At 45.0% G+C, this 288,358-nt stretch overlaps 1 protein-coding gene across 10 annotated transcripts; it reads right to left on the bottom strand.

Annotated features, from left to right (window-relative positions):
* Positions 1-51,000: 51,000 nt before the first annotated feature.
* SIPA1L2 (signal induced proliferation associated 1 like 2) lies at positions 51,001-287,048 on the bottom strand. Of its 10 annotated transcripts, none has more exons than XM_070471084.1 (23): positions 286,814-287,048; positions 227,902-227,948; positions 162,748-164,463; positions 144,736-144,869; positions 142,772-142,960; positions 135,580-135,754; positions 130,545-130,648; positions 120,362-120,519; positions 116,173-116,749; positions 112,006-112,280; positions 98,051-98,308; positions 96,044-96,127; positions 94,296-94,396; positions 93,865-93,968; positions 91,829-92,214; positions 84,614-84,838; positions 79,894-80,047; positions 77,448-77,712; positions 69,780-69,911; positions 57,355-57,408; positions 56,711-56,834; positions 55,567-55,648; positions 51,001-52,265 (listed from the first exon to the last, which is right to left on the bottom strand). In XM_070471084.1, the coding sequence occupies exons 3-23, from the start codon at positions 164,222-164,224 to the stop codon at positions 52,119-52,121; spliced, it is 5,205 nt and encodes a 1,734-aa protein (XP_070327185.1). In that variant the 5' UTR covers positions 164,225-164,463; positions 227,902-227,948; positions 286,814-287,048; the 3' UTR covers positions 51,001-52,118. The 10 variants fall into 10 exon arrangements, with proteins under 10 accessions (XP_070327185.1, XP_070327183.1, XP_020741108.1 ...); XM_070471082.1 differs by lacking the exon at positions 286,814-287,048 and adding an exon at positions 284,806-285,102; XM_020885449.2 differs by lacking the exon at positions 286,814-287,048 and adding an exon at positions 284,806-285,102 and having other exon boundaries at positions 77,493-77,712.
* Between the last annotated feature and the right edge of the window lie 1,310 nt (positions 287,049-288,358).

The raw sequence follows: 288,358 nt of genomic DNA, 5'->3' as shown, positions 1-288,358 counted from the left end.
TTCTGCTCCATGACTGAGTTGACCTCTGCACCTACTTGACTGATGACTCTGGACCTTGCTCTTAGGTTCCAAAGTTCTCAAGATGGCAGGCATCCTGACAACACTCTCCCTGGGGTTTATCTTCATGTTTCCCTCAGTGGATTCCTGTCTTAGTCTGTTTGGGCTGCTATAACAGAATACTATAATATAGTTTGTTTATACATGACAGAAATTTGTTTCTTACATTTCTGGAGGCCAGGAACTCCAAGATCAAGTCTCTGGTAAATTCCATGTCTGGTGAGACGTTGCTTCCTGGTTCATAGACAGCTGAGTTCTCACTGTGTCCTCACAGGGTAGAAGTGGTGAGAGAGCTCTCTGAGGTCTATTTTATAAGGGCACTAATCCCATTCATGAGGGCCCCACCTCAATGACATGACTACCTCTAAAACCCCCACCTCTAATTTCTTCACACTGGGCCTTAGGATTTCAACATATAAGTTTTGGGAGGACATAGGCATTCATGCCATTAGAATGCCTGAAAGAATATAAATATATCTTAAAAAGAACCATAGAGGTAATCTTAAAATCAGAGTCATCTATTTGAAACAACAAATTATAAGTGGGGCTTAATTACTTATTGATAGGGAAGTTTCCTTTCCAAGGAAAAACCAACCTTTCTTTAATTTAGTGCAGATTAATAGTATCAGTGGGTTTCCCAGTTGACTCTAGTGGTAAAAAGAACCTTTCTGCTAATGCAAGAGACATAAGAGATGTGGGTTTGATCTCTGGGTCAGGAAGATCCCCTGGAGGAGGGCATGGAAACCCACTCCAGTTTTCTCACCTGGAGAATCCCATGGACAGAGGAGCCTGGTAGGCTATGGTCCATAGTGTCTCAAAGAGTCGGACACAATTGAAATGACTTAGCATGCACACACAATAGTGTCAATAAGGCTCTGGGAGCAGATTTTAAAATACCTAATTTGGAGAATGCTTTCCAAGCACTCATTTCCAAATGAAAAGCTAAGAGTTTATAATCATTCGATGAGTTTCTGAAAAGACTTGGGTGTGAGGTGGGTGCTATGCTACCGGCATTGCTCACAAAACTTTCTTCTTGAAGTGTTTGGCTTTTCAGGGCCATGTCTGCGTTGCCGCTTCTCCTTCCCTTCCCTCAGCTCAGCACTGAGCAGCTGCTGACACTACCATCTACTCACTGCCTCTCACACACACAGACACACACACACACACACAGACACACACACACACACTACAACAGAGGGGGAGTCTGATCCTGGGTTTTCTGGCTATGGTGCCTTGTGCAGGACAGAAATAGAGGAATGTGAAACAGACACCAACCCACACTCAGCTTTCTCACCAAATATCAGAGCAATGTGCCCTCCCACTTATTGTTGCTGTTTAGTGACTAAGTCGCTTCTGACTCTTTGTGATCCCATGAACAGTAGCCCGCCAGGCTCCTCTGTCCATGGGATTTCCCAGGCATGAATATTGGAATGGGTTGCCATTTTCTCCTCCAGGGGATCTTCCCAACCCAGGGATCGAAGCTGCATCTCCTGCATGGAGAGGTGGATTCTTTACCACTGAGCCGCCAGGGAAGCCCCCATTTCCGTTAGTCTTGCTCTATTTATGTCAATGCAGGGCAATGGTGCCTGGTGGGGATGAGGATGGGGACACTACAGAAAAGTTGGGAATTTTCAGATGGTTCAATACTTTGCTATTCTTTCTAAACTATCTCCCATTCAAACTTTGGGCCAGGTGCTATTTTTGAACACTAAGCATGAAACAGGAATGATGAATTGTTTGGTGCCAAGGACATAAAATAAAGAAGGACAATGTAGGTAAAAATAATGCTGCTGTGATTTATGGGGTTTCTTTATGCTTTTTCTCTTTTACCCATATTCTTCCAAATTTTTCTCAGTTTGCTTAAATAACTTCTCTCACTTTTTCTCTTACTAGGAGTGAGAAAAGGACTTAGTCATACTTTTACCTTTCCAAAGTTTGCTTTACAATAAATAACTTTCCCTCCAAAGCCATGCTCTTAATAAGGTGATGAAAATTCATTCAACAAAATTTCTTCAGCACCTACCAGATATCACGTGCTATGGAGGAAGCAAAGGTAAGCTATCAACTGGCCTCAGGCCAAAGAGGCCACCCAGTGGCCGGGGCTAGACCATCATGGATCTGCCCTGGATCCACTGCAGGTTGGAGGTCCCTACCCCAAGCAGTCACAAGCACTGTCTAAGTTTGGCTAGGTGTTGGGTAAGGCTTCTGGAGAACCTCTTGGGGAGTGGGGGTGGATGATCCTTCCTTAGTAGGGAACTCTTGGTCTACTACCCAGTAATGAAGATTCGAGAAGCGGAGTAGTGGCTTTGGAGGCAGGGTGCCTGGATTTGAACCCCACCACTGCTACATGCCACATGGGTGACCTGGGGTAATTTACTTAACCTCTCCAAAACCCCAGATTTCTCCTTGATAAAATGAAAATGATAATAGAGTCTGTTTCACAGGGTAATTCATTAGCTGCAATAATATTAATAACAACAACAATAATAACTCAAGTCCAATCCAGAACGAGGTTCATGGGCAAATATGGGCCTTTCCAGGAGGAGTACTTTTGGGGCTTTCAGAAAAGTGTTACCAACCAGGGTTCTCAGCCTCCTTAATTGATAGAAATGTTTCGGAGGCCAGACAAGAAATTCAAGTAAGGCTTTATCAGAGCAGCAGGGCAGCGAGAACAAAGAGCAGGCTCCCTGGCTTGCTTGCTGAGGGGAGGGGCCAGCTGGTTCCTTACATGCAGTGAGGGCAGGGGTGTGTCCAGGGGTCAGGCTGGAGGGGTAGCTTGGTGGTTTGCCCACCCCTTTGGTGGTGCTATGTGCAGGGGGCATGCTCAGTACCCTGCTTCAGCTCCCAGCTCTCGGAAGTGGCAGCTGGTTTTTAGTCTTTTTGTGTCTTGCCCAGAATTTGTCTCAACTGTGTACACACCCAGTTGTCTTCAGTCCCATATAGTTCCTTTGTATTTTGTAGCTCAAGGAGACGTTTGTCCAGGTGCAAGCACTCCAGGTTCCAAGTCCCAGCCTGTCCCAAAAGGGGGCCACTGGGTCTGGATGAGGGAGTCAGATCATTAGGCTGACCGATGGGTCTGCAGACACGGGTGTTCTGGTGCCAGAATGGTTGTTAGAGGGGACCACGCACTGAGGATGTAGGGGAAGGTGAACACTTAAACCAGTGACCGGGCGGGAGGCCTGGAGCCGGGGCCCGCCAGCCGGTCAGTGCTCTGAGGCCCTGGGGAGGGCATGGCTGGCCCCCACAGGGCCCTGGGCAGGCTCTTGTTGGCCCAAACCCAGGGAGCAGCTCCTCCTGCAGGCATTCAGGCAGCAGCCTGGTGGGTGGGGCTGAGTCAGCCAGTGTGACAGTCAGCAAGCATCCTCTGAAGTCCCTGCTCTCAGGGAGTTTCATTCATGGAGAAGACAGAAAAATCCATGGTTGTGAAAATCCGTGAAGTGTTACACTTGCGACCCTCCTAACATATGGTTGTGAACTCTGAAGTTGGCCTGCCTGGGATCCAAAACAGCTCTGCCGTGGACCTGCCGTGTATCCTGGGCAAGGAATTCAGCCCCTCTGTGCTTTTATTCCCTGTTAAATAGGCCTGATAACAGTAACCATCTTGTTTTTAGAAGGATTAAATATAAAGGTAAAGTGCTTGGCACAATTCTAATTATTATTATCATTAAAACTAATTAAACAAACTCCAACCATGGGACACCTGCTTTGTCCTTTCAACCAACCACTTACATTTTTTCAATGACTGTTTATTGGAAAACATTCATTACGAGGTCTTTATCAGGGTCAAGGATGTTGGATGAAGTATGCATGTCATCTCTGGGGCTGATGACACGAGTGATTGTCGGGGAAGACAGACAAATACTCGCATCTGTGGTCCTTGGGACAGGGCCGGGTCTGCTTTAACTGAGGACAGAGGAACGTCCAACAGGAGGTCAGGGCTTCAGGGCTGCTGCTGGGTGCCCGATGTCTGGGGGCCTGAGTCAGACAGGGAATGGCCCAGCCAAGTGGGACAGTGCAGCTCAGCTCCCACACCAACCGTGGCAAAGAGAGCCGAAGGCCAGCTGGGATCAAGAATGGATGAAGCATCAGCTCTAATTTTATCTTACTCCTGGCATTGGTCTTTCTGCAGAGATGAGGAAAGAAATTGGAGATGGGAGGGCTGCGGAGGGGGAAGGGCATGTTGGCTTGACCAGAAGCAGGAGAGTAAACGTCCCCGACACAGGCATGGGGCCATCTTATCAGGACAACCGGGGCTCCGGGGTCAGCACAGACTTGCCAGGGGGCAGGGAGTACAAGGACCCAGAGTGGGGACCGCCTATGCAAGGGACAGCCAGAAGGTCCCAGGATGTCCCTGTCTAGGGAAGCCGTGGACCACTGTACATCTTGATAAGAGGAAGACTGGACCAGCGCTGCTATGACTGCAAGAGCTGGGGCAATGCCTGCCACCCACAGATGCTCCGCATCACCATGGCTGCTCCCTGGCTGTCTGCACTTTGGAAATGACAGTGAATTAAGAGCAAAAGATTAATGCTGCTGGCCGGCTGTATTTATATGCTCGACTTCCATGGAAACCCAGAAGGTAGTAAATCAGTCAAAAACCATATTTAATAACTCCTAGTAAAACCCAATTTACTCACCTGCCAACCATGGAAAAGTTGATTGCCTTGTCACAGGAACCCCATTCACTGCAGACCATTGTAACTAACCCAGACATAAGAATCAGCTTTCCCTTTTTTGGATAAGGATGATGCTTTGAAAATGAGCCATAAAATAGCCTAGAAGCAACATGTCTGCAGTGAATAATAGTGCTAGATTACTTTATTTGTCATATACTCCAGATCTGTCTACCTGGGTAGCTGGCATCATTCCTGAATTTTTAACAAGAGGCCTTATAGGGAAGACAGAGGAGGCAAATAACCCTCAGCTTGTGAGGGAAGATATAAAGAGCCATGCCCTTTATTCCTGGCTGTTAAAAACAAGTATTTGGCCTTGGCTTTGGGGGATGATGCTAGCTGTCTGGATCATACCTTCTCAAACGCCAATTGCATTGGTAGGTTTTCTGGGGTCTTTTCTACATCATGACCAGCTAGCTCAGTGAATGGATTGACCTGATTGAAATGATGGGGAAGCTTTCATTTCCACCTCATCGATCTTCACACACTATTGTGTGCCCCAAATTCTCTCCAACTCTGCCCACTGCCATCAACAAGCTGCTTGTTCCTGCGAAAGCTCCTGATGCTCTCCAACTGTGTTCTAGATGCAAGTGCACTTTGAAATAAGTTTGAACCGAGATGGCTGAGAACTGGAGAAGAGGCAAATGATGCTGGTTACTGGGTAATTGAGTGCCCACTATCCTGCCTCTTGCATTTTTTCTTTGCTGTGTAATCATCAATTGTTTCAAATAGGTGAAATGGTTTCTGCTTCCAATCAGAGCCATAGAGCTGGCATAACATAAAATTTCCTGAATCTCTTCGGTGACCAAGAACTGGAAAACTTGCAGGAAGACTCCAGGATCCAGGACTGAGAGACAGGCAAGGAACTTGGAGTCTGCATCCAACACCATGACTGGTGTGAGTGTCCTAGGATGCAGACCTTTCCCTCGGGCTCTGAATTCTGTCAATGCTGGGCTTGAGCCCATGTCTGCAAATAGGCCACATTTCACAATCAGCTCACTAGTTAGAGTTCTATGCTTTTGGTTGTTGCAGACTAGCCTCATTTCCAGGGCTGAACTTTGTCTCTTCAGAATTCTTTCACAGTCACAAGCAAGAGGATGTGAATTGTGTAGGCCTCCTGTTTAATGGGTGGGAGCTAAGTTTGGCTCAATATTTTAACAAATAAGTTCTTTGCAGTATTTCTCAAATTAGGCTAGGAAGATATGTTCTCAGCAAACAGAACACTTGAGACTGTCTTATTTGTCACAATTCTCCCATACTTAACTTTTTTTTTAAACTGTGTAACCATTTCCCTAACACTATTAAAAGTAATCCATATGTACTTCCTGATCATCAGCTTACAACTCCAGCCTGGTTTCTGTGTTTCATTTGGTTCCCAGTCAGACACCAGAACTGCATACATTTGTTTCCCTAATGGTACACTAGATGGGGCTTCCCTGGTAGCTTAGCTGGTAAAGAACCCACCTGCAGTGCAGGAGACCCAAGTTCGATTCCTGGGTCAGGAAGACTCCCCAGAGAAGGGATAGGCTATGCCCCTCAGTATTCTTGGGCTTTCCTGGTGGCTCAGATGGTAAAAAAAAAAAAAAAAAAAAAATCTGCCTGCAATGCAGGAGATCAGGGTTCAATCCCTGGCTTGGGAAGATCCCCTGGAGGAGGGCATGGCAACCCACTCCAGTATTCTTACCTGGAGAATCCCCATGGACAGAGGAGCCTGGTGGCCTACAGTCCACGGGGTTGCAAAGAGTGGAACATGACTAAGCACAGCACAGCACACTAGATACCTTTCTTCATATAACTTTTAAGGTAGGTGCTGGTTTTATCTTCACAGAAACCCTGCAGGATGGCTGTTATCACTTGCCTTTTACAGAGAAGGAAACAGGCAGAGATGTTATGTGACCTTCCCTGAGTTACACAGCCAGGAAGGGCTGGAGCTGGACCCAAGTGGCTATTTGACCTCAGAGCTAGTAGCTCCTAACTGCTTTGCTATTTTGTCCTACTAGCTAATAGCACGTCACTTCCCATGTGGGGTTTCTCAAGTTGGGCTCCACAGAAACCAGGAGATTTGTGAGTTTATACTAAAAATTATCGAAAGTTATTTTTCTGAAAGCAAATTTGTGAATTACTTAAATTTGCAAAAGCATAAGCTTTGTGATAATCATTTGGGGTTTAAATCTAGACAAAGGTCTTACTAGCTATGTGATCTTAGGCATGTTTCTTTATATGTCCAACCTGTTTCCTTCTCTATTAAATGGGATATTGGTCTCCTTGTGTGGTCATTCAGAGTTTCTGTTGGAGTTATGTCAGAGTTTGATGAAGCAACATGTGTAAAGTGCTGGGCATACCATGTTCAGTGAGGTCGTTCCCTCTTTCTCTCCACTCCCCCACCACGTCTTCCTCTTGCCAGCTGGGTGCAAGGTCTGTGATAACAAATGTATGTCCTGAACTGGTGGAATTGCAAGAGGAGAACTATCTTTAGCTTTGTCAGTTACCACTCTTGGTCAAAGGATGAACCATTGACAGTTGACCCCTGGAATCTGCAAGGGATTGTTTCATGGATCCCCAAATCTGCAGATGCTCAAATTCTTTGTGTAGCATGTTGCAGTATTTGCATATAACCTATGGACATCCTCTTGTAGTCTTTAAATCAACTCTGGGTTACAGTATAAATGCTATGTAAGCAGTTGAAAAACACAATGTAAACACTATGTAAATAGTTGCCAGCATGCTGCAAATTCAGGTTTTGCTTTTTGAAACTTTCTGGAGTTTTTTTTTTCAAATCCATCCAGTTGGCTGAGCCCACTGATGTGGAGGCTGTGAATGTGGAGGGTCCATGCAGGTAAAAGCATTCTATGCACTGGGAAGATCATTCCAAAGAGATAATCATTTGTAGACAGCCATAAAGATGTAGTGAGGCTTCAGACAAGAGGCAAGATAAAATGTCCTAGTCTGAGGCAATAGCTCAAACTTTTATTTTCGCCATAAACTTTAACATAAAGAACTTGTGTATTCTTGACCTGAAATTTCTTTTTCATATCTAAAATGAGAGAATTTTAATAGAACAGTGGTTTTACACTTTCTTTTTAACACTTAGAATACTTCCATCAAAAAACAAAAAAATGTATGTCCCTGAAAGCATGTTAGTTTCACAGAGCATGACAGATTTGACCAATTTATAGTGGCTGTCTGGGCCTAATGGAGAGAAGGATTCTATGACAATAGAGAAATCTGTGATGGATTAGCAATGTCTGCCAGGGGTGCAAAGGGTAGACAGGCTTCCCAATGAATATCGTCTTGTCTGGAAGACAAATATGATAAACAGGTAATGGGGAACATTTCAGACTCAACCAGACAGAGATGCCTGACTCCAGTTTTACTCTCTCTAGCAAATCTTTTTGCTACATCATCTTAGAATTCCTCCTAGCATCTCTGTCTATGATGTTAAATCTTGGAGGTAAAATACTAAAAAACTATATGATAATTGAAACTTTGAGAAAAATTTTATGGTTAATTACTAAAATTGCCCCAACAAACTCAGCAGAGAAAGTGAGACTAACATCCCTGGCATTGGAACACTAAGCCCAGCCATGATAACATCACTTTTTGCTTAAAGCTTCAATTTAATTGAGAGATGAGAAATAAATTAGGCTTTCAGGAAACAGGGGTTAGTACCAGATCATCATATTTGACTGTGGAATGTTTAGTCTTCTCCTGCAGGCACCTGCTTCGTGTAATTGACTGTCTTGTGGGATGTTTTAATAGCCTTTTTCAAAGGGGTGAATAATGTCCACTGTATTGCACCAGGAGCCAAAAAAAAAAAAAAAAAAAGGCCACAGCTGGGCAAGATGCTTAGCAACTGTTACTGTGTTGAAGAGATTTGCCAAACTCAGCAATCTGAGGCAGTAGAAATTTATCATTGTGGTCATGAGGTGACTCAGTATCAGCTAGGATAGAGACTCTCTTGCAGGAAAAGAAAGACCCTTCACTACAGTCCTGGGAAGAGACCTACCAAAATGCCCACCAAGTCTTCAGCACTCGGCACCCTCAGATTGAGGTGCCAACTCTTTGCCCTGGGCACAGAGTGGTTATTTAAGAGAATTTGCAAAGTATTAAGGGGGAGTAACCCTCAGCAACTATCCACAAATGGCTGTAAATTGTATTCTAATACAAAAGAAGAGGGGAAAAAGCCCTCAGATGAAGAACAGTTAATGACATAAATGGGTAGTTTATAAGTATACCCGAATGTTAATGTTAGTGAATGCCACCTCCTTTATCAAGTTATTTACAGTGTTGATCTTAAAAATATAGTTCCAAGATGGTGAAACTACTCACCTGAGATTTGCTGGACTGGACAAGTGTATTGATCTGGTAAGAGTATATGGGGCCATAAGACATTAAACGGTCAAAAAAAGAAAGAAAAAAATTCTAACATTGGCCATGTCTTTCTTCCTGGATAATCCAGTGTCATGGGCAAGTTGCTGCAGCAAAACCAGAATCCTAGTTCTTATCTGTAAATTGAGAGGGAAGGAATAGGAAGTAAAAATGAATTAAATGATTTAAGTCAATATTTTCAATTATTTACATCACAGGGTATTTACAAAGGCCCACAAACATATTATGACCTTGAAGACTAAGAACTAGCCTGACTTGGAAATAGGTGTCATTATATTTCTTTTCAAGCACATGTAAATGCTGTTATTGTCAGGCAGTTGTGAAAGTCATCACGCTTCTCAGCTGTGCATGTCCAGTCTGATATATTTGTCTTCTATCATCCAGTGTGTACTCTGCCATCCATTCAATCAGCGCATGGAAAGATGTTCAACATCATTAGCCATACCCAAGTCAAAGCCAGCTGAAATACGACTTCATGACCATGAGAATGTCTCTAATGAAAAAGACCACAGCAAATTTTGGCCAGGATGTGAAGGAATTGGGAGCCTCATACCCTACCAGTAGAACGGTAAAATTGTGCTTGTGTGAGTGCTCAGTCGTGTCTGACCCTGGAGTGGGTTACCCTTTCCTCCTCCAGGGGATCTTCCTGACCCAGGGATCAAACTCAAGTCTCCTGCGCCTCCTGCACTGGTAGGCAGATTCTCTACCACCATGCCACTTGGAGATAATGGTACAATGCTAAAGAAAAACAGTCTCGAAGTGCCTCAGAAAGGTTAAATATGGCATTACCATATGACCCAGAAATTTCACTTTCAGTAATATACTCAAGAAAAAATGAAAATGCATGTATAAGGCTGAGTCCCTTTGCTATTCACCTGAAACTATCAAAACATTGTTAATCAGCTATACCCCAATAAAAAATGTTCTTGGTGTTAAAAAATAATAAAATTTAAATTAGCAGCAATATTCAGCTGGTAAAGAATCTGCCTGCAATGCAGGAGAACCTGGTTCGATTCCTGGTTTGGGAAGTTCCCCTGGGAAAGGGATAGGCTACCCACTCCAGTATCCTTGGGCTTCCCTGATAGCTCAGATGGTGAAGAATCCACTTGCAGTGTGGGAGACGTGAATTCAATCCCTGGGTTGGGAAGATTCTCTGGAGGAGGGCATGGCAACCCATTCAGGTATTCTTGCCTGAAGAATCCCTATGGACAGAGGGGCCTGGAGGGCTACAGCCATGGGGTTGCAAAGAGTTAGACACAACTGAGCAACTTAGCCCAGCGTATTCATAATAACCAAATCCGGAAATAAGCTCAGCAGATCATCAACTGATGAATAGTTAAATAGCATGTGGTATAGTCATATAAAGCAATATTATTTGGTGATGAAATGAAGTTAAAAGAAGAAAAAGAAATTCAGTACTGATGCATGCTATGTATGATGTGGATGAGAATTAAAAATGTTATACTAAGTGAAAAAAGAGGCATAAAAGACCTTGAATTGTATGATTTCTTTTATATGAAATGCCCAGAACAGGCAAATCTATGGAGACAGAAAGCAAAACAATTACTGCCTAGGACTGGGGAACTCAGGGGAAATGGAGGGTGATTATTACTGGGTGGGGGAATTTTGGGGGATAATGAAAATGTTCTAAAATTAATTCTGCTGACAATTGCACAAGCTTATGATTGCTGGCTCAGATGTTAGAGAATCTGCCTACAATGCAGGAAACCTGGGTTCTATTCCTGGGTCAGAAAGATCACTGGGAGAAGGACATGGCTACCCACTCCAGTATTCTTGCCTTAAGAATACTGGACAGAGGAGCCTGGCGGACTACAGTCCACGGAGTTGCAAAGACTCGGACGTGACTGAGAGACTAAGCATACATGATTATACTAAAAGCCATTAAATTGCATACTTTGCATGGGTGAATTATATGGTATGTGAATTACATCTCAATAAAACTGTTATAGAAGAAAAAGAAATAACCCAGAAAAAACTCAGAATGTTAACAGCCTAGACTAGATAAATAGAACAAGAAATTAATGGATTAAAAAAGAGGCAAGAAATATACCATAAGCTCAATATGTGATAAAATTTGCACTCCAAATCAGTAGTGAAATAATGAAATTATTTTACTAATTATTCAGTAAATTATGCAAAGAAAGTGGCCAAAATCTGTGAAAGACAATAAAGTTAGATACTATGCTCACAGTATCAATATAAAAACAAATTCCAAATGGGTTTAGAGGTAAATGGACAAAATGATATACAAGTGTTTAAAAAATAGACAAAGAATTTGTCATGTAAAAGGCCTTTCTAAACAAGAAATAAAACTGAGTGTTCTAAAGAAAAAGGCAAGCAATTCTGAATACTTGGAAATTAAAACAATTTATGACAAAAAATGGTAAAAATTTTAAAAACAAGCAAGACTATTTAAAATGTTGCTATGGACAAATATTTAATGAATGATACATAGAAGGAGTTCTTACAAATGAATAAATAGAAAAAAAATTTAGAACAGATAAGAGCAGATAATTAATTAACAAAGAAATTTATATTATATATATATAATTTATATATAAGGCCAATAAACACCTGAAATATATGCATAGAAGTTAATATAAACAACATCTTTTTTTAACTTGTGTGATTGGCAAAAATAAAAAAGACTGGAAATACCTAATTTTGGTGATAAAATATTCACTCTCATTCAATATTCCTAGGAGATAAATTGTTAATCTTTGAGGGATCAAAATTTGGCCATATAGATCTAATTTTTTATTTATGCCATCATGGTAGTTTCAATTTAAAAATCTAGCCTTGAAAAAATGCTCGCGCAGATGCGCAAAATTATAAGTAAAGAAAATTGCAACACTGTGCATAATAATAAAATATTGGAAACAAACTAAAGGACTATATTGCTGGGGAATTATTGCATAAAGTAAGGTACATCCTTACTGTGGAATATTTTGCAATTGTTAGAGTAATGTATACTGAATGGAAAGACATCCAAGATAAATTCTTAAGGAATGAAAAGCAAATCTCAAAACAATAAGCATGGAATGATTCCATTTATATAAAATGTCTTTGTAAATATACAAAACGATTAGTAGTGCTTAGCACAATTACTGTGCAGCATGTAATATAAGGAAAAGTTTCTCTTACTTTTGACTTACCTTCAATGAAGCTCTATTTGTGTATAATTTAATTTATTTCAATTGGTGCTTAATCAGGGACACAGGTCAGATCAGTTCTCAGTTTCTCTAGAGTTCTCCCACTCGACGACTCCGTAGAAGTGTCTGTGGCTGCTGCCTCAATCTACCTTAACCTCGGCAGAGGCAGACAAGAGAACCTTGCCGCTCTAGACTTTGTGACTTGAAGCCATCTCCCATCTGATAAAATACACAGGTTTAGCAATTTTGCTTTAACCGACACCTTCCAGAGTAAACACATCTGGTTGTAGGTCAGACTGTGAGACAGTAAGCTTATCTTGGTGTCAGAGGCAGCCTGTGCGTTTGATGGCGTGACCCAGGAGATGGTCCACAGTGGGGCGCCTGGAGGCTGAAGAGAGTGCTCACTTTGCTTTTCTCTAGCTGTATCGGCTGTGGGAAACTGGACACACACGTGCCAAAGAGGAAATCGTGGACGGGGGATGGGGGTGCGGTTGACCCTTCCCGCCTGCCCTTCAGCTCCTGCTCCAGAGGGAAAGCAGGGCAACCATCCCATCCGATAGCATCAACCGTGTCTAAGGTAGATTCTTGGGCAGTGTCACCAAAAATCTAAGCAGAGACCTTAAACGCACAACATTCATAGACCATCTTGGCTAGGAAACTGATGGCAAAGAACAGAAAAATTCTCAAGCTTTCATTTCACACTTCAACAAACAAAATGCAAAATTATATCTGGGCCACATAGGAATAAAACTGGAATACGAAGGTGAGGATTTGGGACCAACTTCGCCTTCCCCACCCCTTCCTCTCCTCTCTGTCTCTCTCTCTTACACACACACACAGAGCTCTTATCTCTTCTGAGGGACCAAATATTCCTTCTCCTTCGTCCTTCCTTCTTCCTGCCCTCTCTCTGTCCATCCGTCTGTCTGACTCTCTCTTTCTCCCTCTCAGTGGGCACCTTCTGCTTTCAGAAGCCCACAATAACTTGTTTCAGATGAGCACCATGACTTAAGCCTTTGATATCCGAATTCTAAATCAGAAGTGAAGGACCTGGCTGTCTCAGACCAGCTTAGGAGCTGGGCCTCAGTAGGTCCTGGTAATTGCTCTTCATCTGAGCAGTAAGGAAGCGAGAGCGGCAGGCGGCAAGAGCAGTGGGCAGCCCGGGCTCAAAGTCTCTGGGAGGAAGGTCATTGTTAGAAAAGGGCTGGATCCGTCCACGCGATAGAGTCTCGGATTGAAAGGGCACTTGGACTAACACAGCTTCCTCCCCAGGTCTCCTACGTGACCTTCCTCACATGTGTGGTTTAGCCTCTGCCAGAACGTTCCAGAGGGGGGCCTCCCTGCTGCAGCGAATCTCAGTTTAAAGCAACACTGACCAGGACTAGAGTCCTGATACTGACTCTGAGCCTTCCTCGCGTATGCCCGCCAGCCTTGCACTCTATGTTCTCTATGGGAGTCACGCCAGCTCCTGAGAGTTATGACCATCAATTCTTGGAAGGCTTTGTAGGAGCATGTGCCTGAAAGTTGCATTTCCACAAATCAGTGTGAAATCAGTGAAGAAAAGCACCCCTTCTATCTAGGCAGTTCTTACATGCCTTTATCCTGACACTCAGTCCACTTGGAGGACTGTTGGCCTCGTTGCTGAACTGGAATTCATTAATTCACACAGGCATACATTCATTCATTCGACAAATATTTACTGCATGTCTACTATGTGGCTTCCCTGGTAGCTGAGCTGGTAAAGAATCCACCTGCAAAGTAGGAAACCCTGGTTTGGTTCCTGAGTCAGAAAGATCTCCGGGAGGATGCCATGGCAAGCCTCTCCAGTATTCTTGCCTGGAGAATCCCCACGGACAGAGGAGCTGGGTGGGCTACAGCCCATGGGGTCGCAAACAATCGGACACGACTGAGCTACTAAGCACAGCTCAGCACTATGTGGCCAGTATGGTAGCAGACGCCAGGCACAGAGTTTGACCAGGGAACATACCTTTGTCCTCATGAAGAGAAGGGTGTTAGAAAAGGAGCTTGCAGCGTCTATCAACAGAGGAATGGATAAAGAAGATGACATACTACCCAGCCATAAAAAGAAGGAAATAATGCCATTTGCGGCAACATGGATGGTCCTAGAGATTATCATACTAAGTGAAGTAAGTCAGACAGGGAAGACAAATGCCATATGATATCACTTATATGTGGAATCTAATAGAAAAAATGATACAGGACTTCCTTGGCGGTCCAGCGGTTAAGAATCTGCCTGCCAAAGCAGTGGACACTTTTTCCATTGCTGATCCAGGAAGATCCCACATACCGCAGGGCAACTAAGCCCATATGTCACAACTACTGAAACCCAACACCTAGAACCCGTGCTCCACAACAAGAGAGGCCTCTGCAAAGAGAAGCCCATGCACCGCAACTGGAGAGTAGCCCCTACTCGCTTGAAGTAGACAAAACCCACGCACAGCAACGAAGACTCAGCACAGCCAAAAATAACAAATAAGTAAATAAAAATTCCAAAAATGACACAAATGAACTCTGTTGCAAAACAGGAACAGACTCACAGACCTTGAAATCAAACTTATGGCTACCAACGGGGATGTTTTCAGTCGCCCAGTCATGTCCGACACTTTGCAACCCCACAGACTGCAGCACACCAGGCCTCTCCGGGGGGAGATAAATCAGGTCTTTGGGATTAACAGGTGCACACTTCTATACATAAAATGGATGAACAGCAAGGACCTACTGTACAGCACAGGTAATGTGATTCAATGTCTTGTAATAACCTGTAATGAAAAGGAATCTGAAAAACTGCATATATGTTTATGTGCGTGTGAAACTGAATCACTTTGCTGTATACCAGAAACATTGTAAATTGAGTATGCTGCTGCTGCTAAGTCGCTTCAGTCGTGTCTGACTCTGTGCTACCCCATAGATGGCAGCCCATCAGTCTCCCCAGTCCCTGGGATTCTCCAGGCAAGAACAGTGCAGTGGGTTGCCATTTCCTTCTCCAATGCATGAAAGTGAAAAGTGAAAATGAAGTCGCTCAGTCATGTCCGACTCTTAGCGACCCCATGGACTGCAGCCCACCAGGCTCCCCTCTCCATGGGATTTTCCAGGCAAGGGCACTGGAGTGGGTTGCCATTGCCTTCTCCATAAATTGAGTATACCTCAATAATGAAAAAGAAAAAGAACTGTATATATCATTCATAGGATGAAAGAATTGTGAAAGAAAAACCAGGTGCTGGGCGCTGGTAGCAGAGAGGGACCAGCTGGGTCAGGGTGATCAGAACATCTTTTCTTAGAAAGTGAGGCCAAGGCTAGGGACAGTGAAGTGAAGTCGCTCAGCCGTGTCCAACTCTTTGTGACTCCATGGACTGTAGCCTACAAGGCTCCTCTGTCCATGGAATTTTCCAGGCAAGAGTACTGGCGTGGGTTGCCATTTCCTTCTCCGGGGGATCTTCCCGACCCAAGGATCAAACCCGGGTCTCCCACGTTGCAGGCAGACGCTCTACCGTCTGAGCTACCAGGGAAGCCCTAGTGGACACTAGCAGGCAGGATAATTTACAGTGGGAAGGGAGGCCTTTTGGGACAGAGAGGAGCCTGCGCAGGCCCAGAGGCAGCGGGAGTTTAAGCAACTTGAGGCAGGAGGAAGAGGCCAGTCTGCCTGGAGGTTAGTGAGTGAGAGGGAGACGGGGAGAGAGGAGGCCGCCAGCAAAGCCAGCAGGGCACAGCCAGAGGAACGGGGAGGGCTACTGCCAGACTCCAAGCAGGGAATGGAGTGGCCATATCTTTTATTTTACAAGCTCACCCTCTCTGCTGTGCAGAGTAAATTAGAGAGAAGGCAGAGTGGGCAGGAGAAGGGCAGATGGGAGGACCCTGGATCGCCAGAGGAGAGCTGCTCGGACCAGGGGGGTGGGGAGCAGAGACAGTAGAGTTGGAACAACATCAAATTCAGTAGATTTTGAAGGCAGAGGACTTTGTGATTGGGAGGAGAGGGAGGGGGTGAGTCATTTATATTGAGACAAAGAACGGTAGCAGTGTAGATGTGTCATAAATTCAGTATGTACGAGATGCTTGGGAAACATCCAATTCAGATGTCAAAATTCTAAATGAAAAAAAATGTCTAAGTTGAAGTCTGTGGTAATTTTAACTAGAATTCTGTGGGCAGCTTTTACTGTATTGCTGAAAAGCAAACCTTAACTCACTAAGATTCCAGGGGATAGGATAATTTTTCACTATTTTATAAATGTGGAACAATCAAAATGCAAACAATCATTTTGTGAATAACACGTCTTGAGTAAATATGTTTGTCTTCAGCATTTGGGGAAAATGAGACTGTTTCATAATCCAGCCACCATGTTTCTGTGAAACTACCGTTTTATTACACTTTCCTCCTTCCTCACTTCTTTGTTGGCTGTAATCTGTCCATGCGGATGAGTTTCCGGGCTCTCGGGCCTCCTGGGGGGAGTAGGTGGTGGTTCTGTGACAGCGTCAGCGGGACCGATTTCTAATTAGAACCCAGTGTAGGAATCATGATGCATGAGAGCACGACTCTGATAATGAATAGTGACACCTTCAAAAATAGCTGATCAAAACCCATCTGCTCAGAGCTGCAGCCCAATATGAGGGTGGTCCTTGGAGCTGCATGCCTGTAGGGTGAACCCAACGCTCTCCAAGGCAGGGCAGAGGGACAGAGGAGGCAGGGTCAGGGCCCTGGATTCCAGACCACTCACTTTGCACCAGACCCCTTCTCTCTCATTTTATCCAAGCCCACAAGTGAAAGGTAGTTGACACAGCCTGTCTCAAGGGTCCTAGAGCTGCCTGAAGCTGATGCAGATCCTACCTGGGTGTGTCCAGTATTTTGCATTTACAATAACTAACAGGGATCCCCAGGTGGGGGACTCAGACTTGCAGGCTTGCCTTGGGCATATCTGTTTTCTTCCCTCGTGATGTTAATTGAGACTGGCCTCCAAAGCTTAGATGAGCTGTCACACTTCCTCCTGTCCCCCTGCACCCTTAGCCCCTACCCATCCTGTTAATTATTTGTTCAGAAGGTCCCTGGCCCAAAGAAATCTCTGTTCATTTCCACCCAGACTCTGGCAGCCCCACTGTGAGATGAGCAGCTTCTCAGTGGCTGGGGCTTTATTTGTGCACAAACAGACCCGGAGCCCTGTGCCCCAGGGGTCTTGCCACAGCCCAGATTCACAAAGGGCCCATGAGACTCGGAAGGGTGGTTCCCAAGGCTACCAGCCAGCAAAGGGAGGAGTGATGATGGAAGCCTGCCCAAATGGGGGAGGGCTTTGCTTTGGAACTGTGGTGTTAGAGAAGACTGTTGAGAGTCCTTTGGACAGCAAGGAGATCCAACCAGTCAATGCTAAAGGAAATCAGTCCTGAATATTCATTAGAAGGACTGATGCTGAAGCTGAAGCTTCAATGCTTTGGCCACCTTTATGCAAAGAACTGGCTCATTGGAAAAGACCCTGATGCTGGGAAAGATTGAAGGCAGGAGAAGGGGACGACAGAGGATGAGATGGTTGAATGGCATCACCAGCTCGATAGACATGAGTCTGAGCAATCTCCAGGAGTTGGTGATGGACAGGGACGCCTGACATGCTGCAGTCCATGGGGTCGCAAAGAGACACGACAGAGTGACTGAACTGAACTGAGGGCCAGGGTGTGCAGGGCAGAGGGCTCCCTCCCTCAACTTCCAGGAGAGCTGCCTGTCCCCTGATGCTGCATGAGGCTGCTCGTGGCTCCAACACTGTTCCGCAGTGACGGCATCACAGAGACAAAGCAGCTTCTGTTTGGAGGCTTCAATTTGGATGAACTTGCTGAACAGCCTGGCGGGAGGTGTCTCCAGGCAGCTGGGAAGGGCGTGTTTGCCTCTGGCTCTGGGATTGACCTTGACCCAGTGGCCAGGAAACAAAGGGCCTGCTGCTGAGACAGGGCTGGGGAGGAAGGCTGGTCCACTCCTGTCTTGGCTGGGCTTTCTGGTCCTCACTGCTCCTTTCCAGAAACACCATTCAGATGACTTCACAAGTCTAAGGTTCTCCCCACTGGTCAGACTTTCTTTCATTTGACGTTTCACCCAGAGCAACTTGGCTTCCCAGGTGGCTCAGTGGTAAAGAATCCTCCTGCCAGGTAGGAGCTGTGGGCCCTGAGTCAGGAAGATGCCCTGGAGAAGAAAATGGCAACCCACTCCAGTAATCTTGCCTGGGAAATCCCATGGGCAGAGGAGACTGGCAGGTTACAGTCCATGGGGTTACACTGAGTCAGACACTGTAACTTAGAGATTAAACAACAACCAGAGCGATTTACGGATCCAAGAGGCTGACCACAGGCAGGGCTCTTAGTAAGCATATGTATTTCTGGACATGTGATGGGGCCAACAAGAATGGTGCTGGCTTTTATACATCAACCAGCTCAGGACAGAGTGTAGAGGAAAGGCCATACCCAAGCAGCATGGATGCTATTGAGGAGGGCAGATGACCATGCAGATCTGTCTTCTCAAAGTAGCTTTGGGTTTGGGGAGTTAATCACCATTCTCATTGTGACCTCCATCTTGTTCCTTTAGGGTCTGAGAACCATTTGGTCTGGGGAAGTTGACTCATCCTAACAAAACTCACTAGAAAATTAAGTATACAACCAGAATGTCTGTTTTTAGAATTTAGAATGAGAAATTGAACAGTCAGGTAGACCAGATGTTCACACTGGTCTGACTGCTAATACTTTTCTCTCCCTGTCGGCAAGTTATATGAGAAGCGAAATATGAAAATGATGTTTGGCGGGAATAGAGTTAGAGCAGGAGGTATATATATATAAACAGGTATGATAGCACACACAGACAAACATGGCTCTCATGAAGGAATGAAGGAAGAAGTTATAAAATCTGTAAGTATAGAGCTCACAGATCCCTAGAAACAGGACATGTAGAGAAAGACCAGGGCTGGTCAGGAGACAAAGGGAAGGGGGAAAATGTGAGCAAGAGCCTTAATGTGATTTCCATGGGAAGGAACAAGTGAGGCAGAGTCAGAAACCTCAGATTTGGCTAGTTTGCTAATTCTCAGCAGGTTCTGGGGCAGACGGGCTGCCCTAGTTGTCTGTGCCTGGCCCTCTGGCCCTGGGATGATTAGGGCAGATGGATAGGGTTAGGGTTACAGCCTGATAGAGAAGGTGGTTGGGACATGGGCTCTAGATTCATTGATTTGCATTTGAAAGGTACATTTCCAGGTGAGTTGTTCATCTTCCCTCAGTTCAGTTCAATTCAGTCTCTCAGCGGTGTCCAACTCTTTGCTACCCCATGGACTGCAGCACTCCAGGCCTCCCTGTCCATCACCAACTCCCAGAGTTTACCCAAACTCATGTCCATTAAGTCAGTGATGTCATCCAAACATCTTATCCTGTCATCCCCTTCTCCTCCCGCCTTCAATCTTTCCCAGCATCAGGGTCTTTTCCAATGAGTCAGTTCTTCACATCAGGTGGCCAGCGTATTGGAGTTTCAGCTTCAGCATCAGTCCTTCCAATGAAGAGTCAGGACTGATTTCCTTTAGGATGGACTTGTTGGATCTCCTTGCAGTCCAAGGGACTCTCACAAGTCTTCTCCAATACCACAGTTCGAAAGCATCAATTCTTCAGCACTCAGCTTTCTTTATAATCCAACTCTCACATCTATACATGACTACTGGAAAAACCACATATTTGACTAGATGAACCTTTGTTGGCAAAGTAATGTCTCTGCTTTTTGATATGCTGTCTACGTTGGTCATAGCTTTTCTTCCAAGAAGCAAGCATCTTTTAATTTCATGGTTGCAGTCACCATCTGCAGTGATTTCAGAGCCTCCCAAAATAATGTCTGTTACTGTTTCCACTGTTTCCCCATCTATTTGTCTTGAAGTGATGGGACCAGATGCCGTGATCTTAGTTTTCTGAATGTTGAGCTTTAAGCCAGCTTTTTTGTTCTCCTCTTTAACTTTCATCAAGAGGCTCTTTAGTTTTCTTCACTTTCTGCCATAAGGGTGGTATCATCTGCATATCTGAGGTTACTGATATTTTTCCCGGTAGCCATGTGCTTCATCCAGCCCAGTGTTTCTCATGAATATAAGGTGACAACATACAGTCTTGACATACTTCTTTCCTAATTTGGAACCAGTCTGTTGTTCCATGTCCACTTCTAACTGTTACTTCCTAACCTGCATACAGATTTCTCAAGAGGCAGATCAGGTATTCTTTAATTCCCATCTCTTTAAGAATTTTCCACAGTTTGTTGTGATCCACACAGTCACACAGTCACTAAGTCTTTGGCATAGTCAGTAAAGCTGAAGTAGATGTTTTCCTGGAACTCTCTTGCTTTTTTGATGATCCAACAGATGTTGGCAATTTGATCTCTGGTTCCTCTATCTTTTCTAAATCTAGCTTGAACATCTGGAATTTCATCGTTCATGTACTGTTGAAGCCTGGTTTGGAGAATTTTGAGCATCACTTTGCTAGTGTGTGAGATGAGTGCAATTGTGCGGTAGTTGGAGCATTCTTTGGCATTGCCTTTCTTTGGGACTGGAATGAAAGCTGACTTTTTCCAATCCTGTGGACTCTGCTGAGTTTTCCAAATTTGCTGGCATATTGAGTGCAGCACTTTCACAGCAGCATCTTTTAGGATTTGAAATAGCTCCACTGGAATTCCATCACCTCCACCAGCTTTGTTTGTAGTGATGCTTCCTAAGGCCCCCTTGACTTCGCATTCCAAGATGTCTGACTCTAGGTGAGTGATCATACCATCATGATAATCTGGGTCATAAAGATCTTTTTTGTATGGTTCTTCTGTGTATTCTTGCCACCTCTTCTTAATATCTTCTGCTTCTGTTCAGTCCATACCATTTCTGTCCTTTATCAAATCCATCTTTGCATGAAATGTTCCCTTGGTATCTCTAATTTTCTTGAAGATATCTCTAGTCTTTCCCATTCTATTGTTTTCCTCTATTTCTTTGCACTGATCGCTGAGGAAGGCTTTCTCATCTCTGCTTGCTATTCTTTGGAACCCTGCATTCAAATGTGTATATCTTTCCTTTTTTCCTTTGCTTTTCGCTTCTCTTCTTTTCTCAGCTATTTGTAAGGCCTCCTCAGACAGCCATTTTGCTTTTCTGCATTTCTTTTTCTTGGGGATGGTCTTGATCCCTGTCTCCTGTACAATGTCACAAACCTCCATCCATAGTTCTTCAGGCATTTTGCCTATCAGATCTAGTCCCTTAAACCAATTTCTCACTTCCACTGTATAGTCATAAGGGATTTGATTTAGGTCATACCTGAATGGTCTAGTGGTTTTCCCTACTTTCTTCAATTTCAGTCTGAGTTTGGCCATAAGGAGTTCATGATATGAGCCACAGTCAGCTCCCAGTCCTGTCTTTGTTGACTGTATAGAGCTTCTCCACCTTTGGCTGCAAAGAATATAATCAATCTGATTTCAGTATTGGAAATTGACCATAAACCATCTTGATCATCTTCCTTAGAAATGGGTTAAACCCTGGGAGGGGATGGAGAAGAAGTCCATCCAGGGTTACTAAGGCCCCAAGAGATCAAAGCTAAGAATATGGAATAATAGAATAAAAAGTCATGATTAATATAATAGATAATCTTCTTACATATGTTTGTGAGTGATTTGAATGTTTAGTAGAGTCAGTAAATTTATTGCCTTAACATTGCCAACTGTGGATAAGTTGTACATATTACCCCTGCCTTATTGGAGCTCATAGTTTAGCATCAGTCTCCAGAAGCCCAGTAAATCTGTATCCAAAATAAGAAAATAAGGATATACCCAGTTGAGATTTGCCTTTGCCCAGTTGAGCATGTTCTCTGACAGTGCTCAGATGGTCACTACCAACATCTGTCTCTATGACTTTGCATTTTCTGACTTTCTATACCTTTCCTGACTATGTTCTGAAGGACGTGGTCCTTGTTTAGGTACAATAATACATCTAATTAGGGCATAGACCACACTCTTTGGCATGATAGCCTTTCAGGTTCTTGCAATTGACTGTACTCAGTCCTGTGCAGATTTCATCATTTAAAATGTGTATCTTCAAGAACCATCTTCAAGGCTGTTTTCACACATGCCAAGAAAGAAAACTCTGGGGACTGATTGCAATATGTGATTTCTCAGACTAAGATGTCCCAGAATCATAACCATTTCCACTGTCCTAAGAAATACCCTTTATCACACTCCCCAAGTATGGCTTTCAGAGGGGAGGGGAGAGAAAGTTTGAAATAAAACATCCCCCTTCAGAGCCAGTTGATTCAGAACATGCCATGTAGGTCATGTGTCTTCAAGGAACTCTGGCAGACACATTTGTGGTGTACACAGTCTCAACACTCTAAAGAGAAGGTCAGCGTGAAGCACAATCAAACACCTATTATTTTTAGCAATTTCCATCTCACAAAGGTCCAGTTCTACAATGGGGTTTTCAGGTCAGTATTTGCAACCCAAGACACAATTCTCAGTAGGAACAATGTTATAGAAGTTATGCTGCATGATTGTTCCCCCAAACCTGCTTCCCTTTGTCTAGAAGGTCCAGCACTGGTGATGAGAAGCTCATGCATGGATTATGCCAGTTACCTGAAGATGAAAACACCAGTTCAGTTCAGTTCAGTTGCTCAATTGTATTCGACTTTTTGCAACTTCATGGACTGCAGCATGCCAGGCTTCCCTGTCCACCACCAACTCACAGACCTCCAGTCCAGTTCAGTTACTCTGTTGTGTCCAATTTATGCAACCCCATGGACTGCAGCATGCCAGGCTTCCCTGTCCACCACCAACTCACAGATCTCCAGTCCAATTCAGTTACTCTGTTGTGTTGTGTCCAACTCTTTGCAACCCTGTGGATTGCAGCATGCCAGGCCTCCCTGTCCATCACCAACTACCAGAGTTTACTCAAACTCATGTCCATCAAGTTGGTGATGCCATCCAACCATCTTATCCTGTCATCCCCTTCTCCTCCTGCCTTCAATCTTTCCCAGCATTTTTTACAATGAGTCTTTTCCCAGGGTCTTTTCCAGTGAGTCAGTTCTTTGCATCAGGTGGCCAAAGTATTGGAGTTTCAGCTTCAGCATCAGTCCTTCCAATGAATATTCAGGACTGATTTCCTTTAGGGTGGACTGGTTGGATCTCCTTACAGGCCAAGGGACTCTCAACAGTCTTCTCCAACACCACAGTTCAAAAGCATCAATTCTTCAGTGCTCAGCTTTCTTTATAGTCCAACTCTCACATCCATACATGACTACTGGAAAAACCATAGATTTGACTAGATGGACCTTTGTTGGCAAAGTAATGTCTCTACTTTTTGATATGCTGTCTAGGTTAGTCAAAGCTTTTCTTCCAAGGAGCAACCATGTTTTAATTTCATAGTTGCAGTCACCATCTGCAGGAATTTTCAAGCCCGCAAAAATAAAGTCTGTCACTGTTTCCATTGTTTCTCCATCTATTTGCTGAAGTGATGGGACCAGATGCCTTGATCTTAGTTTTCTGAATGTTGAGTTTTAAGCCAGCTTTTTCACTCTCCTCTTTCACTTTCATTAAGAGGCTCTTTAGTTCTTCTTCACTTTCTGCTATAAGGGTGGTGTCTTCTGCATATCTGAGGTTATTGATATTTCTCCTGGTAATCTTGATTCCAGCTTGTGCTTCATCCAGCCCAACATTTCTCATGATGTATACTGTATATAAGGTAAATAAAAAGGGTGACAATATACAGCCTTGACAAACTTCTTTCCTGATTTGGAACCAGTCTGTTGTTCCATGTCCTGTTCTAACTGTTGCTTCTTGCCCTCCAGACAGATTTCTCAAGAGGAAGTTCGGGTGGTTTTGTATTCCCATCTCTTTGAGAATTTTCCTCAGTTTGTTGTGATCCACACAATCAAAGACTTTGGCATAGTCAATAAAGCAGAAGTAGATGTTTTTCTGGAACTCTCTTGCTTTTTCAATGATCCAACGGATGTTGGCAATTTGACCTGTGGTTCCTCTGCCTTTTCTAAATCCAGCTTGGGTGAATTTATCTCAGTTGACTATTATTTTAACTACTCTGGGCAAGAATCCCTCAAAAGAAATGGACTAGCCATCATAGTCAACAGAAGAGTCCGAAATGCAGTACTTGGATGCAATCTCAAAAACAACAGAATGATCTCTGTTCATTTCCAAGGCAAGCCATTCAATATCATGGTAATCCAAGTCTATGTCCTGACTAGTAATGCTGAAGAAGCTGAAGTTGAATGGTTCTGTGAAGACCTACAAGACCTTCTAGAACTAATACCCAAAAAAGATGTCTTTTTCATTTTAGGGGACTGGAATGCAAAAATATGAAGTCAAGAAAGACCTGGAGTAACAGGCAAATTTGGCGTTGGAGTACAGAATAAGGCAGGGCAAAGGTGAATGGAGTTTTGCCAAGAGGATGCACTGATCACAGCAAACACCTTCTTCCAACAATACAAGAGAAGACTCTACACATGGACATCACCAGATGGTCAATACCAAAATGAGATTGATTATATTCTTTGCAACCAAAGATGGAGAAGCTCTATACCGTCAGCAAAAACAAGAGTGGGAGCTGACTGTGGCTCGGATCATGAACTCCTTATTGCCAAATTCAGACTTAAATTGAAAACATCGGTGCAGAGACAATAGCCAGGTAAGTGAGGCCATCAGCACAGAGACTCCAGGATCTTGGTAGGGAGAGCTCCTCCCAGTACAAGGAGACCTTGAAATTGGCCAGTCTGTGCAAAATAAAGGTATAAGGATGTAAAAGTAGGATGTTTTCATGGGGCCAGCCCTTGCACAGGTAGGCAAATCTTGCCTTCCTCACTCCACCTTCAGTCTTCTCTGTCCACACACAGGTTCTTCCTTCCTGGTCTCACACTGCCTACTTGAATATCAGTTACAGAATTGATCAGGATGACAGAAAAACCTAAACAAGCTCCAAAAACTCTCCCATGATAAAGAATCCTAGTGGTTGTGCAGATAGTGGGGGTCTCACTTCAATTCTTTGCTCGTCCGTCTGAGCATGTGCTCCAGGTGGGAAGAAGGGGATCTTCTTCCACACCCTCCATCTTTCCACTTGCATCTCATTAGCCAGAGTTTAGTCACATGGCCACAACTAACTCCAGGAGGAAGCAGGTAATACCTTCTGTTGTTAATCGAGTCCAGGCTCAGACTGCTTGGTGCATGACAGACTTGTTAATCAAGAGATGAGTTGTTGGGGCAAGGAATAGACACTTTATTTGAAAGGTCAGCAGACTGAGAAGATGTTGGACTACTCTCGCAAAGAACCATCCTACCTGAGTTAGAATTCAGATTTCTTTTATACCAAAAGGAGATGAAGTGTGGTTGTTGGTTGCAAACTTCGAGATGTTGAATCCTTTGTTCTTGAAGCTGTCAATGTAAATCAGGTCAAGATGTTTCTATAAACCCCCAACAAGGCAAATGGTAATCTCTGTTCAGCAACTCTTTATCTCTATATAAATAAAAAAGTAGGACTTCCCTGGTGGTCCAGGGGTTGGGAGTCTGCTTGCCAATGCAGGGGAAACACAGGTTCGATCCCTGGTCTGGGAAGATGCCACATGCCTCAGGATAACTGAGCCTATGTGCTGCAACTACGGAAGCCTCCGTGCCCTGGAGCCCGCGCTCTGCAGCAGAAGTCACACAATGAGAAGCCCAGGACTCAAGAGAATCGCCACCACTTCCCGAAACTAGAGAAAGCCGGTGCACAGCCGTGAAGACTCAGCACAACCAAAAATAAAAAAGAAACCAAATTTTAAATGGAAAAGTTTTATACCTTTAAAGATCAGAGACTTGAGGATGAGCTATCCTGCATACTTCAGGCTGTAGGCAACATTCTTAACTTGTAGCAACAAGTTGGAGTCAGATTTGTTCTTCCCTATTATGCTATGTTGGAGAAGGAAATGGCAAACCACTCCAGTATCCTTCCAGGAAAATCCCGTGGACTGAGGAGCATGGTGGGCTGCAGTCCATGGGGTCACAAAGAGTTGGGCGCGACTGAGCTACTAACACATTATGCTGTTCAGAGCACCAAATTATATCCTCTCAATTCTCATAGTGTTTCTGTGAATTAAATGGTTATTATCCCGATTTAGTGATCTGGAAACCGAGGCCCAGAGAACATGCCCATAGCTGGCAGAGCTGGGATGTGATGCTGCAGATTTAACTTTTTTGCCCTGAGACCAGCAAAGGTCTAAAAATGCAGTGGGATCAGTCTGTGCAGGACTTGGGACTGCCCCTGCCCATGGCCACAGATGCATGAGCATCCCACGGCTGCATTCACACGTCCCCCTTGTTAACCCTGCAGACGGGAGCTTGCCCTCCTGCTAGAACGCGGCTGGGTGGTGACTTTCTTGAAGTCCCCTTGCTACAGTTTTGCTCTCATTAGGTCACAGAGTGCCCTCTGTCAATCCTGCTTTCTTTTACTGTCAGCCACTGGTGGTTTCAATCATGTCATTCTAATGCCAGGCATAAACATGGCCTCCAGCAGCAGCAGCACCTGCCAGATTAGGAAGGTGCTGCCCTGCCTGCAAATGTCAGAGGTCAGAGCTGCATGCAGCAGACAGGAAGTGGAGCCACAATGGAGACCAGGGGGTAAGGGGGGGAAGGCCCCTTCCACATCAGTGGAGTCCTTACACAGATGGTATTGCAGCTGATCTAACCCTATGTCAACCCTTGGATCAGAGGGGTGCCGTCCATGACTCAAGGGCACTCAAGTTGAATCACAGAAGAGCTGGTTCTATCACCCAGAGGATCCAAGATGGGAGGTAGGGTCAGGAGAAAGAACAGGGGACAGGCCAGGGCCCACAGAGGAGCAGACACGGCCAAGTGAGAACCAGTGGTTAAGGTCAGGGTCCAAAGCCAGAGGCCAAGGCTTGGAGTCAGAAATGGTCACCAGGGCATGAGGATGGATGCTGGCGCCATGTGGGCAGGCTAAGTGCTGCCTGTGGGCAGAACTGATCAGCATGCTGCTGTCTGGGAGGCAGACTGACCCTCCCACCGTGTGTGGTGCAGTTTGGGACGACAGCGAGGGGGCCCTGGAATCCAGCCCTGGCGCTTCGGGCCTCGCTGTGAGCCTGATCTGAAGAAGGGCCTTCCCGAGGGACGCCCTTCCTAATTCATACCAAGATGCCCCAGAGGCCAGGGGCAGCCTTGGAAGTAGGTGTGTCCACCAGAGGACGCTCCCCGAGGCCTCGCCTCTGCCCCTGGCTTCCACCCCTAGACACACACAGATGTCTCCTGGGGTACAAGTCAGAAACCTCGGAGTGCGAAGGAGCCTCGCAGACCTGTGCTGGGCAGGAGTCCCTCCCTAAATGTCCCATCCTAAGAGGCCTCCTGAAAGGCTCAGACTCTGAGCTATGACCCCTCTGCTAGACTCCCAGCCCTTAACCTGCCTCCCATGCCAAAGCCTCCAGTTACCTGGGCATCAGCCTTACCTGCCCAGCATGCTCATGAACCAGCTGCCTCTGTGTCCTCCAAAATATCCAGCCCAGGCCTCGGAAGACAAGGCGTGAGAATTCTCACCACTTCCGTCTGGCCCTGGGCTTCCCTGGGGCTTCAGTGGTCCTCCCGGCCAGACGGAAAGAGACTGAGCTGGGGGACTGACAACCCCCGCCCCCCAACATACACACACACACAAAGAATGATAACGTGATAATCATAAGAGACTCTAACTGCACACCTGAGCCTGTTGGGAAGTTCTACTCAATGAGCGCCTACTACTTGTTGGATGTCTCTAAGAGAGCTTATCGTTTAAGCTCCACCACAGGACAATGGATTTCCTGTTACTATACTCACTATTCCATTGAGGGACCAACAACTCAGAGAAAGTGTGAGTCGCTCAGTTGTGTCCAACTCCTTTGCTGCTCCATGAATTGCAGCCCACCAGGCTCCTCTGTCCATGGGATTCTCCAGGCAAGAATACTGGAGTGGTTTGCCATTCCTTTCTCCAGGGGATCTTCCTGACCCAGGGATCGAACCCAGGTCTCTAGCATTGCAGGCAGATTCTTTACCATCTGAGCCACCAGGGAAACCCAACTGCTCAGAGAGAGTAACTGATTTGTCTAAAGATACACAGCAGAATTGAAACTCAGTTTTTGTGCCAAATCCAAATATTTCTTTTTTTTTTTTTTCCTTTTCCCACATACCATCATTTTTTCAGTTCACAATAAACCTTGTCTTGAACATTTAGCATAATGCTAGGCACTGTGGGTCCAGTGATAAATAAGACACAATCTCTACCCTTAAAACAATTTTGCTTATGGATTCCAGCAAAGAAAGATCATCTGAGTGGAAATGATGTAATTTTATGAGTGTTAGAAAATGCATGATCAAGCACAATGGCCTCTGGAAGTTCTCAGCCTAGGATTACAAAGGCAGACTTTTCCAGCCCTGCTGTGTCAGGAGGGCACTCATGGCCTCTCCAAGGCCATGGCCAGTGCTCACAGATTGGGGCCTGAAGACAGAAGCTCAGTTGGAAGTGAACGAGCATGCTGGGCTGTGTGCACAGCTCTCAGAGCTGCTTGGGCTCCAGCTCTGCGCAGAGTTGAGTGATGGAGGGCAGACGATGCTCATGCTCCCTCCTCCTCCCACACCCCCCTATGCCCCCAGCTGGGGCTGGTCCTGGGTAACAGCATTGATAGAGCTGCTTCTGTAGACAGTTCTCACAGTTCCAAACTTTACCCAGGGACTCAGTTTGCAGAGCAAATAGCAACGGGTCTGTTTTGTGCAGTGGGGTGGACAATGGAGAAGGAAACCGAAGCCAGTATTCTAATTCACAGGGTTACACTGGGGAGAGCCCCCGGGGCAGCTGTCGAACAGTTTTATGGAGCCAAGATTCCAGTTGCTATGTGGTTCCCCAGGAAGTTCACCCTGCATGGAGCCTTGGGCTAAGCTGGGGCAAATTCGCCATTTACTAGCAGACAGGAGTCCAGGCTGTGAAAATTTGAACCTCGTTAAATGTCTTTGAATCAGAGAAGATGCAGAACAAAACAGTAGCATGATTTTGGGAGGGGGTTGGATGAGAAAGTGGATATAGAGAGAGGCAGGCAGAGGTGAAGCGGGGAGGACCCATGGTAGACCCTGGGAGCCTAGATTCTGTGGGCACCACCAGTTTTATGGGATGAGAGGGAGACTCAGTAAGTGTGCAGCTGGTGACCATCTTTTCCTGGACGTTGGAGGACTCAAGAGGGCTGCTTCTTTCAGGAGGGCACAGGGGAAGTACCCTGCTCTTCACATCACTGCACCAAGCAGGTGGACAAACACATCCATGCACCTCACACACATGCGCGCGCGCGCACACACACACACACACACACACGGGCCCCATTGGGTCTATAGGCCTGTGTAATCTGTAGACCAACCTCTCCAATAGAAATAGGATGCAAGCCAGCTACAAAAGTTAAAACTTTCTAGCACACACATTAAAAAACTAAAAGGAACAGATAAAATTCATTTTAATGATACATACTGTTAACCAAATATATCCAACAATATGATTATTTCACTGTGTAATTGAAATGAAACTGGCAAACAATTGACAGAGAATGAGATAGTTAGATGGCATCACAGACTCAATGGATATGAGTTTGAGCAAACTCCAGAAGGTAGTGAAGGACAGGGAAGCCTGGAGTGCTGCAGTATATAGGGTCACAAAAAGTTGGACATGACTTAGATACTCAACAACAACAACATGTTTTTATACGACACAAAATTGTGACTCTGATAAGCACACCGAGAGGTCAACCGAGTTCTGATGTTCACTGGGCATCACCTGGATGAATCACTCATTCATCTGCTTCCAGCTTCCTGCTTGTAAAATGAAGGACTCAGGCCAAGGGGGCACCTTGGGTTGGACAGATTAGCCCTAGAATTTGAGCTTGGGGAGGCTCCCATTGATAGTAACTCTCCTCCTGGGATCAAAGAGGGAGATGGGACTGTATCTTAAGCTGCAGTCCCTCCAAGCTCATCATGATGTTTATTTAGGATGGTTGTATGGAGGGAAGAAAATTTGGAAGAACACTCAGAATATTCTGGAAAACCAACTTTCCTAGAAATGCAAAGCCCTGATTTATCTATGCATTACTCCTTGGAAGGAAAGTTATGACCAACCTAGACAGCATATTAAAAAGCAGAGACATTACTTTGTCAACAAAGGTCCGTCTAGTCAAGTCTATGGTTTTCCAGTAGTCATGTATGGATGTGAGAGTTGGACTATAAAGAAAGCTGAGTGCCGAAGAGTTGATGCTTTTGAACTGTGGTGTTGGAGAAGACTCTTGAGAGTCCCTTGGACTGCAAGGAGATCCAACCAGTCCATCCTAAAGGAAACCAGTCCTGGGTGTTCATTGGAAGGACCGATGCTGAAGCTGAAACTCCGATACTTTGGCCACCTGATGCAAAGAGCTGACTCATTGGAAAAGACCCTGATGCTGAGAAAGATTGAGGGCGGGAGGAGAAGGGGATGACAGAGGATGAGATGGTTGGATGGCATCACTGACTCAATGGACATGAGTTTGGGTAAACTCTGGGAGTTGGTGATGGACATGGAGGCCTGGCATGTTGTGGTTCATGGGGTTGCGAAGAGTCGGACATGAGTGAGCGACTGAACTGAACTGATGTAGATGCTCCCATTATGGCCCATATCAAGCAGCTGATGTCACAACAACCATCTTGCAAACTTCCCTAAACGTATCAACTGGCTTGTAGGAGGCATGGAAGTGCCCAGGGCACTGTGGTGAGATTCAGAGTTTAATCCTAAGGAGGAAATCCATCGGTCATGGTGAGTGTTAAGGTCAGCCCTATGGCTATGCAACCATGAATGGCACAGAGGTTTATTACTCTGTGGTCATTGCCTGGAAATTCTTAAAAACTAAGTTTTTAATTCATGTTATGTAAATGAAGTCTTTGGGGTGCAAATGAAACCTGTCCCATGCATGGTTTGGCTGCAGGTCAAGTGTCCCTTGGCCAGGTCCTCAGATGCTGGCCCCCGCCCACCCCCTGCACCTCAGATCCCAGCTTGCCTCCCCTGGGCCCCCCTCAACAACCACTGCCATCCTCCCATGGTGAGACCTGGGTGCAGCACTGGGGAATCCCGGGCTGGGAGGTTGTGGCTGCAGGCGACCATGAAGGCGAGTCCCTTGCTCGCCCTGCTCCAGGCACCAAGCGTGTCTTGGTTTCTGGGTCTGTAGTCGCTTAGGAGGTGCCGAGAGCTGGTCCGGGGTCCCTCACTGTGGCTGGCAGAGGGGGGACCCTGCTGAGCCCCGCAGTGGGGACCCCAGGAGGCTCTAAGTGTCTGCACTCACCCAGGGGACATTCTTGTTTCCAAGGGAGTGATGCTACATAGTGAATGCAAAACAACATGGCAGGTAGTGAGAGAAGCAGAGAATAGAGTAGAAGACTTTTCCATTTTAGTGTCAACAGCACTGTCTCCCTGCTGTTTGGACAAGGAGATCTACATTTCCATGGTGCTCCGGGCCTGCGTTAGGAAGCTGGCCCTGGTAAGCACCTGTCTCTGGCCCTGATCAGCCAGGGAAGAACAGAATTCATTAGGCCAGGACTGCATAACCACACTCCTAAGTTCAGGGCTGACTTCCATCATGGAAAGCCCCTTGTTGGCCTTTTATTTTCATTTCCCTCCATCTCCCATCTGCACTTTGTAGCCACCTTCATGAGATTCACAGAGGTCCATCCAATCCATTCTCTACTCATTAATTGACACTTAAAACAAAAAAACCTATCTGTACCATGCAGCTTTTGGGATCTTAGTTCCCCAATCAGGGATCAAACCCATGGCCCCTGCACTGGAAGTGCAGAGTCTTAACCACTGGACCACCAGGAAAATTCTCATCTATAACTGAGAACAAGCATACAAAAATCCTTCATCATTTTCTACTATTTATTGCAAATTTTATCCAAATGGTATTGTGCTATAATGCTCTTCATTTTTCTCTGTTCTGCACTCACTCTTGTGCCTTTGAGGCCTGATTCTCGGTCCTACAGACCTAGCTTATGCCCTCTGGATGCTGCCATGGATTTCCCACGTGAACAGCATCAGGCCTGACCTTCTCTTTTCCTAGCAATAGACACCAAGGCTGCCAAAAATTTTACTGTCACAAGCAGCACCATGATGACTTTCCTCAGACATGTTCCCTTGCACACAAGATGTGCACACTTGTGGGGGGCATGTATTAATACACATATAATGTATAGTACGGGCTTCCCAAGTGGCACTAGTGGTAAAGAATCTGCCTGCCAATGCAGGAGACAAAAGAGATGCGGGTTCGATCCCTGGGTCAGGAAGATCCCCTGGAGGAGGAAATGGCAACCCACTCCAGTATTCTTGCCTGGAGAATCCCATGGACAGAGGGGCCTGGTGGGCTACAGTCCATGGGCTTGCAGAGTCAGACACCGCTGAAGCGACTTAGCACACAGGCAAATAGTGTGTAGCATGGTATTTCCCTGCTTCACTTCACCAGAAGCTCACTGCCTGGCTGCTTCCCCAGGGGCCGCCCCAGGCCCTACTCCAGCCAGCCATGCGTAAGGACCCCAGTTCATCCCTCATAACCAATTCCTACCACCCAGCTTTTGAGCCAGCATGGGTGATTTGTATTTCTCTGTGATTTCCTTTTGTCTGGCTCTGATCACTGGCAAGGCTGAGAATCTCTTTATATCCTGTTAGTTAGGGTTTCCCCAGCTGTGACTTGCCTACTCAGATACGTTGCCTATTTTTCTATTCTAGTTATGTTCTTCCCTGGCTAATTTGCCAGAGTTCTTTACATATTCCAACACCAACAATTATACATTATAGAGCATGGATAGATCTTATCCTGATAATATTTTCAGCCATCTCCTTTTATTCCCTTTTGGCCTCAGAACCCAGTCATGGAACAGAAATCTTGACTTTCCTTTTTTCAATATATATTTTGTGGTTGTTAAAATATAGTTGATTGATAATATGCTTTAGTTTCAGGTGAAGAGAAAAATGATTCAAATTATGTACATATACATACATATATATATACACACATACATACATATATTCTTTTTCAGGTTTTTTCCATCATAGGTTATTATAAAATATTGAGTAGCTGTGCTATATAGTACATCCTCATTGTTTATCTGTTTTATATAGAGTAGTGCGTATCTGTTAATCCCAAATCCCTCCACCCTTGACTTTCAAGTTAGCAAAATTAATCACATTTTTCTCCCCTGTCTCTTACTTTTGTAATTTTTTCAATAGAGCTTTTCCCCTTCGAGGTTTTAGAGAGATTCACCTCCATCTCCTGGCGTTTTACCTTTCGTCTGGGTGTGGCCGCGCTGGCCCTTGTTGCTGCCTGTGGGGTCTCTCTAGTTGCGGGAGGGGAGCCCCTCACTGTGGTGGGTTCTCTAGTTTCAGAGCACAGGCTCCTATGCAGACCTCCTGTGGTGCTTGGGCTTAGTTGCTCGGCAGCAGGTGGGATCTTACTGCCCTAAACAGGAACTGAACCTGTGCCCCCTGAATTACCAGGCATATCCTTAACCACTGGACCACCAGGGAAGTCCCAATGGTTTTCTATAGTTTTAAATCTATTTTCTAGCTTCCTAGATTTGCCAATTATATTTAGATATTTCATGAATCTAGAGTTTTTAAATTTTTAATTGTGTGAAGTCCAGGATTGGTCTTCTATAATTCTGCAACCTTGCACACACATAGCAAAAGTTGGATGGAGCTCCAAGGAGCCCATAGAGAGAGGGGCTGGGACTTGGGAACTGTCCACACTGTTCGCTGATCCCAGAGTAGACAAGGCATGAGCTAAGAGGTTGGAAGAAAACTCGAGGAGCCCTAGGAACTGCAGACATTTTTTTTTTAATTATTCTCTCCTCTCATGGCTGACTCAAGGGACACAGCCATGAGGGTAGCAGCAATGGGCACTGCTTTATGGGTGGAGCTTATATAGTTGCTCCTCACACAACCCATGACCAAGCGAGCACTTTGTGAGGTGCATGCACAGTGCTACAAATGATCTCAGCTGTTCAGTTCAGTTCAGTTGCTCAGTCGTGTCCAACTCTTTGCGACCCCATGGACCACAGCATGCCAGGCCTCCATGTCCATCACCAACTCCCAGAGTTTACCCAAACTCATGTCCATTGAGTCGGTGATGCCATCCAGCCATCTCAGTCTCTGTTGTCCCCTTCTCCTCCCACCTTCAATCTTTCTCAGCATCAGGGTCTTTTCCAATGAGTCAGCTCTTTGCATCAGGTGGCCAAAGTAATGGAGTTTCAGCTTCAGCATCGGTCCTTTCAATGAACACCCAGGACTGGTTTCCTTTAGGATGGACTGGTTGGATCTCCTTGCAGTCCAAGGGACTCTCAAGAGTCTTCTCCAACACCACAGTTCAAAAGCATCAATTCTTCTGCACTCAGCTTTCTTTATAGTCCAACACTCACATTCATACATGACAAATGGAAAAACCATAGCCTTGACTAGACGGACCTTTGTTGGCAAAGTAATGTCTCTGCTTTTTAATATGCTATCTAGGTTGGTCATAACTTTCCTTCCAAGGAGTAAGCGTCTTTTAATTTCATGGCTGCAATCACCATCTGCAGTGATTTTGAAGCCCAGAAAAGTAAAGTCAGCCACTGTTTCCACTGTTTACCCATCTATTTCCCATGAACTGATGGGACCAGATGCCATGATCTTAGTTTTCTGAATGTTGAGTTTTAAGCCAACTTTTTCACTTTCCTCTTTCACCTTCATCAAGAGGCTCTTTAGTTCTTCTTCACTTTCCACCATAAGTGTGGTGTTATCTGCATATCTGAGGTTATTGATATTTCTCCCGGCAATCTTGATGCCAGCTTGTGCTTCATCCAGCCCAGCATTTCTCATGATGTACTCTGCATATAAGTTAAATAAGCAGGGTGACAACATACAGCCTTGATGTACTCCTTTTCCTATTTGGAACCAGTCTGTTGTTCCATGTCTAGTTCAAACAGTTGCTTCCTGACCTGCATACAGGTTTCTCAAGAGGCAGGTCAGGTGGTCTTGTATTCCCATCTCTTGAAGAATTTTCCACAGTTTATTGTGATCCACAATTTGGCATAGTCAATAAAGCAGAAGTAGATGTTATTCTGGAATTCTCTTGCTTTTTTGATGATCCGGCAGTTATTTGCAATTTGATCTCTTGTTCCTCTGCCTTTTCTAAAATCAGCTTGAACATCTGGAAGTTCATGGTTCACGTATTGCTGAAGCCTGGCTTGGAGAATGTTGAGCATTACTTTGCTAGTGTGTGAGACGATTGTAATTGTGCAGTAGTTTGAGCATTCTTTGGCATTGCCTTTCTTAGGGATTGGAATGAAAATGGACCTTTTCCAGTCCTGTGGCCACTGCTGAGTTTCCCAAATATGCTGGCATATTGAGTGTAGCACTTTCACAGCATCATCTTTTAGGATTTGAAATAGCTCCACTGGAATTCCATCACCTCCATTAGCTTTGTTCATAGTGATGCTTCTTGAGGTCCACCTGACTTCACATTCCAGGATGTCTCAGCTGTTACATAGTCATTATTTACAAAATGTGGGGCAAGCGCATGAACATGCCATCTTGGCCCATCTGCTCTCTTTCCACACTGGTGATGTGCTGTAATAGCCTAGAATGTGGCAATTAGATGCTCCTAGAACATCCCTACACAAGCTAAGAATTCCCAGGTAGGATTCCCTTTTATCCTAAGCTTCCTTTGTAACGGTCTTTGTCCCTTGTCTTATATTCTGTCATCCTCTGACATGTTGAGCCCTTGATAGGTGGCCCGGCGATGCCTGGCCTGCCGGTCTCCTCTCCATGCATAGACGCAGGGGGCACGCACTAGCTGTGAGCCTGGAGGGCTGCCCTGTGTCTGGCACAGGCTGGCTTGTCACTTCCCATTCCAAATCCTCTCATTTTTTGAGGATACAGCCATTGGGATCTGCTTACCTGCAGCAGCTCCAGACTCTGCCTTCAGTCCCACAAAGGAGGCTGGCAAGGAATTGTATAACTGATAGTACCAGAACTCCAGGGGCTCAGAGGGTCTCAGTTGGGATGTCATGCAGTTTCTGTGGCCATTCTCCGAGTTGGACTCCAACTTCCTCACTTCCTTGATCCTTCTCACAGGCATCCACCCAGCACCTGATACCTGGTGACTGGATGCTAAGAAATAAGCAACCATTTGAATAAGAAGCTCACATGCCAGTTGCAGAGATTGGCACATGAAAATACAATCTGATAAGTGTGATGGCCAAGGCAAGGCATTGTCAATGTGCGTTTGCCAAGCCCCTGGCATACACCAGACAGGAGTGTAGGTGCCAGGACAGAAGATGGGGCAGGGGCTCTCCATCTAGAAGGAGTGTGTCATGATATTTAGAGCTAGCTTTTATTGAGTCGTTCCTTATGTGACAGGCACTTTTCTCAGTGCTTTGCTTGCCTGCGCTTGTTCATTGGCCAAATGAAACTTTTGGCCAACCCAACATTATCATCCTTCTTTTTATTTATTTGTTTATCTGGGGTATCGGGTCTCGGCTGCAGCATGTGGGGTCTTCGTTTGTCATGGGAGATCTTTCACTGCAGTACATGGGTTCATGAGTTGTGGCACGCAGGCTCAGTGTGGTAGCTCACAGGCTTAGTTGCTCCACGGCAGGTGGGATTTTAATTCCCTGACCCAGGATTCAACTTGCATCCCCTGCCTTGCAAGGCAGATTCTTAACCTCTGGACCACCAGGAAAGTCTCCATCCTTCTTTTCTATGTGGGGAAACTGAGGCACAATGAAGCCAAGTGGCTGGTTCAAGGTCACACGGCTCATAAGTGTCAGTATCTGGATTTGAACACAGGCAGTATGGTGCCATGGGCTTCCCAGGTGGCACTAGTGGTAAAGAACCCGTTTGCTAATGCAGGAAACATAAGAGATGCGGGTTCGATCCCTGAGTTGGGAAGATCCCCTGGAGGAGGGCGTGGCAACCCGCTCCAGGATTCTTGCCTGGAGACTCCCATGGTGAGAGAAACCTGGCAGGCGACAGTCCACAGGGGAGCAACGAGTCGGACATGACTGAGCGACTGAGCGCACACACGCAGCACACGGTCTGGGGCCAGAAGCCCCGTGGTGCGGCCCCTCAGAAGGGGCCTGGGCTGAGGGAACCCAGAGGAGGATGTGTGCTGTCTCTAGAATTCAGGTGTTCTCCTGGCTGCAGGGGCAAAGTAAAGGGGTGCCCAGGACACGCTGTAGCATGTGTTAATATGAATGGGCATCCTATAATCTCAGTTTTTGGAGCAACAAATGTGAGCTAGGCACCTACTCTGGGTCAAACGATGTAAGGGATTAAAAAAAAGTGCCGTCAAGTGAATGAGAGGCACTTAAGTATCTGTTGAATAAATGATGATTAAGAGAGTAATTGAAAAAATGAGTCAGTTTATTTGATGCCTCTTTTTTAGGTAGGTCAGCCAGGTGAGTGACATCATCGTGGTCCATATGATGGCTCAAAGGCAGTAAAATCGAGAAGAAGGGCTTGTGACTGGAGGTGTCTAGAGAGGAACGCATCAGGGGAGCTCAGGAGCAAAGTTTTTCCTGGGTGTGGCTTCGAAGGAAGAGCGTGAGACCATCAGGCATAGAAGATGGGAGGAGACAGACGAATGAACTAGAAGGCAGATGGTGTGGTGGGTTTAAGAATCCAGTGGGTGTGTGAGGATGCAGGTGGGCACAGAGACGCTGGCCAGAAAAGTCAGGAATGGGAGGCTGGGTTTCATGCTGAAGCCTAGGGGCTGGGGGCTTGCCTGGTGGCTCAGCTCTTAAAGAATTCACTGCAATGCGGGAGATCCCAGTGTGATCCCTGGGTTGGGAAGATCCCCCAAAGAAGGGATAGGCTACCCACTCCAGTATTCTTGGGCTTCCATGGTGCCTAAGAAGGTAAAGAATCCACCTGCAATATGGGAGACCTGGTTTGATCCCTGGGTTGAGAATATCCCCTGGAGGAGGGCATGGCAACCCACCCCAGTATTCTTGCCTGGAGAATCCCCATGGGCTACAGGTCATGGGGTCGCCGAGTCAGACATGACTGAGCGACTAAGCACAGCACTAAGCGCTGGGCAAGGCAGGAAGGATGTCCCACAGTACCCTCCTTCCCGCAGCATGGTATCGGGGTCACGTGGAGACAGGGTGGGGAGAGCCCAGGGGACCACTCAGGAGTTAGGTGCCAGATTCCCGGTAGGCAGTGGCAACGGTGTTGCTTGGGAGAGAGTATGGAAACTCGAGGACACATTTTCTGGGTTGGGACTTTAAATCAGCAGCACCCCCTTTGAAGTGTATCTTGATGATGGATTAAATATAGCCAGTGAAGAGGCAGTGTGACCCAGGCTGACTCCCAGACTCCTGGCCTGGGTACCAGGTGGACGCCATCACCCACTGAGATGCAGATGGGGATGCAGGGCAGGAGCTGTTTGGGGAGGTGGCGGGGGTCGGTGATGATGCCTGGTGATGATTCTCTCCTCCCTGCAAGACTGTTCTCTGACTCAAGCCTGGATAGTCACCCATGCTCTAGGCTCCATGTGCTTTGCGGGAAGTTGGCTCTGGCCAGTTGGATTCTGTTTCAGTTCTAGTGGGCTCTGAAAGTCTTAACTCCACCCTGCCTGCTGTGATGAGCTCTGAGATGAGGATGCAGCCCCAGGTTGCCCAGCTGACGTGAACCTTCTGAGTCTTGCTGGACCCTTGGCGCCAACATGTGACTTCTCTTTCTCTTTCTCCCTCTGATTCTCCTTCTCTCTTTCTTTCTGGAAGTAAGGAAAAAGAAACAGGTCACCCTGGGAGGCTGGGGTAGCCACAGTGGCAGCAGCAGAAGAGTCAGTTTTACAAGGAGGTGGACCTGCTGAGCTAGACAGGGACACGGACAAGAGCCAGGGCCTGGGGAGCATGCCTGGGCCGCTAGACGAAAGCCCTTCGGAAGCCTGTTCGACCTTGATTCCCTGTTCTGTGAGCCAAAAACTCCCTTAGGGTTCAAGTCTGTTAGAACTGGGTTTCTGTTAATTATAATTGAAAGCATCCTAATTGACATAGAAGAGCAGATGCCTGGTTGGGGAATCTCGAGTTTGGAGAGGGAATTGACATAGAGAAGGAGGTGCAATGAGCAAAGATTCTGTTCCAGGTGAGTGGAGCCTGTGAGTCCTTGAAAGCAGAGGGTGGTTCACAGAAGTGGCTTTGAAACCATCGGGGCCTGCAGGAGTAGGCTGGAGCGGGGATAGCTCCTGGAGGACTGGCCAGAGGAGTCTGAAGGGAAGGCAGTGGGGGAGCAGTGATCAGGGAAACACTAGGAAAGGTTTGGAAATCCTGACAAGCTATTAAATCGCCCTGTACCAGTTGCTGCCATGTGGAAAATCTATAAAGAAAGGTACCTCTACTTGGGAAAATGAAATGTCTATTTGTTTTGGCCACCATTGGTGGCCCTCATGAGAGCCATCAGGATGGAGGGCAGAAGTGGAAATGGAGGTCGATTCTGGGGCATCTCGGGTGAACCTGCAGATAGCTGGGGAGAACACCTCATCATCAAACACAGATCAGACAAGGAGAGAAGAAAGGCAACTGTTAGCAAAGGGGTTTTTCAAGAAAAGAGAAGGCGAGTGACATCTACAAGCTTGGTAGAAGGAGATTGTAACGAAAAAGAGGGTGGGAATATGAGAGGGAGGCGGGGATGGACAGTGCCCTTAAGAGGAGAGGAAGAGGCTGGGCTAGAGAGCCTGGGAAGGGCAGAGGGACTGCTCGCCTTCTGAGATGGCAGAAGGAGGAAGACGGCAGGAAGGGAGCAGGTTAAGGAGGCCCAGGATGGCACAGAGACACGGAGGCCAAGCCTGGAGCGTGTGGCCAGAACGGGGTGTCAGAGCTCACGATTTCAAAGGAGAAGGCACATCCAGGTGTGGCCCCGGCAGTCGGTAACTGCTGTGGGGAGGAGACCAACTCCACAGGAAGCAAAGACCATCCTGTGTGCCCCCAACCAAGGCCCACACGCACAAATGCCTTCCCCCCATCCGGCTATGTGCTCCTGCCCCATCTCACCTCTTTCCTGCTTCCTGCATACGTGCTAAGTCACTTTAGTCACGTCTGACACTTTGGGACCCCATGGATGGTAGCCCGCCAGACTCCTCTGTCCATGGGATTTTCCAGGTAAGAATACTGGAGTGGGTTGCCATGCCCTCCTCCAGGGGATCTTCCCGACCCACGTCCCTTATGTCTCCTGCATTGGCAGGCAGGTTCTTTACCACTAGCACCACCTGGGTGGGCTTCCCTGGTGTCTTCCCAACCTGTCCCTGGGTTGGGAAGATCCCCTGGTGAAGGGTATGGCACCCCACTCCAGTGTTCTTGCCTGGGGAATCCCATGGACAGAAGAGACTGGCAGGCTACCGTCTTTGGGGTTGCAAAGAGTCAGACATGACTTAGCGATTAAATAACAAGCAGGAAAAACGCATTGAAAATGAGTAGGTAGGAAGGGGAATCCCTGAGGCTGTTGCAAGTTACCACCAAGTACTTAGTATGACGTTAGCACCTCAGAGGGACAGTCTGCTGCAGAGTCTCCATGGCCCAGGTTTCTAGCCCCCAGTGGACAGACTGAGGTAGAAGGAGAGGAAAGTGGTCCAGGCCTGCTGGTTCCCATCCCCACCAATCAGAGCCCCCTGTGCTCCCTCTAACCACTGGGGGCTTTTCACCTGTCCCCACAGCAGGACTCCTAGAAGCGTCACTGCTGGCTGTGCAAGCAGCAAATCCTGGTCAAGTCTTGACCTGCTCCAGACCACTGCTTCCCGTTCTCCTTCCAAAATCTGGAGCTTTGACCCCAAAGCCAAGTGTATTTTGCGCCCAGCCTAGCTGATGTGTTAGATCTCAGCTGGAGTGGGGAAACCAGGATTCCAGACTCAAGAAGGGAAGTCCGTCTCAGCGCCTCCTAACATCCAGATACCCACTCTGCCGCTCACCCGGGCATGGACTCACCACGTGCTGACAATGTCATCTCTATCTTTCATGCGATTCCGTGGAAGAAGCTTGGAAACCTCCCCCACAGAAGAGCTGGCTGAGCTGCAGCGTGGGGCATGGGGCTGACCTGGTTGGCACAATCCCCAGCAGTGTGGAGGTGAGGCAGCAGTCTCGTGTGGAGCAGTACAAACAGGAAACAGCCTGCCAGTCTTTCCCGGGTCCCTGCAGGGACTCCCGCCAGGGCAGACCAGCTCTGGACATCTGCTGGAGCCAGGCGCAAGCTCCGATTGCTTTCGCTTTGCCAGGTTTAAAAATGTAAAACTTGGGAGGAGGGTGGGAAATGCTTTCACTGCAGGAGTTTACTTTGGCACGGGGGATGGGCTGGCATCCCTTAAAATGAGTTGGCGCCTCACTGGGAAAATGCATTATTAGGTCTCTTTGCAGCTCTGTTCACAGTCCAGGGTTCCCCAGCCCACTCTGCCCTGGTGAGATTCGAGGGGAGCCTGGAGCTGAGACCCAGGAGCCAGGTCTCCTCCCTTGTCCTGGGTTTTGTATGCAGAGAGGGATGAGCAGTCAGCCCTCTGGGACTTCCCCTTGCCTCCTCCCAGGCTCAGTCTCCTTCTAATCTGTCCCTGAGTGGCCCAGTCCAGGAAGGGGCTGCCGCTGCTTAGAGCTGATGCTCTGGGGTGGCCCAGGTGAGTCCCACCTGCCTAGGGATGGTAATGTGGCTCCCTCACCCTGGGCACCTGGGCTGCCTTGGGGGTCCCAACCCCATGGTATGTCCTGCCTCCTTCCGTTGTCCCATTGGGTTTCTGCCACTGATGCCCATCAAGTCCCAGAAGACAACATACACACTCGCATGAACACACACACAAGCTGATTTACACTGTCTGCCTGAGCATGCGCTTTCCACCAGCACTGCCTAACTTGAAAGCAGCCATCGCCTATATCGGTGTTTGTGGGGTTGAATTGAGAAAATAGTCCATCATGGTGGTGCACACTGGCAGGAAAAGAAAGTGACTTTACAGCAACTATTCTTCAACTAAAAATATATGTATATATTCCTATTGGAAATACTGGGATATAAGATGCATTTTCTTTCTTTTCTAAAAATAATTGCTGCAAGATTGATTTTCATCCTAAGTATCACTTAGGCTTTTTTATTTATTTCTTAAAGATTGTCAATGATATTTTGGTACATTCCTCTATATATTGCCAACCATATGGGTCTGGAGGACAGAAATGATCTAAAACAGTTGAATTATGTCATATCATAGGATCATTCCAAGAATTCTCAACTTTGATGACCTCAAAAAGATGTTGATTCTATTACTTTAAATATCCTTGATCATTCTCTTTGACAAAGAAATTGTCAAAATGGGAAAAAAGGACTTTGTGGAGTTAACCCCATATTTTGTTTGATTTCTGGTACCCAGGGAGTAAGATGTTTTCCTATCATGCCTGGGAAGAGAGTCTATCACTGTGCTTCTCTCGGCAACAAGTGGGAGATGGAATGAAGACCAGTTGAGTTGTGGGTGAGGGCTAACCAGCTGGTGGTCCTGGGACCATCCTCCTAGCAGCCCTTCCCCTGCCTGCCCTCCCCCCACCCCATATCACTTGGTTGGTCCTTGCGTTGTTACAGACTCCACAGCGAATTGTGCGTTATCAGGTCATAAAGTCATCTTGCCCACAGCATCTTTCCCTTGGAGTCTCAGGCTGTCTGCTCAACGCCCACTCTGGTGTCTGCCCCAGAGCAGATAGTGCAGGGGAAGAAGCTGGCTGGGGAAAGAAGGGTCTTTGGGGGTGGTTAGGAGTTATGTGTCAGTGGGAGATGATCCATTGATTATCCATTTGCAGGACAAAACTCCCAAAAGTGCTAACATTGTACATGAGAATATTATCCATAAATTATCTAGATCCCAGATTCTGCTAAGGAAAAAAGGTCCTGATATGAGATGGTTCTTCCAGGGTTTTCTGACATTTGACAAATTTGACCCAACTATCCCTTTTTTAAAAAAAAAATTATCTTTCATTTTTGACTGTGCTGGGTCTTCATTACAGCACGGGCTCTTCTCTAGTGGTGAGCGGGGGCTACTCTCTATCCGAGGCGTGCGGGCTTCTCGTTGCGGTGGCTTCTCCTGTTGCAGCGCACAGGCTCTGGGGCACGTGGGCTTCACTAGTTGCCGCATGCGGGCTCAGTACTTGCTCCTCAGCTCCAGCGCACTGGCTCAATAGTTGAAGCGCATGAGCTTAGTAGTTCCACAGCATGTGGGATCAACCTGGATCAAGGATCGAACCTGGGTCTTCTGCATTGGCAGGCAGATTCTTTACCACTGAGCCACCAAGGAAGCCCCCAGCTACCACTCTTAAAAAGCACAGACTGTGGCCACTTGTTTCCTACAGGCGGAAAATGGGAAAAAAGCATCTTTTATTTTTTTTACTAATTAATTAATATTTTGGCAGAACTCAGTTTTCATTGTGGCACAAAGGCTTTTCGTTTCTGCACACGGCATTTCTCTCATTGCGGTGCTCAGGCTTCTCACTGCAACAGTTGGGAAGCACAGGCTCTAGAATGCTTGGCTTCGGTAGTTTCAGCATGCGAGCTCAGTAGTTGCTGGTCGAGGGTTCTAGAGCTCAAATTCTAGTCGTGGTGTATGGGCTTAGTTGCTCCTCATCATATGGGATCTTAGTTCCCGGATCAGGGGTTGAACCCAGGTCCCCTGGATTGGCAGGTGGGTTCTTAACCACTGGATCACCAGGGAAGTCCCTGCAGAACACGTCTTGAACAGGAACTCACTGATAGTCTCAGCCTTCTCAGGCAGGCTCTGCCCCTTCTCCAGAACTCAGCGTGGGGATGTTCCTGGTGAAGGACAGCGGGGTATGCCACTGTGGGGTGACATATCCTGTCCAGGCAACTATTTAAGAGAATCTACCTCTTAACTGCAGAACTGAGTCACAACCTAAGCAGTGGGGTCAGCCAAGGGCATGTGAAAACTCAGCCTACTTTCTCTTCCTGCCAAGGCTGGAGAGCGGAAAAGCAGCAGAACTGGGGGGGCGTGCATGTTAAAACTCTGTCCTCTGCTTACGTAATAGTCAAGGGCACCAAGGGTTGTTTCCCAGCTTCCTCACAGCTAGCCAAGGCCTGTAACTGGCCACAGCAGTTCTGTGAAAACAAAGACCACCCGATCAGCCCTTTGGTGACTCACAAAGGCACTGGCTAACCATGACCTCTCCAGGTGAAGGTGCCATGACTGATCAATGGGAAGCCCTAGAGGTTCTGCATCGAAGTGGGGAGCCCTGATCCCGTGTCCTTCACGAGCACACTTGCCATCCATCTGCCTATCTGGATGGACTCCGTCAGCTCCGGTGTAGGGCTGGGCTGGATATTTCTCCTTTTTGAGGAACAAGAAACTGGGCAATCCTCCTATCACCTCTGCAGTGTGATGTGGGGCCTTGGAGTCTTGAATCTGACCTGCTCTACATCTGTGCCTTGATTTTGCTCAAGGATTCAATGACCAGGGTGGAAATTACTGTGGGAACCAGGCTATCAGCAGGTTCAATACTGGAGAGTTTATGATTTCAGGCAGTGTTGAAATATCAGCGCTCCCACAATGATTCCTCATCTCAAAGGTATCCAGTGATGCTTCCTTATTTTTACTTCTCTGTCTTGTTCTAACTTGACTGACATTAATCAAATCTTGGGTGCAGGGACGTCCCTGGTGGTCCAGTGGCTAAGACTCTGCACTCCCAATGCAAGGGGCCTGGATTCCCTCTCTGGTCAGGAAACTAGATCTCATGTGCCGCAACATAGAGTTCTTGAGGTGCAACTGAAAGATAACCACATTCCACAATGAAGATCAAAGATCCCTTGTGCTACAGCTAAGACCCAGTGCACCCAAATAAAGAAATGAAAAGAATATTTTAAAAATCTTGGGTACAGGTATCCTTATCCAAAATGCAAACAGTGTCTGAAATTCACAAACACAGCACGTCCTTCACTGTGACTGAAGAACTACCTTATCGCAGACCGTGTTATACACCTGGCCTTGCCTGGCTTCCGAGGCCTCAGTCCATCCATCCAGCACAGAGTCGTTTTTTATATAAAGTGAAGGGGTTGGTCCCTTCGAGTTCTGTGGCTTTTCTTCCTTCCAATCAGTGCCAGGGCCTTCTCATAGTAGCTTTTGTCTTTCCTTCCTTTGAAGCATGGTTTCCAGGCTTGAGAATCCTCAAGGACCCCTGAAGCTATTCATCTTTAATCCTTTCCCTGCTGCCCTGGCGTCTGATCTCACCCTTTAGCTCATCCAAGCTCCCTGTCCTACCAGATGCTACAACTGCCGAGCTAACTGTGAGAATTTAGGGCCTGGAGCAAACATTTCAGAATCGTTCTTCCTCTGCTTTGCATTAATTACCAAATTAATCACTCTTTGGAGAGAAGGCTTCTTTCCCCATTGCTTCTCCTGCGGGACTCCAGAACTCAGCTTCTTGGAATGACGTCTGTCTGAATTGATGGGCATCAATCAAAGTCTGGCTGCTCTCTGACATCTGGAGAGCACATTGGTGGTGTTTTATATTTTCCTGCGTTTGCTCCAACAAGCCTTTGAAGTAAGGTTGAACTTTCTGGTGTCTATGCTTGTCTATCTCAAGCCCCCACAAACGAACTCATTCAGGTTCCCACCTCCAACTTTTTAATAAACAATGTATTCTTAATTGTGATGAATTACACATCATCTTGACCATTTTCACCATTTTAAAGTGCTGAGTGCATTGGCATTGAGCGCATTCATATTTCGTGCAATCACTACCATTCGCTATCCACATCTTCCCAAATCTAAAGTCGGTGTCGATGAACAACACCTCCTCATTCTCCTCCCCCAGCCTCTGGCAACCACCATTCTACTTTCTGTGTCTATGAATCTAACTACTCTGGGTACCTCCTGTTAGTGGAATCATACAGTTGTCATTTTTTTGCTGGCTTATTTCATTTAGTGTGATGTCCTCAGGTTCATCCATGTTGTACCCTGTACCAGAAAGTCATTCATTTTTTAGGTTGAATAAAGTTCCTTAGTCGGTATAAACCACATTGTTTATCCATTCATCCATCAATGGGCACTTGGATTGCTTCCCCCTTTTGGTTCTGGTGAATCTGGGCTACTGTGAACATGAATCTGTAAATATCTGAGCTCCTGCTTTCAATTTTCAGGGAGTAATGACCAGAGTGGAATGGCTGGATCACATGGTATTTCTGTTTAATTTTTTGAGGAACCATCATACAGTTTTCCATAGTGGCTGCACCACTTCACATTCCCATCAACTATGCATCAGAGTTCCAGGTTCTCTACACCCTTGCCAACACTTGTCCCAGCCCTATCCTTTTTCGTTATGATACAATTCATCACAAGGTATAACTCAAGAGGAGACAAGGTCATGCATGATGAAATCTCAGAGAAGAAAAAAGGTAACAGGTTTCTGTAAGAGGCAATGGTTATTGCAGAAGGACTGGCGGTGTCAAAATTTCCAAGCAAGAGATTGAAAATGGTCATATATATTGGCAAATATTTTTATAAATAAAATGTGCACCTATAAGTTAGATGTTCACATCCATTAATGTAATGTATTTATATGGTAGAACTAAGCTCATTCACCCAAGTTGTTCTTTGAAAGAGTGAAGGTGGGATTTTTTAGGCATCTTTCTGCACATGGCTACATTATTGGAGAACATTTAAACAATATAATTTCTCATTTGGAAATCAGTGTCACTGACAGGAATAATCCTCATACAGACAATGAGACAGCAGACCATTAGGGTAGCCAAATTTAGTTCAATTTTGCATTTCGGGGCAAATCTCTTAAGAGGCTCCTGCTTTGAAAGACTAGAACAAGAACCTGTTCAGTTAGGAGGAAACACTGGATTTCAGAGTTCATCTCCACAATGGAATTAGTATAAGCAGCATGTCCCCCATATGCTAGTCTCTTTAACTAGGTCACCACCATGCCTCCTTCTGTTTAGAGCTCAGCAACTCAAGAGATGAAATGGTTTTAGGATGTTGTTGACTGAATGATGGTCTTTGGATAGTTAAAGAGCAGTGATAAAAAAGATTCAAGAAGGAGTTGAGGGTAAACCCTCAGACCCCTGTGCCCTGCTGTCAGAGTGTCCCTTTTTCCTCTGAACAGTGCTGAGTTCTCAAGTGCTTAATTTACAGGGATACAGAAAGCCCAGTCTCAGAATTCTCTATTCATGGCAACAGGAATTGTGGGTTTTAGCCTGCTGTTTGGCAAGCCCTCAGCCCAGATGGGGTTCAGTAATGACTTCTGCAAGGTGTTTAATCAGATCCTAGAAGAGTCCATGACTGCCATGTTTAATTATTCCGGTTTAATGGAGCATTCAGCGAGATCCCACTTGGTTTGCGATCAATGATTACGGTCATGGGGAGGAGGGGCGAGAACCCAGACGCCCAGGCCCCATTGACGCTCTGCACAGCAATGGAGAAGCTCTGCCAGGGGTTGACATCTCCAGCTGCAGATGTGTATTTATAGCCATTTTCTCCAAGCCAGCACCAATTTGGGCGAGGCAGATGATTTACTGAAATGCTGCGACTCTGAATCCCCTCTTGTACGCGGCCTTCCTCCCCATTTCAATGCAGGGGAAAGGCTAAGGGAGGAGCTGATATTTAAACAAGAAAAGTTCCTTTACATCGGCTCCTAAGGGGCCGATGCTGACGCTGATGGCCAAGACATGGGTAATCGAACCCTTAATGCTGTTCTCTAATAAGCGGCCAAAGGGTATTTGCATGTCAAAGGGGTTGATGATTTTCTTATCTCTACTTGTGAAAAACCAAGCTGCTCTGTAAATTTGTGGTAGGTCAGATACTAGGGATGGAAAACAGAGGGTGGTATGTTTCAGAGTCTGCTGATAATTGAATAGTTGAATTTTCTGATATTAAGATGAACTAGAGGGAACTTAAAATCTATTTTTCTTAAGTAACAGTTCCTGAATCTTATAAGTTAAAATATCAGAATGTCACTTTTGGAAGTGATGCTCATTTAAACCTGTTATAAAATTCACTAGAAGACTTTCTTTGGGCTTAAGTTTTTGTGTAATTCTTATTATTGGCAGTCAGGAAGTTAGGGTATGGATGTGAGAGTTGGACTATAAAGAAAGTTGATCGCCAAAGAATTAATGCTTTTGAACGTTGGAGAAAACTCTTGAGAGTCCCTTGGACTGCAATGAGATCCAACCAGTCAATTCTAAAGGAAATCAGTCCTGAATATTCATTGGAAGGACTGATGCTGAAGCTGAAACTCCAATATTTTGGCCACCAGATGCAAAGAACTGACTCATCTGAAAAGACCCCGAATGGTGGAAAAGAGTAAAGGCAAGTGGAGAAGGGGACAACAAAGGATGAGATGGTTGGATGGCATCACTGACTTGATGGACATCAGTCTGAGTAACCTTCAGGAGTTGGTGATGAACAGGGAAGCCTGGAGTGCTGCAGTCCATGGGGTGGCCAAGAGTCAGACACGACTGAGCGACTGAACTGAACTGGAGGTCATAGGTCAGAAACCCAATGCATTCCTGGGATTTTTGCATGTCTCTTATCATGTTCCCTCTGAGGAGCATAAACAAACACATTTCCCTCCCACCTGCCTTTAATCAGGTGTTGAATTAAACCCAGTCAACTCTATCTACTTTCCTTCCTGCTAGTGTGTAACATGCATAAACTGCCCACGCTAGAACTAGGGGAGTGGTTTTAAATTTGTAAGCACCAAATCCACAAATGCTCAAGTGGACTGGAACTGATTCTTACTAACCAGTCACCAAAAGGGTAGAGCACCTATAAACATCTTCATCACCTCCTCCTGCAACCCTCCCTTTCCCTGCTCCATCCCCCAACTTGGAAATTCTGAAGAGCAAACCATTGGCTTGATCTCAGAGGATGTGAGATGAATCAAGAACTTTCAGAGGTTGGGACTAAAAGTGGTGGGCCTTTGTCTCTCAGAAAGGTTTGCGTGAGTCTAGTTCACAGGGACTGTGGCAGAGAGCGTGGCTTTGCCATACATGGTGGCTTGTTCTAGTGATTCTCCTTCCTTGTGGGAAAAAGAGCAGGGTCAACTCTTCAAGAGATCATATTCACGGCTTCTCTACCACCAGAGTTTTTTGGTCAGTCTAAATTTCATGTCTGTTCTCTTCTTAAAACGCAATCCAGGCTTCCCATTTCCCAGGCCCACATTTTACACAAGGATCAAGTGATGCTAATATTCATGTTCTCTACTACTGACCATCGTCACAGTTCTTCATTAAGAAATCTATGAAGAGCATGCTTCTTACTGTTTTATATAGTTATCTCTTTGATCTTTGGCTCTGCAGATGAGCACTATGCTTTATGGTTTCATGAGTTTGAAGAAGACTTCAGTTAATGACATGTCATCAATTTCAGCATTTTAATGGGTTAGCAGGACAGACGATTCCTGGCATTTCAAAGATAATTGTGATATCAATGAAGGCAGGACTGTATTGTTATACTCTCTGCCCATGCCCAAAGTAATCTATATTTTTAATGATAAACCTGCTCCTTAAGACTGAGAATAGCAGGATAAAGCCTATGCAATAAGAATTAACTTTGTCATATGTGAAAATGGCCTTAACACATAATAGACCACTGCCTATGGTTAGGGAAAAACCCACTTGATATTACTTATTCTGAAATAAAAATAACTTTTAGTGGATACAGTCTAATATTTAATGAGTTTATACATAGTGAGTCCATACAGAAAACTGTGCTGAGTTGCTAAGGGTACATTATGTAATTAACAAGTGTCCATGAGGACATCAAGTTGCTCAAAACCACATGCACAATGGGAGCAAGACAGTGATATTCTACAGCTTGGCTGCTGACCGGAAACATTCATTTTAAAAAAAGTCCTATAGGCCAACACATGGTCATGTTCTCTGGCATGGCCTTTGGGGGAAGACCTGAGAGATGATTCATTCTTTGCTAGTATCAGGCAAGAATACTGGAGTGAGTAGCCATTTCCTTTTCCAGGGGATCTTCCTAATACAGAGATTGAACCCAGGTCTCCTGCATCGCAGGTGAATTCTTTAGAGACTGAACCACCAGGGAAGCCCTAGTATAGACAGAAAAGTATTTCTTCAAAAACAAAACAAAAACCTTCTGGTGGGACTTCTCTGGCAGTCCAGTGGTTAAGACTCTGTGCTTCTAGTACAAGTGGCATGGGTTCCATCCCTGGTCAGAAAACGAAGATCTCACATGCCATGTGGCATGACTAAAAAACAAAGAGAAACCTTCTGGTCTTGTCTGTAGGTATGGCTTAGGAAGGTGGGAAGACGGTCCACTCAGGGAGGTTAGATCAGCTTCCTTTGTCTTCTCTAAATAACATCAACTTTTGTATCTGCTTGGTTACCCTGTAAAGCAAAAGCATCTGCCTGGCTTCAGCCTCAGTTTACTGAGCTGTAAGATGGGAATCCCAGCACCTACCTACGAAGGGTAATGCTAGGGTTCAATGAGATGGATGAAAAGTGCAAAGAACAGGGTCTGGCATGTGGCAACCATTAACCACTACTAGTAAGTCTACTTCCAATCAGGTTGGGATTCTGTAAGAAGGCTACATAGTACTCAGCACAGATTAAGGTCCTAAATGACCCAGAATAAATCCTCATACACTCAGATTGTTGACATATCAGAGCATCAAAGTCTACAGTCACCTGACAACACTGTTCCTTGTGTGGACTCATTTTAAACATTTATTAAAAAAAGCAAAATGTACGTTCATCTCAAATAGAACAGTTAAAAATGGTAAAGCAATACAAACAACTTGTTACTAGCAGCATCCAGTTGTTAGAAGGTCCGGCCCCGCTCCTCACTCTGCTCTGGCAAGCTCAGCCTCTTCTGAGCCCTCTGCCACCTACACTGCCCTCCGTCATAGTGCAGGTGAAACCAAAGTTTATAAAATTAACAATTTAAGGTTAAATAAGCTTAAATAAGGGTGTTAAATACAAGACACTTCATCAAAGCTTCTGTACAAAGATAAACAAATTTGGCATTGTACAAGTGATTCTGCTGGCTCACGGCACACAGGAGAGCTCTCGTAAGTAAGCAGGTTGACGCTTTCTTTCAACAGAGCGTTAACTATACAAAAGTGAACTAAGAGTTGAAGTGACTACTCGGTGAGCCATTTACAAGGCATATGAATCTTTTTTTTTTTTAAATCAGAACACTGTTAATATTCAGGCACCGTTTGCTCCTGCAAATAAATAAGTCTCTAAAGGAACTGCATTTGAACTCGTGTTAGACACATCAGTGCTTTTTCTGTCCCCCTGCCCCGATACGGCTTTTCCAACTATTTCATCTGCTTCTTTCTTATTGCTATGATAATGTGGCTGTGGAAATAAAACTACTGTACATCCAAAAAAATAGAGCACCTTTAACATTAAAGTATATGTCTGATTATTTGTTCTCATGTTTATTTTACAATTCTAAAGCCCAAACTATGGTAAACTGCTTTAATATCTCTACCGGGTCACCTGATACATAAAGCCCAACCATCGTCCCTTGTGAGGTAAGCCCACACAGAGCTCCATTTCAGCAGAGCCTGAAAGGTCCACACTGACACCAGAGTTTACATTCATCTCGACACCAGCGTTACATTCATCTTCACGGGTGTTGCTCTCTGCGGTCACACGGTGGCTCCCTGTCCTGCTGGGGGCATGGCGCTAGACAGAGTGGGACAGCAAACACAGCTACGATGGGCCAGAAGCACAGCAAGAAACCACATGTTGGTGACTATGAAGGGACTCCGGGCTTCCCCAGGGTCCCTAGGTGGGTGGCGGCCTGGTTACGGCTTCTTGTCGATGGTGTTGAAGAACCACTCTGTGAACTTGCGCAGCTGGGCCGCAGCTGTCTGCGACTCCTCCTGCAGCCGCAGGTTGTCCTGCCGCAGGTGCTGGACCTCCGCCTGTAGCACTGCCTTGTCCTGCTTCTCCTGGGAGGGGGATGGAGACAAACAGTCATGCACTTGCTGGACACAGTCTCTCCTACCAGCTGCAGTCTGAGCACTTCTATCCCTATTTATGTATTTTATAGATTTATTCATTTCTTGGGGGCAGAGGGGATCTGACTGCCTGTTCTGGCTTCTCCAAAAATGAGGGTGAGAATAAGTAACTAAGAATATTCTTTCCTTTCATCCCACTTTGTTCCCAACAGGAGCCAAGACAGCTGTTATATAGGAAGGTGATTAACCAGTTTCTATCATCCTGTCTCTGAAAAAGGGGACCTGGGAAGAGGTGTAGCCTTGGACAGGAGGACAGAGTTTCCACGGCAGGGCTTCTTACTGGACAAGTCAGAATCCGCAGAGCTGCTGACTGTGGGCTTGGTTTTCACCACCTCATCTCATCTGAAAGCTTTCCTGGGAAGCTGTATTTCCATAATAACCTTCAAAGTGCGCCACTAAAAACTGTTCAAATAATCAAGATTTTTCTGAAGAATCACATACAGAGTTTCCAATAGACAGTAAAGAAAAATGTACAACACAAATTTGATCTCCCAAATGCTGAAAGGGATGCTTGACCCAGAGAGGAAGAGGAGGTGGGGGGTCATCCTCACGGTGAGTGCTGCTTTTACAGGGAGGTGACCCGACTGTCAACACCGCAGACACTCCTGCAGCAGTGAGCTGGGAGCTCAGGCTCTTCAGGAGACTGGGCCCCTCTGCCTGTCTGGTCCTCTCCTTGATGTCTGCTCCTTTTTCCTGTCCCTCCACAACCCGTCCCCAGCACCACTTGCCTCATCTAATGAACAGACACCAGTCTCCAGAGGACACTTGGATTAGGACTGGTTGCTAACTCAGCCCACTCAAGTCTGGTCTTCTCTTGGTCACAAGAGGCTCAAGCTCCTGTTCTCACCAAGCTCCGGGCTCTCATGTCCAACACAGGTCAGACGTCCCTGCTGCAACACAGGTCAGACGTCCCTGCTGCAACACAGGTCAGACGTCCCTGCAGCCCAGCTGCCGGCCTCTCACGACCCCCAGTCCTTCTCCCCTGCCCACGGAGTGTGTCCTGTCACTAAAACCTTCTATACTCTCCACACCTTCTTCCCTGAGCGTTCCTTTCATTTTCAGCTGTAAATGAGTCTTGGCTCTCTCCTGGGGATGCTGCTTTCCCGGCAGCTCAGAAGGCTGAGGGCTTGTTCTGAAGAGCACGGAGCTTAGAGGCAACGCAGGCCAACACCTCGGCCCTGCTGCCCCGGCAGGTGATTGCTCTTCCCTAAAATCCCATGACACTGGCTGTAAGACCTGGCACCCCTGCTCCCTGCCATGGTCAGCTATATCTCCAGCCCTTCCCATCATGGAAGACTCTAGAACATGGTTCATTTTTCTTCTTTCCTTCTCCATTCATCATGTCTGTTAATGATTTCAAGACCCAACAGACATTCCATATGATTCAGCCTTTCTGTGATCTTAAGCCCACCCTCCTCAATGCCCCTCACCCCACCCCAGCCATATCCTGGACCTTGAAGCTATTATTGATAACTGCACATGTTCCTAAATGTTTCAAGCCCATACTGCCTGATCACTGCCTGTTGTCTTTTTAAAATAATTTCTCCAGTATCCACCCCTCAAAAATGATCTTAATCCACCAGTCTTGCCTTATGGTCACTGTCCATTGACACCCACTGCAGGGACATTATTCCTTCTCACCCAGCTTAGACTCTGAGTCCCTCAGTTTAATCATATCCTTTACAAACTGCATAACTCTAATATTGGTTAAATTTAACTCTCCAATTATTTGACACCTATCGGGAAACAGAGTTACCAGCCATCCCAGTTGGTCTGAGATGTTCCCAGAGCCAGCTCTAAAAGTTCTGTGTCCTAAACCCATCAGGTAAACTAGGACAGCTGGTCAACCATGCTGGAGGAAACACCTAAGTTATGCTACAATCCCACCAAATACCCAGCTACCCTCCATTCTACACCTTCCCTCCATCCTGCTATCTCTCACCCTCTTTCCCATTGCTCACCCTCAGTTCTGGAATAAAGAAATAAACCAGAGGAGAACTTTGTCAACCTGTCTCTGTTTGGATTACTGCCACACCTCACTTCACTAGGCTTTGCAGCCTCGTGTTTTACAATTTGTAGGTTTGTGGCAACCCTGCATTAAGCAAGTCTCTCAGTACCATTTAGCCAACTGCATTTGCTCACTTCATGTTTCTGTGTCACATCTGGTAATTCTCCCAATATTCCAAACTTTTCCATTATTATTACATTTGTTATGGTGATCTCTGATCTTCAGTGCTACTACTGTAATTGTTTTGGCACTTTTTAGCATAAAGTATTTTTTAATTAAGTTATGTACATTGTTTTTGTGGACATAATGCTATTGCACACTTAGACTACAGTACAGTACAGTGTAAACATAATCTTTATATGCACTGAAAAACCAAAATATTCATGTGACTCAATTTACCATGATATTCACTTTATTGCAGTAGTCTGGAACCAAACCTGCAATCTCTCTGAGGTAGACTTGCACTCATGTATGAATCACTCACACACACTCTGCTCTGGTAACTACTGAGAATAGTCCCTACTTGCATCTGGGGCTACACCCTCCTTGTTAGGCTTAGGACATTACACTCTTTACTCCCACCATTATTTCCCTCCCAACTGGGTTATTTCCACCAGCATTCATGCCAGCTGTTACTTCTCCCTTCTTTCACCAACAGAACCCTCCCCACCTGACTATCCCCCGCCAGCTACTGTACCCCATTTCATTTTCCTGGAGAGCAAAGCAGCTACCCAGCACGGCACTGATAATTCAACAAGAGCTCAGCAAATGTCTAAGGAATAAACAATGGCATGTCTTTTGAGGACTGAGCACACACAGGTTGATGGGTAGAAAAGACGCTGACTCACTGTGGGGACAAAAGCTTGGGGAGACCAGGCTTCCTGGCACCAACTAACTCCTTTTAGGTCAACTCATAACTGATAATCCACTGAATTGACAAATGCTAGTATGCTGCATGTCTTCCTCACTCTGAAGACCAGCTACCCAAAGGCACATCCTTGTTCAGTCAGATCTACTGGATCCTGTGTCTCCTACAATAAAATAGAGTAGCTGTGGGCAAGAGATGGAGTCAGACCTTGGGTGTCTCCATTCCCATTTACTGTTGGGCTTTAATTAGGGCACTTATTGTTGTCAAGTGTCTTTCTTTTTATTCCTAGTAGTTAAAGGGGGTTGATTGTATAAGAGACAGAATTCTGAGCAGGAACTTCCAATTGATTGTTTTACCTTCCGAAGATCTGTCTGCAGCTGCCGAAGAATCAACTCCAGTTGGTTGACTTTCCCAGTCAGTGTGGATGGAGATCGCTCCCTAGCAAGGAAGGAATGACTTAGAACAACTCAAGAGTGCTGAAGTCAAGCCAGGGCATTCAGAAAGTTGGCAGTGTTCATGCAAGACATTCTATCATGTGCCGAGAGCACAGCAAGGAAGTAAATAAGATTATGTCAGATGTTGCAGGTCAACATGTCACTGCTTTGGTGGAAAATCCCTCCTGGGTTGCTTTTGACTTAAAAGGGGCTTCAGAATCTCTATTGGCACATACATTGACAAGAAAACAAAAGATAGATGATCTAAATGCACTTAGGTAGCCAAGATTAGGCAGACCAGAGTCAAGTCCTGGGAACCAAAGAGACTCAATTTCCCCAATTTGCCTTTCTCTATCAAGAAAGTATCAAGGAATTCATCACCAAGATGAACATGCAAGTCACTGATCACTCAAGTTGATAGAAGAGTTGGAATTAGGAGTGGATGGCACTGAGAAAGAAAGTAACACTGTGTGGGTGATGAACACATCAAGAACACAGGGACAGAGGGACTTCCCTGGTGCACCAGTGGTTAGGACTCTGTGTTGCCCACACAAGGGGCATGGGTTCAATCCCGAGTTGGGGAGCTAAGATCCCACATGCTGTGAAGTATTTAAAAAAAAGAAGACAAGGGTAGAGACAGCTGGCTCCTGGCACACTTCAGTGGGAGGTGCGGGGCTGGGTGGAGGCCCAGGGTTGAGGGGAGCATGTGTGCTCAGGAGCTGAGTACATGCAGCCTGGCAGAGCCAGCAAGGTGTCCCTGGCCAGTGCTGCTGCCGTGATCGGGTGGCAGACACTGACTGGGGCCACCCCCTCCCACTCGGGAGCTCAGCCTCACCATCCAGGGCATGGGCTATACGTCTTGGCAGGCAGGGCTCACCCGTGGAGCACAAGCTCCATCCAGCCCAGCAGGGCAGGAAGCAGAGTCAGGCCTGCTCAGTCCCTTCTCTGGGTCCTTCAGGACTAGGTGAAGACAGGTGGAACGGTTTCCTGGCTGCTCTGGGCTGAGCTTCTGTTAATTGCTGGGGCCTGGGACATGGGAAGGAGGCACACCACAGGGGTCACATACCCAGCTGGGTCCATGAAATCTTTGCTGCTGCCAGGATCGACACACAAAGGCAGCTCCTGGGCCCCTTCCAGGTCCTGCTCGGGGTGCATGTCTGTCAGGGTACAGAAGGACGCCACTCTCTGGTCTGGGGAGGGGAGACACATAGACAGAAGAGTTAGGAATAGCTGCAAGGCACTGTCTCCTGGTGGAAATGAATAGTTTCTAAATAAAATCTGCCCCTCCCCCCGACCAGTTACTGCCCTGTTTTAAAGAAAACAAAGAAAAACAAACTCAGGCAAGCTGCTGACAATCAGCAAGCATTCAGATCGGCCGTCCTGCTGGGCTGCATGGCACACAGACACCACGGCCATGGGACAACAAGCAGACACTGGGTTTGCTACAGCCAATCTTTCTTCTGTGCACATCCCAAGAAACGCCAAAGCTGTCATTGGGTGTGAAAGAACGGCGTTGGGTGATGAACAGAACTCAGGAGAGGCACCTCTCTCCAGACCTGGAGAGCATTCTTGAGACACGATGGCCCGGACATGTCACCCTGTGCATCCCCAACCCTCCGCGCGTCTATAACCATGCACACGTGCAGATAATGAAACAGAAAGGAAAGGTTATGGAGGATGGAGCACCCACAATCAGCCCCAAACAGTCACCTAGATAGGATGTGTGATGACAGAGCAGCCCAAGTTCTTCATCTGAGTCAAGACCTGAAATAAGATTTAGAATTTTCCTTTGAACAGTAATATCTCTCCTCACTTGAGAGCCTCTGGGGTACATGTAAGGCTCAGGTGATGGGTCCTATGAAAAACAGATGTGTGGGTGTGAGACAGCCACATGTGTATCCGTGTGTGCATATCTGCAGATGTGTGTAAGTGTTTGCATGTCCGCCGGTGTCTATATGTTGTGTGAAGCCAAGAACTGCCCCTGAGAGGCTGTGATACAATGCCAAAGAATGTGGTCAGAGTGTACGTTTCACATGTGATGGGCCTGGCTGGACACACGGCTGTCATGCACAACAGTTAAGTTACATGCCACACAGGGGTCAATCCAGCTGCAGGAAGGTGTGAGCATTTTGGGTCTGCTTGAATGACCCATTCCCTGAAGGTGAAGATGCTGGCAGTGAGAGAGATTAGCAAATATTCTCACTAAAACCCTTAGAGGGAGATCTGCAACATGGGCAGCAATGATCAGCACGACTACTTTCCGTCCCCCCGCCCCCACCCCCAAACAGCACAGGGCCATTTCTGTTCCTGGCACCAGTGACTTCACATTGAATGTCGAGCTGGGCAGGAAAGGGAAGGTGATATTCTTTGAAATGGGCACCAGACTGGCCCAGCTCTGAGAGCTGAACATAAGAACACTGGCCCAGAAATGCTGAAAGGCATGCAGAGAAAACCCTGCTTTTCAGCAAGGTGGAGGTGAGGCCCAGGGATGCATCTCATCATCCACGCTGCCTCCCCCACCCCACACGCCGTGCCCGAGCGCACCTGCAGTTGGACTCTGAGGGATGCAGCAGGTGTGCTAGCGCTGCTGCTGCTTTTTCACATGATCTGATTACTGGCTGAGAAACCACACTGGGGTCCGTGACATGGGTGCTCTGTGCTTAATTTAACCTATTACGTCTCCCCCTGGCTGCTGGCTGCGTCTCCTAATGAAGCTACCTGCTTGGCTGGTGGTTTCTGGAGGGTCCCACACAGCCTGTGAATTAGAGAGGATGGCGGAGCTGCCAGGAGCCCTGGAAGGAGCCAGGCTGCAGGGCCGGGGTGCCGTGATGAGTACCCCACCTGAAGGAGCATAGAGCAGGTTCCCAGCCGCACGTCCCTTTCCTCCATCATGAGTCCTCAATGCCTGCTGACAGGTACTCAGGGGTCCTTCAATCAATATTCCGGAAGGGCTTACGGGCCTGTTCCACACTTTGCACCTTCTATGGGATGACAGACCTTCTACAGCTCTATGTTCCTGAGAGATGGCCAAGTTCCCAATTTGATAGACTAGTAGGATTTATACATCTGATGAAATAACTGGCAATTTAATTATGATTAACAGCATATAGAGAATGAACCTATGGCTGCTGGGGAGGGAAGGATGGGGGTAGGGGCAGTTAGGGAGTCTGGGATGGACATGCACACGCTGCTACAGTAAAAACGGGTAACCATCAAGGTCCTACTGTAAGGCAAAGGGAGCTCTTCTCCACGCCCTGTGGCAGCCTGGATGGGAGGGGAGTTGGGGACAGGGCGGATACATGTCTGTGTATGGCTGAGTCCCTTTGCTATCTACCTGAAACTATCACAACATCGTTAATCGGCTATACTCCAATATAAAATAAAGAAGCTTTTGAAAAAAGATTAACAGCGTAATTTGGGCATTGCCTGCTTTTACGCCTGATGAGATGTGACCAGCAGAGGTGGGGCAGGAAGGATGGGCGCACAGGCTGCGGGTCAGCAGGCTCTGGGGAAGGGTGGGGGGTCTGGGCTGTCAGGGTGCCAAGATAACCTTCTGTCCTGTAACAGCTCTGAATCAGGAAATGATTACCACTTAAAAAAAAAACAACAAAAAACAGCAGATGTATTTCATAGTGAATTTAACTACTGAACAAAAGGAATGAAAGAAAAGAAAGAATTTATTTTTCTCACTTTTTAAGAGAGTTTTGTTGACTCATCCACATTTTATGCAACCCAGTGATAATTCAGTTAGTTTCTATCTTTCTTAATATAGTTGGTTCTGATCATCAAGTCTAAATATCTCAATGAAAACATCTTGGCTTGCTTCATCTATTTTTACCTTAATTGATAAAATACCCACATATTTGAAGAAACAGAACTTACTACTGGCAGCCATTCAAACATTCCTTGGGGAGAAACGAGGTCCTACCAGTCAGGAGGCAAGAAGCCAAAAATAGACTTTTGCCAACAATGTAATTTCACAAAGAAGATTTCACTTTGAATCCAAAAAGCTTGGGAGGTTAAAATGCAACTAGAATGCTTCTTGATTAAGTACAGACACTAAACTACTTTGTAAAATGGCTAATTTAGTGACAGTCTTCAGTAGAAGCTTTATTCCTCCAGAGCTTATTTGGGTAATAATAAATATTTAGTAACCAAGAAATTACTGACGTTGAACCAAAAGGCACAGACAAGACTGTTAGAAAAAGGGAGGCTCAGAGTATGCACTTCATGTAAATGGTGAGCACAGCAAGGATCCAATTACCCACACTGTAGATGTTTTCCCTTGAAATCATCTTTAAAAAACCTGACTGCAATGTCAGTTTCTTGTTTTTAAAGCTTATTTTATTGAAGTATAGTTGATTTATAATGTTGTGTTGAGTTCTGCTGCAGAGCAAGACATAGACATGGATATTCTTTTCCATTATGGCTTATTACAGGATATTGGATATAGCTCCCTGTGCTACACAGTAGGGCCTTGCTGTTTACTGTCAGTTCCTCATCTTGGTGCATTTAGCATTGAACAAGAGGGTGCACAGTCAGTAGGCTACTCCATATCAGTCTTGAACTGAGATGGCTGACTCAACAGTTGCCTGCAAATAACCCCCATGACCCCAGGCCAGCTGTGTGGAGCAATGAACCCCATAAGGCCAAGCCTGCTTCGTGAGGGACGAGTGCTCTGATCAACTAGCCATGTCTGCTGAGGGCCAGAACAGGAGAACAGATATGCCCCAGATGCATGCCATACAGGACATGCATGTGTGAGGCTAAATTAAATGAAACCCATTTCCACAAACAAAGCTGTTCTAATGTCTTTTCTACACTACACATTATAGAAAAGTTGGGGCTCCCTAGCTACAAGTGAGCATGCACACCTCGCTATATAATACAGGGAACCCAGCCCGGCACTCTGTGATGACCTGGAAGAGTGGGTTGGGGGTGGGTGTGAAGGACGCTCAAGAGGGAAGGGATATACATATATACACACATACCCTTATGGCTGATTTCAGTCACTGTATGGCAGAAACAAACACACAATTATAAAGCAGTTATCCTCCAATTAAAAATTTGTTTAAAATGTATGCTTTTCATGCTCTGTTCAAGAAACCAAGGGCATAGGTCACCTAATAAAAGTGTAAACTTGTACTTTTCCAGAAAATACACTTACATGAACTATTTCATTTCCACAGTGGTGTCTGATAAATGAGTTAATTCTGCACATGCCAGTAGCTCACACATCCGCTTGCAATAATTACCTCCAGTGGGGAAGAGCTGAAATCCCGAGGGGAGGAAAGGCCTGCAGGGAGCTGTGTGGGATACTGACATCCAGTCTCTGATCACCAGTTTATAAAGCTGCCTTTAACGCTTCATTCCACTTAAGACAACATCATCCACTTAAGAAGTGCCCAAGAACACACCAACTGGCCACCCCTGATACTATGACAAATGAGAACTACCTTAAATCCTAGGACTTTTGAAAAGACTCCACTCTCCTTCTCCTGTTTCATTGTCCGACCCACAGCCAGCTTTGCTAGTTGGGCTTGTTCACCTGACCATACTGGGGGGATGGGATCTCTCTATATCATTTGGTCCCTCTCTACCCTACATTGTTCCTTTCACTTCATACATAAAGGAAGTGAAAAGCATGCAAAGGTGACAGATGATGGTCTCAGTGTATAATAACATTGATGAGAGGTGCTGTGTAGGAGTTCTGATGGGCAGAGGGTCACATCTCACCCCTTTCCCTAAAAACAAAACAACCGCCCACATGGCAGCAAGCCAGGACTGGGACTCAGCCAGTTTTCAAACTATCACAGGAGAAGGGAGTGGCAGCCGTGGACCCTGGTGAGAAAAGCACTCTGCACTTGACTCGCCTTCTCTCTCACAAGTTTATGAAGCTCTCAATTTTTAGACACTGGTTTTGGAGCAGAGTTGCATAACCCATCTATTCACTTATTAATTAATGTTTAACCACGCTGCATAGCATTTCTGTATTGAATGCTTTCTATTCTTTTGAATCACTGACTGTAAGCAAGTTCTCAGGAGTGAGATTTCTGGTCAAAGAGTGGGTACATTTTCTGGCTCTAGTTAAATGCTGTCATACTGCTTGAACACAAAGATGGATTGTTTTATAATCTTTGTAACGATACCAGCTGAGAGTGTTCTTCATAACTATCCAGAACTGCTGTGTGGTTTTTCATACTCACAAGGTAGCTCATTATTGTCTACATTTGCATGTGTGGCTGAACACTTTTCAAGTCCTTACTTATTGTGTGATCCTTCTTTTGGACCATGTGTCATATGCGTCGACCATTTGTTTCTCAGGCATTTGGTATTTTTTGGGTTCATGTTCCTTCATTCACTGGAGACACTTAGGTTTCACCTGTCAAATTTATTACAAATCTTACCCATGTTCCCCAGTTCCCTCTTTAATGTTCTCTTCCAGGTTCATAAAAGACTTAAATGCTTTTATCTGGTCCCATTACATTTTGTACGTTCTCTCAAAAATCCATAGTTACGCTACTGGCATGCTTCTAAAACATTAATCTTCGTCTTTACCTTTTCTAGAATAGACTTTTCCAATTCCTAAATCCAAATGAAGTATGGAAATCCCACCCCACTCCCATTTAACTCTTAAATATACACAGATTTTGGTCGAAGCTCTTTTTTTTCCCCTTCAAAAGGACTAATTTCTATTTTTTGAATCATTACTATGTTGTTTTAATTATGACTGACTTACAGTAAACTTTTGTTGTTGACCATTATTCATCTATTTTCCAAATGGATGCAAGTATCCTACAGATATTTGAACTGAAATGGTACAAAACCTGTGAATTGACTCAGGAAAGGCTCTCATCTTTCCCATGTGCTTCTATCTATTCCTATCCTTCCATATATCAGGACTTTTCAGGTGTCAAAGTGCCCAGCACTTTCTCTCCTTATGATTCCAACAACGGGTGAACTCCCAAGGAATTTATTCTGATCTTGCTAAGGTGTCCTTTGTGACTGCTATGTGGACGGCTGCACGTGCCACTCCCGACACCAGCAGGAAGAGCCTACCTCCATCCTGGGATCTGGGCGGGCCTTGGACTTCCCCTACCCAATAGGATGTGGTGGATATAATGCTCTGGGTCTCGAAACATCACATACCTGCTGCTTATGCTCTCCTGATTCCTTAAGTCACATGTGAAGAAGTACAATTACTTTGCTGGAGACGAGGCTCCAGCCAGATCCCAGTGTTCCAGGTACAGGCATATAAGAGGAGTCACCTTAAAGCTCCAGACCCAGTTGAGCTCCAGCTGAATACAGCTGCATGACTGACATCAACGGAAGACACAGGAAACAGAAGAACCACTCAGCTGAGCCTGGCCAACCCATGGAATCATGAGACATAACAAACTATAGTCTTCAGCCATAAATTTTAGGGTGGTTTGTTATACAGAAATAGATAACTGAAAATGCTAACAATGCTTTGAAATGAGGCTTATAAAAATATGAAATATATTTTAGAATACCTACTTTATAATATCTAATAATTTCTTCTTGATTTACATTTTCTAGATATAGAATTATATATGCAAATATTTCCTTACTTTCAAAATTTATTCTTTTTAATACTAGACTCCATTACAAAATTAAAGGACATGATCTCTGAGGATACCCTTGTTTAGTCTCTAGACTTAGGTGATACATTTTAAACATTAAAAAATTTTTTCCCATTAAGTGTTATTTTGTACAGTATTATATAACTATATTCAATATCCTGTAATATTATATAAGGGAAAGGAGTATGAAAAGAAAAAATAAATATTTATACACACGTTTGTATATATAATATATATATCTGAATCACTTTGTTGTACAGCTGAAAGTAACATAACAGTATAAATCAACTATACTTAAACCTTTAAAAGTATTATGGAATAAAGTTGATATTCTTTGTTAGGGTTTGAAGGTATCTCTCGATCTTAATTTTTATTAGAAATAGGTCTTAAGTCCATTATTCATATCCTTTCTGAGAAACTGATATGACAACTTTTAATGACTTCATCTATTATAACTTATTATAACTAATATAACTATATAACTAATAATAACTAATAACTATAACTTCTTTTATTAAGCCAGCTAACTTCTTGCTAATAACAATGAATATCTTTTCAATTTATGACTGAGCTTCGTCTAAGCTGTCTCACATCAACATTAATGACTAAGATTGTCTTACAATTTTTCTTTTCTATGTGCTATGAGAAATCCTATTATGCAATGAGGCTGCTAATACATTTCAAGAAAAATTTATGCAAGGGCATTATCGCTCTTTGAAACTTTGAAAATAATTAACTGTAAACATTAGTTTTGGGTGATATTTGGGATTTGGAAATATTCTTGCATAATTTTTTCAATGCCCTCCACACTCTGACTTCTACTTACTGTTTCTCATGCTCTTTCCCCCCACTTTCTTGCAGGAAATATCCAATTATCCGATTCATCAGATTTATTCCTACATAGGAATAAAGTGACATTCCTTAATCATGTTATCATCTCTCATGTATTCAATACTAATCTCCTTCCTCATTTCTAATTTTGTTCATTTATGTGTTCATTTTCTGAACCAATTTATACTGGCTTACCAATATTTAAAGAAAAAATGATCATTAATTAAACTTACAAACTGCACAGAAATTTCAATTGCAAGTTTTTTTAAGAAAATCATTTGATTTTTTTCTTTCCTTTTTTTTTTTGTTTTCTTTCACAACCTCTGTAGAATGTTTTTGAAGTACAGTTACTTAATTTTCACTTTGTTTTTCCATCTAAATATGTTTCTGAAGCAGTTTTTCTGTTTAAGGCCTACTCCCTGCTGTAGTCCAAAGACTTTACTAGGCAACCTCTTCTTCATCTTCACTTACTAGAAAAGAAAAAGATACTCTTATCATAGTCCTAATTCTTCTTAGCACAATTGTGGTCAGTTGCTTCAGTCATGTTCAACTCTCTGCAACCCTATGAACTGTAGCTTGCCAGGCTCCTCTGCCCATGGGGTTCTCCAGGCAAGAATACTGGCATGGGAAGCCATTCCCTTCTCCAGGGGATCTTCCTGACCCAGGGATTGAACCCATGTCTCCTGCATCTCCTGCATTGCGGGTAGATTCTTTACCTGCTAAGCTACCTGGGTAGCACAATTATCACTAGACTAATATTTAGAACTGTCTGAATTGTTAAAGTTTTTGGTTTATGTTTTGCTCCTATTTTCTGGCTTAATTCCCATTTCACGCCTGTGGAGGGAAGTGTGGGGAAATGCACCTTCTCTTACTGACCCCCTGGGGAAGCTGTGGACAGGATGCTTGGAGAATCTGCATTCCTCCAACACTGTGTATGATATTGTCTGTGTACCCGGAGAGTACCCTGTGTACCTGGAGAGTTCACACATGCTTAAGCAACCAAGATTGGGGCTGATTAACTTGGTACTGCTGCTGTATTCTTTTTTTTTTCATATTTGATAGAAACTTTTTCCTTGGTTACAAAACCCAAGCCCATATACAAAGTTAGGAACACTTTTAGAAGCCTCTTTTGAAAGACTATTTTAGTCCCTTTTAACTGAGTTTAAAAAAAATAAAGCAAGTTTTCAACACCAATTTGAAAACTGAGAAGTTCAGGAATATACTTAGTTTCCTTTTATCTACAAAATGGTGCAATTCCAATTCCAACCGATAAGGTCACAACAGATTGGATCAGGCCAATGTGTAGGTTCTTTTGCATTGTGCTGTGCTATGCTTAGTCACTTAGTCGTGTCTGATTCTTTGGGACCCCATGGACTGTAGCTTGCCAGGTTCTTCTGTCCATGGGGATTCTCTAGGAAAGAATACTGGAGTGGGTTGTCATGCCTTCTTCCAGGAGATCTTCCCAACCCAGGGACTGAATCCAGGTTTCCCTCATTACAGGCGGATTCTTTACCATCTGAACCTCCAGGGAAGCCCATGAACACTGGAGTAGGTAGCCTATCACTTCTCCAGGAGATCTTCCCAACCCAGGATCAAACCGGGGTCTCCTGCATTGCAGGTGGATTCTTTGCCAGCTGAACCACCAGGGAAGCCCACGTCTGCACTACTTGAAGATAATGTTCACTTATGTTAGTTCAAAGGAAATAGGAATTGGCACAGGATAGTAAAACCAAATTCTTAAACCCATGTGTCTAGTGTCAATTTTAGCTCTTAGATGAAGGGCAACACATCATGTGTTGAGGCATGGGACATAAATGAGGCAGGACAGCAGGGAAGAGTCATGCCTGCTGGGGATAAACGACGCTATGGCATTATACAAGGCTCATGGTATCTCAACCCAACGGATACAGTCCACTTTTTAAAGCCTGTCTTCAAACGTGCTGACTAATCATGTGTGGGCCCAGACTTTTTCCAGAGGGGTCTGAGCTCAGTAAGGCATCTTGAACTGCCTTGATTACTTTGAAATGATTAAATAGGCACATGGGGGCTTTCTGGACTATCTTTTCTTCATGATGTTGAGTCTAGCTCAGGAACAGCTTTGAGAATTGGTATAGAAAGATAAAGTCACAAGCAGGGCAACTGCTCATCCCGGTAAAGACCTCTCTTTTTAAAGTGCTGAGGGATGCCTATGCTTACATCAGCACTATTCATGACAACTGAGATGGAAACAATATAAATATCCATCAACAGATGAATGGATAAAACATACGGTATATACATACAATGGAATATTACTCAGTCATAAAAGAGAATGAAATAACGCCATGTGCAGCAACGCAGATGGACCTAGAGATTATCATACTAAGTAAAGTAAGTCGGAAAGAGGAAGACAAATATATGATATCACTTATATATGGAATCTAAAATATGACAAAATGAACTTATCTATGAAACAGAAACAGACTCACAGACATAGAGAACAGACTAGGAATTGCCAAAGTTGGGGGAAGGTTAGGGGAGGGATGGACTGGGAGGCTGGGGTTAGCAGATGCAAACTATATTATAGATAGGATGGATAAAACACAGGTCCTGCTGCATAGAGCAGAGAACTATAAACCACAATGGACAAAAAGAACATGAGAAAGCATGTATGTATATGCATATAACTGAATCACTTTGCTATATAGCAGAAATTAATATAACATTCTAAATCAACTATACTTCAATAAAACTAATTAATAAAAAATAAGTGGTTAAGGGAATGGATCACATCTGGTCACTACCATGTCCACTTACATCACAGTGGAGCTGATACTGATACAAAAGAATCTGAATAGGCAAAGGTCAGAGTTACAAATTTTTGAATCTTCCTGAGCTGACCGTCGTCTCAAGATGGCATATTACCCTATGGATTGGCACCAAAAAGTGACTGGAACTTTTAAACATGACCTCAACTCCTTCCATATTTTCCATAGAATGTTGTTTGGAAAGTCCAGAAAGGGCAGGGAACCAAAGTCCGCTCCCTGAGCAAACAGCATCCCACATTTTATCTGCCCCACTTAGGCACCCCTGCCCTGAGTCACTGGGAGCTGGGATGTCCCTGCTTTCTTCTCCCTTCCTGACAGTGCCAATGCCCAGCTGGCCTCGAACATCAGCTCAGAAACACCCTGAGGAAAGGGATGTGCGGGTAGGGCTGAGAGGAGCTTGCCAGGTCTCTGGAAAGGTTTGCATTTCATAGCAGAGCAGGCTAAAGCCCAGCACAAGTATGTACCACAGAGGACTGGTGACCAACCTTCAGTGTTGCAATAAAGCACGTAGCATAGTGACTTGTCCAAGGGCCCGCAGCCCAGCAGTAGGGCTGTGATTATAATTACAGTCCATGGATGGATAATCCAGCCACTGCCGTCTGTGCCACTGTGCTATCTGGACCTCCCACCCACAGCCCAGCTCCCTAGAAAGTCTCACTTCATAGCAGCAATTTTATTCTGCAGAGGTAGAAGGGAACCCAGCAAAGACACAAACGAGGGTGGAGACAGACATGAAGTGACATATATACATACAGACATGGTGGTGGTGGTTTAGTCGCTAAATTGCGTCCATGTGTCCAACTCTTGCGACCCCACGGACTGTAGCCCACCAGGCTCCTCTGTCCATGGGATTCTCCAGGCAGGAATACTGGAGTGGGTTGCCATGCCCTTCTCCAGGGGATCTTTCTGACTCAGAAATGGAATGAAATGGAATCTGCCTCTCCTGCACTGGCAGGTGTATTCTTTACCGCTGAGCCACGAGGGATTTCCATGTATTCCCACACACATACTGTTGTAAATCAGAATAAAGAATATAAAATGCAAAAGGATCTCAGAGGTTAAAATCTATGTCGTGAGCTGCAACAGCTCAAAAGTGCAGGGAGCCTGTGCATCTTATACCTACTGGCTCCTCTGTACTAGCTCTCCTCATCTTGTTACCTTGCTGTGCGCTTGATAAATAAAGATAAGATTAATTTAAGAAACAGTTTTCCCTTAAGAAACTCATCACTCAATAAGAAGTGACAGAGATGTGAATAATGCAGAACAGAGTGGTATGTACTATGCAAATATTTATGCGGTGGGGGAACAGGGAAGACAGAATAGAAGTTCTTAGATTCTCATAGGGCAGTGAGACAAGTGCACACAGAATAAGCTAGAGAAAATGCAGCTCTCTCCTGTCTAGGCTGCTCTGGAGAGAGGTGAGACCTGTCATGCCTTTTGGGGCTCTGTCACACCAGGCTAGTCTTGGGAGCCTGAGAAATAACTAGAGCTTTCATAGTCCTCTCTAACCAACTTCTGGTTGAGAGAAACATTTCTCTGCGTTACCAAGCAGACAGGAGCATTCTCAAGTTTTCACACGGAACAACTACTTTGTAAATCCAAATGCAAACTTCACCAAGTACTTGGCAGGTCCAAAACAGCCGTCCTCTCTCCATCAAGGGAGCAGGTGTTTTGCAGGAATTTCTTCCTAACAGTTTCCTCCTCGCATCTATCAGAGCTAAACGTCCCAGAGCCCGGATTAACTCACTTTCTTTCTAGACACCCCCCTAAAAGGTGCTTAGGACCAGAGGCACTGATCCCAGCTGATGAGTGAAACTGACAAGCAGGGCAGCTTGTTAAGAGAGGCAGTCAGGGCAGCAGACTCCACCCGAAGCAGCCTGACTGCAAAGTGCACCTGTCCCTCCTGGGAAAAGAATGTGGATTCCTTTCCTGAAGCTTGCACATCACAGGTGATGAGGACTGACTACCAGAGCAGGCAGCGAAAGGGTGGGGGGTGAGAAGAGACGATCAGGTGGCCCTGCCCCCACTTTGGGGTTGGGGGTGGTGGCAGCGAACACTGTTGCTATAACTCAGACACACAGGAGATCCCCAGACAGGGCCCCAGAATGGCCTGCCCTCTGTGGATCCTGCTTGTTACCCAGGAGCCAAGGCCGTAGTCATGGAAAGCATCTGGCAGCAAATGGAAGAAAGTCAGGACCCCTGTCACTGGGGGCCCCTGGGTCTACACGTAAGGTCCTGAGGATGCCTGGGAGACAGGCATGGCCCCTGTCGGTGGCCCCTTTAGGAAAAAAACGTGCTTGCTATGGAGCAGCTTCCCCTCTGAAATTCACAGAAATATTCACCAGAGATGGTGGAAGGCAGTGAGGCAGTCAGAGGGCCCCAGACATCAGCCAGCCTAGCACTGTTCCCGACCACAGGGTTAGAGGGGGAAGCCAGGGCCAGAGAGGGAGAGACTCGCTGGGTCAAGGAGGCCCCACCAGAGTCCGCATGGACTCCGAGCCACTGGACTCCCAGGCCTGCGCCTGTCCTGCCAAACTGGGCAGCCTGGACCTCTGCGGGGCCTTCCCATCCTGTCTCACCTCATCACGCTGGGTGGAAAGACACCGTCTGTGTCCTAGGTCATCACCTTGACCTTCCACGTAAGAAAACAGAGGTGGAAAAGGAAAAGTGGCTCATGCCAGACCACAGCTGGTACCTGACCTGGCAGCAGGTTTGGGGACCCTTTGCCTAGGGCTCACCCCACCACATGCCTGGGTCTCCCTAAGGAAATGCCCCAAGTCTCAGCCCAAGCCACTCCCTGGTTTCCCTCCTGGAAGATGTACAGAGCATCCAAAGGCTCACCCAGATGACCCCTGCGTTGCCATCCCCAGCCCCAGAGGCTGAATGTCTTTACCTTCAAATGCTCGGGCAGCATCCACGAGGTGGGTCCAATCTAACCCTGTGGCCGTGTCTGGCAGGGGCATCAGGCCAGGATCTGCGCACTTGGACTTATCCGATAAGGACCCATCAGAGAACCAGAACTCATCTAGACAGAAAAAAACCCAGAGCGTCAGTCAGATAGCAGTGTGGGTCCTGGCTGGGCCTTCAGAAGGGCCCAGGGGGGTTCTGGTCCCAGGAGAGAAACAGACATCCCACTGCTGTCTGTGCAAGATCAGGGCTGAGGCTCCCACGAACCAGAAAAGCAGAGGTGAGCTCCTCCTGGGCGGGCTCCTCTGGAGGATACTACCTGGGTCTGACCACCCTGAGGATCACTTCCTGTTCTCTGGATGACATCCCCGTGGGAAGAGTGTTGCAAGCCTCTGCTGTAAAAACAGTCTGGTACAATCTCTCTTGTACATTTTGCTATGTATAAAAATGGTGATTGAATTTCATTTCTGACTTAATGAGATGGTCTGATCAGTGGCTAAACCAGAACCCACTCCCCATCCAGCACTGAGTATTTGCTATTCTGTACAAAGACACCTTGTACACTTCTTCTCCTAAACTCTCATCACAGGACGTGAAGTGCTTATGTCACTAGTCATACTGGCTGTTAAGAAGTCATTATGCATCTGCAGACACATTTCCCAAAGGCTAGAGCTTCTCTAACACGCCTTTTCTGGACCTGCCCAGAACCATGGCACACAGCTGCTCATGGACACATCTGACTAATTAGACCAATCAAAATAATGACCACCTGGCTGTCTGAGCCTGCAATTAAGTTATGGAGGGGCTGTAATTAACCAAGTGCACCTGTAATTTCCGCTCCCATATCCTACGGGGTGGCTGTGAAATGCTGGCATCTGGACCAGGATGGAGGGAGCCTGGGATTTGCCCTTGAAAGACACTAACACTCCCTGTCCAGCACCTTCCACATGAGCTCTGAGCCTACCTCAAGCAGCTGCAGTTTAAAGCGAAGCCACTCTGCTGTTAATACCACCCCACTCAGAGGTGAAACCATCACCCCCTCCACTTATTGCTTTTAAAGATCTTTTGGATGTGGGCCATGTTTTAGAAGTCTTAATTGAGTTTGTTACAATATTGCTTCTGTTGTATGTTCTGGTTTTTTGGCTGTAAGGCATGTGGGATCTTCACTCCCCAACCAGGAATGGAACCCACGCCCTCTGGATTGAGAGGTGAAGACTCAACCACTGGACTGCTAGGGAAGCCCTGCCCCCTCCATTTTGAAGGGATCCCAGTGACAGGGACTTTATCAAGGTCACTCCTGCCCCCCTCCCCCTCCACTTGCTTGCGCTTTAAACTACCAACCCTTCCAGCATGTTCCCTGCATGAGGTTCTCTGTCCTTGTCTGCTCCTCTCCTGACGGCCCCTCTGAACCCAGGGAGGCACCAGAGGGCAGAGGCTGGACTGACTCCACCCAGGTCCCATCCTTACCCAGAGTTTAAGGTTCAACCCCCCAGGGAGCAAGATCAGGAAGCCTGGGGACCTTCAGTCATTTGCCAATCACTTCCTTTATCTCAAAGACAGCAGCTAAAATAGGTTTTCTGCACCAAGTGTAGAAAAATTATTTGACTTGGTGGCAATTACTCTTGCCACTGATTTCCCTGCAGCTGAGTTTATCAGGGATACACACACACATACACACACACACACACACACATATATATTTGCATGCATGTGGTGACTCTGGGAAGGGCGCCCCAGGGCTGGCTGGAACCCAGCGTGCATGAGGCACCCCCTCAGCCCCTGCCTCTCCTCCCCTCACTGGAGAGGAAAACATCAGGGCGTGAAAAATTATTCAGGTGAATGAACATTCCTACAGAAAGTATACTCTCTTGGTCACGTTCGTTTTGCTAAGAAATGTCAACTTGAGGATTCTCTTTGCCTTTGTAAAGAAATAGTCCTTCACCTGAGCTTTTCGCATCTTAGAGCCTAAAATCAAACCCAATACACATTCTGTGTGCTGTGTGCTTTCTCCTCGGCGCCACCAGACGATGCTGACTGGCGATAACACAGGGGTCCCCAACCTCCAGGATCGAATGCCTGGTGACTTGAGGTGGAGCTGATGTAACAATAATAGAAATACAGTGCTCAGTAAATGTAATGTGCTTGAATCATCCTGAAACCATCCACCCATACCCCCGCCACTGGTCTGTGGAAAAACTGTCTTCCCTGAAACCAGCCCCTGGTGCCCAAAAGGCTGGGGCCTGCTGTTCTAACAGGAGCCAGGCAGAAAGGAAAAAGCAGCAGAGACAGGAAAAGGGGCCAGTGCAGGGAGACAGCAGTGCTGGGCTAGAGTCCTTCGTACCCTCGTCCTGTCCTTACCGCTCCACGGGCTCAAAGAGCATCTCTCCCAAGAGCCCGGCGGGGTACTGACAGAGGAAACCTGATCGTCCTGGGCTAAAGATTAGGCTCTGATTTTACGTGGCACAAATCTGAAGTGTGGTGGTCAGAAGCTTCTGCCCAGAGTGAGTGAGGTGTGTGTGGGTGAGTGCGCCCTGCGATCCCACAGCAGGGCTCATCACAACCACAGGCAAAGCCAGGACATCCTTTGAACATTCTCCAACTCTGGTGGAGAACCAGGAAAGAAGGGATGTGTGCATGCTAAGGTGCTTCAGTAGTGTCCAACTCTTTGTGATCCTACGGACTGTAGCATGCCAGGCTCCTCAGTCCATGGGATACTCCAGGCAAGGATACTGGAGTGGGTTGCCATGCCCACTCCAGGGGATCTTCTTACCCAGAGATCGAACCCGCATCTCTATGCCTCCTGCATTGGCAGGCGGATTCTTTACCACTGAGCCAGGGAAGCCTGGAAAGCACCATACACACAGCTATATTTAAAATAATCAACAAGGACCTATTGTAAAAAATAAATAAAAATAAATATAAAACAATTTTAAAAAATACCTGGTTTTTTATAATGTTTGGAAAATCATGTAATTGGGTAAGGCTTCAAACCACCAAAAGCTCTTTATAATGTTTGTAACTGACATTAGGTTCACCCTGGTGATGTTTTGCTCTGCGCCCGCTGTATTCCAGGTCCCGGCAGGTACCATATCACCAGCACCCAGGGATGGAATAACCTGTAAGATGTGGGTTCCGCCTCTGAGGAGCCGTCAAGGAGCAGATGAGTCCTGCAGCTGCTGCCCTGCAGTCTGGGAAGTACTTGCAGGAGCTAGCCCCTGCGCCTGGAGCAACCAGAGTAGGTGTAAGCAGCTTGTTCCCTGAGCTTTCCAGATGGGGAGGACAAAGAATGACTTGGGTGCCAAAGCCTGTTGCTTCTGGGCCAGTTCTCTCAAGCCAGCGCTACTCTGGAGTCCACCCCACTCTTCTGGCCAGCCCAGGAAAGTCAGGATTTCCGAAAGACTGCTGCAGTTCAGACAGCGCTGCCTGGGCCTCTTGCTCTCTTGGCCTGGACACTGATCGTGTGGCTTCCTGTTTGTTTATTCCAACCCTGAAATCTTGGGGACCATCTATTAAATCTGACTTTACTGCTGTTGTTATAAATGCTGAGGAGCCTTCCTGACAGCATTTCCTGGTGGTCAAATAGCTGTGGTTTCACAATTACTCTTCAGAAACCGAAGGCTGTTCATTACAGGGGAGGCTGAGAACATTTGAAATAGAGAAAGAAATGCCACATGGAGTCAGAGAACACACTGCCTCTAACGTCTGTGGATACTGTCTGCGGGGCAAGCGAAAGGCACGCACGCTGAGTCTCCTGATGGGGTCTATGGCATCTTGAGTGGCTACTAAATTAGAAGGAAATTACTGATTTCTTTTACTTCTATTAAATCTTTCCCATGCCTTTTAAACTTCAAGGATCATCCTTTGTGAGGGGCGTAGGTGTCACAACTATAGGATCTTGGAACACACAGAACCTAATACTCTTCTTATTTTCCAAATTTAAGAATTCTTATTTGTCTTCCTACCTATGAAGATTCCTACCATTCCCTGGAGGGTTTTAGAAATCACATAAAAAATCATGAGTTCTCTTTAAACATGCTCTGAACCTGCCAACGCTTGGGACTACACTGAGTGAAGCCAGGTAAGCACGTGATCTAGGAGGGGAAAGATGCTATGAGCACCTTTTGGTAGCTTTGGTCTTGGGACCTGTGAACTCTGTGTCAAAGTTTCCCACTTTGTTTTCCTATCTGGGCCACTAAAGGAATTTTACTCTGAAACCAGTGATGGAAACAAAGGCCCTAAATATAATGCAGAAACATCTCAGATGTCTTTCAATTGTTTGAGCAAGTCATTTTTTTGTATCTGCAAGTTGAAGACAGAACGATATAGCACATTCAGGGTCCTCCCCACCTAGGAAATATATATGAATTGTAACATGAATCACACCTAAAATGTGCCTATTAAGTGTCATCTGTCTCCCAAGGCTGGATTAAGATCCTGGTCTCAAGAGAAGAAAGATTCTGAGACAGGCCCAATTTTGAGACATGCAGAAGCTAAAGCTATCAGGAGAAGCCTGTGACTGGGAATTACATGGAGAAAAGGGGTAGCAATGAGGTCTCACGAGATTCACTGTGAAAAGACGGGCTTGCCAACCCTCCCTCGAACTGTCCTTGGTCCAAATTAGGAACAGATCCAAACGAGTCTCTATGAGCAGAAGGTCAGATGCTTGCAGAAATAATGATGGTGAAACTTCAGAACACATGTGCCTTCTGCGTATTCTAACTCCACCTCTGTTGCCATTTAAATATCTGGTGCTACCTGCTCTGGCAGCACTAATCTAACTTCTAGTCCAAGACATGAAGCTAAGTCTCTGAAACTAAGAGAAACACCTAGGCAACCCCAAGTAGTCCTCGTTTCTCGCTCCAGACGTCTGCTGGGCACAAGATTTCATGTGTCCATTCTATTTTGTTCCAGGGTCAGCCTGTTGGAACTACTCTCAGAGTGAGATCTGCTTACCGGGGCTTGGCTGAGTGATCAGAAATCACAGAAAGCAAAGGATGATGGATATCTGCCTTGAGTAGGCACAACAGAGATAACCACACAGGTCATCCCACACTGGGGTATCCAGGGGGAGTCAGGGGTCCCAGGGGTGAGCATCTTCCCAAAGACGACCAGGTCCTTAGAGCTGAACCTCTTGGTGGGAAGGGAGGAAAGAATCACAAGCTTTTGGGGGAAGACATACTAATTCAAATTACTCCCAGCTACCTTACTGACATATTGTCATTCTATTCATCAAACTGACAAAATTTTTTTCTGAGTAGGTTGTTAAGTTTAGAAATTGGAGGAATCACATGCCCTGATGGTTCAATGATAAAGAAGCTGCCTGCCAATGCAGGAGACATGGGTTAGATCTCTGGATCTGAAAGATCCCCTGGAGAAGGAAATGGCTACCCACTCCAGTGTTCCTGCCTGGGAAATCCCATGGACAGAGGAGCCTGGTGGGCTTTAGTCCATGAGGTCACAAGGAGTTGGACACAACTTAGCAACTAAGAAACAACAACAACATGGCCAGATAAGATTTCACTTGAGAAGAGCAAACAGCAGGGCCATTCTTACTGCCTTTCCTAGAGGAGCAGACAATGGATTCAAGTCAGGCAGTTTTAAACTTAGGTAGCAAACAGTGTCTCCTGCCTGCTTCCAACTGTGCCTTTGAGCACAGTAAAATAAAAATACAGTTCTTTAGTAGGTAAGTGGAGAACTAAATTGGCATATCTAGATAATAGAACAGTAGTCAGCACTAAAAGGAAGTGAGCTATCAGGCCATGGAAAGCCATGGAGGGACACTGGATGCATTTTACTAAGTGAAATACTAAAGAAGCCAATCTGGAAAGTCTATCTCCTGCACGATCCCAACTATACGACAATCTGGAAAGGATACAACCATGGAGACGCAAAATGACCAGTGATTACCAGGAGTTAGGAGACAGGGATGAACAGGGTGAGCACAAAGGAATTTTAGGGAGATGAAAATATTCTGTGTAATACTATAATGGTAGATATGTTGTCATGCATTTGTTCAAACTCATAGAATGAATGACAAGAGTGAACCTTAACGAAAACTATGCACTTTGGGTAACGAAGATGTGTCATGTTCTGTAACGAACACCCACGGTGAGGGGTATTTATAATGGGGAGACTGGGCCTGTGGGGATAAGGGGTGTGTACGTGGGAATCTATGTGGCTTCTGCTCACTTTTGCTGTGACACTAAGATGGCTCTAAGTAACTAATGTTATTAAGAAAAAAAGTTAAACAAAAAAGAGAATATACAGTTTACCCTTGAGCAATGTGGTGGTTAGGTGTGTGGACTTCCCATGCAATGGAAAATCTGTGTATAACTGTATAGTTGGCCCCCATATCTGAGGTGCCACATCCCCTGATTCAACCAACCATGGAGCATACATGACTGTGATATTTACACTGGAAAAAACTTGTGTGTAAGTGGACCCCTGCAGTTCAAATCTGTGATGTTTAACGATCAATTGTGTGTTCTCCATGTGAAAGCAAATGAATGTAAGAACTGTATTAACATTTATCCCATAGATTTCACCATCACACCTCAAGCATTTTAAGTGAATGATATAACATTTGCAAGAAAATAGTTTTACTGGTTTCAGGAAAGCTTTTAAGAGGCCATTAAAGTCATCTATTTACAAAAAAGGACAAACATTTGCAGAAATATTAGGGTATTAGAATATGTCTGTCTGACCTTCATATCTTTATCAAGAATGAGTATAAAGGTTTCTCCAGTTTGGGCAAAAGGACTTTTCATAACAAGCAGGATATTATATTACTTAAAGAAATAGATTAAGAATTTTATGAGACCAGGTTCATTCCCAGTTATGTTAAACATTAGAAAGATTATTAGAGCTTTTATGTCATTTAGCCTGGGACTTACATGTGTATTATGAGATTCAAATTGGTTTTAAAGGATTCTAAAGATAATGCTTTCTATGAGGAAATTCAAACAACAACAAAAAAACCCCTGATGATGAATATATTTGATTAGATCCTCATTCTTTCTGCACAACAGAAATTAACTATGAACAAAGAAAATAAAGCTAACTAATGTTAAAAAAAAAATCACCCTTCAACACTGACACGTTAATAAAGAACTACCACTACATAAAAAGGAAAGATTTTAGGATCTGAAGGAAAATCATTTAGAAAGTATCTAGCCAACCCATGGCTAATATATTAAGAGTGAACTGGACACAGAGAATCTAAGTGATGGGACTTGGACCCACATATCCTGATGCCCAGGAGCCACCTTCACCACCACCATCAACAGGTCTTAAAGATTAGGAAGCAGCAGACATAGAAGGTAAGGAAATCAACCTTCCTCCCTGCATGCTGACCACCAGGAAATCTGCCCTGTGCCACCATTTTCTCTTTATAAAATCAAGTTTTAGACATTTTTTCTTTATAGACATAATAGCCCAGTTATAGTAGAGAGGTTAGTTTTTTCCTAAATAAAAATGTTTAATGTGGGATTTTCAATTTTCTGCAAAATTGGCAGTAGTGCTTAACTTTTGAAAAATGTCCACTTTGGGGCTTTATCACCTTTAAAAATTACTAAAAAAAACCCACAAACACCCAACCAAATGGCATCTATAGATTAAAGAATAAGCAAGTCCTCAGCCTCTGTAAGAGACCCACCCCAGAGAGCCCGCAAGGCCGGCGCGGTCCACCCTGGGCACTCACTGCGCAGGCTCCCCATACTGGGCGCAGGCTGGGTCCGGGGCGGCAGGGTGCTACGGTAGGGCGGGGTGGTGCTGAACAGGATGTCGTTGGGCAGCGCCTGGTCAAGGATGGAGCTGCGGGAGCTGCCGAAGGAAGAGTCCCTGCGGTGGCTGCAGATGCTCTCGTCCGAGAGGGTGCGGTACAGTGCGCGCCGTGGAGACAGGCTCCCACAGAACGAGAACTAGGGGTTCACACGGGGGAGAGAGGAGGACAGACGTCAGAAAGCTGGAAGCGTGGAGCTCCTCTAACTCGGGCGGGTCCCGAGCCTGCCCTGCGGGCGTCTCTGAGCTGTCCCCAGGAAGGCGCAGGGCTGCGGCTCAGCGATGTTGCACTAGACACTCGGGTCACAGAGGCAAACACACAAAGGCTTCCTGCAGTTATTGGATTTGGATGTTTTCCTCCTCTGACGTTCTGTGAAATATTACCAGGAATTAGGCATGCACAGCTTTATTAATTCTGAAATGTTAAATGGCAGCTCCATAACCATATAGCCACGGCAGCTTCTGGGAATACAGAAAGTTGCCATTCCAGGCAATAGTTACTTGAAACTACACTGACTGCTGGTTTGATTTTAATTAGAAATGACTGCATTTTAATATTAGGTGATTGCTGTACCAATCACCTACATGTGAAGTTCAATCTAATCTAGATAATAATAATAATATCAAGTGTTTGAGCAGAGCAGCTTTCTAAGTCAAACAAATAGGTTCAAGAAAGACAGTATCAGTCCAGGAAAATCTTATTGTCTACACACTTTAAAGTAACACTCATAAAGTTTATTATGGTTATTGGAAATTGAGTTACAGTAATCAATTATAATTGGATTTAAAGAAACCATTAAAAGTATTGTTAAATCATAGACAGGGTAAGGAAAATTCACACTAGAGAAGCAAGCAGTCAAAAACTCAAGAAAAATTTAATCAAATCTGAGTTTCCAACTCCTATATTCTGAACCACATTCCTTATTCCTTTTACATCAATAATAGTAAAAGCCAGAATGTTTGCATCAAGCAAATATAGAAATGGCTATTTACGTTTGCCAATGCAGCCACAAGGCTAAAAATATTTCTATTGTATGTGTTCCTTCCATTCTGTTGACGCTGTCCAACTGATGAATGGGAACCAGTGTGTGTATGAACTACAAAGTTTACACCATGAAAAGAAGGTGGTTTGTCTTAGAAGAAAAAAAATGTCAAGGAGAAGTTCGTTCCTATTAAAAGAAAAGCCATTTGCATTTTTGGTACAACAGCCTGCACCCAAGCTTATACAGTACCATATACATGATTGGATACAAGTTAAAAAAAAAAAGAAAAAAAGACTCATTCTGTTGAATTCTGCTGGGATTCCCTCTTCACACACAACCAGCAGGCTCTTCAGAACTTGATTACAGACCCATTAGATTAAAGCAGCTTTGAGGTAGCATCTCATTAGACTGTTACTCTCAGAACACAATTAGGTTAATTGCAGCATTGTTTTATTATAGGGAAGATAGGGGAGCACAAAGACTTGCTGTTTATCCTGATCACAGTCATGACAGCAATGCCCGCCTTTTTTCTTTTCATCTGGACAAGAATGCGCTGAATTAGCAGGGAGAAGGCTGCATTCCATTGCTGACTGCCACCAAATATTTATGGGCACGTCACACGTCACCATTCGGGGCCTCAGTTACTTGCCAAAAAAGGTTGGGCTAGATTACCTGTGAGTTCTTTTTCATACTTTCTACTCATTATCAAAGTGGCTTGAGAGACTGTAACAATAATAAAGCTACAATGAATAAGGCCAGTAAGTAATCTGACGGTAGCAACAGGCAGCAGAGTACCTAACTCCTGCCTGTTTGTGGGACAGGATGACGACACAGTAGGATGGCTTAGAGAACCTATCCTTGCTACAGTTCTGGAGCAAAAAAGTCAGGCAGTGGGAGTTTCAACAGCTCCCGTTTCTGACTGCCTGTCATGGATGGGTCCCGTGCAAGGCTAGTTCTTATGTCTGCTATAAGCCTATACATTCTGCAGTACATGTATCAGTGCCTCCTTTTTGCAGAGGATGACACTCGACCAAGAAGTTAAGTCACATGTACAAAATCACATGGCTAAAAAATAAAAAGGCAAATCACACAACCAATGTACAAAACCACACGGTGAAAAAGAAAAACAAAATGAAGAAAACACGCCACATGGCCGACCCTCCTTGCAGCTAAGAGGTGAGGCCAGGCCTGCCCGCTCAGAGCTCCCTCTGTCCGTCCAGAAGTCTCCATTCCTGACCTCTCTCGGCCTTACTCCGCTTCCTGGTGGAATAACAGTGTGAAAACGGCCCTGGGGGTCCTGGTGTTTCTGGTAACTTCAAACCTACACAAGTCACTGACCTTCCTCCTCCCCTCCTCCACCGAGGGGCTGTCAGGAAGCATCAGTTTCAGGAAGTCTTCTTTCGAGAGCACGTGCTGAGTTTCTGAGACAGCGTCTCCCACCACTGCTTGCTGCTGAGCGGCCGAGGACAGCAGGTCCATCTCACTGTACAGCCTGGGAGGAAACGAAGCGTGTGTAAAGTGCCTCTCCCCTTAAGAACTAAAACCCAGTCTCCAGCTTCAATCACCACGTTCACACACACACACACACCCGGCTCTTAATTATTGAGCGGGTTCACTTTCGCCACATCTCCTCTGGATCCCCATGCCATCTCATATTTGTGAAATGAGCTTGACGGCGGAGTTAGGGTTCTGAATAATTCAGAGGCAAATCAGATCCCCAAAGCCCTGAATGAGAAAACAGAAAGTCAACTTCTCAAACAAGGCTGTGTTTTCCCGTTCCTAATCTGTATCAGAAAACACAGCTTCAATAATTCATCAGAGATTATCCTGTGTTCTCTGAAGGAAGCCTGGTGCTTCTCAGGAAACTGAGAGAGCCTTTCTCTTGTGGCTGGACAACCACACCCCACCGTCCTTGCAGCAACACAGAAAGCAGGACCCCGGGGGGCTTGACGTTGAAGAGCAATCGATCTGGGCACATGCCAAGCAGTTTTATTATCAGCAATTTCACAGAGCCGTTTGAATAAATAAAGAAGCTGTCTCCCTTATCAGTGTATAGAAATGTATTTATGGACAACAAAAGACTAGCTGAATTACTGTTTTCACTCCTTTTCCAGGGAAAAAACTAGGGAGTTATTTTTTAAAAGGTTTGGTCTGGAACATTCCCAAAGACATGGTGAGTACAGAACCAGGGGCTGGACCGTCAGCAGAGATGGATGGGACCCGTGACCCAGAAATGTGATGCTGGTCCAGGGGGGCAGGCCACAGAGGATGACCTGTGTCTCTATCCTGTGTCACAAAGGTCACCCTATTTCTAAAGCAAGGCTATTGTGCCACAGGGGAATGGCCTGCTGAGAAGTTATCAGGATATGAAACACACAGACCTGCTCAAAATTAAGAACTATTTATCTGAAACTGCTATAGCTCTTGCTTTGTTCTCGAGCTAGGTGTGGTGTCCCCAACTTTTTGGCTCTGGAAGCACCAGCAATGCTGATGACAGGAATATAGTGACTGGGGCAGGAACTATAAAAATCTGTAAATATGACTGAAGATCTGGTTGGCTTGCAGGATGGCAGAGCATGAAGACGGAGCTAAAAAAGAAGCCAAGACCCAGAGGGATAGGGTTTCTGCACAAAAGCCATGTGGGAAAACTGACCCTGGGGTTTTTGTGAAGAGGGCCTCAGATATGCACAGCTGTGGGCCCTGAGATCTGGGGTGGAGGCATGCAAGAGTCCAGGTCCTACTTACTCTGGGAAAGACATAGGGGAGAAAAACTCAAACCCAGGTCTTACCAATAACTGCTGAATGAAAACATAAACACCTAGAGTTGCTGATAAAATGTACTATCCCAGTTTCCCTATGTTATTGAATAAAAATTGCTAGCATTTTCTGCTAACTTAAGTGACTTTATTAAAATTACCAAACGATATGTCAGTAAGTGGGCTTCCCAGGTGGTACAGTGAAATAATACATCTGTGAACTGCCTATGAAATACTGCAGTTAGCAGCTGCTACACTTTCTCTCCTCCTTGAGATGGGATATTCTTGAAAACGGGATCTTCGATGTAATTAGCTTTGTATCTCTAATGCCTAGTGTAATTCTCCACATGGGTAAACCCAGCATGGTGGTGACCGCTACCAAGTGTCCAGAGTATTCTCGGGACATCGAGGGTCTGCAGATGGTATGAGCTGCACTGTGCTCAAGGCACACATTCACGGCTGCTTAATACGAGCCAGGAAGTAGCTCTTGTTTGCTGCACTTTAAAATATAAGATTATATTATTAACAAAAATAATCAACAAGGGTCCACCTATAATATGACTTTGTTATTTAGTCACCAAGTCACATCCAACTCTTTGGTGACCCCATGGACTGCAGCCCGTCAGGCTCCTCTGTCTGTGGGATTCTCCAGGCAAGAATACTGGAGTGGGCTGCTATTTCCTTCTCCAGGAGATCTCGCCAAACCAGGAATTGAACCTGAGTCTCCTGTGTCTCCTGCATTGATAGATGTGTTCTTTACCACTGAGCCACCAGGGAAGCCTCAGAATATAACTTTAAAGATGGGCAATTTCTGCATCATGAGAAACTTCAGGGGGGCACATTTATATTTTGTGTATATTGAGACACGAATATTTGCTAATTCTCAGTGGGACACACATGATGCTTGGCTGATCTTTTTTTAAGTATATCTTTCAGTGATTTGGTAACACATTATTTTGACAAATCTCAATATAGTTGGCAAGTCCTGGAGGTCCACAGTCATGATGCATTACCATGTCTGCGTTAGATGGATGGTACATCTGACAGGATGAGCTGGGCCCGTGAGAAAAGCCTTGGGGAGGCCTGGGTTCGAGTCCCAGCACCCAGCTGGTGTGATAAGGGGCAATAACCCCTCTGCCCTCCAGAGACACGAGCCCCTTACTCATAACACTCCCCATGCTGGCTCTCTTTTATGAAATCACTGCTGCTAAACAAGTGTTACAATGCACCAATGCCGAGGCTCTCTAGGGAGAAATGTCCAAGTGGGCTTCTTCACCCTTTCCTGGCTCTTCAAGGAGACCCCTAGGGAAGATACAGTCTCACAATGATGTGCAAAGCACTTCTACAAATAACTGGAGGAACTCAGGAGCCTCAGAATGGACCCCTGTGAAGCACTGGAAGACTATCAGACAGAAGTACCACGTGACCACAGGAACACATGTTCATAAAATGCGGTTATCTCTAAAAAATTCCTTCTAAACAACTCCTTTGCAATTATTGGCATGATGGGTTTTTTTGGGGGGGAAAAAAAAGACTGCATGTTCAATTTCCATTTTATTTTAAATTCCTATTATTTTTTAAAAAATGAGTGGTGTATGATCTTTTATTTATATATGTTTTGATGCATGGCACATGCGCCTCTTGCATTGGTAGCATGGAATCTTAACTTCTGGACCACCAGGGAAGTCCTCTATGTTCAAGTTTAGCATTAAAATGAATTTTAATTTAGAAGGCAATATCATGCTAGACATATTTAAAAAGTGATCTTAAGGGAAAAAGTGATCCTAGCTCATGGACTAAACTTAAGATCTAGAAGAGCTCTCTGAAGATAGCTGTAGCTCCCGTGCACCCTTCAAGCTGATGACAAAAGCAAATACAGCAAAAGACAATGATGTCGTCATTTAGTGCATGTGAAGGTTAATTTTTAAGGCTGTCCTTAAAAAATGTGAGCTTCCCTGATAGCTCAGCTGATAAAGAATCCACCTGCAATGCAGCAGATCCTGGTTCGATTCCTGGGTCGGGAAGATCTGCTGGAGAAGGGATAGGCCGCCCACTCCAGTGTTCTTGGGCTTCCTGTGTGGCTCTGCTGGTAAAGAATCTGCCTGCAATGTGGGAGACTTGGGTTCAAAAGGGAAAGGCTACCCACTCCAGTATTCTGGCCTGAAGAATTCCATGGACTGTAGAGTCCATGGGGTCCCAAAGGGCTGGACACGACTGAGCGACTTTCACTTTTTTCACTTCAAAAAATAAGCAAGTCAACAGCTACTATAAATGGCCCTGACCAGCCTTGATTTGCAGTCTCAAAATGTGATTGCTTTGTCTCTTCAAAGACACAGGGCAGTTTTCACATGTGTTAAGGAATGGGTTACCAGTATGTTTTAATCTTTTCTTTTCTCCAAAAGATACAAAACATCCCTCCCTACTTGCCCCTACAAATGTGACAACTGAAAGGAAAATCAAAGTCATGTTAAAATTCGGGGGAATAGAGACTTTCCTGGAGGGCCAGTGGTTAAGAATCCACCTTGCAATCCAGGGGATAGGGTTCTATCCTGTCCCACGTGCCGCAGGGCAACTAGCCCGAGGGTGGCAACTCCTGAGCATGCACGCTGCAACTAGAGAGTCCCTGTGCCTCAATGAAAGATCCCCAGTGCTCAGCTAAGACCTGGTGCAGCCAAATCAATTAATTCATTCATTTATTTTTTAAAAAATTAGGTGGGATTTTTTTCTTTCGTGCTATCACACAACACCTTCAGGAAACACACAGGCTCTGTGGGAATTCACAGTGTCCTTGACCTTAGTTATTTACAGGATCTATACTCACACCATGGGCTTCCCTCGTGGCTCAGATGGTAAAGAATCTGCTTGCAGTGCAGGAGACCCGAGTTCAGCCCCTGGGTTGGGAAGCCTCCCTGAGGAGGACATGGCAACCCACTCCGGTATTCTTGCCTGGGGAATCCCAAGGACAGAGTAGCCTGGCAGGCTACAGTCCATGAGGTCACAAAAGAGTCAGACACACCGAAGCAATTTAGCAAGCATACTCACACCATCACTAGCACACAACCCTGACTTTTCTATTGCAGACAGCTTTTTGAATATAAAAACGAGGAATAGAGAGCTGTTTTAAAGTTACATGAGAATATCAAGGAAAGAGAGGACTTTTCAACCAATGCCAACATTTAAAGAGTTTTACAAAGATGTTTCTCAATTTTTCTGTTTGAGAAGACTTGTTTCTACTGGGGAAAAAATACATTAGCTTAATCCACACCCCAGACACCCAAGGCTGCCAGCAGATACCACCTTACCCCTGACACTCAGCCACTTCAGGCTCCTCAGGGGGTGGGCTGTCTTCCGATTTCTTCCAGCCGATGATGTACTTGTTCACTGCCCCCTGCCTGTGGTAGGGCTTGGACATGGACCCTGGGGGCTGTTGACCACTGCCGTGAGTTACGATGTAGACTTTGGACGTATCCAGAGACCCGCTACTTTTCGAACAGTGAGCCGAGGGGCTTCCTGAGTGGTGTGAGCCGCTGGGGAAACAAACAGACAGAAGCTGTGATGGGACCAGACCTCAGCAGTGAGCGCACGTCACCAACCTCGGAGCCTCCACGCTTGACTCCTGCCCTCCGTGAGCAACAGCGGGCAGATGCGGCCGTCTCTCTGCTGAGCCTTTCTTCCCACAGGCTGAGGATGTTCACGTGCAAAGCTGTACGCTTGTGGCCAGAAGGGTGTTCAAAGCACAATTAGGGGAAACCCAAGAGAAAAACGGGTGCCACACTGATGCCTTCAAAGAAAAGAAACTCGAATGGTAAATAAACATAAGAGAAGCGGCTCAGCCCAGGGAAGCGCCCGTGCAAACCACAGCAGAGTATCGGGCATGTTCTCCAGACTGGCAAACATGGGAAGGCCTGATGATGAGTGCCCAGTGTTCGCCAGGATGTGGAGCAGCGACTCCTCCCACAGCTGGTGGGAGCGAGAGCGCAGACAGTCTGGAGAGCAGTCTCGGCACCACCTGTGAAGGTGGGCTCCTGCACAGGCTATGAGGCGGTTCTACTCCTAAGCACACACCCGAGCCAGACCTCTGCGTGGGCGCAGCTGGAAACGGGCAACAGAAGTGCTGACAGAAGCACTGATTCTAACAGCTCCCCCATGGAGGCATCAGCAGTGAACGGATGGTAGTTAGCAAACATGGGTGAGGAAAAGAAAAACTGCAGGAAAACACCAGGAAGGAGTGAGCAGTGGCTGTGGACAATTGGGGTGAACTTCCCAGACAAGTGGGGAAAGGAGCAGGTCACAAAGAAAGCATCGGGCATGACTCCATTGTTACAGCCAGTTCATAAGCAGGTGAAACTGAAGGCGATGTTGTTCGGGAATGTATGAATCCGTAGCGAAATGTAGAGAAAAGCGAGGGGGACAGTCATCGCCAAAGCCAGGGCAGGGGCCACCTTGAGGGGGAAGAGAAGGGCTTGTGACTGGACAATACACGGGGATCCTGACACAGTAGAGTCGATTCCTCAATCCAGTGTGGTTATATGGATGCTTGTTGTATTACTGTGTGATATGAAATAATATTCAAAAGACAAAATCCCTAAAAGCAACTTAAAGGTCAGTGGTTCAGCTGAAGCCAGAAGGACTAATGACTCCCATAGGCTATATGACCATCTCTAGAAATATAAAAACCTAAAGATCTTTTTTTTTTAAATTCAGGAAAATCAAGATTCTAATGTTTTAGGAAAAATAAGTAAGAATAGAGGTCAGGAATTATTTTACGAAGTCGTAAATGTTTCAGTTACAGTTCTAACATCAGAGTTTAGGAAGGCAGGTGAGCATCGCATCCAGAAACCCTGACACACAGGTGTGCCTCAAGGATTCTGGAGCCAGACTGCTGTGACTAAGCAGCAACATTAGGGAGATCCTGGACAAGCTTACTAAGCTCAGTTTTCTGATCTGTAAGACGCATGCAAGGGCTGTGCAGTGGTTAAGACTTCACCTTCCAATACAAGGGGTGTGGGCTGATCCCTGGTTGGGGTGCTAAGATCTCACATGCCTTGAGGCCAAGAAAATAAAACGTAAGATAGGAACCATACTGTAACAAATTCAAGAAAAACTTTTAAAATGGTCCACATCAAAAAAAAAAAAAAAAAAACTTTAAAAGCAAAACAAAACAAACAAAAAACCTGATAAATACTCTCCACCTCAGAGAACTGCTCTGAAGATTTTTCTGAATTAATATTAGCAAAGTAAATGCCGTTAGTTTGTTTTTTTTTTTATAGTGATGCATCAAAGAATTATTCACAAGTTCTTGCCATTAGGAGAATTTACCACAGAGTTCCTCACATGATAAGCTCCTAGATAAAATAAAATCTTATTCTGAAATCAAACCTGTATACAAAGCAAGCATCATTCAATGGCAGAAGCTAAAAAAATGTTTAATATTAAAAATGATTTTGAAATGGACTTTTATAAAGGTTCTGAAGGTAAAACAAACACAATAAAATAACCCATCTTTGGGTCTTTGTATGTTGGAGACATAGTGGCATTTGAAAAATTATCACACAAAACAAAAACAAATACAACATTGCATCTGTTTGCTCCTCTGAATCACTTGGTTCCTGGTGATAAGTCTGGTGTCCCTTAGTAGGGTGGTGGTGGGGGGCTAGTCGCTCAGTTGTGTCTGACTCTTTGTGACCCCATGGATTACAGTCTGCCAGGTTCCTCTCTCCATGGAATTTTCAAGGCAAGAATACTGGAGTAGGTTGCCATTTCCTTTCCAGGGGATCTTCCCAACCCAGGAATCCTGCATTGCAGGCAGATTCTTTACCACCTGAGCTACAAGGGAAGCCCCTAGTAGGGTAGAGGTTCCCTCAATTTGGGGTCCAGGTCCATGCCCTGGGAAAGATATTGTACTGCCGTCCCATGGCCCAAGCTAACCTAAGCAACAGGCAAGGAAATAAATAGGCAGTAAGAGGTGGTGCTATTATAATGAACTCTCTCCACTTCCTGGGTGCACACCAGTTAGTAATCCTGCAACAGGAAAACTACTGGCAATGGGCTCTGAAGGCCTGTATATCTTTCTCCTAAGCTTCTTATTTTGGAAAACTCCAGATCTATGGAAATGGTATAAAGACAGGAGATTTCCCATCATCGACATGTAATAGTTGTTACTCTCTGGCTACAGCTGCATCATTTTTCTCTGAACCCTCTAGAAGTAGCTGGAAACTTTATGACATCATACTTTTATATTTCCAAATATATTTCCTAATAATAAAGACTCTACTCTCTCACAGAGGAACAATGTGATAATCACAAATCAGGCGTTAATGCAATATTATTACCTAATACCCACCCCATAGTCTCATTTCTCAGCTGTACAACAATGCTTATGGCTTCAGTTTCCCGATTCAGAACCCAGGGCAGGACTGTGCATTTCAAAGCCTTTGATTATCCCTGAGATATTTTAAAGTCTAGGGTATCCATGCATGCATACATGCTAAGTTGCTTCAGGCATCTCCGACTCTTGGTGACCCTATGGACTGTAGCTCTCCAGGCTCCTTTGTCCATGGGGATCCTCCAGGCAAGAATACTAGAGTGGATTTCCATGCCCTCCTCCAAAGGATCTTCCAGACCTAGGAATTGAACCTGTGTCTCTTATGTCTCCTGCACTGGCAGGCAGGTTCTTTACCACTAGCACCACTTGGGAAGCCCAGGGCATCCCTAGTCTAATATAATTAATATGATGCATAAAACACTCAAATTTATCTTCTGAAATCACCAAATGGAATGTTTTTGGAGAATGTGTTATGAATAACAATAGTATGGTCCAAGCCTGATGTGTATTTCCATTTGTTTATAAAATATATTTTCCTCACTTAGGCTTGATTAAAAATGTCTTTTACCCCAATAGTAAGAAATTTTAAAGTTAAACTCTAAGAACAAATATATTGAATCAATTTGACAGCAATATGGCAAAAACCTGTGTTTAGCGGCAGTAGCATCATTTTTCTCTGAAGCTGGTAAACATCCTAGACTGTCAGCAATAAAATTTGGGGGAATCTTTTCCTTCTAGACTCAAGTTATTATTTTAGAGTTTCATTGCCAACTTCCAATCCTTTGTACTAAGAGTGTGATGACATGAATAAGGGTAAGCAACAGATAATCACATGAGCCATTTACAGGAGAATACAGAACATGGGGTTTTTTGTCTTGTTTTTTTGGCAGTTGATTTATTTCACTTTGTAAAAGCTTGGTTAGGCTCAGATGAATACTGCTTTGTATTCTGAGCTCTTATCTAAGTGCCCTGCCCTAGCAGGAAAAAAAAACAAACCAACCCAAACGGATTTGCTGAATTAAAAGCCCGGAGCAGCAGGAGAGAACAGGCTGGGAACACGGTGGTGCTGCTTAATGGGTGGTGATTCCTGCACACCCACCCCTGCACCCCTATTTATTCCCCCTCATACCAGTGCGCTTGTCTTTATGAGTTGTAAGTCCCTCTTCTCCGTTCTCAGTTTAATCCTAGGAAAATACCACATACACAATTCACACTTGCTTTATTCCTGGATGGCTGTTCGGAGCATGCACCTGTGTGGCGGGGCTGGTGGGGATGCCAGTGGTCGTTGGTGACAGAAAAACCAGAATCAGAGCGTGAAGAGTGTTCCATATACAGGTCTGGGCTCCTGAAACTGGGAACAGTCAACCTCTGCACCCCTGATTTCCCTAGGCTATCCAGGCACTGGTTTACTAACTCAATCAACAAGTGCTTATCAACAGTCTTCTTAGACTTCCTTCCTGCATTCAACAAACACTGCAATGCCTACCACATTTAGGGGCCTGTGCTAAGTGCTGTGGGTACAAGTGAAGGAGACAGGTCCAGGCTTTTTAGTGAAGCGAAGACTACAGCTGGGGTGGGGGGCGATGTGGACGGGACAGGATAAGCTGTGAGCACAGATCACCTCACTGTGGAATGAAAATATCTGCTGCCACATTGGTGGGCAAGAAACATCACAGCCATCAGCTGTTTCTGGCCTCCAGAGGTGAATGAGGGCTCCCCGAACAACAAAAGGATTGTCACGAGCTGAAAGTAGAGTTATTTTATTTGGTCAACATCAACCAGGGCAGGAGTGCTGAGAAGCAGCTGAGACATGGTGAGATCGAGTGTGCGGGCTGGGGGGTGACTAGCCAGGACGCTCAGTGCTGATGCCAGCTCCTAAGAGGCTCTTCTCTTAGGAGTGTGACCACTCCTGGTCACAACTGAGACCCTGGGCAGTGGGCCTCAGCTCCGAGCTGACCACATGAGCAGACGAGGAAAGCACACAGCTGACGACACTCATCATCACGGAGAACGAGTGCCCCAAGCTGGGCCCCGGCATTTCTGGATCTGCCAAGTCTCAGTACCGCTGTGGGAGCTAGGTCGATTATGCTCTAATGAGCCAAGCTCCTTTTGCCTCGACACACCAACATTTCAAATCTTATTTTAAATATAAAATATTAACGTAGATAGTACTTTAAAACACTTAAAAACATTTGAAAATTAAAAATCCTTTAAAAAATTTAAAGCTAAAAAATTAGAATATTTAAAATCTTATTTTCTCCAGCCTTTCTGCAGGGGACAGACAGGAGGAGGAAGTGCTCAAAAGATTTAATTTACTGACAAATTCCATATGAACAAAAGCCTGCAACTGCAATTGAAATGTGGCTTTAAAGTCACTGTCCACTAAGAATGGCAAGAAAAAGCCTTCTGGGTGACAAAGAAGAACCTTACTCGGCCCACGGCCCTTCTGCAACCACTGTGCACGTGTTCAGCGTAAAGCAGGGGCGGGGAAGGAGAAACATCGAGCAGAAATGCAATCAAGCACCTCCCAGTGCTTTCTACTTGTCTGACCCATCACATTAATGGAGGCTTCAGGTACTCCAGAAAACCTACTGCAAATCCCCATTGATATCCTGACTCTACTCATAAATGAAGGTGCTCGGAAAGCAGTTTTCACAGCAATTTTCCTCAACAGTAATGCAAAATTCTGTTTGTGATGCCATTTACACTTGTCTAGCAAGGTTATCAGAAAACCAGCCCCTTTACAAATCTTCTACACTTGGAACAAACATTAGAAGGTCACAAAATGATCATTTGTGCTACTAAGGCGCCAATGATGATGTTAATGACGGGAAAAGAAAAGCAGGAAGGCAGCAGTGAGCATGTCTGTGTGAACAGGCATCTTTGTGCTTTCAATTTATGTAAAAAAATTAATTTGTTAATTTCTAGGACTAAGAAGTCTAAAAGGTTTTTCAAACAAGATGAGACATATCCCATGATATCAATCATGAAAATCTAGGCACTGCTGATGAGATCTCTGTCTCAACTGAGAGGATAGCCGATGCAATTCCCGTGTCTGCTGTTGTGGTCACAGCTAGCCTCGCTATGGTCCATCGGTTCATCCCTCCAGGCTCAGCAGAGACCATGTGAGGATGAGGAGCAGGTGGAGTGAAGGGCAGGGCCAAGAAGCCAAGGAGGGCAAGAGGTCCGCGTGTTGAACCCAGTGCTGGCCTTGAGCATCGTCACTGGCCATGGCCCTGGATGCCAGGAGGGAAGGTCCTATACTGTTCATCTGACTACCCTCCAGCAGCTGGAAGAATTCTGGGGGAAAGTCAGATGATGACTCAGAGCTGAAGGAGGGAAGGCCTTGCAGATAAGAAGGAAAATGACAGGGGTCATTGATGTGCAGGAAATTCTAGCCACGGCCAAACCTGTATCAATGCAGTTCTTTGCTTAGTCTTTGAAGGGAGGAATCACCAGTGATGAGTTTTAAAGTCACTGTACACACTTGGCATATAGGAATTGAAAACTACTCATAAAAATATATTAAACATCTATAGTTAGAGCGTAATTCCTTTAGATGTAACCAGTCATTACATTGAAAAAGAAAGTGGACCATCAATCTGAACACATTTCCAGCACATGGTTGTATAAGGGGGCCCGTGGAACAGGAGACTGGGGCACAGGCATTTATGCGGACAGCACAGAGACCACCCCTCGTTACTGTCTGTCATCATCTGAGTATCGTCCAGCTGTTACCACACCTCCTGAAAATCTGGGACAACAAATTGAACTTTTCACTTTTTGGGGGGCATGTGAGATCTTAGTTCCCTGATCAGGAGTCAAACCCATGCCTGCTGCAGTGGAAGCATGGAGTCTTAACCACTGAACCACCAGGGAAGTCCCAGGGACAACAGATTGAACTGACAGAGAAACATGAGTGGCCTGATGACAGCTGTGAGCATCTCTGTTTCATTTTCTCTCAAATTTAAAGAGAAAGAAAGATGCAATCACAAACTTGTTCACGTGCACATTTCAAATGAGCCTCTGAACACAAGCCCTCCATCTGAAGTTAGGCAGTGTGGCCCACAGGTGACGATGCTCTCAGGCGCCTTCTGGTCCTATTTCGGGCCCCTGCCCCCACCCCAGCAGCAGATGATGGCGCCCAGGGTGCCCCGAGTAGCTGCTGGTCACAGCGTGGGGAGGTCCTTACCTGGAGTGGGACGAAATCTCGCTGAGGTCGCCCAGGCTGCCGTCGGCAGCACCACTGGTGGAGATGCCAGGCGCGTAGCCATGGACCGCGTACATCTTGGCCTGCTCATCATCGGGCCCCGGGATGTCGGAGTCGGCCCACTGCTCTGCCCGCCCGTGGACCAGGGACCGGCTGCCCGCCAGGTGCACGGGGCCCAGGACTGCAGCGGGCATGCACGGGGCAGTGTCAATGCCGCTGTCCGTGGAGGCCCCCTTGATGTACGTCAGCCCCAGCAACTCGGGATCCATGAGGTCCCCAGACCCAAAGTGCTTGTCGTCACTGTTGCTGGAGGTGTTGCTGGACAGCGTGTTGCTGCTGGAGTGGCTGGAGCAGCTTTTATCTCCGATCTGGAGAAGAGAGAAACGGGGAGGCTTCAGACAAACCCCACACTTTGCTTCTACACGAAGGCGATTATTCTCCCCAGACTCACGAAGCTACAAACCTGATGATTTCACCTGAACGCTTTCTACTCGCTTGTCAGAGGGAAGCAAGGCAAGAATTTACTTTTCAAAAACATCCTGGTTTCACGCAAAAGTCCCTGAGTCACAATTCCTCCCATCATTCATCTTAAGTTAAATGGGTATCTTTTCAAGTCTTTGCTCAATTATCTGTACATGAACACAGAAGTATTGCCACACTGTCACTAATCGGAAGGTAGTTAACAAAGGCTCTAGAAGCTGGGGAAGTACATGGGGAATTAAGAGGAGGAAAGCAGCCTCTCTTCAGCGAACGCTCCTGTGACATTGACATGGACAGGGCCAGTCCTGGGTGTGGGGCAGAAGACCCGGTGTGAATCACAGTGGGGGGTCTTGGCCAGTCACTTAGCTCCTCTCTACTTATTATACTGAGCACAGGGATCACTGTGCAGACCCAACTGGCTCACGTGTGCAGACGCACTGTGTAAGCATGAGCCACACACCCTCCTAGAGCCCCAGTCAGGCAGACCCGGGGATGACGAGAGGGGGTGCTCTTGGGGGTGCACTGAGGTCCCTGGAAGATGAAACCAAGAGAGCAGACTAAATGTCCCATCTGATGATGTCCTGGTACAGACATGACCCCGCCTCTCAGCCTGGATGGTCAGCCAAGGGCTGTGGAGTCATGAGACCCAGCCACCTGTGATTTTCAAGTGGTTTGGCCCTTCCTTCTTTTCATCTTCCCTTTCTTCCTTCCGTCCCTCTCTTCTTCCTTCCTTCCCTCCACCCTATCAGATCCTTAAGCAAATCCCGATGCCCTTTGTTATCACAAGTGGATCTTCTCAAGTTCACCCCCGCCCCCACTCTCCCTGTCCTGGTGCCATCAATTGGCTCCACGAGGCCAGCTCAAGACAAGGTTAGGATACAGCTGAGAGATGGTGGCCACATGTTTGCAGGTAACAGCTCTGAGGCTGGCCAATGAGAGGAGAGGAAAATTAACAGCTCAGGTCAGGACCTGATAAGATGTCTGCAAATTTTGAAAAATGAGCTACGTTGTAAGGTTGGCTTCATCTGGCAACAACTAAAATTCCTGTTTGCACATTTAACTGGTAGTTTCATTTCACTGAGCTACAGTCACCTACATGGCTCCTTTTCATTTCTGCAAAAAGTAAAGAGAACCACATGGGATGCCTGTCGGCTGGCTCTCCGGTGTCCCTGCGTGCTGTCTGCAGCCGCTCCCTGAGTGGCCAGCACCAGGCAGAGCATCACCCGCCGCACACCCTGCTGCACAGGTTCTGCTCCTGGGTTTTGCCCACACGTGGATAACAGTCAACAGATTAAAACTACCAAGGATCAAAGGCTGAGGTTACAATCCTGGCTTTGCCAATAATTTACTGGATGACTTTTCTCTGTATTTCTTTATAAAAGGAGAGAGAGAAAAAGAAAACCTTTTTTTTTTTCTTTTTAACTTCACCCAAGACCCTTATGAGATAAGAGATGCCACTGAGAATCCCTGGCAACAATGCTAATAAATCACGAGTGCTGAGATGAACAGAAGCCTTAGTTCATGATGACAGGACTCACGTGAGAAAGCTTATTGGGAGAATCCTTGCAACCTCCGTCTTTCTGCAGGCCTCTTTCTTTATAGGAGCTCAGGACTTTGGAAGGCGGGCCATGCCATTTGGTTTCTGTCACACACAGAGAGAGAAGCCTTAAAGATCTAATTTCTAGTGTTAACAAAGGAGCAGAGAAACTCAGGGGCCAAACACATGGTTCAGTGACCATGATCAGGACTGTGGTTGTAGGACCTTCTGGTCCTACCCAGAGAGAGGCCCTCCAGACGAACCGCCCCACGATGCCCACGGTCTGTTTCCCAGGCACCACCAGCTATGGGCACAGCCCAGACAACCTTGGGGTGCCCAGCAGCCACCGTGCACAGGGCGGGATGGTGCTGACCAGACGTGAAAGGGTGAATAAGCCAGTGAAGGGGGAGGAAGGGGTGGGGTCCATATTACCGGGGTGTCTGCTTGCTTCCACGGTGTCCTCCCGCTCCCTGGCCCCGTCACACTCCAAAGGGCCGGAGCCCTGGTGCTCCAGCAGCAGGGGAGATTGGCACCTGGAGAGAGCACAGAGCTGAGCCTCGCCCGCACGCTGCCCCGCCAGTGTCCCCCGCGGGCGCTGTCCCCAGAGGGGCACTCCCGGGGGTCCCTAGTCAGAGGCGCTCTGCGGCCGCAGCCCTGCAGAGAGAGCAGCTTAAAGCATCTGCACCTGGGGGCTCCCCTGTCAGCCCTGGGTCCTAAGAGGCACCTGGATGACACTATTTGCAGATAAAGGAGGAGGCCAGCACCGGGGGCTGAAAGGACTGTTGGGGTCCCTGATGGACTGAGCACAAGCTCGCTGCTTTCGCCGTCACTGCTTCTCTTGTACTGATGCTTCTTTATATCACATTTTTTAAGGAAAAAGAAAATCAGATCCATTTGCCGCTAGACTACAGCTAGCCGGACTTTTGTTTTATGAAAATCCCCAAATAGGACAATTTACTCTTCCAAAGGAAACTGCAGAAAACTTATTTTTGTTACAAAGGGACCCTTTCTTCCAGAATCCCAGTTCTAAATCCTGATCTGCAGAAAAACCCAAGACGTGGTTTTTCCAATGACATAAAGCCTCTCCCATCTACTTTAAAAATGCAACTCAAAGGAGAAAGATTCTTTAGGTACAACTTTTTTGTTATTGTTGTTCAGTCTCTAAGTTATATCCAATTCTTTGTGACCCCTTTGACTGCAGCACACCAGGCTCCCCTGTCCTTCACTATCTCCCAGAGTTTGCTCAAATTCACGTCCATTGAATCTGTGATGCTATCTAACCATCTCAAAAATTAAAGAAAAAAAAAAGTACAACTTTTAAGAACCCCATTCAGCATCTAAGGTTGGGAATGCATGTAACTTGAAGTATAAATCTCTACTTCTCAGCTCAAACCAGGAGAGAGGCTGCCAGGAGAGGGTTTCTCTGGGGACATGTGAGAGCAGGAACAGAAGCGTCTCTTATCTGGTGCAAGCCCCCCGGCTGCCTGGATGGTCCATCACCTCATTCGTGCACCCAGCTCCTTCGAGCGGCAGAGGCGACACTGGCTTGCAACAATGCACAGAAACACTGCTGCTGGGGGCAACGCCTGCATTTCCCTGCAAAAATACAGCCACATCCCTGGAGGGGCCCTCCTCTTTCCAATAGTGTACGGCTGTTTCCTCGAGTTACGGCATCTGCCCATCCTGGGTCCTGTCCACAGGTGCCCTCTGGCCCCTGGGCGCTGTGTGCACACACAACAGGCACGGCCCTGCATCCAGCTTCCACTTGCTCTCATAGGAGGCAGAGGAAATGTGTCACATGCTAAATCTGCCTCCTCAGACACTGGGCTGTGTTTTGGGGAGAAAAACACTTTCAAGAATGGCTGTGAATTTACTCCTTGTCAGCAATGTAAGTGAAGGGAAACTCCCAAGGGCCATCACCCACAGAGTCTCCAAATCCTTAATTTTCATGTGTTCAAAAAGACTCTCCCTTATTAAAAAGAAGAAAACAGACAAGCTCAGGATATAGACAAATGAGCCCACTTTCACAGAAATGATGAGCCACCCAGTCTGGAAGCACTGGTCCTAACAAAGTCCTATCTGAGCCCCCTGTCCCCCAGTGGCCTCGTGCACAGTAAGCGCTTCCATGTGCCCTGGAGACATGTCCCCCCAGGAGCCCACAGAAGGGGAAGGAGCGGTACCCGTCGTATCCAGCTTGTGGCCTCCAGGGTCCGCTGCTGCCGGGTCCGGGGTCGCTGGACGATGACTGGTTGCTGGGCGAGCTTCTGAAAGGTTGGCCACAGTCAGTAACAGGCACCGAGGTGGGCTGCCAACACCTGCACCCGGCTTGTTTTGACTTACAAATGAATTCATTTCTCAGTGACAGAGAAAAGGGGAAACACACACTGCGATCATGGAACAAATAAACAGAATTGGTGACACCATGAGATTTCAGGGGTTTTATGGTAATTTATTATAGGAAGGAGATGTGGCAGAAACAAGGCTTTAGCATCTAAAGATTGAAAGCACAGCTAATGATCCCAGTAAACATGGGGAACAGCAATAGAATACACAGAATTATGAAAACATCACTACTACTTGGTCTGTGAGACAATGCAAGGGACATTGTGGTTCTATATTTAAAACTGAGGCAGAGAGAAAACTAAATTTGGCAAAACCATTTATTTCTGCACATGTACTGAATGTAATCCTATTTATTTCAGACACACAAAAATGAGTGACACTTGTAAGAACTCATTTGATGAAGACGTGCTTGCCAACTTTCCATTTTGCTATTAGAAGCCTTCCTTGAGTGTGCGCATGCATGCTAAGTTGCTTCAGTCCTGTCCTACTCTTGCCAACCCTATGGACTGGCTCCTCTGTCCAAGGGATTCTCCAGGCAAGAATACTGGAGTGGGTTGCTATGCCCTCCTGCAGCAGATCTTCCCAACCCAGGGATTGAATCCAAGTCTCTTTACGTCTCCTGCACTGGCAGGTGGGTTCCTGAACACTAGCGCCATCTGGGAAGCCCAAAAGAATTCCTTATAATTTACTAAATTATATGTTAATAAGGGAGGTTCTATAGACCCCTTCCCTTCCAGATGTCAGCCCTTTACACCCAGGCTACCTACTGGATGCATTTCTCTGAATATTATAAACTCAGCAGACCTTTGAGAAGGGAGATCCAGAGCCCAGATGATTTACTGTCAAGTTAGAGTTACACCATTCCTGCACTCATTCGTGGAAAAACAGACTGGAGAAGTCAGAGGAAGACCATATGTTTTAATCCTAGTAATTATTATTAACACCTACAGAGACTTGCGTCTATGGGCCTGGAGTGTTCTAAGCAGTTAACCTCTGTGGACTGATTCAGTCATCACAATGCCCTGTGGAGGTCTCCATTATTGCTAAGTTCACTTTTCAGAGGAGGAAACTGGAGAATGGGAGAGGCCGAGGAACAGGATGGGGTGATGACACGTTCAGCGGGCGGCCTGGCTCAGTGTCTGCTTATGACATATGCTCTATTAGATGAAAGCCTAACAGAATTCTGAGGAACCTCTTGATGTGTCCACAGCCCAGAAGTTATGTGAAAGTTAAAACAAAGGGAGTAAAAATCAGTAATAACAACAAACCTACTATGTTGTTCACTTAAAATTGCCTCTCCGTGACATGTCTCGAAATCCTCACCAGCTTCTAACGCTATTGGACTTCACTCTTGAACAGGTGCACCCTCTCAGAGAAAAACTTAATTTTAAACTCAACTCCCTCCGCTTAAAATGAGAGAGAAAAGCAAAGAGATACCAACAATCTTAGGACCTCTGAAAATACTGCGACCATTAGGATGACAGGATTTCATCAATGCTTTCTGTGGCTTTGTTTTCTTTATACTCAAAACTGTTCAGGCTTATCTAGAGGCTCTTGCAGAATGGTTTCCCACCGTGGTTTGGAGAGCGAGTTGACAGGAGGATTATCGTGGAGAGGTACAGTGGTGGCCCTGGGGGGTGGTGTCTGTGGGGGAGACCTGCATGCCATCGGCACCATCGCTGGCTGGGACCACAAGTGCCCAGCATTCGGGGCCTGCCTGGTGGCCCTGCTGCCCACGTGGTCTGAACAAGCTAATTCAGAAATGAATTCAGAAATAAGCCACACACAAGTCCCCCAACCACGTGAAGTTATAAGTCAGGGCTTCACCAGGGCCACCAGCTTACCTGGTACCATCGGGCAGCTTCCGGTCGAAGGAGGTGCTGCGGGGGATGGCGGCCTGGCCCTGCGGGAGCAGGGGCTGGCACTGCAGCCGGTCGGGCGTGCCGGGCACCGGGGAGACCCTGGGCAGGGGCTGCAGGGCGGGCGTGGGCACGCGGTGCCACGTGGTGTTCCTCCGGAAAGGAGTCTTGTACTCACAGGGGGCACCCTCGCTGTCGAGCTTGTACTCCACCATGGGGATCCGGCAGAGCTCCGAACACCCTCTGTGAGCCAAGAAGAGACGGTCAGGGGGTGCCCAGCAGTGAGCCATCAGCCCGACTCACTCACGGCCTCGATGTGCTTCTCGGGGCTCACAGGTGATGGTGCAAGGCCATCCTCCCTCAGTAGCAGACCTGGCTGACAGTGACCTTGTCTGCATGTCACCCGGCACAGACCAGGAGGATCTGGTCTCAAGCCTGTGGCTCTGGTTAACCTTGGCTGTCAGGGGTTTCATGCACAGGCTCTGTCTCTCCAAGTAGTTTGCAAACTCCCTGGGCAGATTGGGATTGATCTTTAACCAATCTGCATACACGGAATTATTTGCATTGAAACTGGGTGATAAATAAACATTAATAGATTAAAAACACCTCATATATAATCTGAGCAGATACATAAAAGTACAGTCTTATAATCAGGAATTTGAGTCACATGTCACTTGTTTCCCCTGAATCTGAGAAAAGTGAAAAACAAATTCAACAAAAGCTGTCACAAGTCAAGGAAAAGCCTGAATGCCCATCCTGTTGAAATCACATTAGTTATTACTTAGTTATCACTTAGTCACTACTTAGTCACTTAGTTGCCATGGTCACTCCCTTGAACTCGTGTCATGGCTCCCCACAAGGTCATCTCCCACAGGATCAACTGACCGGTCAGGGATGTAAGACCCTTTAGCCTCAAAAATATGATCTAAGTCAGACATCCCTCCAGTTAACATTGTGCACACATGATTGATACTACTGACTTGACTAAAGTGATCTGCAAAGCCAACTGGTGTTTGGCGAGGACACAGGAAGACTGGGTGAATCTCAAATTTGAGTGTCAGGGTAAATTGTCCCAATTTAGCATGTGGATGAAGCCTTGTCTCTCCCTAGACATTCTGCAGTCAACAGAAAAACTTTCTCATATGCACCCTCTAGGAAATCTATCAGTGCAATAAGGTATCACTCTCTAAAAAGGAGAATTGCATCCTCAAGACAGTGGAGTAGCACTTTTCAGAATCACTACAAAGGAACAAAGAGAACAAAAACCAAAAACAAACTTGATCATCAACAAAGCTGATGATACAGTACATAAAGATAGAAGGCAAGTGGTGGAATGCCAGTAGTGGAGCAGAGAAAGGCAAACCCAAGATGTACAAGGAGAAAGACAAGGAGAAGCAGGCCCACCCCCTTGCACACCTGAGCAGGGGCAGGAACAGGAAGCAACAGGCGCCACAGAGGGTGGAAGAGAAAGGGAAGGAGTGAACAGTGAGACCCCAGCCAGCACTGGGCCCTCAGGCAACAGCGGGCAGCAGCGAAGGCCAAGGGGACACACCTGAAAGGAGGAACTCAAGGCCAGGAGGCACCCGGAAGGGCAGAGATGGAAACAAAAGGTGAAGTAAAAGCCTGCTGGAAACGAGATCCCCAAGTCACTCCTCATTCCTTCAAACCCAGCTTCAGGATCATCCTGCAAAGCACAGGGATCTTTCTCCACAATAAACGCAAGCAGGTGCAAGCCATGTCGCCCTGCCATGGGGCTCACCACCCTCAGAGAAAGAGAAGGAACCTGTGAAAGTGTCAGTCGCTCAGTCGTGTCCAATCTTTGCAACCCCCGGACAGCGGCCCACCAGGCTCCTCTGTCCATGGGATTCTCCAGGCAAGAATAACAGGAGTCTGTTGCCATTCCCTTCTCCAGGGGATCTTCTCAACCCAGGGACCAAGCCCAGGTCTCCTGAATTGCAGATTCTTTATCACTGAGCCACCAAGGAAGCCCGAAATTTAAAAAAAGGATGACCGAAATTCAAAATAAAAAATCCAGTATGACAGATGGAAGGTAAACAGAGGAGCTTTTCCCTAAAAGCCAGAAAATCCAAGTTCAATCTACGAAGTCTAAATTCACCTAACAGAGAAAGAGGAGAGGAAAAGGTGGGGAGGAAATGATCGGCAAATAATAACACAAAATTTCCAGAACTAAAGGGGAAAAAAGATGTGTCAAGACATATTATGGTAGAATTCAGACTCCTAGGTTAAAGCAGAGATCCTAAGTGTCTGGAGAGGAGAAGGCGGGGGGGGGGGGGGGGGGGGGCAGTCCCCACACAAAGGTGGGACACAGAAAAGTTCATTCTTTGAAACAGCAAAATGGGGTAAAAGTTCTAATCTGTCAAATCAACAGTACTTGGAGCTTGGGATGGAGAGAGAGAGAGAAATCAAAACAGTGTTCTGCTTTTTGGATCGGGAAGTCAAATGAATGGTGGTGCTAGCTACCCTTTGAGAATAGAAGGGACGAACTAAAGGAAGCATCATAAAAAGATATGATGTCTGTTGCAGAGAATGAGTAGGGATTATCTCTTTATCAGTAAACTTGACTTATCTTTTAACTCTCCTTCCCCCAAAGCAAAATTCATCTCTTTTACCTCAGTTCAGTTAAGTTCAGTTGCTCAGTTGTGTCTGACTCTTCGACCCCATGAATCACAGCACGCCAGGCCTCCCTGTCCATCACCAACTCCTGGAGTTTACTCAAACTCATGTCCATCAAGTCAGTGATGCCATCCAGCCATCTCATCCTCTGTCATCCCCTTCTCCTCCTGCCCCCAATCCCTCCCAGCATCAGGGTCTTTTCCAATGAGTCAACTCTTCACATCAGGTGGCCTAAGTATTGGAGTTTCAGTTTCAGCATCAGTCCTTCCAATGAACACCCAGGACTGATCTCCCCTAGGGTGGACTGGTTGGATCTCCTTGCAGTCCAAGGGACTCTCAAGAGTCTTCTCCAACATCACAGTTCAAAAGCATCAATTCTTCGGCGCTCAGCTTTCTTCACAGTCCAATTCTCACATCCATACATGACCACTGGAAAAACCATAGCCTTGACCAGACGGACTTTTGTTGGCAAAGTAATGTCTCTGCTTTTTAATATGCTATCTAGGTTGGTCATAACTTTCCTTCCAAGGAGTAGGCGTCTTTTAACTTCATGGCTGCAATCATCATCTGCAGTGATTTTGGAGCCCCCCAAAATAAAGTCTGACACTGTTTCCACTGTTTCCCCATCTATTTCCCATGAAGTGATAGGACCAAATGCCATGATCTTAGTTTTCAGAATGTTGAGCTTTAAGTCAACTTTTTCACTCTCCTCTTTCACTTTCATGAAGAGGCTTTTTAGTTCCTCTTCACTTTCTGCCATAAGGGTGGTGTCATCTGCATATGTGAGGTTCTTTTACCTAGGCAAGTTTAAATTACTCTGGATTTAATGAATGTGCTAAATAACTGGACAAATTTAATAAGCCAAGATTTATATTGGGTTGCATTTTTTAAAATAAAGTGCTAAGATGCTACAATTTTTTGCTCACGGATTCATACTGTTTCCAAGTGTCTTTCTATTTAATTAGATACAACATCCCCTGGGACTACTGATTCATGCATATGGCCAATGACCTAACCAGAAATCTTGAAGGTGGGATATTAGCATACATGAAAACATCAAGAAAACGGAATCCTATCTTCCACCCTAACCAAGTCACTGGATGTTCAGGTGAACCTCAGGCTTTGGGGTCTCAAAGGCTAAAGCTGCCTGAATCATCCAAGTCAAGGAATCTCTAGCAGTGAAGAGTCCTGGAATTGTGTTTTGAATGAAAGGCATGTGAACCTTGACTCTTAGGGGACAAAGGGCACATTTCAGCGGTTGCTTTGTGTTTTCAGTTTACTGGGTTTGGTTTAAAAAGAAAGAACAAAAAAGGAAAAGACAGACAGCTGGGTAGTACAGCGTCTTTAATTCATGCTCACAGACTGTAGTCTTTAGTAAGAGGCTGTAATTTAGCTTCAATCTTGGATGAAAAAAATGCTATATAAATGCATAATCATGACTAATATTTTTGAGACCACTGACAAAAACTTGTGCCACACATTAGGCTGAAGAGAGAATGGGGGCTGAATATTTCATTTCCATCCTCTTGCACAAGGTCATATGTAAATGAGCTTTTAATACTAAACACGGGCATTCTTTTGCCCTCATGAAAATAAGCTTAAAGAATGACTTGATTTTAAAATCAAAATTAATTCTGCTATGACACTTTTATGGTAACTACTCTCACAAACTAGATATTTGCTTTGTTTACTTCTTATGACCAAGACATCAAATAATATGACTAAGTATAACATATCATCAAAGCTAGTCAAACTCAGTTCTGTTCCATATGTATGAGGAAATCCTTGAAGGATACATATGGAAATTCAGCCAATTTTTAGGGAAATGGGAAGAGGTGTAAAATAAAATTACAAATGAGCCTTCAGAGGTGCTCAGGCTGCAGGAGGTACCAGAAACTGTGCCTGCCCTTGAGCACGCTGCTCTGTCCAGCTGGTGTGGTCTGAGCACAGGATGCCAGGCAGGGTCCCCACTCATCGGAGCATCCGGCACTGGTGAAGGGCACTTGTTACACATTTCTGGCCAGTGAACAAAGGACAATTCAAACCCAAACTGACCAAATACAAAAAAGATCCAAGAAGTCATTTCTGAAGAGAGTCGCACAGTCATGTCTGACTCTCTGTGATCCTATGGCCTATTGCAGCCAGACTCCTCTGTCTGTGGAATTCTCCAGGCAAGAGTACTGGAGTGAGTTGCCATTTCCTTCTCCAGGGGATCTTCCTGACCCAGGGATCGAACCTGGGTCTCCTGCACTGCAGGCGGATTCTTTACCAACTGAGCTACTAGGAAAGCCCATTTCTGAACAAGTGAGCTGCTAATCTTGTGTGCAGCTGAGCTGTTGTTGAAGATGTCCATCTTTTGTTTTCCTATATTGGTGGAGAAATCACAGACCTCACTGAGAAACGTGCTCCATCTCCTTTCAACACACCGAATTGAGTCAGTGGATTTGAGCTGCATTTCTAGTTTCTGGCACCGTTTTCATGGTGTGCCTGCCAAAAGAAGACACTCAAAGGCATAGATAAGGCTGGGGTATCACTAGCACATGAGCACTTACATGACTACCTCTTTGCTCCATAACAAACGTCATCTACTTACGCTTCTAATTACCATGCTAGGGAGGGATCAAAACAAACTCAGCTTCAGGGATCAAAACAAATTTAACTTCTAACATTGACTGTCTAGAGAATAACTTTTCTGAGTCTCATAATCTCTCCCAGTCAGCTGTCCTAGAAGGGAAAACATTCTGTAGACCAAGAGCATTGAAAGTAATGTGCTGGTTAAAAAATGTGATGCTGCAAAACTATCAGAATAACGAGTGCTCCCTTAGTTGGAGCGCTCAGAGGATCTGAGGTTTGACTGCTTTATTCTGACGAGCAGCCCCTCTTGTTCGTCTACACTTGGCATCGTGGACTCCATGCGACAGCTCACTCCTCTACCAGGGACACTGAGGAACTTCCTTACATCCACACTCTTCATGTTCTCCCTGCTTCCAGAAGCTGCCTACACCAGGGGTTCCCACCCGTGAGTTTCTCGTCTGTAGCTGCTCCCACTCCCCAGCTTCTAGGCTCAGGCAGCGCGGAGGCTGTGTGCCCTCTGGCTCACAGCTGACAGGCAGTCATGCTCACTGTCCAGCACTGTAGTATGGACCCAGGACTTCAGAGACAACCGGGACGGCCGCCAAATGGCATCATCATCCCTTCCAAGTGATACCTCCGGTTTTCTGGAAGAGGACCCTCCCTTTACCACTAAGAAATGGGTGCTTGAAACCAGAATCACTGCTGGCCAGGCTGTGAACTCAGCTCTAAAGGAGCGTCAGCTTGGACTGCCTGACCATCAGGACTCTCACTGAACCCAGCCAAGCTGCACAGTTTTCTTTATTCATTATCAGTAGAAATGATCTACAGCGGTCAAAGTGTTTTCCATCGAAGACAGAAGTCAGAGCCCTGGGCTCAAAACCCAGATCTGCCAACACGCAGCTCAGAAAGGGGAGAAACTCTTTGGACCCATGTTTTACCTCTTGCCAGTAGAACAGTAACAGCAGAGGATGTGGCAAGATTAAATTATGGAAGTATGCAAGCTTCCCAAAGCGAAAGCATCAAGGAAAGAAATCAGTTTCAAACTGATATATAATATGACTTTTTGCTTCCATAAAGAAAGACAATATAAAACAGCAAAAGGCTCATATACTTTGCTAAAAGTTCTTTCTAGATAATATATATTTACAGAACTATAGAACGGGGAAGTTTAACTTTATGTAGTAATCAGAAGCACAGAAGATTTTAGAACTGTAAAATTCCCTGTGTACATTCATCTATAGAACAATGAATCATTATTTTGATATTTTGTTCTTTATTCTTATATCAAAGTTGGATGTATGACTTTCAAAAATGAAGAAGGAGGAGAAATCCTAGGGATAATAAATAGGGATAAATACTCTTGAGGCGCAACAATAACAACTCCCAAAGAACTGAGAAAAAGAACTGAGAAAGTTTAAAGGAATGAGATGCATTCTCACCAGAAAAAACAAAAAAAAAGAGTTGAACAAATTAACAAGGTGTGAACTGGGTAAACCATGGACCCACAGCACAGCTAAGTCATGTAATTACAACTTGCATTTAGTCTGAAATTGCCTGTTGGTTTCACTTTGTTGGGAGCATCTCAGTGAACCTTGACCTCAACCCACAAATCTCATGAAGTCTTCCAACATAATGCAATGCAGTCCTTTACTTCTAATCCACACTTCCCTGTACGGCACTTTGCAGGTATCCACCTACACTACACCATTTCAGTTTCACAGAAATGTCTGCGGTAGCACAAAGGACATCTACAATTTGCAGAAGGCTCAGAGGCTTGGAAAGGTGAGACAGCTTTCACCCTGGAACACGGAAGCTGACTCCTAGCTCAGCAATCTTTCCAACGCACTCAGCCATCTCCTTCAGAAACTATCAAAGGACATTTAATGAGCCCACGTCGTGTCAGTTTCCACTAGGAGCTAAAGGATTCTCTTTGGCAACAAACGCAGATAGATCCCCTCAAACAAAATATCTGCTTCTTTTTATATTATGCACTTTGTCAAAGAGACCTTATAGCCCTTAGGGATTGAAGTAATCACCGATATTTTCATCATTTTAATGTCTGTTATGCTAATAGCCTGCTAATAGCTAAAAGACTCTTTCCAAATTATCCAACAAGGTGACAGGGATAATTGGTGCTCATTCACTCGAATCACAAACTCCTTCGTTGCATAAAAAAATCAAATGCTTCCAATAGGGAGATAACCACACAGTGTAACTGACTGTAAAGGTAAGGGCAGCGTCACATCTGAAATAGGTAGGCACTCGATGAAATACTAATTCACTTTTCTACCAACTTCTTTAATTTATAGACAGAAATAGAGAGACCCTGAGACTACAGTAAAAGAGATATCTAAACCAGAAACCCACTTGACCAAGCCCTTTGAATAAGGTCTTTGAATTGACAAGGTGTGTGTCTATGACACAGGAAGTGAGGCTGCTCTTACTGAGTAAGTCATCAGCTTTCTGTTTCCTTCTCAGCAGACATGGGGCGGAATGTGTCCTCATCCACTGCACCCCAGACCAAACACAGCACTCAGCATCAAACAGGGCCAGTGGGGATTTGCTGCATGATGCAGGGAGCGCAAATCTGTTGTTATGTGACAAACTAGAGGGATGGGATGAGGTGGGAGGTGGGAGGGAGGATGAAAAGGGAGGTCAATTTTGAACCTCATTCATGCTAACGTAAGGCAGAAACCAACACAATATTATAAAGTAATTACCTTCCAATTAAAAATAAATACATTTTTAAAAATATTAAAAAAAAAAACAACAAAAACAGGGCCAAAAAGTTCTTCATGAAGCCAATCACTTCCTTTTTTTTTTTTTTTTCTCCTTCTGAGAAAGCTTGCTGAGGAAAAGCATTCTATTAAGTTCAACAGAAGACTCAATAGCTATGTAATACTTGGTTTCTGATAAATAAATTTCCATGAGAGACTGTATTCACTGGCTGTCCATCACCATTGCCCAGCGTCACTGGCCAAGGATCAGGACAAAATACAAATGGGAAGTATTTTATTTATTTTTGGCCACACTGTGGCATTCAGGATCTTAGTCTCTCAACCAGGGCTCAAACCCACGGTCCCAGCATTGGGAATGTGGGGTCTTACTAATGGGCCACCAGGGCGGTCCCGGAAGTACTATACTTCAGAATGCCACAAATGAAAAGGAGATGAAGAATGCAAAGATCGTGTCCGTTCTTTCCATGTTTAATAGCCCTGGACAAGCTAGGTCCCAGTGAAGGGATGAGTGAATAGTAAATGACCTACCTTACATTCATTCTGTAATCCAGTGTTCTTACTTCTAGGAGGGAGAAGGTCATCTAAACGTTGTATTAGAGGACTGGGCGGAGGACACAATATAGTGACTGTGCTTCAGGTTACTGTGAGAAGCTCAAGTTTCATACTTTTTTTTTTTAACAGTTCACATTAAAATTCACTACTTTAGAGTTCATGAGAAAATACCAGGTAGAAGTGGTTTTACTTATCCAAACAAATATATGGAACCCTAATCTAAAATCTCACTCTAATCCAGATTTCAACTCATCCCCTATCTATTTATCCATCATCTCTTTCTGTCTCCCTATCTACCTACAATCTATGTTTCTATCTTATATTATTCATCTATCTATACCCATCTATCAATTGCTAACCTGACAAAGTTGAGTTTCCTTCTCCGTTTCTATTTCTAGGCCCCACTCCGTGTACTTCTGGGAGTTGAACGGTCAAGGTCCTGGCGGCTATGGGTTCAATGTTACAGAATGATCAGGGAACAAGAATTTAGCTTCATGACAACATGAGATAATTTCCACTGTTTTGCATTATATAAAAAAATACGTCTTGGCCAGTATATCAACGAAGTATGAAAAATCACAAAAAACAGATGCACCGCAGCATGGAATTTCATTTCCATTTTTATTGGACATATTTACTAAATCACTCACATTGTATCACAACTCATGCATAATTCTGATGAGCTGTTATTTCCTTTATATCAGCCTTTTAAGTTGATGCATTTTCCTTAAAATGACACTCACAGAATGTCAGTCACCTTTGAAGGCTAGGGACTGAGGCCATGCCCTGCCTTGCAAAACCAAGAAATGCTTAATTAAGCGTCTTGGAAACTCTTCCTCATCTCTGCCACAGAGACTGCCTGCTTGGGAAAAGCCCTCACTCCCTCGAAAACCTCATTTCCATTTGAAGAGCAGTAGTCCCTAACTGCTCCTGGCCACACATTCCCAATCTCTCTGAGGCCTCTCCCAGATCCAGTCGCAGCAGGACATCAGCTAATAAGCATTCCCAGAGGGAACCTTCCTGCTCCATGCTCCTGGAACTCCACAAGGAAAATAAAATTGGGCTCTGCCTTCCTTTCAAGCCTGGGGACAGCTGAGTTATCATCACCCCGAGGCTTGAGAAAAGGACTTCAAAACGTGGGATGCCTTTTGATTCCACATAAATACTTTCCCAACTAAAGACTTCATTTAATTCAGCAGCTTCTGAGTCATAAGCAAATACCTTCTGACCTGCAGACAACTAGGAGCGAGTCTATTAAATGACAGGCCTCTCCCACTCCTGACAGAAGCAGATGGGCTCTGGGGAGAATTTCTTCTCCCTGATATTGTGCAGGACAAAAAAAAAAAAAAAAAAGCTGACAAATGGCAAAAATTAACCGAAGCATTTTTCACTCTATTATTCATGATGTTTATAAAGGCTGAAATATCTTGCAGTTCATGAACTTGGCCATTTTAGTAGTCCTATGGCTCTTATACTAAAGACAACTTAAAAGGAAAAATTACACACACGTCCATTTAAATTAATATTTTCTTTTGGCCACCTCGCTGACAAGTAAGCCAATTTGTGAAAGATGGGGTCTTTTCCCATGCCACAAATCAAAAGAGTACTTTTACCTAAAGGGCCATCTTTATATATTTTGCATAGGAATAAAGGTACTAAGTGATACTTCATTTAAAAGGTTTGTACTTGATCAACAAGGATCTACTGTACAGCACAAGGAACTCTACTCTGTAGAGGTCTGCAATGACCTAAACGGGAAAAGAATCTGGATATATGTATATCAATAACTGAGTCACTTAGCTGTACACCTGAAACTTAGCACAACATTGTATTTAATACATCAACTATAATTCAATATAAAATAAAAATTAAGTTTACAAAAGGTTTGCACTTTAATTTTCAAAATGAGTGGAGCATTGCTCATTTCCTCTTTTATACCCTCCTCTGCAGTGTCATTGATAAAATCTGATGATGCAGAGGCTGATGTTGCTTAGCTGTGCTGCGCTGAGTTGCTCAGTTGCGTCTGACTCTTTGCAGCCCCACGGACTGTAACCCGCCAGACTCCCGTCCTGGGGATTCTCCAGGCAAGTATACTGGACTGGGCTGCCATGTCCTCCTCCAGGGGATCTTTCCAACTCAGGGATCCAACCCAGGTCTCCCGCATTGCATGCAGATTCTTTACCCTCTGAGAAAACAGGGAAGCCCAAACTTGCTTAGGGTGGGGATGAAAGGTAAGACATTTCATACTCGGCATGCATGTGTGCATGCTCAGTCACTTTAGTCATGTCTGACTCTGTGAGCCCAGGGACAGTAGCCTGCCAGGTTCCTCTGTCTATGGAATTCTCTAGGCAAGAACACTGGAGTGTGCTGCCATGTCCTTTTCCCAGGAACCTTCCCAACCCAGGGATCGAACTGCATCTTATGTTTCCTGCATTACAGGTGGATTCTTTACCACTACTGCCCCCGGGAAGCCCTCATGCTCAGCATGAGAGTCTAAAGCAAAGGGCTGTCATGTCAAGGATAATTTCAGTGACGTAAGGCTGTCGGATAATGATGAGTCCTTTTATCAGGGTGTCCAGAGAGTTGCTGGCACAGAACACGAATCCAAAACTAACAACAATGTAGATCTGCAAATTTACAGATACAAATTCACAGAAAATTGGAAGCCTGAAGTGAAAGCACCTTAAATGATACACGCTAGGCTTAAAAGCTTCCTGACTTGTGGAAATGTGGATGATAGGTGGACCATTTCTGGAGAGGCACTATCATGAAAACAGATCATTCTCATCCTGGCTAAGGTAAAAAATACAGAAGATAGGTATTTCAGATTAATCAGGAGAAAAATCTGTATCTTCAGGGAATGACATTAAGGAGATTCTGAGGAGACAAAGGCAAAATCTCTAAATATCTTGAACAGTTTCAGTAAGAGAATTTACATTTAAAACAAACAAAGAATTAATTATGTGCAGACCAAAGCAGATAACAAATCCTTGGATAGAAAAATAGCAGGCAGAACTTTTAAGTGGTAGCTTTTATTTGCTTTAGCTGAAAAACAATTTGGCATTACTTAAGAAATTCTACTTTTCTAAATCATATGTTTTAAATACCAAATATAATGATAACTCTAACATTTTTATTAACCATATCTCTTGGAAGCTTAAAAAAAAGTCTTACTGAGTAACAGCAGACCAAAACTAAAAATAGGAGAAAAATGTTTTGCTTTTTTTTAATTTGGGGAGAACATGGCAACAGTTTTGTCAAATTCAATAGAAGTAATCAACCTTGAGGACAGCACAAAATTTGATTCTCACCACAAAATTTATAAATCTATAACTCCAGTCAGTGAAGAAAAAAATCTTACCACGTGGAAAAATTTCTAATAAGTGGCTTAAAATTTATTTATAAAAAATAAAATCTATTTATTAAAAGACTTTCACTTACAAATATTTCAGCTTCAAAGATGAAAGGATTTGCTTTCTGTTATATCCAAGTCTTGTTTTTAGGAAAATAATTTTTGTCTCTGATTTCCTTGTACTCACACTCCTAGGAGTGATTCATAAGATTCTTGGGGAGTAAATGAATTTAATGGGACAGAATCTGGCAAGGCAACAAGAAATAACTTGGTTATTTACTGAGACATGTGGTTGCTACTCTCGAGAATTTCAGCTCATTAACCTTTACTCTATAACCTTATTGGGCAGATATAGGAAATCAGACCATAGAAAGTTAAGCAGGGAGCAAAAAGGTAAGATAAGCAACAGAAACACAGCTTTGTAAAATTCTGTACCTTAACCATAGAGGAAAGTGGTTTACCACTGGCTTATTTTCTAAAAAAAGATCATGGTTTAGAGCTGGTGTATCCCCAGGTAGCTCAGTGGTAAAGAATCAGCCTCCCAATGAAGGGGACTTGAGTTTGATCCCTGGGTTGGGAAGACACCCTGGAGTAGGAAATGGCAACCCACTTCTGTATTCCTGCCTGGAAAACCCCATGAACAGAGGTGGGCTACAATCCACGGGGTCACAAAGAGTCAGACGTGACGGAGCACATAGGCACACACACCACCCAATCAATATGGCAGCCACAAGCCAGATGTGGCTAATGCAGTCTTGGTCCATTTATTAAAATAAAAACTCCATTTTCTCAGCTGCATTAGCCACATTTCAAGTGTGTGCTACCCTGCGGCTAGTGGCTACTGTTTAGATGGTACAGATATAGAACACGTCATCAGAGAAACTGCTCTTCGATGGTGCTGATTTGGAGGTCGGGAGAAAGGAGATGGACAGAGCACAAACAGGGACCTCAGTTACCCCAGAAACAGATCAGGAGGAGGGTCCTGTCATTCTGTTATCTTTGAGTATGAATTTCTCTTACAGCACGAAAAAACTCAAACAACTATCCTAAAGATTCAGTCTTTTGGGTGTTTGTTTTTCACTAGACGTGTGGGGTTTTGACTATGCCAGAGGTGCAGATTGCTTTACATATTATCACCTTATTTAACCTTCATCAACAGTATGAGGTAGGCAATATAATAACCCCACCTTACAGATACTAAGTGAAGCTTAGAGAGAGCAAGACCCTGATGCTGGGAAAGACTGAGGGCAGGAGGAGAAGGGCATAACAGAGGATGAGATGTTTGGAGGGCATCACTGACTTGATGGACATGAGTTTGAGTAAACTCCAAGAGACAATGAAAGATAGGGAAGCCTGGCATGCATACTGCAATCCATGGGGTTGCAAAGAGTCAAACACAACTGAGTGACTGAAAATAAGAAATAGCAGGTGACAAACCCCAAATCACATAGCTAAAGCCCGGATTTCAAGCACGCTTATCCCTCCTAAGCCAGAGCTCTTGGGGGGCCGGTAGGGCCTCCATTTGAGATGCAGGCAGAGAAAGGATGCTCCAGATACCACTATACATACTACCTACCTTACAAGGCAGGCCAAAGCAGGTGGCTGGCTTGTTCTTTCTCATTTGGGCCTAATACTCCTGTGATGTTGAGCCTGAGAACTTTCTATTTCCAATGCCACAGTATCCTTTTCTAACTCCACTCTTGTCCCTATTCCTCAGACCCATCCATCTCTGAGCTTTCCAAGTCCAGTCACTTCTATGTTTCCCATGATCGCTTATGAGAAACCCCTGAACCAGTTCAGCCAGAATGGAGTGGTCACCAAACAGTGTACCTGATTTCCCAATATTCCATCACCCATGCAAATAAATATTCTGAATCCAATGGCTTCAATGTACCAAAGGAGAGCTTAGAAAATGAGAGTTTATCATTTTTATATACTAATGATTTTTTTATAGCTCTTTTAAGTTGTGCTAATGGTGGATGTCCAAACAACTTAGATGGAAGATGCACATGACCTCACATTCTGAGGGTCTTACAGGACAGCACGTGCCATCGAGGCCGAGGAGGAGTGCTCATGCATGAGAAACTTACCTCCGAGGTGAGCCGTCATCATGGGGCTGGATGATGACCACCTTCACAGTCACTGAGGTCCGGAGAAGGTCGATCATCTGCTCGTGGGTCAGTGTGGCCACGGCCACCTTGCAGATCTCCACGAGGCGGCTACCCTGGCGAAGGCCGGCCTTCCACGCAAAACCGAAAGGTTCCACGTCTGCCACGATTCCCTCGAAGTTCACGTGGAAGCCTAGCTGGCCCAGCCCGTTCCTCCTCAGGGTCATTTCCACGGTCTCGCAGCCTCTGGTCACGATCTAAGGGGGAAGGGGACGATGAGAGGCAGGGTTACGAGGGCACCAAGGCCCTGCCCTCCAGCTATCCCACTGACAAGAAAACAAGACGGGGACACGGTTCAACCCAAATGTTATCGTAATTATCCCTGGCATCAGTTGCAGAGAAAATAACACAAGTAAAATGATGGTTTCATTCTTCAAAGCCAAATCAGATACAGGTGTCCTGCTTTTTCCTAGAAGCCACTGACCCAGAGCCTGAGAGCTTAAGATGGGCTCTAATAACCTTCCCTTCTCCTTGCTACATCACCTGACTTGGTGCTTAAGCATCTAAATTGCATTGTTTCAAACAGACTGAAGCAACTGAAAAAACGTGAAGTCTGTCACCCATCAAAGCAATAAAGCCTACTAGACAATTACTTTTTTTTTGGCCCAACTGTGCAGCTTGCAGGATCCTATTTTCTCAACCAGGGGTCAAACCCAGGACCCCAGCAGTCATAGCACCAAGTCCTAACGACTAGATGCCAGGAAATTCCCTATGAGACAATATAATTCTACTTATAAAATAGCCCAGTGGTGCATCAGCTATGAAAAACTGTATGGTGGTTCCTCAAAAATATAAAATAGAATTACCATGTGACTCAGCAATTCTACTTCTGGGTATACACCCAAAAGAATTCAAAGTAGGGTCTCAAAGAGGTATGGATACACACATGTTCTTAGCAGTGTTATTTACAATAATCAAAATGTGGAAGTAACTCAAGTGCCTATGGATGGAAGAATGGATATGCAAAGTGTGGCATATACAAACAATGAAAAAAAAAATGGCCCCATGCCTTTCCAAGCTAACACTTAGTGACCTGCCCCCCAGGATGGGCAGCAGCAGGAAGTCCAACTGTTAGGAAACCGGAAGTGTTCTCTGCGGCAACCTGTGGACATCCTATTCTAAACCCTAGGGCCCCTCTCCTGGGACTGCCTGCCCGTGCTTGCCTAGGTGGCAAGGACCATTCAGATCAAAAGTAGGCCAGCCAGCCAGCTTCCTTACTGTCTCTGGACAAGGGCAGCATGCAGAAAGGCACTCCTGCAGGAAGTGTCTCACTAAGTAATCTAAAGCACCAATAATTAGTAACGCCACCCTCAAAAGTTCATACTGAGAATAGCCCACATGAATGGAAAGAGAAACATGGGGTCACTGAAGATATAATTTGATGACATGTTGTCATTGTTGTTTAGTTGCTAAGTTGTGTTGGACTATTTGTGACCCACAGACTATAGCCTGACAGGCTCCTTTGTCCGTAAGACTTCCCAGGCAAGAATACTTCAGTGGGTTGCCATTTCCTTCTCCAGATCTTCCCAACCTAGGGATCGAACTTGTGTCTCTTGCACTGGCAGGCGGATTCCTCACCACTGAGCCACCAAAGAAGCTCTTGGATGACCAAGGCATCACTTGCTTGTGGGTAATTTAAAACCGGGAGGTATCATACCCGTATCCCCCAAAGCACAGAGCTCATGTGTGAAGTTTCCGTTTTAAAAATACATTCTCCATGAAACACGCTCTGAATACACAGATTCCTATTTAGTAAGACCTCTGACTGTATATACAGCTGTGGGACCCAGACTGGTGCAGGTTATCACCCATGTGGCGGCGTTGCCACGGTTACCACCCCAGTGCTCACACTGCCGATCAGTCTCTCAAAGGTGCAGTGACGGTCTGGGGCGTAGGAAAACGGGGAAAGGGATTGCTGGGCTTAGTGGTGAAGTTTTGAAAGATTGAAGTTTCCAAAGTTATGAACTGAACTAACTCAAAATTGTTGAACAAGTGCTTTTGTAATATATACAACCTGCATACATTTTTCTTTCACTTCTTTTTTCAGCTTTGTTTCAACTAACCTCGCTGACCAAAAGACCACATAGGACATGTGCCCGGCCTTCTTTCCAATAGGAACATAATTATCAGTTGAAATTTAACATCCACATATCAGATTGAAGAGTGAAAGGTCAAGCTTTTCCTGAGTCCTACATGTTCTGTCTCTTCCTCTTATTTCTTCCAACCACCTGCCACGTCTCCTACTTTTTGCAGTTTCTTTCTCCCTTCTGTTCCGTGCTCCTTAACATTTATAATGGCCTCCTACCTATGAACCTGGGACTGGCTACATAATTTATGAAATCTGGTGCAAAATTAAAATGTACGGCCCCTTAGACAAAAATTTCTGAGTTTCAAGATGGTAACAGCAGAGCATTCATCCAGGCCCGGGCTCTTCGGAGAGTGGCCGGGCCTGCTTGTCCCTTCAGGCAGGAGTGCTCATTTCCCACCTGTGTCTCTACCTGCATAACAGGCACTCCTGTTTTCACCACTAGAAAATGCAGAGTTCACCATGTGTCCAACAGTGCCCCTTCCAAATCTCTCTTCTAGGAGAGCTTCATCTTCTTCCTTTCCATTTCTACTTCTCCTGCCTGGTGCCAGCCTTATGTTCTAAGCCCCCAACAGTCTTTGGCTTGGTTTATTTCTACCATCTCCCGCTACAAGTCATCCTAGATACAGCATATTGGATTGGCCAAAAAATTCATTCAGGTTTCTCTGCAATATCTAATGGAAAAATCCAAAGGAACTTTTTGGTTAACTCAATATTTCCTCAAATATATTCCAGCTCTCAGGCAGCTTAGTTATACAGTCACTTTTCTAGCAAGATGGCAGAATAGGTGCCTTGGAATAGTGAATGTATCAGACCCTCTGGGACGTGCATTTTGCTGGCTGGTGAAGGGACATTGTTTGTGTTGTATTTTCCAGAGCACAGATTATAATGACTCAGTGGGTCTCTGAATTAAGAAGTATTTCCAGGATTACCAAAAGCACATGTCCTGAGACTCACCAGATAATTCAATTCTCCAGATACATACACTGATCACACACTTAATCATCCCCAAATCACATCGTGGTTTGTGCACATACACCCTCAATACTGCTGAACACTGTAAAGAGTGCCTGCAAATAATGATATTATTTCTCCAAAGCCAGCAGACACTGCCTTGATTGCATTGTCTCTTCTATGTAGTCTGGAATAACAAAAGATTTATATTTGGTGGCAGGAAAGAGGGCAGGAAATGGGTATAATTTCTCCTTTTTCTCATGATCCATAACTGACTAAATCTTTTCTAATGAATCAAATACACATCCCCTTGGGGGAAGATTTACACATGAAAAATTCTTTTGTCAAATCATATTTTGTTCTTTTATTTGATTTATTCTTATAATTCTATTGTATATACTCAAACTAAAATCTGTATCTCCCCTTGTTATACTAAGAATTATAAATACAACTGCTAAATACCATGGGCATCACTGAAGGGTTTTGTTTCATACCCCAAATAACAATCTCTTTATGACTTTTTCTTTTAAATCTTTCTAACTTACTAGGTAATTCTATAAAACCTCTGCAAGAAACTGGCTGCAAGATTAATAACATATTTAATCTGGCAGACTAAACAGAAATACTGCATAAAAATGCACAGAGTTGAAGGGGCAAATACGGCTTACTCTGACCATCAATGTGGTCAATGGTGATTCTATGTCTATTAACCTCCTCCTGTAAGGTACTGTCATGCAAATCTCTACAAACACACATAACATCTAGTCAATTCTCCTGTCCTTCCTTCAGATACTATAAAAATAAGTCCCATTATTCCCTTTGGAAAGCTGGCTTCACTTTTCATCTCTAACCAATTGTTAATGGATGCTTCTCCACCATTCATGGATTCACAAGGACAACCGCTCAAGAGGACAGTGTTTAAACTCAGTTCTACCCATGAGAAAGAGTATTTTCCCAGGTAACACATCTGGGGGGGAACTTCCACAGCGGAAGTTATGAATATGAAGTTGAAGGCCTAAGGGTGGTGGAAAAACAAAACCTGTACTTACGCCCAGGCGCTGGACAATCTCCCTGATGTCTTCAGCACAGCTGTCCACTGAGGACAGAAGGATGCATTCTCCTCGTTCATAAAACACCTTGATGCTCATTAACCCAGATGTCCACCCGATGACATCCCTGCAGGAACAGTTAAAGACCACGTTCTTGGAATCCTTCTCGATCAGCATTATGAACTCATTAGAAACCCCAAGGAGACACTCGATGTCCGCAGACTGGCCAAAGTCTCTCGCCACAACGTGCCACATGATGGCTCCCACGCTGAACAGATGGGCATCCTTCCTGGGCTTCACCTTCTCCTTCTTCTTGGCGCCCAGAGTGATGAAGCTGAATTTTGCGGAGGTATCGACGGTGGCAGTTGTGACAAAGTTCTCCGCCAGGTCCTTCAAGTACTCCTGCCTCGTCCGAGTGGCCATTGCTCGAAACTTCTCCGACTTGTGGGCTGCGTTTTCTGCGTTGATGACTTTCGCCAAAAGGAAGTCCCGAAATACTGCTGACTTGGGGAAAGTTACACCTTTGGGAATTGGTGGACCAAATGGTGGCACATCTTTCGACCTAGAAACCCCAACGCTGAGGGAGGAAAAAGAGAAACAAGCTGAACTGTGATGCCATAACAGTTACCTTCAGAAAAGTTACTGCTGACCACACTTTCAACTGAAGCCGTCTACTTCACAGCCTCTTCTTTTCCACACCTCTGGATATCAAGTTGCTCTTTGTTTTTAAGCAAAACTTTCAAATTTAGTAGGTGCAGGGGAGGGGAGTTATAGGCTGAGTAGCCTCCCTTCAAATTTGTATGCTGAAGTCCAAAACCCCAGTAACTGGGAAAGTGGCTATGTTTGGAGACTGAGTCTTTTCTTTGAAGAGACAGTTAAGTCAAAATGAGATCCTAACAGTGGGCCCTAATCCAATCTAACAAGTGTCCTTATAAAATGAAACATGAACACGCAGAAAGATAACCAGAGATGCAAACACACAGAAGAGAGACCATGTGAACACACAGCAGGAAGATGACCATCTGCAAGGCGCGAGAGAGGCCTCAGGGAGAACCAAGCCTGCCAACACCATGACCTCGGACTTGCAGCCTCCAGAACTGAGAGAAACGAATGTCTGCCATATAAACCACCAGTTCTTTGGTCTGCACCGTGACTGTGCGAGCTGACTAAGGCAAGGGCAATGGATGTGTAGCCAGGTTGGCGCTCTTTAAATTCTGTGGCTGATCACCACCGAGAGGCAGTGACCCTCCAACAGCTGACAGTGAGATCCGCCCTGCTGGCCAGCTACTGGGCACAGTGACCATCCTTATAGAGCCAAAATTTTGAATATCCCCTTTTTTAAGGAAATGCTCACTTGGTCACATTTTGGAAGTCTAAATGAAGATTTTATGGAAACAAAGTTTTATGATATTTCAAACATAGAGTGATAGCAATCATCTTAACATGGTAAAACCAATAATGTTCCCTTGTATCAGACAGAAGCTTTCACTGTCTCAAATCTGTTTTGGAATAAGAGTGAACTAATAAATTAGCAGATGAAAGACTGGAGTGAGTGAAAGAATGAACCCCCCCCTCCCCCGAGCATCTACTCCCCAACTACTGAGCAGCTTCTTCAGACCAAGAATGAGAACCAACCCCACATCTGCCCAGGTTGATATTTTCTGTGTTCAGATAAACAAAGGAAGTCATCTATGCTTCACTTTCTTCACTGTAGAAAATCCTGGAAGAAATGAGTTAAGAAATGAAAACAGGTGTGAAATCTTCTTCTGGGATGTAGCCGGTGGAACTTTAAATAGACCATAGTCTCCAGGGATCTCCCACCTTTGCCATAACCTGCACACCCTTTAACAGAGTTAACTGTCTCTGGGAAGATGAGCTATAAGACGGTCCGGGCGGGGCCTCAGCTAGTATGAAGGACAGGGAAGGACTGCCTGTCTTTGGGACAGATGAGCAAACTCTGCCTGTGTGTGTGTTCAGTCATGTTCGCCTCTGTGCGACCCCATGGACTGTAGCCCGCCAGGCTCCTCTGTCCATGGGACTTTCCAGGCAAGACTACTGAAGTGGCTTGCCATTTCCTCCTCCAGGGGATCTTCCTGACTCAGGAATCAAACCCACGTCTCCTGCATTGGCAGGCAGGTTCTTTACCACTGAGCCACATGGGAAACCCATGAATGTTTATGAGGCACTTTTAAAACCCTGAAGCACTCTGCTGCTTTACACTTGAACCTCATTAGTAAATGATAACTTAGCAATAACATGTGGTTTCTCAAAAGGCAGTGACCCTGTCTTTGAACCATTTGTATACATTGTCTTTTACCACAGAAAACATAACCCAAGCCACTTTGTTTATAAGCAAGATCTATATCAAAGGCATCCCTGCTTCCCAGTAATCTAATTAAACCCAGGAAGCTCTAAAGAAATAAAAATGAAAAGGTATTACTTATCTTTTAAGATTTTTTTGTGCTAATCAACCACCTCATGATAGAAGAATAAACTAAAAATAGAAAGTAATTAAAAATACCCAATTTGACCTAAAAATAGCAGCAGATAAAATAACACCAAATACAAGAACGCCCTAGGCTCATGTTTCCAATCCATTAGGGAAGTTCATTTAAGATGATTCTTTATAATTACCATTCACGGGGGAGATCCCAGAAGAATAAGCCAAATGAGCATGTTTGCACTAACGTTATTGGATTTAGGCATATCGTCCCTGGTGGCTCAGATGGTAAAGAATCTGTCTGCAATGCAGGAGACGTAGGTTCAATCCTTGCGTTGGGAAGATCCCCTAGAGGAGAGCATGGCTACCCACTCCAGTATTCTTGCCTGGAGAATCCTCGTGGACAGAGGAGCCTGGCGGGCTACAGCCCATGGGTTCGCAAAGAGTCGGACATGACTGAGCACCTAAGCGCATATCCTTTATACAGGCTAGATGTCTTTCTTTTTTTTTCAAATATCACTTTTAAAAATAAAAAGTCGTTCTGAGCATTCAGGCTAGGGGTTGTAAACGAAGGTGTATACAAGAATCATCATAGCGGAACCATGCGAATGGAGAGGGCAGTAGGGGCTGGGGGCAAGGAGGCAAGCTGGCAGCACCTAACACACAGGCCAGTATCCTCGCCCCCAGAAGGGTACGACCGCAGTTCACAGCCCCTCCAGCTCTCGCACACACCCAGGCCTGGTCCCCACCCAGGCCCAGGAGGCAGCTCAAGTGTGACCATTGCTTCAGCATGAGCACCAGGGACGTTAACACGTTTCGGGCATAGTTCCTGCTATTCATTTTTTTTAACTACACACTGAAGTCAATACTGTTATCCTTAGTTTTCAGAGAAGGAATTGAAGGGCCTCCAAAATAAGGACTTCTCTATAGATCAGGTGGTAAAGAATCTGCCTGCAACGCAGGAGACCTGGGTTTGACCCCTGGGTCAGGAAGATCCCCTGGAGAAGGAAATGTCAACCCACTCCAGTGTTCTTGCCTGGAGAATCCCATGGGAAGAGGAGCCTGGTGCACTACAGTCCATGGGGTCACAAAGAGTTGGACATGACTAAGCGACTAACACACAAAAATAAGCTAAGTTGTAAACACGGCAGGAGGACTGGATCCTCACTCAGGTGAGAGACCCGCTCTTTTAACAACATCCCACTAGACAGGCACTTCCATGACATCTGCTTCCTGAGGAACAGCAGAGCTGGAGGAAAGGCAGGCCCCGTCAGACTGTCCCGGGATTCCTGGGCACTTGGCTGGCCTTTCGAAAGCACCAAAGCGTCAAACTCCCGTCTTGAGAGCCCCACAGATGTGGGTGTTTCCAAGACCTTGGACAGGAAGAGATATTGCACCACCACCATATGTTTCTTTCAGGGAAGCACTGACGTGGCCGCATCATCCCCCTCTGGGGCTGCTATCAACCAAGTGATGGCGTGGCAGGGCTGGATGATGTCCTGAATATTGAGGAAAGGTGTCACCTACACTCATGAGCTTCTAGGAATCTCACTGTTTCAAAATGGGAAGAAGGCAATTACTTCGTACAGAAAGCACCTGAGTGATGACTATGGGAAATGTAATTAGGGAGAAAAAAAAAAGGATAATTAGGTGCTGAGAAAGAATAATTGGAAAACAAAGATATTTAGGGAAAAGAGGACCTGTTGGAACAACTCTGGGAGCATGGAGCGCCAGGGGCAGCTGACTCACCTGTAACACACGTTTTCGGTACATGGATTATGTACTTTGACGATGACGAAGACGTGTTGAAAGTGGGACCGGATGCTTTTCGGAGTAAAAGGAAGTGCTCCGGGCTCTTGGAAGACAATGGTCACGATGTCATTTCCTATATGTCTTTTCCGCAGGAGCTGCAGTCAGGGAAGTGAACACACACACAGAGTTACAGACAAGGTTTTCTGTAAAAACAAGATATGTAAATAAATACAACGCACTCAGCTTTCAATTTCAAGGAGTTTGTTTTAGAAAAGCAGAGTTGTTCTTAGGAAGCTTGGGTTCCCTGATGTGGCCACGTTGAAAGACCAATGAAGAGAAAAGACTCAACATTTAAGTTCATCTTTTACTGTAAGATGTAACTGTCACTCTCCCTCCTTTTCATCTTTATCACTTTTTTTAACCCTGAAATAATAGCCCATTAGAGCTAAATCACTAAGGAGATTTGTAGGTTAAGCTCGCCAACTTAAAGGCAGGAGACGGCATGGCATCCAAGGTGAGGAAGAGTGGTTCCAAGTCCTCCACTTGTCCACCAAGGGCTTAGCTGTGCCCGTGCTTCCGCAGACACGTGCATTGCTGCAACGAAAACACAGAAGGCTGGGGGCTTCCCCGCTGGCTCCGTGGTAAAGAATCTGCCTGAAAACGCAGGAGACGCAGGTTCCATCCCTGACCCGGGAGGACCCCACATGCTGTGCGACAGCTAAGCCCACGTGCCACAGGTATGGAGCCTGTGCTCCAGAGGCCGGAGCCACAACTACTGAGCCCGCAGGCCGCGGCTGCAGCGGCGCGTGCGCCCAAGAGCCCGAGCTGCACAAGGGAAGCCGTCTCGAGAAGCCCGTGTGCTGTGACTAGAGTGGGCCCCGCTCGCCACAACGAGAGGAGAGCCTGTGCAGCAACGCAGACCCTGCTCGGCCAGAAATACACATAGAAAAATTCAAAAACAATACAGAAGGCTGTTATTCTGGTGGCTAATATATGCAAACTGATTAACTGAAATCTGGCCTTTCATAAAAATGTATGTTGGAAACACAGAATCCACCAGATTAAGAGCAGGAAAGCCCAATGAATGACATATGCAGCAGAAGAGACAGAACCCCATAGCGGTAACACTGAACGCTTTTACTTGAGATGTTCCTTCTGCCAAGAACACCCCCTTCACCCCAAGTCTCTCCTAGACCACTCAGGTCTGAGCTACCACAACACCAGGAAAAATGTTCTTGGCAACACTGCGCATGCCCTGCACCCACACTCCAAGCCCAAGGCAACAACATTAGCTGTCTTGTCCTCTTTTAAGTCTTGGCTTACTTCTCCTGTATCAAGTCATAATCATCAGGAGGGCAGGAGACGTGTCTGACTGAGTTCTGGTCTCCTGGGTTCTAATGGCCTGCCTGGGACACAGCAGACACCCCCTACCCAATGTGAATAAACAAATGATACAAATACACAATCACAGCCACACAATACTGCACAATGCAACACTGAACACCTCTGAATCCACGCCGATAAACCCATACACCCCATAAGCTGATGCACCTAAAGCCACTAGGATCTGTGCTCACAGAGTCTGTGATCCTCGGTTTTCATAGAGACAGTAATCCTTACATGAGTCGGTGATGTCATTGCAGGAACAGGGTAATCTCAGGTAGTAAATCTCTCTTTACGAGCAATAACAAAGGCAACAAGCTTGTGTTCAAATTTATTTGGCACCTACAGAACATACTTCACTGTAAAGAGCATTAAGTTCGACTTTTAAAACCTTTTAAACCCAGATACAAAAAGGATTTCATTGTCAGGCCCCTGACTTGTGATTTAGCACGATAAAAGGCCTGGAAAAGTGGGAATGAAATGTCCATTCTTTCAGAATTCACTGCTTGCCAGTTAAATTGCAGATTCATATGCTGGAAGAGTCCTATTTAAATCCTGATGGTTAAAGTTACAAACACACGAAAATCGTTTTGCTGCCCAAGTGAAGTTTTGAAAGATATATTAATATCCATTAATGAGCCATCTGTTGTTTCAAATATGTTTGCTGGATAGTTAAGTATGAGGTGCCACTTCAGAAGCATGTAAAAAAATCAGTAGCAAACTAGTCATATATTCACTGTGTTATTTACCCATTCAATCGTGGACACAGATGTTAGCTACAATAAACATTTCATGGAAAGAAAAGAAAAGAAGGCAGGGACATATATCTAAAACAAGCACCATGGGACTCCCTGGGAGTCCAGTGGTTAGGACTCTGCGTTTCCACTGCAGGGGGCTCAGGTTTGATCCCTGGTCATGAAATTAAGAACTCACATGCTAAGTGGTGCAGCCAAAAAGAAAAAAAAAAAATAGAATAAATAAAATGAGGACTTCTCTGGTGGTCCATTGGCTAAGAATCCTCCTTGCAATGCAGGGGACATGGGTTTCATCCCTGGTTGGGGAACTAAGATCCCACATGCCACAGAGCAACTAAGCCCACGTACCACAGCTAGAGAGAGTTCAAGCACCCCAAGAAAAGGTCCAGAAAGACGCAATGATGAATCCTCACGCTGAGACGAGTCCCCGAGCCACAAGTAAGACCCGAGATAGTCAAATAAGTAAGTAAACAAATAAACATTCTAAAACTTACTAAAGTAAAAAAACAAAACCACCACCACGAGAAGCTGAAAATGGTACAAGGCTAAGATATTCTTCCCTCGTCTCCCCAATAACTGTAACATATGATTTACATGTACTGTCATAGGACAAGAAAACTCAGGAACAAATGAAAAGTTTAAAAAAATAAACAAAAATATCTCACAATGTGTTCAGTGTATTTGCTGAGCACGGATACAGTGGCTTATGCTGTGCTTTCTTTGAAGCACAGGGATTCTCAGACGGGCGAGAAGATAGGGCTCATGGTGGCCAAGGCCACACGGGGCGGGGACTCTGGGCCCCTCTTCCCCAGTGAACACCCTCCTGGCTGATCTTGCAGGGTGGTCTGGCGCTTTACTCAGTGAAGTGTAGGTAGCTATTCCTACCCATTTCTCTCCCCTCTGAAGGAAGATGTTGGGTCCAATCCCATAGTTCACTTAGGGAAGCACAATATTTAAAGCCCAAGTTAAAGGAAAATTTAAGGCTAGTTATTTTGATAATGTGCCAGTCTGCTTTTGTCTCTTTTTAAACATATTCTTTGCTTCATAAAAATGGGCTGTGCTCAGATGCTGAGAGTCATGTCTGACTCTTTACGAGCCCAGGGACTGTAGTCCGCCAGGCTCCTCTGTCCATGGGATTCTCCTAGGAAGAATACTGGGGTAGGCTGCCATGTCCTCCTCCAGGGGATCTTCCTGACCCAGGGATAGAACCCTCACCTCTTACATCTCCTGCAAGGGTAGGCAGATTTGTTACCACTAAAAATGTATTCTTTTGCTTTGTAAAATGGGCTAGAAATATTTTTAAAATTCTGGTTAATCTACCCATGGTCACAGAATGCATTTTGTAAAAAAAAAAGTGGGGGTGGGGAACATGGAGATTCATTAAGAAGAGGAAAATAACAGCTCAAGCTCTTTGTAGAGAATAGCCCAAGAAAATGAACACCTGGCCCATTAACAGGATACCTGAATCTCTTCAGAGACTAAAGTAATACATCTGGCAAGTTCTCAGAAACATTAGTCACTGTCGGACATTAATTAGCCTAAGCAATTCTTGGGCTTCCTATATAAAGGTAAGGGTTCTCTTTAGTAGTTAGTTATATCCTGTTGTAACTGGTCAATGAAACTCTGTAGAATGGACTCCGGAAGTGGAAGGGGAAGGGCGTGGCAGCCTACATAGACCAGAGTGGTCCAGACAGGAGGGCAAGTTGCTAGTCACTAAGAGGTCCCTGGCACTATTTCAGGAATTAAGGAATGATGGCGTCTTCTAGGCCTTTCTAGACATAAGAAGCTCCTAACACTTGCTTGGCGCCAAGATCGCCAACTCAGTGTCTTCAACTGAAAAAGTGAGTTAATAAATATTATATTAGATTTACATAGTCAGTTCTGCTAAATTCCCAACACTGGATTCAAGCTGTGAGACAGGAATAAGCTCTTGTTATGACAAGGGAAGTGAAAATGTGATTCTTCACCCAATTCTATGACGAAAAAGCATACAGATACTACAGAAATAGCAACCTGTGGGTTTAAATTTTCAATTCCTTAAATGAATTTCAGAGTTTCACAGGTCCAGTTTTAACTTGGTGCAACAACCAGAAGCAAGTGAAAACAAACAATCTCTAGGCAGTCTCATATGCATCAAAAATGGCATAAAGTTGAACCTGGTTAGATCTACGAGCCTTTATGCAAATAGGTACATTTGTTACATTCTTTTTTAAAAAACCTAGCAAGATAGGAAAACAAAAAAACAAAACACGTTACACCTAATTTTGGAAGAAAGGGGAGAAGAGGCTACACATACATAAGAAAGAGAAAGTACGTGAGATGTCAGTGATGCGAAAGCTTAATTTGAGACTGGAGAAGGCAGATCTCCAGAGAGAGTTTCTTGTCTTAAAAAGCAAACAGGTGAAAATGAGCATGATTTCAAAGAGAAAACTGCATTGTTTAATGACTACAAGTTCTGAAACTCGAAGAGATGAGTGCAGAAGGGAGCAAAATATGAAATGTATTCCCATTCAAAGAAACAACCATAAACTCTGGATCTCAGTCCTTCAGGTGTCATCGGAAAGTCCGGCAGGATGAGCAGGGCTGACAAAGACTGATCTGGCCTGATCCTTCCCACAGTCTGACTGGTCACAACCCCCATTCTAGAGAGCCACCTGTTGCTACTCGCTGCAGTAGGCACCTTGTGTTTGCTAACTTTGCTTAGAAAGTGTCTGCCCCTGGGACTTCCCTGGAAGTCCAGTGGCTAAGACTCCGCATTTCCAGTGCAGTTGGGGGTGAGGGGAAGTTTCACCCCTGGTTGGGAACTAGATTCCACATGCTGCAACTAGAGATCCCACATGCTGTAATGAAACTGAAGATTCCTCATGCTGCAACTTAGACCCAGTGCCACCAAATAATTTTTATAGAAGTGTCTCCTCTTTACATGCAGGGCTAGCTTCTCCTCCTTCAGAGACTTCCCCTAATTTTGCACAATGCACACAGAACACACACAACACACATGCATGCAAACAAAACACTGCCCCACCCATAGACTCTACACTCAGAGAAGCATGTACCAGTGCTTAGAATGTCCCTTTTGTTTTTAAGAGACATCTATAGAGCTTCCTGTATAATGAAACGGAAAAAGTGAACATGAAATAGTAGTCTGAGTAATAAGAAAGAGAGTGAAAACCCACACACGTTACCATATAAATACAGAGGATCTATACTTAAAGAAGGAAAACCTTGCCTCTTCACTCCCATAAAAAAGTGACCACAATTAACCACTCTGATCTCAGATCAGCAAGAAGATACCAAATTTAATCGCCATTTCAAACATGCATTTGCTGATTCACCATATAACGAATGTAAAAATATTATATACAATATTTTACCAACAACGAGAATAAATGTACAAACCAGTGAAGCAAAGCTGAATATTTTGGAAATGGAGAAATAAACCATGAATGCGGATTTTTAATGATTTAATAACAAAGTGAAGATAAGAAATGATTATGAAGATACAAGAATTTCTCTTCTGAAAATGAGTAGTGCCAGCCCCTTTTCAAAGCAATAATTCTTACTGTATAAGTATATATCCCTTTTTCTGGCCTGGGAATAATGCTAATCATGAAAAGCTGAATAAGCACCTTATGCTTCCAAAATAGCCTAGATGACTATTTATAGGTGGATGCAAGAGCAGTCAGGACCTGCTTGTTTAGAACTTAATGCAGCGGAGTCCTCTAACATCTGAACGGTTCCTCAGCTTCCCTGGTGGTTCAGACGGTAAAGACATCTGCCTGCAATGCAGGAGACCTGGGTTGCGAAGATCCCCGGAGGAGGAAATGGCAACTCATTCTAGCATTCTTGCCTGGAGAATTCCATGGACAGAGGAGCCTGGTGGGCTGCAGACCGTGGGGTCACGAAAGAGCAGGACACGACTGAGTGACTGACACTCTCATTTCACTCCCTCAGCAGTACGAATGAAGGGCTTAGAAGTACGTACACAAACCTTTTAAGGCAGGGGCTGACCACGTGCCTAAATTACATGATGAAGGGGTTACAGCCTAAGAAGCTCTGTTGCTATTACTTCTGTAGATGTCAAGTCCATCCCTAGAAAAAGACCAGGATTCTTCAGATGGAATCTCAGAAACCCAGGGGTTTGGTCTTTTTCCTTAGGGTCCTCTATGGAGCTCAGATACCCCTTCTAAGCAGAGCAGTTCTAACATTACAAAGCATTTAAAAAAAAAAAAAGGAGGTTTACTCTGTGCCAGGACCATGCTACCTTTATGCTTTATATACTTAGCTTGAAGAAAAAGGTGTCTCTGCCAAAGTGAACTCTGAAGCTAACTTGTGGGGATCTTTCCACTGATAACACCCCAGGATAGCTTAACTATGGTTTGTCTATAGGACAAGTGGGAGAGGAACAAGCCCAGGGGAGACAGCCCTGGGAAAAGCGGACTGCCTGCCAAACAGACGTGGGGGACTTCACTGAAGAGGGAAAACATTCAAGAACCGGCTTCCTCATCACTCCCCAGGTCTGGCGAGGTTTTCTTTGTAAGAGTCAGACATTCCAAAGATTGAACTCTTTTGCAATTGTGGTGAACTCTCTAAATACTTTTTATGACATCTTGGAATAAGCTTTCAGCTTGATTTATTATAAGAACAAACACAAGAAATTCTATGTGATGTGGACACGTCTGGACCAGTTAAATAGTCACAGATATCATGGTGTTAATGAGGCCGACGTCAGAGGCACAATTCACGTACAGAGAGTAAACTGTGCTGAGCTGTGGCCTCAAAGAGCATTCATGAGCCCAGATGGTCATTTCAGACACTTACGCCCTTGGTATTAACACAATCCGTGAGCACGGGTTGGGTGGGTGAGAGATACGGCAAAGCAGCACAACCCACAAAAAATCTGAAAAGCCCATGTTCCAAGACTGCACAGAGCCATCACTGATCTATGACCAGAATATTCTGATGACAACTCACAATTAGCAAAATATTAAGTATCAAATTTAAAAGAGTTTTCTGAAATTGTTGATAAATTAGTCCCTTGTTTTCTTAGCTATTCAGGCCTTAGCTCTTCATAATAAATCTTTAGGAGTGGAACAGGAAGATGAAATGCAAATTAAGTCATCGAAAATACTTGTCCTCTATATCTCTTAAGTTATAAATTGTAATAACCCCCAAAATTTATTGAGCACGCTGTGTGCCAGGCACTATTTTAAGTGCTTTATACATATTAACTCCTCTGATTCTATCAACTAGGAAGCGTTCATTGATTCATCCCACAAACGGTAACTGATGGCTCTCTGCATTCTGGGCATGCCCCTGTATGCGCACAATACTCAGGAAAGAGAAGAAGTAAAAGTCTCTGTCTTCAACAATAAAAGAAAATAAAGCATAGAAAATTTCGCCAAGGTCACAAAGATAGTAGCTAGGAAATGTGGTTCTAGAATTCCTGCTCTTAAGAACTATATTTTTCTGCTGAAGCTTTTTTTCCAACCTAGAAGGAGGAAGCCTCACAGGAAGCCCTAGAATCACAGAATTCTAACACCAAGAGGAAGATGGTATGTATCATTTTGTCCAGATATACTCATGCGTGTCAAATCTCCTCATGTCCAAACCTTTGGAAGGTAGCACAAAAATACAGCATCCTTTCTGTTTGAGCCTGGGTGTGGACTCCGTCCTTCTCAGCACAAGGTTCCAAGCACCCATGACTGGCCACCTAGACCACATCCTCATTACACGCTGCTGCTGCTGCTAAGTCACTTCAGTCGTGTCCGACTCTGTGACACCCCATGGACAGCAGCCCACCAGGCTCCTCCGTCCACAGGATTCTCCAGGCAAGAACACTGGAGTGGGCTGCCATTTCCTTCTCCATCCTCATTATATAATTATCACATTTCTTGAGTGACTAAGGATCTTTGTCAAGGCCACAAGACAAGTGACTGGCCACGGCTAAGTTCAGAATGCAAGTCCAGTGATTTTTATCCCACACCCTACATTCTCATCCTTTTTACGTGATTACCTATGTTGAGTATGTAAATTTCCCAATGAACCACATATAAGATCATACATATTCTATATATATATAAGAGCAACTGAAAAAAGCAAAACAGTTTTTTTTTTAAACAATTCTCTAACTCTAATCTATCAGCATAACTTATTTAATGCCATGGATTCTCACTCAAGTTAAACAAGAAAATGAAAATGGAACCAAATAAGTCTTTAGGCTACAGAGTGTGTGATGTACTGTCTCAATGCAAGGGATTTTTTTTTTTTTTACTCTCCCATTTGGGAAGCTGAAAGCACTCATGTATCCCACTCCCCATCCCCTACGCTTCCATTCACATTTTTGTGTGTAGGACTTTTCAGGGATAGTTTCAGTGAAAGAAAGTCAGGTATAAAGAACTCATAAAACCACCATTTTAATTACAGTTCAATAAAAAGGGGGTAGAAGAATCTAGTATTGAGTTCTGATAAGAGCAAAGTGAAATGAGCTTTGAAATTCCAGAGGTTGCCATCTGAGAAACAATGGGGTAGATTCAGTTTGGAGTCCACCAGGGAATCCCCGGCGGTCCCGTGGTTAATGCAGAGAAGTGGGTTGGATCCTTGATCGGGGAACTAAGGTCCCGCGTGCAGTGGGGCAATTAAGCCCACAGGCTATAACTACTGAGCCTGCATGCCACAACTAGAGATCCAGCGCGCCGCAACAAAAGGTCAAGAGTACTGTAAGTAGGATCTGACACAGCCAAGTCAATAAATAATTTTTTTTTTAAAGTGACTCAGGTAATAAGGGAGCTGGCAGGACCTTGGGATTCAAATGCTCCATAAGGCACTCGTTCTATTTCTACTAATGTGCTGACAGGTTCTCTGGGTCTGAGTTAAGCCCTATGACATTTCTGAGCAGCAACTCACCCTGAATTTAATTACTGGATGATTCGTAAGTATCTGCAGGACAACTACATGGTCTAAATTGAGCTTCTTAATATCTAGTGAGTCCACATGGCATTATTCCAAATAAATGTTTTAAGAGCTGGAAATCCCTTAGTTTACAACATATGTATATAAATTCATACATGGATCTAGGGATTGTAACTCCATCTCATAAAAAACATAGACACGTGATCAAAAGATAGATCCTCTGAAGGTAGTGGGCAGAGCTCAGATTACTAGAAAACCCTGTAGAATATACAAGATGGAGAAGGCGCTGAGGTCAAGTGTTAGGAAGAAAAAACCCATCTAGCAGTTACTGCAAGAAGATGAATAAACAGAGGAGCTGCAGCCCTGAGCAGGACAAATGAGCCTGGGGCCCCGGGACCTCCTTCTCTTCCTGGCTGTGCGATCTAAGGTGGCTCTTGCCACTTGGGGACAGGACAAGTAGCCTCTTCGGAAAGAAGCATCCTTTGACTACCTTCATAATTTCATGAGCACCCAGAAAACATGTAAAAAAGAAAAGCAAGTTCTCTGTAACAATTAAGTTTCATTCATTTGACAAACACTTACTGAACAACTACTATGTAGTCTTTGGTGCTTTAAATTAGAGCAAAGGAGTGTGGTTAAGTAACATCAGGAAAATGAAGTTTTCTTAAACATGAAAACAAACTTTGCTTTAACTCTGGGTTTGCCCCCCAAAATAATCAAACTCCTAAAATTAAAGAATGCCACAAATGAGTTATAACATACTTTCTTACAATAACTTATCTACCCACATGCAGAAACCAAACTTCAGGTTACATTTGTCGACTTTTTTGTGATTTGTAATTAATACAGTTGACACTGGTTCCCATTAAGGTTCTGCTTGGCAAGCAATTCAGGTGAGTGTGGGAGAGTTATTTAAATTTTGTCAGAAAAAAGTGCAATGAAACTTGTGCAGTAATAATCACTTTAAAGCCCAAATGTTTCCCAATGATAAGAGTCAAAGATTATTAGTGCCATTTAAGGAAAAAAAGAAAAAAAACCCTAGCAACTCTTTGCAAACTGAGTACACGAATACCATCAAAGAGCTGGCCCTGGAGCTGGCACGTGCGGTGGAAGGAGCGGGGAGGCTGTACCTGCTGCCTGTTGTTCGGCGTGTGGGGGAGCATGGTGCACACGTGGAACATGAGCTCGTAGTCCTTGTATGTCGTGTACAGCGAGTGCGTTCCCGTAGAATCCGCTGAAAACAAAGATTAATTACAAGAACAAGTCAGGCCACTGCAGATGAGCAATTCAGCACTTAGAAGGTCATTATCACAAAAGGCCATCCAACTGAAAAGAACAGACGGCACAACCACAAAGGAGCAGTGTCTCGGTGGCGGCCCTGCTGCCCTTGCACCAGGCAGTTTCTCCCACTTTCTAGCCCATGGCCGCTGCCTGGGTTTTCTTCATTTGCTTTCACACGTGCTTTCGACTGAACACATGGTTTCTCCTCTCTTATCTTCTGCATTCTTGCCTTCCCAGGGCTGATGACCCAGATGGGAGAGATGCTTCTGCCACGAGCAGTACAGGTGACGAGAAGAGGAGGAGATATGGTGTGGTGGAGGTCTGGGTGCAATTATTAGATGGGGCTGAGCTAGCCAGCAGTTGCCCGTGCCCCATAGCGCGGGCGCGCGCGTGTGTGTGTGTGTGTGTGTGTGTGTGTGTGTGTCTGTGTGTGTGTGTGTGTGTGTGTGTTTACAGTCAATTCTTAGTTATTCCTGGGCACTTGACCCTCCAGAACTCAGAGAAATGAAACAGGATTGACTTCGTATGGAAATGAGGACAAAAGATATTAAGGACTTCTCTACCGAATGATGGAACTAATTTTCTTTTCTCTTCAACAGGCAATGCGACGATGCAGCCATATGATTAAGACCAAGGAGAATGAATGAGATCTCTTACTGTATATTATGCACTGACACATGTTAAAAAACTATGACATCTGAATCCCTGTTAATCACACAGCTATTCATCTTTTCAAAAGCAGAATGATTCTTTGTAAATTCAAGACCCATCTGTATCATCAACAGATTACCTCACTGAGGATTTCAGACACCAAGCCAACTAGGAGACTATAACACATTTAAGTAATGATTTTAGGATGGGGTTTTGAACCACCTTGCATCGGATAAAGATAAAAAGATAAACAGAAATTAAGAGGTAAACAATTCTGTCTTTCTGAATCCTTGACCTATATCTATTTTTCCACCTTTTAAAGAACAAGGAACAATACCATTCAATATTATTTAAAATGAAGTTTATTCCACTGTGCTTATTAGGAAAACTCTAAATAGTTACCTAGGGCTAACTTTTAAAATCTGAAATTAAAAATTTTTAACTTTAAAAACATTAAAACACTTAATTTTCATAGGCATTTATTATTTTCTTTCTAAATCCTGTAATTTTTTTTAATTTCCAGCATTTATATCCAATTCAGAAATAATCTTGAAAATCCTCTAGAAAAAAAATATACAGTCTTGCACCGAAAAGGCAGTCATAGAAGGCAATTTTATGAGTAAGGGGAGTATGTAGAATCTTTATCTATGGATATTGGCAGATCAACTTGCAGACGGTCAGAGTATATTCATCTAATAAGCTGTATACTATCTAGGCACCAAATAAAGACATTTTCTCTTTTAACTATTCATTAAATGCATATTTGTTATTTTTTCATAGGACTTTTTAGGGAGTAATCCTTCATTTCAACTGTCTTATCTCAGGATCTTGACTGTGAAAGTGGCTTTGGAAGTGGGCAGCCTAGTTATGAAAGAACGATGACTGTTCTTTCCATGAAGAAATAATAGTGAAGGTCAGAGGATGAACTAACCCTGCAGGTTCAAGGACTCCCATTACAACACTTACGCCGATGTTTAAAATTCAGTAAGAGAAATGCTGACAGATGCTTAAGAGTCTGGTCAGTGGGCTTCAGATGCAGGAAATTGCAATGAAAAAAGAAAAGTGCAATTCTGAGGGGGAGGGGGAGAAACACTTTCAGAAATGTGGTCATAGCTTGTCTATCCCAAGCCCATACTAAAGGATGAATTTCAGAAATTAAGCATTTTAAACTTTTCATCTCAACTATCAGTATGGTAATGGAAAAGGTAAACTCACAAGCTTGGTGGGGTTTGCTGCAAATATTTCTACTAAAAAAGAGATACGGGGCCATCTACGGCAGTCTTTGGTTTTATCATTCTCTGCACCTAACCAAAGAGGCCACAGCCTGGGGTCTGTACTCTACAGTCAGCAAAGCAACTTAGCAGCTCATGGCCCTTCTGTGCCTACCCCACGTCATTCTGTACTCAAGAGAGAAATGGCTCATTTTAAAGCTGGAAGGGACATCTCAACTACTCTAGCCCCAACACTCTGAATTTTCTTCATGAAGAAAATATGGCCCAGATTTCACCAAGGTCCTGCAGCAGGCAGAATTAGAACTGAAACAGTGGGGGACTTCCCCGGTGGTCCAGTGGTTAGGTCCACCTTCCCATGCAGGGGACATGGGTTCAATCCCTGGTTGGAGAACTAAGGTCCCACATGCCTCTGAGCAACCAAGTCCACAGGTGACAACTGCACATGCCCACATTTCAACCCCACATGCAACAACTAAGACCCAACGCAGACAGAAATAAATAAACATTAAAAAGTTAAACACAATTCTCCTGAACTTAAGATTTTCTTGCCCACTGTGTAAAAGGCATAACTTTCATCTGACCATTCTATGAAACACCATTCTTAGAAAGTTCCTCTAAACTGAAGATGTGTCATGATTTCTTTGTCTCTCACAGAACGCCTTGGTCATAAAAATATGAATCAATATGTCAAAATTTTGTTCTTATTTCCTTGAGCTAACATGATTAGCATGACATCTATAATGCATTCAATAAAAACTCAAAGCTGATGTCAATTCTGTACATAGAAAAAAAAGTATTTGCACTATCTACATTGTAGCGTTATAGAATGCATACATCAGGAGCTTTTAAAATGTCCCCTCATCCCTTCCACAGCAGAAGGACAGCAGACATGCAGAGCAGCAATGAGCCCATGTTGGTGCTCATTCTTCAGGAGGGCGTCCCTAAGGGCAGCACGCTAGCACTGCCAGCGGTTGTACGGTAGTCTGTAGGTAAGGGGAGTTTGGCAGAGAAAAAAGAAAGAAAATTCAGAAAAGGCCTCAATGATCTTTCTCAAAACAGGTGGACACTCACAACAGGTATCATGTATTATTTTCTAACCTTTGCATTTCTGAGGCATGAGCAATGCACATTCAACTTAACAGTCAAGCTCCAACCTCGATATCTGCGGAAGACACAGGGCCTGTATGTGAGCCAGCTTTTCTCCAGATCTTGTGATCTATTCTCTAAGTGTCACTTTCAGAAACAGAAGAGCAAATATTGCATGTTAACACGTATACATGGAATCTAGAAAAACAGTACTGATGAATCTATTTGCAGGGAAGGGACGGAGACACAGATGTAGAGAATGGACTTGTTGACACAGTTGAGAGGAGAGGGGAGGAGGAATCGGTAAAGTTGCATTGTCACATACATACAGTGATGTGTGGTAAAGAATCAGCCTGCCAAGCAGGAAACTCAGGTGCAATCCCTGGGTTGGGAAGATCACCTGGAGGAGGAAATGGCAACCCACTCCAGTATTCTTGCCTGGAGAATCCCATGGGCAGAGGAGCCTGGCGGGCTACAGTCCATGGACTCAAAAGCAAGTCAGAAACAACTGAGGCAGCATAGCACACATGTAAACAGATAGCTAGAGGGAAGCTGTTTACAGCACAGGAAGCTCAACCTGTACTCTGTGACGACCTAGAAAGGTGGGATGGGAGCGGGACTCAAGAGGCAGGGAGGCTCAACATACGTATACTTACGGCTGATCACGCTGTTGGATGGAAGAAACGAACACAACACTGTAAGGCAGTTATCTTCCAGGAAAACTTTTTTTTAATAAAAAAAAAAAGGAAAGACTGAAACCCCAGAACTGATGATAAGCTAGACACGGGAAGAGCGGCACCACTCTGTTGTAGGCAAGTATCATTGACGGTCGCAAGGTGAGCAGACCTGGGGCCACATGGCCTTGGTTTCAAGCCTGGCTGATGCTCCCCTGGGAGAGGTTCCCACTGACCCCTCCTAGAGGAATGGATGTCCTTGCAGATGCATCTTTTACTCACTCTTCAGTAAAAGGGCAAGCAAATCATTGCTTGACAGTAAGTAGAATTTTCCCAAATACACAAAATTACCCTACCTGGTATTTTCAGGTGTGTTGAGAGCAACTAAGTAACAACACAGATACAAAGGTTGAATATTTAGAATTTATGAGGGCCATAAGAACAGGATTACTAAAATGAAGAGACAAGACAAATTCACACATAGGAGGGAACGCACAGGTGCCCCACTTGAGAGAACCTGACTAAGGTCCTTGGAAAATAGGATGTGTTAGCTTTTTAATCAGAGCTTCAGCTCCCCAGGTAATACCATGAAAAAGGCTATAAACAAGATAAGGCTGCAAGCATGGATGTGGAAATATTCAGAGTACTCAGAAATGAATGCAAGGTTGGTCAAGCTGCAGTGGGACAGAGTGGAACAGAGAGGTGAGGTGAAAAGAAAAAAGAACATACTAAAAGATTCTTCACAGAATCCTGGGGAATCTCTGCTCTTGTTACAAAGGAAGAAGAACTGGAATCTCTGCTCCTGTTACAAAGGAAGAAGAACTGACCTTTTGAGATTATGTGGGACACAATGCCCTTGAGAAATGTGCTTTTCTTGCTCATCTGAGTGCAAGGGTGTGCTTAGTCGCTTAGTTGTGTCTGACTCTTTGCAACCCCATGGACTGTAGCCCACCCCACTCCTCTGTCCATGGAACTCTCCAGGTAAGAATACTGGAGTGGGTAGCCATTCCCTTCTCCAGGGTATCTTTCTGACCCAGGGATCGAACCCGGGTCTCCTGCACTGCAGGCAGATACTTTACAACCTGAGCTACCAAGGAAGCCCTCTGCTCCTCTGAGGAACTCGCAACTCCATCCCCAGTAAGCTGGCTCAGCCGCTGCTGGGGTCAGGACCTCTCAGATGTCTGCAGTGTGCCTGCCCTTGGGGAATTAGATCTGTGCAGACGCCCAAGTCTGAAGCTTACTTTTGTTGTCCAGCTGGGCTCGGTATTTACTAAACCCCTTCAGCCGCACTCTCTGGCCCAGCAGATCCAGGAACTCTTCAAAAGCTGGCCCTGCCGTCTCATTGTTGTACATCTCCTCTTCGGTGCTCTGGCCGGCCTTGCAGTATAGGATCCCGATCTTGTGCTGAAAGCTCAGCTGAAATGGGGGAGAGAGGAAAATCACTGGGCAGAAAGTATCAGACTAGCACACACGAAACTAACACAATATTGTAAATCAACTATGTTGTCAGTCGCTCAGTCATGTCCAACTCTTTGTGACCCCATGAACTGCAGCCCGCCAGGCTCCTCCGTCCATGGGATTTTTCAGGCAAGAATACTGGAGTGGGTACCATTCCCTTCTCCAGGGAATCGTCCCAACCCACAGAATGAACCCGGATCTCCCGCATTGCAGGCAGATTCTTTACCATCTGAGCCACCGGGGAAGCCCATGCTCCGATATAAAACACAAAATAAATTTTAAAAATTAAAAAGCATCACACAAGCTAACTTCCAGTAAAATTAAAATTATAGGAGCTGAGAATTCTGTTCATAGGAAAGCATGCCAGGACAATTTCCGGAAGCTAAAAAAAGTAATCAACTATCATTCTGCAAAACCCTACAAAAATCATAACAAACCCAGAGACCTGAAAATAACAGCTGGAGAAACGTCAGACAACCTAAGAAATACAGTGAATGGCTTTGCCTACATGGGAATTTGCAGGTTTCCAAAACAGACAGCTAGGTTCAAACATTTATTTAAAAATAGAGCTGTGGAAATATCTTATACCCTCTATATAGTAAATAGCATTATCTTCGAAGTTAGAACGGAAAAAAGCTGTATATTTTCAGACGTTTTCCCTGTCTGGTTCTTAATGCTTTTTTGTTGTCGTTATTTGAACATTCATGGAAATATGAAAGACTGTAATGAAAAAAACAAATCAAATTAAGGTCTGGGGAGGAAAGACTCCCACTGAAAATTGTGATCCATGTATATTGATAGAATAATGTCTTATTTCCATAAAAGTAACTCTGGCTGAGCCATTACAGTCATTTCTATATTTTTGACTATCTTGAAAACATTTGCTAAATATACAATAGACCATAAAGAACTTTAATAGCAACTGAAGGGTTCCTGCTATAATTCTGTCTCTCTGTCCATCCATGCCATGATGGAAGGTACCACACTACTTCCTCCTAAGGCAGGGGAGACCTTTACAGCTTTACAGCTTTTTTATTTTCCTTAAAGAGGAACTACCGGTCAATCACAAAAGCAGGGCACTTCATCCTACTAGCAGCCATCTGAGCCTCGAGGGCTGACGGATTATCAGCCTTGCCCAATTCCCTAAAGGCATCCATCCATAACATTGTTCACTTTTATTACCAAACTGTAAAACAGAGCCTTTAATCAAAACTCAGAGCTGACTGTATCAGTGAAATAAGGCAAAACGGTACTAATTTCTCTTGAGTAGCAAAGTGATGACAGCAGTCTCATCCGAGTGACCTATGCCACTTCCAATCCAAGAAAGGGAGGGATCCGCCTGTCATGCATCTCGATGGAGATGCTGGGGAAGCTCAGAGGGGAGCAGGCAGCAGAGAACCAGTACTCACGCTGTACCCTGACTAAGAGCTACGGGGGAGGGGAGGAGCAAAGAGACATAGTTCCCTGTTCACCATCTACAGGCATGGCTCCTGGGGCTTGGGGCGGGGGGGTGGGGGCGTGGGGAGACGGCACACAGGCCTGATGTTCCTGTCTGAGCCCAAATCACCCAAATCACACTGTGAGATGCTGGGTTTAAGCTATTCGTATTATGAATCGTGCTGATTCCGTGGTGGCTCAGACAGTGAAAAATCTGCCTGCATTGCAGGAGATGCGGGTTCAATCCCTGGGTCGGGGAGATCCCCTGGAGAGGGAATGGTTCCCCAATCCAGTGTTCTTGCCTGGAGAATCCCATGGACAGAGGAGCCTGGCAGAGAGTCAGACATGACTGAGCGACTAACATTTACTTACTAGGTCTTTAGTAACATCAAGACAAAAAAAAAAAACATTTCCATGCACTCAGGGACTGAGGAATAAACCTTTCTGATCAACTCAAGTACCGAAACAAATGCTCTCCCGCATCTGCACCTTGTCCCAGGGCACCGCACCAATCTCAGCAGCCACTCCTGGGGAGCAGGCCTGGGGCAAAGTCGTCTCTGGCCCCAGGGCTGGGGCTGGGATGGCCCCGGTGGCTGAAGCAGGGCCCTCTCTGGACACACACAGTTTCTCTCCAGTCCCTACCCTTATGGACATGATGCTTTTGTGACTCAAAAACAGTGAATAGTGAAAGTTACTGAGTTCTGTCTGACTCTTTATGACCCCATGGACTATACAGTTCATGGAATTCTCCAGGCCAGAATACTGGAGTGGGTAGCCATTCCCTTCTTCAGGGGATCTTCCCAACCCACGGACTGAACCCAAGACTCCCACATTACAGGCAGATTTTTTACCAGCTGAGCCACGAGGGAAGCCCAGGCAGTGGCCAAAATACCCAGATAACTGAAACCCCCTCGGGGCTTCTGTGCTGAGTGCAGGTCTATTCGCTCACATATCCTTTCTTGCAGCCTCCAGACAAACCAGCACATCTACATCCCAACTGGGAAGAGGACCTGCCTTTCACCCAAGAAGCCCTGGGCCCATGGATGTGGCTAGGAGAGACTTCAAAGCCCCCAGAAGTCTGCTCCACTGGAGATGCCCTCTTACACACACACACACACACACACACACACACACACGCCACTCAGGCCTGCCCCCCCACCCACCAGCCTGGCCCCTGTGACCTGTGTACCAGTGGGAGAGGACATGAGATGGTACTCGGGAGACAGAACCATCTCCAGCGACTGAGAATTAACCACTGTGGCCAGTGTAGCGCAATTCCAATAAAAGAACAGAATGGCACGTTGTGTGGAGGAAGAGGCAGCTCTTGGTCTCTTAGAAGCCTCATGAAATCAATAGCAATGCAACATACCGAGGCTGACCCCTCCCACCCACGGTTTATCAGAAAGCTGGCCTGATTCCAAGGGGAGGACAGATCCCAGCTCTCCATGAACTAAAACCCCCAATTCTCTTGGAACAAGGTTCATCTCTAAGGCCCCTCCACCTACACCTTGGTCACCTCTAACCACACCTCCACTCCCACTGACCCTGCTTAACTGCTCTGATGCGAATCGCACCAGGCTCACAGCCCTGGGGGGAACCTCAGGCATCACCACAGTCAAAAACTAAAAACACCCACTTGTCAAAACTCTATACTGCTTCCGTGATCAGAGCTGAACACACAGACCCTGCATAGACAGGCTAGGCGATCCCTAGCCTCCTGAGAATGGATCAAAACCGCATGCTCTGTACCCAAGGTCAGAAACTCCATAATTATTGACCAGATGATTTAAATTTAAAGAAAGGTAGCAAAAGATAAAGTCTCAGAATGGCCTTGAAAGTAAATTCAAGTGTGCAGGAAAGTCCTGCCACTGCACTCTCTAAACTCAACCACCTGTTCTAAGTGTGTAGTCTCGTGTGTTCAGACCTCTCTGACTTCCTGTCAAGGAAACCTGGTGCATGAGTGAACATATATCTGGAGGGGCAGTTGACTTAAGAACAAACTAATCCAAAGATGCCATAATATTCTAAGTCAGTAAGCTGTCATAAACAACCTGAATTATTTTTTTTAAAAATTCAACCTAGCGGGGAGGTACAAATTAAGACTTTTGGGTTAACATAACACACGACTATATGTGGTCTTCTCAGGAGGCACAAGTGGTAAAGAATCCACCTGCCAATGCAGGAGACATAAGACACACGGGTTCAGTCCCTGGGTCAGGAAGATGCCCTGGAGGAGGGCACGGCAACCCACTCCAGTGTTCTTGCCTGGAGAATCCCATGGGCAGAGGAGTCTGGTGGGCTACAGTCCACAGCGTCACAAAGAGTCGGACACGACTGAAGTGACTTAGCACATACACACTATATAAAAAAGATAAACAACAAGGACCTACTGTATAGCCAGGGAGCTCTACTCAATATCCCATGATAATCTATAGTAAAAAGAATATATATATTCATATATAATACGTATGTACAACTGAATCACTATTGTACATCTGAAACTAATACAACATTGTAACTATACTCCAATTTTTTTTTAAAAAGTCAGTCTATATAATCTTATGAACTCACTTGTTACAAAAACTAGGATAGCCTTAAAAAAGGGGGCTCTTAGAAGTTGAGAGGTGAATTTATGTAGATTAATTAACAAAACTTTCAAAGTACTGCTCAGTATTACTTTCTTTATTATTCTCCATGGCATGGAGTCTTCCTGCTCAACACATCTTACCAAATGTAAAGAATGGAATGAATGATCTGGGACCTACTATTACAGCGTCTCTTGTACAGAGCAGATAAAATAAACTCAGGGTCAAATCATGAATAGATTCCAAACTACAAGAAAGCAGAAAACAACAATCTATCCTTTTTAAGTAATTTTTTGAGATTTAAACCTCTTAAGGATAGTAACATAAAATTGGCCCATTCCCTCCCTGAGCAGTTTTTTATTAGGAAAGTGGATAAAAACAGCACTAACTGGAAGAAACACTCCAACACCCCAACCGATGAGTGAAACTTTTAAAGACCCTTTAGAAACTAGAATATGAGATAAGACACCACTAAGATGCCTTTAGATATCATTAAGAGTTGTGGGAAGTCAAGACATCATATTGTACACTATTAATAAAGTATAGCAGAGTCAAATAAATATAATCTCAAAAGAAAAAGCACCAGAATACATATGATTGGAAATATATGATGCATTGGTTTCCTTAAACACTGCACTCACCTTCACCACAACCTGGCTTGACTCTGTGCAGGCAAGCGGACTCAAGTCTGGTTCAGTGACAAATGCTTCACACCAAGCCCACCTGCACCCCGAGTCCCCAGACCAGCAGTGACACCCTGCTCTGCCCCTCCATGACAACAGGATTTCCTCAGCTGCCTCACGGCCATTACATGCACTCCACACACTTTACTAGCGAGAACCATGCTGAATGCTTCTGTGCAATTTTAGAAGTCAACTACTCAGGTTTAGCTGTTGGTTTGACTTTGTCAGGCCTCAATGCTGAGAAAGGCAGATCTCAGGATTATCCATTCTGAATATCATGGTGTCTGTTTCCTCTGGCTGAGAATGCAGTATTAATTTGCTAGAACAATTACAACTTCATCTCCTTTAGAATTCCAGCCATCCAAGTATCAAACACTCCACCAATACAACACAATGAGTGTTACTGGGTCAACCAGGAAATACCACATCTTCCCTCCAAAATGTGCCAAAGAATTTTCCTTGGAAAATTCTGGAACAACATCACAATTGTCTTTTTCTTTTGTTTAAAGCCTGTGAAAGAAAAGTGAAAAGTGCCAGTCACTTAGCTGTGTCCAGCTCTTTGCGACCCATGAACTGCAGCCCGCCAGGCGCCTCCGTCCATGGGATTCTCCAGGCAAGGATACTGGAGTGGGCTGCATGTCCTTCTCCAGGGGATCTTCCTGACCCGGGTCTCTGGCATTCCAGGCAGATTCTTAACTGTTTAAGCCGTAAGGAACTTAAACACAAATCCACTCATTTAAAACAAATTGCATACACTTGGGCACCTACCTCTCAGTTTTGCCTACAAATTATCTTGCATCTGAAGTTAAAAGACCTCTTTCCATCTTCCGGGCCACCATCTACATCCTGTCCATCATTAATTCTCTCCCGGACCCCAGGCCACCATGAAGCTCTACCTGCACCTGACTGTCCAATTCCCTTCTACCAGCATAATCTTCCTAAAACACAACTACCAGCATGTCATGTCCCATTCGAAAACCTTCAATGCCTCCTACTGCCTCCATATCAAGTGGAAAAGCCTTAGCCCAGCATTCCTCTCCTATGCTTATTGTCGTTGTTTTAACTCTCAGCTTCCCTGCGTGTGCCCTTTCCTTGTAAAGAAGAGAGTCAGAGTTTCTAAAAGAGCTAAGTACTCATATCTCCCTGTTGGAATTCTACTCAAATCTAAAGGCCCAGTCACAACACCACCTCCTTCAGAGGTTACTTCCTCTTTTCCCAGAACACACTGCATTTCTGCCTCTTCAAACCCACCACGGCCACATTCTGCCTTGCAAGGGCCTTTGTGCTGTCACAGTGATCTCCCCAAGGGGAAGGACCAGGTCTTAGCTTCTCGATTCTCCTGACGCATGCTGTTCACTGCCATCCGTAAACCTGATGTTTTGCACACAGTAAACAACAAATCTCAGGTCAGGGAAAGGTCCAATGTGAGCTCTTTAAACCCTGGGGATAGACTTCCCTCGTGGCCCAGTGGCTAAGACTCCATGCTCTCAACACAGAGGGCCTGGGTTTGACCCCTGGTCAGGGAGCCAGATCCCACGTGTCACACATCACAGACCCATATTCTGCAACTAAGACCAGGCACAGCCAAGTAAACAAATGAAAGAAGTAAATTTAAAAACAACAACTACAAAAACCCTGGGGAAAGACACCAGTGATCTCTAATAGTCATGAATCACATCTGCTCCTGCTGGCTGGGACATACCAGACCTTGATGAAAATAATGCAAGACACAGACTTCCCTGGTGGTCTAGTGATTAAGAATCCACCTACCCAGTGCAGAGGACAGGGGTTCAGTCCCTAGTCTGGGAACTACCATTCCACATGCTGCAGAGCAACTAAGCCTTTGAGCCACAACTACTGAGCCTGTGCTCCGGAGCTTGCAAGCCACAGCTGCCGAGCCCACAGACGGTGCCTACTGAAGCCCCTGCTCCGGGAGTGAGCAGTCCTAACACCACGGCCAGAGAGAAGTCCCTGCTGGCCACAGCCAGAGAAAACCCGTGTAGCAACGGAGACCCAACACAGCCAAAAATAAATAAGTAAAATCTTCAAAAAAAAACAATGCAAGTCACAACTCAGCAGGAGGTGCATTTCTTAATAAATCAAGGCATCTTAACTAGTAATAGAGGCACATTCGGGAAAAACTGGAGAGAAAATGCTTTACGGCATTAAAAATAAATAATCTTAAAAGGAAGAGGGATGGGAGAACTCCGAAACATTCAGGACCATGGACACCAAGCGTCACAGGCTTCAGTCTCCCACAGGATACACACCCCTTGCTCATCGAGCTTGAGCAGTTGCTCCGAGACCTTGGGTGAGCTGGAGGCCTGCCTCAGGCACTGGATGCTGAGCTCAGGAATGACGTATTCCAGAACTTCTTTGAGCGGGAGGCCGCGTGCAGTCCCATGCCTGGCGGTGGAGGGTATGGCATCTTCCAAAATTGCTCCTCGCAGCGTCGTCAGCTGTGGGGCAAAATAGCACAGCTCAGTTAACCTTGACTCTTTAAAGCACCATATTTCAACTGCCTCAAAAAAAAGGAGGAAGAAGGAGAAGGCTCTTTTCTGAGTACAGGAGATGACACTTCTCAGTCTGAAGAAGCAGATTAAGCCTTCATCAGTCAGTCTTTACACAGAGGTACACAGAAGTCGGGAAGGAGCTGGGTGGGGCTGACATAACCAGGTGTGCCCGAGGCGCGAGGAGGAGGAGGCAATGCCCCCCCAGGGAGATACAAAGACACAGCCGCCACAGTCAGAGCCAGCAGCACCGACGGGCCAGGAGCCACAGGGCCGGGCCAGTCACGGCCACCTCCTCCGTCCTCCCCTCTCCCTTCTCCCACGGTCCGTCATCTTCTTTTCTTCTGCCCTTCTTGTTCTGTTTGTTTTTTGCTTCTTTTTGTATTTTTCCTTTTTATTTGTTTTCTTATCTTTTTCTCTCTTCTACTCCTCATGTTTTTCTATTTAACTTCCCACTGCTGACAGTTCCCGAGGCTGGGTGGGGCCAGTCTGAGACCCCCGGGGCAGCTGACTCAGGTCCAAGAAGTCCAGACCAGGTTCTTCCTCCCTATCTGCGGTATGTCCTCACACAGCTGTGACTGCATGGAGTCACTATTCGGACACAACAAATCTAATCCCAGGTCTAATGTGCTGAGAAAGGAAATGCAGCAGGGCTGCCAGCCTAGAGGCCTGGCTCTCATCTCGCCCCACCGCCTACCCTCCACGCTCGCTACCAAGCAGCCGTGGCGGGGGAGGTAACAGCGGCGCCTAGCATCCGCACAGCGTCCAGGGCACGCTGTCCAACGTGACTATTTGCAGCGATGAGCTCGTCCTCCCGCTGCACTGGCCGGCCTGTGCAACTGCCCTGCCCCAACTGGCTGTAGGGCGGTGACCGTGACAGGCGTGACGGCGGGACCGTGTTTCTTACTCAGCTCCCTGACCTTTAAATAGCCACCTGTGGTTAGCAGCTACTGAACTGGATGGCACAAGTCCATAGCTTAAAACACGCCATCTTCAGAGAGGGCTTTTTTCTCCTACTTACGGCACAGAACCTGGGTCATGAGAATACCGATGCACGGGCAAGTGGACACTGAGTGCTAGGCTTGGGTAAAGCCTTGGAGGGGGTGTCTGAACTCAGATCCAGGAGTCACCAAAATATACACTCAGGGCTGTGTGACCAACACATTTCCATCTAATTACATGGTCAAGAGGATAAAAACTAAAGCACAAATCAGATCTGGCTCTTTATGTAAATCAACATTCCCATTTACGTGCATCAGCATCTACGTGACTGTTGCACATTTCACTCAAAGCAAGACCAGTGGGGGAGGAAGCTGGCTGCTGGGGGGCAGAAGTGTGGGTCCACAGCGATGCTGGGCCCACGGACACGCTGAGCCCACACTCACCTCATGGGTGGCTTCCTGGTTTTCTGCATTTGATTCTAAAGTTGTTTTTCAATTTTGATATGAATCATATAGTTCAGATTTGTCCTCTGCCTTACACCCAAGAACCTTGCATTCTGATGATTTTATCCTTTCTGTCCTTTAAGGTGACAGTAAAATCACTGCCCCTTCACATCCATCACAAGTTTTCAAATACTTCACTCGGAACCAAATAGTCTAAGCCCTTTCAGTCATCTTAACTGGTGTGATCAACACTGACAATAAAAGCAACACATTATGGGAAACAACCCAAGCAGTGACTCAGAGGCCCAGCCCAGGACAGACACCACGCGTGCCCAGTACCTCACTTGTCCTGAAGACCACCCGGTAGTTGAACTGGGACCCTTCCTTCTCCTTGGGGTCTTCCACCTTCTCCCTCCGGATGCTGACTGCCACAGGGCCGAGGTTCTCATCGATTCCAAAGTAGTTCTGATGCTCTGTGATGGAGAAAGTGGTGGCGTGAGAAGAAAGGAAGCAGGTAGAGGATGGGGATTTGGCAACTTGTGTATCTAGTCCAGAAGATGCACCAGTGTCTCTGTGGCAGGATTTCCCACAAATGTGATCAATTTTTTTTGTCTCCAACTTAGATGCACTTTTCTTTTTTATTGGAAGAGACACTTGCTTCACAATATTGTGATGGTTTCTGCCATACATCAACATGAATCAGCCACAGGTACACACATATGTCTGCCCCCTCCTGAACCCCCTTCCCATCTCCCACCCCTCCCACCAGGCAGTGCTCTAGAATGCCACAGAGCATTGGGCTGAGAGCTCACCTGGTAGGTGACTATGAGACACCTAGCATAGGGACCTCCAAGCACATTCTTCCTAAGAGATGACCATTAGTCTCTTACAGAACACTTGTGTGCCAGACATGGTCTTGGCCGTGGGGTCACAACCCAGAAAAACTCCCCCATCATGAAGCAAATATTCTAGTCTGAACGCTGCCAGTGATGGCAAGCTCAGTGCTCTGGGAGAAGCCCTTCTGGACGCATAAGTGAGCTCTGCTGAAAGAAGTATAAAAGCTTCACTCCAACCACACTTTTTAAGTGTTGTCTTCTGCAAGTACCCAGACAACGCTCAGATGTGGTCCAACCATACAACACAGAGGGTGCAATTACCCAAATGTTTATTCATGCTGCTTCTCGATTTTAGCAAACCTTCATACCAACAATCCATGCTAAGCAAGTGTTCCATGCAAAGCCCCAGGTGTTATGCATTTATTCCTTAATGAACTGCTGCCCAGTCCATTCTCCAAGGTGCACACTTATAAAACTGGTTTTTTCACCCTGTATGCAAAATCACTTTAACAACCTCCCGCTTTTTCACTTTTATCCCTTTTCAATGTCACCTTAGTGGTTTGGGCCAATCTTTCTGATGTATAGTTTTCAGTTAAAAAGAAATACGCTCTATCACATGTTTGTAAGCTTGAAAAAAGCCATAGGTATTCCAAAGGCTTTGGGTTATGCTAACATCTTCTGCCACAGTAATTTCTGAAGGAATAAGGAATGTTATTCATAAAGTAGAAAACTGGTTAAGTTCAACAAAGAAAAACAGTACTTGTATCACTCAAGGAAAACATTATCCAAAGCCACTAATGAACACTGGCTACATCTTCAAAGGCAGATCATTTACTTTTTACTTGCAATCAAGTGAGATAAATACTGACATAATTTCCCTTTGAACCAGTCAGGACTAGAAGCAGCAGGTCCCCTATTTTAGGGACTAAAAAGGTGAATTATTGCCTCAGTCCTGGGCTTATACAATAGGAAGTGAGTCTTTGTTTTTCATGGCTACCTCATCCTTATAAATTATGTACTGATAGTAGTCTGGTTAACTGTTACAAACATACACAACTCCAGTGAAATTAAAAATACATTGCAAAAAATGAATTATTTACCAACAATGAGTTATTTATCAACAGCCTGATGCATTAAGAACATATTTCAAGAAGTTACTTGCAAAAATGCTCAAATCAGTTTCTTGGTAGGCATTTGATAAAACCTGTGACATGAATCAAAAGAAATTCAAGGGCTTCCCTGGTGGCCCAGTGGTTAAGAATTCACCTGCCAATGCAGGGGACATAGGTTCAATCCCTGGTCCAGGAAGATTCCACATGCTTTCAACTTCATTTTTTAAAAAGTATAGCTAATTTACAATATTATGTTCATTTCAGGCATACAGCATAGTGATTCAGTATTTTTATAGATTTTATTCTATTAAAAGTTATAACATAATGGCTATAATTCCCCGTGCAGTACAATATATCCTCGTTGCTTATCTATTTCATATAAAACAGTCTGCATCTCTTCATCCCCTACCCTGACCCTCTACCTTTTCCTCCTCTCACTGGTCACCACTAGTTTGTTTTCTATATCTGTGAGTCTGTTTCTGTTCTGCTATATATACTCAGTTGTTTCATTTTTTAGATTCTACATATCAACTGATAATTACTTGTCTTTCTCTGACTTATTTCACTAAAATGTAATATTCTTTAAGTACAGCCACCTTGCTACAAATGGCAGGGTTTCATTATTTTTTATGGCTGAATAATAAAGAATGCACCAATTCTTTATCCATCCATCTGCTGATGAACACTTCTGTTGTTTCCAGATCTTGGCTATTGTGAACAGTGTTACTAGGACCACTGGGGTGCATGTATCTTTTTAAATTATAGTTTTCTCCAGGTATATGCCCAGGACTGGGACTGCAGGATCACATGGCAACTCTATTTTTAGTTTTTTGAGGAAACTCTATATTATTCTTCATACTGGCTATATCAATTTACATTCCCACCAACAGTGTAGGAGGGCTCCCTTTTAATCTACATCCTCACCAACATATACCATTTGTGGACTTTTAGGTGATGGCAATTCTGACTAGTGTTTGGTGATCTATTGTTGTTACTTTGATTTCTCTAATAATTACTGATGTTAGCATTTTTTCATGTGTTGATCACCCATCTGTATTTCTTCTTTGAAAGAATGTCTGTTCAGGTCTTCTGCCCATTTTCTGACTGGGCTGTTTCGTTTGTGATATTGAGTTGGTTGAGCTGTTTATGTGTTTTCATTATTAACCCCTTGTTTGTCATCATTTACAGATACTTTCTCACATACAGTAGAATGTCTTTTTGTTTTGTCAATGGATTCTTTTGCCAAAGCTTTTAAGTTTAATTAGGTCCACTTGATTATATTTGCTATCATTTCTTTTGCTTCAGGAGACAGATTCAAAAAAATCTGCTATGACTTATGTCAAAGAGTGTTCAGCCTACATTCTTTTCAATGAGCTTTATGGTCTGCAAGATTTAGGTCTTTAATCCATTTTGAATTATTTCTGCAGATGGTGTGAGAAAACATTCTCATCTCACTCTTTTGCATGCAGCTGTCCAGTCTTCCAAGCACCAATTATTGATAAGACTGTCTTTTCTCCACTGTATATTGCCTCTTTTATCATAAATAATTTGACCATAAATGTGTGGGCTTATTCCTCAGCTCTCTATTCTGTTCCATTGATCCATATATCTGTTTTTGTGCCAGTGCCATGCTGTTTTGATTACTAGTACCTTGTAGCATAATCTGATGTCTGGGGAGGTGATACCTCCAGCTTTGTTCTTTTTCCTCAAGATTGTTTTGGTAATCTAGGGGTTTTTGTGGATTCATAGGAATTTTAAAATTATCTGTTCTAGTTCTACAAAAAAACATCATGGGTATCCTGATAAAGACTACATTGGATGTGTAGACTGCTTTGGATAGTAGGACCATTTTAACAAAATCCTTCCAATCCAAGAGCACAAGGTATCTTTCCATTTCATTGTATCATCTTCAATTTCATTCATCAGTGTTTTATAGTTTTCAGAGTTAAGTTTACTCCTAAATATTTTATTCTTTCAGATGAAATTTTAGACAGGATTTTTTTTTTTTTGTACTCTCTCAGTAGTTCATTATTAATCTATGGAAAAGCAACTGATCTCTGTATATTAATCTTGTATTCTGAAGTTTTGCTGACTTCACATATTAGTTCTAATATTTTTAGGTGGATGTGGGGAGGCCATGACTGGGGAGAAGCCTGGGCTATGGGACGCAGCGGTGACCCAAGTCCAGAGCCTGGGTGGGGCGGCTGTCCACTGGCATTTACTCAAGCAGCATCTTAGAAGCAGCCCAAAGCTCTTTGCAGGCTGCTCCACCACAGCTCACTCCACCAACCTGCTCTGTGCAGTAGATGATCTTCTGCTGGCCTATCCCCGCCACACACTGCCCTCCAACGCTGGGATCCTCCAGGCTGCAGAACCGTCCTGCTCATCGATTAATGCTGGCATACCTTGCCTTATGTGGCACCTGCCTAGTTTGTCCCTCTGTGGCTTTATGCCCTTTGTGTACTCCTTCACCATCAGTTTTTTAGTGGTGTTTGGAAGGAAGAGAGAGAACATATATGTTCAAATGGCCAAGTTTAATTAGCACCCCTAAATTCACTTACTCTTAAATATCTATAATTCTCTCCAGTATTCTTGCCTGGAGAATTCCATGGACATAGGAGCCTGGCATGCTACAGTCCATGGGATCACACAGAGTTGGACATGACTGAAGTGACTTAGCATGAGCATCTATAAGTCTAATGAGCCTGATAATCAGTTTCTGAATCTGAGCTTTCCTACTTAATACCTACTTAATAACCTTGGGTAGTTCTTAACCTCAGCACCCCCCCCCCGACTCCAAAATATATATATAATACATGTATCATCAATAACCTGAGAAAAGTATTATAGCTGAAGGCTGGAATCCCACTGACAAAAAAACTCAGTGGAAAACAAAAAGAGAGCAAACACAAAATGGGCAGCATTATGGGCATTTTGATTTTTGAGCCCAACACAGCTTAAGAGTCAAACTGAAGCAGATTCATACTTTTAATCTCAAAAGTTAATCTGTAATCAGAGGTTCCATTACATTCAGGATAGTCTTTTAAAGAAGGCAGTGACATATATAATATTTTACTGAGTAATTTCTATCAGGAATTAAATTTTTTTTAAATGTGTATATTACCGTTTCCACCAAAGATGGCCAATTAGTGAGAAAAACACTTTCTTCCTTTGTGTCTATCCTCCCAAGCTATGCCTCTCACTCGCTTTTGACTCTTTTCTCCATCTCTCACAGACACGCACTATCTTTTTCTTCCCAAACTTCAAACCTTTTATTTTGTGTCGGGGTATAGCCAATGAACAATGCTGTGGCTGTTCCAGGTGAGCAGCAGAGGGTCTCAGCCATACATACACACAAAGCCATCCTCCCCCAAGCCCCTACCCCAGCCAGGCTGGCATGTGACGCTGAGGAGGGTTCCCTGCGCTATGCTCACATGTGCTGGCTATCCGTTCTGAGCACAGCAGTGCAGACACACACTTCTGAATGCAAGCTCAGGCGATTTCTCGGCTGCGTACAACCACCACACCTTTGGACTCACCAGTCCCGATTCCCTGCAGCATCTTCTAAGGGTTCTCTCCTAGCTTTCAGTTTCACCAAGGAATACAGTAGGCTACCTGAATGCGCTTCTAAGGAAATCATATTATCTTCTGCTGCACCCTGGAGCACTGTCTAGCTTTTATAGAGGGCATCCCACATATCATGAAGATAAGCGCAGGAAAGGTGCTCCTGTGGTCTCCAGGAGGGGGCCGAGGTAACCCTCTCAAATGACACCCAGGCCCTTTCAGGACAGCGCAGCCTGTTCATGTGCATCACGAGAGCCTCGCCCTCTGTGGGACAGGACAATGAGCCCCTCACCCAAGGGGCCCATCTTCATCCCAAGCACCTGATTTCCATAAAACTGCTTCAGGAGAGAATCAAATAAAATCCTTCCTTGGCAGAACAGAAGCTGTGAAAAGACTGTGGGAAAGCTGAATGAAAATCCACGTATCATACAAATACAAGGACAGATTTTTTTAAAAAATCGATTAACAAGAGTTCAGTGTAGGAAATGAGATTCAGCACGTCTCTCTGGTGCACTTTGTTCAGTAAAGAAAAGAAAAAATTCTAATTTGGAAGTTTTTTTTTTTTCTTAAGGGCCATGTGGAACCTTAGTCCAAAGGCTATTTCCAGGCACTGTGAAATCTTGGATGGTAGATGTACTGGGTTCATCTCATGGACTGAAGAGGTGAGGATCCCCATGCTCCAGGCTGCCGAGCCCAGCATGGAAGAGAAGCCCTGTGCTTCTGGTCACGATGCCATCAGCAAGTCGACCAGAACCACCAGTGACTGGGTCGGCCCCTTCCCTCCGCACTGGTCAGTACACACAGCAAAGCTTTCCTCTAATGGTTCTGTGTTCTTCCAGTAGTCAGCTGATGGTTTCACTGTCAGCTCACTGCCTACCTGGGTTAAACCCGTGGCTGCAGGTGACTGCTGTCTAAACTCCTACCTATGATGTATCTTCTGTCATCTTCCCCTCCAAACAGCTGTTTAATCACCTCCTCTGTTCCAGGAGTTATACAGACATGAATAAGGAATAACAAATTCATAAATGAATGAATGAAGAAAACAATAAGACCTGCTTTTGCAGATAATAACATTAAGAGTCATTAGAGAACCTCAAGGAACCTCAAACTCCCTGCTAATGTTTCATGGATTAAATTATCAAACTTGATGAGGAAAATGATGCTTTTTGGTTATATGAGGCTCTTTCAACCAAAATTTAACCAAAGCATCAGTGAAGCTTAAAAAATCCAGTGTATTACAGTGAAAATAACAGTATTAAGGATACCTTACATGAATTAACTCATTCAGCTCCATACCTATGAGCTGGTATTCCCATTTCACAGAAAGTGATACTGAAGCTGAGAGGTCAATGACATGCTCAAAGTCAGAAGCCCGTGTGACTGAGTCAGGATGCAAACCTAGGCAGTCTGGCTTTAGAGCTCCTTCACATCAAGCAACTCAAGTGTGGACAAACTTCTGGTTGCCAGCGGGAGGATGGGGAGCAGGGCTAGTTGGGGACTTTGGGATGGACGTGTACGCGCTGCTATAGTAACTGGATAACAACAAGCGCCTGCTGCGTAGCACAGGGAACTCTGCCCAGTGTTCTGAGGCAGCCTGGATGGGAGGGGAGTTTGGGGGAGAAAGAATGCATGTACATGTGTGGCTGAGTCCCTTTTTGCCCACCTGAAACTATCACAATGTTGTTAACTGGCTATATTTCAATACAAAATAAAAAGTTAAAAAAAATAAGGCAACTCAAGGGCGATGACATTACTGTAAAGACTTACATTGCAAAAATCAACTCATACACAGTAAAATGAACACAACTTAAAGATGAGACAGCAAACCTCTCCTGAATGTAAGGATGGTATCTTAGGAGACACAATTTTAAGAAAGCCTTGAATAAAAATGATAACTTGGGAAGTAAGGTAGCCACCAATGGATTCCTTTGATATGGTATAAATTTTAGTATCATCTGCTATGAGAATGGGAAGGAGAAAGAAAATACTATAAGAGCAAGAAAGGGTTTCTGCATAAAAGCTGAGAGAGCCAGCCATTGCTGAGGGGAGTAGTTGTCCAGCTTTCCTTTCATTTTTTCAGTGGGGCAAAGAATCAAATAAATTTTGGATCTAAACAAATACAGGGTAGGTGGGTTTTAATAAGCTTCTAGGTGTTCTGAGACCTAATGTTCCCAAGATCCTAAGTTCCAACTTTACTGTACCAGTGTTACCACAAATAAGCTCATGTGACCTATGCACAGTGAGGCCAAACAAACCAAAACTCTGAGTTTGGAACAGAGTTCACTGCAGTGCCATAAGGAGACAGGAGGCTTGTGCTCACAAAGTCCTAAACTCCCCCAAAGGGGTTTAGAAAAGCACTTTTAATGCGAGGTGAGGGAGAGGTATGGTTAGTGGTTAAAGTTCTGAACTTCTCCGGGTTCAGAATCCCTTGTTCTTACAGCTGTCCACATAGGTCAGACCATGATGTTCCTGTAGACTTCCAGTAAGACAAATGCTATTCTCTCTTCTGCAACATTTTTTCTCCATAGGTATAAGAAAGTATTATACCCTTAAAGATTAGCACCTGGAGAATGGGCTCTCCTGTATATTTCAGGCTTTAGGTAACATTCTTAATTTGTAGCAAAAGCAATAGGATACAAAGGTTAAAGTAAAAGAAACAAATCTAACACGGGGCAGATTTATTCTTCCTTGTTAAACCAGTAGCAAAATGCAGTTTTCCCAGTTAACTGCCACCTTGGTCAAGCTATACAGAAATATTAATGTATTAATACCTCATCCAAGAGAAATATGAGAGTGTTACTCCTCAGTAGCTGACTGAGAACACTCCTGAGGCCAAAGGATGGACAGGATGAACTAGCACACAGTTCTAAGATGCTGCAGTGAGTAGGAACTATGACCTCCCCAGCACAGTATGTATGTTTCTCCAGCCATGCCCTGCCCAACCCCTCCCCATCTGCCACATGAAACCCATATGACCATAACACACAGGCTAAATCTCGACTGTAGCTGGTGATTCCTTCCTGCTAAGAGCCCCTCTGGACGTCAATGGGAACTCTGTTTGTGGGAGCACTGGCCAGGCGCTGAAGCTAAGAACTGAGCTGATTCTGTCCTCAAGGAGGAATTTGCATCTTAGAATAGTAGTATTGTTGGCTGGTGTTCAGTTCACCCATATGAATATAATAGTGTTCAAGTCCCTATTAATTCTCCTCAGTGACTGTATAAAACAAGAGGAGGGGGAAAAAAAGAAGCCACCAGGCATGAAATTCAAAGCAAATGCAGCCATGCATCACTCAGGCATGGGGTTCATTTCATATGTAAAATTATCCTCATGCCCACAACTGCCACATTAGCGAAACTTAAGTGAATGTGTTTGGAATGGAGTGGCAGACTTCACCAGATACCTTTCCCTGGGGCCCACTCTCCCATCTGGTTCTCTCTACTTTTTTCTCATCTTTTAGCAATTAAAATAAAATACTGCCCTTTAACTGCTGTACCAGCGGTGGGGATAATAGTTCCTTTTTAGAGGAAAGTCTCATACATCTATTTAAGAACTCTTGGGAAGACAACAATGCACAGAATGTAACAGGCACTGTTCTATGTCCTTTCTTTATAGGAGATTTTTTTTTTTTTTAATGATCTCATTTTGTAGGTATAATGAAGTTCAAGAATTTGCCCCAAACTGAGTTGGGATATAAACCCAAGAGCCTGATTTCAGTCTATGCTCTTTCCATCAAGATAGGCCATCTTGCAGCCTAGATGGGAGGGGAGTTTGGGGGAGAATGGATACATGTGTATCCATGGCTAAATCCCTTTGCTGCTCACCTGACACTATCACAACACTGCTAATAGGCTAAACCCCAACACAAAATAAAAAGTCTTTTAAAAAAAGATACAGCACTTTGCCCACCAGTCATAGGCCCCAAACTACAAGAGTGGACAGACGCCTCTGCCCATTGGCAAAAAGGCAATCCCACTGCCATAAAATCATCAGCTGATATCGAGAGGGGCGAGTTAGCAGTCACACATATTCTAGCGGAATCCTTTCTCACTATGTGCTCATTCAGCAGATGTATAAAACAAGTATGACTCTTCAGTGAAAACATCAATGACAAAGATTACCATTAGAGAAAAGGGTAAATTTACACAGATCAGGGTAAGAGTAGTTTTAAAATTAAGTGAACTTAGAGATTTTTATAGAAAAGGGACCCTAGAAAGATCAGCTGGAGGTATGACAGATCCACTGGCCAGGGCTGGGCCAGACATAGGAAGGGCCTTCAAAGCTGAAGAGCTGGTATCTTAAGGTGTAACAGGTGAGAGAATCTGATTTCATATTGTACTGTTTCTTTTACTTTAACCTTTGTATCCTATTGCTTTTGCTACAAGTTAAGAATGTGGCCTATAGCCGGACATATACAGGACAGCATGCTCAAGGCTCTGACATTTAAGGATCTAACACTTCCCCATTCATTCAGAGAATAGAGAGAATAACATTTATCTTGTTGGAGGGTTACAGGATGTCACAACCTGAGAAACCTGGACAGGTGCAAGGACAAAGGATTCCCAGCAAGAAGTTGACAAGAGCCAAACACCCCTCCCTCACCTTTTAGTATTAAAACACCCTGCATTCCTACTCTACTTTAGATGGATCTTTAGGACACTAATCCGTCTTCTCAGCCTGCTGGTTTTCTGCACAAAGTCACTATTCCTTGCCCTAACAACTTGTCTCAATTTGTTAGCCTGTTGTGTGGTAAGCTGTATGAGCTTGGACTCCACAAATGGGCAGAAATGGACCCTGGAAAAGCCAGGAAATACCCTACGTTGTTGTATGGATACAGCTTTTGTTGGATACCTGGTCCACTTGGAAACAGCTAAACACTATTTTCTGGAAAGTTCCACCCTTTTTGAAAAGAATTCCAATCTGCCTACACCTAAAAACTCTCGTAAATCTAAGATAGGAAGGGGAAACTGAAGAAGTTCTCTGTCATATTCAGGAGCACATGATGGAACTATAAACTCTAAGACCCCTAAGAACCAGGAAGAGGGGAGAAAATGCGGGAAACTAAGACTCTTTCATATTCACTACAGAGTCTGCCCTGTGAAATCCACTCAGTTCCTCACGAAGGACTTCTACAAGATGCATATTTCTTTCATTGTACTTGTCACCAAAAATCATAAGAAGAAATGGGTAGGGCACAAAAGCCTCCTTCAGAGGACTCAGTGAAGATGTGGGGGCTACAGAACCAAGGACATCCCAAACAGTCCCTCACCTAAACCTGAAGATCACAGGGCAGCGGGTAGATTTAAAGGGGACGTCTTGTGCATTTCAATACAGACAGCAGAAACAGGAAATCCTCCTGCCTCTCAAGTTTGAGAAGGACACTCATGGCAAGTATATACAGGAAGGGCTGTACAAAACTGGCTCCTTGTTAGTCTTCACTCTGTTTGAAACAGTGGAGTCAGCAGTTTGCAGAATCCTATGGCAGTTGGATAAAGTAACAAAAACCTGTAGGGTTGCTACTCAAGAACCATTATATGTTTTTTCTTTCTTATTTTAAACATTCTGATTGTAAATATATCATGAGAATTTATAACTTAAACTTTTTTTAAAATTAGGTAACAATTAAAAAAATTTTTGATTTACAGAAAAGTTGCAAAGATAGGAGAGTTCTCTTCTACCCCTCCCCCAGCTCTCAAGCTATTGCCATCTTACATACTTTGGTTTATTTGTTCAATTAATGAACCAACAATGATGTATCATTATTAACTGAAGTCCACAGTTTGCTCAGATTTTCTGTTTACCCATGTCCTTTTCCTGTTTGAGGATCCTACCTAGGACACCACATGACATTGTCATCCTGTCTCTTTAGGCTCCTCCAGAGTAACAGTTTCCCAGACTTCCCTTTTTTGATGACCATGGCAGTTTTGAGAAGTACTGGGCAAGGATTTTTCTACAATGTACCTCGGTTGGGATCTGTTTAATGTTTTTCCCTAACCTGACTGAGGTTATGTGTTTGGAGAGGAAGATCACATAAATGCCACTCCTATCACATCAAGGGTATAAACCACCCACACGGTTTACTGCTGTTCATGCTGACTTGGATCACCTGCTGGGCAAGTGTTTGCCAGACCGGTCCCCTCTTCCCACACTCTGTCCTTTGCACGTGAGTAAGCACAGCCCACATTTAAGTGGAGAAGGGGAAGGCTATGACTTAAATTTTTATAATTTTCCAAACTTTATAAATGTAAACATTTTTATAATAACTTGCTTTCCAAGTAAAGATGTTATTAAAATGAATATTCATCAATATATTTTACATGAATAGTTTTATAGATGTAAGACATAAATGTCTATTTCTGTGCTCCTGTCAAGTTCATAAGTCTTTTTTGTTTAACATAAAGCAAATACAGTCATTAACTCTTCTGCCCAGGGCATGGCTGGCAAACACCTGGCATCTCCCCACGCACCCACGGGGGATAATGATCACTGACCGTGACTCTGAGCGTGCTAATGCAGCTCTGTACACAGTGACAAAAGTGTCCATGAAGGAAGCATTGGCACCCAAGGCAAGCTCCACAGCCCCCAGTGAAGGTTATATTTACATACGTTTATCTGCAAAAGAAAAAGCCTAGCAGGATAAAGAGGAACTGTTCCTAGGGATCCTCTCTCATGGACTGGAGTAGTTTTCTTTCTTTTTCTTTTGCTTCTCTACCTCTTCCTATTTTCACACAATGATCATGGAACATTTATATGTCATTTAAAAATTATAAACCAAAAAAGCATATTGAAAAGTGAAGATATCACTTTGCTGACAAGGGACCGTACAATCAAAGCCACGGTTTTTCCATGTATAGATGTGAGAATTGGACTATAAAAAAGGCTGAGCACCCAAGAACTGATGCTTTCAAATTGTGGTACTGGAGAAGACCCTTGGACTGCAAGGAGCTCAAACTAGTCAATCCTAAAGGAGATCAACCCCGAATATTCATTGGAAGAACTGATGCTGAAGCTGAAGCTCCAATACTTTGGCCACCTGATGAGAAGAGACAACTCACTATAAAACACCTAATGCTGGGAAAGACTGAAGGCAGAGGGAGGAGGAGGCGGCAGAGAGTGAGATGGCTGGATGGCATCACCGACTCAATGGACAGGAATCTGAGCAAGCTACGGGATAGTGAAGGACAGGGAGCCTGGTGTGCTGCACTCCGTGGGGTCGCAGAGAGTCAGACACGACTTAATGATTGAACAACAACAACAAAACAAACAAAAGAAGAATACATGTTGTCAATCTTAGTATTTTCCCCCACATTCATAGAAACACACGTTCCCAAACCATTGTCGTCAAGTGGCTCTCCCAAGACAATGCTCCCAAAGGCTGAGACATAATTCTGTCATTTTTCTCTTCACTCCTGAGTCATCAAAGAGGTGCAGACTGATCCTTCTATTTGACCTCTGTTCACCCCGAAGTGACTCATTTCACCTTCTGGAGTCATTCTCATGTGTGACCTGAATTAAGGCATTGGACAGCTTTAGAACTCATGAGCAACTCTGAGGCACACAACTTCCTAAAAAGCACAGGACACAGAAACCCGCAGTCTGTCTGGGCTGTGTGCTTGGCTGTGTCTCCAGCCACCTGGGGACAGCCAGTCCCCGACCAGCAGCTCCACGTGGCTCAACGCCCCCAGGGAAGCTAAGGGGAATTCCCACCAGGTCCCCGGCGGGACTCTCCCTCCATCCAGGGGGCCTCAGCTCCCAGGAGGAAACCACAAGCTCACCACTGTTCCACGATGTGGACAGCCTAGCACAAAGCAGCATGGTCATCGCCAGTGGAAGGAAGGGCCATTACGGAGCACTCAGCAGGCTGGCGACAATCCCCACGCTCTTTCAAAAGCTGCTTCATTGAAGGCTGCAGACGGATTTGCCCAGACAAGCAATGCTGCCCACGGGGCACCGTGGCAGGCCACTCCCCTACACAAATCCTTTTACCAAGTCATTCAAAGCCGTTCGGTGACTCTGTGTCCCAGGAATACACGTCGGCACAAAACACAGCCATTTCATGTTAACTACCCAGTAGAGAGTCCACTGCCCTATTAGAGCTTGGGTCTTGAAACCTTTCCCAGAGGCTGGGAGCCATGTCATTCTTTTGAAAATGAAGTTGCACAGAGAACAATGAAGAATAATGAAGGCAAATAAAAGGCATTCTGGAAAGTGTCAAAAGATTCCTTGACAGCCCTCTTCCAAAGAGAACAACTGAGCGAAGGGAAAAGAGAAAGGGGAAAGAAAAAAACTACCTGCAAAAACACCCTCCCCATCTGTGCCAGTCTGCCCAGGGCCTGTTCCTGAACAATGCTGTTCCTCCAACGTGTGATGGGTAGGGAGTTATTCCAGTGGTTGAAGCTGGGACAAATCTGGTTTGATGCAAAAATGAGGGGAAATCATTAATTCAATCATTGCACTTTGTCTGGCAGATACATGCTTTTAAGCTTGTGGTCCCTGGAAAAATCCTGGCTCCGTTCCCACATCGAGGAAGCCTTAGCCACCTGGCCACCAGAAACCCAGGCTGCTGCCTCTGCCTTTAGTCCTTGGTGGCTGGACAGAGAGACCAGCCAGGGTAGCAGCTGCTACTGCAGCTGACTGCATTCTGAAGTTGCATGGGCCCACAGGAAAGAGCTAAATATAGGAGGAAGCAGGCACCGTCCATGGACACAGGAGCGAGCTGAGCAGCAAGGCTGGGCAGGCTCTGATTCTGTCTCCTTCTGCTCCCTCCCGGCCCCAGGTCCCATTAGCTGTGCCCAGTCAGGGTGCCCAGCGCACAAGACAGAGGACGCTGGGGATGGCTGCCCGGCACCCTCATTCTGCAGGCTTCGCTCGGCAGTCTAGGATTCAGCTGTCTGGCTCATGCACAGACCCAGAGGGAGCCCAGCAACCCCAAACTTTCAAACCACATGTCTACACTGACCTACAACTCACCCACAGGTCCTCTGTGCTCAGATTTTTTTCTTTTTTATGTTTTATTTCACACTCAAATCCACCAAGTTTAATTACGTCATTTCTGAAGTCCAAGAAAATCCTCATGAACAAATCAGAAAAAGTGGAAAAAATATGCCACTCACACACAGCTCTTTCTAACCATCAGGAAGTGACAGTAAGACTTCAAGAGAAAAACTACAAAAAGCAGTTAAGAGGATTAACAGAATCTGGGAAACTTAAATCATCTCTTGGAATAGACCCTAAGGACATTAAGTGGATCAGAGGGTGGCAACCTTAGGTGCAGAAAACATTGGTTTTTTATTCTGTATACACGCTGTAGATTTACTACACTAAGATATGCAAAGGAATGCAAATGAGATGCTAGCAGTAAGTATTTGTATAAATATGCATTATACATAAACACATATATATCCTTTTTTTACATCCTGATGTTTTAAAGGGTGAATCACAAAAACTACTTACTACGACTCGCTGCATAAGGATTTCAGGGCATAATAATTCTAAGAGACTATTTTATCACTAGCATCGACAGTCATAGCTTCATCAATTAAAAGAAAAAAAAAGATCTTAAGCAGGAAGTCTATTTCTTCATGGTATCCCTTTCCAAAAATAACTACACTTCTACCTCGAGAGCATCCATGAGCAGAGTTTTATAATGCACTGCCCCGGGATGAGCAATCCTGAGGGCTGTGATTTATTTCTGGCATAGACTAAAGAGAAGGTCTAGGGTTCTGTGAGTTCACTGGCTCCAAGGCAACAGCTCACATTGGTGATACTGAGGGACCAGGGCTGAGATGGGAATGCAGGGGACACAGCTGGGGAACCAAGATGTTGACAAAATTATTTCAGTTCCATCACATCGTCAGTACAAGATCAACTCAAAGTATTTGACTAGTCACCATTCCAGTGTCTGCTTATTTAGCTATGGGTGCTTATCAACATTATATTCACTTCATTAATTTATATGACTTCATAATATGATTATGGATGACAGGTTAAATTTAGATTGATGTAAAAGTGGGGGAAATTTATTCATTTAATAATTAATTTGTTCATTTAATAAATGTAAGCTTGCAGTCCCTAAGAAGGCTCCAGGGACTATGTGGATGGAGTGACCTCCCGAGGTCAGAGTTAAATTATCTCGTGGAACAGATCCTAAGGACATTAAATGGATGAGAAGGTGGCAACCCTGGGTGCAGAAAACATCGGCTCTCTACTATGTATACATTGTGTAGACTTACTGCACTAAGATATGTAAAAGGAACGCAAATGAGATGCTGGCAGTAAGTATTTACTGACCTAACTCCAAACCTAACCCCAAAAAGAAACAGCTGGAGTCAGACTGCAGACAAGCATTCTGAAGATAGAAACCAATACTGAACAAATTCAGAGTGCAGTCAGCTCGAACTTATCCACGCCAGTGGCAGGATGGTTCACTCACGCAGGAACATGAGCAGCGCCTCCCCCAGCTGGCTGGGCCACCTCCCCCAGCTCAGCGCCCTAAGGGGGATGTCAGGGTGGAGGGGGTGGCCGGGGAACCGCGTACAGAAAAAGCAGCCTCAAAGAGTATGTCATGAAGTAAGGGGAAAGGAAGGCAGTCACACCCACTAAGAAGTGGGGTGAGGGTCCCTGGGTGTTTTGTTTCATGTGTTTTACTTGTGTGTGTGTAAAACATGCTTCTCTGTAGGTCTGTCTCTGACACAGAGTGGATTCTCATGTCTCTGGAATAATTGAGGACACATTGAAAGGCTGAAGACTGAATCACATAATTTCTTGTACTTTTTTTTTTTTTTTTTGGCTGTGCCACACATCCTAAAATATCACACGGTATTTTATTGCCCTGACAAGGGATAGAACCCATGCCCCTAGCATTGGAAACATGGAGCCTTAACCACTAGCCCACCAGGGAAGTCCTCAACTACATGACCTCCAAGGGATGTATCCTTCAAGGACACACAAACAAAAGCAAACATCATTTGTCATATATTACATGTACTTAAAGAACTTCCAAAATAACAACAGCAAAGAACTATTTGTATCTTAACCTTTAAGCCTATTTGTAAAAACACAAGAAACCTATCTATCCTACTAATTTATACATTCATACATTCTTTGAATAAGATTTGCTTAACACTTCCAATATGCACAACAATGCAGTAGGAGCTGTGAAGACATAAAACTTAAAAGATGAAGCCAAGGTACCCAGAGAAAAATATAGGAAAAACTAGAGGCAAAAGAATGGGAAGTATTCATTGTTCACAGTATAAAAGACTATTCAGAGGATGAAAGAGCAATAGACTTCATCAAAGAAGACACCCTAAACGGAGTAACCTAAATGGAGGCTGACGTCTGTGATGCTCACAAATTGGCCGAGAGAAGGAAAGAGTAGGCGTTTCCACATCAGGGACCAGGAATCAATGACGGAAGGGAATCGGGGATCTCTAAAGAAGAGATAAGGGAACCCCCTGACAGTCAAGTGGCTAGGGGGCTTCCCTGGTGGCTCAGGTGATAAAGAGCCCACCTGCCAATGCAGGAGATGCAGCTTTGATCTCTGGGTCAGCAAGATCCCCTGGAGGAGGAAATGACAACCCACTCCAGTATTCTTGCCTGGGAAATCCCACGGACAGAGGAGCCTGGAGGGCTACGTCCATGGGGTCGCAGAGAGTCACATATATATGGCTTAGTGACTAAACAACAAACAAGAGGCTGGGACTCTGAGCTTCCACTGCAGGGGACACTGGTTTAATTCCTGGTCGGGGAACTAAGATCCAGCATGCTGCACAGTGTGGCCAAAAGGTTTTAAATTTTTTTAAAACATAAGGAAGGACCACAATGAGGTACCATTGCACGCCAGTCAGGATGGCTGCTATCCAAAAGTCTACAAGCAATAAATGCTGGAGAGGGTGTGGAGAAAAGGGAACCCCCTTACACTGCTGGTGGGAATGCAAACTAGTACAGCCACTATGGAGAACAGTGTGGAGATTCCTTAAAAAACTGGAAATAGAACTGCCATATGACCCAGCAATATCACTCCTGGGCATACACACTGAGGAAACCAGATCTGAAAGAGACACGTGCACCCCAATGTTCATCGCAGCACTGTTTATAATAGCCAGGACATGGAAGCAACCTAGATGCCCATCAGCAGATGAATGGATGAGGAAGCTGTGGTACATATACACCATGGAATATTACTGAGCCATTAAAAAGAATTCATTTGAATCAGTTCTAATGAGATGGATGAAACTGGAGCCCATTATACAGAGTGAAGTAAGCCAGAAAGATAAACACCAATACAGTATACTAACGCATATATATGGAATTTTAAAAAGATGGTAACAATAACCCAATATGCAAAACAGAAAAAGAGACACAGATGTACAGAACAGACTTCTGGACTCTGTGGGAGAAGGCGAGGGTGGGATGTTCTGAGAGAACAGCATTGAAACAAGTATACTATCAAGGGTGAAACAGATCACCAGCCCAGGTTGGATGCATGAGACAAGTGCTCAGGGCTGGTGCACTGGGAAGACCCAGAGGGATGGGATGGGGAGGGAGGTGGGAGGGGGGATCGGGATGGGGAACACATGTAAATCCATGGCTGATTCATGTCAATGTATGGCAAAAACCACTACAATATTGTAAAGTAATTAGCCTCCAACTAATAAAAATAAATGAAAAAAAAAAACAAGGAAGGATCAGTCCAACAATGGCGGAGGCTCCATGATACAGACCAAGCCCAAACCCGTGGGACAACGGCCTCAGACACCCTGACAGTGACGATCTGACGCAAAGCTGCACGTCACAAGTGGCGTCGGGGAGGGACCCCGGGACAGAGGCGTGTCCTTACCTTTGCCGTAGAAGAACTTGCGGTAGTAGTAGGCCCCCAGGTCGATGTGCTCAATGACATAACGCTTCACCTTCTCCCTGTGGATGGGCTGGTTCTCCCTGGGCACCTCCAGGACCGACACGCCTGCGTTGGTACAGTGAGAGCTGAGCGAAGACTCGAAGGAGCAGCTCTCCCCGGAACTGAAGGACGACGAGCTGGCCCTGGACAGGGCAATCCTCCGGTCGCCTTCCCCACCTGTCTCATTCCGGAAGTAAGGGCAGCTGAGGACCAGGTCGTTGCTCTTCCCGTCACCCTCATCGGCGTCGAGGTTCTCCTTGGAGTTGAGGTCCTCCTTGCTCCCCAGCGGGGAGTCACAGCTGCCCGGCGGGCCGGCTGGCATCTGAGTCTGGGATGCCGCCGAGGCCCCGGTGGTGATGTTTTTCCTCCGGCCCACGTTCGCCCGCGTGGCCATGGCTTCGTTGATGTTGAACAAGATGCTCTGGACATCATAGTGTGCAAAACAGCGCTGGCAGTTCCAAGGGCGGACCCCCCGCTCAAGACGCCCATCTTCCAGCTCGCAGGTGAACTTGAACGTCTCATGCTCACTTTTCACGGCCCGCAGCTTGCGGAAGAGGGACGTTTCCACTGACTCTGACTTCAACCTCCGTTTGAAAGGCTTGTCCCTGTCTCGCCCCAGGAGGAGGGCACTGTCCATATAGTCTAATCCTGAGATGCGTACGAACTCGCCTCTAGAAATCTGTGCTGCAGCGTGAAGGCTGGGGGAGATCGCTGGGTCGCAGGGGAAGAACTCGGGGAACCCAAAAGGGGCCATGGCCTTATGGTCATAGTTCTCCAGCCGATACCCTCGAAGCATAGCAAAAAAGTTCTCCCCCGACAAGCCCTGTCGGTCGATGGACGATGTGCTTCCGTACTCCCTGTGAAGGGCAGCCCCTGTGTTGGGGTTCACTGCATTTTGGTCTAAGACGTCTTCTGCGTCAATGTCACTGATGGTAACATCACTATTGCTTCTCTGTCTTATGGGGTGCAGTCCTCTTTGTGGGGAGTGCACAAAGATGTCTCCGAAGGTATACTTTGCCTCCACAAAGTCCAGATCGAGCGGCTCCTCCTGTTGGCCATCGCTCCCATCATTTTGCCCATTGTGTATAATGGATGTGACGCTTTCATAGCTGGTCTGGGATCGGCTTTCCCATAGGGTCTTACAGGTCAGTTCCTTGGAGCAGTCCTTTTTAGGAGGCCACTCAGACACCCTTGCTCTCACACCCATCTTGGGCACGGCCGGGGTACCATTAGCTGGACCACCACTCTCGTTGGAACTGGAGGCAGTTAGAGAAGTGGTGGGTCCCATGTTGCCATTGATGGCTTTAAATTTTCGAGCAAAATAATCATCTGACTGCATGATTCGGGGAGGATCCTTGAACTTTGAAGAGGCTCTGGCGAGTTTGTGCTTTTCTTCTTGTGACTGCCTGGGGTCACTCATGTCTGCCAAGGCAAGGAGCTCCAAGTCTCACCAGAAAGACTGCTGTAAACCTAATTACATTGTTATTTACAAAGGCTTCTTCTAGAGCTGTATTTCCTCTTGTTAACCAAACGCAAACAACATCCTCAGAGTATGGTTCCCCCAAAACCAACTTGCTTCTCAGTCTGTAATAATTTTGTCCACCTCCGTCCTTTCCAGCAGCATCCCTTAAGACATCTGGCCAGGAGTGTTTCCTTCACCTGAATTAAAAAACAGAAAATAGCCATTAACAATCACTGCAGCTCAAGTTCAACACACTGCCCACACAGCTTCTTATCTGCCCTTCTCTCCAGTTCCCCCCAATCTGTCAGGAAGCTTCATGGTTCCACATCATGCTCCTCTTCTCCCCAAACACTCTGCCCTCTCACTCTACTTGGCAGCCTAGAATTCACACCACACAATCGAGCAGCACCCCACCATGGGCCCGCATCTGAGCAAAGAGTGCCTCCTCTGTGTTTCCAGGGCGCCCGCATCCACACTGCCATAGCGGTTTCTCTTATACTCTTCTGGTTTACTGAACACTCTCCTCCACTAGTGAACTGGAAGCTCCCCGAAGCCAGGAGCCATGCCCTTCAACTCCATATCAACATTATCTAAGGATCTAGCTGGGCTCAACTTAGTTAACCAAGCAACATTTCAACTAGTTCCAAGAGTAACACAATGGTGATGCAATTGTTTGAGTATTCTTAAACTGAAACAGGTAAACTCAAAATGTCCAGCAGCAAAAAGGTCAGTATCAGGCATTAACAATGAGTTTTCAGAATGTTTTCTTGCAAGCAGATAGGAACTCACAGAGATCCTCCTGACTGTGAGAAGGAGTTTCTAAGAATCTGGTGTCAGATTCTTAATCTACTGTATGGCACAGAGAACTCTGCTCAATGTCAAGTGGCAGCGTGCATGGGCGGGCAGTTTAGGGGAGAATGGATAAACGTATATATGGCATGTATGCAATATATGTAATGTAATACATATATTATTTCCTCTATAATTTAGATTATCACCAAAGCTGTTCCTAGAAACTGAAAAAAATGACAACCGAGAAATGAAAGAGAACAACTTCTGGCTGATAGTTCTCTGCGAAAATGGTACTTGCTGCCCATCTGAAACTATCACAACGTTGTTAATCGACTATACTGCAATATAAAATAAAATGTTAAGGGAAAAAAAAGAATCCGGTGCCTGAACAAGTACAACTTTCTAGTTCATTATGCCAACAGCGATCTGACAAATGTGTGGGGGAAAACAGAAGCTTGGTGATTTAAAATAAGATTCATTTTGTGGCCAGTAGAAAACTTGACCTCATTAACTCTCCTCTTTAATCATAAATAATTTTTCAATTTATTCTGTTTTCAATTAAACAAAAATATTTTCCAGGTATTACATATTTCCTGAGCTCATGGCTGTCAAGGAATCTTGCTGCTGCATAAGGAATAAAAAAAAAAAAGAATGATTTTACTTCTTCTGAAAACAGTGATGAGAATAAAGGTATAATATAGCTAGCTGCTTTCCCTCAGCCTTCACCAAAGCATAAACTACAACTGCAGTTCAGTCAGGAGTAATGTTAAAACCCAAATAGCTAAACAGTGTAAGGACTCATTCCAATGGGTTCTTAATGACTTTCTGACGACCATGTGGTAATCTCCAGAAACAGCAGATATTATGATGGCAGCTTGCTTTCTTCTCCATTGGAGAAAAATAATAAGAAGTTAGAGTGGGCATGACACCATGCTGTCTGCACCCAGGGCAGCTTCATAACTGAGGGAATAATGATATTTTAGGATAGGGAAACCGAGAGGGAGTGAGCAGACAGATGCTTCCGTGGATTCAACAGACCAGGATCTGCCCAGGGTGCTCAGAGAGGGACCAGAGCTGAAAGCATCTTATCTGTTTCACATACAAGTATTATATTTCAAAGAACCACAGATGATTCAGAATTATAGTTATGCCCTCTATAATTTAGATTATCACCACATCCTTTCCTGGAAACTGGAAAAATGACAACTGAGAAATGAAAGAAAACAACTTCTGGCCTGTTAGCTCTCTGCTGAAAGGGTATTTGATTCACTGTAGTAGGCGTCTACATGATGTATACATTCTACTGATAAGTCTGCCGCTTACAGAACACTCAACACAATCTCAAAGGGTAAGAATGACGTCTAATGGTTGGCACAGAGCTATGTGAATTCTCGAGGCATTAATGTGACACTCCTTTTTATTATCTACCACTAGTCTGTATCCCTGTTACAGAAGAAAGAACCATGCCCTACTAAGGATCTAGTTCCAAGCACCAAACTGTGATGTTTCTAGAAATATAATCAGGAACTAAGTGCTCACCACCTCAACAATAACAAAATGTACCAAAAGAAATCAGGAGAGAAGGAACAGAAAAAGATAAAAGTTGAAATTAATGGAATGGGGATAGAAAAAACAGACACATCCCAACAGGGGATTTTAAAAAATTTTTATTTTCTTTTTAATTTTAATTTTTTTAACACCAAAAACATTTTGTATTGGGGTACAGCCAATTAACAATTTTGAGGTAGTTTCAGGTAAACATCGAAGGGACTTGGCCATACATATACATGTATCCATTCTCCCCCAAGCTTTTTTTGAAGAGTAAGAAAATGGATACACTCCTTCCCAAATCTGAAATAAGGGAAAGAGAGAAAGAAAAATCTTACACAAGTTTGGAAATGAGAGAGGAGACATGACCACACAGACATGTCTAAGTGAAATAAAACTAAATGAAAAAGAAATATACCACAAGCAACTCTACAGTAACAAATTTAGAAACATAGAAGAAACTAAGATTCCCTGGCAAAATAGAAACTCCCCAAACTGATCCAAGAAGGGAAAATTTAAACAATGTGATTACCACTGAAGAGGACAGAAATCTAACAACCCCTTTATTCTCCCACTGGGGCTTCCCTGGTGGTGGGGGGTAAAGAACCCGCCTGTAATGCAGGAAACACGGGTTCAATCCCTGGGTGGGGAAGATCCCCTGCAGAAGGAAATGGCAACCCACTCCAGTATTCTTGCCTGAAGAATTCCATGGACAGAGGAGCCTGGCGGGTTACAGTCCATGGCGTGGCAAAGAGCAGGGCACGACCGAGCGACTGAGCGTGCACGCACACACAACACGTTTGATGTGTGCCACTAACAACTCAGCGTGCTCAAAGTCAAAACATTCTTGACAGCCTAACGGGATAACACACTCAATCTGAAGCTGCAGCAGAACTCCTGCAAATCCCTTCCTGCCACCTCGTACTCCAGCCCACATTTTCTAGCTTGCCATAGCTCCCCAGATGAATCTCTAATGACAGAATTATAGAGGGCACCTTTCTTTTAAAAGTATTACTAAAATACTCATATATTTTAACACTGTGATAAAAATAAAACACCTCAAAATAATCACAGCATTTGTTTTTCAGTAAGGTAAGTTAGTTATATCATGTAATTTTAAAAAGTACTGTGGTTCATGGGGAAGAATTGAAATCAGTGTCTTTGAAAAGCAGATGTCAAGGAATGGCAAAGGCGCTGAAGAGGGCGAAGTGCAGAAAGAAACAATGGAGAGAACGAAAAGCTAAAGCATGAGCTGGAATGGCCTTTGGAACAATCCAGAATCTGGGTTTCAGACTCTGGGTGAGAGGGAGACAGAGCCGGGCACAAGTGTGTGCACATACGCAGGACACCCTGTAACAGTGAGCCAGCCCTGTGTGTCCCGTACCCCAAGGATGAACAGGGAAGAGTCCCAGATCAAGGTGTCTGGCTTACAGCAGCCTGAAACATAAGACCTCTCTGTGTTTCTCATTATTTTTAGCTTTTTCCCTAGTTCTAACCTTCTTCTTGTTTTCATGCAGCATGCAGTTGAGAAGTTTCTAAAAGACAGGGATTCACACTCTTGGTAGCAAGTGAAGCAGTGAAGGTGTAATCCAGGAAGCATCCTGCAAACACCTGTACACAGCTCTGTTCTTTGTACTGATCATATATTTATAATCCTCTGTGCTCAAACCTACAATGAATGTCAAGAGCAGGGCAGCGTGCCATGCAGCTGACTGGTCATGATTCCCAAAATGACGGAAGGGATAGGAAGAGGATGACATTTCCGAGAAGAGTCTTGAAACCGTAGTCTGCAGAAATGAGGGCGCTCTGACTGGCCTCCAGACAAAGCAGAGAGTGCACAGTTACAGGCGGGCACCACTTCAGGACTGGGAAAATGCAATCCGCAAAGCACAGAACTCTCTTTACCCAGAGTCATGCAGGGCGGTGTTAAGTCTGTGACACTAGTGTGAAATACAAGCCAACTACCAGGGTTGGTCCTGTCCTTGTCATCCCCTGTCCCATTCCCCGTAGCAGCCGCCGAAAGACCTTCTTGCCCCAGCATCTCAGCAAAAATTGCAGCTTCTTACTTCTCAGAGGACAAAGAAGCCAACCCATTTCTTTCGATTTCTGTCATCACTTAATGAACTTACCCTCTTCTGACCCTGTTTCCCCAGACAGTGCTCTCCCTTTCTTTGAGTTCGTTTTTAATGTCAAGGACGTCCTCCCCTAATAGTTTCCAATTATTCTTACACTACATTAAATTCTATGGATTTTGCTCTTGAGGGGGGAAAAAAAATAAGAAGGTGTAACCAGTACTCTGTGAGCATTTTAAAATCTACACGCGAACCTGTGTGACTTCACAGGTGGTGGGGCAGCTTTGAGAGGAAGGGCTGAAGACCCAACAAAAGGCCACTCAGAGAAACTAAAGAATTTCAGAGCCGGAAGGACCAAGGTGTTCTCATTCCAATGGTCTTAGTAATAATTTTTCAAGGACAGAAATGGAGAAAATGTGATACTTAAGCATAATTGTGTTTAAATAGAATGTTTTTACACGTTTTCCATGAGACATCAGTGAGTCTTCAAGAGCAACATTATAGTTACAATTGAGCCACTTATCAGGATTGCAGCTGTAGCAAATGGATTGAAGACCACAAAGCACACAAATTAGGAGCGTCATTCAAGGGGAAAAAATGGTTAAAATTATATGAGAGTTATAATAAAACATAACTACCATAAAAACATGCATCTTTCATACTCATATTCTATCGATTCTAACACTAACATGTATATCTGAGTAGGGAATAAAAACAGGAAAAAACATTCCCTAGGTTCATCCTCTCTGTGGCCAGGAAGACAACAGAGCTGAGGTGAGTTCATGCGCAAGGTCTAAGCACCTGAAGCACACGTCTCATGATATCATTATGTTCAAGCACATTCAGCCTGGTATCAATGAAGTTATGACTAAGGAGCTATAAAACAATCCATTAACCTGAATCTTTATTATAGTAGACCACGGACACCAAGGATATGAAAAAATTTGACAAATGGACTACTATCCCATAATGATGGTCATAAATGGATATAGACAGTCCATAATAACCATATTTTGGTAGATCTGGAGAAGGGCATGGCAACCCACTCCAGTATTTTGCCTGGAGAATCCTATGGACAGATGGGCCTGGCAGGCTGCAGTCCACGGGGTTACAAAGAATCGGACATGACTGAGCAACTTAGCAACCACAGCACACATGGACATGAAAATTCATTTTTAGCCATTTATCTTGAATTAAACATTCGGTTCAGTTCAGCCGCTCAGTCAAGTCTGACTCTTTGCGACCCCATGGACTGCAGAACTCTAGGCCTCCCTGTCCATCACCAACTCCCGGAGCCTACTCAAACTCATGTCCATTGAGTCAGTGATGCCATCCAACCATCTCATCCTCTGTCGTAACCTTCTCCTCCCACCTTCAATCTTTCCCAGCATCAGGGTCTTTTGAAATGAGTCAGCTCTTTGCATCAAGTGGCCAAAGTATTGGAGTTTCAGCTTCAGTATCAGTCCTTCCAATGAACACTCAGGATTGATTTTCTTTAGGATAGACTGGTTGGATCTCCTTGCAGTCCAAGGGACTCTCGAGAGTCTTCTCCAACACCACAGTTCAAAAGCATCAATTCTTTGGTGCTCAGCATTTTTATAGTCCAAGTCTCACATCCATACATGACCACTTGAAAAACCACAGCCTTGACTAGATAGACTTTTGTTGGCAAAGTAATGTCTCTGCTTTTTAATATGCTGTCTAGGTTGGTCATAACTTTTCTCCCAAGGAGTAAGCGTCTTTTAATTTCATGGCAGCAGTCACCATCTGCAGTGATATTGGAACCCCCAAAAATAAAGTCTGCCACTGTTTCCACTGTTTTCCACTGAATTAAACATTGGGATGGTACAAAAGATAAATATTTGGGGAACTGAGAATATTAAAAAAGAGCAAAATTCATCTCCTTGAGGTTTCATAACATAGGAGTACCCTACAATTTGTGGAGAATAATTCTTTTGGAGGGTGGACTTTTCACACTGGTGTTAAATGACTTTTCAAAGCACTCCATGTTCCTTTTTGGAAGAATTTCTCAATTGATGGCCCTAGAAAAGCAATGCCCTTGGTGTAGTTAATGACTTCTTCATAAAAGTAAAGTAAAAAGTGTCTGAAGGATTCAGTGGATCCCTGTATTGTGAGTCTACCTGATGCTGAATCAGAATCCATGTTCCACATATAATATGGAATAAAAAATAAATGCAAATGAATGCACGTAACAAAACAGAAACAGACTCACAGACACAGAAAACAAACTAGTGGCCACAAATGGAGAAGAGGAAGGGGGAGGGGCACATCAGGGGCATGAGATACACACTACTGTGTACTAATTAAGAAACAAGGCTATACTGCATAGCAGAGGGAGTCACAGCCATTATTTTATAATAAGTTTATTATATTATAATCTGTAAAAACACTGAATCTCTATGTTATATACCTGAAACTAACATAATTTTGTAAACATACTATGCTTCAATAAGATTATATCAATTGTAATTATTCTAATTCCTCAAATTCTTTAATCGATAAAAATGACTTTTAATGATTAAAAAAAAAAAATCTGTGCTCCATAAAAGGGTCAAACCAAAGGTTTCTTAGGTGGAGCTCTTAAGTGACTTTCTAAGTGAAGTGGTCATACGCTCCGCCAGAGGAGGGTTCTGGCCCACACTGTCCGCCACTGAATAGGGCCTGGCATGCGGCTGGCACTCACGATGAGCTTCATCCATTCATCTAAACTGGAATGGCTGTAAATCAAACGACCCCACAGGACTGACTCAACCTGCTATCACGGCACACCGGTAGGGACACAATGACTCTGGGTTCTTCTCTGTTCTTGGTTTCGTGGCTGGCCCCTCCTCTGCTTTTCTTCAAGAGTTGATGCTCCTCATGGACTATTCGAGGCTGCCTTCTCTTTTATCTGTCCATTTTCTTGTGCAATTCTAGCAGTTTCATGTGAATTTCTATGCTGCGGACTCTAAAATCTATCCACAGCCTGAAGATGTCTCCGTGACCACAGGGCCACTCTGAGCTGTGACAGCTCACGCCCTCCAGCACCGCCCCTCGGCATCTGCTCCCCCGCCACCCCACGCCCAGCTCAGGAATGACACTGCCAGCCCCCAGGGCCCAAGCCAAGCAGCCGGGACTCATCCTGCCCTCGGGTCACAGTCCGCGTGTAAACTGCGACCTGTCAACCTCACCTTCGACTGTTCTCTTTTTTTCTTGGGGAGGGGGGTTTATATTCTTTTTTTTTTTTTTTAATTTATTTTTTTTATTAGTTGGAGGCTAATTACTTTACAATATTGTAGTTGGTTTTGTCATACATTGACATGAATCAGCCATGGATATACATGTATTCCCCATCCCGATCCCCCCTGCCACCTCCCTCTCCACCCTATTCCTCTGGGTCTCCCCAGTGCACCAGGTCCAAGCACTTGTCTCATGCATCCAACCTGGGCTGGTGATCTGTTTCACCCTAGATAATGTACATGTTTCGATGCTGTTCTCTCGAAACATCCCACCCTCGCCTTCTCCCACAGAGTCCAAAAGTCTGTTCTATACATCTGTGTCTCTTTTTCTGTTTTGCATATAGGGTTATCGTTACCATCTTTCTAAATTCCATATATATGTGTTAGTATACTGTAATGGTCTTTATCTTTCTGGCTTACTTCGCTCTGTATAATGGGCTCCAGTTTCATCCATCTCATTAGAACTGATTCAAATGTATTCTTTTTATCCATGCAGACTGTGCTGTCTCAACTGCCACCACCACTCTTATTTTCTCTAGAGTATCCTAAAAAACTCCACTAATTCCCCAACACAGTCACTCGGGTCTGGCCCACGAGTAGCTATGCAGCCCCTCGTCCTGCGGCTCGAACCCCACCCCAGGCCCACACATGCTGCCCTTCATGCAACTTCACTCAGGGGGATCTGCACAGGGTGCCCCCTGCCCAAACGCTCTTCAAGACTCCTTCCCTCCACTCTACTAGTAGGTGTCAGAAGCAAGATCTCAGTTCTTAGATTAGTTCTCTGGAAGCCTTCTCAAATCTTACCACTAGTTCTAAAGTATCTCAATGCAGGCTCCCCTAGCAGCCTGCCTCCTCTCTCACCATATATTAACACCACACACACTATTTTATACCAGCGTGCTCACGTGTCACTAACCCCCTCTAGACTCTCAGTTCTGGGCAGGCAGAGAGACTGCTTTGCATGTGATGCTCAGCAAGCAGCCAGGCTCTACCACAGGCTAGCTGAGACCACAGCAAAGTGACTTATCCTTTCTGACCCTCAGTTTCCTATCTGTATAATGGGAATAATCCTTTGATGTCAAAGTATCAGCCTAAAGATTTGATAAGATCCAAATGCCAAGTGCTTGTCTCTATGTTTCCTAAATTCAAAGTTTGAAAGAATATTAGTTGGAAGAATTGATTTATGTATGAATGAATATTTACTGATAAACTAACTGACTTCAAGTCAAGCAGCTAAAACGAGTTCAACACATCCCTGTCCCCAAAGAGTACAGTCATGTTTATAAACCTAACATGGCTGCTAACAGATTTATGTGCAAAGACTAACAGAACACAAAGCAGAAACTGAACTGCAACAGCTAAGCTGATTCTCCAAGAGGCAAACAGAAGCTTCCAGAAGATGAGCTCAGTCTTCAGTCATGTGCCAATCGCTTCCCAACTACAACTTCTAACTACAACAATTTTAGGGGGACTTTCCTGGTGGACCAGTAGCTAAGACGCCATGGTCCCTGTGCAGGGTGTCAGGGAACTAGATTCCACACGCCACAACTAAGGGTTCACATGCCACAATGAAAGATTTCACATGCCACAGTAAAGATCAAAGATTCCAGGGTGCCTCAACTGAAACTGGACCAGCCAAATAAATAATAAATAAATATTTAAAAAATTATTTTAGGGACCACAATTGAAATCCACCAGGCTCCTCTGTCCATGGAATTCTCCAGGCAAGAGCACTGGAGCGGGTTGCCATTCCCTTCTCCAGGGGATCTTTCCGCCCCAGGGACCGAACACAGGTCTCCTGGATTGCAGGAAGACTCTTTACCATTTGGGAAGATTCACAGCTATATTATAACAAGATTATTCTGGAGTTGGAACTTCCAGTTTGTCAATAAAAAATAGGAACTCACTCCTGGTATAGTAAGCTACTTTCAGCCATCCCTCCATCCATGTATGTGTATGTCAAGAGAGAATAAACAAAGAACCATTTTCTGAAATGGAATATCTTGATCATGGAATTTTTCCAAGGAGACAGATGAACAGCTGTGGGTATTGACTCTTTCCTGTTAAATCTTTTAAATCGAAAGAGATAAGAAGATATGGCTCTGTACCTCTTTCCCTCAGGAGGTTATTAGTTATGGCAATTTTTCAGTCATGTGGCCCCTGACTTACAGATGACACAGTAGGAAATCAGACATTCCAATTAATAATTTAAGCCGAGGCATTTGTGTCTTAGGAAAAGACAGCAAAAGAAGAAAAGAATTCCTACTTGGTGCCAAGTGATTTAGACTGTACCTCTGCTATCTGCATTTAAATATCATAGAAAATAATCTGTTCTATTCTTTAAATGAAGGGTTAGTGACACTAGGTGACCTAGACAGGGACTTGAGCATTTTATAATAAAAGCCTGGGAGGCTGGAGCCTTAAAAATTACATTTAGGGATCTTTCCTATTGTTTACCTGAAAGAGAAGCAATCTTCTCACTTTCTTCTCACTCCTGGTATTTTCTAATGAATCCACAGTGAAAACTCTTACAGAGCAAAGGGTCTGTCTCACCTCGCTCAACAAAACTCAAATCAATCAATACTATTGAAAACTGAACTAAACGTACAAAGCAGCTACCTTCAATGCGTTCTTTGTTAAAACCCAACAAGTAGACCAGAAAACCATTCAATCTGAGGATGCTTCCTTTCAACTGAACATAAAGGGCATGAAAAGAAAACCGCACCAACCTAGACAATAGTCTAGTATTTGATTTTTTAGAAATAGTAATTTTAGCAGCAAATACACAACAAACTCCATTCACTAATCACACACTCTTCAAGCTATCTTCTCATTGTGCTCGTTTATTTGAATTACAGGATACTGAGTTTTGCTGAACAGCTTTATGAGGTTTATTGTGTGATACAAAAACCCTTTTGTTACTCCAGTAAATAAACGTATTCAGTTTTATTAGGCCCTGGACTGGATGCTGGGGGCCTGGGGGAGCATTAAACATGAATGACAGAGCTTCTTAATCCTCAAGAAGCTTCTTAGCTGGGTGAGAAATGTACATGCATAACAAGCAATAGGAGAAATGCAGCTAAAAAAACAGGACCCCACTTCTGACACTATTTGCAGAAGGCACCTTCTCTGAACACCAATAAAGACAACGGTACAATACATGTGACTCACACTCATCACCTGAAAAACCTCCCTGAGAAATAAGAGATGTGGGAGAAGACTTGAACAGAAAGATCTTCACTCCAGAACTTTAAGACTGAAAATTCTAAGTTTAACAGCCAGTGTGTGCATGCACACTCAATCACTAACTTTTGTCCTACTCTTCGTGACCCCATGGATCGTGGCCCTCCAGGCTTCTCTGTTCACGGAATTTGCCAGGCAAGAATTTTGGAGTTAGTTGCCATTTCTTTCTCCATGTGATCTTCCTGACCCAGGGACTGAACCCACATCTTCGGTGTCTCCTGCACTGGCAGGTGGAGTCTTCACCACTGAGGCCCCTGGGAAGCCTAACGGTCGGTGGCCGGGGTAAACACGGTAAATACAGTAAATACGGTACAACAAAATATTACACGACGCCCAAATTTCTGAAAAACAAGGATGGCACTGGAGATTTACAATATCATATGATGTGAAAGGGGTCAAATACAAAACTTTGTGTTAAAAATCTATAGACACAGAAATGCTGCAAAGAAACACCCCCATATTATAATGAAATTCTGTTGTTTAGTTGCTAAGTCATGTCCGACTATTTTGTGACCCCATGGACTATAGCCTGCCAGGCTCCTCTGTCCATGGGATTTCCCAGGCAAGAATACTGCAGTGGGTAGCCATTCTCTTCTCCAGGGGATCTTCCCGACCCAGGGACTGAACCCTCATCTCCTGCATCGCAGGCAGATTCTTTACCACTGAGCCACCAGTGCATGCTAAGTTGCTTCAGTCGTGTCCGACCCTTCGCGACCATGTGGACTGCAGCCCACCAGGCTCCTCTGCCCATGTAATTTTCAAGGCAAGAATACTGGAGCGGGTTGCTATTTCCTACTCCAGAGGATCTTCCTGACCCAGGGATCGAAACTGCATCTCTTATGTTTCCTGCATTAGCAGGTGGGTTGTTCACCACTAAGAAGCGCAGAAGTCCCCATAGCATGACAGTGAGCATCTATCACAAGTAGGCTGATAGCTGGGTTTTGCTTTCTTCTTTGCATTTTTTCTTAAAGTTCCAAACTACATAACTATATATAAATATGTAAATCCAAATATACATAATTTAAATTCCATAAATCATCATTGTATGCTCAGTCATGTCTGACTCTTTGTGACCCTATGGACTGTAGCTTGCCAGGCTCTTCTGTCCATGGAATTTTTCCAGGCAAGAATACTGGAGTGTGTTTCCATTTCCTACTCCGGGGGATCTTCCCAAGCCAGGGATAGAACCCAAGTCTCTTGGGTCTCCTGCATTAGCAGGAGGATTGTGTACCACTAGGACCATCTGGGAAGCCCTAAATTCCATAAATAGAATACTTTAAAAACAATCCCCCATAACACCAATGTATGTTTAAGTTACAGAGAGCATGTTACTCTATTACATAAGCAGAGGTGACCGTCAACTTCCTTTCCTTCAAGTCTCACAGTAAGATATTTAAACATGGAAACAGATATTAATGTTAGATGAGCAATGCCTATTGTTTAACTTAAAGAGCATATGGCTTTTTTATAGCAAATATTCACAAAGATGGTGCCTTCCATTCTCACACACCGGAAATTACTCTGGTTAGAAAAATAATGGCTTACATTTGCATCTATTTTCATATCCCTACAACCCCCTGTGACCCTGGGTACACTGCAAGGCAGCAGTGTGGAAGACAGCATAAAGGGCTGAGGATTAAGAAAGCGGTGTCCACTTCTGAGGACAGGATCAACTGTGGGCCGTTCAACCATCCAGGCATCCACGGAGACTTCACATCATGTGTATGACGGGGATGCAGTCTGCTCTGCACACCTCAGACAGGCAGCGGGAGACCAAGTGAGGGCTGACATAAGACACTGGACCACATCAAGGCAAGACGTGAGTATGACCGCCGTGCCGTGTGGGAAGGAGGCGGGAAGAAAAGCCCATGCTGCTGGTTTGAGTCTCCTGCAGGGCGGCGGGCTGGGGGCTGGAGGATTAGGATGAGGGATGAAGCCAAGCTACCGGGGGAGGGGGAGACTGTCCCCAGCAGAAAACAGCTCAGCTTCCAAAAGCCTGCACCATGATAAACCCAGGACCTAGCGGGTAAGGAGAAGTACTGCAAATACCAGTGCCCAGTCCGAATTCTCCATCTACATGCGGCAAGAAGCTTATCCTAAGAGAAAACAGGAACCCTGCAGCAGATACTGGTATCATGAAACAGAGAAGGGGATGGCCACAGAGGAGGCTTCCTTCGCACCCCGCACTGTCTGATTTCACCCCAAAGTGTCCCAATGTCACTGGCTCGAAACCAGGAAGCGCACTCAAGACTCTAGGGCTTCCCTGGTGCCTCAGTAGTGAAAAATTCGCCTGCCAATGCAGGACACATGGGTTCGATCCCTTATCCGGGAAGATCCCACACATCACGGAGCAACTAAGTCCATGCACCACAACTATTTAGCCTGTGCAGTGGAGCCCAGCAGCTGCAACTACTGAAGCCTGTATGCCCTAGAGCCTGTGTTTCAAAACAAAGGAAGCAACCACAATAAGAAGCCTGCACACTACCACCAGAGAGTAGCCCCGGCTCTCCCCAACTAAAGAAAAAAGCCCACAGACCACAAAGACCCAGCAGAGCAAAAAATAAATAAAATGTAAAGAAACATACTCTAAGAAACAAAGATCCCTGCAAACTCAAAGTCAGGGGTGATGGGACAATGACTCCTTCAGGAAGTTGTTCCCCATCATATACTCCTTTAATGAAGCACTTGCTTCCAGGGTGACACGTTTTCGTCACTAGTCCCAGAGAACGGATTCCCGTGCACTGAAGAGGAGACACTCCCTCAACACACTTCACTTGGAATTTTAAAAGCATGAAGTGAATGCCAAGTCTATAAACCACTTTCAATTATAGACGCACAATAATTAACTTTGGGCTGATTATTTATTTAATAAAGTACCTAAGACCCAAGATCTTTATCTGAAGAAAAAAGTAAAAGAATGACCACCTAACATATACACACTACTACATATAAAATAGATAAGCAATAAGGACTTGGTCAACAAAGGTCTGTATAGTCAAAGCTATTGTTTTTCCAGCAGTCATGTAGGGATGTGAGTTGGACCATAAGGAAACCTGAGCACCGAAGAATTGATGCTTTCAAACTGTGGTGCTGGAGTTTCCTTGAGACTGTAAGGAGAATTCCTTGGACTGTAAGGAGACAAAATCAGTCAATCTTAAAGGAAATCAACCTGAATATTCACTGGAAGGGCTGATGCTGAAGCTAAAGCTCCAATACTTTGGCCACCTGATGGGAAGAGCCGACTCACTACCAAAGACCCTGATGCTGGGAAAGACTGAAGGCAGGAGGACAAGGGGAAAGTAGGGGATGAGATGGCTAGATAGCATCACTGACTCAACAGACACGAATCTGAGCAAACTCCAGGAGACAGTGAAAGACACGGAAGCCTGGCGTGCGTGCTGCAGTCCATGGGGTCCATTGAGTTGAACTGGACTGAGCAACAAAAACAACAAACAATGAATAAGGCCCCACTGGGAACTCTACTCAATACTCTATAGTGACCTGTGTGGGAAAAGAACCTAAAACAGCAGGAGTGTAAGTATAGGCCTAACAGGTTCACTTCACTGTACAGCTGAAATTAACACAGCATGGTAAAGCAACTGTACACCAATAAAAATTAATTTAAAATTAGTAAATAAAGTATCTTCTTAAAAAGAGAACGACCACCTAATACAATATAGAACAGTTTATTAAAATAACAGAAAGAATACTAGGAACCCTATTTCCTTATAAAAATGATGGTCACAGAAATCATTACTTTCTTTGAATCTCTAGGTTAACGAGTAAGAGAGAGATGAAGACATGCAGGTCTGATGACTACCTGTGCTGAGACCTATCCAGAGCGACAGCTGTGGAAAACTGACCTCACATCAGCAGGTAAGGGAATCATCTGTATCACCAGAGGCGCCCGAGAAATCCTGGGTGGGCCCAGAGAACTTGTTTGACTAACCAATATCCTTATCATAAAATGTCAAGATGAAGGCATTACATTTATTTAAGGATTTACCATTTCCAAAATCTTTTTCTGTTCATTTGATCCTAGGAAGACCTGTGAAAAGACAAAAGAGAGAGACTGCCCTCCCATTTCACAGATAAGGAAGAAAGTCTTAGGTCAGCTAACTTAGTATAATCAAAAGACTGTCAGGGAGACCAGAACTAGAATTCAGGTGTCTTCATTCTTTCTACCATTGCTGCTAGCTTCTCAAAGTTACATATGGTCTTAATAAAAAGCAATAAAAATAAAATTACTGGCTTCATACAAAAGAAGTCAACCTAAGGCAAATTTGCTAACTTCAAGCACAATAAAAGTACCTATCTCCCCTGCTCTGCGGGCTAAGGGAAGGTGTGGTTGAGGGGGAGGGGGCACAGGGTGACAGGCCTCGAGGAAAGTGGCCATGCCCTGGGCCCAGCTGTACTAAGGGTACCCGTGCACGGGCCCAGCTCGTAAGCTCATGGTCCTCGTTGGTTCCTTCGTCCTTCAGTCTCTCAGTCGTGTCTGATCATTTGCACCTCCATGGACTGCAGCACACCAGGCTTCCCTGTCCCTCACTATCTCCTGGAGTCTGCTCAAACTCATGTCCATTGCGTTGATGGTGCTGTCCAACCATCTCATCCTGCCTGTTACTAAATATCCCAAGGGAATCTCCAGTGTTTCTTAGGGCAGATTTCACATAATCTAGCCACAACACCACCAAATAATAACCTCAAAATTTCCACAACACCACCACCAACAGCGATTTTACTGGTCCTTTAGATTTTGTTGCAAATAAACATCCTCTCTTCCATTACACCAAAGACCACTGCCTAGTGTTTTCAATATCAACCGCCCACTCAGACTTCACAGTCACAATGTTAGATCTTAAGGGAGAAGTAGAATCTATTCTGACACCCCCACTCTATAAACCCAGAAGTTAACTGATTTGCCAAAGGCCCCACAACTAGTTCGGAGCAAAATGGATCTCCTACTGGGGTCTCCAAAGACTCACTGCTAGCAGCCGCTCTTTTCCCTCTTTTAGTTAAATGTGATATTAACAGAAATGATCAATTTTGGTTCATGCATCTCACTAAGGCTAGGTTCTGCACAATCACCCCCCTGGACCCTCCTGACACTATGTTTTTGCTTATAAAATCCCCTTGCTTGCAAAGTCTCTCTTCTCCCATCAGATGTGAACAAAATCTAGTTCATTCAAAGCTACCAACTAGGACTCCATCCACCTGCAACTCACTCTTGTTTACCCTGAAACTTTACCTTGAAAGGATGCTCTGTTCCTTCATTATATCATAGTCTCCATCAGATTTATCCATGTGACAAACACCCACCTATCTACCTACTAAGCACCAAGCTGGGCACAGAAGGATGGATGACACAGCTCCTGGCTGGGAGAAAACCAATGAAAGCTTCCAAGGAAAGCAAGTGATGAGCCAGGGCTCAGGAGCAGAGCCAAGAGAATGCCCCACTGAGGACCTCCTGCTTTTGCTCCTGGTTCAGATAACCTAAAATCATGTTCCGAGCTGTGCAGCTTCCCTATTCCAGTCAAGCCCACCCATCTCTAAAACTGGGAAGCAGCAGGGGATGTGGGTAAGAATGTGGGCAAAGTATCACCTTTCTCGCTCACCTTAGAGACAAGGAGTAAAGAGTTGCAAATTTTACATTTTTTCTCATGGGAAAAAAAGTAGGTGTTGCCAATTCTGGCCAACGCAAGGCAAGAGTGAGCCCTAGGGGCCCATGTGACATCTCGAGGGCAGCCCAGCCTCTCCTCTCAGGGCCGTGTGTCGGGAGCCACAAGTACCACCAGGCTGGGTGACCCGGGGAAGCAGCGCTGGTTCCCAGACTCAGGGATGAGTCGCCATGGTGATTAAAGCAGAACCCCTCTAACCTCTTTGTCACTGAGGGGAGCCGACCTGTTTTTCCTGCATTCTGTCCTGTTGAACCAGAACTCTCAACATGAGTCACCATTGATTCTACTTGCCCTTATAGATCCAGTCTTATTCTAGCCACACATTCTTTTTTTTATAGGCACAGGCCTAAGTCCCTCTATAAAGATGCAGTGTTACTAGAAAGGCTTTTTCAAACTTCAGAACCCTTTTCTGGGCAAAATATTCCTTCTCTCTAAGAACACATTGTGGGTGCGGTTCCTACTTTTCAAAATTACCTAAGACTGATACCTGGATTCTCTTGCCCCAAGATCCTGTTTCAGAGGGCCTTGGGGGAGCTCTCAGTCTGGAGCTTGAAAAGGTGATTCTCATACACAATTAGGATCAGAAGTTACCGGCTTAAACACAATCTTAAAGGATGAAAAATAAAGCTAAATGCATAATTCTCAAATGTTCCTATGTTCCCCTTTCTCAAGTACTAATATCTTACTCAGATGTAACAGCTGGCCATTTATTTACTCACAATATTTTGTAGTTAGCTTTAAGGAAGATAAATGAAATTAAAATTGAGAAAACTCTAGAAACCATTTACATAAGTTCAAAGCACTAGAAGTTTTCTACTTTGGTGACCAGAGTCCAGGTTTTCTCTGCTGACAAGATACATTTGGGGCCAGGTGTATGTGTGTGGGGTGGGGGCAGGGGGGATAAACTATAAACTAGGTAAAGAATAAGGACCTACTGTATAGCAGACGGAACTACACTCAATATGTTGTAATAACCTACAATGGATAAGAATCTAAAAAAGAATTTATATACACACACACACATATATAGCTATATATATACATATATGAAACTGAATTGCTTTGCTGTACACTTAAAACTAACCCATTATAAATTAACTACAGTCCAATAAAAAAATAATAAGGATATAGCGCATGTGTGCTCACTCAGTAGTGTCTGATTCTTTGCAACCCTATGAACTATAGCCAACCAGGCTTCTCTGACCATGGGATTTGTCAGGCAATAATACTGGAATGGGTCGCCGTTTCCTTTTCCAGGGGATCTTCCAGACCCAGGGATTGAACCCACATCTCCTATGTCCCCTGCACTGGCAGGTGGACTCTTTACCGCTAAGCCACCTGGGAAGCCCCAGTAAAGATACCATGTCACATTTTTTAAAAAGATATATTCTAATCACAATATATATTGAGCACTTTTTAAGTGCCAAGCACATTCTTATCAAGTATTAACTCCAATAACTTTAAGTGGTAGGAAGCACTTTTGTCCCCAATTTAAAACAAAACTGTTCAAGCCCTTCAATATGGCATTTACGACCCTTCCCAAACTGAGCTCCATTTGACCAAGACCACCCTTAGAATCACCTCTGTCTCCCCAAAACACCACCGCATTCCCACCTCCGTGCTTTCCTCTTGGAGTTCCCTCCCATTAAGAACTGAGACGCTGACATTAGACTAAAGTTCAGCCTGGCTGAGTCACTTACAGCGTTTCCCTTGGGCAAATTCCCGAAACCCCTACAATCGCAGGTCCGTCATCTGTAAAAGAGGTTTTACTGTACCTATTGCACAGAGTTGAGTGGCTCTGTCCTGAGCACTGTTGCAGGATGAATGGACCGGAAAAGGTCCTGCTTTCACAGAGTATCTAGTCTCGGAAGTCACATAATAAAGAGGACAAATAAACACGCAACTTGTCACTGGTGAGTGCCGTAAGGGCAGGATTAGAATGGCTGGGATGTTTGGGGGGGTGTGATGTTACCAGAAGGGTCAGGTGGCTGCAGGGAAGAGCTAGAGGGAAGGGTGAGGGCCTGGCCCACACAGGCGGACAGGAGGAGGCCAGGGAGAGGGTCTCCTATCAGGGGCAGCAAGACTGGGGCTGAGCGCAGACTCTAAGAAGACCAAGGAGCCTGGAAAAGGAGTTGGAAGGGTAGTAGGGCTGGATTAAGAGGGGCTTTTATTCCAGAAGGTTCTGAGCAGAGGAGAGAAGATAACCTGTTTTCCAGTAAGAACAGGCTCCAGTAAGAACAGGCTCCAGTAGACAAAGGTCAGGCCACTGCGATCATCAGGCAGGACAGGGTGACAGGGCAAGAGTGTCTGCTGAGAATGACAGACTCTGGGAGGGGAAATCTGGAATGAGAACTCAGACCCAGCAGCACAGGCTGATAAATGGGCTGAGCAAGAAAGGTCAAGGATGACTCTGAGATGTGGGTCCTGATTAACAGGAAGGCAAAAAGTTATTAAGTGGAGAAGATCATCAGAGGAGCAGGGATTCCAGGGTCAAATGTGATCATGTGCACAAAATTCTTACCAGCACAGGCCTGAGTCACACTGAGAACCTGATCCACACCAACAGTGATTTTTGTGGCTGTCTTCAACACTGCAGGCCAAGCTTCAAACCCTGCCCACCCCGCTCAGGCCGGTCTCTCCTTAACTGTGAACCAGTTACATGTCCTATTCACCTGGGCACATGATACACACTGACCTGCCCTGCATTTTTTGCGCAGTTTTCCTGGGGATGGCGGGGAAGGGGATGAAAAGTAAATTCAGCTTCCAAAATTGTTCACACGCTTCTTGAGGGTGATAAAGCACACCCCATAATACTTGTTAAAATGAACTGCAGTGTCTAGGGAACTGGGGTGTATATTCTGCCAAAAAAGATTCTGAGGCTTAGCTGCTATACTCTGAACAAATACCCAGGCTTCATGTCTGTGCCTGGTACTTAGAAAGCGCTCAATAAATGTTACAACTGGAGTGTATCTTTTTTTTCCCTTCAAGTTAGGGTTTTCTGTTCTCCTCACAGGGGAACACTAGGAAGGACTCTGGAGGCAAGGCCCCGAGAGTGAAAAACAGGAGATGAGCCTGACTGGGGCCAACCCTGCCTTTGGGGACAGGGCTCTGTCTGCACCCAGGTCTGGCCTGTCAGATTCTGAACTGGAGATTTCAGAACTGGCAGAGAGGACGGTCAGGGCTTCCCAAAAGGCTGTCTGTGGACCTGCCCCAGACCAGTTGCTGGAAAATTGGCTGAGGAGAGTCTGTTAAAATCCCAAATCCCTTAGCCACTCTCCTAGAACTGTGACTCATGCAATTGGGCGTGGGGCCCCCAGACTGTTTTTAACAAGTTCATCAGGTGTTTTTCATGTTGATTCATCTTTGAGATGCATGGGGTAGGAAAGCACTTTGCAAAATCTAAAACATGACACAAGCATATGGTGTTATTAAACCATGAATTCAAAAGCAGTGTTAGCGGCTGCCTTTTAAAGCCACCCACACATTCCCTTCTCTCCAGTGATGACATTCACCTAAGTCCATACTTCTCCAAGGGCTGGATCCTAGTTGGTCCAGGCCTATACCCCAAAGAGCGTGACAGGGAATGACCTCAACAGAAAGCTAAAGAATGAAAGCAAGTTTTAAATCAGAGTTAGGTGTCCAGGGGTCAGTGTTCAGCCTAAAATATGAGAAAGAACAGACAAAGTGGTGGGCAGAAGAGAGGAAAAAGCTGGTGCACGTAAAGATGTCCAAGGTGGGCAGAGAGGCACAAAGAGAGGGAAAAGATGTCACACACACTCTGCTAGACCCTTGATACCCAATATGTAAATATTTACACAACTTACACTTAAAGAAGAGGAAGCCACAGCTCTGAGACCCCAAAGAGATCCGTCCGACATCAATGTGTTAAGTGTGGCAGAGCAAGAGTCTAACCATGTCTGCCTGGCTATACCCAAATCTGCACTACTGACAAAAAAGAATACATATTTAAAAGTATATGATTTAAATAGATAGACATGCCATGTGCATAAACTAGAAAACTTAATATTGTTAAAATATCAATTCTATCCAGTGTGACCTAAAGATATAATTCAGTCCCTATCTAAATCCCAATGATGTGCTCTGTGACTAGAAAAATCCATCCTGAAATTCATATGGCATCTCAGGGGACCACAAATAGCCTCTTTTTCTTCCTGAAGAAAAAGAAAGCTGGAGGACTCTCATATCGCCACAATTTCAAAGCTTACTACAAAGCTACAATAATCAATACAGTGTGGTTCTGATAGAAAGACACGTGGATCCACAGACCAGATACAGAATCCAGAAATAAACCCTCAGATATGGGCCCAATGACCTTGCAAGAGGAAGACTATCAAGAGGGAAAGCAGAGTCTCCTCAACAAATGGTGCTGGGACAACTGGACGCCCACATGCAAAGGAATGAAGTCATCCTTACCTCACACCATACAACCAAATTAACTCAACATAGACAAGAGACAGAAACACCAAGAGCCAGAGCTACAAAATTCACAGAATTTTAAAGGAAACACAGGTCAAAATTTTCACAGCACTGGATTTAGCCATTTCTTGGATAGGACATCAAAAGAGGCAATGAAACCAAAACTATGAAGTTGGACTTTATCAAAACCAAAAATGTTTGGGCATCAAAGGACACTATCAGCAGACTGATGGGAAAAGGCAATCCAGGAATGAGAGAAAGTATTTGCAAATCACACATCTGATGAGGAACAGCCAACAGCACACAGCATCTGCACTGACCCCAGAAGCTGGCATTAGGCTTGGCTATCACCACCACAGAGGGGTCCTGCTCATCTGGCAGGGCAGAGTCCAGGGCTATGCATCTTTCAGAAAGAAGACGCTCTGTTCCAGCATCTACATGCAACCACTCAATGAGCCCTCCCATTACATGCTCCCCAACCCAGCTTCCACCTTCTTACAATGTCAAGAGCTTCCCCACATCTGAACAGTATATGAAAATAAATTAGTTGCATAGAGTATCTGCTGACCAATGTCAAGAGCTTCCCCACATCTGAACAGTATATGAAAATAAATTAGTTGCATAGAGTATCTGCTGAGCTTTGACAAACAGAATAAATCAGTTGTAACTGGTAGCTTTATACCCACAGTCTAAAATGGCAATTGACCCTCATAAATATAATATGATATGATATGACAGGAGGGAATTACTTCCACTGACAACACCAGGGTTTGATCCTACAAGAATGTGTACGATAAGAGCTCCTGATCACCAGACTCTAAGCTGTAAGTTGTGAGTCCGTGAGTCCACAGAAAGATAAAAGAATTTAATAAATGGCTCTAACATCAAGAAGCTAGGTTCCAAAACTGCCAGAGAGAGGCAGTTTTGTTTCCCAAAGCCTGGGAAACATCCACAGCATGTGTTTTGTTAGAGCTGTCATAATTTAAAGTCTCTCTAAACATCTACTGTTTAATCTAATTTTCCTTCATGAACGTTTGGCTTCAGCTCAAATCGAATCAACATTTCTATTATAAATCTCTATTTTCACATTTTTCTGGTTTGATTGTAAAACGTCTTTAGTCTGAAATATGACATGAGCAGAAGCCTGCATGTTAATGCTCTTCACTGGCAAAACGGTTTTACTATAAAACCAAAATCACAGTTTTCTGCAAACCAAATGTCTGAAAGTTAGTCTAAAGCAAAATAAAAAATAAAATTCTATAAATTATTCTTCAATTGCAAATTTTCTCATTCTTAAAAAAACAAATAAACAAAAAACTTCTGCTAGGTATATCATGCACCATGAAACAGTGGCCCAATGCTGCCAGATGCCAGTCATGACTCTTGGCATCAAACACATCCCTAGCAGTAATGAATTCAGCACCACATCATCGTGACAGTTCTTTTCACAAGTACTCTGTACTGTGTGCATTATAAATGTTGAAAAGCAACAATAACAAAACCTCTAGTAGTCATTTTTATCAGGGTTACCAGTTCTATACATGTGTGCATGCTAAGTCCCTTCAGTCATCTGACTCTTTGGAATCGCATGGACCATAGCCCACCAGGCTCCTCTGTCCATGGGATTCTCCAGGCAAGAATACTAGAGTGGGTTGCCACGCCTTCCTTTAGGGGAAATTCCCAACCCAGGGTCAAACCCGAATCTCTTAACATCTCCTGCACTGGCAGATGGCTTCTTTACCACTAGCACCCCCTGGAAAGCCCTAGCTTTACACACATTAAAGCAGAAAAATAAGTGAGGCACACTCCACATAAAAGTGATTTAATGTCCAATCAGAATTACAAACACCACAGTGTTGAGTGTCTTCCCCGAGGGACATGTTCTGCAGCTCCAGAAGGAGAGAACACCCTGACACTGACACCCAGCGTGTGATGGGAGCCAAGGCTAAGGGCACACACGTGCTGCCTGGACCTGCGGATGAGGCCGGCGCTCTCCAGACCCAGAGGACAGACCTCCATCGGAGAGATGGGGGCTGGAAAGGGGGGGGAACCACGCGATGGGACCCAGGAACCAGGTGCCACCATCGAGCTCCTGTTGCCAGGCTTCCCACCATCACCCCCATCCTACAGGCTTCCCACCATCACCCCCATCCTGCACCGGCAACACGGCTCTGCCTCAGCACTCGGGAAGTAAGACGTCCTTAGCAGTTGCTTACACACGAGGATGGTTTCACAGTTCTGCCTCAGCACTCGGGAAGTAAGACATCCCTACCAGTTCCGTCCACACGAGGATGGTTTCACGGCTCTGCCTCAGTACTCTGGAAGTAAGACATCCCCACCAGTTCCTTACACACGAGGATGGTTTCACAGCTCTGCCTCAGCACTCGGGAAGTAAGGTGTCCTTACCAGTTCCTTACACACGAGGATGGTTTCATGGCTCTGCCTCAGCACTCAGGAAGTAAGACATCCCTACCAGTTCTTTACACCCGAGTATGGTTTCCACATACAGAAGGTTTTTTAAGGAAAACTGAAGGGAATCCAACTTAACAGCAAGGAGTTCACGACGGTCAACGCCATGAACCAGATCTAAGGGACCAAAACAAAGCCCCTTCCCCACCCTGTCTCCGTTACAGCTTGTAAAGAAACGCTCCCTGCATGCTACTTTGAATGGTACTCAATGCCAGTCATGGAAACCCAGGGACTGAAGGCAAAAGTCAAACCTAAGAGGAATTGGGCTACAAAATAAACAAGCCATTTGACTGGTAGCTCACAACACTGATAAAAATCTGTATGCAGACTAGTGAAAAGTTACCAAAACAAACCCCAAAACCGGAGTTCTAAGTCCCTTCTCTCATAACCGCAATATTCCTGTGAGTGACTGCACTTTAACAAATGAAATAAAAAGCTCTTTTACCTAAAAACAAAACAAAACAAAACAAAAACCTGAGCTGACTGGCAGGAACAATAGTTAAAGTGACATAGATGGAAACATTAAAAACCAATTTGTCTTGTGTGCAAATCTCTAAAGATCTAATGGCTTAAATGTTGGCATTCCAAAGACTGTGCTTTAATTTAATATTAACTGGAGGTTAATATGGTGGTGCCGAGCAATTTGTAATTTTAGAAGGTCCTGTTTCTTGGAGCAAATCCTATTTTGATCAATAAAATTAAGAAATACTCATGTGTAGACAAACATAAAACAAAACCAATAATGTAACAGCAAAAAACACTTGAGTTGCTTAAAAAGAACAAAAGTAGCAATCCACCGATCTTTGTGTTCACGCTAAGTCGCTTGAGACATGTGCAACCCTTTGCGACCCCATGAACTCCAGCCCACGAGGCTCCTCTTCCCATGGGATTTTCTGGGCAAGTAGACTGGAGTGGGTTGCCATGCCCTCCATCAGGAGATCTTCCTGACCCACGGATCAAACTCGAGTCTTATGTCTCCTGCATTGGCAGCGGGTTCTTTACCACTAGTGCCGCCTGGGAAGCCCTCATCCTTCTTTTTATAGTTCCTATATTAAATATATACTGACATTCACAGATATAAAACATGAAGTAAAACAGGATACTTCCTGAGCTAGGAACATTTTTAATTTTCCTGACTTAAAAATTCCTAAAACGTGACCTTCCTGCCCACCACCCTGGTTTGATAGGAGATTTTGGGAAGAACGGCTGTGGTGTCAGCAGAGGTGACTCAGGCAAGTTACCAAAGCTTCTGAGCCTCAGTTTTCTCACCTGTAATATGGAGGTGAGGACAGAACTGACCTGAAGATTAAACCTGGTGATGCAAATGGAGCTCAGAACAGTGCTTCCCCTGGGCGATGAGTTCAGCAGTCCTCAGTTCAGTTTCCTCCTGAGCCTTACACTCATCTAACATGTGACAAGCTACCACTAAAAAAAGGGGTTCCATTAAAGTCACCCTGGCAAAAATATGGCAAAAGTATTCTGGGTGTGACCCTATTTGGTAACAAATACCATTGAAGTTATTTGTGACAGTCTCCTGTATCCCCGTCAATGACTAAATGCTGGGTTCAACCCCCACTGCGGGTGTTAGCTTAGTCATTAAGTCATATCTGACACTTGCGACCCCATGGACTGTAGCCGGCCAGGCTCCTCTGTCCATGGGACTCTCCAGGCAAGAATACTGGAGTGGGTTGCTATTCCCTTCTCCAGGGGTCTTCCCGACCCAGGGATCAAACCCAGGTCTCCTGCATTGCAGGCGGATTCTTTAGCAACTGAGCAGCCAGGGAAGCCCTCATTAACACTTGCTAAAACACTTGCTAAATATGAACCACAAAAAGCCTCAGTACCATCCCGGGCAGCAGTGCAAGCTCAAACGCTCCGCTCCGGCACTGGTCGCCAGGAAGGGCTTGGCATGCCTGTCTGCCATGAGGGCAACAGGGCAGACTCCACACGTGAGGCGGAGGAGGAAGGGGCCCAGAGGAGGTTCTGGCTGTTTCTAGCACAGCCAGCCTCGAGTGACCGGGCTCGTCTCTGAACCTCACACACGGGCACCTCCTTCTCCAAGGTGGCGGAGGGGAGGAACCGAGCTGAGTAAGGGCTCACACCTGGAGAGTGACTCAGAAGAGCGCTGCTGTCACAGTGATCTCTGCTCCTTTCCAAGCACCTTCTTCCAGGAGAACACACCTCTGGGAAGGACAGACCGCCCTTCGAAAAACCCACAGCCACCTTCCACCAGTGGTACTCAACAGCATCACCTAAAACGCAGTATCTAATCTTGCTGGTGTCAAGCCGCCCAGACAAAGAGAATCACTCTAGAAAACCTGTCAGAGCTTTCCTTATGCTCGTATCTACTCTGCATAAACCTGAAATCCCCTGCGTTTGCTGTGTTGCCACTGCACATAACCCAGAATGCACACACACACTCACATCACACACACACAACTCAGAAGGAAAAGCTATTTTCCAGACCTCTGTGGCTCTTAGAGGGGCTTGTGGCTCAGTGGTAAAACATCTGCCTGCCAGTGCAGGAGACACAGGAGATGTGGGGCCGATCCCTGGGTTGAGAAGATCCCCTGGAGAAGGAAATGGCAACTCACTCCAGTATTCTTGCCTGGGAAACCCCATAAACAGAGGAGCCTGGTGGGCTCCAGTCCATGGGGTCACAAGGAACGAGACCCAGGGGTTGCCTAAATTTGGGGTAGAGAGCTCGACCTCACCATGACTTACTTTACCAGTCCGCTAAGAATGTCAAGGCGGGCGGGCTGACTCACCAGGCATGAGAAAGACAAAATCTGATCTTGGTGTTTAAATCTGCAAGGTGTAAAATATTAAGTAATTTTTCCTAGTTTTGTCATCCACTCAGACCAGTGACAGATCTGCCAGGGATACAAGTTTTGTCTGCATTGTTTTCAATGCATCCTAAAACTGTCTGACCTTGGAGGCGAGTACTAGCTACACAGTTCTGTCTAAGGCACCTGGCAGGAGCCACCCCCTCCTCTGGGCTCCGCTGCAAAGCAGCAGGCAGCTCATCCATTCGGCATCTTCGGCTTGCAGTCTCCAGCCCTCTGCTGTGTCTGCCACTGTAAGGAAAGCAGCAGAAGCCCTGGACAAAGGTCCCAGCTATGAATCACACCTCTTGGTTCAGGGTGACCAGTTGACTTCTCAAGCAAGGCCTTGAAGGTTCAAGAAGAGTCCCTCCCAGTATTCCATCCAGGGGTGAAAAGGTGCTGAGGTTGAGGGTCTCGTCAAAGGTGAGGCCAGAGGATTCAATCTCAGTTTAACTTCCTCATTTGATAGATGAGGTGGAAATGAAGTGGATTCCTCAGTCACGCTGAACCCAGAAAGCCCTTTTATGAGGAGTGGTGAGAGCCTAAGAGGAGATTTCCCTTCTATGTTACTTAGGAAGGAACTTCTTGGGCGATTCAGTACTCCACGGAAGGCATCAGGGCCCAGATGGCCTTACCCTTGAACCATGGCCTTAGAAAGCCTGTGCATCACTGCGCTCAACCCTGAGCTGGACAGAGAGCAGAACACGTTCACTCTGCGTGTAGCAGAGAAGCTGCTCTCCCTTAGCTCTGTGTGCCCCACCCCCAGCCTTCTGCAGGTAGAGCTGGGAGGCCCCAAGCCGCACCCTGGGGCCCCGCGTCCGCCCACCAGGAGCCTGAGGATGTGCTCGGGCATCAGAAGGCCCCAGTGGCCTGGCAACCAGAACTGCCTTGATTCTACTGGGTTCTGTGATGAACTGCTGTTTTTGTGCAGAGGGGAAGGCCCAAGGAGGACTGACTTGGGAGACCCGTGGTGCACCTGAAGGCCTGCACATGCTCCCTGGGTGCACCATGGCAGAAAAAGCCCAGCCAAGCCCAATGCCAAGGCCGGAGCTGGGCAGTCCATGGCACCAGCCTCTTTTCTCCCTGTAACTCACAAGGTCATATCAATAGCACCCACTGGGAGAGCCAAAGGGCAATGAAATGCACTTCACATAGGAATCTAAATTCCCTTGACTCCTTTTCCACACTTTCATTTGCCCAGCTGCACCCTTGCAGCTTCAGACGCCACCTGTGCCCTCCCTGAAGACAGAAACCCCACAGGCCAAGGGCCCTGAAGTGAATGAGGAAAAGCAATATAAGGACAGAGGCCAGGGTGTTCCCACTGATACACAGGAGAGTTCCAAGAAAACAGCTCTGAGGCCTACCAGATAAGCTTAACCAAAATACATCTGAACATGTAAAACCCCTAACAGTTTCCTGCATTCTAAGGTCCCAGTGCCAATAAGAGTTTCTTTAAGAAATGATATCAAGTATTGATTTTTTTCTTCATCTAAAACACTATCAGGTTTACTGACAGTGGAGAACCCCTCAATTATTTTCTTGCCCGTGTCTGCATCTATGAATTAAAGTAATAAGTTAACACAATAATTCTCAGACAGTAAAAGTGTTCGGCAGGATTTAGTCTTTATTCCTCCATCAGCTTACCTGCTCCTTTGATGCTTCTAAAGGATGTTGATAAAGTTTAAGGCAGGCTGCCCCCAAATATGTCACTTCGGCATTTTATTGTTTTGAATTAAAGTTATTTGAGAAACAGCCAGTGCAAGAAGGACACTCTGACCCTCCTTTGTCCCCCGGAAAGCAAGAAACAAAGCTCCCACGGGAAACACCCTCCCTGTGCCCGGAGGATGGAGGGCATCCTTATCGCTGGAGAGCGGGAACTCGGGCAGAGGAAGCTCCATAAACAACTGCGTGACTTCTTCATTAATCTGCTACTCCAATCCCAGACTTCTTTTGTCCTGTCAAACCTTCACAAATAATTGTTTGTCTAAAAAGGCATGTATATTTGCAGCAATATGAATGGCCCTAGAGATTATCATACTAAGCGAAGTCAGTCAAAGAAAGACAAATACTATATGATGATAACACTTACTTGTGGAATCTAAATTACTACACAAATCAACACGTCCATGAAACAGACTCACAAACATAGAGAACAGACTTTGCCAAGGGAGAAGGGAGTGGAGGAAGAAAGGATTGGTACTTTGGGGTGAGGAGAAGCAAACTATTACATACAGGATGGATAAACAACAAGGTCCTACGGTATAGCGTAGGGAACTATATTCAATATCCTGTGATAAGCTACAATGGAAAAGAATGTGAGAAAGAATATATTTATATGTATATAACTGAGTCACTTTGCTGTACAGTAGAAATTAGCACAACATTGTAAATCAACTATCCCAATACAATTTAAAACAATAAAATAAAAAGACAGGTAAACAGCGTGCTGTGGTCACTTGCTAGGTCCCATACCTATGGGGCCTCTGTGTATAAAATTAAATTAGTTTTTCTCCTGTTAAACTCTCTTATGTCAATGTGATTATTAGACCAACCAAAAGAATGTAGAAAGGAAGAGGGAAATCTCGAAAACCAAAGAAACTGTGAAAGAAAATCACATTAACACTTTGAGAAACCAGTCTTCAGCATACCTCACAAACAAGGATCACTTCCTATCTAAGAAGAGCCCATCTGCTTGACCTGGAGGAAAGACAACCTTGACACTGCAGATAAACAAAAAGCAAACCGGGCAGGAAGGAATGTGCAGGCTTCAGCTGAGCCTCTAATCTCTATTTCTGTTTATTGTTTAAAAAACAGCTACCCAAACCTATAACAGACGGCACAAAATACTGTCAATCCTTTTTTTAAATCATGTTGAATCTAAGAAAATAGCCTCTGAATAGTTCGCATTTGTAGTTAAAGATGCAGTAATTTGGGAATTCCCTGGCAGTCCAGTGGTTAGAACTCAGTGCTTCCAATTCAGGGGGCCCTGGTTCAATCCCTGGTTGGGGAACTAAAATACTGTGTACTGAATGACGCAGTCAAAAAAAAAAAAAAAAAGATATGATCATTTAAAACTATTATGATAAATATATACAGCAGTCACTTAACATCATCATGGGAAAGTGGCTCAGACAGTAAAGAATCTGCCTGAAATGCAGGAGACCTGGGTTCACTCCCTGGGTTGGGAAGATCCCCTGGAGAAGGGCATGGCTATCCACTCTATGGTCCTGCCTGGAGAAGTCCATGGACAGAGGAGTCCGGCGGGCTACAGTCCATGGAGTTGCAAAGAACAGAATATGACTGAACAACTAACACTGTTACTTTTTTTGCTGCTTAAAAAGGGAAAATTTCATTTTATAGCAAGTTAAGCTGCAATCAGATCATTTCAAAGATATGCAATGTAAACACAGATCCTGCAGTTAACTAATTCAAATTTAAACCTATGTCATGCTTGAAAGTGTGGGCACTTCATCCATTAGAAATTATTCATCTCTAGTAGGTCCAAACATATGATGATTCATTGGAACCAAAGTGCACCTTTAAAGAAGTTCTCTTATATATGGTTCATAATTATTTTGTCATAAAGTTCTAAATCATAAACCTCTAATAATAAACACAGGACCAGAATAACTTTCATGAAGCACATGTCTGATTACCACAGTCCTTCAGAACTTATTAAAATCTCTGGTTGTTTCCCTTTGCCACAGATCGAACACAAATTTCTCAGAGTGGCTATCAGGAGCCCTGACAACCCAACCCCAACCTACCACATTCTTGGCTATCCAAGAAGCCAGAGTATCAGTCAGAGGAACTTAAGCCAAATGGCACAGAGAGATGGGGAAAAAGACACAGTTACCTCCCATCTATGGTAAGTCCTATCAAGGTGTCTGCATTTACAGACATCTCATTTAATTCACACAGCAATCTAACGCAGAAATAATTAACATCATGTGTACAAAGGAAGAAACAGACCAAAAGCAAAAAAGTAGCTAAGATCACATGACTAGGAAATGATCAAGCCAGTGTCTGGTGGTCTGGGCATACCCACCTCATTTCCAGGAAGCCGCTGAGCCCCCCAGGAACTGCCCCTTTCTCCTGCTCCCAAGTAGTCCTCCCAAAGCCTATGCAAACCGCCTGGGGCTGAGAACAGAACAGACTTGTTTGTACACACTGGCATTTGCACATGACAAAAATCAGGCTTTGCCACCTACTAATTCCCTCGGCGACAGCAAAACAGCTATGTTTTCCAAGAATCTGCAAGAAGCTATTTTAAGTCCATTTCATAAATGTGCGCTCCTCCAGGACGCTCGCGCGGCTCTTGCAGCAGCCCTCCCCAGGATCTCTGTCCAGCAGCAGCCGACCGCCACTGCCGTCCGAAGGCAGGCCTGCCGTCGGCTGCTGGGCGAGCAGACTCTAGAGACCACAGCGAAGCCACAGCAGCCCTCTTCTGTTTTCACCTGAGGTCCATCCAATTAACAAGAGAAAAATGTACCGTACATAAGCATAACTTGAATGATTTACTGAAAGATACTGTTTACCATGATATAAAAGAATTGAAACTTCAGAAGATTGGAATGTCTAACTTCGCCATTAATATTTTCTTAACAAACATTTTACATATGGCCATAGGCTTCCCTGGTGGTTCAGTCAGTAAAGAGACTGCCTGCAATGCAGGAGACCTGGGTTCAATCCCTGGGTCAGGAAGATCCCCGAGACAAGGGAATGGCAACCCACTCCAGAATTCTTGCCTGGGAAATCCCATGGACAGGGGCGCCTGGTGGGCCACAGTCCATGGGGTCACAAGAGCTGCTTAGCAACTAAACCACCACCATACATGCAGAGGGATACAAAAAGCATATGCACAAATCTTCCTTCTTTCTGCTATAAAAATTGTATTTTTATCCTCGTCTACATGGAAGAGGCACTGAACTGCTTCCAGGTTCTGGGACATCTTGGGACACAGGGAATGTTTTACACGATTTAATGTTTTACATCATTTATTTTCTAAATATAAAAGTGCTTAAATGACAATAATGACCTTAATCTCTCCAACATAATATCTATCCTGACATACATAAAACAAGTTTGGTCATTGCAGTTAAGACGTATGATGGTGGGAATCATAACAATAGCTGGAAACATCCATCCCCACCTGCTGAGTCAGCCTATTTCACTATCAAAAGGCACCTAATAACAACCACAGCAGTGGTACCAAGTCTTCCTAAAGGAAAAGAGACAAAAGCACCCCAGTGCCTGGCATATTCTCAGGCTCTTAGCTCAATCACAAACAGCTCCTAAAACAGGCCAGGCCCCCTTCCTCTCAGGCTGCAGTGTCCCCACTCCCTGTATGTGAGCACGGAGCCTCTGCACTCTGGGTGAGTATGTGCATTCTTTTTAAAGGAATTATCAGGACTCACACATCTGTACCCAGGCCAGGCGCAGCAACAAGGCTGTGTGCTCCTTTGCAAACTCTCACACTTTACAACAAGGTAGTTCCAGGCCTCCCTGGTGGTCCAATGGTTAAGAATCAACTTTGCACCGGTTCAGTTCCTGGGCCAGGAAGACCTCATATGCCGTGGAGCAGCTAAACCTGTGAGCCACAACTCCCGAGCTCACGCTCTGGAGCCTGCCAGCCCAACTACTGAAGCCAGCGCGCCTAGAGCCTGTGCTCCGCAACCAGAGAAGCCTGCGCACCACAACCAGGGAGAAGCCCGTGCTCACGGCAACGAGAGAAGGCCCGTGCAGCCACAGAAATCCACCACAGCCAAAAAGTTAAATACATAAATCTTAAAACAAAAACCACGGTAGTTCCACTTGCAAGCAGGTATTACAATCACAAGAAGTCTGCAGCAACTGTTAAGCCCAGGATTTTGACCAGACAACCCAGGGATTCGGGAAGCATGCACTGGTACAAATCTGCCTGCGGCGGAACACTGCGAATTTGGGGCCACAAACAGTGCAACTGATTTCCAACTGCTCACTTCTCATACACATTTCTCATTTAATTTTGGCATGTGATTCAAAAGTTTAAATTAAAGCTCAAATACCTAACAGACTCAGGTGGGAGCTAGGTACCCTAGGAGAACCAGCTGACTTTGGTTTTTCATGAGTAATCTGGTTACCTTTAAAAAAAAAATTAGGAACAGACAGAAAAATCTGTAATCATACATAAGATCACCACCCTTACGGAAGCTGTGGCTTTTTATTTTTGTCCATTTTCTTCTAACCTCTTGTCTTCCCTCCTCCCCAAAATTGAGAAGTCATAATGCCTTTTGATTCTGATATTATTTCTAAAAAAATTAAAACTTTCCAGAAAAAGGAAAAACTTTTAACTATTATAAAGATGTCCTTCTAGTTTTCTAATAATGATTTACATGTTCACAATATAACAATAATAGAATTTCACCACACTACAGATACAGTATTATATAAATACTATAGACACAATAGTGTTCTCTTTTCAATTAGTATATCCATGATTTCTTTCCAAGTCAATAAACAGCCATATTACTTCTTTTAATAAGTGATTGTTGGCTTCCTTTAAGAGCTAAAGTTATGATGCGAAATTGTCGGGTAACATTTCATAACATAAATTATTTCCAGGCTCCATGGTGGTTTCATTCTTCCCTCCGTTTTCTGGTGTCAGTAATAGAGGAAGATCAGGAGCCACGGTGTCCTTATGTGGCCCACTGCAGGTCAGTTAGGAACTCTCAGATCACAAAAATGAAAAGATCCTTCTGATCTGCCAGCAGACCCAGAGCCAGGTCTAAATCCTGGGGCTCCAGAAGCTGGAGGGATCCAGACAAGGAGCATGGAGTGGTCCCGTGCTCCGGGAGACCAGAAAAGTGCAGGGTGCGGCTCCCAGGCTCCCTGCTGCCAGCTGATCCACAACATGACCTCACTTTTGCCTGTAAAGATGTCCCTCTCACCTCAAAAAAGATCTCAACTCTTGACACAAGACTTCCCTTTCCCACTGCCCTGAGAAGAGAGAACGTTTAAAAGGTCACTCTTATTCTGAGATTCCCTCCCTCATCGACGTATCACTTCTCATCTACTTTAACGAAAGGGCTTCCACAGCCCCCTCCTCCTTGGTTAGTCACTGACTTTATGAACCTGCTGCTTCATCTGGTGAGAGATGTGCAAGGCAGTCTGCCCAACCAGCAACTGGTGACAGGACTGGTCACAGGGCCCCAGACAGCCCCACGCTTGGCTCTCAGGAAGGTGCCAGGTGCGACCCAGTGTGACCCAACACACTTCAGCCTGCTCCTCGTGGGGTAACGGGAAGCCCCAAGCCTGACACTCTAATGGCCACCAGCCACTCCACCCGGTCTCAGGCAGTGGGCATTCTGGAAGACAACACTCAGCTCCTCAAAACAGCATGCCGTCCAGCAAAGGGGGAGACAGGCACAGAGTTCTACAATATTGCTGTGGGTATCAGGAGAGCAAGCTGCATGGCACCAGGGAAGATTCGGGAAGAAAACCGACAGGAGAAAACAGAGATAGGGCTGGTCAGGAAAGTTGCTTCTTCACACAAAGGAGGAGCAGGAGGCAAATGATGCCGCCTTCTGGGCGGTAGGAGCGGCTGCAGCCCCGAGGCAGGACAGGGCAGCAGAGACGCGGCCAGGGCTGGGGCTGGCTGCCGCTGCGAGGACCAGGGCCCTCAAGGGGGAGGACTGGCCTTCAACGGCGGTCAAGCGGCGCGGACCTGCCTTCCGACGCAGGAAGCACAGGTTCGACCCCTGCTTGGGGAACTGGAGTTCAAGGGTTCACACGCCTTGTGGTACAGCCAAAACAAACAAAATCCTTTAAAAAAATCTAAAAAAAAATTTTTAAAGGAGGCTGAAGCCGTATGGCCCAGGGCTGTATCTCATGTCTGTGCCGTGTGCTTTCACAGGCAGTGGTGAGCCCATGGAGACTGACTGTTAGGATAACAGGAGGACTGGATATTCCCTTGAAGAGGCCTCCAGCAGCAGATCGGTCAGGGTTCCACCAGGGAAAGAGAGTGAGCAGACACAGAGGGGAGGGGAGGGAGCTGGTTTACACCGCTGGGGGAGGGGTGGGTCCTGGCAGGTGTGAATGCCAAGGATGGGCTAGAAACTGCAGAGGAGAGCCAGGCGGAGGCTGCAGTCCACAGACAGAACGCATCCTTCCTCCTCAGAGCCTCGGGCATGCTCTGAAAGCCTTGGAACCGATGGGATGAGGCCCACCCAGAGCACCTTCTTCACTTCAAGTCTCTTTCAGCTAAGATCGTAGAAGTGGGTCTACAGAATACCTACTCAGCAGCACTGGGCCACACCCCTGACTGGATAACCAGGCTTCACGGTCTAGCCAGGGCAGCACATTAAACTGATCATCACAAGGTGTGTGCTGTCTGCTGAATGAATGAATGAACATGTGGCTGCATGAAGCAAGGGAGACAGGAAGGGGCCAGAGATGAGGGACCAGAAAGAGGAGGCCACCAGGGCACCTCAGGAGACGGAGCGGTGCCCTGGAGGCTGGAAGGGGTCATGGAAGCTGGGGGCTGGAGACGTCACACAGGACCCAATATTCAGGAAGTCTTCTGTAGGGACTCAGAGACAGGATTCTCGATTCCAATACAGGTTTACTGATAAACTGCCACTTACCCCCAAATCACCCAACTCTAAAACGCATAAGCTGGGGTGTCTGTCCTCAAACTCACAGTCTAGCTTTGATGAGTCAGGTGACAATAAAGGTCCATATAAAGTTAAACAGTAAGTTTGGGCCGAGAGACTGGATAAGGCTAGCGTGGTCAGAGACGGGTGGGCAGTCAGCAAGGGCAAGGACATGCTGGGTGAGGTGTGTTCTCCAGGGCAAGGGGCAGGGGCAAGAGGGGAAAATGGTCTGGAACTTTCTGTCCGTGTGCCAATGAATCATACAATGTCTGAGGAAATGGGCAAGGAGAGAGTAAGAAGGCTGGTTAGTCAAGAAATGCTTCCTGGACTTGAGAGATTGTTGCCACATCAGGCACCAGGTCTGTCTCACCCCCAGAAGTGCCAGGTATCCTGCCAAGACAGTAGTCAGCCTGGTCTCACCTGGCCTTCCAAAACTGTTTAAACAGAAGGTCAACAAATGCCTTTTTCCAAATCAACTTACCTTCTATATAAAGCTAAGAAATTTAAGAAACACACTTAAAGATGCAAGGTACTGTTCACAGGCTACCGTTTTAGGACTGGATATACAGAATATTAGTATCTGCGTGAATGTGCGTGACACATCTCTGGAAGGATGGGCGAGAGGCTGACAGCACCAGATGCTGCAAGGAAGGGAAGTAAGAGAAAAACATCTCACCAAATACGCTTTGGGACCATGGGAATACATCTCTCCAAATCAATAAAATGCTAAATAAATAAGTAATAAATAAAACAAACTCTTGCCCCAAACCTTGCCTCGCCTCACCTAAAAGAAAACAGATTTTTGTATGCAGGATCCATCACTGGAATAAATAACAACAGGAGATTAGTATCCACAGGTTAGCAAGAAGCTAGCTTCTCTGAGTCACATCCAGGTGACCCCAGGATGTGGGAACACAGCCCCTGTAAGACACAAGGTCTTTCTGGTTGAGGGGTCACTGCGTGATCATCAGTCATTGCAAGGGACAGAATCACAGATCTCTTTCTAGTTATGTGTATCTAGAACCTCGTTTTCAAAATGTGTTCTGAGGATCACTTTGGTGAGGGTAGACAGAGCGGAGTGATGGAAAGTAAAATCCATGAAAATGATCAATCTAAGAGTGTCAGCACCTCCATCATCTGAATCACATTATTATCAAGATTTTCTTGGAGGCCTTCTACAGTGTTGATTGAAACAATTCCTGTTGATAAGTGATGAACCAACAGTCCATATTTCATTTTCAAATTCCTCAGTCTTCAGGCAGTTTTCTCCAAAACACTACAAATCTGGCTGAGATCTCTCACCTGCAGGGTTGTGGCTGATTGTGAATCAGATGAAGGGACAAACCACTCTGCTGGTGGATGGTTTAACATCTGTGCTGTGCAAAGGCCACACAGAAAGGTCTGCCCTAGGGCCTGACACAAACTGTGTGCTGTTACTTGCTCAGTCGTGTCCGACTCTTTGTGACCCACAGACTGTAGTCTGCCAGGCTCCTCTGTCCATGGGATTTTCCAGGCAAGGATGTTCGAGTAGGTAGCCATACCCTCCTCCAGGGGATCTTCCCGACCCAGGGATCGAACCCACATCTCTTATGTCCCCTGCACTGGCAGGCTAGTTCTTTACTAGTGCCACCTGGGAAGCCCTGATACTTGATTGGTGGGCCCCAAATGTGATTCCTATTCTTGTCAATCCTCCTAAGAGTAAGTAAGAAGGCAATTTTCTAGAGAAGTAATTACACAATCCATTTTTTACAGACAAGTTTTTTCTACAGAGCAATTACTCGAGCAAAGGAAAATAAATATTAGTATGAACATTGCTATTAATAATCACGCATACACTGGAAGCAGAGCCCGAACCACAAGGGTGCTCACAGAGTCTGTAAACCACAGATTCGAGAACTGGATGGTTTCCTCCTGCATCCGCCCTGTGAGCAGGCTCACAAGATCCGGGTTTGGTAGAATAAGCAAACACAGCTGAAGAGCCACCCCCTCCCCAGGAAATATTCTCAGAGACACAACAAACAACCTCACTCACCACCTCTATTTGCTCCCTACCCTGCGTATGCTTTCCTCAACTCATAATCAGGACGAAAGCCAGAAGAGCTGTATTGTTTGGCGCTTGCCTTTCTACAATATTAAGGCTTATGGAGGATAAAACATTTGTTTCATAACCCCCAAGAGTGATCAGTTCAACTGACATACTTCATCCATGTATTATTTATGCAAACTTTCACTCTGCATCTAGCGTAGGGCAGGTGTAGCCAAGCCCACAGGGACAATGGGGAGAGGGACGCAGACAGGCCTCTCTGTCCGGTCTGGCGACGACAGGAACGCACTGTCCCACGGGACTCCAGCTCCCTGAACTGGTCTGGACGGCAACCCAGCCAGGCCCTGGCGGGGCCGCTCACGACACCTGGGCCAGGTGCTAAATAAGCAAAGGCGCTGGCTGCAGTGGAGTGTGCAGAGGCAGGGAAGGGGACAGTCTGGTCCACGCAGGGGCTGGGTCTAGCTGGAACCACGTTGGTCCAACATGAACCAAAGTGTGTTTTAATCAGTTTTGCTGCACTACTGGATTAAGCTCTTACCTGACTTGTTTTATAGCATTTGCTCAGGACTGCAAGTAAACTGACATGGGGAGAGAAGAGGAACTTCATCTAACATCTTGGCAGCTAACACTTAGTGCTTTTGGTTCTTTATTTGGGCAGGAGCATGGTAAAGTACACGGTTTTTGGAAGATAAGCTTGGACAGTATGAAAATGTTCAGTTTGAGCACAGTGTAGAACCCTGGAACTGCACCTTAAGCGTCAGCAGAGGAACAGAACACTCTACTGGCCACGTGCCCACTGCAGTTTATGAGGAATCACAGAGGGCACCTGAGTGTGGGCAGCTCTCTGAAAACCTTATAGTCTCTTGACCAGGAAGGCCCGGAGACCCTTCCAGCTTTCCTACCAGGTGAAAACTTCTCACAATGATACGAAGATATGGCTTGGCCTTTTTAAACCCTTCTCAAGTAAGCAGTGGATTCTCTAACTACACAACAGTGGAAAGCTAATGCCGAGGACTTCCCTGGCGGTCCAATGATTGAGAATTCACCTTCCAATACAGGTGATGAGGATTCAATCCCTGGTCAAGGAACTAAGATCCCACATTCCATGGGGCAGCTAAGCCCACGAGCCGCAACTACTGAGCCTGTGCACTGAAACAAAGACCCAGCACGGTCAAAATAAAAATTATTTCTAAAAAAAGAAAGCAGATGCCCTTGAGAGCCCAGATATCTGAGTAACGGGATCCACGAGAATTTCTAATGTATTCATAAATTATAATAAACATGACGATGTTCATTTAAAAAACCATGCCAAGTGATTAAGATGGGCATGGTATTTGATGAGAGCTTCTATAATCTGGGAAACTCAAACAGGACACTTCTTCCTAATGATTATGAAACAATGAGGTTCTGCATGTGTCTAAAATTACAGGGGGTAAAGGGAAGGGGCTTAGGCACAAACGTGGGAAGAGAAACTAAGCCTTTTTTTTTTTTTTTAAGCTAAAGATCAAGCTTACATTTTCAGCTTGAAATGTATGAAAATAATTATTGTTATTTTGTTGTTCTTCTTGATTGCTCTTGTTGTTCTTCAGTACTGTCCTTCTTCTTGGTCATTTTAGTTTTGTTTCCTTATGTTCCTAACTCACTACATCCTGTTGTCTTATCATGATAACTTGCAAGGAGGAAGGCAGACGGGGTCACTGCGAAGCAGTCACACACAGGCTCTTAGTAAATACAGCGAGATAACGGTGACTGTGACAATGGGTCTTTTTTTCATTCCTGCACAGAAACAGAAGAGCTGCTGAAATGCCTGACAACTCTTAACTATGTATAAGATGGAGTTTAGGATTTTTCTAATCTGTAGCCACCTACTCTCACGTTGGGTTTTTTGTTGCATAAAATATTAATAATGCCACTTCATCAGTTTACCAAATGGCATCTTGCTGTATTCAAAGGCGTGTTCATTACTCAAAAGACCATCTGTCTAAGAGCTCAACAGAAGGTTTAAATAATCACAATCTAGTGAAGAATGTATGGTCACATTATATCAAGTCAAATATTTACATTTCTCAGTATTTTAAATATGAACATTCCTACCCTGCCATCTATCAGAAGTCAGCCTTAATTACTATGCCTTTTCTTTCTTTTCTTTTGTTATTTTTATCCTCTATATTTTCAAACTAATATAGAAATGGCAAGGATAGCTTTCACTCAGGCAAACAGGATTGCCAGTCACAAGAGTCTGTGCAGCCACTCCATTTAGACAAGAAATAATCCTAACAGCAGCGGTATTTTCAACCAGAAAAGCAGTTCAACAGTATTACACAAAGCACAAAAACATTTTAGAAAAACAGCTGATTCTGCCTTTCTCAGCATTAATAATTGCAGTCACTGTTGCTGCCGCTACAAGCAAAATCAGTTGCCGTCACAGCTCTGCTGGTCTCATCTCAAGGAATCCAACACCCCTGTCATCTTCGTAATGCAGATAACAGAGCCCACTGCTGGGCAAACTCGCTTCCACCTGGGCAAGCGGTACAGGCAAGAAAACTCAAGAGGCATATGGCGTAAAACAGACAAACCGCAACAAACCAAAGTGCCTGTATTCAAATGTCCTTTAAAATATTCAAAAACAGGGATGGGACTTCCCTGAGGGGCCAGTGGTTAGGAGTCTGCCTTTCAATGCAGGGAGGGCTTCCCTGGCGGCTCAGATGGTAAAGAATCTGTCTGCAATGCAGGAGACCAGGGTTCAATCCCTGGTTCAGGAAGATACCCTGGAAAAGGGAGTAGCTACCCACTCCAGTATTCTTGCCTAGAGAATTTCAAGGACAGAGGAGCCTGGTGGGTTGCAAAGAGTCAGGTACCACCGAGCAATGAACACTTTTACATTTTACTTCACTTTTCTAATGCGGGGAACTCAGATTCAATCCCTAGTCAGGGAAATAAGATCCCTCCCACGTGCCATGGTACAACAAAGCCTGCATGCTCTAGAGCCCACGGCCCGCAAGCAGAGAAGCCTGAACACCACACTGCAGCCCTCATGCTGCAACAAGAGGAGTCCACGTGCCTCAACTAGAGAAGTCTGCACGCTGCAACAAAGACCCAGTGCAGCCAAAGAAAGACTTCAGGAAAAAAGATTCAAGCATATGGAAATGGGGGAAAGGGCAACATGGAAGAGGTGCTGTTAAATAATTAATCAGGCTCCAGCTTACAGTAGCGAGTGCAGGTGAGGAACAGCTACACAAAAACAGAAAACTGAGAGACAGGCAAAGACAAGCGGAAACTGCAAGGACTTCAGAAAACAAGCATCCTGAAAGGAAGGGGAATCCTCTTCCCTCCACCTATTACCCAGGTGGCCTTGGAGATACTACCCTGAATCTTTGAGCCAGCTTCCCCATTCATAAAGGAATAATAAAAGATGTGGTATGGCAGGCAGGAAGATTCAATGAGATAATATGATGCCTGTGTTTGGTCCTCCAAAGAAAAAATTAAGTTGACTTCTTCTCTCATTTTCCCCTTAAATATGTTCTGCTTTTTAAATGACCCGGAACAAATTTTTCTCCACCTACAAGATGAAAAGGTGAGATCTGAAACACTGCACAGTTGAAGGTCTCTCATACCTTTAATATCCAAAGACTAGAGGGACGCTGAGCATGGGTGCTGGCCTGTTCACTGCTCCACGAGGTTCTGGGGGCAGACCACAAACCTGGGCGCCCAGCAGCAAGCACCTGAGCGGGTGGTGGGAACAAGGCCCGGTGCCAGACTGGAGAGGCAGGCGGTCCTCCCGGCCCGAGCCGTGAGAGGAAGGAGGCGCGGGTCCTGGGGCGCATTGAGATGGGAGGGTGCCTCAAATAATGGTTCTACTCTACCTTCAAAGAGAGAAAAAGGGCAGCGCACTCCAGGCTGGGCAAAGCCTCACAGAGGGGGATGGATAAACAGGTCTGGCCGGAGCAAATGATTCATGTTTAAACGAACAGTAAAAGCTACGGCTAGAAAGACTATTTAGCAGAAGCGCTGAGCATTAATAGCAAGGTCAAGGAATTTTAACTTAATCTTGAAAGCCACAGGTTTTCAAGTCAGAGAAGCATTTCAGTTATAAACAGTATTTAGCCCTGTACCTGACAAAGAGGAATCAGTGATTAGAAGATAGCTTTCAAGGTCTTCCCTGGTGGGCCACTGGTTAAGACTTCACCTTCCAACACAGGGTGTATAGGTCACATCCTTGTTCAGGGAGCTAAGATACCACATGCTTGGAGGCCAAAAAAACAAAACATCCAACGGAAGCAACAATGTAACAAATTCAAGACTTTAAAAATGGTCCACATTAAAAAAAAAAAAAAAAGCTTTCATCAGTGTCAATAACGACATGCCTATAAATAACATCACATTTTTCTTGACTCTTGAGGTATAAAGCTGAAACCAAGAGAGTGTGGCTCTCACGGACTTCATAAGCATTTGCTGAGTAAAAGAATGCATAAATAAATGGATTATGCCAGGAAATGGTGTCAGGGGAAGAAAACAGGAGAAAGAAGAGGGGAAGAGGCAGGACCGATGAAATGGAAAGTGAATTCCTGATAGTAACACGCTCCAGGGGACACAACCGTGCAATTCCTCACCCCAGGCCCAGCTCCAGATGGAAGATGGCCGCACTGCCCAGGGAAAGAAGCCCACCCAGACGGGGACACAGGCAGGGCCGCACTAGTTACTATGTTTACATTCTTGCCCTCTCTGGCAATTATCCAATGTTTTCCTCTTCTCACAAGCAGGCATGCATACCTGCTAAGTCACTTCAGTTGAATTGGACTCTGCGACCTCATAGACTGCAGCCTGCCAGGCTCCTATGTCCTTGGGATTCTCCAGGCAAAAATACTGGAGTGGGTCATCATGCCCTTCTCCAGGGGATCTTTCAGACCCAGGGATCAAACCATGTCTCTTAAGTCTTCTGCATTAGCAAGTGGGTTCTTTACCACTAGCACCACCTGGTAAGCCATTTCTTCCCCTTACAAATGTATATAATATACATACACATCAGTTCAGTTCAGTCACTCAGTCCAGTCTGACTCTCTGCGGACCCCTCAACTGCAGCACGGCAGGTTTCCCTGTCCATCACCAACTCCCGGAACTTACTCAACTCATGTCCATTGAGTCGGTGATGCCATCCAACCATCTTATCCTCTCTCATCCCCTTCTCCTCCCGCCTACAATCTTTCCCAGCATCAGGGTCTTTTCCAATGAGTCAGTTCTTCATATCAGGTGGCAAAGTATTGGATCTTCAGTCTCAGCATCAGTCCTTCCAATGAACACTCAGGACTGATCTCCTTTAGGATGGACTGGTTGGATCTCCTTGCAGTCCAAGGGACTCTCAAGAGTCTCCTCCAACACCACAGTTCAAAAGCATTGGTTCTTTGGTACTCAGCTTTCTTTATAGTCCAAATCTCACATCCATGCCTGACTGCTGTAGAAACCATAGCTTTGACTAGATGGACCTTTGTTGGCAAAGTAATATCTCTGCTTTTAAAGATGCTGTCTAGGTTGGTCATAGATTTTCTTCCAAGGAGGAAGCATCTTTTAATTTCACGGCTGCAGTCACCCATCTACAGTGATGTTGGAGCCCCGAAAAATTAAGTCAGCCACTGTTTCCCCATCTATTTGCCATGAAGTGATGGGACCGGATGCCATGATCTTAGTTTTCTGAATGTTGAGCTTTAAGCCAACTTTTCCACTCTCCTCTTTTACTTTCATCAAGAGGCTTTTTAGTTCTTCTTCACTTTCTGCCATAAGGGTGATGTCATCTGCATATCTGAGATTACTGATATTTCTCCCAGCAATCTTTTTTTTTTTTATTAGTTGGAGGCTAATTACTTTACAATATTGTAGTGGTTTTTGTCATACATTGACATGAATCAGCCATGGATTTACATGTGTCCCCCATCCCGGTCCCCCCTCCCATCTCCCTCTCCACCCGATCCCTCTGGGTCTTGCCAGTGCACCAGGTCCGAGCACTTGTCTCATGCATCCAACCTGGGCTGGTGATCTGTTTCACCCTTGAAAATATACATGTTTCGATGCTGTTCTCTTGAAACATCCCACCCTCGCCTTCTTCCACAGAGTCCAAAAGTCTGTCCTATACATCTGTGACTCTTTTTCTGTTTTGCATATAGGGTTATCGTTACCATCTTTCTAAATTCCATATATATGTGTTAGTATACTGTAATGGTCTTTATCTTTCTGGCTTACTTCACTCTGTATAATGCCTACCAGCAATCTTGATTCCAGGTTGTGCTTCATCCAGTCTGGCATTTTGCATGATGTACTCTGCATAAAAGTTAAATAAGCCCGGTGACAATACACAGCCTTGATGTATTCCTTTCCCGATTTGGAACCAGTCTGTTGTTCCATGTACAGTTCTAACTGTTGCTTCTTGACCTGCATACAGATTTCTCAGAGGCAGGTCAAGTGGTCTGATATTCCCATCTCTTGGAGAACTTTCCACAGTTTGTTGTGATCCACACAGTCAAAGACTTTGGCTTAGTCAATAAAGCAGAAATAGGTGTTTTTCTGGAACTGTCTTGCTTTTTCGATGATCCAACAGATGTTGGCAATTTGATGTCTGGTTCCTTTGGCTTTTCTAAATCCAGCTTTAACATCTAGAAGCTCACAGTTCACGTACTGTTGAAGCCTGGCTTAGAGAATTTTGAGTATTACTTTGCTAGCATGTGAGATGAGTGCAATTGTGCAGTAGTTTGAGCATTCTTTGGCACTGCCTTTCTTTGGGGTTAGAATGAAAACTGACATTTTCCAGTCCTGTGGCCACTGCTGAGTCTTCCAAATTAGCTGGCATATTGAGTGAAACACTTTCACAGCATCATCTTTTAGGATTTGAAATAGCTCAACTGGAATTCCATCACCTCCACTAGCTTTGCTCATAATGACGCTTCCTAAGGCCCACCTGACTTCCCATCCCAGGATATCTGGTTCTAGGTGCATGGTCACACCATCGTACCTATTTGGGTCATGAAGATCTTTTTTGTATAGTTCTTCTGTGTATTATTGCCACCTCTTCTTAATATTTTCTGCTTCTGTTAGGTCCATACCATTTCTGTCCTTTATTATGTCCATCTTTGCATGAAGTGGTCCCTTGGGATCTCTAATTTTCTTGAATATTAGAGAATATATATGTTTAAATCCTCTTCAACTATAAAACTCACTTTAAAATTTGACCTCTGTAAATATTTCCTCTCCCTATTATCAGACTCTGAATTTCTAGCATACATATAACATTTCCATTGACTATGGAGCTGGAGCCATCAATGAGTGACCACAATAAAAATTTTCTGATTAAGAACAGATAAGGCATCAACAAAGTCAAACTTCCACTAAACTCTTCATTCCTGAAATCCGGCATTCATTAAGCATTTACTAATGGGAAAGGCCCCATGGCAAGCGGTGAAAGATACAGAAACCAAAGGCTCTGACTTAAAGAAACTTACAATCCACTCAAGCAGGCAAGATGAACAAAGGAATCTTCCCACAACACTGCTTTCCGTTTCTTCTCTAGAGAATATGGGGTTCCCCCCCCCACAACAGAGTAACTACTGAGGACCGAAATGGATACATTTGATTTTCAGTTTCTATCTTGATTTCCTGTCTGTACTTCTGAGTGACAGATGTTAACAAATGCAAAAATTATTTAAATGCAGTTATCAGAGAAAGTCAGAAAAGGAGAAATCTCTAAGTAAAATAAAGCACATCAGTGGCAAGATTGCTTTGGAACTTCAGTAACAGGACAAAGATGTTCCAGTGAAAGACTGGCTCCCACAGAAGTCACAGCAAGGGGTTCCGCTAAGGGATTATGAAATAGAATATTTACATTCAAAGTTCTATTTTTTACAAATTTACCTTAATCCAACCTCTCAAATAAGGACGGCTTCAATAGAAAAACCCTTTTTACAAAGCTTACCTCAAATTAGCTTCCTTTATTCTCTCTCAGGATAATGTTTCAATTTCTCTGCAGTTAGCTTTTGCAAGAAGGCTGGTCTAATGAAGAATGAAACAACTACTTGAAACAATTACTTATTTCAAGGAGTGCGCCATTTATGTAATGCAGACATATTTTGACACTATGGCACACGCAGGGATGTTTTTCTTTCTAGAAACGGGATCTGCAGCCAGGCATGTTTGGGGTGCACCCTGGCCCTGCAGCTGTCACAGCGAGCTGGATGTCGTCCCCAGGCATTCCACAGAGTTTCTCAGTTTAATTTTAACTAACAGACTAAAAAAGTTTCACTTATTTTTATTAAACTAGCAATGGGGAAATAACTGCCCCAACAATGAGTGTCTATGTGAGTGAGTCTGCAAGCCATCCACGAGTGTCTGTAATTAACAAAACCAAAAGTCCTCTTTCCTCTCCCTAGTAAGTATTTGACTTGCGTCCTTATAATAAGTGCCTATGGAAGAAAAGCACATTATTTAAACCAGAAACAGCATTTACAAACGGATGCCCAGGGGCTTCCCGAGCGGTCCAGTGGTTAAGACTCTGAGCTTTCAATGCAGGGGTGAGGGTCCAGTCAGTGATTGAGGAACTAAGATCCCACATGCCCAGAGGTGTGGCCCAAAACAAAACAAAAGGATGTACAGTCATTAGCCAACGCTGCCCGAGGCTTTTGCTTGAAAGTCAGATATAACAAAAACTCTAAAACTCAAGGCTCTAAATCGCAGAGCACGTGCTCATCAGTAGTGGGGAAACAGGCAACAGTGCAGTGAGCAAAGGAAATTGTCCAGAGAAATGTGTGTTGTCTTGTAGCTGTGGTATCCCCAAGACAAATTTAAACAGGAAAGTGTTTAGACTCAAAAACGCACCCCTATGGTATGTAGGCCAGAGCTGGAAAGCAGGCATTTCTGGAGGCAAGTCTGGAGGTAACCCGACTCACAATGACCCTGATCCTAACTAATCCTAACTTGGGGCTAGAGAAGCCACAGAACACTCTCCAAACTTAACACCCCTACAAGGGTGAGCACGGAGACCCCACTCTGCCCACGTCCTGAAGACAGGCTCTAACCACATGCCACAGTCCGCAGATCCTTCCACTGCTCTGCCATACACAGGCTCTCACGGAAATACCTCCAAGACAGAGAAGACAGCCATATATAATCCACCTTTTTCAACACTCTCCAACAAAGCAGCCCAACTGCCAATGTAATCTAATAATTAGCATATGTAAGGATAAAGCTCTAGACCATGACATCAGCCTCACAGAAAATAAGCAGATTCGAAAAAGCACCAACTAGCCCACTGGGTCTTTGGGAATTCCAAATAAATGAAAGGATGAAAAGGACAGAACAGCAGGAGAGAGTGGACCACAGTCTCAGTCCTAGAAAACACCAAAAACCATTTCTAAATGAAGCCATTCTATGAATTCTCCATTGTAGAAGAGTGTGGGGGCGGGGGGGGGGGGGGGTTGTCCATCCATCACAAAGGTATTAACTAAAAACCTGCTTCCCTGGCAACGACGTGCTCGAACAGCATTCTGCAGCAGAGACAAGCCCAAGTAAAAGCCGGGGACTGTCAACAGGTCAAGGATCGCCTCCACATGGTGAGCGTCTCTGAGGAGTTAACACGGGATTTCTTAGCCACGACATTCCAACCAAAGATAGCACGAGCGCTCGGTCTGAAGCACTGGCCTCAAGAATTCAGGGTCTGCTGCGCTGTCAAAGACGTTTCATGGGCGGACTGTGATTAAAGCTGATAACCTGGCCTGTTCTAGAAACTAACAAAGGAATGTGTGTGTTTAGTCACTCAGTCGTGTCCAACTCTTCGTGACCCCCTGGACTGGAGCCCGCCAGACTTCTCTGTCCATGGGATTCTTCAGGTAAGAATACTGGAATGGGTTGCCATTTCCTCTCCAGAGGAGTTTCCTAAACCAGGGATCAATCCCACATCTCCTGCATCTCCTGCCCTGGCAGGCAGATTCTTTACCACTGTACCAACAAAAGAATGAATTGAACTAAGCCAAACCAAGTCTCTATCATCAAGGCTTAAGCTGGTAGACCCTCCAATTCTCCTCCACATCAATTTCAATACCGGCCCCAGGTCAGTGTCAGGGCCCCAAGGCTTTTTATAGGTGGTGGGGCTGCCACTGTTGCTTAAGCAGTGATACCCAATTGGTGAACATTATTCACTTTTTATTTTTTTTTAATTTAGCTTTACTTTTTTGGCCATCCCCACGGCATGTGGGATCTTTAGTTCCCCAACCAGGGACCAAACCCAGGCCCCCTGCAAAGGAAGCGGGGAGTCTGCATCACTGGATCACCAGGGAAGTTCCTCCACTTAACTTTTATTTATTTTTATTATTTTTTTTTAAATTAGTTGGAGGCTAATTACTTTACAATATTGTAGTGGTTTTTGTCATACATTGACATGAATCAGTCATGGATTTACATGTGTTCCCCATCCCGGTCCCCCCTCCCACCTCCCTCTCCACCCCATCCCTCTGGGTCTTGCCAGTGCACCAGGTCCGAGCACTTGTCTCATGCATCCAACCTGGGCTGGTGATCTGTTTCACCCTAGATAATATACATGTTTCGATGCTGTTCTCTCGAAACATGCCATCCTCGCCTTCTCCCACAGAGTCCAAAAGTCTGTTCTATACATCTGTGTCTCTTTTTCTGTTTTGCATATAGGGTTATCGTTACCATCTTTCTAAATTCCATATATATGTGTTAGTATACTGTAATGGTCTTTATCTTTCTGGCTTACTTCACTCTGTATAATGGGCTCCAGTTTCATCCATCTCATTAGAACTGATTCAAATGAATTCTTTTTAACGGCTGAGTAATATTCCATGGTGTATATGTACCACAGCTTCCTTATCCATTCGTCTGCTGATGGGCATCTAGGTTGCTTCCATGTCCTGGCTATGATGAACAGTGCTGCTATGAACATTGGGGTGCACGTGTCTCTTTCAGATCTGGTTTCCTTGGTGTGTATGCCCAGAAGTGGGATTGCTGGGTCATATGGCAGTTCTATTTCCAGTTTTTTAAGAAATCTCCACACTGTTCTCCATAGTGGCTGTACTAATTTGCATTCCCACCAACAGTGTAAGAGGGTTCCCTTTTCTCCACACCCTCTCCAGCATTTATTGCTTGTAGATTTTTGGATAGCAGCCATCCTGACTGGCGTGTAATGGTACCTCATTGTGGTTTTGATTTGCATTTCTCTGATAATGAGTGATGTTGAGCATCTTTTCATGTGTTTTTTAGCCATCTGTATGTCTTCCTTGGAGAAATGTCTGTTTAGTTCTTTGGCCCATTTTTTGATTGGGTCATTTATTTTTCTGGAGTTGAGCTGGAGGAGTTGCTTGTATATTTTTGAGATTAATCCTTTGTCTGTTGCTTCGTTTGCTATTATTTTCTCCCAATCTGAGGGCTGTCTTTTCACCTTGCTTATAGTTTCCTTTGTTGTGCAAAAGCTTTTAAGTTTCATTAGGTCCCATTTGTTTATTTTTGCTTTTGTTTCTAAAATTCTGGGATGTGGGTCATAGAGGATCCTGCTGTGATTTATGTTGGAGAGTGTTTTGCCTATGTTCTCCTCTAGGAGTTTTATAGTTTCTGGTCTTACATTTAGATCTTTAATCCATTTTGAGTTTATTTTTGTGTATGGTGTTAGAAAGTGTCCACGTAACTTTTAAAAGAGAGACTGAAACCCAAAACTTCCCTTCCCTCCCCCCAGTGATAGGTAGGGCCACAGTGCAGTGTTAATGCACCAGGTGAAAATTAACTCTCTAAATGGGCTCGAAATGCTGCAGACCCTAACAGGAATATGACCCCTGCCACTTAGAAGACAGCTATAAATGGTACTCAAACTTCATCCAGATAGGAAAAACTGGGTAGGTAATTATGTAGTTCAGAGACAGAAACAAGATAAAGTCCAGAGAAAGGATGTGTCACCAGGAGCTATTTTCAATCACACTTGAGAATCTGGAACTTCTGCTTTGTAAAACATTTTACTGTCTCTTCTACAAACAGTTTTTTAAAAATAGAAGACTGAAAGGCCCGGAGCTAACGAACACGGGGCTCAGACTTAGGTCTGCAAAACAACAGACAAGATGACTTAGCCAAAAAAGTTAGCACACTTCTTTTAAAAAGTTCATTTCATGGGAGGATTTAGGATGGAGGGGACACATATTTACCTCACGGCCAATTCATACAGATGTACGGCAAAAACCATCACAGTATTGCAAAGTAATTATCTTCCAATTAAATAAATAATTTTTTTTAAAGGTCACTTCATTTCCATTTTTAGTTCCAGACACCAAATTTCAAAGAGTACAGAATGGAGGAAATCAGAATAGCCAAGAGAGATACAAGAGACACACTTATGACCATTCTGGGACCACAGTCAAGAATGGAGAGAAAATCCTACATCCAACAAACATAAATTTCCACCTGAGATCCATCAGCAAAAGATGAACAAATACTAAACACAACCGCTAAATAAAGGAAAAGGGCAGAAGGAGGTGAGACGCTGGCAAGGTCAGTGCCTGTCAAATCCACCAGAGGTGCTGGTGGTAAAGTCCATTGAACAGAATCAGGAGGCTTACAGAATGGACAGGAGGACATAACACATTGAATGCCAGCTTTGGTCCAGGCTCCGTTTAAGGCATTCTATTTTAGGTAGGACGTCCAATGACGTAGTTATCAACATCCCTGTTAAATGTGAGATAAGGGACTCAGAGAGTTTAGTTAGCTTTTCAGCTGTGGAAGCGACATTTATACTCCAGGGGTAGGTGTTTAATTTTAGTCTAGGGTCTACAAAATTCTTCTTGTGTGTTTCTTCAATATGCATGCCATTGACTACCCTAACCCCATAGGATGCTACTAGACCCTACAAGACTATGACTTCAATCAGAAGCTCCAATCCCAGGGACTTCCCTGGTAATCCTGTGGTTAGGACTCTGCACTTCCAATGCAGGGGGCCTGACTTCGATCCCTGGTCAGGGAACTAGATCCCACATGCCACAACTAAAGATCTCGCATGCTGCAATTAAGGCCTGGCACAGCCAAGTAAATAAATAAGTATAAAGATCTTTTTTAAAAAAAGAATCTCCATTCGCTACCACTGAGCCCTGGTTACCCCAAACCCTAGGCACTTCAGACTTCCCTATATTTGGCAAGAACATTTTCTCTCCAGGCAATGAGTCTTTCCTGTGTTCTTACCACCTCTGGGACTGTGGCTCTCACCCACTTTGTATCCTGGCAAACATTACCCAACATCATTACTTATTTATTTACATGTTATCTGTCCCCCTGCTAGACTAAGAATCTAGAAAGCAGAGAAAGCTATTCAATTTCATATTCTCTCACTGTGCCTAACAAGGTACCTGGCACAGTGAAAATGCAAAAACAAAAACTAACCAACAAACAAAAACCGTCAGCTGAACGAAACAATGCCAGGCAGCCCAGTGCGGGCGAGTGTCACCAAGCCAAACACCCTGCACCAGCAGGACACGAAGCGCTGCGTGACCAGATGACAGACAAACCCCACATTCACAACACTCAGACAGAATGTGTTTATATAAACTGTCATATCCACATCAATGAAGCAATGTTGGTATGGAGAGTAAGCCAAAACAAAGGCACAGCCCTACTGGAAAAAGTGACACGTCATAACAACACTGTTCCAACAGAACCCTACCTGGAAACTGGTAGTCATGGGCTTTCATCTGGAACAGAGAACCTTTCCCAGAGACATGAGAAGCAAGGGGATACATCACCCCCACTCCGCCACCACCACCAAGAGTCAAATTTAAAAGAACAAGACGCCTTGAGGCCTGTAAAATTTAACTGTTAAAGGTCTAAATAATGTCAAAATATAATTAAAGAAAGAGTTTTGGTCAAGGAATGGAGATATGGTGAAAGAAGAAACCTATAGCAAATTCCAGCATCCATGGGCAAAGGACCTAATCAGAGTGGAAAGGGTTAGTCGCTCAGTCGTGTCTGACTCTTTGCAACTCCATGAACTGTACTCCGCCAGACTCTTCTGTCCATGGAATTCTCCAGGTAAGGACACTGGAGTGAATTGCCATTCCCTTCTCCAGGGGGGTCTTCCCAACCCAGAGACCAACCCTAGGTCTCCTACATGCAGGCAGATTCTTTACCATCTGACACACCAGGGAAGCCCACTAGACAGGGTATCCCCTCTTAATTGTCTCTACAGGATCCAGCAATCCTTCAGTTCGCCCCTCTCCCCTGTTCCCACTGCAAAGGTGCCCAGCAACCTTCTGACCTCTGCCTACCTGCAGGCAGTGAACATGGGGACCAAGGAGAGGTCAGTATTCAGGGTCCCATGACAGTTATATTTACTTTTGTAAATCACTAATTGGGCATCTTTGGTGCATACTCAGCTTAGTGAACATGGTTAATGTGATTATGGGTCTGAGATGATGAAAAAACTGGGTCTGAGAGTGTGCTGGGAAAAATTTGTTTTGTCTTTTTCCTGAATGCCAAATAATGAATATTACCCACAAGAGTCTTCTGAAAGAGTTGGCGGGCGCTTAGGCTAGCTGACGCACCATTCTGCATACTTACGCATGTTCTCCTCAAATCGCTACACCGTGTTAAAGGAGTTTTACTGAGGGTAACCACTCTCAGTCAACAGTAGTTTTTACAAAAGAGACAACAATCTGCTCAGCAAGACTCACCATCCTAATGTAAACCAGACTCTACCTCTCAGGGTAGAAACGTCACTGAAACAAGTTTGGCTTCACCAGTATGAAATTAATAGTGCTGGGGCTGAGCTGAGGCTAATTTCTGCAAAATTTAATTTGCAAAAACCAGCCCAAGGCTACCATGATATAAATTCCCTTGATGTGTTAATTTCACACTCTAGAGTCTGAATCCTACCAGTGGGGGGCTGGGGCGGGAGGGGGGAGGCGAGAGGAAAGGGATGTCAGTGATCTCCAGTTTGTAAAGTAGGGGAGGATCTGAATTCATCCAAGTTTCTGGACATCTGCAACATCAGCTGTCCAAGCCCCACAGGGAGTCAGAGCCCAGCTTCCCTCCTGCCAGCCCACAGGGGATGAAAAGGTGACACGGAAATCAGCCCAGTGAGGAAAAGTACTTCATTATGCAGAGAACCATCACTGGGCACCAGCATCTCATTCGATAAACTTTTCCTCAACATCTTCATATAAAAGGGATGTTCCAGATACAGGCAAATAATGAGATAAACTCAGCTCAGCCAGATCCAACAGGTGCAGAGTGCTTTGCATTCCACAGCCAAACGCACAGGCCTGGTAGGAAGTACAACCCTGGGACTTACCTGGTGGTCCAGCATTTAAGACTCTGCACATCCACTGCAGGAGCCACAGGTACGATCCCCAGTCAAGGAACTAAGATCCCACATGCCGTTGAGCAACTAGCCCACAATTACTGACCCCGAGCCGCAACTAGAGAGCCTGTGCGCTCCGGAGCCCACGTTCCACAACGAAAGAAGCCCACCACAATGAAGACGCAGTGCAGCCAAAATAAAATAAAAAATACATGGTGAGTCTTAACCCTTTGCTCACACGTATAAGGAGTCAACTAATACAGACATTTCCTATATGGACCAAGTCTCTAGGAGTTACATCACAATCTCCACGTTACCAAGGTCAAGTCAGGTAAATACGAGTTCCTGGACCTTTCTTTCACCTTTTAATGACATAAATGCCCACTGTGTCCTCCTAGACTGTCTTCCCAACTCCACGTCGTGGGGTAAAGGAAATAGAGGTTTCACATAAATTTCAAGAAGTAAGCTTTGCTTATTTTAAGTGAATTTGTAAATATGTACCTGGTCTGTCACTGCGTCATCAGAATAAGGACGACATTTAGGCCTTGACTGGCTGGACCCTGAAGAGCCCCTGTTATGATCCTGATTTATTGTATAAAACTTGCTAATGACCTCTGGGAGACGGTGAAGAGGGAAGCCTGGCGTGCTGTAGTCCACAGGGTCGCGAAGAGTTGGACACAACTTAGCAACTGAACCCATCAGCAGGCAAAGTAACCAAAGTCCCCACTCAACACAAACATGAGACCACAACAAGGACAAAGTAATACACTCGACAGTGAGGATCTCATTGTACAAGGATTCAAGCTGGATCTTACACTGGTTACCTTTGAGTCTGGTCCTACGTTGGCTGAATACAGAGATCACATAGTCATCCCACGTCCCTCCCTGTCAGAGATGGAAAATAAATGAGCAGGAAAGCAATTTGTGTGCATCCAGGAGACACAGCCAGTGATCCTGCTGGTTGTTTCTGCCACATCTACAAACACGACACAGGAAGAGAGGACAGTCCTCCCCTGTGACCGGCAGATCTTAGGTGGGACCCTGCCTAAGTTCCTATCACCCTGGGCTCGGAAGGCCCCGGCTATACAATGGTACTCTGAATGACAAGACGATTCCCAAACATGCAAAGGTCCACTCAGATGACTGCAGGAGAAGGATCCTATTTACAATACGAGCCTCCATCCTAACCTCCTCAACCAGAATCCAGGGGCAGGAGAGAAGCGGACATGGGGAAGTGTGTGGAGGGGGCCTGGGAATGGCTAGTTCAAAACAGACCTCAGATGGGACTTCCCCAGCAGTCCAGTGGTTAAGACTCTGCACTTTCCCTGCAGGGGGCAGGCACGGGTTCGATCCCTGGTCAGGAACTAAAATCCCACACACCACAGACAAAAAAAGACCTCAAGTAGTGAGCAAGATTGGAAATGACTAGACTCCTTCAGGGACTTCCCAGGTGGCGCTAGTGGTGAAGAATTCGCCTGCCAATGCAGAAGACCTAAGAGTCATGGGTTCAATCCCTGGGTTGGGAATATCCCCTAGAGGAGGGCATGGCGACCCACCCCAGTCTTCTCACCTGAAGAATCCCATGGACAGAGGAGCCTGGTAGACTATGGCCCATAGGGTTGCAGAGAGTCAACACAACTGAAGCGACTTAGCAGGCAAGCAGGCCCCTTCAGGGATGGAGGCGAAAGGCGGCCAGAAAGTCAGCCCCTTCAGAGGCTCCAGTGCTCCTACCTCCAGAGACTCTGATAGAAGAACCATGGCGGTCACAGGGGAGAGCTGCCCAAATCGGCAACAACCCCCAGGGAGGTTTGAAGGGTACCAGATCCTAGCAAAGTACTGATGAGACACAGTAGGTGAAGTGACCTACATGTATCTGGGAAAACCAAAATGCTCCCCTTATCAGGACAGGCCAGGCCTATCCCTAAGGATAGGACATGGATAGGACCTAGGACATGGATCCTAACAGCACAGCTCGAGTGCCAAGAAGAATCACACATTTATAAGGCTGACACAAAGGAGTTAACACCATCCCTGTTAATCATGCATGTTGTCAAAGATAAGCTGGAGTCTACCCATCACCAAGCACCAGGGAAGGGAATCTTCACTTGGCTAACTGCCTGGTAGAAAACGAGTATGGGAGTGAACTTTACGAAGATACGTACTTTAAAAAGTCAAAGCCATCTAGGGGCAACTCTAATACACTGCCTATTATAGCATTTTAATGAAGAGAGATAGAGAAAAGGAAGAAAAGGATCACAAACAATATCCACTCCATTATGTGCACACATGGAGGGGATCACATTTATTTCACAACGAGCAATTGTTCTTCCACTACAGCTACTAGTAACCTGTGCTTCTGCCTCAAATGAATGGATGCATACTCCTGAGACTGGATTAGGAACCAGTAAGCTCTGATTGTCATTTTTAAAACAAATTTACAACATCACACTGGCTTGATCTGTTTAATCCCACTTGTTAAGCAGACCCAGACAAGGGGATCCCCTCGATGGAGAAAAACACATCTTTTTAAACAGAGACTCAAAAATAAGAAAATGCTTCATGAATTCACTTTTCCCCCTAGCACTATGAACTATGCATATTTTAGCACATTTTAAAAGGAAAAGGAGAAAAAATAAAAACTAGCAACCCAACATACACCTGCAAAACTCTATGTCTGGAGAGCAGGGGCAGGGAGAAGAACTACACAGACACCTGGCATCACCTGTCAGGCTGCCAAACCACTGTATTTTGAAGCTACTCAGACGCTTTCTGAAGAAGAAACAACAACAAAAAAAAATCCAACATGCCTGAACGGGGAGGCGGGAGAGCCTACTTGTAACTCAGCCCTTGTCAGACAAAATCCAGCAGCCTCAAAAGGTTCAATAGCCTTTTTATAAAGCTATTGTGTGGGTTAGTGCCTAAAAATAGTACAGTTCAGCAAGCAGATCACATGGAGGAATCACCTCTACACATTCAACTTCCAAACAATAGACAAAGTGGTGGAAAGAACACCAAATGCACTCGGGGGCAGTACAAGCCCCCGCGGTTGCCTCCCTCCCTGGATTCCTCACCTTGTCCAAACACCCAGCAAACCAATTTAGCTCAACAGCCTGTACAGGAAAATGGGGGGGGGGGGGGTGGTGGTGAGGCCCACATTTCTCTAATAGTCACTGTCACCTTTACGTGTGTGCACTCGCTCAGTCGTGTCTGGCTCTGCGACCCCATGGACTATAGCCAGTCAGGTTCCTCTGTTCATAGGATTTTCCAGGCAGGAATACTGGGGTGGGTTGCCATTTCCCACTCCAGGGCATCTTCCCGACCCAGGGATTCAACCTGTGTCTCTTTGCATTTCCTACGCTGGCAGGCAGATTCTCTACCACTGCACCACCTGTCACCTCTAGGAGATCTTTTTCCCCCACATACACAGACATGAAAGTGAGGACCACATCATCGCGATTATTGCCCGTACTCCTTCCACAAGCCCTTACACTAAAGCAGAGTTCTCAGTCTTCACTTTAAGTGTATCAGAATCATCTGCGGAAGTCTTGAAAGATACAGATATCAGAAATTTAGTTTCCAATTCAGTTTTTAAGTATCAGTGTTAAATACCTGACAATTTTAAAAGCTTCTCTGGTGAGGCTAAGAACCACTGCTTAAGACAACAAAGTTTTTATGCCAAGTCAGGTCATTGCCCACCAGGCTCCTCTGTCCATGGGGTTTTCCAGGCAAGAACACTGGAGTGGGTTGCCATTTCCTTCTCCAGGGGATCTTCCCAGCCCAGGGATTGAACCCATGTCTCCTACATCAGCAGAAATATTCTTTACCACTGAGACACCAGGGAAGCCACCCAAGGTGAGGGGAAGCCAACCAAACCCTAGAAGGCGGGGGTAAGTGTCATCCCCAAACTGGGCTCCCCTCTGTGAGTACAGACACGACTAAGTCAAGGCGTGAGAGAAGGAAGGATTTATAATTACTCACAAGCAATAAAGAGAACACTGGGATCCTTCCCAGACCAGCGTCTCCCTGGAGAGAAAACTGAGAAATTTTAAGCCAACGGTACATGCAAGTTCTTGAAGAGGCTTGAGTAGAGGAGAATTCAGCATAGAACTGGGGCAAAAGTCAAGAAAGTCCAAGATTTAACTGACTGAAGTCTGAAGGGTCAGCATCAGCATTCCACCCTCCAACTGAACGGGCCTTAGCTTCTGCAGAACTCAAAGGCGTAAGGAACCAGGACCCTGCCCCAGGGGGGACGACTGTTTCTTTTCTTTTTAAAACATTTTATGCATTTATTTTGGGCTGTGTTGGGTCTCCACTGCTGCGCGCGGGGCAAGTGGGCTCCGCAGCGTGGTGGCTTCTCTGGCTGCCGAGCGCGGGCTCTGAAGCGGGCGGCCTCAGTAGTTGTGGCACACAGGCTTAGTGGCTCCACGGCACTGGGGTCCTCCAGGACCAGGAATGGAACCCATGTCTCCTGCATCCTTGGGAAGGCAGATCCTTCCCAACAGGGAAATCCGACACTATTGTTTTGGCTACCCACTCCAGTATTCTAGCCTGGAGAATTCCATGGATGCTATAGTCCGTGGGGTCACAAAGAGTCAGACATGACTGAGCAACTTTCACTTCACTTCACTTCCCTAGTTTCTGCATCTCCTCCCTTAATCACTGAGGCCTGTTCAAGGGCAAGCATTGTGGCCTGGCTTAGATCACAAACTAGGTTAGGCGAAAATGGGTTCTCATGTCGAGAATAGCATTCCTGGCTCTCTTTCTCCAGGGACCCCTAACCCTTCTGCTTACATAAGCACCAGGGATGAAGCCTACAAAGCATGGGCCACCCAGAGGCCACGAGTGCTGCTCTTCTAGAAACCACTGCTGGACAGAATAAAAATCAAGTCACAACAGGCAGCTTCCAAAAACCCAGATAATATCATGAGAACATGAAAAAACTAAAATCCAAATTTTAATTCTCCTTAATCTCTGATTTTAATTTGGCATTTGCTTTTTCCTTCCTTTTTTCTCAATATATTTATAAAAAGGGGATTCCACAAGGGCTTCCTTGTGGCTCAGACAACAAAGAATACACCTGCAGTAAAGGAAACGCAGGCTCAATCCCCAGGTCTGGAAGATCTCCTACAGGAGGGCATGGCAACCCACTCCAGTATTCTTGCTTGGAAAGTCTCATGGACAGAGGGACCTGGCGGGCTACAGTTCATGGGGTCTCACTGTGAGCAACAACAACCATAGAGTTTTATTGTGGGGATGATAAAGCTGAGAGGGGGAAAATAAATAATAGTGTTTTACAAAGGGACTTAAGTACATTTATCAGATAAAATCAAAAGGAAATTAATAAAATAGCTAGATCAGTTATAACAAACACTGCCTCAATGAATTCAAAAAAAATCTTATGATAAGTTATCATCTCCATTTTGCCCATATCCAAACTGTGACATGTAAAAGGTTACGTGAATTGCCCAAGGTGATAAAACAGGAAAGGAGCAGGGCACAACCTTTGAAAGAATGACCTAACCCAAGGAAACACACTGACTAGAACCAAACAGGTCCAAGACGGCAGATGAGTTGACGCCCACTAGACCTTGAGCCTCAGTATATGCTCACTGCAACCCATCAGCAAGCTAAGGGGCACCCTCATCGGTGCCAAGACAGTTCTAAGGCCCGCCACAAAAGGGCAAAAAGTGGGTGGTAGCCCAACTGCTGGAAATCCCCACCCCTTCCTCAGAAAAGCCGAAATGCCTCCCCCATTCATTAGCCCATGAAGTTAGCCACCCCCATAAAATCCAACAGCCCCACACTCTGGTGCGGCTCTCACCTTTTGGGGTGGCCCACACTGTCTATGCAGTGTGTTTCCTCCCTGAATAAATCTTCTTTCACGTTAATACGGCTCACTCTTGAATTCTTTCCCACACAAAGCCAAGAAACCACACTTGGCAGCCGTCCCAGGGACTCTGACATGAGCTGGGACCTGACCATCCTTCTGTCTTCTCAGCAACAGTGACAGTAAGTTAATAAGCTCACCACCTGGACAGCAAACCCTGTTGTTGTCCAACCTTAAAACAAAGGTTCTTTAAGGTTCTTGTCACTAAACTGTGTTTTCCACCAAGTCCATTTTCCAGACGTTTGTCTGCAAATCCATGGGAGTCGGCTCGGGGAGAGCTCGCATTTCCTGAGGGGTCTGGGTCACCTGTCCTGGGAGTACCCTCACCGACAGGGTGGGAAGCAACCTCAGAGCTGCTCCCACTGAAGGAAGAGCAGCTTTAAACAGAAGGGCTTGCAGCTGCCTCACCAGACTGAGGAGCAGACAGAACCAAGGAACCTGATTCTTACAATGCGTTCAGGGGCTTCCCCGGGGGTCCGGTGTTTAAGAATCCACATTCCAGCGCAAGGGACACAGGTTCAATCCCTGGTCAGGGAACCGAGATCCCACACGCCTCACGGGGAAACTAAGCCTGCAGGCCACAACTAGAGAAGCCAGAACATCACAACCAGAGAGACGCTTCAGTGCCGCAGCGGCCAAGAAAAACCGCGTTCACATGTGTTGGCAGGTTACTAAATACAGATACTTAGGACATTCACCAAACGGGTGGACGCTCCTCCTTCCTCTAAACACCTTTCCAGAACGGAAGGCTGCCATGCCTTGACGCCTACTGTGTCTCAAGGTGTAAGGGGACGAAGGGGCCTCATCTCCAGCCTCCCAGTTCACAGAAAACGCAGGGCAGGAGGACTGCGGAATTTGGAGTGATTCTCAGAGGGGACGCTTGCTCTGCTTCTCTGCTTCTATCAGACTTTCTACTAATTACCAGCGAAAGTTGTTTTTATCAGGGAAAAACAATATTTTACCTCAGAATCCAGATCTTAACACCATCCGTTGTTCCAATGTGGAACACTTCCATTGAAATCTTCCACTGATATTTTCTCCAAAGAGTAATGTTTAATGAAAACAAAGGAGGTGGTCCAGTGGTTAAGAATTCGCCTTACAATGCAGAGGATGTGAGTTCGATCCCTGGTCAGGGAACTAAGATTCCACACCTAGCCTGCGAGCCACAGCTAGAGAGAAGCTTGTGTGCCACAAACAAGACCAGACACAGCCAAATAAATAAATTAAAAAAAAATTTTTTTAAACAAACAAAGAAAGAAAACTTACAAAACTACATGTTCTCTAAAAAAACCCATGTTGACTCTTAGGTTCCTGAACCAAGATGGGTGTGAGCAGCCTGTCACCAAGGGAATATAGTCTTTACAGCACAGAACTGTGGGTGTTTTCTGAGTAGTAACGCTGTAGATAGCACACGCAATGGCTGACATAATGCATTTTAAATATTTCCTAATGATAATCCTTAATACACTGACATTCATATTGGTCACATTCACCCTTCAGAAATCGTACCGAATTATCATTTAAACTGAGAAGCCACCAAAAGCCCAGCGAAGCTGTCAAAGATCTGGTACTCATCACCCGTAAGGACAAGTATGTTTTGAGAGGCTTGATACAAGTGGGTCTTCAGGCTGTGGGTGGGTCATTCACTCAGCATTCACTGCAGTTTCAGAACATGCAATAATTGTTCCATGTTATTCCACCACACATCCTTAACGTGATGTTAGGATTCCATTTGGTTTTACACAGTATCAGTAGGCTTATCTTTACAGATGATCAATATATGGCCATCTTATCAATCCGATTGTACAAATTCTTCTTTCTGTTCTCATAGCTGCCTGCAGAAGAGATCACACTGGGAGATCTCTATAAGACTAAAGGGATGACTCAGCCTTCAACTGGACACCCTGCCTGGGGCCACGGTCATAGTGAGTTGGGCCAGCCCAGGTCCTCAGGGCTCCATAACTGACTAGTTCTGTGACCTTGAACAAACCATTTATGCTCCCTTGGACCCAGTTCCCTTATTTCTACAAGGGGAATGGTAATACCTACTTCAAAGCTGTTGGAACATGAAATGAGCACTAAACAGTACCTACCACATAGTAAAGAGAAAGCAGACAAAGCTGCAAGAATGTATAACCATAATTATAAGAAAAAGGGAATGGGCTGCAGATACATTGCAATAAGACTATTCGATCATGAAGTCCCCCTCATGTGATCAAATTGATCAGAATTACATTTTAAGGGAAAAAGTCATTTGTAATATAATGGGCACACTGTCATGTATTCAACCAGACAGAAATTAATGGGAAGAACAAGAAATTGGAAAAAAGAGAAAGAAAGAAATCACTGTTGTATCATTTTGTCCGATAAAAAGAACAGTTCCGAGGGGCTTCCGTGGTGGCTCAGTGGTGCCTGCCAAGGCAGGAGACATGGGTTTGCTCCCTGCTCCGCGGAGATCCCACATGCTGCGGAGCAACCACACGTGTGCCCCGATGACTGAGCTTGTGCTCCGGAGCCCGGGGGCTGCAGCTACTGAGCCCATGGACAAGTACCGCAACCGCTCAAGTGCACACAGCCTACAGCCTGCGCCGCACAGTAAGACAGGCCACCACCGTGAGCAGCCCGCACACGCGCCTAGTGAGCACCCCCCACTGCAGCAACCGGAGAAACGCCCACGCAGCGACAAAGACCCACCCAGCCAGAAGTTACTTAATTAAGTGACTGATTTTTTTTTTTTTTTTAAAGAAAAAGAATTCCTAGTACAAAGCAGGTTTGGTTTTGTATTTTAAATCTGATTACCATGAACCAGTCCATGAGAAACCAAGGTGCTAGACCTATCAAATTCAGGACCAAATCCTATTCTATTCAAGTCATCACTTGGAAACAGTGATGGGTTCAGGGAAAACAGAAAACTAATAAGCATTCTCCCAGGCTTGGAAAGAGGAGGCCAGGAACCAGCAGGACTGGTCTTGGGATACCAGGAGCAAGGCATCTTATGTGGGGGACTTTGACTTGCCTGCCCTAAGCCCTTGGAGACCTCAGCAAATTCTCATAATCTCTGGGTTGCATGAAATCTGTCAAATCCTCTCTTTCTGCATATCCTTTTTTTTTTTTTTTTTTTGCTGTGAATAAAGTACACCAAAATGGACATGTCTAAATGCAATCATTTGTCCACTGAAATGTGCGTATTAAGTGCCCAGGACATGCCAGGAATCCTGGAGGGGTCGTCTTAGCTCACTAGCACTATCTCATTATCTGATGCCTACAGGATGTGAACCTTGTGTTAGAGCTACTTGTATATACTTTTTTCCTTCCTGTTAAGACTGTAAACTCTTGAAAGGGAAGGGCAGCATTTTAATCATCTTCTTCCCCTTGGCACCCACCAGAGGGTTCCACTTATAGAAATTATCCAATAAACAATTACTGAACCAAACACCCTCCAGGACACATGTAACCGGAGGATCCAGGGTTTCTCTCCCCTTAGGTCTTCAGATTTTAAGACTGTCTCCCTGAGGTGGGTGAGCCTTTCTAAATCTGGCTGCTAGTGGGATGTGAAATGAAATGTTTTTAAACATGATCTGGAAAATGTTAATGCCTCATTAACTTTCATGAATATAGGAGCAAAAAAGACAAACCTGAGGATGAGATTAGTCTTCCACATAAGCTAATGCACTTCCTGATGCCCAAGCATCACAGTTTCACCTCACTCTTGACATCTGGATCCTGACAACATATGGTATTGTTGCTGCCATCAGCAAGCAAATGATGGCGCCCCCCACCCCCTGCACCCACCAGTGCTGTTTCCTAACATCAAATTGAGAAACTAGGCTTTTGATTCAGAAACTTGGGCAAGATCATGAGGAACTTAACAGTCTGAGAATATTTTAAGTAAATGGAGACAAATGATGGTCCCTCTGGAGGTCCATGGAGTCCTAGAATTCTATTGACCTTAACAAAACTGGCCAAAAAGAAAAAAGGACAGGATCACAAAGAAGCCTAGCACCACCCTGACAATATTTATTTTCCTTCCAGAAAGGCAGGAGGTTGAATGTGAAGCTGAGAGCAGAGAAAGGAGGAACAAGATAACAGTCCAGGCATCAAAACAGCTGCTCTCTGATAAGAAGACGCCAAAGGAGTTAAAAAATTCTTACTAGAAATCTGAAGGACGAATGAAATGCACACCAATATCACACCATGGTACCGGCTGTCTCGGAAAATTTTATTCATCTTCGTAAGAATAACAATTTGGAGCTCAGCCCAAATTTTTCTAAGTAATCCCTTAATGATCATAATTGACTTATCCCACAAAACAAGTCTTCTAATCCTCTGATAAACAGGCTTCTAAGCCTGGATGAGGGTTAAGTAAGTCCTAACTTCATCAGTGCGAAACGAGGACATGGAAGGATAAAATGATCTATACAGGATTATGCAACGCTTCCCTTGTGGCTCAGCAGTAAAGAGTCTGCCTGCAATGCAGGAGATGCAGGTTCTATTCCTGGGTCGGGAAGATCCCCTGGAGAAGGAAATTGCAACCCACTCTAGTATTCTTTCCCGGAAAATTCCACGGACAGAGGAGCTTGGCAGGCTACAGTATGCGGTCGCAAAAGAGTTAGACACGACTTAGCAACTAAACAACAACGAAGCAGCTCATCAATTACAATGTTCTCATTACATATAAATGTGTGAGAATAAAAGAGAAAATAAAAGTTCAAGAGAGAAAATGAACGAGTCAAAACAAATGAACTCCACTCATATTATTTTAAAACAGATTTGTTGATTAGATTTGCGATGTTGCCTTGAATTGGGTATAAAGATAAACCATGTTAAAACAACCCTATGAGGATTTCAAAACAGACTTTTCTAACTGCATCCACATGATAGCTGAATACTGAAAGAAAGGAAGAAAGAAAGAAAAGAAGGAAAGAAAGGACGGAAGGAAGAAGGAAGTAAAGAAGGAAGGAAGGAAAGAAAACTAATTGGAACTTGCAAGCGACTCCTCCTGAGGCCCCCAGTGTAGGCAACTCCAAATCAAAGAGGCTTCTCAGAGGAATGCTCACCCCTGTCTGCTGTACATGCCTGCTAAGTCCCTTCAGTCGTATCTGAGTCTTTGCAACCCCTTGCCTATAGCCGCCAGGCTCCTCTGTCCATGGAATTCTCCAGACAGGAATACTGGAGTGGGTTACCATGCCCTCCTCCGGGGGATCTTCCTGACCCAGGGAATGAACCTGAGTCTCATGTCTCCTAAGTCTCCTTCGTTGGCTGGCGGGTTCTTTACCACTGAGCCACCTCGGCAGTCCGGTCTGCTCTGGGGGAGGAACAGATCAGAACATTCAATCTGCAAGCCAAGGGGAACAGAAAGCATCTTTTTTGAAAAACACACTTTCAAACTGGAGGCAGCTGTGGAGGTAAGGAAGGCTTCGCAGGTCCGGCCTGCTGGCAGGCTTACCTGGCTGGGGGTGGTGGGCTCCTGCTCACACGGCCAAGAGCAAGATCCTGCAAAAGAAGAAAGAGACCCAGCTCAGACTCACAGAGAAACTCCTGCTCTGAAGTTTTCAGAGTGTGATCTGAGGACCCTGGGCTTCCCAAGACCCTTCCAGAGGTTCGCAGGTCAAAGCCATTTTCAAATCCAAATCCAAAAGCCAAATTCAAAGCCAAATCCAAAACCAGGACATAAAATGTAGTACAGTCTCCTAGAGGCAGACACATTACAGTGTAAACAGAGGGGTATCTAGCTTATTTTCTGATGCCAGATATGTAAGAGATTTGCAAAAAATCTAAAACAAGGTCATTCTGCTCACTGATGTCTTTTGTTTTGAAAAAGAGTGATTTTCATGAGACATTATTTATAATAAAATATACAGGGGTTACTGTAGTTTCAAATGAATTAAGAAATATTTTAAAATGTCTTGACTTTAGATACAATACTGTGAGTATCAGTAGAGATAAGCTACACAATCAAAAGCTCCTTGGGATCCTGAGTCATTTTTAAGTGTCAAGGGGGCCTAGGACCAAAGTTTTGAGAACTGCTGCTCCAGGTAACTATTTTGCTGCCGACTTCTATTAAACAGCAGGATTCCCTAGCGGCTCATATGCCTGCAATGCAGGAGACCCCAGTTTGATCTCTGGGTCAGGAAGATCCGCCGAGGAAGGAGGTGGAAACTCACTCCAGTATTCTTGCCTGGAGAACTCCATGGACAGAGGAGACTGGCGGACTACAGTCCTTGGGATCACAGCGTCCGACACAACTGAGCAACTAACACTTTCACTTTTTTTCACTTTCTATTAAACAGCTTCTGCTTTTAAGAACAGCAGTGGTCAGTACACAGCACTATATGCCAGGCGCCCTACTAAATATGTGTGTCACTTACACATTCACAATCATCTTAAAAAAAAAAAACTCAAGAGAACCATATTTAATATTCTGTGTTAAACCACAATGGAAAAGAATATAAAAAAGAATAAGTATACATGTATAGCTGAGCTATTTGGCTATATAGCAGGAATTAACACAACATTGTAAATCAAATACACTTTAATTATAAAAGAAAAACAAAAATCCAGCCTTTCCACCTCACCCCTGGAGTGGAGACTGGTTCTCTAAAGACTGGTTACTTGCACAAATCAAGTCAGCAAGTCACAGAGAACAAGTCAGCCTGGCTCCTAAGACCATGATCTCTTATTCTACATAATTTTTTATATAAAAAAAGAAAACGAATCAAGAGAATCTCTGCAAACTAAACTGGGGCAAAGTGGCTGGGGCCTACTCTCCCACATGACACTGAACGGACTCCATATGCACCAGGTGAGCGCAGCCTGGATGAAACACTACTGACTGGGCTTCTCTGCTGCCTGCAAGACACCTGCTCCACACCAGGCTTACACCTGCTGTCCCCATACAGTATGAGTGGTGTCCCTAACACATTTTAGGGTCACCTATCAAGAAGGCTATAATAGGTCTTGGCTTCTAAAAGCCTCCTTTTCTAATCTGCCTCAATTTGCATGAAGAATTGAAACAGTGCGTGAAGAGGTACTATTACTTGTCCTTCAATTGCAGCTGAATTTAAGATTATGTGCAAGAGGAAGAGAGGAAAGAAATTCTCACTGATATAACTTATGCAACCAATATAGCCAATTCTGAGTTTATAAATCTAAAGCATGGTATGGCAAGTTCCTCAAAAAAAAAAAAAAGAATTACCATATGATCCAGCAATTCCACTTCTGAACATATATGGATATATACTCTAAAGAATTGAAAACAGAGACTAAAACAGATATTTATACCCCCAGGTTCATTGCAATACTATTCACAACAGCTAAAAGGTAAAAACAATCCAAGTGACCATCAGATTATGCTTTATCCATACAACAGAACATTATTCAGCCTTTTAAAGGAAGGGAATTGAGACATATTCCAAAACGTGGATGAATTTTGAGGACATTCTGTTAAATAAAATAAACCAGCACAAAAGGACAAGTGCTGTATGAGTTCACTTATAGGAGGTAACCAGGAGTCAAATTTCTAGAGACAGGAAGGAGAACGGTGGTTGCCAGAAGCTGGGGATGGGGGACGGGGAGTTCGTGTTTAATAAATACAAATTTTCTGTTTGGCAAGGTGGAAATGCTCCAAAGACGGATTATGGTGCTGTACAACAAAGTGAATATAAGTCAATGTCACTGAATTATACACTTAAAATGGTAAAACATCATATCTATTTTACCACAATCCAAAAAATAGTATTCATCGGGCTTCCCTCGTAGCTCAGTGGTAGAGTCCACCTGCCAATGCAGAAGACACAGGCTCCATCTCTGATTGAGAAAAATCCCATGTGCCAAGCAACTACTAAACCTATGCACCACGCCTACTGAACCTGTGCTCCAGGGCCCAAAAGCTGCAATTACTGAGCCCACGTGCAGAAAATACAGATGCCCGTGCTCCCTAGAGCCCATGATCCACAGCAAGAGAGGCCACAGCAATGAGAAGCCGGAGCCCTGCAAGTAAAGAGTAGCTCCCGCTCCCTGCAACTGGAGAATGTGTGCACAGCAACAAAGACCCAGCACAGCCTAAATAAATGAAGGAATTTATACATATGAATTTTAAAAAAAAACAGCATTCATCAAAAAGGCTTCATCAGATAATCAGAATGTATTCATGGGTATCATGTGGTTTCGATCTTCACTAAATGTATTAAACTCACCCATGTATTCATCCACTCAGCAAATGTTCACCACCCATCTCCTGGTTATGAGCTCCCAGGCTAGGCAGGAGCTGGTGAAGGAGACAGTCGGTCTAGACCTTGGGGCGTGCACACAAACACACACACACACACACATACCAGGGCACCCAGGCACAGCAGTCCTTACACCAAAAAGTACCAAAGGCAGCCTGCATGGGAGACACAACTGCCCTACAAATGCTAAGTTTCTTGCTAACAAAGCATGAACTTGTACAATGACGAAAATTTTCAAGTCTCCGAGCCTCATGATTTTTCAAACTTTTAAGAATCTTTTTTTTTTCCTCTACAGCGGCTCTACATTTTTTCTGCTGATTTGCTATAAAACCCTGAACTTTAGGGTATGAAATAAGTCTTTAAAAATCCTCCTGATTAAACCATCTGTGTCTCATGACTAAATATCATATAGTTAATTTCTCTTCACCCTTAAATTATGTGTTAATACCCCCCACACAATGACTGCAACTCTGTAAAAGGCACTTTTCCTTCCTTTGGTACAGCAAACATCCTGTAAACAATTAATGCCCGGCTCTTGTAACCAGCTGCTTTTGTTTACAGACAGGAAGGGAAACCACAAATCCTCTGAGTGGCACTGGGGACTTGAGAGTTTTGCTCCATTTCCTACCAAGCAGGTGGTTTATATGAGGGAACTAGCTATTGTTTTGGCTCTGGAGAAAAAAAAGAAGTACATTTTTCTTGCAGCGCGGCCTTCCCAAGCCGCAGACCTGGGCGGGGGCCGTCACAGAGAATCAGGAAGGGGGACCTTCCTCCTCTACCCGCTGCCCAGAGAGGCCCCTCACACCTCAGCCGGAAGCTCTGCCAGAAAACTGTGTCTGCAGGCACAGCGTGGCCCGGCCCTCTGTCCCGACCAGCAGGTTCTTCAGCTGTTTCCCTAGTGAAACCGGCTTCTGAGAAAGTGAAGGCAAATATCTTCTTTCCACTGTAAAGAATACAAATATTCTCTCCAGCTCAAAAATCACCATTTCTCCATTGACTATAAGGACACGCTTGTTAGTACTCAGGGCAAGCAAGCCAGCCAGAATCAAAATGACCAAGTTTTATTCTTGCATTTTTAACTTAAAAATAAAAACTCCTCTCAAAATAATGAGATGCCTCCAGGGGCCAAATCATCAGCGCAGATTTCCATTCACGCACCTGCGACCTTTGGTCTTGAGCAGCAGGGTTCCCGCCTCTTCCTGCCTTGCATCCGGGCGAGGGGCCAGTAGGAGTACCTCCGCCAATGCCACGAGTCACGGTCACACCTCCCCATCATCAGTAGGCCAAGAACCCGAACCCAAACCTCACCCACTCCGGAAGCACAGTCCACATGGATACGCACCCAGGTCCAGATTCAAGCAGCCAATCACACAGGGAGAGAACTTCTGAATCATGGGGGATTCTGTAGATGAATGTCAGATGATGCCACTTGCTCCAGGAAATGCATTCTGGACATCAGCTCACCTGTCGATGTCCAGCATTCAACACCAGTGGCCATTCACCAGCATCCGTAACCAGGCCTGTCTCAATACTTGTACACACACACACACACATACACACACACACACAGCCTCAGTGCTGTCTAATACCAGTGTCTAGGCCACAGCAATGTCTAAATCACGAACAAGATGTCAGCTCAGTGTTAAAACATGTGCTACAAACTTTGAGCAAATGACTGGCCGGTCAGAGGAGCCTGTGTTCACTGTGAATCAGGTCAGTGCAATGAGACTTTCAACCCGAGACATTTCCTCACCCCTCAAATCACACTGTGATTTCAGCGTTTCCAACACAAAGCACTGCTGTCAATCAGGGACTTTTTATTTCCCCCCTTGGTTTACACACACACACACACACACACACACACACACACACACACATGTATCAGTTCAGTTCAGTCGCTCAGTCATGTCCGACTCTTTGCGACCTCATGAATCGCAGCACGCCAGGCCTCCCTGTCCATCACCAACTCCCGGAGCTTACTCAAACTCTTGACCATCGAGTTGGTGATGCCATCCAGCCATCTCATCCTCTGTCGTCCCCTTCTCCTCCTGCCCTTAATCCTTACCAGCATCAGGGTCTTTTCCAATGAGTCAACTCTTCGCATGAGGTGGCCAAAGTATTGGATTTTCAGCTTCAGCATCAGTCCGTCCAATGAACACCCAGGACTGATCTCCTTTAGGATGGACTGGTTGGATCTCCTTGCAGTCCAAGGGACTCTCAAGACTCTTTTCCAACACCACAGTATAAAAGCATCAATTCTTCGGCACTCAGCTTTCTTCACAGTCCAACTCTCACATCCATACATGACTACTGGAAAAACCACAGCCTTGACTAGACAGACCTCTGTTGGCAAAGTAATGTCTCTGCTTTTTAATATGATGTCTAGGTTGGTCATATACATGTATTTTTTTTCTAACTGTGCTAAGAATACTGACTCATTGGAAAAGACCCTGATGCTGGGAAAGATTAAAGGCAGGAGAAGAGGTCGACAGAGGATGAGATGGTTGGATGGTATTACCAACTCAACGGACTTTGAGTTTGAGCAAACTCTGGGAGATAGTGAGGGACAGGGAGGTCTGGCATGCTGCAGTCCATGGGGCCACAAAGAGTTGGACATGATTTGGCGACTAAACAACAAAAGAACACTTAACATGAGATCAACTATCATAACACATGTTTAAGTGCACAGTTCAACACTGAATTACAAGCATAACACTGCACAGCAAACTCTAGAACTTACTCCTTGTATGTGTGTGACTGAACCTTTATACCCACTGGACTGTCCCTGCCCATTTCCTCTCCTACCCAGCCCCTGGCAACCACCATCCTGCTCTGTTTCTCCGAGTTTGATTATTTTAAGTGGAATGATGCAGCTCCTGTCCTCCGGGGTCTGCTTATTTCACTGAGCATGATGTCCTCTAGGCTCATCCATGCAGTCACAGGACAGGATGACCTAACCATTTGAGGCTGAGTAGTATTCCACTGTGTATTTACCCCAGTGTTTTGTTTTGTTTTTTTCTAAGTTGGCTAAAGATATGAAGAGAGAAAGAAACTGGAAACAGAATCCCTTCGCAGTTACTCTAACATTTAACAATATTCCTTTAACACCTCCAGCACCCAAACCCTTTCCTCAACGCTATTAGGAGCTGTTGCCACATGAAGCTTCCTGCCTGATGGAGGGAGCTGACCGCTCCACAGGAGACGGGCACCAAATGTCAACAGCATATAATGGAAAAGTCTCTAGTAGGTACTGTGAGAGGACTAAGGAGGAGGCCGAACTTCAGCTGGGAGGAGAGACATGGAGAGAAAAGGGGGAAAGCAGGTAACACTGGAGCAGCTGAAACACTGCAAAGGTGTGGGGAGCCAGGGGGGCTCTGTCCCCTCACCCCTCAGTTTTGTCAGGAAGCTTTGTACATGTGCATCCCACATTCACGCAGGCCTTCTCCTCTCCCCCGTCCCAGCCCAAGGGCGAGTGAGGAAGAATTCAGGACTTGAATGACTCTGCAAACCTCACGGAAAGTCCCACGAACCCCACACCACCACCCCTCATAGAGAACTCCATCAGGCCCTAAACACTCACTTCTGAGTCTAGACTTCAGGAGACTGTGCGCACATGCTAAGTCACCTCAGTCGTGGCCGACTCTTTTCAACCCAATGGACCGTAACCCATCAGGCTTCTCTGTCCATAGGATTCTTCAAGCAAAAAAACTGGAGTGGGTTGCCATTTCCACCCCCGTGGGTCAAACCCAAGTCTCTCAGGTCTCCCGCACTGGCCAGCAGGTTCTTTACCATTAGCGCCGCCGGGGAAGCCCTCAGGAGGGCAGGGGTCAGGTCTGCTTCATGACAGCATAGCCAGTACTGAGCACCACGTTCTTCACTCTAGAAGCACCTGGTAAATATCTTCCAGACAGAGAAGAGAGAAGGGAGGAGTAGCGTGAGGGGGAAGAAGAGAAAAGGCAGGAACGAGGAAAGGAGAAAGCTACTGGCTTGAGCGCAAAGGAGGGTAAGAACGGGGTGGGTGTGCGCCTAAGGAAAACACTGGGCATTTTCTAACGGAATTCCCACAGGACAGGCTAAGCCCCAGGAAACCACCACCACGGCAACCTGAAAAGGCTGCACGTGACTCACCCTAATATCCGCTCCTCCCCAGTGGGTTTGCCTATTCTACACCTATGTCTATCACCAACGGCTTATTTGGGGACACCACCAGCCATGCCCGTCTCTCTGAGCCCCGTCAGCTGCACAGGAAAGACCCACCAGTACCCCTAACTCAACTCAGAAAAGAGCTCACACCCTTCCCACCAGCCCTCGCTCCATCCCTGCTCACAGCCTGGATATCAGTCCTATTGTCCCTCACACGCCTGCCTGCACCACCGACGCTACAGACTTGCCGGCTCTGTTGGCCCCGCGCCCCATCTTCTAGCTCCAAAAGGGACCCCTGCCCCTGGGCCAGCCACTCAGGAAACAACCTCTCCCCTTCACCTCAGTGGCTAGATCAGGGTGGAGAACCAAAGCAAGCTGTCTACATGTTTTCTGGGATCATGCAGAGATCTTGGGAGATGGAAGTCAGTTTCTACTGAGGAAGCTAAGCCAGGAGGATATGAGTTGCTGGCCTCCATCCTGCTCATCCCATGGAAAGCGCTCAAGAACCCGGCAAAACAGAGAAGGGGAGTCAAGATACAATAGAGAAAGAGTCTCCAAGCCAGTGGTGGACCCCAGATCCAACAGCATCTAAAACATGCTATTCCCAAACCATCCCAATCACTTGAGTAAAACCTTTCCTTTTCTGCCTAAGACGGTAAGAATTGGGTTTCTGTCATTCATAACCAACAGCCCAGATGAATGTGCCTGCTCAAAACTGCCCCATGCGGAACTTCAACCTCAAAATAACCTTCAAATAATTATATAAGGTGGACCCAAGCACCTTTGATCTGACCGTCATAGCCTGCGGTAAACGACCTTTCCCAAACAAATATGTCCTGAGGCCTCCTGTTTCTGCCCCTTTTATCAAACTGTTCCCATCATCCAAACTACCAGCAGCCTTCACTCTCACAGAACTTTTTCAGACACCTCTGGGGGGAAAGTTTCCAAGAAAGCTTCCTAGACAGTGCTTCCTTTCTATGCCTCCAGAAGATCATTGCTTATAGTTTCTGCTTTTGTTCTTAACATTTTTCAGTCTGTCTCATATATGATTTATTTACAAAAAATTCAATTGTGAGTTTTCAATGAGCAGAAGCCTTAGGCGTAGCAGGTAATCAATGAACAGCTGGTGAAATGAATACTCAAAAGTGGATAAGCTTACATTTGCCAAGGATGATGGTACAATTAATTCAAAGTCTGTATCCCTTCCCATACATTTATTACATTAATTTTTCTGTAACTTTGAAGAAAAAATTACCATGACTACTAGAATGGCCTTGATGTGGTGGAGGAATTACGCTGGGATCTTTCAGTATTTCCCACAAATAAGATAAATAAGGAAGATGCCTGGGAGCCAATACACCTCCTGCTAATTAAAGCTAAAAAGCTTGAACTGCTCCACAGCACCACAAGGTCCAAACTCTCAGCCAAGGCAGCCAAGCCACCAGCAATCTCTCCAGCCAGCTTTCCAGGTCCCTGCACTTCCACCCTTGCTCATACACGCAGAGAGTTGTTTTCCCGATTGCTTAGGTAGAGGGTTCAGCAGCGGAAAGTCCTGACACTATTCGGTGAACACTGCTCTCTTCGACCCAGTGTGTAAAACATAATGAATAATAAAATAATATTAACATAGGAACCAGAAACAACTTTACTATCAGAAAGACGTACACGATGAATTCATGTGCATCCCCACAAGGATACCTATTCAGGAAAATAGGGAGACGGAACTGGGTATGTTCAACTGAAACAGATTCCTGTTCTATCACTGGCTAGTCTGCAGTATCATCTGCATGAAGACAAGCAAGACATTACAAATAAGAAAGCATCATTTCTTAAGGTGGTGTTTTATGTTCATTATCTTTTTGCTAAACTTAATTTTACAGAAGTATAATGTACAATGTTTAATTTCTACAGGACAGCAAAGTGATTCAGTTGTAAATATATATATATTCTTTCTCATATTCTTTTCCATTATGGTTTATCACAGGATACTGAATACAGTTCCCTGTGCTATATATAGCAGGATCTTGTTTATACATCCTATACATAGTAGTTTGCATATGCCAATCCCTAACTCCAAATCCATCCCTTCCCCATCACCAACCACAAGTCTATTCTCCATATCTGTGAGTCTATTTTTGTTTTGTAGATACATTTATTTTTAACATAACTTAGATTGCACATATACTTGATATCATAAGGTATTAGGCTGTCTAGCCTATTTTGTTTAGTATGCTCATCTCTAAATGGCATTATTTCATTGTTTTTTATGGCTGAGTAATAGTCTCTTATATATACATATCATCTTTTTTTAAGATTTTTTTTTTTTTTAACGCAGACTACCTTTACATCTGTTATAGTACTGCTTCTATTTTATGTTTCACTCGGACCACAAGATTTGTGGGGTCTTGGCTCCCTGTCCAGGGATCAGACCTGCACCCCCTGCATTGGAAGGCACAGTCTTAACACTGGACCTCCAGGAAGTCCTTATCACATCTTCTTTATACATCTGTTGATGAATATTTAGGCTGCTTCCCTGTCTTGGCTATTGTGAATAGCACTGCTATGAATTATGTTAGTTATTTTAGGAGTTGAATATTGATCCAATTTCAGGAGCACCCATGACCAAATGGAGCCTACTCACAGTCCCATGACTTTCTACACTCTCTACAGGTAGAACATGGTTCTCATTAATGATGTTGGGATGTCATTTTAAGACTGGGGGATCCTCTATTGTGAAAACTTGTTGGCTTGGCAAAGCACACTCTTGCGTGCTCTGTTGTGTCCAACTGAGTGACACCCCATCGACTGTAGCCCGCCAGGCTCCTCCGTCCATGGAATTCTCCAAGCAAGAATACTGGAGTGGGTTGCCATTTCCTTCTCCAGGGGATCTTCTCGACCCAGGGATCAAACCTGCGTCTCCTGCATCTCCTGCACTGGCAGGCAGATTCTCCACCACTGCACCGCCTGGGAAGCCAGGTGAAATAGTAGTTATTAAATCAATGAAGAAAGGAAAGAATTAAACAAACCTGTGAAATTCAAGTACATTCTCTATTTTTGAAAACAGATACAGTTAGCAAGCATAATAAGCTAAGAAAATCTATATTCAAACAAAAGAATACAGGTGTCCATAAAAGATAAAAATGTCCCAAATGATAACTTTGCTAGGAGTGCTGTCTCTATTCTCCTACACTGAAAAGGACAGAACCCATTATCAGATAAATTCCTTGAATCATATTTAAGTTATTACTAACATAATGCACAAGATGCAAATCTATGATGAGCTGGGCAAACCAGACAGAAGGAAAATGAGGGAGGGAAAATAAATTGGTGTAGATGTATCTGTTATAGGTTTGGCCATATCTAGAACAGAAGAAATAAATCTGTCAGTGGAAAGTTACATAATAACTATGCTGTCATGTTTGGGAGAGAAAAGGAAAGTATTATAGCTGATATGTATCAAATATTTACTAAGTGATAAGGATGTACTTCCTTAAAGCCCCATTACTTCAAATTGTTCAGATTTTAAACAGTTATGTATCTATTCAACCAAGATATAGATCTTTATTTTATATACATAAAAACAGGAAATGCAAAGCTAACTCCTGTAACTGATACACAATTTTGAGAAAAACATCCCTGAAACCACTTGAAATGTAACAAAAGGGACTACCCTCTCTACCCATCCACTTAGTTTATCCCCTGTATTCAAGAAAACCTAACATCTATTGGTTTTCTCAGTCCAACATATCAGATATTTAGGTGACAGTTCTAGAAGAGTCAGAAATCTGTGCTTTTCTAGAGGCTAATGCTTATTTTCTAGCTAAGTCTCTATTTTCTCCAATAAAGGAGTTATTTTACAAGCGTATCTATGGAAGTCATCATAATATTATATATCATCCCAGAACAATATAGGCTTTATTATACAAGCAGAGATGAAGAGGTATAGTTTCTAAGTTAAGTGGGATGGGGGCTGGGGAGAGACAGGCCAAAGGTTGAGAATTTTGCATAAATGGAAACTGATCAAAGAGGAATAATCTTTTTTCTCTAATATCCCTTCTCCTCTTCTCCCTTCCGTACTATTTCTCTCACCTCCAAAATGTCTTTCTACTCCAAAGGAGCCAACAACTTGATACCTGAGACCCTGTGCACAAATGAAAGAGTAAATAACTATAACAATGAAACAATACAAAGAGAACAAGCAGGAAGAACTGTCCTGGGAGACTCATTCTCTATAACAGGTTCCCTTCATCCCAATAACCAAATGAGGGGAAAAGCAGAGACAAAATGATGCTGGTACTGAACACGCAAATCTCAGGGCTTGCAGAAATAGTGGAGCACAGAGATGCGGGGCTTGGTCATTCATAGCTATTGACTTGTACACACTTCACACAGGTTCGCTGAACTGAATGAAACCTTTTATAGGCTCAAAGGAAGAAAAGTGTGGTGAGCGAGCCTGGAAAAGGTAGTACCTCTAATCTATAAAAATAATAATAGTAATAAAGAGAAAATTACATAGAGAATACAGTTGGAATGACATTTCAAAACAAAAGACCAACCCAAAATGAAGATAATATTTACTTAGCTTGGCTTCATCAGCTAATTCAGAAAATTTTCATATGAAAGAAAAACACAAGAGTTGATTCCTCCTCAAAACCTTGTCTGTTTGCTTAGGACAGTGATGAGGCAGAACAGTGGGATTTGATACAGTTCTGTCCACACTGTCCTCTGCTATTTTCTCCATCACTTGGGTCCTGTCTTTATCACAGTGAAATCAACTAAAAAGACAGTTACAACACAGCATGTCTAGGCTTCTCTTGTACACATCTTCAGGAGCAGACATCCAATAAGGTATTCATTCATACTTCATTGGATACTTTAATTTTATCTAGACAACAGCACCATCTCATGATGCCTCTATGACTGGGGATTCCTAATAGGAAGACCAGACGGAAATGAGACCTCATCTCAACAGGCTCTAAAAGACTCACTCCAACCTGAGTATCCCTGGCTCACAGAAGAGTGCCCCAAATCATCACACAAAATCAGAAAGCTGAAGAGAAAAATAAAATGGAGCAAAATACCAACTCACTAGTAACCAGCTATCCTGGATGATTTAAATTTATTTATTTATATATACATACATACATTGGGCTTCCCAGGTGAATCAGAGGTAAAGCATTTGCCTGCCAATGCATGAGACACAGGTTTAATCCCTGTGTTGGGAAGATCCCTTAGAGAAGGAAATGTGAACCCATTCCAAGAATGCCTGGAAAATCCCATGCACAGAGGAGTCTGGCAGGCTACAGTCCAGGGATTCAAACATGACTTAGCGACTAAACAACAACTACACACATACATACATATGCATACATATATATGAATACACACATATATGTATATGCATACATACATATGCATATATATGTATATACACATATACATGTATACGTACATACATGCGTGTATACATACACATATACGTATACATGTATACATACATATATATATAGGGCTTCTGAGGTGGCTCATTGGGTAAAGAACCCGTTTGCCAATGCAGGAGACGTGGATTCAGTCCCTGTGTCAGGAAGATCCCCTGGAGGAGGACATGGCTACCCACTCCAGTATCCTTGCCTGGAGAATCCCATGGACAGAGGAGCCTGGCGGGCTACAGTCCACGTGGTCACAGAGAGCTGGACACGACGAAGCGACTTAGCACACACACATGGCTACACACATAACCCTCCAAAGGCAAGAATTCTAACCCATGAGAGTATAAATTCGTCCTCTTTATCACCAAGATAAACTTCCTTAAAGGGAGAACAAAGAAAAGCATTGACAGACACAACAAGGTATTCTTCTGGGCAGGGAAATCCCTCTCTTCTGGAAACACCCAAGAAAAACACACTTCTGACACCTCACACACAGGAAACAAAGTATGCTGCCGAGCCACCAGCCACAGAGCAAGAACACCGGGGACACAGGAGAAGGGCACTGCTAGGCAGCAGAACCGACTTCATGGGCAGCCTGACCCAGCCTTCACACTGGGGTGCATCTCCCAATCGGGAAAGACAACCGCCAGCTGTTTAAGCTAAAATCGACCAAGGCTGCAGTTACCACTGCGCAGGTGGGTCTGCGCAGCTGGGATGGGGGCCTCCATGGAGCAGGAAGCAGACTGCGAGGGCCAGGGGACCAAGGAAGATTATGGTATCACAAGAGAGCCTGGGACAGGAAGGGCGTGCAACTATTTTCAACTTTTTTGTTACCTATAAAATACAGGTAAAGATGTACATTGATAGAGCTTCCCAGGTGGCGCTAGTGGTAAAGAATCTGCCTGCCACTGCAGGAGATGGAAGAGACACGGGTTCAATCCCTGGGTTGGGAAGATGACCTGAAGAGGGGAACAGCTACCCACTCCTGAATTCTTGCCTGGAGAATCGTATGGACAGAAGAGACTGGTGGGTTACAGTTCTTACGGTTGTACAGAGTTGGACATGACTGAAGCAATTTAGCATGTACTTATGTACTTTGATAAACTTGATTTTAAAAAAAACAACAACACTGAATTTATAAACCCATTCAGTTTCAGTTCAGTCACTCAGTTGTGTCCAATTCTTTGTGACCCTATGGACTGAAGCACGCCAGGCCTCCCTGTCCATCTCCAACTCCCAGAGTTTACCCAAACTCATGTCCATTGAGTCTGTGATGCCATCCAACCATCTCATCCTCTGTCGTCCCCTTCTCCTCCTGCCCTCAAACTTTCCCAGCATCAGGGTCTTTTCCAATGAGTCAGCTCTTCGCATCAGGTGGCCAAAGTATTGGAGTTTCAACTTCAACATTAGTCCTTCCAATGAACACCCAGGACTGATCTTCTTTAGGATGGACTAGTTGGATCTCCTTGCAGTCCAAGGGACTCTCAAGAGTCTTCTCCAACACTCCAGTTCAAAGCATCAATTCTTCAGTGCTCAGCTTTCTTTATAGCCCAACTCTCAAATCCATACATGACTACTGGAAAAACCATAGCCTTGACTAGACAGACCTTTGTTGGCAAAGTAAAGTCTCTGCTTTTTACTATGCTGTCCAGGTTGGTCATAGCTTTCCTTTCAAGGAGTAAGCGTCTTTTAATTTCATAGCTGCAATCACCATCTGCAGTGATTTTGGAGCCCAAAAATATAGTCTGCAACTGTTCACTCTCAGCCTAATTATTCAAAGGACCACCTGTATTTCTTGCATAAGGTACCAGGCACTGACTTAGATATTGAGGATGCATGAGGTGATGTCCCCAATGAAAGCTCCACTTTTCAGCAACTTGCATGCCTCACCTGCCCCCACACCACCCAGCATACTGTCTGTGATCCATCTCATTTCTGGAATCCTCAATTAGGACAAGCCAGGTCTAGCTCCTGCTGCATTTGGCAATTTTCCCAAAGGTCTTAAGGCAACAACCCTCAAAAGTGTAAACTACGGGCCTGCTGGCATCCTACAGGCTCGTCCAGGGGATCTGCGAGGTCAAAATACTTCCATGACAACTCTGAGACACTATGTGCCTGTTTGACTGCATCCATGGTACAGAAGCAACAGCATGTAAAAGTGCTGGCACATGAGTGCAAGGCAGTGGCACCAAACTGTATAAGTGTACTTCACAGCTGCAGTTAAAATGGTCAGTGAAAGGAGGGTCTCCTTGATAAGAGAAGAAAAACAATTTTATCAAAGCTCAGTCCTGGATTGCAAGCTTTTCAACATTCTGTGCGTGAAAGGGCAGCACACGGCAAAAGCAACATGCCACATGCAGCAGGGGTTCCCAGGAAAAACATCTGGGAGACCACGCCGAGGGGCAAATGAGCCACTCTTTCAAGAAACGCCAGCTTTTACTTGAAGGCATGATATACAAATCAGGGTGATTCAGACATGGCTCTTTGGAAGACATTTTTAGAAAAGAAACTAAACCAGGGGTCTTCCCTGGCGGTCCAGTGGTTAAGACTCCTTGCTGCCAATGCAGGGGGCACAGGTTTGACCCCTGGTCTGGGAACTAAGATCCCACACGCCATGTGGTACAGCCAAAAGGTAAAAAGACGTGGAACTGACAACTTCCCGGTATACATTTTCTCACTGGTGATATCACTTTTGCAAAATGATATTTTTGCCAATATATGAAAAATAATATATATCAAAATTTGAGATTTTCCAAATGACCAACGCATGATATTCAATATCGTATATGGAATAGGGTTTTAAAAGTCCACAGATCAGGTTTCAAAATCTACATTCCAACCAACCTTTAAGAAACTACCACTTGTTTAGCATAGCATTAAAGAATCCACATTTATCTAAAAAGATATTAAAACACTCCTCCTGTGCATCTCCATTATTGTGTGGAGCTGGATTTTCTTCATACATGAAAACCAAAACAATCATTATATCAGAATGAATGTAGGTATCAGATGATATAATGCAGCTGTCGTCCATTAAGCCAGATATTAGCAATTTTTGCAAAAAATTATAAAGCGCTCTTCTCAACCAGGTTTCTTTCATTTCAGAAAATGGGTGCTTCTCATAAAACTGGTATTTACATTAACAAGCAGTTGGTTTATTATTTTTTAAATTTAATAATGATCTTTTAAAATATCTTGGATTTTATTCCTAACAGAATAAATACCAAAAGATATTTGTTACATACATAAAAGCTCCCTAAAGCCCTCAATAATTTTTAAGAGCATAAAAAGATTCTAAGACTAAAACATTAAAAAAAAAAATTTTAGGACTTCCCTGGTGATATAGTGGGTAAGAATCCGCCTGCCAATGTGAGGGACACAGGTTCTATCCCTGGTCCAGAAAGATTCCACATGCCTCGAAGCAACTAGGCCTATCGGTCACAAGTTCTGAGCCCACGAGCCACGTCTACTGAAGCCCACGCGCCCAGAGCCTGAGTTCTGCAGTAAGAGAAGGCCCAGCATTGAGAAGCCCGCGCACTGCAGTGAAGAGGAGTCCCCAGTCGCCGCAGCTAGAGAAAGCCTGCACGTAGCAAAGAAGACCCAGCGCAACCAAAAATAAACACTTCTTAAAAATTTCTTAAAAAAATAAATAAATAAAAGTAACTTTTAGATGGCAACTCACACAAGAAAACAAAGTTGAGAAAAAAATTTACTTGCTTTCTTTAAAGCAAGTAAACTAACATTTCTTAATCATCAGAGAATAATGCAAAAACAGCAGTTCCACTTTACTCATTGAGCCAAATAATGCACTTATTGAGGCTTCTCTTTAGGGACAGACAAATAGTTAAAGTATTTAAATATTTGGGTCTCCAGTAATCTCCTACAAATTTCCCAAATGACTAGTCTTGTCTGACAATACAGCACACTGTATGTAAATTCACCCAATTAGCTTACTGACACTTGTACATTCTCCTAAATTCACCAGCATTCACTGCACTGTCTTTTGCCACCAGAGGCTGAGAGACTTCTTGATGAATTATTGATTTTCTGCCAATTAATTACCATAGTAAGATTCAGTTAGGCTAATCTCTGTAGAAAAAAATTTTTTCCAGTCCCAAGTTGCTTGTATCCTTTAGCATCTGTTGAAGAATCAAAACAATAACTGGAAATCTAAGGATGAAATAGATACTGAATCCTAAAAATACTCTTGATATAACTAACAAATAACTCAGTTGTCAGACACTTAATTGGGCAAAGAACCTATTTTCCACTGGATTTCAGACTTGGCTGTTTTTCATTTAGATCTTTTCTCAGTTCTCTGACAATTCAACATCACTATGGGATTTTAGAATGAATCTGTTGTACTAAACTCAGCCCAAGACTATAAGCATGTGCCTATGTTTTCACTGGTAAAAGTGGGATGCTTTAAGTCTGTGAAGATTAACAAAGAACATTCATTATCTTAGGAAAGCATGGCTTCCCTGGTGGTTCAATGGTAAAGAATCCTCCTGCCAATGTAGGAGATTGGGGTTGGATCTCTGGTGGGGACCGGGAAGATACTCTGGAGAAGGAAATGGCAACCCACTCCAGTATCTTGCCTGGAGAATCCCACGGACAGAGGAGCCTAATGGGCTCCAGTCCATGGAGTCACAAAGAGTCGGGCACAACTGAGCAACCAAACACGCACACAGGAGAGCATTCTTGAAATAATACTCGCGCAGCTAAGTGGACACTCTTGCAGCAGCTCAAGGCTCACTACTTTAGGACTGAGAACCTCAAGCAATACAGTAAGGGCATCACTGCACAAGCAGAGGCTTCCTCTGCAGGTCTCTGTAGCCCACGTAGAGCATCCGCAATCCAGGGATGCCAGCCCCGGGCATGCCTGGAACATCATCTCTCCAGCCCCTCACGCCAAGGCAACAAGGTCCCCCGACACTTCATGGGACCACACAGTGGGACAAGATGCCGTTCTCATGGCCCTACACTCTCCCACCCCTATCTCAGGGGTTCGATCAGGCCTGCTACTCACAGCCCCAACAATTTATCTCGAGAATGCCCATCGTGGCTCTTCTCAAGTTCTCTAAAATGTGGCTGTCACCCGTTTGAGCCGTGAGATTCCATAAGGCTCGATTTACTTTTATGCACAAGAGGAGGGTGGAGGAAGTAAATGATTTAAGCCACAGTTCAAAACCTGAAGAAAGAGAGAGAAGAAGGAAAAGAAATACAACTCAGCGAAAGCATCAATATCAACAAAACTGCAAGGGAGAGAGGAACATTTTGAGTTTATACACATTCTTTTCTAGAAAGAGGAAGGTACAGAGAAAAAACACAATGGACTTGATGTCAGATGCTAATGCAGAGCCCAGCCCTACCAGCTTCCTGAAAAGGAGGCTAGCTCCCCGAAACTGGCAGGGTTTGGCCCAGGTCACAGAAGCTGTCACACACAAGGTCATGGCTGCCTTCCCTCCTATACATGCACCATCGCAAAAGAGGAAAAACTCTCTTCCAACTAACAGCATACACAAGTCACAAACAGCAAATTCATTACCAGGCACTAGAGGAAGCAGAGTAGAGAGAGAAGCAAGCCCTGACAGAGAGAACTGAAATGCATCATTTAAACCACAACAGTACAAACAGGGCCAGCTGTGCTCTGTACGGCTCTCCTCAACACAGTTCACAAGCAAGAGGGACTAACCCTTGAACAAGCCGAAAGTCTACTTAAAGGCAAAGTTGGTGAGTCAGAACATGGTACTTAAAGGACTGGGGTTGTTTTCAGAGATGGTGGCAGAGTGGTCTCCATCTCTCCTGGACGTGCTGGCCCCTCCGGTGTCCTGTGTGAAGGTTTCAGCCCAAATGGGAAGGATGAGAAAACAGCCAAGGGCATTTGACTGGAAAGACTTAGTAAAACAAAAATGAGTAACGCTGCCTATTACAAAAATACTACACACGTGATTCTCTGCTTCCCTGACCAAACTGGAAAATAATTCAACTGTTTACATTTCAGGGAGGTGGTTTAAAAAAAAGAAGGAAAAAAGAAGAGCTGAAATTTTCCACGCTGGTGAGCATGGGGTTGGAATCAGTCCTAAGCAAGAGGACAAGCTGGCCCTGCGCTGCCTGTCACCTTTCTCCACCCCAGGTCTGCCCGCACGCAGGGGACCAGGGGGACGGGGTGGGGGCCGGGGTTCCCACCGGCCCAGACAGGACAGCAGGCTGTGCAGGGACCTGCCACGAAGGCGCTCCCAGGGCGCAAGGCTGCGGCTGCCTCCAGCTGGGTCTCCAGACAGACACCAGCTTAACCTTTAGCCTGGCCCTGCCTGGCTGTCTGGCACCTCTGCCTTTTGGCCTTAAGCCGTCTCAGTGCAGTTTATACACTGGCGTGGCTCTCCCTCAGTCTTCGAGTCTCCTTAGAGAGGCCACAACAGGACTAAGTCTAAGAAAGTCAAAAAGGGATGGTCCCTCATAGACATGAGATGACCAAATGCTCCAGGGTCCTTGCACCAAGACTCCAAGCTGAGCAGGTAGTCAGTGATGGAGGTGATTTTCCTTTAAACTACCAATGGGCCCGGGCTACAAATCTAAATGATCCTTACTCCATAGGATCCAAGGTCACAGGAGAATTTCATTTACTAGAATATATTAAGTGAGACTCTTCTTTAAGAAAATAGACACAGTTGAAATGGTAACAGCTGAGGTCTCCAAGCCCCGCCTGCCGGGAGCAGCCACTTCCATGGGTGCTTCTAGAAGAGGGACATCCTCCTAATTCAGTGGACTTATCAGTGCTGGAAAGTGGCCACCAGAATCAGGGGGAAAAGATGACGTGATTATCTATTTCCACTAACTTACTGCAAATAAAACAGCAGAGAAAGAGAAGGAAAAGAAGTAAAATTATCAATTCTTAGACACAGACGTGCACACACACTCTTAGAGGCTGTCTGATAGCAAGAGAATATTTAGCACAGACATTTGCAGACACTTACTGTCTGAATTAAAATGGGAAGCTGCAGAGATGGAAGTCGGTGAATAATTAGCAGTGAAGACAATCTGACTCTGCTCTCTGCCAGATACAATTACTTTCACTCCATCTCAGGGAGGTAAACGCGTCTAAACTGGTAAAGCTGAATGGGACCACCTGCCACTTGTTTTCCAAAACAATTGTGGGCCACCTAAAATGCTCACATCTAAAAAAATAAGTCGTATTCTATAATAAATCAAGACTGCTGATCTTAAATCAAAATAGCCTTTGGTTTATATGTGAAAGTAAAACAAAAGCTGGTTTAGCAAGCTGTCTCGGCACTTCTGGCCCTATGGCATCAGCAGACTAAGAAAAACTTTCTGAATCATCAAAGAAAAGAATGTTTATTGTTGACCGAAAGCTTGGTCAACTGATAAGTCTTCAAGAATTTAGGGAAAAAATGTTCTTTTTCACAACCTTTCCAACTATTCCTTAAAGAACCTTAGGAAACTAGCAACAACTAATTTCTGATATAAAATAAAAATGAGCACTAATATTTCAAATTTGAGTTTATCCTTTCTGTATGTTCTGAGAAAAAGAAGGAAAAAAAAAACTGAAATGAAAATGCCTCTCTCCTTAAATCATGTATTTTGGACTTCTCTGTTGTTTTACAACTAGAAAAACAGAAGAGGAGATAAAGACAGTTACAGATAAAATAAGTTCCTTGTAATTTTTTTAAGATTTTTTTTTTTAATGTGGACCATTTTTAAATTGAACTTGTTACAATACTGTCTCTGTTTTATATTTTGGGCTTTTGGCTGTGAGGCATGTGGATTTTAGCTCCCTGACCAAGGATCAAACCTACATCCTCTGCTTCAGAAGGCAAAGCCTTAACCACTGGACCACCAGGAAAGACCCAGCTCCTTTTAATTCTTAACATCAAGAGAATTTCAGTTTCTTGAAGACTTCAGACTTTCAGGATAGTGGCCCAATCCTAGGTCTGAGCTTACACAGGTAAATCTAAACTGACTTCGGAAAATCAGACACCAGTTCCAAAATGACTCTGAAGACGTGTTTTCTCTGGGGCTACTTAGATGATCACATTTCAATCCACATACTCATAAAAATACAAAAACAACTTGTTTAAGAAAAACAAGGTGATGGCTCTAAGAAGTTCAAAATCAAACATTCTACCCTCTCACCAAGATGTCTGTAAAATGTCACACTGAATTGTCTGGTCAAACTCCCAAAAGACAGTCAAGAAATGCAAGTCTGCTTAATGACAGCAGTAATGAAGGGCTGAATACACCAGGTCCTTGCTGTGGCCTGAGCCAGGCTACGCATTCAGCCTATGGCTAAAACGTCAGCCCTCCTTTTGAGACATTCTGAGCATCAGCAGGACATTAACTAGGGGGGTTCTTTTCAAGGTCTGACCCACAGACTACATTACAGTTTTGTAAAAAGTAGCTCTGTAAACTAAGGAATTCTGAAATCACTCTTAGGAAAGATTTACTATCTCCAGGGTGCTTTTCATAAAGTGATTTCTTATGGTTTCTCTAAGCTGGTCAGAGAGAAATGTTCCAAACTGTCTATAAAATGTTTCTAGGCATCTTGAAAGTTAGAGTGGCAAGAATTTTCCAGCAAGTTGTCAAAATAAAAGGAAAAGATAGAAATTCTCAGCCAAACAGAGAACAACATAAAGATATCCCATTAAAGAAAAAAAAAAGACAACTCCTCCCTGTGAAATAAGCAATATTCAGAGCTAGAATGATGAGCTTTTGAAAACCTGACTTTTAGCAAGCAAATATCTGGACCACCTGACCCAAGGGGTGTCTTCTCTCTGTGGACACATCAAGGGCAGAGACCCCGCCTAGGCAGGCACGTCGAGCTCATGGGAATGGTCAGCACCAGCGCACACAAGGAAAAGGAAACTCAGGCCCCTCTGTCAACCCCGCTCAGCTGCTCCCCTGACTAACCCTCTGCCCAAGGGCGGGACCTCTGACCTCCAGCCCCAGCCTCCCATCAAGCACCAGGTTGGTTCCAGTCCCATTATTTCTCAACACCCCACTCCCCTTTGGTTTTCCAACCCCCTCACTCCATCGCCCCCTCCCACGACCTCCCCGTATCTACACAAAAAGCGAGTGTAAAACACGAACCAAAGGAGACGCAAAAGGAAATCATAGCTAGAGCCCAAAGCAGCAAAGTCCAAGAAGTGGGCCACAGGGGGAAAGGGAATGAATAAAACTGAGTAGCTGGTCTCAGAAGAGAATGAAAACACACGAAGCTGAGTACGGGAGCTGGTGTCCAAGATCACGGAGCAGGGGAGATGCTGGCTAGCACTCGGGGGGCCGGAGCAGGGGTTCCCACGGCAGCCCCACGCTGAGCTCCGGGGCCACACATCCAAACAGCTCTGTCTGGAGACCGTGCAGTATAACTAACTGCTGCTCCCCAAATTCCATCCTCAGTCTCCTCCTGGAAGAACCGCCTTGGATCAGGGCCGAAGGGAGAGGAGTTCAATTCCCCATTTCCCACCTTTGCTCTAACCAGTCACCCCTCACACCATTGGGTGCAGGTTCAAGGAAGTCCCCTGCCCAGGATACCCAAATCCATGGATGCTCAAGGCTCTCCCAGACAGTGCTCTGCACCCACAGAGCCCCTGTGGCTCTGTGCAGAGAGCCCACGGACATCAAGCCCACTGTCCAACAGCTCCAGTTTCTCCCAGGCTGACGACCCTAAATGCCCTCAGCCACCTCAATTTAATAAGTGCCCTCTTTTTATTTTCACCACATTGCACAGCATGTGGGATCATAGTTCCCTGACCAGGGACTGAACCCATGCCCCCTGCTGAACAGATTGATCCGTTAAGCATGGGTCCTTAACCACTGGGCCATCAGGACAGTCCCAAATAAGCTCTCTTTTAGAGCTAGTCAGAGTGCTTCCTGAAATTACCTAATACCATTTAACTTTCAGAAAAGCTTCAAGTCTGAAAACCAGGCAGAGAGGCAGTAAGCCAGGATGCTCAGAACAGACAGCGCCCAGAGCTCCCGCAGGCAGTCCTGGTGCAGCGTGGCCCTCAGGGCCAGAACAGGGTTCATCCCATTTAATCAAAGTCTCTGGGGCGCGGCCTGGGCATCCCACTCATGATTCCAGTGTGTGGCCAAGGGCAGTCCCACGAAAGAAACATGAGCAAAGCCCAGTTCCGATCTGAAAGCAACAGGTTCCCGCTGGGCACTCACACTGTCCATCAATGAGTCACCTCACTGGCCACCGTTCACTTCGTATAAATCCACTCTGCTGGTGGAAATCACTGCTTGACTGGCTAGGGAGGGGTCAGGCTGGGTCTCAGGGTCGTTTCTGGCCACAGTCCCTTTCATTCATACAAAGAATACCATCTCCCTTGCATTTAATTTCCAGAGAGCACAAAGCCTTGGGGCAGCAAAAGACTTACTCTAATCAACTGCCTAAGAACATTAAACCATCAAAGAGAAAAATGTCCAAGTCTGGGTCCCTAAGCACAACTGAAGATAGAGTGAAAAGTTTCAACCTGAAACAACTGCCCTCCGCCCCCACCCCCCGCCCCCCACCGCGTGGAGGAGCAGGGCCCAAGGACAGGCAGAGGTCAGGAGCACACCACTCTTTGTGCTCAACTGTCACTGCTGCCAGAGGGCGGATCCTGGCTCTTTTCAGCTGTCACCTTCCTCATAAGGGGAGAGGGCGGGTGGCCGGACACTCTCCTGCAAGCTAACTAACCTCGTTCTCTCCAACTCAAACTGGGCTTGAGCTTTCCAGAGTAATCTATTGTGCTCCCACCACAATAGGGGTTGGCAGAATCCTGACTTTAAGATACACTGTCTAGTTTTCCATGAGGGGCTGGGGGATGGGGAGGGACTATGTTCATATATATTTCCATCCATTGGACTAGAGTCTGTGTAGCAACGACCTTTTCCCGGCTCAATTAACATGCTCTCAAAATAAAAGAGGAACATCTGACTTTCAGAGACATTTGAAATTTGAGTTGTATTCTGTTTAAAAATGCAAAGGAAAACTCCTAGTTTCATTATGAATGGATCCACAAATACTAGCAACCTCAGCACTGACTCAGTCAGTGTAAATGTGCACACTGCCTTCCATGGGGGCTGGCACATTCCACTATCTGCAAGTTTCACTGCTGCTTTTACAACTGCTCTGATTCCCTAATGATGCTCAGAGAGGGCTACTAGTATGAAGAAAAGGTATTTGTAACACCAGGTCTTAAGCTGGGGGTGGGGGTGCGGGAGGTGCCTGCACACAGAGGAAGCGGGGGAGAAAAGCCAGAAAGGTCTTCCTTAACACCCACCAGATTCCAGTCAGTCAAGGAGCGAGTCTGGAAGCAGACCCACTCATGCTCCATTCAGACAAGCCCAGAACACGGCGCCACGTTCTGAGTTCACCTCCCTCTGTCTTAACTCACCTGTCTTCCCTAATGACAGAGCACCAAACATGAACAGCATTCCTGGGGACAGTCTTCCAACATTCTCATGGCTCCAGGAAAACTGTCCCACGTGTTTACTACGTGAAATGAACTCTATATTTCCACAGCCGCTGCTGCATGGTTTGCTAAAAGTAACTCAAAGTCAGCACTGGACGGAAGCAGAGTACGGCTGGGTCCCAAATGGCAAATCAGGAAGGATCTTAACATCATTCTTTGGTCACTGAACTTATTCGTGCGAACAGGAAACATTTAAAATTGGTCCCAGAAAAATAAACTGTGAAAGCATTGCTTGTTGGTCTTCCTTGGTGGTTAGATGGTTAAGAATCTGCGAGCAAATACAGGGGACACAGGTTCAATCCCTGGTCTGGGAAGATCTCAGATGCTAAGGGGCAACTAAGCCCGTGCACCTAGAGCTCCCACCCTACAGGAGAAGCCTCTCCAACCAGAGAAAGCCCGCGCACAGCAACAAAGACCCGGCACAGCCAAAACTAAATAAATAAAAAACATTGCTGTTTCATCTTTTTGGGGTCAACTAATGTATTCTAAAGTAGCTATGTTCATATGGAGAAAGGGAATGCTGCTTTACTATTTGACTTCAACAAACACCTATGAAACAAAGCTTATCTGTTTGGAAAAACACGATATTAAAGAGCTTCCCTGGTGGCTCAGATGGTAAAAACCTGCCTGCAATGCAGGAGACCTGGGTTCGATCCCTGGATCAGGAAGATCCCCTGGAGAAGGGAATGGCTACCTACTCCAGTATTCTTGCCTGGAGAATCCCATGGACAAAGGAGCCTGGCGGGCTACAGTCCATGGGGTTATAAAGAGTAGGACACAACTCAGAGACTAATATTTTCTTTCAAGATATTAAAACAATCGCTAGAGGGAAGGAGAGTTTGGAAGGAGCCTACTGTTAGTGAGGAGGGCGTCTTCCATATGGCTCTGAAATTCTTTCCTCCTGAGACAGAGCAGCTGATCAGATGGGGCAGCAGCTCCCCCAGACTCAGGGCCCCAGGTGGGCCCCATGCTCTGTGGGGACATGGCCTAACCCTGAGACTGTCTCAGCAGAACCGCTTGGTTTTCACCCCAAGCTGAGCCCTCCAACTTAACCTCCACCAGTGACAAATGAGTATTTCGTCCTGTACTATTACTTTGTGAATAGCTCCCAATTCCAACAAAGCCTGGGCGGGAGAAGAGGGCGCTACCTACTGTCTGTCAGAGACCCCGACATCTGTGAATGTGTGACAGCAGCGATTCCATTTTCCAAAAGGACACTGCGATCTAGCATTCTTGAGCCCTGGAACACAGCTAAAATTAACATGTGGTATCTATAAACACACACACCCCTCCATCAGGGGAGCTGAATTTGCATCACGGTTGGTTTATTTGCAAGTTGGCTGTTAAAATATATTAGAAAAGGTTACAATTTTAAAGAAACACTTATATCCTCATTCCTTCCACAAACCTGACTGTTAGGTCTAAGAACTGTGCTGAAAACCAGGCCAGTAAGGCGGTCAGCTGGTCTCTGGCCCCCAGAGCCTGCAGGCTGCCTGGGAAGAGAGGCAAGCCCCAGGCAGGTACAGTGAGCTGCAGTTATGTGCCAGGTGAGGAAGACGAAAATGCGTGGTGAGGGCAGGACTGAGTCCAAAGCCAGGAAAGGGCTCAGAAAAGCATGGTCAGAAAAGCGTGGTCAGCACTCGTCTCACTGGAGAACTGAAGGATGAGCAGAGATGAGCAAGCAAGCACAGACTGAAAGGTCAGGGAAGTGGCCACCCCCAGGGAGAAGCACTGCAGGACGAAGGCTCTGGGTGAGAAGGTGCAAGTGTGGAGGATGGATTCAGCAGAAGCTAGGCAACAACAGCCTCTGGGTTGGCCCGCAGGGGTCTGGACTTCAGGATTTGATCTGGGAGTCAAAAGAATTCAGGATACCGGTACAGCCATCCAGGTAAGAGAGATAACCTCTTGGCTTTGTAGTATAGCAGTGAAGACTTTAGAAATTTCAGAGGAGAACCCCAAATTGAATTCCTTCCAGACAGGCTAAATCTGGGGTATCTGAAAGAAAACTTTTGTAAGGCAAATAAACACCTCATTTAACAAAACTGTTCTCTGCAATAAGATCTTCACGTATCTATTTTCTTGGGTTTGTTTTTTTATTTTTTTTAATGGACCACTTTTAAAGTTTTTTATTGATTTGTTGCAGTACTGTTTCTGTTTTATGTTTGGGTTTTTTGGAGACATGTGGGATGTGGGATGTTTTTTGGAGACATGTAGGATCTTAGCTCCCAACCAGGGAGTGAACCCGCATCCCCTGCAGAGAAAGGTCAAATCCTAACCACTGGAAGGACAGGGAAATCCCCTCCATTTTCTTAAAGCCAGACATATTGCCTGTGCACTGCCACCGGCCCTGAAATTGACAAGGCTTTCTGATCACTGCACCTTCATCCTTAGCCTAGCCCTGAACTCCAACTGTCCTCTCCTGGCTCTCAAAGGGTAAGAGACCTGTTGCTCCTTTGTGCCACTGTCCCTTTAAAAGACAACTTGCGCCCAACTCAAAGACACCTGTTGGTCTTTGGTTCATCCAAAAGGCATCAGTAGAGACTGGTGAGCCAGACTCAGAGATGAACCAGGACAATCAGCCCTCAGAAGCATCTCAACTCTGAAACTGTCCCTGACCTCTTGGGATGGAGGTGGTTAGTGTGATGCATTCTGTAAAACAAGTTTATTCTCTGGCTAGAAGCTGGTCCCTGAGTTACGTGACATGCCCACCCCAAATAAAAGACTCCTCAGCCTTGGGATTTTTAGCCTGCTCATGTAAATTTAATTCAACAATTGCTGACTGGGCAATTTCCTGGATGACCTGAAATCTATCAGATCCTGTAACATCATTTCGCTGAACAAACAAGGGGTACAAGCTGTCCGCCGGGCGAACAGCACAAGGTCACAGGCTTTAATACCTGGACTGCAACAGAAAGCTGGGGGGTAGGGGTTCCGGACGTGGATTACAGATCCATTGTTTATAAATCACCCAGGGAGCTGCGGTTGGTCACCTGGCACACAGCAGGCTGCACAGTTATCTACTCTGCCAAAGCCAGTAACAGCTCCACGTTCCATGTGGACCTCATCCAATGGCTGTTTCCTGACACCTTGTATCTCCCACGAACTGCACCACTTGGCAGGAGGATTCAGGACAACAGAATTGCAGACAGTTTTTCAGCAAAGCTCTGCCAAGAATTCTGGCCAAGGGCAAACTTTTACCTGTTGCCGGAAGTTGCGTCACCTTCTCTACGCTGAATGAACGTGTGCGTGCTCAGTTGTGTCAGACCTGCTGCGACCCCTTGGACTGCAGCCCGCCAGGCTCCTCTGTCTGTGGGATTCTCCAGGCAAGAACACTGGAGTGGGTTGCCATTTCCTCCTCCAGGGGATCGTCCCAATCCAGGGATCGAACCTGAGCCTCCCGCACTGCAGGCAGATTCTTTAGCCACTGAGACCCAGGGAAGCCCCTCTGTACGTTATCAGATCACAACGTGCTAGCAGGTCGGGGGTACCCACAGTCTATGGTGTGCATCCCTGGGTGCCCACTCTGAGCGGCTCGCTAACAAGAAGCAGCCTTGATGGCTTTTTGTCTGGTAAGGGCGGCTGCTCTGATCCCTTTGGGCCCTAGGATAACGCCCCCTGGACTCCCAGCAGATCCAGGTAAAACAGCTTCCTGTGTGCAAGGCCTAAGTGTCCCAGGAAAACGAATGTCACCACACGCACCAAGGCTGGAGGGAGGCCACAGCACAATCTCAGCAGGCTCTGCAGAAATGCACCACCAAAAAGTCCTCCCCAAACCACGCAGTAATCTCATCTTTACATCGGCATCTCCTGTCTGAGATAAGAAGCACCTTCCTAAAGGTACGTTAGATGTATTGGATGAAAAATCTAACAACAGACTGCACTAGGAATTAGAAAGCGAACGCTTGGGCTTTGCTTGCATCTGTGCAAGGCTCTTGCCAGAACCATGGCAATAATCCAGGCCAGAGTTTATCGCCTCTCTTGGCCTCAACTGGCTCTGAAAGCAAGACAATAATCCCTCATCAGCCTTGCCAGGGACGCAGAGAACTTTCAGCTCAGCTCTGGAAGGAACTATAAGCAGGACAGCCACTATGAGTTTTCAGTGTTGCTGATGGCTATCCCCCACCTCAAGAAAAACCAACGTCTCTTTGCCTATCTGTGTGATGCTGTATTAAACAGAATTAGAAGGCACAATCTGGAAACAGAAAGCATACAATTAACTTTACCCTCCCTAATAAGGTAGGGCCAAAATTAACACGCCCTTTTATTTTCAATCAGGCATTTCTAACGTATTCTGGTTGCTTTGTGCTTGTAAGGGCAAGACCGCCTCATCCTGGCACATGCCCGACCCCCGGTGAGGTGGAAGCTGTGAGTGGGAAGGGTGAGGGGGTGAGTCGCTAGGATGACGGCATCAAACTCTCGCTGCCTGAAACTGACTTTTTCTTTTTCTCTGTTGCCTGGGGGGGTGTGTTTATACAATTTCCTAAAAGAGATGACAATCTATGTTAATGAGAGAGACTGCTGGACGATAGGGCAAGGTCTGAGCTGGCCAAGCAGCAAGCAGAGGCTGGTCCTGAGCCCCTGCTGGTGCCACAACAGGAGGCCCAGGGTCACAGCAGGAAGGAACAGAAGCCTCAGGACACACCACAGCCCTGCAGCCAGCCCGAGGGAGCACGATCGTCCTCCCAGGCCTCTCAGGCTGGTTATGTAACGTTCCACAGAATCGTGCAGGCCTCTATAAACACAGTTGTTTTCCACGACAAAAATACTTCCATTCCTCCCTGAGCATAAGGCAAGGAACCTGCTTCCTGCGGCTGGCGGTGGCCGAGACAGACCCACAGGGAGGGAGACGGCTTCAGCTGCGGCCCCCAGCAGGGCCCCTAAGGAAAACAGCCCAGGGCAGCCCAGAGCCAGTGAAAATGGGATTCAGCCACATCTGAACACCAGGCTGCCCTGCCAAAGCCAGGCATGATGGAGACCAGCCCGTCCCATGGCTGTGGTCTTCCAAGCAAGGCGCAAAGCCCCAAGGGCCCCAAAGACTCTCAGGAGTCCATGCGCAAAGTTCAAGGAGGAGTTTGAAGGGGGATTTAAGGAATCAATTTCCAGATCTCCACCTGCCAATGAAAGGACACTCCTATCTTCCCAACAGCTCCCCTCTCACTGAAATCTTACCCTGATGCATTGTTCCAAAGTTCGGAAACCTCTGAGACACCAAACAAAGGGGGTAATTCAAAATAATGATTATCAGGGAGTCTCTTTAATGATTAACCACAACTGCTTGAACTCAGAAAGGTTCCCAATTTTATGCCTAGGCATTTTTCTGTTAGGAGCAAAACTTGGCCCATTTGGAGATGCTATGGATTCAGAGGAAAAAAAAAAAATGAGAAGAGTAGGTTAACGATACGAATTCTCCTAAGAATACCTGGAATTTTTTCCCAAAATGTCAAACTGTTCAAGCCAAGCTAGAGATATAGCACAGATAACAAACATACTTGAAGTACATACAACTGGTTAATCACCTATATAAGGTGGTTAAAAATCAAAATGCAAAAATTCTTTCAAGTCATACTGCCAAAGATTTATTCCAACTAAGTCAATTCTCATATTATTTTCATCTTATTTGATGTTTAATATTTTCTACTTCTTGTTCACAAAAATAAATCATTTGAACCTGTGATTTTTTAAAAAAAGGTCGGAAATCAACTTAAAATGTAAGTTGACATTACTTACATAAAATGTAAGACACATACGCACTCCCATGGGAAGGAGTACATGGTTTGTAAAAGATTATTTCAGAAGGTACACGGACAAAAACATTGGAAGATGGTGCCCTAGAGACACCCCTCAAATAAGGGGGTCAGGGCAGCAAACACAGGTTGCAGGGCAGTGGGGAAACGTCACTTCCAGAAAAGGACGATAAGCCTGTAAGTCTGAAGGAGACGAAGGGGGGTATTACAAGCAGAGAGGGATGAGGCAAGGGAGAGAAGCGGGGGTCTCTGAGCTTGGAGGGCAGGTCAGGGCGGAGCGGGGTAGTGGGCAGTGAAGGACTCATACGCCGTGCTGAGGGGCACAGACCACATGTCAATAACCAACAGAAGTTTTCAGGCAGGAGCGTGTCGTAACTGACTCGCTGCTTCTACAAAGCAAGCGCTGGGCGACCATAAGAAGGATGAGATGGAGAGGGTGAGAACTCCCAACAGAGAGGTCAGCTGCTGGACAGTGATGTCCAAGAGAACCGTCCAGCAGCTGGACAGTGACGTCCAGCACAGCTGGAGTGTCCTGCGGTGCGCGCCAGTACGGCAGCCACCAGCCACACGCGGCTCCCCAGCAGCTGACATGCGGCTCGTGAGGCTGGGGAGCTGAGTTTCCATTTTCAACTTTAACTACTTTCAGTGTAAACGGGGACATGTGACTAGTGAGTACCACATCAGACACAGAGGCTAAGGAGCTACTTCTAAGAAGAAAAATCTGTCCAGAAGTAAGGCAGGAGCAGGGCAGGTGAAAGAGATTCAAGGAGTGTTTCTGAAGCAGAAGACGATGGTGACCCACTGGACGGAGTGGCGTGAGGACTGAGCTAAAGAGGACAGCAAGGCTGGTCTAACCAGAAGGCCAGGCTGGTGCTGACAGCAGGGAAGAAGAGAGTGCACAAAGGGTTTATGGGGAAGATAAAAGCTCCAGAATGGGCTCATCTACTTTGAAATGTATCAAGATTCTCCAGGGAAGATGGCAAGAAGGTGGCAAGAAAAAGGTCAGACAGGTGAGTCTTTAGAGGTCTCTATCAGAGAGACAGTAAGACAGGCTACGAGGAGGGTAGGGTCCCCCAGAGGGAGAAGACCAGAGGACTCCCAACACTTCAAAGGTACCGAGGGCAGGAGAGCGCATGGATGGCAGAGGGAAAATGGCCAGACGCACCCAGAGGAGCAAGGCGAGAAAGGGGTGCCAAGGAAGCTGGGAGGAGGAAGACGAGGGTGTTCCAACACGTGGGGTGTCCACCGGGGTCAAGCAGCGGAAGCACACAGGACAGGCCTGAGGGCAAGCTGGGGCGTCTCGTGAGGCCAGGAGCTGCAGAGTGTGGAAGGACAGACGCTGGATGGGAAGGACCAGAGGGATGGGAGCACTCGTGCATGCCAGGAGCGCGGCCAGGCCCTGGCACTGCCGCCATGGGGTCACAGGGGAGGTCACAGTGATATCCAGATGCACCTGTGGCCCTCAGGCCCCACCCTAACACCAGCCACAAGACTCTTATCAGCATAACTTCCTTTCCTAGGTCCTAACAGAAGCATTCAGAAAGGTAGGTAGCTACCTGTTTCCAACTAAGTAAGGGGGTATCCAGCAAAAGACACCTTTGAAATCCAGGAAGTTAAGGGACCAGGAAGTTTAACAGGAATGAACATGAAACTCCATCCACAAAACGTCTCTGTTCATCCTATACCTGTCAGCTACCTACTCTCTCTTTACATCAGATGAATGGTACTCTTCAAGCAAACTGACTTGACTCCATACAGGGATTAATTCAGCCAGCAGAACACAGCACACAATGCTTCCTCAGCCAAGTTCAAGATTCTTCAAAGGACTCCAGAAGGCTGTTCAGCTTGAGGGAACCTCCCCCACAAGATTCCAGCCAAGTTTCTTCCAATCAACTTTGTCTCCAACCCTCCAATCACTCGCGTGTGCTAAGTCATTTCAAATTGTGTCCAACTCTTTGAAACCCTATGGGCTGTAGCCCACCAGGCCCCTCTGTCCATGGGATCTCCAGGCAAGAACACTGGAGTGCGTTGCCATGCCCTGCTCCAGGGGCTTCCCAACCTAGGGCTCGAACCCAATCACTCATGAAAGGAATACTAATCCTTGAAGAGATCCTTGATTTGGGGGGGGGGTTGGCTTAAGCTGGCAGGCAGTAGTATCTGTTTCCTCGCCAGAACATTCTCTCATGTGCTTTCAGCATGCCCACACATGAGGTAGGTGTCTCAGCTCATACTAGGTACTCAGTAATGCCAATGAGGAACAGTGACTTGAAGTCACTGGGCACCCACCATGTGCCAGGCAAAACACTCGCACAAGCATCCTCAGTGATGTCAAAACCAGCTTTCACAACAGGCCATGTTCCACCACATTTAGAGACATGGTGGTCCAGTGGTCAAGACGCCACACTCCCAACACAAGCGGCACAGGTTCAATTCCTGGTCAGGGAACTAAGAGACCACATGCCAAGGCAAAAATAAATAAATAAAAACATTAAGAGACGTGCAAACCAAGTTGCAACTCACCAAGGTGGTAGTGAACTCTGATTCAAACTCAGGGTTGCCACAGCGCCCAAACCATCGTGGTAAGTACTCAAGAGACAGGCTGAATAAAGGTGGTACCACACTTCACACTCATCCCACTGAGATTACACTGATTTTCGAAATACAATTTCAGAAACCACAATTTAAAAAAACTTAGATATAGGATCTCTGATTCTCTACTAATCCATCACCCCCCCCCACACACACACACACACACACGCACGCACTGACTGTTCTCAGGGCCAGAGACGGTCACTGCGTTCTGAGCACTGGGGAGGGCCGCTCAGACACAGCATGTTCAGACCACACATCTGTGCCACAGACGTGGGATGCTCCCAAGTGAAATAAATTCAAGGGCACTAACACTGCACGTATTTTAGAGGCATCTTTCGTAACAGCACGAGAATGGACTTCATAACTGATTAATACTCTTCATCGACAATCATTACAATTTGATAGATACTAAAAGCTGACTCCAAGAGCTGCTATTCAAACATAATTCCTAAATCATGCTCTCATAAGTCATGTAGACTAATTCACAGAGAGACAATTAGCCTTTGACACTGCGCTTAATTTAATAAGTCATTTCAGAATTTTAATAGCAGCACTAACAGGCATGAAAGAAGAATGAACTATTTTTTTTTGAGACCTTATAACTTACAAATTAGCTAATTTTTATTTTTAATGTAAATGTCAAAAAGCATATTATCAAAGGGCCAGTAATTACTAATTTAATGCCAAAAAACACATGGATGTTATCTGAGTCAAGGTATCACTACTCTCAAAAATAGGCAAAGAGCTTTTTTTGAATTTATTTATTTTTAACTGAAGGATGACTGCTTTGCAACATTGTGTTGGTTTCTGCCACACATCAACATGAATCAGTCCAGGTGTACTTATAGCCCCTCCCTCCTGAGCCTCCCTCCCAAGAATAGGCAGAGTATGAACGGTATTTTTAAAGTAAACACCAAACTCTCTAACTTAACTCTTAATAACAACTGAGGAAAATGTCTGCACGTTCATGGAAAGATAGCTGTGAGAACTAAATAAAATAATATACATAAAGGGAAGTAATTCATGCCATATGAATAAATTACATTATTAATATTAAAAAGTAAATTCCCTGAATGAATTTAATGCCTTTAAAGTGTACATATTTTTTCCTATGCAACAAGTTTAAATGAAAGAAGGCAGTCAAAGGATTTAAACAAATCTAATGCTTAAACTCTAACATACAAGATCAAATAATTTTCAAAGGACATCTACCTACATGATACTCAACTTAGATTATAAATGCCTTTATGGTAAAGAACATGTACTGAAAACATATTTATTAGACATAAAAGTATCTAATAAATGCTTGCTAATTACTTGTCATGAAAACTTCTGTTAAACACAACTCAAAAATACAAATCAAAAAAGATTACATAATAAAATAAAACCAAATTTACATATTAAGTCAAAAAAACTATACAGAAACATACTAATAGTTTTAAAGGACACATATATCTGTCAGAGAGCTTCCCAAGCAACTCAGTCAGTAAAGAATCTACCATCAATGCAGAAGACCACCCGCAATGCAGGAGACCTGGGTTCAATCCATGGATCAGGAAGATCCCCTGGAGAAGGTAATGACAACCCACTCCAGTATTCTTGTCTGGAAAATTCCATGGACAGAGAAGCCTGGCGGGCTACAGTCCATGGGGTCACAAGAATCAGATACAACTTAGCAACTAAACCACCACCACCATTTACCTGTCTCTATAATTCAAATATTTTAATATTATGTTTTTCCTGTTATAAAATCAGTATGTTCATTTTAGAAAAGACTGGGGAAAAAAGGCAAAAAAGAAAAAATGATAATTAGACATGACACAATCATAATAACCACTGTAAATTTTTTAATGTATCCTATTCTGTTAATGCATATGCATACTTAATTTTCCTGTGAAATGGGGATCTATTATATATACTGCCTAGCAATAAATTTTTTCACTTAATATTCTATGCACATTTTCCCATGTCATTAAGCGGCCTTATAAAACAAGCTATTTAATTGATTTAAATTACTTGATCATATGGAGAATCATAATTTAATGTCTTACTGCCAATATTTTTTCAGTTTCTCACGCAGTAACTAATACTAAATGAGCAGCTTTCTACATAAGTCTTTTAGAGCAACGGTGATTATGTCATTGGGGTAAATTCCCCACCTCAAATCCCCACACAGTTACTAACCTCCTACTTCACTAAAAACTGCACAGAGCTTGGCCTAGCAGCCTGGAGTGACTGGAATACAGAGGAAATACGGTCCCTTCTTCCCTCTGGCCTGTTAACATTTGACCCAGAGCTCTGGAGGAGCAGCTTTGTTTGAAGTCTTCCAGCACAGGTGCAGGGTTACCTGGGAATGTTTCCATCTCCCACCCAGACCCCCACCTTTCATCTCTGGAGGGGAACAGACAGAGAATCTCGGGTCCAGCCTCTCACAAGGGGACAAAGGTCCAGCAAGAGGTGGCGCAGAGGACAGACCACCTGGAACAGGTATGAAAGACTGAAATATCAGAAAACAGACAAGTGCGCTGTGCACTGCTTTCAGTATCATCTCTCTTGCCCTACCCTCTTAACACAGCCTCAGCCAATTATATATGATCCTCCTCTTACTTAAAACATTATCTTTGGGAGGGGGGACCGGGATGGGGAATACAAACATGGCTAATTCATTTCAATGTATGACAAAAACCACTGCAATGTTGTAAAGTCATTAGCCTCCAACTAATAAAAATAAATGAAAAAAAAAAAAAAGAAAGAAAGTAGGGAAAAAACACCAAAAAAAAAAAAAACATTATTTTTGCATTTGGGTACTGTCAGATGACTCAAGTTAATAAAGGTTTTCTGTACTTGCTGCACATTTGTATCTCCATGCACATATCACAAACACAAGGAGGTCCATGTGCAGTTAGGGGTTGACCAGCACTCCTGGTGAGACAAGCCCTCAAGCCAGAAATACCCATTAAGTACCAGGCAAGCCAGCCTGGCCAGAGGCGCTATGACGTCCCTCTGCCCTACCTTCATTTCCCAGCACAAAAGAACTCTTCCAGGACTTGCCTGCTTCAGTTAACAACCTGCCTACCAGTGCAAGGGACACGGCTTTAACCCCTGGTCAGGGAAGACCCCACATGCCATAGGAAAACTAAGCCTGCGCACCACAACTACTGAAGTCCATATGTTCCAGACTCCACGCTACGCAACGAGAGAAGCCACTAAAACAAGAAGCCCTTGCACTGCGATGATGAGCAGCCCCCACTCACCGCAACTAGAGAAAGCCCAGTGCAGCAATGCAGACACAGTGCAGCCACAGCTAAATATTTTTTAAAATTAAAAAAAATTTTTTTTAATTAAAAAAAAAGAACTCTTCCAAAGATCATCCTATCCACCAACTACTCCCTCACTACACACCTGTCTTCATGAAGTCAGATGTTACCTAATGCTGTTCCCCCACTTTTAAGAAGAGGCGGCTGATTTTAAAGTGACCCCGTCTCTAATGGCTTGTATTCCACAATTTAACTCCACTTCTCTGAAAGCTAACTCAGGGTAATGACCCACGTCAGCTACCTTCGGTGCAGTTTGGAAGCTGTTGGACTGGTATGGTGAGACTCATGACTAATCATGACTATTACGAGTATTAGGACTGCGATATTTTATAGTTAGTTGTCAACTGTGACATAAACGTACACAAAATCCAGAATCCGTTTTGTTCACCAAAAGACAAACGAACCATACGTTTACAGAATAAACTGGCCACCAGTGACAGATTCAATGATAAATTGTGGAATACATAATTTGCTTACTTTTTGCATAAGAGTTTAAAGTGAATATACTGAATTTACTGAAAGTGCTTTAAAATCTCTTCTTTCATTTCTATCAATGCAAAAATGCATGTCTCCCATGAGAGGGTCTCTCTATAACCAGTGCTATTAGAACAAAACAGAGCGCTTCCCTAGTGGTCTAGAGGTTAAGAATCCACCTGCCAATACAAGGGACACAGGTTCAAACCCCGGTTGGGGAAGACTTCACGTGCCACAGAGCAGCCACCCGCCACAACTACCAAGCCTCACTCTAGAGCCCACATGCCACAACCACAGAAGCCGGAGCACCCAGAGCCTGCCTCTGCGGCAGGAGACGCCACGCAATGAGAGGCCCATGCAATGCAACTAAAGAAGGTCCACGTGCAGCAAGGAAGCCCCAGTGCAGCCAGAAATAAATAAATAAATCTTTTTTTTTTAAAGCCGAAACTATTTAGATGTATATTATCTCCTGCAAATAGTATGGCATCAATCTGACTCTGACTAGATAAATTAATAAGCAGCAAGAAATAAGCAAGCCCACTTACCACATCACAACCTTTAAATCCTGATACGAGTGGCATCTGTTTGAAATTAACTGCACTTACCATGGGAAACTGCTCCTTTGTGCATTACTTTTGTTTGTCATAGTTACAGAACAAGAGAATGTTGCGTGTGTAATTGTGACTCATCATTTTTAATCCCCTAATGCTCAGTTTCAAGTGAATGAACTGCACAATTCTTTAAATGCCTTTCTTTCTTCCTACATGTACTGTGATCGCATTCATAGGAGTGTCATTTTCTGGGTTAAGTCTAAGGACTATCAAAAATGACAGGAAGGAGAGAGATTTGCTTATATCTACAGATTTTTTAAAATGAAATACATGAGAAATTCTAAGTTTAATGAACAATAAAATATGTATAAGCTCTCTGGAGTCTGCCTTCAAACCTCACAAACAGACACAACGCCACACACAACACTGACAAGGACCAATGCTGGCAACTGGACGGGATGCCAGGTCCCAGGATCAGCTCAGGGCTCAGGCCCCCTCTGCATGGGAGCTCCCCCACCTCCAACACCAGTCTCCACAAGCCTGAGCTCATCACACCACTAAGGCAAGTGTCTGTTAAAAGCAGAATAAAGTGCATACATAAAGGGAAATAAAGGCAATACAACTGGGGGAAGCACCTCTGTCAAGAAAGCAACTTTGACTCACACTCCTAAAAGGAGTTTAAAAAAAAAAGCTATATGAGCTAACAAATAAGACCCAAACACAGAGGGCCAAGGATGCTCTCTGACCTTCAGCTTAAACTTCAGCTGAGAAGCTGAATGAGCAGGATGGTAGGCAGGACTTTCCCAATGAACTTGACAAGGTCTCTATTCCAAAAGGTATTATGCTGAAAATATAGCATTTCTGTAAGACTCTTCATACTAGATTTTCTTCAAAGGTATGCTGATCAAGGCTTCAGAAGTCCCAGATCAGAGGCAAAAAGCAAAGTTACAGGTGGTCTCTAGCAGTCATCCACTCCTCCAATGGAGTCAAGGGGGATGACCTCTAGGTGTAACAAGGGTCTATACGTTCTCCAAAGGCACCAAATATAGAACTGTCTTCCAACAATTCGGGAAATTACCTGTAATGTAAACATTCAGAGATGACATGATTGTGGATCATGAGCAAGCCTAGCCTTGCACTGTCCATAGAAATAGAGAGTGAGCCTAATGTGTAACCAAGTTTAAACTTATACTAATTTTGAAGTCAATTAAAAGATCAAATTGATTTTAATAATATATTCATTTTAACCTAATACATCCAAAATTTTAACAAGTCATCAAATGTTAAGAAATCAGTAAGATTTAAAAACAATTTAAATAAAATAAAAAATAAACATTCAGAAGAAAGCAACAAGGATTTAAAACTGTGAACAAAATCAAGATGCTACTTTAGAGACAATATTAGAAGGATCTGGACACCTCCAAATGAAGTTATACTTCAAGAACAGAAAAGACATAATGCAAAAGAAGTTCTTGATGGGGATCAAATTAGTTAATTCCCAGTAACGGTGTACTGAATAGGATCTGTCAGGTGCTGTGTGCCTGTTCACTCCACAGCAGCTGAACATCAGGAAGCCAGGATGGTTCTGGACACAGCAATGTTAAGAACTGTCCCCAGGGTTCAAAGCAGGGCATGACAGGTCTTTATTTTGAGTCCAGAGATAACAGAAGAAACTAAGTGGGAGGTGGTAGGTTAAAAAAAAAAACCACTTCTGTGAGAATTATTAGGATATTTACAATTTTTTTGGCATCTTCTCCCACTCTTCCCATGAAAGACATATCCCTGAGACACCAGCAACCTCTCCAGAAGCATTCCCTTTTCCTTCAAACCATTCCACCTTCAAATTAAACTCACTTAATATATGAGATACAGGCCCACACTCCCTGCAGGGGCTGCCAAATACTTCGTGCAACAGTGCAGGCTGAAAAAAATGAAGGATTTGCGTGGACGGAATAGAGACTTATAAGAGCAAAGGCTGATGCAAATGTTTACCCATTAACTGAAAGTCAAAGTGCACACATTTTGGAGGCATGTCAGGTTTAGCCAGATGCCAATAAATCACCAGGCCAGTTTTCCTCCCTTACACAGGAGTTTAATATTTCATTTAAGAGAGACACCGTCCTCTGAAGTTATATACACTTGATCTAGCTGATTAGGCTCCACATGGGGCTCTTTTGTTCACTGCAAATAAAAAGATGTTAAAAACAACCCCAAACTTGCCACAGTGCAAGCTGCAAACACACCATCTGCAGCTGCTCAGCCTCAGCTACTGCCCCCAAAGCCAGGGAAAGGCTTGAGGAGTGTTCCTCTTCGCTCCAAGTTATCCTCAGCAGCTGTGTTCTCATCGCTCGGGAGGTTCCCTGATTCCTTCCACGCTTAAGTTATTGGCAAAAACTAGCAAACTCAGCACAAGCCATCTGCACCGCAGCCTGAACAGACAGCAGCCAGTGAAAGGAAACCAAGGCGACTCCCAGATTGTCGAGAGGCCCTGATGTTCCTGCTGAAAGAAAGACCGCTCAGCCTCTCCAGCCTTAAAAAAGTCAAGCATCATTTATTTCAACCAGGAGTTTCACTTCCCCCCCTTTTCATTGGTTACTGGAAAATGACGAAGGCAATTCTATCACTCAGATTGTCATTCAAGAACATGAACGCTCCAACCTCCAGGAAAAATACAGAAGTGTGAATAAACTCAAAGCTGGCTGCAGTCCCTGAACTTCTCACGGTCCCAGCACATTACAGGTGTCATCAGGTGACCGCATGGAAGGAACAGCTATGGCTGGTACCCCCAGGATCACTCTGCACATCCTTGGAAACCCACAGGATGGCTAGAGAACACAGAAGTCCATGCAGGGTGACCACTCCCCACCATCACCACGCTTGGCACCCAGGGGGCAGTGACCTTGGCCCCTGGAGTCCAGACAGACTCACATCTGCTCCCCTGGGTCCCTCAGGCTGCCAATCCCATCGATCAGATTATCGCTTGAAGAGCCTTTCAAGGTTCTCGCAAAGAGACTACCAGAGTTATTTCAGGGGAAAGCAGTGTGATGTTAAGGCCCCCCTGGTGGCTCAAGAGGGTAAAGAATCTGTCTGCAATGCAGCAGACCCAGGTTCAATCCCTGGGTTGGGAAGATTCCCCCAGAGAAGGGAATGGCTACCCACTCCAGTATTCTTGCCTGGAGAATTCCTTGGACAGAGGAGCCTGGAGCAATGCAGTCCATGGGGTCCCAAAGAGTTGGGACACGACTGAGCAACTAACACACGCACACACACACACACACACACAGAGTGTGATGTTAGCTCCTTAGAAGAGGGTGAATCACACGTACAACCTCATCCTTAGGCTTCACCCGAAACCCCAACACAGCTCCTCTCTGAGTTGGAGAGGCCCCAGGACCCCATGGCATTGCCTTCTGAATGACACACGAGCCAGAGCCCTGCACTCGCTGGGGAGGTTTCTGCTCCCCAGAAACCCTCTGGCTCCTGAATAAATGATTACCAGGGTTCCATTCATCAAGTGTCTCTTAACCCTTCTATTATGAGACTGAATTTTAAACAGGGAACTGGGTCCTTTATCACATTCCCTAATCCATGTCCCCAGGAACATTTCTTTCCAAGTTACAGAATCTGTCTGCAACCTCGTTATTACAAACTTTCTCCCTCCCACCCTCCACCCAGAACTGCACTAAGAGGAGCATTACTGACCGCTGCATAGCGCAGGGAGCCCCGCTGTGCTCTGGACAACCCGGAGTGGCGGGATGCAGGGATGCGAAGGCGGCTCAAGAGGGGGGAGATGCATGTCTACACACGGCTGACTGATGTCACTGCAGGGGGCAAACTAACACAACATTGCAAAGCAGGGATACGCCATTAAAAAAAATAAATTACAAAAATAAAGGTAACTGGCCGAGAAGTGGAAAATCAAAATAGAAGACAGCACTGGCTCCAATTTAAAGAGAATTCCACCAAGAGCAAATACTACTAGGAGACTGACTCTACTTCCAGAATGAACATGCCATAAGAGCAACACCCACTTCTGCCTACCCACCCCGGAACCTGAGTCCCTCCCTAGGACGGTGCCTGGCAGGACAGAGTAGGCAGGAAGTATCTGACAAGTAAGTGACTCCGTCTGAGCACGCGCTATGTCAAAGGCACGGCCACTTCTGCAGCATCAGCGGGGACACTGCGCAGCAACCCCTGAATCACGTCGCTGAGCTCTCCGGAGGACCAGGCAGAAGTGATACAGATTCTTTCTGCGGTCTTCGGATGACCACCTCCTGAGGCCCCCTCCCCTTCGGCCAGCCTGAGTGCAGACGTGCCCAGTGGGTTCCCACCAACCAGTGAGGACCAGACCAGAAGCGGAGAAACAAGAGGCAAGGAACCTGGGTCCCTGAGCGCCAGCAGCCCACCTGCCCAGACCTCGGCCTGTCACTCAGGAAAGGAGTCAGCCTCTCTCTGGTTTGACACTGCATTCTGGCATCTCTTTTAGAGTAGAACTACCCTACTCAACACAGCCGTAAAAAAAAATCACACACTGACAGCACTGTGTGGGGGGATGTGTGTACACTGTATATAAATATTAAACCAGTACTACTGATGAGAAATTTTCCTTGGTTTTGATCATAGCTGGAGAGGCTTAGCAACTTGAAACTCTAGTGATAGTGGGCAGAGCAAAGGGGGCAGTTAATCCTGGCATCTTATTTTTAAGTCAACTAGGATTTTATTTTGCCAGCAAGTATCTCCTCAGCGCTGATGATTTTAAAATCTCCTAATATTTCAGCCTTATTTGGTTAGTTTCCTCTATACAGTGTCATAAAACAAAAGTCAGGAAATTTTAGTCTTCAGAATTCTTGTATTTAAGCTAGAAATTACAGATGGCCTTCTGCCTCCCCAGGCTCCACAAGTGCAGATTCAACCAATCGCAGATTGAAAATATTTTTAAATTTCCAAAGGATCAAAACATGAATTTGCCACACACCTGCAAATATTTACATAGCATTTACATTGTATGCGTAGTATAAGTAAATTAGAGATGAGGTAGTATAAGAGGTAGTATAAGTAAATTAGAGATGATTTAAAGTATATGGAAGGATTGTGTAAATTATATGCAAATACTACACCATTTCATATACAACACTTGAGCATCCCTGGATTTTGGTATCTGAGTGGGGGCACTGTCCTGAAAACAATCCTTATGAATACAGAAGATCAACTCTGTTCCTCAAAGATACCTTACAAAAACTTATTTTCTATTTCAAACTTCTTTAAAAAGTTAATCACACATCTAAGAATAGATTTGCAAAAATAAAGAGATGTGCTTTCTTTTACCTGAAGTTTTCCAAGTAGCAAATACAATAAATGGATGATGCGTATGATGGGTCTGAGTCCCTCTCTTCAGAAGCCAGAGGGCTCGGCTGAATGCCTGGAGCTGGCCTACAGCCCTGCAGCACAGCCAGCAGACCAACAGAAGCAGCACCTGGTTTTCAAGAGGCCCACTCAGAAAATGGCCATCTCAGATGCGAAAGCCACACCCCTGTTGGGAAAGGTGAGACTTAAGAAAAATTTACAAATACCCAAAGAAACTTGACCTTTGAAAAGAGCATGTGACCAAGGTAGAAGTAAGCCAGCCTGGTATAATATATTTAAAAGTGGATGGGAAAGCAGAAATTATTTTGCTGAGAGACAGAAGCCTTACACAAAAGAGTACATATGGCAGGATTCCCTTTATATGAAGTTCAAGAACTGGCAAAACTTACTCAAAACCAAACAAAAAAAAGGGACAGTGGCTGCCCAGGTTGGGGGTCGGGAGGGAACCCTGGGAAGGACCTGAGATAACTTTCTGGGGTGGTAGGTACATCTTAAAAGAAGTATGGGTTACATAGGTACATACGTGCGTGCATGCAAAGCTGCTTCAATCGTGTCTAACTCTTTGCAACCCTATGGACCGTAGTCCCCCAGGCTCCTTTGTCCATGGGGTTCTCCGGGCAAGAACACTGGAGGAGGTTGCCATGCCCTCCTCCAGGGATCGAACGCACATCTCTTACGTCTCCTGCATTGGGATGCATGTTCTTTACCACTACTGGGTCTCCTGCATTGCAGATGGATTCTTGACCATCTGAGCCACCAGGGAAGCCCTACCTAGATACATGCATTTGCCTAAACTCCTAGAATGATACACTTAAAATGCATGCATTTCACTGTATAAACTTTGCCTCAAAAAAATTTCAAAGTTTTAGACTCAATTATGACATGTATGCTGAAGTGCTTAGCAGTGAAGTACACTGACGTGTGCACTTATTTTGAAACACTTCCACAAAAAAAAAAAAAAAAAAGGATTGATGGGTAGACAGGGATGGATAGGAATATACAAAGCAAATACAATGAATGCTAACACTCTGTAGAACCTAAGTGGTGAGTATACGTGTCCAGGATACGACATAATTTTTTCAACTTACCTATGTGAAATTTGGCATGAAAATAAGCTGAGGGAAAGTATATGCTAATTATGCTGAGATGGCTTGTTTTAGAGTGTAAAGGAGTACGTGAATCTCACTCAGCACTTACTACTACTTCACAGGACATAACAAGAGCTCGTGGATAGCAACTGAACACTTGTCCCAGGGATGCCGGAGTGGTGGACGACGTGTTTGAGCGACCGAAGCTCTCACTGTCCACAGCCATGCTTCCTAAGGCTGCCGCAGTTGAACACTTTGATTGCTCAAAATAATTTTAAAGTAAATCACTTTGGTATATCAATTACCAAAAGTTATAAGTTTCTAAACAGAAAGTCTTAAAACAATGTGACCTTGAATTTCAAATATAATACTTGTGTGGTATTCTCTGAACAAACAACTGAAACAAAGTCAGTGATCTCATACCAAAATAATGTGGCTAAAAGGTACAAATTTTCAGTTAATTAGATGAATAAGTCCAGGGGATGTAACTAATGTACAGCACGGCACCTATTATAGTTGGTAACAGTGTAAGTATATTTGAAAATTTCCAAGGGAGTAGATCTTAAAAACCCTGGGACTTCCTTGGTGGTTCAGTGGTTAAAACTCGGCACTTCCAATGCACGGGACCTGGGTTCAATCCCTGGTCAGGAAACTAGATCCCACATGCCGCAACTAAAAATCCTAAGTGCCACAACCAAATAAATAATTAAATAAATAAATAAAATAAAATAAATAAATAAATAAATAAGAAATAATAATAAATTTTTTTTTATAAAATAAATGCACGGGACCTGGGTTCAATCCCTGGTCAGGAAACTAGATCCCACATGCCGCAACTAAAAATCCTAAGTGCCACAACCAAATAAGTAACTAAATAAATAACTAAAATAAAATAAATAAATAAAAAAAAAATAATAAATTTCTTTTTATAAAATAAATGCACGGGACTTGGGTTCAATCCCTGGTCAGGAAACTAGATCCCACATGATGCAACTAAAAATCCTAAGTGCCACAACCAAATAAATAACTAAAAAAAAAAAAAAAAAAAAAGTCATAATTCCAAGAGAAAAAAATCAGTATCTCTCTATATGGCAATAGACTATGTTTAACTAGACACTATGATAATCATTTGACAATACATAAAATTAACGAATCATTATGTTCTATACCTGAAACTAGTATCATGTTATATATCAATTACATCTCAATTTGTTTTAAAATGTTGGCTTTTCATCTCTGATGAGTCCAAAGTATTTTCTCCTCTAGGTTTACAGACACATTCTATAATCTTTAGCAAATTACAATGGGGGAGGGGAATCAGACTGACTATGTTACATGACAGGTAAGTTAATCAACCACTGAAAATACTGTCCATCACTTTTCCTAAAGTTTCTTTTGATAATAAAATCCAGTTGAGAGGTTGCAAAACCCAAGCCAGGCTGGGATCTAAGTTTGGTCCTAGGCAGAGTAAGTTGATGGAGACAGTACTATGATCTGAGAAACCACTAAAGAGAGAGGGTTTAACTTATATCTGCTGGTCCATACAGAGCCATGAGTGGCTTTGCATGCAAGAGCCCTTCAACAAAAGTTCAAACCTGACCATTTTCCAAAGCCTAATCCAGATCCTACCTTTTCCTTGAATGTTCTCCTGACTATACGCCCAAACACCATGCACTCCATCAGCCACAGTCTTCACTCTGAAAGAAGCTGCAGTACCCATCAACCCAAGAGTCCCTCTTACCGAGGAATCTGCTAATATCTGTGATGAATGGCCATCAGGCAGGCCAGGTCACCAACACGGCAGCCCGTTCTACCAAAAACAGTGGGCCTAGGGGGCAAACCACTCTCCTCGCATTCTCTTATTTATAAATTGGTACCAAGAGGAAGACTGATTCCAAGATAATCTCAGGGTTCCCCTGAGGCCTGAAACACTGAGTCTGGTCATTTGCTGACTGTGCCACGCACTTCCCCGGGCCAGAAGCCTGGGATGGAGTTACCAGATCCCTGCCCTCGGGGCCTCACCCCCCGGGTAACCTGGAAATCTCAGATGCCAGAGTTTAAAGGGAACCTAAGACTGTGTGGCCCCACATCCCCACTTGAAAACTGGCTGGAAGCAAAGTAAGACAGTCACAGACACCGAACCACTCCAGCGTTCCCTGGCGGCTCAGATGGTAAAGAATCTGAACTACAGTATGGTTCAATCCATGCGTCAGGAAGATCCCCTGGAGAAGGGAATGGCAACCCACTCCAGTCATGGTAATGAGAACGCATGGAAAGAGGAGCCTGCCAGGACCCACAACTTCCAAAGAATCAGGCGCAGCCAACAACACTTGAACCCCTCCGCCGAGCCCTCGTCCCACCTCCGTCTTCTGCAGCAAAGAAATGCTGCTTTGCGCTTCCATGGGCGGTCCCAAAGGCTTGTTCAAATATTCTCATCTTCCTGCTTAGTTTTATCTTTTCCAGAAAGTTCAGTTGGGGGCTTTTGGGTGTTTTGTTTGTTGTGTGTTTTGTTTTTTTTCTTGGCCACGCCACATAGTTTATAGGATCTCAGTTCCCTGACCAGTGATCAAACTCAAGGCCCATGACAGTGAAAGTGCTACGTCTTAACCACTGGACCATCAGGGAATTCCCAGAAAGGTCAGTTTTAAACAGGGGAAAGCTTGCAGTGAGAGTGAAACTGCCAGTCACTCAGTCGTGTTTGACTCTGCGACCCCATGGACTGTAGCCCACCAGGCTCCTCTGTCCATGAAATTCTCCAGGCAAGAATAACGGAGTGGGCTGCCATTCCCTTCTCCAGCGAATCCTCCCGACCCACGGGTTGAACCTGGGTCTCCCACATTGCAGGCAGATTCTTCACCATCTGAGCCACCAGGAAAGCCCCAAAGCCTGCAGGAATAGGTAGAAAACAAGCAAATGTTGTCCCTAGGCTGCTGCCTGCAGGCCGGCCTCTCTGCATCCTCCTCCACGCCTCCCACAGCAGAAGGCAAGCGCGATAAGCGTCTGTGGACCAAGCGGCAAAGGAAACCGTGAGATGAAAGGCAGAGGCTCCTGAAACCCTCCCGGGGCCTGCTCCTCACTCCATCCACGCATCCTGGGCCAACTCAACATCCCCTCTGTGCTACGGCGCGTCTGGGAAAGAAGCGTGAGCTGTGATGCTGCGATGCCAGGCCGAGAGGATAGATTTAGAAAGCTCCACATAGCCAGACACACAGCGACAACAGCCATCAGACATCACCCAGATTTAACTGGCCTAAAATTAGCAGTCGGAGCAGAGTAGTTACTGCACGGATGGCGTCAGAGTTCTTCTGACTGGCCGACTGCCAGTTTTAAACAAATCGTCCTGCTTTCTCTACCAGGGAAACAATATTTTGGAACAGAGCCAGCCAAGCATTTCTGCGGCTGTTTCCATTCTCGCTCCACTATTAATGTTTTATAATTCAGTGACAAGGTGAGCAGAGCCTCTATGGGCTACGTCCGTGAGGGGGTTATTTTCTTTGTTGCAAGCACTCATTCTTTGGATGAGTACTTTAGTATGGTGCAGGAATCCTTTTAAATATTTAAATGCCTGAAATTTATTTAGGGCTTCACATTCAACTGACTTAAACAAAGATGATGCAAATCGGACGAAGTATAAATGCAAAATGAAAATCGGTTTCCTCTGATCCTTCTTTTCATCCTGGCAAAGACTCAGGAGCGAAAGAAATGTTCTCCACAGGATCACAGGAGAGCCCTCTCGCTTCCCAGCAGAGAGGAGAGAGCCTGGTTCAATCAGAACTGTTAAACTACAAAATTTCTCATGAATAACAGAAGATCCACTGGCTGATAGAGGGTTTTAGGCTAGAACAATAGCTTTGCAGCCTGTTCCTGGCTACCACTTCCCACTTGCAGGGGCAGAAGTGAGATAATTCTCGCTATTTCCTCTGAATACATTTTCTTTACCCATGTCCCCCTTTCCTTTTATGATTTATTGAGATCAATAGGACCCCACAAGGTACCTAGGGTCCCACATGGGAGCAGAAAGGCGAGTTTAAACTCTTAAGAGCTAAGATTCAGAAAACCACGTGTGTTCTCGTCTGAAATCTCAGTTTTCACATTGTTGGTGGGGTGGCGGGCGGGGGGTTGTAAATTGCATCAGCCTTGTAAGGTTCTCCTTCAGTCTGTAGGAGACCACAAATAAAAGTTCAAGCACAATGGCTGTTTTGAAATCTACCTTCAGGAATCTCTCTTCCCAGTTCTTTATCCTGTTCATACGTCAAAAACATTAACCTCCCTCACTCACTCCTCTCACTTAAAACTTTTTCTAAAAAAGAGCTGATATATGTATATATAAAACTGATTCATGTTGCTATATACCTGAAACTAACACAACACTGTAAATCAACTTACAATTCCAATAAAATTTTTTTAAAATAAAAAAATTAAACCTTTTAAACAGATCCATTATCCCAAGCAAATGACTTCCAATGATCTTCAAATAAACAAAGCTGTTGGTAAATTAGGTGATTTTACTATTACTTAATCTCTCAGCCTCGCCCGCAGCTCTCATAGCAAACCTTAATACACCCATTTAATAAAGCAGGAGTTACAATGACATCCCCCTGAATTCATGCACTATGGGAATTAGTACTAGGTCAGGATATTAAGATAAAAGGCTTCTACCTATGCTTAGGGAGCACCTAATACACGTAAGGCATAAGTAATATTCCAACATACCCCGCAATCCTCAAAGTAAAAGGACTATGTTAACGGAAGGTGTACACTATACTACTGATTGGTTTCACAAAATCATTATTTCCTGTAGAAATTATCATCAATTGAGAGAGAAAAGATAACACTGAACAATTCAGAAATCCTCTCTTTCCAGTTATCTTTATTAAGGAGTCCAAACCAGACTTGTAGGTGAATTGCAGCTTCATCTGATTACAATAAGGCCAAGGCCATGCAATTGTGAGTTGGTATCAGACTTTGAAACCTGGGAAAGGTGTAAAGCACGCCTTCTCACCCCAGGGTGCCCATCCTCTCCGAACCACACCCCTTGGAATGGGGCAATAATGATATAACAGATGGACTTCCGCTTCACCCTCTTCAGAAACCACTTCTCCATTTTCAGCACTTTGATATCAGAGTTCAATTACAGGTCATTTCAAGTGACCCAGAAAAGATATAAAATGAGGCATAAAAGGCTGTTTGGGTAGATCATTTACAATAGAAATAATGAGAACCCCAAGGCAACACTTCCTTAGTTCAACAAAAGCCAAGACACACAGTGCTTTCATGTTTAAACCTGGGGCTTTCAATCCTGCCTTTATCAAACATTTGTTTGCTAAGAGGCTATTACGTGGCAGAAACCGGGGCAGGACAAGGAATACCGCAGTAATGACCAGAAATGTCCCTGCTCACATGGCACTTACATGGCACTTATGGAGGGGAGGCAGAAGATAAACACAGGAAAACCAATGTGCCATCAGGTAAGGCAATGAGACGCACGGTAGATCAAAACGGCTCAGCACACGGGAGGCTGGGAGGGGTGGGCAGTGCGGGCGGAGCTGGCGGCTACCAGGCCCTCCCCTGCGCCCCTCGTCCCCTGCAGCCCAGGCGCTCTCCAGAAGCTGGGACCCCGGCCCCTCGTGCACCTGGCGTGACCGCGCACTCAGTCCTAGCCAATGCTAACCTGCACTTTCAAAATTGTTCTTGCTCTTTTTATTAATTTTTACTGCAGTGTGGTTGCTTCTCACTTTCTTCACTTTTCATAGTTGCTTTCCAACGCTGGCTCCGTTTCCACTGCACAGCAAAGTGAATCGGCGGCACATACACCACCCTCCCTTCTGGAAGTCCTTCCCATACAGGTCAGCACAGTGCTTTGGTTCCTGGTGCTACACGGTGTATTCTCATTAGTCACCTATTCTATACATCAACACTGTATATGTGTCACTCCCAAGTCCTCCCACCCCTCCCTTTTCCCCCTTGATGTCCATACATCTGTCCTCTAAACCTGTGTCTCTTTCTGCTTTCCAAATAAGATGATCTATACCATTTTTCCAGATTCCACATGTTAACATACAATACTTGTTTTTCTCTTTCTGACTTACTTCACTCTGTATGACAGTCTCTAGGTCCATTCACGTCTCTACAAATGACCCCATTTGTTCCTTTACATGGCTGAGTAATATTCCACTTGTGTTTATGTTACACCTCCTCTTTATCCATTCCTCTGTTGACGCACATCTAGGTTGTTCTCTTGTCCCGACTATTGTAAACAGTGCTGCAAGTGTGCATGTATCTTTCCGAACTATGGTTTTCTCTGAGTTAGAAGTTTCTGGATGACCACATGATCAGTGATGTCCTTCTATCCTCATTCTGGGTCTGCTGTCAGCTATGCTTCAATAATATAATGCTCCCCAGAAACTCTGCAAGTAGAACGGTATCCTCCACCACGTCATCAGTCTCCCACCCCACCCCCAAGGTGAAACCTCAAGCTAAGCAACCCACTGGGTTTCCCTGAAGGCTCAGACAGTAAAGAGTCCAACTGCAGTGTGGGAGACCCAGGTTCAATCCCTGGGTTGGGAAGATCCCCTGGAGAAGGACATGGCAACTCACTCCAGTATCCTTGCCTGGAAAATTCCATGGACAGAGGAGCCTGGTAGGCCATAGTCCATGGAGTTGCAAGAGTCGGACATGACTCAGAGACTTCACTAAGCAACTCAAAACCAATTCTGGAAGAAAACCGGCCAAAGTAAAAACTGTCCTCAGGATGAAGAACAATTATGGTAAACAGAAGATCTATGAAGGGCAGCATCTGTCTTATGCTTCCATTCACAAGACCCTGCAGGCCCCAGAGAAGTTGTTTCCAAACAACCTTGAACTATAACCAGAGAGGGTGAGAGAGCAGTGGTCTCAGGACCCGGGCCACACATTTCAAAGCGTAACAAGCAAACTCTTAAGATGCAAAACACTCCAACATTCATTTAGGCTTATTATCAGACTTCTTAAAGTGTGTATTATTATGTTTTATAATGTCCATCCCCTGGAGGAGGAAATGGCAACCCACTCCAACATTCTTGCTGAGAAAATCCCAAGGACAGAGGAGACAGGTGGGCTATAGCCCATGGGATTTCAAAAGAGTCAGCATGACTGAGCAACAGAGCACGCACTTACAATGTCCGTATTTAACATGGTAAAGTTATATCTATATACACACACACATACATATACGTGTGTGTGGCAGTCGCTCAGTCGTGTCCAACTCTTTGCGACCCCACAGACTATAGCCCGCCAGGTTTCTCTGTCCATGGAATCCTCCAGGCAAGAATACTGGAGGGGATTGCCATTCCCTTCTCCAGAGGAACTTCCCAACCCAGGGATCGTACCCTGGTCTCCTGCATTGCAGGCAGATTCTTTAGCATCTGAGATATAGATATATATATATATATAGGCAGGAGACATGGATTTGATCCCTTGGTCAGGAAGATCCCCTGGAGGAGGGCACGGCAGTTCACTCCAGTGTTCTTGCCTGGAGAATTCCATGGACAGAGGAGCCTGGTGAGCTACAGTCCATGAGGTTGCAGAGTCAGACAGGAATGAGCAGCTCACACTTATGCTTCTTTACACACACTATATTAAACATTCACACGCACAAGCACATATAGACAAACGTGTATGTGCACATATGTATATTAAGCACAGGAGATTCTGGATAGCTGGGATGCACAATGGAAAAAGTTTAGAGACCCTACTACAAAGAAATCACTGTTCTTTAGATTAAGTCATTAAACACTCCAAAACAACAGAATGTATCCTGTATGAAGAACCCAAAGTGTAATTCCTAAAATTGCTTATTAGAAACTTCAATACAAAGAGGACTGTACGCCTACCCTACTTCTAAACCATGTGAATATCCACTGTTCCAAAGAGTACAACAATTATCAAAGTCCCCTGAAGATAGTGAAAGCAATCATGCAGACCACACTGCTACTGTGCCCTAAGCATTACAGTCAGAGATTTTTTTAAAATGTCTACATGATGGTTCATCTAAGCATACATAATTTTGTGTTCACCCAAGCATAATTACTTTCCACAGTAACCATTTTTAACACTGGCTCTTTACCTGGATTTTTTTTTCTTTCACTTCTAAGTACTTGAACACATTACTAAATAGCCTACTTTAGACTACTCTGATTTCTTAAACAGCTCAACTAACTGGGAGCTTCTCCTGGAAGATTTAGCAACTACCCGAAAGTGAAAAGTATAGGGTAATCCAATTGGTAGCACTCAAGACACCCTTAATGGCTAAATGATTATTTATGAAACAGGAAGAAAAGAGTACCAACTAATTAAGACACAGGGAATTGGGAAAAGATGGTGCCTGTCCCCAAATATCTGAAAGCCATTCAAAATAAGACAATACCAGACTGCAAGATGTGTTTAAGGAAGTCCACAACATTCTGCTTTTTCCCTACCATCTTTTTGGTGTTGAAGACTCCAGAGGTCACAGGTCACACTATAGCCCTAGCTTCTCAGTCCCTCCCTCAGTCAATCATTGAACATCTATTTCTCAATTCCCCACCATGCAGAGCATGGTTCAAGCTACTAGGGACACATTGAAAATGAACTCAGTTCTTGAAGTACCTTGGTCAGCAAGACCAACAAAGAAGGCCTGACATGATCTTTCAGGATATCTGTCCACTCCAGTATTCTGGCCTAGAGAATTCCATGGACTATATAGTCCATGGGGTCACAAAGAGTAAGACATGACTGAGCAATTTTCACTTCACAACCAATCCTAGAAGGAAACTTCCAGAGACACCATTCACAGTTTAGCCAGCAACTTAGGTAAGATAGCTAATGTGCAGACAGCATTTATTTGGGAAGGTTGGCAAAGGTGCTTTGATAATAGCATCAAATTCTCAAAAGCACTATGGGAAGAATCAGCCAAAATAAAATTAGACAAAGTCCAATGAAGGCTAAGTCCTGCATTAGCACAGGACAGGAAGACGTGGCTTCAAGACAACATGTGACTAAGAACCAGAGGTTCGAGTGAACAGGAAACTCTCTGAGTTTGAGTAAAAAGGTGAATGTGAACTTGATAGGACCTGCAAGTTGAGGGAGGGGCACCCCTATTCTACTCTGCACAGGTCGTGAGTGGGAAGCTCCAGGCCTCACCTGGACGGGTCTGTTGTCCAGTGAGTAACTAGAACACCTCTACAGAAGGCTTAGTTCTGGAGGCCACCAAGGGGATGGAACTCCTATTCACAGTCAGAATTAGAATTCAACTCGACAGGTAAAATACCACCTTCCAGTGGTCAAAACATCAGAAGGGTGGAACTCTCCATTCCTTACTAGGCCACGTGTGGGTATATAAAGGGACCCCAACATCAAAGAAGGGTTAGTTGAGTTGGTCAGTGATTTCCAAACCCTGGTCCATAGTGAAGTTTTCACTGATCTTTGCCAAAGGAAAAGTATCTGTGTATGGTGGTATATACGCCTGTGGGAGTAATTTAACCTACGCACTCTCTGGACGAAGAACTTTCCTTACGTCTGTAATGATAACATACATACATGTCCTCCCTTTTGTTGTTCTTCTCTTCTTGGCATATCAGTGTACCTTGATGAAATACCTTGACAGTAGACAGGAACTGCTGCTGTTAATTTTCAATATACGTAGCAACATAAAAAGTGGCAAATCTGACAACGTGCAAAATTTAATTTTTGTCTCTGATTTTTAATTTTAGAAGTAGATAGAAACAAAAACTATAGGAATGACATGAAAGGATAACCTCATGGATTTTTGTGGTAAAGAGATGCTATGACAACGAAACTCAACTTTACCACATATCTTCTTCCTTGCTATCACCCAAATTAGCTATACAATGTTGTATGGGGAGCAAAAAAAGATACACACACACACACACAGACACACACACACACACACACACATACATATACACACACACACATGTGTGTGGCTTTCCTGGTGGCTCAGACAGTAAAGAATTCGCCCGATCCCTGGGCTGGGACACAACTGAGCAACTAATACTACAACACGCACACACACACACACACACACACACACACAAACACACACACACAAACACAAAGAGACTTCCCAGTTGCTGCTAGTAGTCAAGAACCTGCCTGCCAATGCAGGAGACATAAGAGAGGCTGGTTCGATCCCTGGGTTGGGAAGATCCACTGGGGAAGGAAATGGCAACCCACTCCAGTGCTCTTGCCTGGAGAATCTCATAGACAGAGGAGCCTGGTGGGCTACAGTCCATAGTGTCACAAAGAGTCAGACACGACCGAGGCGACTTAGCACGCATGCACGTGCACATACACACATACATAAAGGAATTGGGTTACACTAAATGTGAACCCTCCCAAGAAACAGAACCTCTACTGTAAGATCTGGCTTCCTTGGACCACTCTTTGGAACCAAAGTTTATGAATCAAGTTCACAAAGGATCAAAATAATTTATCTCTGAATTTACAAGGCATTTAATTCCTATCACACTGTTATCCTTCCTTCAAAAGGAAGTCACGGCTAAATGTGTCTGTAACAGAAAAGCAACTTCTGAATCCTTGATTTTCAGGTGCAAACTAAGTAAGGTATAACTCTCGTGAATGTTCATGTGCCAGCTTTGTTGTTTAGTTGCTAAGTCATGTATGTCTTTGTGACCCCATGGACTGCAGCCCACCAGGCTTCTCTGTCCCTAGTATTTCCCAGGCAAGAATACTGGAGTGGATTGCCATTTTTCCTTCTCTAAGGGGTCATCCCAACTGGGGGATCGAACCTAGGTCTCCTGCTTGGCAGGCACTAAACCACCATGCCAACTTATTATAAATCACAGAAAGAAAAGATAAGCATGAAAAAATATAAGCTATCCCAATCAGTCATGTTCATTACTCTATATATACATTTATTTAAAACATTAAAGAAACCTAAAATTTTGGTGCTGAAAGGGACCATGGAAAAACTTCATCCAAACTCGTCAGTGCTAGACCCTAGAAGTAGGAAGCCAGAGGTTCCTGTCACTTCACCCTGCAAGGGAACAGGTTCATTAATAGAAGGAGAAAATCCAGAACATGGTTCCCTATAATCTTTAGGCATGTACTTCATATTTCATTCAAGTTCAAAACAGGAGGAGAAAAAAAAAAAAACTTTTAAGTTGCTTTTAAGTTGACAATAATAGAAATTTTCTTCAAATTCAACATTCAAGTCTTTCAAATCTTTGAAGGGATTTGTAATCCTAAACCACCACCTTAAGCAGATCATAAATTCAAAGACACAATGCCTTCCTCAATCTCAAAAAAAAAAAAAACCACACAAAAACCCTTTGCATCTATCAATTATGACTGGGGACTAGGGGGCTGTATCTACATAAACACACAGTTCTTTGGAAAGTATGCAGGAAACACAACCCCTTAAAACTAGTTTTCATGGCCAAACACAGTACTCTAAAACCAGTTTCAGTTACCAGATCATTGCCCTTTCAAGATATCTCGCTATTATTTTTTCACTTTAAAGAATAGACAGATTTCCAAAAAGAATAACCCTATAACCCTTTGACCTCAAGTAAAGAGATCCCTCAAGGTGGACAGGTGTTTATCAAGCTCAGGTATCAGGGAACCCTTCTAAATACCATTCCAGTCTCAAAAGAAAATAAAACAAAACTTACAAACTGTATTACACAGCTTTAACTACAATAAGTACCATAAAAGTCAAATCATGATGCTGACAATTTCCTTCTTTCATTCCAGAAAATTATAGCTCTTTGAGAAAGGCTAAGATTTAAACACATCAAAAGCACTTGATGGAAAATTTACACTTAAATCAACTAGGGAAAATGCCCATACTATAAAGCCAGAAGCTCCACTTCCACACCTGCAATTTATCTCTTGGTTTATTTTCTACACCAAATGCTTACACTGCTTCTTATCCAAGTTCATTTCACCCCATCTATAGGTAGCATGTGGGTACTGATAAAAGCTGTTTCTGATTTCATTTTATTCCCTACTTCCCAGATGTTTGCGAGAGAGAGGTCTATTTTTTTTTTTTTCCAGCTATTTGTGAATATGCTCTAATTTAGAACCAACAAATTTAACATCATATTATAAGCTGGGTAAGACACACACACACAATAAGTAACAGCTATGAGAAACGTTGAGATATTTTTCCAGCTTCTAAATAAGTCTGCCTACCTAGGCAAGATTTGGACAGGCTGCCATGGTCTTACTTCAGAGAAAAAGTCCTGAAAACACAAAATTAAGAACCTGCTGCCACCTAAATGGCCAACTACAAGTCATGGTACTTTGGGAAAAAGGGCTGTGTTTAGAAATGAAACACCCAATATCAGTTGGGGAAATAAAAATGGCCCCAACACAATGTTTGACTCCACACATGTATAATGCAACATCTCTTCCCTAAAATGCATCAACAGAGTCTTTAGAAAGAATCAATATTACGCGTACCAAAAACTCAAGAAAGATTGCACTTTTTCATGAATTACATTCTTTTATACTGTTTTGAATCAAGCAACCAACTACTAAAGTAAGCAGAAAACATCCTTAGTAGAAATGTTACCTAAATAGAATTAATAAGTCTCACCGTAGAACTTTAAATTTTTCAAGTAAAAACAGACATCCTTTAAATTTGTGACTAAAAACAGTAACCAAGTTGTCTCCTGAAATACATCTTTAGAAACACCAGAAGTAACAGACCACTTTATGACACCTACATAAATATTAGTTTTACAGGGAAGTAATATATTTCAAAGAAAGCAACAGTTTTGGAGATTTTTTTTTTCTCCCATTACTGATTGTAAAACTGGAAAAATTACAACCTGGATTGCAGACAGCCAACTCAAAAGCGCAGTTTACTAAATGCCTGTCATAAGAAAGCCATCTAGTGTTAACATTTAGAAATGAAAACTGCAGACAAAAGAGGCAAAGAAAAGAAAAATCTAAGTGACTATTTGGAACTTACTGAGCAAACCTATGAGAATCACCAAAATTCTTTGTTTAAAAAAGAAGGCCATCCTTATCAAAAACCGTATCTAATCTAAACAAAATTCAAAAAGTCTACAATCGCGTTTTGGCCAAAATCAGGTTTTTGGTGACCACAATTCCGTGGCCAATGCACTTGATGTTTCCAATACTCACGCTGGAGTCATCTTGGGCTGAATTAATTTAACTGAAGCAGGTTAATGATGACAAATATCTCCCAGAGGGGCCATGCCAACTTGTTTTCTCTTCCCGAGAAGCATCGGCTCTCGCTCACAGATGATGAACCGAGATTGATTCTTTGGGTTTGCGGCTTGGTTGAAATTAATCTGTAGGTGCTCAAGGGGATACTCCCAGGACCTGGCCAAACTAGCTTCAAGGATAGGCGGGCCCCCAAGCAGGACCGGGAGCAGAGGATGGAGCGAGCCGCGGACCCAGGGGAGCCTGGGAGCCGTCGAGCCACAGGGAAGGGCGCTCGCTGGCCGCTTGGGACCTTACAAAGAGGGGCAGGCGCCGCGAGGGCTCGCGCCCCGGGCACACCGCCTTCCCGGGGAATAAACCCCGCAGCAAGTTCAGCAAGTAACCCCGCCCGGCGCGCCGGGGAGCCGCGCCGGGCAACCTTTCTCTCTTTTCTCGGGTTAGTCACGGAGGAGTCGCTGCGCGCCCGGAGAGTCCTCGTTTAGTGCTCGCGTCAACGAGACCGGGATAACCTTTCAGCCGATCGATAACTTTGAGAACGAACGGCGACAGCTCCTCTTTCACCCCGGGCTCCGGAGCGCGGGCGCATCTGCCAGTCGGACCCCCGCCCCGCGCCCCGGCCGCGCGGTCGGCCCCCCGAGGCGCCCCCAAGGCAGCCCCTCACTTCGGGACGGTTCCGGGACACGACCCGGAGACTCCCGAGCGGACCCCGCCTCGCCTCCCGTCGCTCGTCGCCCCGAACGCACCTCGGAGACGCAGTCCGCCGCGACCTGCTGCAGCCCGCGAGCTCGCGGCGGCGCCTACCGGGGCCGCCTCCTCGCCGCCCGCCGCTGCCCGGGGCTGCCCATCGGCCCGGACCCTGCCCGCGCCGGGCTCCGGCGGGAGGCGGCCGGGACCCGCCGGCTGCGGCTGGAGCGATCGGCCTGCGCTCGAGCGAGCGGGCGGGCGGGCGGTCGGGGCGGGGGCGCGGCGCTGCTCCTCCTCCTTCGTCCTCCTCCGGCTCCGCCGGCTCCTCCCGGGCTCCCACTCTGCAGCGCCGGCTCCCGACGCCGCGGCCCGCCCGCCCGACGGCCCCGCCCCCCGTCCGCTCCGCGGCCTCCCATTGGCCACCGCCCGCCGGCCCCCTCGGCCCCGCCCCGCGATTGGGAGCCGGCGCCGTCCGTCCCGCCGCCCCACGGGGCTCCGGGCGCAGCCGGTGCGCGGTTCCCAGGCCCCGCGGCGCACTGGAGCGGCGCGGCCGGGAGGGGCTCGGCGCTCTTCCTGCGGGGAGGGGGCTGCGAGCGGCGCGGCGCCCGCGGCCTCAAGCGGGGGCCAGCCTACCTGCACCCGCGGTCCGGGAACGCTGTAGCCGGCCTCCTTGGGATTTGTTTTCGCCCCTCTGGCAGCGATAAGTTAAAAATCCCGAAATCTGTTGCAGTGATGTCGTAATTGGCGTCTTACTGGGTTCTCAGCGACAGTTGCCGAAAATTCTTACTGAGCAATACATAATCTTTTTTTAATTCCTACAATTTGAGAAATGTGATTCTTAACTGGGGAAATTGACGCGTCGTGGGGCCCGCACGTTGAGCCAACCAAACCTGGCACGGTGGCCCCGCAGTGGTGTGCCATCTGCTTTTCCCTGGCTGCCTCGGCCTTACCGGGCTGGTCACGGCTAAAGGTCACCGTGTTGAGGAAGTCTGAACTTCCTTTGTTGGTTGAAGATGATGTTGAAGGGGATGAGAGGAGGAATGGGGCTGTTTGGCTTCTTCAGAAACGTAAGGCCTGGAATAATATCAGTGGGTCTCTGTCTTTGAACAGATGAGCGCTGGCAAGCGCAAACTGGGAAACCATGGTGTGCGCACGGCAGGGGACCCGGCATCTTGTATCATTGGGAAGATGGTATCAAGGCCTTGAGGAAGATCGCTGGCTCCCTAATTCTCCCTCCCCTTCATAAAGGAATTACTCTCTTAATGTAGCCAAACTGAACGTTTTGAAACTTGCGCCTGGTGGGCACCGTTTCGAATTTGCTTTCAGCAAGTGAGATGATCTGTGTGGCACCTGACTCTTTAATGAGTAACTACAACCTTCCCATGCACGAGATGCTCAACACAGACCTTGGGAGAATTCTGAAAAGTCCCAGAGCACCACGCAAGGAGAGTCATCGCAGGGTCCTGAAAAAGAATCCACTGAGAAGCCTGAGAATTATGTTGAATCTAACTAAACCCACGTGCAAAAGCCATGCACCTGGGCAGGCTAAGAATCAAACCTCCAGGAGGCTAGGGCAGCAGTGGCCCTAGAAGCCAGATCAGATGGGGAGGGGTTCCAGACAAGACTTTAGTAGGAAAGAAAGGAAAGGAGGCTGCATTTGTAAAGAAACTGAAGAAGTCTTGGTCGGGGGGGCGGGGGCAGGAAGGGAAGGGGGTCGGCGGAGGCGTGGGGGTGGGGGAGGCTGCAGAAAGCAAGACACCGACCACTGGGAAGCCCCGCAGAAAACCCACCACGGAAGAGAAGAATCCTGCTGCACAAACTTGTCTGTTTACTCCCTGAAGGTCAACTCATTTTGGACAGCTCATTTTGAACAAAAACCTGATCAAAAGACTCAGTGAGAAACACACACACATAGACACCCTCGAATCTGGCTCCGCGCCGCCCCCTGGCAGCGTCCCTGCCGGTACACTCTCGGGAATCGCGCCCCACCCCACCCCACCCCACCCCCACGGCGCCGGGTCCCCACCCCCCACACTCCCAAACGCCCACCCCCCTCCACACACACACCTCCCAGGAGAGGCTGGGCGTCGCCGGCCCACGACAGAGCTGCCGGGTCCTACGCAGGCACCTGCCCCAGGATCGCCGCATCGCTGGATCACAGAAGACGGCAGGAGGGGCGAGCCCTACCGTGCGCCCGCTCCCAGGGCTCCGCAGACGTCCCCGGCGGCCCTATGCCCCCAGGAGCTGGAGTGGGAGGATGCCCTGAGAAACATGCGGGAGGTCAGGCGACGCCCGCGCGCAGGAATGCTGCGGAGAACAGACCTTTCCGAGTCTGAAAGGGGGCCGGAGAGGCGTGCGGTCCAGGCTCCCCAGCCCAGCCCCCGGGCCCGCCCACTCCGCCTCCAGGCCGCCCTCCACCCAAAGGAGAAATGCTCTTAGATCTGATCTCGATGAAGAGAAAATGAACTTTTTATACCCACCTTTTCTACTTTGCTAGGACATGTTGATCACCCAGCAAGCTTTACCTGAAACTATCTTGAAACTATGTAATTTGCTCGACACTTGAATTGGTTGCTAAAAGATTAAAGGACCTCTGAGGACTTCTGAAGCTATATTGGAGCTGACTGTGCCTAAAGGTTCAGTAACAGGAATAGACTGCTAGGTAGAGGCTACTTTACCTTCCAGTCCCACCGTTGGTTTTCCTGAGCCGGCTTCACCGTGGCCCAGCTGCTCAGATTGTGTTTCCTAAGACTGGATTCAGAGTTTTCAGTTCCTCCTTTTCTGGAGGTTCTTCCTGGAGAGATAATGTTCTCAGTACTTCCCTATCCCAAACACACCCTAGAACATAACCCTCTTAGAAGTTAGGGGCGGTCCCTGCCATGCTATATTTCTCTGTGATCTAATGCATGTAAACATTGTACAGCCTTTTATATCTCTGTAAAAGAGGGCTATACAATATGGGAATGCATTTAATAAAACATGCCAGAGAGCAATATTGTGAGGTGTCACCTCATTAGCAGTATATACCAAGTTTGCGGTTTATTAACAAACATGCGTGGAGACCCTGTGATGTTCCAACAGGTACTGGGGATATACACGTGCAGAGGACTAGGCCCTGCCCTTCATCAGCTCGCCCTCTCGCCTGCGCGCATGCCCACACGTGGCAGATACCCCACTCGAGGTGTGGACACAGGAGCAGCCATGGACGGACACCTCCTGCAGGAGCCGAGGGAGAACAGGCCTCCCCCTTCACACCACGGTGCTTCTCACTCTTCACGGAGCTGCGCGTGTCCTCGTTTCCCCACTGTTCTAAGGGCCCTGAGGAAAAGAGCCTCGCCCCCTCAGCCTTTGGACTCCTAACGCAGTGACTGTGCCAGTCTGCGGATTGTCTCCAAGGTGGCTCTTGGTGCTGAGGCTGCACCGTCCACTGTCTGATAGATGAGGAAGAAGCTTTGACTTACTCCTTAAGGTCCATAATGATCTAATAAGGAAGCCTGTATTTTATTTTTGATCAACAACCAAAACCTATTTTGATAGAAAATAAACAATGCTTATGAAAAAACTATAAATACCACCAGTGATGAGGTGACTGCTCTGACTTACCTTAGTTTA

Source organism: Odocoileus virginianus, chromosome 7 (genome assembly GCF_023699985.2).
Source record: "Odocoileus virginianus isolate 20LAN1187 ecotype Illinois chromosome 7, Ovbor_1.2, whole genome shotgun sequence".
NCBI lineage: Eukaryota > Metazoa > Chordata > Mammalia > Artiodactyla > Cervidae > Odocoileus > Odocoileus virginianus.
Note: the sequence above shows the minus strand (reverse complement) of the source record. Positions and strands in the feature narration are given on the sequence as shown.

Bases quoted from the DNA above. Each gene is read 5' to 3' on its own strand.
- SIPA1L2 (XM_070471084.1), bottom strand. From the start codon at position 164,224: ATGAGTGACCCCAGGCAGTCACAAGAAGAAAAGCACAAACTCGCCAGA. The intron at 144,870-162,747 runs GTAAGGACACGC...TCTCCATCACAG, and splicing joins CAAGTTCTTCTACGGCAAAG to AGCATCAGAACTACTTTGGA. The intron at 55,649-56,710 runs GTATGTGACCCC...CTTCCTTGCTAG, and splicing joins GATTTCATGGACCCAGCTGG to GGAGCGATCTCCATCCACAC.